Here is a 288,358-nt window from a genome sequence, read left to right on the forward strand (position 1 = left end):
CTCTTTCCTCTGTGCATTCAGAAGACACATCCACCGCCCTTCACTTTGGCAAAACACATGGTCTTATCTGCAGGCCCATCTCAGAACTGTCTGAGCACCCAGCTGGCCTGGGCCCCTCAGGACGTGGTCTCTGGGACGGAAGGGGATGAGTGGGTGGCTAAGCCAGTGCCTTTCGGAGGCTGGGAGCCCCTTTCTCAGGCCTTAAGACCCTGGAATCTGGAAGTCCCAAATGCTGCCTCCCCTCGGGTGCCCCATGGGGAGGCTGCACACCTTCCAGCTCTTAGGTGGGCCGGCCCCACAGGAGCTGCTTTACAGCCAAGCTTCCCTCCTCCTGTGTCCATCATCGCCTAGGCTGTGGGGCCAGACTGCCCTGCTCTATCACATCTGGCCGTTTGGAGTTGGTGGTTTAACCTCTCTGGATTTCACTTACCTTATCTGGAAAATGGATTCATTCAGTGGTGTGGCACATAGTAAGTGCTCAGTAAGAGTTACTGTTTTTATTGTAGACCATGTGGTTCTGATGCTGTGATTTCGCTCCTCTCCAGTTCTCTGGGGTGTTCTTTCCTCACTACCCCGGGAAAAGAGCATGCAGGATGGAAACAAAGATGTCTTTCTGCATCCTGACATCTGTCCCCGGGGAAAGGGGAGGCTTCTAACAAAAACAGTTTTAGGGGAAATCTATGGGTGGGGGTGCTTCCCAGGTGGCTCAGGGGGTAAAGAATCAGCCTGGAATGCAGAAGATGCAAGAGACATGGGTTCGATCCCTGGGTTGGGGAGAGCCCCTGGAGGAGGAAATGGCAACCCAGAGCTGTGTTCTTGCCTGGAGAATCCCATGGACAGAGGATCCTGGCAGGTACAGTCCGTGGGGTTACAGAGAGTCTGACACGACTGAGTACTGAGTGCACACACATGTGTAGGGGAAGCTGGAGCTTAGAGAAAAGGTTTCCTGAGTGGGGAGAGCGGGGCTTAGGGAACTGGGAGGTAGTAGAGATTGCGGAGAGGGCCCCAGGAAAGGAGACCTGGGGTAAAGCGTGGAGGAAGCGCCAGGCCTGTTGGGGAGCTGAGCCCAGCCCTCCTCTGGCAGGGCTCGGGCACAAGAGAAGAAGGGTTCCTGGGGTCAACAGCGGGCCTAGGATAGCCCCACACAGGTCCCTGAGGCCCTGGGGTGAGGGGCCACTGAAGAGGTCCCCACCGTCCAAGAAGGCAGGGAGCTGTGGGTGAGCAAGCGCCTGAGGTCTCGGGGCACCGAGGGCAGATGGGGCAGAGTGGATGCCAGGACGGACTCGGCCTTGCCGCCCGAAAGCTGTGTGGGCCGAGGGAGCAGATGTGAGGTGGTCACGTGGTCAGAGGGCGGGCTAACATGGGAAGAAAGGATGAGAAGAGGCTGTGAGCAGCGCAGGAGGTGGTCAGCGGCCAGGCGCACGGCGCGGGGCTGGGCTGGGATCCGGGGCGGGGGCCCTGGGGGGACACACCATCTCCCAGCCTTGACAACACAGCCGATCCCTCTTAGAGTCCGTCCCCAGCACTGGGCTGCCTCGGGCTCCCCTGCGCACACGCACTGTCTAGTTTCTGCCCTCCCAGCTCTGGCCTCCCTGGTGGCTCAGCTGCCCCCTCCTTGAGCCTGTGAGCCATCTGAGGGCAGGAACAGGGCCGTTGCTGTTGGCCTGATGGATAGCACAAAGGAAGTGCTCTGAACCTTTGCAGTCTGGACCTACTTCTTAGGTTTCTTCTCTCTCCAGCTTTCACCTACATGTGGAATGAATAACTCATATGAGCAGTTCAGCCATGGTCAGGCCCCAGGTCCACACCCCCTCGGGAGGGGAAAGTAAGGGCTTTCTAGTTTCTAGCGAGTCTGGGGGATCCCCTTCCCATTGCCCCTGCCCCTCGGCTTCTCCAGCACTCAGCCTCCCTCTCTTCCCCTCCCCAGGTTTGGGGGATGCTGTTGGACACATCCTACTAGTGTAAGCCTGCCTGTGGCTCGCCCCATTCCTCCCACTGCTGGGTGGGCCCTGCTTGGCCCGGGAAGCGCCCTCTGCCCTCCTCGGAGCACGTGGCCTCGCGATTTTCCTTGAACACAGCACTTTGTGACTTTGACGTAAACTTCAAACACGGCCCCATTTCCTATTTGCGCATCAAGGAAATAGGCCGAGTTTCACAGAAAGGGGCTTCCAAGAGCACACCAGGCCTTCCGGGCCCATCCCTGCCCCGCTTGGGTGTGCTGATCTTCTGGGGCATCTAGGTGAGTGGCCGTCCTCTGGCCTTCTGCGTCCAGCACGGCCTCTGACTGCAGGGCCTCCCGGGGCAGCTGGGAGAGGGGGACTCAGGTTCCACACCCCCTGACCTGAGTGAGAAACCCTAGTGGGGTATGACCTCTTTACACCTGGCCGGGGTGTATGAGGGGGTGGTTAGCTGGTGGGGGCCCAGGCTGGGGGCTCAGGCTGCAGAGAAGCCCAAAGCGGTTTCTCGGATCCCAGTTCTTCATCTAGAACCAGTCGTCTGGTGCCTTTGGGACCTGACACCTTGTAGGTGGCCCGGGCCTTGGCGTCCATCAGCACATCCCCAGGTAAGTCATTCTGGATGAAGCAGCAGCTAGCCGCCATCTCTAGGGGTGGCCTGGGTCTGGTGGAGGAAGGAGGAGAGAGTCAGGAGGAACTGGAGTACCAGAAGGGCTGTGGGGCTCTCGTGGGTGGTGTCCCATGGGAGAAGGAAGCAGACGTGGCCTGTGACCATCCTGAGGGAAAGAGGTCTCTCTCCAGAGTGCCAGCTGAGTGGCCGTGGACGTGTGTATCCAGGGGCCCCACAGATGCCGGCTCAGTCCCTAGCCTCCTGCAGGGCCCCATCAGTGAGACAACCTTAGTTCCAGGAAGCAGAGAAATGCCCAGAGAAAGCAAACATGTGCTCTGTCCCCCAGGCTCAGGAATATGAGGGTGCATCAACGGGGCTGTAAACTGAAACATCCAAATGCCGGATGGTTTCTGTGAGGGGGCCCAGGGCAGCCTCCAACCACTGGTAGGCAGCTCAGGTTAAAGGGGAGGCAGAGGTGAAGGAATAAACAGCTTGAATCCTGCTCAACTGATGTGTGTCCTTGGCAAATTGCTTGGCCTCTCTGAACCTCAGTTTGCCAATCTTTTAAATGCAGAAGCAAATTTTGGCGCCTAGTATGTGCTTGGCTTTTTGGCTCCTGACTGTTGGGTGAGAGGTTGGGAAAGCTGTCCCAGGCAGGGAAGGGTCTTGGCAGGAAGGAACAGGGGTTCGTGTGGTGAACAGCACAAGATGAGCTTTGTTACTTTCTTTTCTTTAATATTTGTTTATTTACTTGGCTGCCTCCGGTGTTAGTTGCAGCAGGCGCTCGAGATTGCGTTGCTTCAGGTGGGATCGCTCATTGCGGAGCACAGACTAGTTGTGGCTCTCGGGCTCTACAGCAAGTGGGCTCAGCAGTGGCAGCGTGGGGGCTTATATGGGAGTCTTAGTTCCCAGACCAGGGATTGAACCTGTGTCTGCTGCATTGCAAGGCGAATTCCTAACCACTGGACCACCAGGAAAGTCCCCGAACTTTGTTACTGTTGTCTCAGCCGGGGCAGCCAGGACACCGTAGGTGCTTAATAAAGCTTTGCTGAGAGACTAGGGCCTGCGTCCTCTGACAGCAAGTCCTTGGGTGTCACCCTTGGGGGCTCTTCTCCTGCCAGTTCTTTTTCCTGCTGCCGCCTGGCCTCCAGCCTTGTCAGAGACGGGCAGGCATGCTGGGCAGGCAGGTGGCCCAGACGGAGGGCGTTTTGTGTGCACTCTGGAGCCAGGAAGCTGATTCAGGGCCCGACTCTGCCACCCGTACTGTGTGTGCACCGGGCGGCCTTCGGCTAATTCCTTCTTCTCTGTCCCTCCTCCACGTCCCAAACCCACGAATTCTCCACACGCAGTGTTCCCGTCAGGATCAGGCGACTGAATTGCTCTCGAGTGCCTGCCGTGCTGGCGGTGCTGTGTACGCAGAATGTTACGGTCTTTATTCTTATCACTAGCTCAGGGTGGTCTCGTGGCTCCTGGAGGGTCTCCTAAGCGGCTGCAGCAACGAGCCTTTTCCATGCTGGCTGCTCCCCACCCCTCCCAGAGCATAGGGTCAAGGAAGTGCTTCTTTTTTTTAAACACTATTTAAAAAAAAATTATTCATTTCTCTGTTTGGCTGCACTAGATCTTCACTGCTGTTCTCAGGCTTTCTCTAGTTGTGCCAGTTGGGGGCCACACTCTAGCTGTGGTGTGGGGCTTATGGGGGTTTCTTGCCGTGGCGGCATCTCCTGTCGTGGAGCATGGCTCCAGGGCACGGGGACTCAGTAGACGCAGCCCACGGGCTTAGTAGTTGCGGCCCATGGGCTTCGTTGCCTCAGGGCATGTGGGATCTTCCTGGACCAGGGATTGAACATGTGTCTCCTGAACTGGCGGGTAGATTCTTAACCCCTGGACCACCAGGGAAGTCCCAAGGAAGTGCTTCTTAATTGGAGCCAATTTTGCCTCCCCCATCTACACTGGGAACATTCAATACCATCTGGAGACATTTTTGGTCCCGACTCGGTCGGTGTTACTGGCATCTAGTAAGACAGAGGCCAGGGATGCTGCTAAACACGCTGTGGTGCACGGATAGCAGGGGATCTCGCAGCCAGGCTCTGTCGTCCCGACTCCTCCCACCTTTTCCATCCCCTAAGCTTTTTCCCGTCTCCCTTTTACAGTCACAGAGCCTGACACCCAGAGAGGGCTAGCTCCTTGCTCTGGTCACAACAGCCCTGAGAACCCTGGCGGCAGAGGTTGGAGCTGGTGGGAAGTGGTGGTGGTGGTGGGGAGCTGGTCTTGGGGCATTATTGGTCAGTCAACAGACAGAGTCTGTTTGAGGTCTGAGGACCTGCGTCCGACCCTGTGGCAGCCCAGCACTCTGCACCCTGACGGTCATAGGCAGCTCAGAGTGCAGCAACACCTGGGCCAGGCACGCGTGGGAGCCCTGGAGACCCAGCTCAGAGCGGCGGATGCCGCTTTCCTTATGGCCATGCACTGGAGTGGCTAGTGCTGGCTGCTGGGTCAGAGTGACCTGGGTTCAAATCCTGACTGCCTCTCTTAGGCCACATGACTCTGAACATGACATTACCCTCCCCAAGCCTCAGTTTTTTTAGCTGAGGAATGGGGATAAGTGAGGGCTAGATTAAACAGATCATGCTTAGAAGAGGTGTCATAAAGTCTTCAGCACACAGGCTACTGTTATTGTTGCTGATTTGACAATATTCGCTGGGAGGCAGTGGGAGCTACAGTGAAAACCGGACGGGTGTAGGCTCTGCCTTGGGGAGCTCGGGCTGGTCAGAGATTGCAGGGCAAACGGAGACACTGATCATACATGGCCATCAGGGCTATGATGCGGGAGGATGGGGCCCTGGGAGGACAGAGTAGGTGACTCAGCGGGGGAAGGAGGGGGGGATCATGGAACATCTCTGCATGGAAGGGACAGCTGAGGGGACCTGAGGCCCGTGGCTAGGAGAAACATGTGGGTGGCTTCCCAGGTGATTCAGTGGTAAAGAATTCACTTGCCAGTGCAGGAGACCCAAGAGACGTGGCTTTGATCCCTGGGTTGGGAAGATCCCCTGAGGGAGGAAATGGCAGCCCACTCTAGTGCTCTTGCCTGGAGAATCCCATGGACAGAGGAGCCTGGCGGGCTACAGTGCATGCAGTCACAAAGACTCAGACACGACTTAGTGGCTGAGCGTGCAAGCTGCTCCAGGCAGAGGGAACAGCCTGTGCAAAGTCTCCTCCAATGGGTCCCCTCCTCTTCCACCCTCTGTTAGTGAAGGAAGCCTCTAGGTCCGCCGTTCCCTCTTCTCTCCTAGGGAAGCCCCCATCGCCTCTCCTCCCTCATCAGACTGCCGAGTTGCAAGAACCTGCAGAGGTGTCCCCGCCCACCTCGGCAGGCCACATACCCTCTCAGGTACCTGGTGTCAGAGGGTAGCCTCTGCCCACCACCAAAGTTTATTGGGCACCTACTCTGTGCCTGGTTGGCATGGGCAGGAGAACAAGACAGTTTCCACTTTCCTCAGGCTTGCATGCTGGCAGGGGACACAGGCCTTGTGTCAACAAGCTGATAGAACATCCCAATTCCAGTGGCAAAGAGCAGTGACACTGGGTCAGTGACAGAGAAGGGGAGGTGGTTTTAGAGAGAGGTCAGGGAGGGCCTCTTGGAGGCTGAGGCCCGAATGACGTGACAGAGGCTGAGGGAATGGTGTTCAGGCAGAGGGAACAGCTGGTGCTAAGGCTCTGAGGTTGGGCCAGGCCCAGTTTCTCCAGTTTTCTCAACAAGTAACATAAGGAAGCTGGTGTGGCTGGTGGGGAGTGAGTGAGGACAGGGAGCTGGCGGGGCAGATTGTGCCCGGCCTCTGAGGCTGCTGTAAGGACCTGGGCTTTCAGCCTGAGTGAGGCGGGAGTCCTGGAGGGCTGCAAGCAGAAAAGGAGGCTATAGGACGAGTGGGCTGGGCCTGTGCTCAGCGCTGGGCAAGCCTTGCCTCATGGGGTCCTCACAGCCGCCCAGCACTGGGCACCGTCGCTGGCCCTGTCTTCCAGGTGGGTCTCGGCGAGTGTACCTCCCCACTCAGATCCACACTGCTGCTACCCAGAGACCTGTGATCCCATGATCAGATCGCATGCCATGGTGTCAGAAAAAGAGAAGGAGCCTGTCGCCATCCCCGGCACGGTGCTCACCACTGTCCTGGGGACGCGGGATGCGACAAAGTTGGCGTTTCGCTAGTTGACAGATGTCTGTGCTGCCTCTGTTGTTGGCCTGTGGACTGGGAGGCAGGGAACGTGGCTTCGGGGGGACGTGGCGTCTCGGGCAGAGGACTGGGGTCCGTGAGAGGAGGCTTGGGCGGCTGGGGCTATGCCTCCATTCCAGCAGCGCCGTGGGTGGGAACGCTGTTGATGCCGGGCTGTGGGTGGCACTCAGGGCCTCCTGACCTGACTGCTGCCACTGCCCCCTGCCTCCCTGCCAAGTCCAGTTGGATCATCTCATTCTTTCGGCAGCCTGATGCCCTCAGTCTCCCCCCTCGTGTCTCAAGGTAGACATTTAACTGGGGCTTTGGACGCTCAGAGCGACAGTAGTGCTTCCAGGCTCTGCTACTTGGGTGTGGGGATTGTTGTCCTTGGTCAGTCTCTAAGTCATGTCTCACTCTTTGCAGCCCCATGGACTACAACACACCAGGCTTCCCTGTCCTCTACTGTCTCCTGGAGTTTGCTCAGATTCATGTCCCTTGAGTCATTGATGCTGTGCAACCATCTCGTCCTCTGCCGCCCTCTTCTCCTTTTGCTTTCAATATTTCCTTCCTAGCATCACGGTCTTTTCCAATGAGTGGGCTTTTCTCATCAGGTGTGGGGATTAAACAAAGCTAAAAAGGGTCCTTCCTGGCAGGTCTTCTCAGGGCCTTTAGTATGCAAATATGCTCCCCACAACTTTTCAAAATGCAGTTGGTCCCTTGACCTTTTTCCCTTTGAAATATATTTGGGAATCCTGTGCCTGGAACAGATAGAGTTTAACCCTACCTTTCCCCAGAAAGGAGGCTTGAAGGGTGGAATTTCAGACAGAGCTGTTTAGCCAAGGATCACGGTTTCCTCCCTTCCCCGCAGTGCCTGGGCTGTGAGGATGAGCCTAGTGGTCTCCTGATGGAGCTGCAAACTCTGGGAAGGCCAGACAAGCATTTTTGAGCTCATGAGGAGCTCGAAAGCTCAAGGGGAGGCTGGAGGGAGTTAGCCTGGGCAGGAGCGTAGTGGGAGAGTATGGTGGGCGCGTCTCCTGGGAGAGTGATGCAGTCTGTGGGGACTTGGCTCAGGAGAGAAACATCTGGTCCTCCAGGAGGCTGCAGACCAGCCATGCCCTTCTGGAAGCTGCTGCGGTTACTGCTGTCTCTGTTACTGACAAAGAGACAGGGAAGTGGGGATAAAATTGAGGATGCATGGGAAGGCTACGGCCTCTGGGACAAGGTGGGCCATCACAACTTCTGGCCCTAGACGGGGTCCCCAGGGCCGGCCTCTCCCCACTCCCGCCTCTGCACCAACCTGCCTCTGGCTACCCAGGCTGCACCTGCGGCCACCGCGGGGCGGAGCTTCTCAAACCGTGTTGTCGACAGTTTCCTGCCGCAGCTTCCGGCCCCAGAGGCCAGCTTCACTACCCCCACCCCTTCCCGCTGTCCCTGGAGAAACCTCCACTTTGCTGCCTTGACTCAGGTTCTGATCCCCTTGAGGAGCAGGGCTGTGAGTCTGCCCGGCTGGGCTGGCTGGACTGGGGGAGCAGAGAGGAGTGGGGAGGAGGTACCCAGTGGAGGGCAGTGCATGGATTCAAGCACGGAAGTGAATTTGAAGAAAGACTGATAGCACAGCCTGGCTGGAGCAAAGGAAGGGCCGAGGAATTCAGTTATTAATAGATTCAATGATGTAGGCAGGAGGGAGCCACAGTAGGTCCTTTTTATTTTTTTAAAGATTTTTTTTTTTTTGATGTGGGTTGTTTTTAAAGTCTTTATTGAATTTGTTACAACACTGCTTCCGTTTCATGTTTTGGGTTTTTGGTCCCCGAGGGATGTGGGATCTTAACTCCCCCTACTAGGGACTGAACCCACACCCCCTGCATCAGAAGGTGAAGTCTTAACCACTGGGCCACCAGGGAAGTCCCGCACAGTAGCTTCTTGAGCCAGGGAGGCCCCAGGGGAGAACTACCTAAAAGCAACTTGCAGACCCCAGAGCTTCAGCTCGTGTGGGAAACAGACTGTGGGGTTCAGCCAACCACAGGCACTATGTGAGTTAGATCTGGATCTCAGGTTTTATTAATAGAAAACAGCTGGTGGAGATCAAAGGCGGTGATAGCAGCAGAAAGAGACCACAGGGGAGGAGGTCTGGACTAGACAGGTGGGAGCAGCTGCGTGGGTAGGCAGAGACAGAATGGCCTGAGTTGGGAACAGAGGATGGGGAAGGAGAGAGAACAGGAACCATCAGAGAGGAAGGGGGCAAGCTGGGGGGTCGGTGAAGGACTCAAGAGAGCCGCGATGCTCAAGCAGGAGGGGGGGAGCGGTCACAGTGTCCATCACTCAGGGGACCCAGCCTTGAAGAGGGTGCCTGGTGCCCATCAGGTGGTGATATCTTGGCAGCTGGAGGGCAGCCAGGTGGAGGTAGGGGGAGCAGATAATGACAGGAGTGTAGACAGCCTGCTCTTTTCCCTTTTTAATTAATATTTTTAGCGCCTGGTATGTCTATATGTGGGCTTTCCAGGTGGCACAGTGGTAAGGAATCCGCCTGCCAATGCAGGAGACGTGTAGATGCAGGTTCAATGCCTGGGTCTGGAGGATCTCCTGGAGGAGGAAAGGGCAACCCACTCCAGTATTCTTGCCTGGAGAACCCCATGGACAGAGGAGCCTGGTGGGCTACCGTCCATTGGGTCGCAGAGTCGGACGCAACTGAGCACACGCGCAATCGTGTCTATAGTTTCCTGCGGCCTGTCCTCTCTTTACATAAATAATCATTTACATACAGCAAAGTTTATCCCTTTTAGTGAAAAGCTCTCTAAGATTTGACAAAGGCATACAGCTGAGAAACTCTTAAGATACAGGCTATTCTTCTGAATTCCCTCTTACCCCTCTGTAATCAGTCCTTATCCCGACACCCCCACTTCCCAGCAGGTCTGCAGCCTCGGCAGCCTGCACCTGCTCTGCAGTTCTGAATGGAACCAGATGGTCTGTGGCCTTTTGAGCCTGGCCCTTTGCCCTCAGCATGATGCCTTTCAGGTTCGTTCATGTGTGTGCATCACCACGTCCTTCCATTTCATAATAGAGTAGGATCTCACGTGGGATGTACCCCCACTTTCTTCAGCTGCTGGAAAACGTTGATCTTCCCAACCCAGGGATCGAACCTGGGTCTCCCTTACTGCAGGCAGAATCTTTACCATCTGAGCCACCAGGGAAGCCTTTGAGTTCTTTCTACGTGTTGGCAATCGTGAACAGAGCTGCTGTAAACACTGCTGTGCAGGTCTTTGTGTGAGCCTATTCCATTTTTCCAGGATGAATACCCAGAAGCCCTCCTGACTCTGTTTGTTTTTTTCAAATGTTAAACTTTTTATTCTGTATTGTGGTGTAGCTGATTAACAATGTTGTGGTAGTTTCAGGTGAACAGTGAAGGGACTTAGCCGCACATATACATGTATCCAGTCTCCCCCAAACGCCCCTCCCATCCAGGCTGCCACATGATACTGGGTAGAGTTCCCTGTGCCGTAAAGTTCCATGTCCTTGTTGGTTATTCATTTTGAACCGACGCTTTTTAATTTTATTTTAAATTTTTTATTATTTATTTATTTGGCTGTGCTGGGTCTTAGTTGCCGCAGGATCTTTAGTTGAGGCATGTGGGATATAATACCTCGACCAGGGATGGATCTCGCTTCCCTCTCCCCCCAGCCTTGCTTTGGGAGCTCAGAATCTTAGCCACTGGACCACTGGTGAAGAAGTCCTCCGATTCTTTAAACACTCTTAAGGGATGATGGGGGCTTTCCTGGTGGCTCAATGGTAAAGAATCTTCCTGCCATTGCAGGAGACACAGGTTTGATCCCTGGGTAGGGAAGATCCCCTGGAGAAGGAAATTGTTATCCACTCCAGTATTCTTGCCTGGAGAATTCCATGGACAGAGGAGCCTGGCAGGCTACAGGCCATGGGGTCAAAAAGAATCGGACACGACTTAGCAACTCAACAAAAACAATTAATGGGATGGTGACTGTATCTCCTGGTCCCCAGTTAATCACCTGCCTATAACTATTGGGACATCCAGGGCTTGGACCCCCAACTCTGGCCCTCACAACCCCAGGGTGAGAAGGCTTCTGGTTAGAAAGCTGGTTCTGGCCCCTCCTCCAGCTGCCCTGATTCAGGCCTCGAATGATTCTCACTCAGTCCCAGTGCCTGTCTTTGCATGTTCCTGAACACCAGGGAGAGGCAGCCTTTCTCAATCCACAAAAGCTTTCTTTCCACCCCCTGCTTATAATTGCTGAACTAAGAAAGGTGTCCAAGGACCCTTCCTTGAATGCAAAACTATGCCTGGGTGGCCTTAACTGGACCCATCTTAGTAGAGAAAACCAGAAACTGTTACGGGCATAATTTTTTCAACATTATATAAAAACTTAAAAACATACAGAAAATGAGAACAATTCGTTGTACAAAAATTATCTACCTCTTAGATTCTACAGTGGGATTTTGCTATATTTGCTTCATCGCATACACTTGATCCTCATTATTATTGCATTCTGTATCTGCCAACTCGCCTGCTTGCTAAAATTTATTTGTAACCTCTAAGCTCATGCTTGCTGCACTTTCACGGTTGTTGGAGGGCATGTGCAGAGCGGTGTGAAATTTGCGTCAACCCACATGCTGGTTCCTGCCGAGGCTGAGCAAGGCAGTGCTTTGCCTTCTCGTTTCAGCTCATGTTGTAAACAAGCCTCTTTCTCACAGTCTGTTTGGTACCACATTTTTGTGCTGTTTGTCCATAATTTCACTGTGTCAGTGGTCCCCCAGGGCAGCACTGAGGCGCTGTTTAGTGTTCTGAAGTGCAGGAAGGCTGAGCTATGCCTCCCAGAAAAAGTACGTGTTGAATAAGCTTACAGTTATAGGGCTGTTGGCCAAGAGTTCAGTGCTAATGAGTCAATATAATTATGTAAGGTGTCTTTAAACAGAAGTAAATAAAAGAAGGTTATATACTGATCTGTTGATGAAAATTTTGTGACCAGAGACTTAAAGGAACTTAACCCTGAATTTCTTCTAGAAGCAACGGCTTAGTACTTCCTCATTTGATACCTTATAGAAATATTGCAGACGGCAAGACTCAACTATATCAATGTATTTATCCATACATCAACTTTTGTTTTTGGATGCCTTCCTTTCAAAATAAATTACAGTCATCACTACACTACCCATCACACCTAAATATTTCTGCACACAGGTCATTGACTGGGGTTCAATATTTTATGGTGCCTTTAAAAATATATATTTTAAAATTTATTTTAAATTTGGCTGCAGCGGCCCTAGTTGTGACAGGCACCCAGCATCTCCGTCGTGTAATGAGGGCTCTTTCACTGCGGTGCATACTCTCCAGTTGTGGCCCTTGGGTTCCAGAGTGTGTGGGCCCAGTAGCTGTGGCCCAGGGGCTAGGCTGCTCCACGGCGTGTGAAACTTTAGTTACCCAACCAGGGATTGAACCTATGTCATCTGCACTGCAAGGCAGATTCTTAACGGCTCATCCACCAGGGATGTCCCTTATGGCGCTTTGTAAAATTGAGAGGCCCAAATACAATGAAATGAACAAGTTGATACATTGTCTGAATTTTGAGTGACTCAGACACCTGTGTAACCCAGTGCTTCTCAAGATATCAGACATCACCATCACTGTGGAAAGTTGAAGGTGGGCAATTTTAGGTTATCTGCCTCTCCAGATATCTATTTATTTAAATGTCCTTAATTCCTCCTCACCACAAAAGGTCATACTTTCAGTCACACACTTTATTTTGTTTAATGGCCATATCAAAGTTCACATTAGTATTAAATCCTAATATATTTTTATTTGAACTAGTTTATGTGTTGTTCAATGGCTCAGTTCGACTCTTTGCCACCCCATGGACTGCGGCACACCAGGCTTCCCTGTCCTTCACTATCTCCTGGAGTTTGCTCAAACTCATGTCCATTGAGTCAGTGATGCCATCCAACCATCTCACCCTCTGTTGCCAGCTTCTCCTCCTGCCCTCAATCTTTCCCAGTATCAGAATCTTTTCCAGTGAGTTGGCTCTTTGCATCAGGTGAACAAAGTACCGCAGCTTCAGCTTCAGCATCAGTCCTTCCAGTGAATCTCCAGGGTTGATTTCCTTTAGCATTGACTGGTTTGATTTCCTTGCAGTCCAAGGGGCTCTCAAGAATCTTCTCCAACACCACAGTTCAAAAGCATCAATTCTTTGGCTCTCAGCCTTCTTTATAGTACACCTCTCACATCCGTACATGACTACTGGAAAAGCCATAGCTTCAAACTAGTTTCTGCTTTCTACAAACTCAGTTCATGAAGGCAGAGGGGGCAGGGCAAAGGGACATTTCTCAGGTTGTGGAAGGCTAATGGAGTCAAGCTCCTTTGGTGAGCAAAGGGTGTTCCAGCTGCAGGGCCTTTGTACTTGCTGTTCCCTCTGCCTGATGCTTTTTGAGAAGCGGGATCCTCTTTATCCTTTAGATCTCAGCTCACATGCTACCTCCTCAGAGATTGTGACCATCCCAGCTACAGCAGCTTCTTTCTTGGTCTCACTGTATTTTCTTTAAAACACTGACCTCAATCTGTAATTATTATTTTTGTCTCTTTGTTTATTGCATCCTCCCTCCCTCAGACTGTCATCTCCAGGAGGGCAGAGACCATGTCTGTCTTATTCACCCATATCTCCAGCCTGAAACACAGTTTGGGAGATAGATGTGCCCGGTGCGTGCGTGTGCAGGCCAGTGAGGGGTGCCTGGGTGCTCCGCACTAGGTCTGAAAAGTCAAAGGCTGGTTTGGGACTCCCCAGTCTGAGTCCAGCAGGGTAAGGCTCCTTTCCAATTTGACTCCGGCACACATGAGGCTCTGCACAACTGGCACACACAGCTGTGCTGCACAGCTTACGGATGCCCTTTAATAAGGGGTCTCTGCCTGGAGAATCCCAGGGACGGAGGAGCCTGGTGGGCTGCGGTCTATGGGGTCACACAGAGTCGGACACGACTGACGTGACTTAGCAGCAGCAGCAGCCTCCTATCTCTGGGTCCAATGGATGGGTTCAGGAAGGGAAACCAAGGCCCTGACGTGCCCTCAATCCCGTTTTGAACCCACAGGGTCTGGAGAGGCGCAAGGCCACGCACCCTGCACAGGGCGGCGGCGGCGATGCCGGACCCCGCGGCGCACCTGCCCTTCTTCTACGGCAGCATCTCGCGCGCCGAGGCCGAGGAGCACCTGAAGCTGGCGGGCATGGCCGACGGGCTCTTCCTGCTGCGGCAGTGCCTGCGCTCGCTGGGCGGCTATGTGCTGTCGCTCGTGCACGAAGTGAGCTTCCACCACTTCCCCATCGAGCGCCAGCTCAACGGCACCTACGCCATCGCGGGCGGAAAGGCGCACTGCGGCCCGGCTGAGCTCTGCGAGTTCTACTCACGCGACCCCGACGGGCTGCCCTGCAACTTGCGCAAGCCGTGCAACCGGCCGTCGGGGCTCGAGCCGCAGCCCGGGGTCTTCGACAACCTTCGTGATGCCATGGTGCGCGACTACGTGCGCCAGACTTGGAAGCTGGAGGTGAGAGCGCGGGGTGCGAGAGGCGGGCCCTGGGCGAGCGTGGCCCGAGAGCAGCTGCTTCAGGAGGGGGCGGGTCTCTGGTGGGCGGGGAGGGGAGGGGCTTGAGGCGGAGCCGGGGGCGGGCCTTGAGAGGGTGGGGCCGAGGAGGCCGGGCCCTGGGGCCGCGGGAGCCATGGGACTTGGTGAGAGCGGCAGTCTTCGCCAGCCTGGGCTTTGCTGGGCTTCGCTGCGCCCGTTTTAGATGCTAGAGGGGTGGGGAGGAGACCTCGGAGGCAGGGGCCTGAGCGACGCTATGGTGCTTATCCGAGGCAAAGCGTAAGTCGGGGAAAGTTGAGGTCGCTCTGAGTCCGGAACGGACGAGGTTGGGAGCGGGACCTAAGGAGCGGGGGCCTGGGCTGGGAGCGGGGTCCAAGAAAGGATGGTGGGAGCAGTGCCCTGGGGTGAGCTGGCAGGGGCAGTGGCTTGTGGTCTTCGACAGCCTGCACTGCCCGATTACCAGCGTCAGGCCTTCAAGTGGGAGATGACAGTGGGGCCTACTAGAAGGCGGGGCCTGGGCCGTGGCCTGTGCGCGGGGCCTGGATGGATGGGAGCGGGACCGTGGAGATGAGAGGAGGGGTGGCTGTCCTCAGCCTAAAAGACTTAGGTCCGAGGCGTGCCTGAGTTGGGAGTCTCCAGGAGATGGAAGAGGGGTCCTGTGGCGCGCACTTAACGACACTTACACGTCTTCTTCACCCTCCCTTCCCCAGGGCGAGGCCTTGGAGCAAGCCATCATCAGCCAGGCACCCCAGGTGGAGAAGCTCATTGCCACGACAGCTCACGAACGGATGCCCTGGTACCACAGCAGCCTGACGCGCGAGGAGGCCGAGCGCAAACTCTACTCGGGCTCCCAGACCGACGGCAAGTTCCTGTATGTGGGGCTTGGGGCTGGGGTTTTTGGGGGTGAGGCTGGGGTGGATCTCAGTGTGCAGGTGGGTAATGAGGGGTTGTGCCTGTGGTCACAAGTGTGAGTGACTCCAGAGTTGGGCGGCCTGGGTTGAAAGCCAGCATCTGCTACTTAGCAGCTGGGCTCGCTGGGCAAGTATCAGAACTGCTTGCTTGCATTATCTCTTTTGCATTCATCAAATATTTACTGAACGCCTACTATGTGCCAGGCACTGTTCCAGGCATTGAGGGCATGGCAGCACACAGTTCAGTTCAGTTGCTCAGTCGTGGCCGACTCTTTGCAGCTCCATGAACCACAACACGCCAGGCCTCCCTGTCCATCACCAACTCCCGGAGTTCACTCAAACTCACATCCATTGAGTCGGTGATGCCATCCAGCCATCTCATCCTCTGTTGATCCCTTCTCCTCCTGCCCCCAATCCCTCCCAGCATCAGAGTCTTTTCCAATGAGTCAACTCTTCGCATGAGGTGGCCAAAGTACTGGAGTTTCAGCTTTAGCATCATTCCTTCCAAAGAATACCCAGGACTGATCTCCTTCAGAATGGACTGGTTGGATCTTCTTGCAGCCCAAGGGACTCTCAAGAGTCTTCTCCAACACCACAGTTCAAAAGCATCAATTCTTTGGCGTTCAGCTTTCTTCACAGTCCAACTCTCACATCCGTACATGACCACTGGAAAAACCATAGCCTTGGCTAGACGGACCTTTGTTGGCAAAGTAATGTCTCTGCTTTTGAATATGCTATCTAGGTTGCTCATAACTCTCCTTCCAAGGAGTAAGCGTCTTTTAATTTCATGGCTGCAATCACCACAAGACAGACACAAATCCAATGTCCTTATGGAGCAGGCAGACAAAAAACGAGGAATCACTAAAACATACAGTATGTCAGATGGTGGCAAGTGCCGTGTGTGGAGCTGGGCAGGGGGTTGCAAGCTGAGCTTAGGTGGCCAGGGAAGGTGACTTTTGCGTAAAGAACCAAAGGAGGTGATAAGTGGGCTGTCTGCTCTCTGGGAGGTGTTTCTGGCAAGTACTCAGACCAGGAGGAGGTTCTTGGCATGTTCCAGAAGCAGTGAGGCCAGTGTGCTTGGAGCTGAGCAAGTGACACCTGGAGTGGGAGGGCTTCCCCGGTGGGACTAGTGGTGAAGAGTCTGCCTGCCAGTGCAGGGGATATAAGACACGTGGGTTCGATCCCTCGGTTGGGAAGGTCCCCTGGAGAAGGAAACGGCAATCCACTCCAGTACTCTTGCCTGGAGAATCCCATGGACAGAGGAGCCTGGAGGGCTACAGTCCATGGGGTCACACAGAGCTGGACACAGCTGAAGCGACTTAGCACCCATGCACGCATGGAGTGGGAGAGGGTGAGGCCAGGGAGGTGACTTTGGCTTTGACCCTGAGTGAGGTCGGAGCCCTGAGGGAGCATTGGAACTGCTCTGTGGATGACGATAGTACTAACCCAAGGATCTGTTAGGGGAGTACACCAATTAATATGTGTTAAACAGTCTTAAACAGAAGATGGCGACAGAAGACGAGATGGCAGGATGGCATAACTGATGCAATGGACATGAACTTGGGCAAACTCTGGGAGATGGTGAAACAGGGAAGCCTGGCGTGCTGTAGTCCTTGGGGCTGTGAAGAGTCGGACGTAACTTGGTGACTGAACAACAACAAGCAAAAGTCAAGTATCTGGCATATACTAAAAGCGCTGGATGTTAGTATATGTGGATAAATGCAGTATCTCTGCCTGAGCCTGAGCCATGGCTGAACCATGTGGCTGTCTGTGAGTTAGCTGTTATGAAAGGGTCGGTCCAAAGCTGCTTACAGCCCTGTGCTGGGGCTGCTGCTTTCCGGTCAGGACCTGGGCTCCTCTCTCAAGCAGGAGTTATCCAGATGTCAGCTGAGGTCACTCTGGTCCCGAGACATAGAGAAAGTTGGTGCCTGTCTCTTTCCTGTGGCCTCAGGAAGTGCAGCATCCTCCCCTAAGATGTGAATTCTTGAGGGCCTGCCTTCTCATGGTCCCTTCTTGGCCTGAGATCCTGCCTGGCTGAATCCTTGCTCTCACCCACCTCCCCCAGGGCTGTTCCTCTCCCAGGGCCACCCCACTTGGAGGAACTGACCTTTTCCCCTTGATTTCCCTTCCCCTGTGAGGCCTGAGCATGTGCACCAGATTATCTGCAGGGATCCCTCTACAAGATTCTTGTAATAATAATAAAAAAATATAATCGTCAAATAATACAATATTTTTTTTTCACCCTGCATAACAGCGCTAGGCTGTAAATTGAAGTGGAGTTTGCAAAACTTCTGAGGGAATTCTTGAATGCATGTTATAGATAACACTCAGCTGCAAGATGGCTTCTGAACAGCTTAAGGCTATTTTCTAAGAGTGAGGCTGAGGGAGCTAGGATCTGGATACAGCATAGACTGAGGCTGATGCTGGGGTTCAGAAACAGCTGGGGCAGTTGACATTATGAGGGACATGACCCAGGGAGGGCAATGTTGAGACAAAGAGCCGCTACAGTGAGCCAGACTCCTGGACAGTTAGGCAAGGCATGCTCTGGGCAGAAGCTGTCGTAGGCTCTTCTTGCGGTTCCTGTCATCAGTAACTGCTTTCTCAATATGTGGATAGTTAGGGACTGACGGTCAAAGCTGTAGGCACAAAATCTCATGAAGGAACACCCCGGTTCATCATGATGCCGGGGATAAGCCCAGGACTGGTCTGGTTCTGCAAGAGGGTGCAGGTGTGATGGAAAGTCACAGGCCCCTGTGGCCAGGAATCAAGACCAGGGCCATACTTATCACTGACCAATGTTCAGAGCTGCTGGCAAATGGATGGAATTATACCGAATGCTCTTTGCTGCCAAAGCTCACTGCAGCATTTGTGGTCCTGATTGATTCAACTGAAAAAGACACCTGAACCCTGGAAAGGGCCTTGAAGACTATATCATTAAGTGTTTCTTAATAGACCACAGGCCCCTTTGGGAATTGTACTGAAGCTGAACGCTACTCATAATCCCCAACACATGTTTACCCCCAGAGATTTTTGCAGACAGTTACATGAGATCATGGGCTTCCCTGGTGGCTCAAACCGTGAAGAATCTGCCTGCAGTGAGGAGATGCAGGTTCGATCCCTGGGTTGGGAAGAATCCCTAGCGAAGGGCATGGCAACTCACTCCAGTATTCTTGCCTGAAGAATCCTGTGGACAGAGGAGCCTGGCGGGCTACAGTCCATGGGGTCACAAAGAGTCAGACACAACTGAGTGGTTCACACTTATATGAGATCATGGTTAATCCTGAACCTCATTTTTGGAGCCCTTTTCAGGATAAGAACATCTGAGTCAGCTCTGTTCTTTCATTTTACATGTGAGGAAACTGAGGTACACAGAGGAGAAGCAACTTGCTGGAGGTGCACAGAGAATCTGTTACAAGGCGAGGGTGTCAGTCCCATGCAGCAATCAATTGTAGGGTCAGAAATGGGTTTACATCCTGGCTCCATCCCAAACCAACTGTGGAGTTGAGGCAAGAGCTGTAATCTCCTTGAACCTCAGCTTCCTCATGTGCAAAATGGGGGTAATTATAGCACAAGGTGGGTATCTTGTGGAGAACGTGGTGAGATGAAAGGACAAATACTGAAGAGCTGAGCAAGTATACTCATAAATGGCAGCTTATTTCTATCACCGTTATCAGGCTCCATGTATTATTTGGTAAATATTTGTCTGTTTTTGGCCGTGCTGGGTCCTCGTGGCTGCACGGGCTTTTCTCTAGCTGCAAAGAGCGGGGCTGCTCTCCGCTGTGGCGCGTGGCCTTCTCCTGGCGGTGGCTCCTCTTGTTGCAGAGTGCAGGCCCTAGGGAGCCTGGGCTTCAGCAGCTGGGGCATGTGGGCTCGGCAGTTGCAGCTCCCAGGCTCCAGAGCACAGGCTCAATCGTTGTGGCGCACTGGCTTATTGCTCCGTGCCGTGTGGGGTCTTCCTAACTCAGGGAGCAAACCTGAGTCTCCTGTATTGGCAGGCGGATTCTTTACCACTGTGTCACCAGGGCAGCCCTCTATATTTCATTTTAAAGGTGGAGCTAGAAGTTGATGTGTTAGCCTGTACCTCTAGTTTTTAAGTTCAGGTTTGAACTTCAAGGACAGAGAACTGCCGTCAACTGGTGGATTTTTGGTAAACAAAGTAGAATTTGTGGTATTGAAATGTATTTGGTGAACACCCCAGTGTCTTTGCCTATATGGGACTGGCGGCTGCTCTTTTGTGAACGCTCATGTCTCGTCCCAAAGACAGTGTATCAGTCAGCCTTTGCTGTGTAACAAACAAACCTAAAGTGCTGTAGCTTAAAACACCAGTTGTTGATTCATCCTTGATTCAGTGGGTTGGCTCTTTGGGCTTAGTCCGGCTGGGTGGTTCTTTAGCTGGTTTCTTTTGCACTTGTTTGTGTGGTCACAACTGGAGGGTTGCTGGCGCTGGAAGGTGTGGGACGGACTCACTCACAAGTCTGGCAGTTGGCAGGCTGGGGTGCCTTGGTTCTTCTTTGTGTGGCTCCTCCAACAGGCTAGCAAGGACTCATTCCTGTGGTGGTTGCAGGGTTAACAGGAAAAGCAAGAAAGGGCAGGCAAGCCCCAGTGCTCAACCACTTTTCAAGCCTCTTCCTGTGTCCTGTTTACTAATATTTTATTGGCCACAGCAGGTCATGTGGTCAAGCCCTGATTTGAAACATACAGAACTAGAGTCCATCTGTTGATGGGAAGAAATGCCCAATATTGTGGCTGTATTTTTTTTCCCCAATATTCCACACATGTTTGCAGGTCAGTGGCTGGGCACTGAGTTTGTTGTCAGTTCAAAAATCTTAAGAGTTTGGACTTATGACGTATTTTCACTTCTCAAACGGAGAGCACTAGAAATTAGAGGCCATTACCTCCAGGCCAGCCTGCCAGTCTAGTTATGGAAGCTCCTTTCTTTCTGTGGGACACTTGCATTTTTCAGTTTGTTGTAGGGTTCTCTTCCTTGACTTTGGTCCCCCTTGCTGCCCCCCAACATACCTGTTTCCTGTCTCTCCAGGTGTCCCCGAATGTTGTGAGCTGGCCTGGGAACCATGTCAGCCTTCATTGAATTGTTCTTTTGGGAACTTACTATCTGGGAATGGATGGGATATTCACAGTCACCCCTCCATTCTTCCCTCAGGTTTTGCCATGGGGATTTAAGGGATATTTCTCTGTCCCTTTGGCCTAAGAAAGGGTTGCAAGGTGAACTCGCATCTGTCTTGTTCACCACTGGACTCCTGCCCTTAGAACGGTGTCTGGCATGTGCTCAACACTTAGTAAATATTTGTCCCCTGAATGGCTGTCCACGGGCAGGACCCAAGCCCTGGGAGTGTGCAGTCTGAGGGTACCCACATGGGTTATCCCGTGACTGTTTCCTGTTGCGTGCTGCTGGCCGACTCTTGTGTAACTCAGCTCAATCCTCTAGATTATTCGTCAGTTGTCCACAACTTCCACAGTGCCAGAGACCCCAGGAACGGCTGCCCTCCCTCCTCTGCTGGAAACCTACACTTAACCTTGTGCCAGGATGCTGACTAGTTTTACCACGGGATGGGAGGGTGCAGAGCACCCTAAACTGGCCTGTGCGTCTGTGTGCATCCATGCACATCCATGTGTGTGGTCGGACAGGTTCTTACTGCATGAAGACCCCATCTTTGACGGGCTCCATTCCCATTCATAGACATGGAAGATTTTAACATTTATTTTGGCAAACTTCCAGAAGAGTACAATCAAGGGTCTCCTTCTGTTAAAGGCCATCTGTTATAATTGATGAGTCTATTGTGATGATGAGGTGACTTGTTCTGATTTGTATGAAGGTGCCCTGTGATCTGGAGAAGGCAATGGCAACCCCACTCTAGTACTCTTGCCTGGAAAATCCCATGGACTGAGGAGCCTGGTAGGCTGCAGTCCATGGGGTCACTAAGAGTCAGGCATGACTGAACGACTTCACTTTCACTTTTCACTTTCATGCATTGGAGAAGGCAATCAACCCACTCCAGTGTTCTTGCCTGGAGAATCCCAGGGACATGGGGTTCCGTCTATGGGGTCGCACAGAATCGGACACGACTGAAGCAACTTAGCAACAGCAGCAGCAGCAGCCCTATGACCTAGCCATGGACCTGTGCTTACCTTTATCGCTCAATGTATAGAAATAGCTTTGCCTCCCCAGGAGAATGGTCTTAAGGCTGTGTGTCCCCCATGAGTGACTCTGTGTCCGCTACAGATGGAAAAATATCCCACCATGAGTGGCCAGCTGTCTTCCCCCACCCTCTTGTGGCCATGGGTGGCGAGATGTTGGGCCACTGAGAACCAGGCGTCCCTAGTGTATAGCCAAGTGTTGCCCCCTGAATGGCCAAGTATCCAGCTGGGGTGGCTGGGTATTAGGCTATATAGGGCTGAAAATCCACCACGGGTGGTCCAATGTTCCCCTGCGGATGGCCCCCTGCCTGTGCTTGGATGACTATGAACATGGTTCTCCTCTTCTCTGGTGCCCCGGTGCCCCTCCCCCAGCCCCACCCAGAGTCTCTTACCAGTAGCTCTGGAGGTCGAGTGGGGCCTGACCTTGGTTCCCACAACCCCTGCCACTTCTCCATGAGGCTCTGGGGTGCAGAGCCTGTACGGTGTATGTGTGGGAACTGAGTTCCATTAGGAGGGAACCACCAGGGGCCTGGCTGGTTGTTGGGGTGACACCCCCTCCTCCTCCTGCCAGGCTGAGACCCCGGAAAGAGCCGGGCACGTACGCGCTGTCTCTGATCTATGGGAAAACTGTGTACCACTACCTCATCAGCCAGGACAAGGCGGGCAAATACTGCATTCCCGAGGGGACCAAATTTGACACACTGTGGCAGGTAAGCCACTCACCCGCCCTGTTGTAGGGGAGAGGCTGTTTGGGGGTGCTCAGGCTCCTGGGGAAGAGGGGAGTCCCAGCCCTGACCCCACCCTCCATAGCTGGTGGAGTACCTGAAGCTGAAGGCTGATGGACTCATCTACTGCCTGAAGGAGGCCTGTCCCAACAGCAGTGCCAGCTCAGGTGAGTGGGGCGGCAGTGGCGGGGGGCAGGGGCTGGGAGACCACAGTCCACCTCCTCACTGTCCCTTCGGCTCCCCCAGGGGCCGCTGCTCCTACACTCCCCGCCCACCCGTCCACATTCACCCAGGTGAGTCAGGGGCCTCCCAGGGTTGGGGCCTTGGGGATGGAGCACAGTGGGCGATGGGTCCTGTTCCCAGGGTGGGGTGTGGCAGGGAAGAGTGGGGCTGCCATGGAACAGAAGAGGGCCCCCCAGCACTGTCCCTGGGAGTCCTCAGAGGATGTGGGCCCATGAGAGGGGCTGGGTGCTCTCAGCTCAGGCCCTGCTGACCCCATGGCCTTTAGCCTCAGAGACGGATTGACACTCTCAACTCAGATGGATACACCCCTGAACCAGGTGAGCCGGCAGAGGTGAGGGTGTGTGGGGGTTCGTGTCAGGCTGAGATCGGGATCCTGGCTAGGCCCTGGGGTGTGTCGGGGAGGGGCCTAGGCCAGGCCTGACCTCGGGCAGTGGGCTGGGTTGCCCTGGGTACAGAGCGTGCCTGCAGGTGTCCACGTGGGCATACGCATCACGCCCACCTGCGTGCATGTGCCCGGGGGCATGCTGACACACAGAGGGGTACACCTGGCCGTGCCCAGGCAGCCTCGGGTATAGAAACACATCCATTCAGCACCTACTCTGTGCCATCCATGCTCTAGCACACTGAGTGCATGAGCTTTGCAGAATCCTCTAACAAACCACGAGAGACGGTCATAGTCATTATTCTCATTTTACAGAAGAGAGAGGAGGGCAGGGACTGTCAGGTCCCACAGCGGGCCAGGGTGGAGCTGGGCTTTGAACCGAGGAAGACAGACGCCACAGCCCACATACCTAACATGCCTGCCACAGACGCTCGTGTGTTTCACGTATGAATGCAAGCCTGTGCACACAGAGATTCACCTGGAGTCCTTGTCTGCATGGCTGTGTGGTTCATACGTAGACAAGGATGGGCACGACACATGTGCACACATGTCAGTGCACACACACGTCAGTGCACACACACAGATGTGCACACTGCAGCTGGCACACTAATGGTCCCTTGTGTACACACACTTTAGGACCCCTATCACACACCGAGGCATGGGTGAGAGAGTTTGTGGGTGCACATGTGTGAACACACAGGGCCACGTATCTGTGCACACACTAGCCAGTACACACATTACATGTGCACATTAGATGTGGCTTCACAGTTGGTGCGACCAGGAGCACACACAAGTGCACGTGTGCACACACACACACGCCCTGCACGGTGCGACGTGTGCCTGGGGGCCGCCAAGGCTGCCCTGTCCTCCTCCCACCCCGTCCCTTCCCCTGCTCCTGACTTGGGAGTGCACACCTGTGTGTGTGCCCAGCGCGGTTAGTGTCCTCAGAGAAGCCGCAAACGATGCCCATGGACACCAGTGTCTATGAGAGCCCCTACAGTGACCCCGAGGAGCTCAAAAACAAGAAGCTCTTCCTGAAGCGTGAGAACCTCCTCATGGCTGACATCGAACTTGGCTGTGGCAACTTTGGTTCAGTTCGCCAGGGCGTCTACCGTATGCGCAAGTAAGCTCCCACCTTGGCTGGGGAACCACTGTGGGTGGGGCAGAGGGGCTTGGCCTCTCCAGGCCTTGTGGGGTGGAGCCAGGATGAGGCTTCAGATTGACTGTGAGGGGGCCTTACCTGGGAGAGTTCAGGACAGTCCCGGGAGGGAGTGAGAGGAGCTGGCTAGGGGCAGAGAGAGTTTGAGCTAGCTGCAGTTGCGATGGAGTCCTTGGCTGATCGCAGGGGAGCTGCAGAGGGGCCAACCCTCGCGTCCTCCATTGATTAGCCATTGGATACATGCAGGTCATTGGATATAGGCTGCCCCTTGGGAGGGTGAAACTGAACCGGTTCTTTTTGGTGAGGGGCTAGGCTGTGAGCTCTGAGTGACGGGGAGGTCTAGGCAGCAGAGCACAGTAGCCACTACGTGAGTCTGGGGAGAAGAGAGGCAGGTCCGGTGGGGATGAGGGAGTGAGTGGTCCAGGCCCGTGCGGGCTCAGGCGGTGCCCCTCCCTGTGCCGCGGCAGGAAGCAGATCGACGTGGCCATCAAAGTGCTGAAACAGAGCACGGAGAAGGGGGACAAGGACGAGATGATGCGGGAGGCGCAGATCATGCACCAGCTGGACAACCCCTACATCGTGCGGCTCATCGGGGTCTGCCAGGCCGAGGCCCTCATGCTGGTCATGGAGATGGCCGGCGGCGGGCCCCTGCACAAATTCCTGGTCGGGAAGAAGTGAGCCCCTGGGCTGGCGGGCGTCTGGGACTGGGGGCTGAGCCTGTCCACCCAGAGGTGTGCTCCACACTCATTTCCTCACGTTCGTAGACACGTTTGCGCCTGCTGCCCACACTTACGCCCCTGACAGGTCTTGGGTTTGAGTCTCAGCGCGCCACTCACTCTTGTGACTCCAGGCAGGCCTCTGAATTCTTCTGTCTCTCAGTTTCTTCGTTTGAAAACCTGCGATGCCCCCTCCAGGGGCCCTTGTAATCAGATGAGTTGATATTTATAAAGTGCTCAGAACAGGGCCTAGCACTCCTTGTAGGAGCTTTGTAAGTATTAGCTCTGTTGCTTCAGCCACCCCAGCTCTCTCTGCCAATTCAAGATCCACTGTGATGGCTGATTGTCTTTGACCGAAAAGCAGGGTCAGAAAACTGCAGCCAGGTTTGTTTTGTATAGCCTGGTTTTGCATTTTCAAAGGTCTCCAGAAAAAAAAAAAAAGGACTATGTGACAGAGACTGTATGTGTCCTGCAAAGGCTGAAATACTTGCTCTCCGGTCTTTTAGAGAAAAAAATTTGGCCTACCTCTAATACAAAGGAATTGCAGTTTCATTTGGTTTCCTTATGCCTCAAACTCTTACCCTTATGACAGAATCTTTTACATTCATGGAGGCATGTGACCTTTAAACCGCACTCTCGCTGGAGCACATGCCTTCATGGGTCCCAGCTCAGGTACTCAGTTATTCCACAGGTGTTTCTGGGCAATTTCTCTGTGTCAGGGACTATTACCAACACTTGGGATTATCACTGAAGAGAGAGACAAAGTTCTTTGCCCTTATTCTGGTTGAGGAAGAGAGGCTTTAATAATAATTATAATAAAGTATATAGTGTCAGGCTGGGAGGTGAGAAGTGAGAATGTGAGGTTTCTGCAAACTGAGGGAGGCAGCCGAGTGCAGCTGTAGGGCAAGAGTGGGCGGTTGGTGCAAAGGCCCTGAGGCGCCTGGGGTGGCGGAGGAACCATGGGTTTGGGCCCTGAGGGTGAAGCAGAGGAGTGCAGGAGAGCGGGGAGGTGATATGGGCGGGGGTGTGACAAGGTGGATGGTGCATGACCTTGTTGGCTATGGGGAGGACTCGGACATTTACCCTGAGTGAGGTGGGAGCTGTGGGGGCTGTGAGCAGAGGAGGAGAGGCAGGGCCTGAGTCCAGTGTGTGAGGGACAGGCCGTGGTGGGTGAGGACAGAGGGGGCTGTTCAGGTCTAGGCTGGTGATGATGGGGGCTGGTCCAGGTGGCAGAAGCAGACGTGGAGAGAAGTTGGGGAGTACTGGAGGAATTCTGAAGGCAGAGCAGCCAGGGTTTGCTCATAGATTGACTATTGTGTGTGAAGAAGAGGCGCTGAGGGCAAGGCTTGAGTACATGAAAAGATGAAAGGGGTGTGTGTGTGTGTGTGTGTCTGTGTGTGTGTACCTGTGAACAATCAGGAGCTTGACTTTATTATTTTAGAGATGCCCAGGAGACTCCCTGAGGGCACACAGGGTATGCAGGCAAATGTATTAAGTTTGGGGATCATGGTGGGTAGAATTTAAAGCCTGAATGAGGGCAAAAGTTTGTGCCTGTTTTGTTCACACACTGGGTGTGTCCCCGCCCCATGTTTAGCACAAAGTGGGTGCACAAGAAGCTCCTGTTGAACAGAGGCTCAGCTGGATCAGACTTGGGCTTTGCCCCCTTGGGGACTTGGCGTCCTCTCCCAGCTGCTCCCTTCTTCCCCTCATTAGGGAGGAGATCCCCGTCAGCAATGTGGCAGAGCTGCTGCACCAGGTGTCTATGGGGATGAAGTACCTGGAAGAGAAAAACTTTGTGCATCGTGACCTGGCGGCCCGCAATGTCCTGCTGGTCAACCGGCACTACGCCAAGATCAGCGACTTCGGGCTCTCCAAGGCCCTGGGTGCCGACGACAGCTACTACACCGTGAGCCCCCGGCCCTGGGATGCCCAGGTGGAGGGGGCTTGGGGGTGGAGGGCCCCCGAGCCCTCGCTCAGCATTATCTCCTGGCTCCCAGGCCCGCTCAGCCGGGAAGTGGCCGCTCAAGTGGTATGCGCCCGAGTGCATCAACTTCCGCAAGTTCTCCAGCCGCAGCGACGTCTGGAGCTATGGGGTCACCATGTGGGAGGCCTTCTCCTACGGGCAGAAGCCCTACAAGGCAGGCATGGGCAGAGGCGGGTGGTTGGCTGGGTGGGAAGGGGGCCTGGGGGAGGGAGCCCTGATTACTCACGCGTGCCCTTGACTTTGGCTTGAGCAGAAGATGAAGGGCCCGGAGGTCATGGCCTTCATCGAGCAGGGCAAGCGGATGGAGTGCCCACCAGAGTGTCCCCCGGAGATGTACAAGCTCATGAGCGATTGCTGGACCTACAAGTGAGTGCCAGCGGGTGGGAAGGTACCTGGCTGAATCGACACCTGGGCCTGGGGCAGGAGGTTGTGGTGTCCAACAGTCAAGCATCACTCTTCCCAGCCAAAGACCCACACAGTTCTTGGCCTTTCCAACCCACAGCACCTTTACTCCCCTGCGTTTGTGTTCAGCTCTTCAACACGTAGACCCTACAATGCTCTAGCACCCCAACACCCTACCTGTGGACACCCAGGGCTCCAGCATCTAAAACCTCAGTCCCCCTCAGCCAGCACTCAAGCAAGCCTGCAAGATTCAAACAAGTCAGTACTATTACCCAAAATATGACACCAATACTGAGGGCATGGGGTAATGTTCCATTGTATAATATAATTCCTCTTCCCCATCAGCCAACACATAGTTGCCCATTCAGGTCAACACTGAAGCCCCCAAATATTCAATATCCCCCACCTCCATCTGGTTGAAGTCTAGTGCTTGAACACCCTAACCCCTAACATCATCAGTATCTCCACTTCCAGGCACAAGTAACATGCACCCAAACAAGCTGTCACCCTTCACTAATCATGCAGTGCTTAGGCATTCCAGTATTTGATCCCTTTACTGTCCCAGCGTCAGTTATTCCACAGGACAACACCTGTCACACTGACACCCAGACATCCAAGCAATCCAATAAATCAGTTCAGTCGCTCAGTCGTGTCCGACTCTTTGTGACCCCATGAATCGCAGCACGCCAGGCCTCCCATGTCCAACACCAACTCCTGGAGCCTACCCAAACTCATGTCCACTGAGTCAGTGATGCCATCCAGCCATCTCATCCTCTGTCGTCCCCTTCTCCTCCTGCCCCCAATCCCTTGCAGCATCAGGGTCTTTTCACATGAAGTTGCCAAAGGATTGGAGTTTCATCTTCCACATCAGTCCTTCCAATGAAATGAACATCCAGGACTGATTTTGTTTAGGATGGACTGGTTGGATCTCCTTGCAGTCCAAGGGACTCTCAAGAGTCTTCTCCAACACCACAGTTCTTCTGCACTGAGCTTTCTTCACAGTCCGACTCTTACATCCATACATGACCACAGGAAAAACCATAGCCTTGACTAGATGGACCTTAGTCAGCAAAGTAATGTCTCTGCTTTTGAATATGCTATCTAGGTTGGTCATAACTTTCTTTCCAAGGAGTAAGCGTCTTTTAATTTTCTGGCTGCAATCACCATCTTCAGTGATTTTGGAGCCCCCCAAAGTAAAGTCTGACACTGTTTCCACTGTCTCCCCATCTATTTCCCATGAAGTGATGGGACCAGATGCCATGATCTTCGTTTTCTGAATGTTGAGGTTTAAGCCAACTTTTTCACTCTCCTCTTTCATGTTCATCAAGAGGCTTTTTAGTTCCTCTTCACTTTCTGCCATAAGGGTGGTGTCATCTGCATATCTGAGGTTATTGATATTTCTCTTAGCAATCTTGATTCCAGCTTGTGCTTCCTCCAGACCAGTATTTCTCATGATGTACTCTGCATATAAGTTAAATAAGCAGGGTGACAATATAGAGCCTTGACGTACTCCTTTTCCTATTTGGAACCAGTCTGTTGTTCCATGTCTAGTTCTAACTGTTGCTTCCTGACCTGCATACAGGTTTCTCAAGAGGCAGGTCAGGTGGTCTGGTATTCCCATCTCTTTCAGAATTTTCCACAGTTTATAGTGATCCACACAGTCAAAGGCTTTGGCATAGTCCATAAAATAGATGTATTTCTGGAACTCTCTTGCTTTTTCCATGATCCAGCGGATGTTGGCAATTTGATCTCTGGTTCCTCTGCCTTTTCTAAAACCAGCTTGATCATCTAGAAGTTCATGGTTCACGTATTGCTGAAGCCTGGCTTGGATAATTTTGAGCATTACTTTACTAGTGTGTGAGATGAGTGCAATTGTGCAGTAGTTTGAGCATTCTTTGGCATTGCCTTTCTTTGGGATTGGAATGAAAACTGACCTTTTCCAGTCCTGTGGCCACTGCTGAGGTTTCCAAATTTACTGGCATATTGAGTGCAGCACTTTCACAGCATCGTCTTTCAGGATTTGAAATAGCTCAACTGGAATTCCATCCCCTCCACTAGCTTTGTTGATAGTGATGCTTTCCAAGGCCCACTTGACTTCACATTCCAGGATGTCTGGCTCTAGGTGAGTGATCATACCATCGTGATTATCTGGGTCATGAAGATCTTTTTTGTACGGTTCTTCTGTGTATTCTTGCCACCTCTTCTTAATATCTTCTGCTTCTGTTAGGTCCATACCATTTCTGTCCTTTATCGACCCCATCTTTGCATGAAATGTTCCCTTGGTGTCTCTAATTTTCTTGAAGAGATCTCTAGTCTTTCCCATTCTGTTGTTTTCTTCTATTTCTTTACTCTATCAGATCTAGTCCCTTAAATCTATTTCTCACTTCCACTGTATAATCATAAGGGACTTGATTTAGGTCATACCTGAATGGTCTAGCAGTTTTCCCTACTTTCTTCAATCAAGTCTGCATTTGGCAATAAGGAGTTCATGATCTGAGCCACAGTCAGCTCCCAGTCTTGTTTTTGCTGACTGTATAGAGCTTCTCCATCTTTGGCTGCAAAGAATATAATCAGTCTGATCAGTGTTGACCATCTGGTGATGCCCATGTGTAGAGTCTTCTCTTGTGTTGTTGGAAGAGGGTGTTTGCTATGACCAGTGCGTTCTCTTGGCAAAACTCTTAGCCTTTGCCCAGCTTCATTCTTTACTTCAAGGCCAAATTTGCCTGTTACTTCAGGTGTTTCCTGACTTCCTACTTTTGCATTCCAGTCCCCTATAATGAAAAGAACATCTTTTTTGGCTGTTAGTTCTAAAAGGTCTTGTAGGTCTTCCTAGAACCGTTCAGCTTCAGCTTCTTCAGCGTTACTGGTTGGGGCATAGGCTTGATTACTGTGATATTGAATGGTTTGCCTTGGAAACGAACAGAGATTATTCTGTCATTTTTTAGATTGTATCCAAGCACTAGATTTTGAATGCTTTTGTTGACCATGATGGCTACTTCATTTCTTCTAAGGGATTCCTGCCCACAGTAGTAGATATAATGGTCATCTGAGTTAAATTCACCCATTCCAGTCCATCTTAGTTCTCTGATTCCTAGAATGTTGACGTTTACTCTTGCCATCTCCTGTTTGACCACTTCCAATTTGCCTTGATTCATGGACCTAACATTCCAGGTTCCTATGCAATATTGCTCTTTACAGCTTCGGACCTTGCTTCTATCACCAGTCACATCCACAACTGGGTACTGTTTTTGCTTTGGCTCCATCCCTTCATTCTTTCTGGAGTTATTTCTCCACTGATCTCCAGTAGCATATTGGGTACCTACTGACCTGGGGAGTTCCTCTTTTGGTATCCTATCATTTTGCTTTTTCATACTGTTCATGGGGTTCTCTGGAGAAGGCGATGGCACCCCACTCCAGTATTCTTGCCTGGAAAACCCCATGGACGGAGGAGGCTGGTAGGCTGCAGTCCATGGGGTCGTGAAGAATCGGACACAACTGAGTGACTTCACTTTCACTTTCATGCATTGGAGAAGGAAATGGCAACCCACTCCAGTGTTCTTGCCTGGAGAATCCCAGGGACGGGGGAGCCTGTTGGGCTGCTGTCTATGGGGTCGCACAGAGTTGGACACGACTGAAGTGACTTAGCAGCAGCAGCAGCAGCAGCAGCATGGGGTTCTCAAGGCAAGAACACTGAAGTGGTTTGCCATTCCCTTCTCCAGTGGACCACATTCTGTCAGACCTCTCTACCATGACCCATCCGTCTTGGGTGGCCCCACACAGCATGGCTTAGTTCCATTGAGTTAGACAAGGCTGTGGTCCGTGTGATCAGATTGGCTAGTTTTCTGTGATTATGGTTTCAGTGTGTCTGCCCTCTGATGCCCTCTCCTAACACCTACCGTCTTACTTGGGTTTCTCTTACCTTGGACGTGGGGTATCTCTTCATGGCTGCTCCAGCAAAGCGCAGCTGCTGCTCCTTACCTTGGACGAGGGGTATCTCCTCATGGCCGCCCCTCCTGACCTTAAACATGGAATAGCTCCTCTCAGCCCTCCTGCGCCCGCGCAGCCGCCACTCCTTCAACATGGGGTAGCTCCTCTCGGCCAATCCAATAAGTAGATCCCTATTTATGTTGGATGATGGTAAAGGACAGGGAAACCTGGCGTGCTGCTGTCCATGGGGTTGCAAAGAGTCGGGCAGGACTGTGCGACTGAAAAACAAATTGATGATAAATTAATAAGAAATGATTAGACCATTCCTACTCCAATATATATTAAGCCAGCCTCTATCAGGAAACGCTCAATACACCAACACCTCAATATCCAAAGAGACTAGTGTCTAACACTCCAACACAATTCATGGATATTTCACACATTAATACCTGGAATCTCCACTAGATGAACCAACCCCCCTCCACACTCCAATATTCCTTTCCATCCCGGGCAGCATACTTGCATCCATGTGAGCCCACACCTAGCACCCAAGTACCCTGCCCCAATACACATGCACTCAGTGTCCCAGCTTCCTGGAGTCAAGTTGTCACCCCAACACTCGGTGAGCTCTCATTTCTAAGTCTTCAGCAGTGAGGACGCTTCCTGTCCATCCTGTATGTCAGATGTCAGTCCTCTTATGCCAGAGGGCAACCCCTGAATCGCCTTCACGCAGATTTCCCCCCGCCCCCCATCACCCAATTACCCCTGCCCCAGTGCTTTCTGAGCCTCGTGCATGCCCACCCACAAGCTGAAGTTGGGGTCTGGGGGTGTGGTCAGCCGCCTGGATCTCCGCTACCCCTCACAGGTGGGAGGACCGCCCGGACTTCGCCACCGTTGAACAGCGCATGCGCAACTACTACTACAGCTTGGCGAGCAAGGCAGAGGAGCCCGCCGCTTGTGGAAATGGGGTTCAGGCTGCGTGTCCCTGAGCGCCACCCCGCCCAGGGCCTGAGGCCCCCACGCCCCCAGCTTTTTCTCTTGTGCCCTCAGCTCTCTCCCAGGACCTCCAGGCTGGGCCCGGCTCAGCTTCTCTCTGGCCCACGCTGGTCTAGTATTCCCAGCCCGGTCACCTGGCCCCTCTGGCTGGGGGAGGAAGCAAGACCTGGGGAAGATGGTCCTGGACTGGAATCTACGGGGGATCCCTGAGCTGAGGGGTTGTTGCTTACAGCCGGGACCCTCCTTCCTCTGGGTCCAGAAAGGCAGACTCTGGGAGTCCTCAGGCTGTAAGACCTGGAATCATTGGAATAAACTCCAGCTTCTCCCTTGTTTGGGATCCCTCCTCTTTCTGGGGTGGGGCTGGGAGGACCAGGAAAGGGTCAATGCAAGGGGTCCTTGAGAATTGCCTGAAGCAGCTGTTTTTGTGTGGGTCTGGGGGGCTGGTTTTCCCACCCCTCTGCCCTGGGAACATATTCCTGTGAGTCGGGGGTCTGTGGGAGGTGAGCCTAGGGGCTGAGGGGCCAGGGGCACTGCTGACCTTCGTGGACGGCGTGAAATAGGCGCTGCCCGTGTTCACTGCATGTGAGCCGTCGCCTGCAGAAACTTAAACACCCTGCTGGCACCTCCCCCAGCCACGCTCCAACCCACGCTTTTAAAGTCTCTTCAGATGATTCCTGGAGAAGGAAATGGCAACCCACTCCAGTATTCTTGCCCAGAGAATCCCATGGACGGAGGAGCCTGGTGGGCTACAGTCCACGGGGTCGCAAAGAGTCGGACACAACTGAGTGACTTCACTTCAGGTGATTCCAGCATTCTGTCCCGCCTACTCAGCTGCCTCCCCTCTTCCCTCGGCCCAGGCAGTCGCAGCTGGGAATCTTTATCAACCTGATGCCCCATTTGTGGACTCAGTCCCAGCTCAATCCTGCTCCAGAGAAGACCCGTCTCCAGGCCCTCGCTGCCTCAGCTTCCCCACGCAGAAATTTGGGGTGCTGGAGCTCAGAATCCACCCGGTGGGTGAAACCGAGCCAGGTCCCTGCCTGTCTTTTCTGGACTCACTCCCCCTCATCCTCAGCTGCAGTTGGCCCCAGGCTCAGTTCCCTGGCCTCAAAGAGCCGAGGGCTCCAGGGCGGCCATGAATCCCCCTCAATACCAGGGAGAGGCCAGGAGATTTTCTGCGGCTTCGGGGAAGATAGATTTTCTTTCTTTTTGTTTGTGGAGCTCTAGAAAGTCAGAGGATTTTTTTGTAGAACTATAGGGTGCGGGTGGGGGGACTGGGGCTTCGGGATTGTGTGGAGGCTGAGCCCGAGACCTGGGTGGGCGGGGGCGGGCAGGGGGCACCCAGGAGGCGGCCCCGAAACCTTGGTGATGTGGGTGCATTGTCGAAACCAGGAAATTGAGGTTGGGATTATTAACTTAGGTATAGACCTCACTCTGATTTTTACCGCTTATGGAGTTGTAATGATTACGTGTAAGCTTCATGTTAGCATATTCTTTCATGAACTTTGCATTTTATCTGCAAGGTAGTTGAGAGAACTCCCAGTTTTACAGTCAACCCCAGACACACAAACTCTCAGCTCTGTGTTTGTTTGGAGAGTAAATCTGTCATCGTTTGGAATTGTTTGAGGGTTTCCAAGCCCTGCCAGACTGTATCTTCCTGCAAAGATTGACAACAGTCAAGGAGAGCACAGCAATTGTAAAGATAAAGACACAAACTTGAATTACCTCCGTTTTGTCATTTTGTGCACCCACTTGGAGATTTTTGTTTTTAAAATTTAAAGCCGTGAAGGCTTGCAAACCATGCGATATATTCTTTTATTTGGTAAATGTATATATTAGTTCATAAACTGTATTACTGACTTTAACACCATTAAAATGCAAAAATTGTTTTTTAACTTTTCAAATGAATGAACAAATCAAGAAAAGTTCCATCAATAGTACTATTTTGTGGCTTCCCAAGTTATACTGTTTGCAGGTATTTTAGTTTCATTATTTGTTTACTTGTTATTCCTGGATAATTATTTACATTGTTACATAAAGTATTATATCACAAGGGAAAACATTTTCGCTGTCTGCATTTCTTTTATGGTCATTATTATTGTTTCATGTTGTAATTATTGCTGAAAATACTTTGTGGGGAGAAACAAGTGATCACCCTGGGTGTCAAATACACTGGAGAATGCTGTTGTTCAGTTGCTGAGTCGTGTCTGACTCTTTGTGACCGCATGGACTGCAGCAGGCCAGGCTCCCCTGTCCTTCACTATTTTTCAGAGATTGCTCAAACTCATGTGCACTGAGTGGGTTAGGCTGGAGAACGCTGTTGTGCTCGCAATAAATGACGGTTGGAGCCAGTGACAGAAGGTGTAGTTTCACAAAGATACCACGAGATGGCGGTGTTCCCCAAGCCACGGTGGCTCAGCTTCTGAAACCTGGCTCTCACCTGCTGCCCTATTTGAGTTATCTTTTGCCTGGAGCAGAACTCACAACTCCCCGCCTGGTCTCACAGCCCCCTAGTCCTGTGCCGTGCAATCCATTCCCTCCACAACCACTTGAAGAGTCTTTCCTGTGAGCAGCTCTGACCTCTTCCAGGGTTCCCCAAACATTGATGTCAATGCTTGCCTCTGGGCCTTTGTAATTCCTGTTCCTTCTGCCTGAATGGTTTTCAGTATTTTACTAATGTCCACAAAACTCTTACTGTATTTAAAATATGAGTAAGTTACTAGGGGAGGTTACTTAATCTCTCTGGTTTGCCCAGAAAGGGAAGGTAAATCCAGGTTGAAGAATTAGAAACCCTGAAAGGCAGTGGGGAGACAAGGAGGGTGCTTGAGCAGGGGAGAGTCCTGGGAAATAAAAAAGAGAGAAAGGCCTCCCCTTCCTCCAGCCCTTCAGATGTAGGGGGCTCTGGCCAACCCAGGCCTCTTCTGTGGGTCCACCCAAGTGTCTGGCCCAGAGGACCTTCCTCGCTCTTTGCCTTCCCCCGTGGGGCTGTTTGCCCTCTGGTGACCTCCTCTGGGCCTGAGCCGGCCTCTGGTCCCTGGGAAGACACCAGGTGTGTATGTGGGGTCGGTCCCGCTGGGGAAGCTGCCAGATGCAGGTGGGACCTGGGTGTCACCTTTCTGGAAGTATTGGTGACGCCCTCCAATACAGAGGCGCTCGGAGGCCACAAAAGGCTCGCAGGATTCAGTGGGACACAGCCGGGAGCGAAATCCCGCATGTAGGCACGGGCCTGGCTGAGCCCACCGGCATTCTGGGGGCTTCAGGATGCTCTCGGGGTGGCATCCGGCACCGTCTGCCTATGTCAGTCTCTTTGTCCTCCTCACACCGTCCCCTCGGCTCCGTCTCAGCTTCTGTCTTAAGTCCCTTACAGCCGTCCCCCTTCTCTTTCTGCCCCATCTCTCTGTCCACTGTGGTCTCTGTTGATTCCCATCTTTGGGCTTCTCAACCCTGAAGGTCCCCCCCTCTCCTCTTGGGTTCTCCTTCCTCTGACCTCAGTGCCCTGGGAGGAGAGGGAAGGGGCTGCCCAGGGAAGGGGCAGGGGGCGAGCACAGCTGCTGTGTAGAGTCTGAGCTCCTCTTTGGAAGGGCCTCAGCTGTGACCCCCTGATCAGCGAGGGCCACCTCTTCCCTCTTCTCGCCCTTTCTCATCACCAGGCTCTGACCTCTTTCTGTCCTCTTTCTTTGCTCCTTCTGTGGGTGTCACCCCCACCCCCCTGACCCCCACCCACGGCTCAGCTGTCTGCGTGCCGCAGCCTCTGGGCTTTCCTGTCATTCAGGACCGTGGCCCTGACACTGACCAAAGGCCAGTCCTAGGCTACGAGCAGCTCTGCTAACGCTCTGTTATCTTGGGTCCTTACACGACCACTGGCTGGGGGCGGGCTGTGCTCGAGGACTCAGAAGAGAGCGCGTTGGAGGCCAGGGAGGGTCTGGCTGTTGAATGGCTCTGGGGTAGTTGTTCCTGGGCTTGGCTGTAAAGGATGTGGGGCTTCTTAATGGGGAGCCTGGCATTGCTGTGGAGGGCTGACTGTCCCGGGGAAGCAGTTGTACAGATCCAGGGTAACTGTGCTGGTACAAAGCTCTGGTTGCTGTGTGGGGTGGTTCCCTGGCTGTTGAGTCAGTGTTGTCATCAGCTTTGGTAGGTCAGGGTCGTCATCAGTTTGGGGAGGTCAGCGTTTTTTCTTGGCTCTGGGAGGTCAGTGGCTGTCCTTGGTTTGGGGAGGTCAGCGTTTGCTCTTGGCTCTGGGAGGTCAGTGGCTGTCCTTGGTTTGGGGAGGTCAGCATTTGCTCTTGGCTCTGGGAGGTCAGTGGCTGTCCTTGGTTTGGGGAGGTCAGCGTTTGCTCTTGGCTCTGGGAGGTCAGTGGCTGTCCTTGGTTTGGGGAGGTCAGCATTTGCTCTTGGCTCTGGGAGGTCAGTGGCTGTCCTTGGTTTGGGGAGGTCAGCGTTTGCTCTGCTCTGGGAGGTCAGTGGCTGTCCTTGGCTTTGGGAGGTCAGCGTTTGTTCTTGGCTTTGGGAGGTCAGTGGCTGTCCTTGGCTTTGGGAGGTCAGTGGCTGTCCTTGGCTTTGGGAGGTCAGCGTTTGCTCTTGGCTCTGGGACGTCAGTGGCTGTCCTTGGTTTGGGGAGGTCAGCATTTACTCTGCTTTGGGAGGTCAGAAGCTGTCCTTGGCTTTGGGAGGTCAGTTGTCCTTGGCTTTTTGAGGTCAGTGGCTGTCTCCAGCTTTGGGAGGTCAGTGTTTGTCCTTGGCCGCTGGGTGTTCATTCCTTGTCTTTGGTGTGGGGAGCCTGGCTGCTGTTGGGCCTTTTCCCCCCATGGCTGGTGGTGGGTCTAGCGGGGTCCTGGGGAGTTCCAGCTGCTGAGTGAGCGGCTGAGTGTGTGTTGTGGGCAGTCACCCTTACAGGCCTCTGGCTGTTATCTGCTGCAGTCTGGGTGTTGTGTGTGTTGTCTTGGGGGTGTAGTTAGTGGAGATCAGCTCCCCCTGTCTTTCCTTCTCTCTGTTTTTCTCTCTCTGTTCTGCCCACATTTCTGTTTCCATCTCCCCACCTGCACTTCTTTCCACTCACACGTGCTGAGCGCTTACTGTATACATGGATCAGCTGTAGCTGGACCCTGCTCACAGGGGAAGAGGTGGGACCCCTGCCAGGAAGCCTGGTCCTTGGACTGAAGTCATAGGTTCATATGGAGTGAAAGAGCTGGATGCTGTGTGCCAGAGAACCCTTGATCAAGCTCCTTCCTTTGAACCTTAAGGCTGAGTCCAGGGGGTGCTTGGACTGGCCTTGGGTGTATGGGGTCAGGGGTCTCAGCCACAGACTTTGGGCAGGTGCAGGGACTCTCCCCTGGGGACCGAGAGGACTGTGAGCATCAGGGGAGAACCTAGCCACGCTGATATCTGGGCGGGTAGGGTGGGAGAAGAGTGTTCCGGAGGAGGGAAGAGCTCGTGCAAAGGCCCTGGGGCACAAGGAGGCCAGTGCAGCTAAGCAGAGTGGGTCAGGTGGAAGGTGGGGGCAGAGTGTGCGGAATTTTGCCTTCACTCCAAGTGAGGCGGGAAGCTCTGGGGTTGGGCACACACAAGGCTCTGAGCATGGACTAGCTCAGTCTGCAAACGTGGCTCCCATGTAACGCCCGCTCTCGTGGTGGATATGAGCTTGGCTGGGCCCAGGTGGGACTCATTCTAAGGCTTTCATGCATGGGAACCTTCTCATCATGAGTCAGGGCTCTCGAGGCCTTTTGAGGAATGGCTGGGCTGCCCAAAGCTGTGGGAACAGCCCCTGTGACCCCTTGTGGCCTTCTTCACAAGAGGAGGGGGTCCAAGGCCCACGGAGCAGCTGGGAGCAGAGGGTGCTGGACAGAGACTGGAGGGGGCTGGCCTTTGGCTGAGGCTCCCTGGGGGTGAAGGAGAGGGGCTGTGGGAGGCAGTGTCTGACACCTCCTTGTGTAACTTCCTGTGATGAGCAGCTCATTACCTACCCAGGCGGCCAGGCTGGCCTGTGAGCTAGAATGTCCTTTCAAATGCTGACCCCAACCTGGACCTCCACCCCTCTCCCCGCAGTCCCCTGACCACACCAAGCTCACCTCTTTCTCCAGATATTTCACTCCTCTAGTATTTATCCCATGCCTGCTGTGGCGATGTGTGTCCCTGGTACACAGACTCAGAGTCAGCTGCAGTGATGATGGAAAGCCATGTGACCCCGGGAGTCCAGAAGTGGCTCCTGACCTAGTTGAGAGGAGGTCAGCCTGGTGGACTCCATGTAGGAAGTAACGTCTAACCTGAGTCCCCTGTAGGATGAATGAAATTTGGCCATGGAAGAGGTGAGGAAAGAGTGTTCCAGGCACAAGGAACAGCATGTGGAAGGAAGAGAACATCCTTTTGGGAACCAAAAGAGGTTTAGAATGGCTGGAACATTGTGTTTGAGGAGGGATGCCGAGGCCAGCCAAGGGATCATGCTGGAACTGTGACCCCTTGGGAGACAAGTGACCTTTTCTTTTGTATTTCCTAGTTTCTCTGCCAGAAAGCAACTTATTCTCCGTCTTCCCCCACCCTCCCATGGTGCATGAATTATATAATTTTTCTTCTTTTTTGAAATTGAAGTATAGTCAATGTGTAATAATATATGTTGCAGTTGTACGATAGTGATTCACAATTTTTCAAGGTTACCCTCCGTTTTTGAAGTGTTGGCTATATTCCCTGTATTGTACAGTGTGGCCTTTTAGCTCATTTTGTGCTTGAGAGCCTCTTTCCCCCTCCCCTGTCTCGCCGCTCCCTGCTTCGCTCTCCCCACTGGTCACTGCTGGTTTGCTCTCTACGTCCTCGAGGCTGCTGCTTTTTGTTACGTTCACCAGTTTGTTGTAGGTTTTAGATCTCACGTGTGTTATATTGCACAGTATCTGTCTTTCTCTGCGTTAATTGTTTCACTGATAATGCCCACCAAGTCCATCCATGATGTTGGAAATGGCAAGGTTCCTCTTTTTCCCCGTGGCTTAGTGCTCTTCCACTGTGTGTGTGTATGTGTGTGTGCGCGTGCTAGGTGTGTCCAGCTGTTTGTGACCCCATGGACTTGTCGGCTAAAAAAACACAACTTGAGAGTTTTATGTGGGGCAAAACGAACTGCAGCCCGGGATAGAGCACCTCAACAGCTCGGAGAGACTGCTCCCTAGAGGCGGTGGGGGAAGGTCAGGGTATAAGGCTTTGGTGGAGGGGAGCTCAGCGCAATCAAGCGCTTACTTTATAACAGGTTTTCTGCTAGTCACGAGGAGCTGATGTTGCCATGAAGGAAGGGACGCAGTGCTTTTCTAGATGTGAAGCGGTGCAAGGACTGGGGTCATGAGATCAGTTCCTGGAAATATCTAACTATCTGAAGACCTGTCCCACCAGATTTCCTGGAGCCCAGAGCGCCTCACTCTCCACCCTGAGCCCCCTCAGGAATGCTGAAGGTCAGTAGCTGCCACAGCACAGAGTTCGGTCTCCGCAGAGGCAGCTGGCGAATGCCCTTGGCAAGCGCCAGTTTGTAGTTGACAGACTGTTGGCTGCCAGGCTCCTCTGTCCATGGAATTTTCCAGGCAAGAGTACTGCAGTGGGTTGCCGTTTCTTCCTCCAGAAGATCTTCCTGACCCAGGGATTGAACCCATGTCTCCTGCATTGCAGGCGGATTCTTTACCACAGCCACCTGGGAAGCCCATTGTGGCTAAAGCCCGTCTTCTTTATCCATTCATCCGTTGATGGATACTTAGGTTGCTTCTGGTGAATGCTCAGGTGGCAGTTATAAATAATGATAGATACTTAGGTGGCAATTGTAAACAGTGTTGCTGTGAACACTGGGATGCATGCATCTTTTTAAATCTGGTTTTCAGTTCCACCTAGGAGTGGAAAGGCTGGGTCATATGGTGGTTCACCAACACTTGTGATTTGTGTTCTTTTTGTTGATAGCCATTCTGACAGGTGTGAGGTGATATCTCATTGTGGTTTTAACTTGCATTTCCCTGATTAGTGATGTTGAGCACCTTTTCACTGTTGGCCATCTGCCTTTCCTCTTTAGAAAATTATCTATTCAGTTCTTCTGCCCATTTTAAAATCAGGTTGTTTGTTTTTTTGATGGTGAGTTGTACGAGCTGTTTATATATGTTGAATATCAATCCCTTACTGGTCATACAATTTGCAAATATTTTCTTCCATTCCTTGGAGCAGGTGCCCTCACGGGACACAAGGGACTTTCGTATTTTCTAGTTGCTGTGCCGGAGGCTCCTCACTCCACCCTCCCCCAACCCCTCCTACCCGATTCTCGGCTCCTTTGCCATTTCCATGTGACTGTGTCCTTCCTAGCATGGGTTTTATAATTTTAGAAATCTTCTCGAACATCAGATGGGAAAGATTATGTTGTATTGTGTAAACGAAGACAAATCAACATTTCTTGTGTCTGTGGCATGGTCAGACAATGATTTCAGAGATGCCAGTATTATGAGGCCTCAAACCGAGCAGAAAATGTGCGTCATCTCAGGAGCAAAAGCAAAGCTCTGTGCTCTGGCCCCATGGGTGGGGAAGTGGTGTGGCAGTCTCCCTGCCCTCTTTTGATTCTTATTTTTTCTTCTCCTAATATGTCCCTTTGCAGTTTTAAATACTTCTCTTCTATGTTGGAGGCTGGGGTCTCTCGGTGCCTGTAGCTTTGTTCTTAGGGTCTGGGGGTGGGTCTTTGAGCTCAAAGGACAGAGCTGTGAAGCCCCAGGAGATGTTCTGTGTGAGAAAGCTTGATGTGGGGAATGTCTGATACATCCCCATTTAATTTTCATGATAGTGGTGACCCTCATAACCATTTTACGATGAGGACACCGAGGCTCGGGGAGGTGAAGATACAAACTCAGCATCCAATGGTCAATACAGAAGAGACATTTTTTTTTTTAATTTTTTTTGATTTATGATGTGTTAATTTCTGCTGTATAGCGAAGTGACTCAGTTTTATATTTATATACATTCTTTTTAAATATTTTCCATTATGGTTTATCCCAGGACATTGAAATAGTTCCCTGCACTGTACAGTAGGACCCTGTCCTTTCATCCTACGCGCGTCGTTTGCATCTGCAGGTCCCAGTCCGCCCCTCCTCCGCCCATTGGCAACCACGAGTCTGCTTTCTACGTCTGTGAGCCTGTTTCTGCTTCATAGCTGGGTTCCTTTGTGCTGTATTTCAGATTTCACATGTAAGTGATACTGTACTGTATTTGTCTTTCAAAGAGGCAATTCTGTTGGTGGCTTTTCTAGGCTTTTAACCAACTTCTCTTCAGAAATTAAGAGTTCTGTTTGATTTAACTCAAGTTCCAGGGGAGGGGGCTGCTAACTCTCCACCCCGAAGAGAAACCTATTGTCTCCCCGGCCCAGTCTGGGAACAGAAGCCCTGTCTCTCAACTAGAAAGGGGCTATGGAGTTAAGCCCTTACACCAGCCTTACAATTCAAGGGGAGAAAAGAGAAATGAGAAAGAAGAGAGAGGAAGACAGCACCCGCCCTCCTCAGAGACCCCCACTCCCAGAATCCAGTCTTGGCTCTAGTTCCGTATCTGCCGCCGAACCCTGATGAGACCTGGCTGAGCTCCTCCGCAGCTCCGCGTCCATTCCCCGTCTACTGAGTGTCTAGTCCATCAATTATACTTTTTGTGTCTAACTCTGGGTCTTCTGTATCTGCCTGTTTCTATTTCATGGTCTCCTATTCTCTCATGACACTTACTCCATCCTTTATCTCTTTGAGTGATTTAAATATATTTGATGTTAAGCCCTTTTCAGTTATTGAATTTATTGGAGTATGGTTGCTTTAAAGGGGTTCCCAGGTGACTCAGTGGTAAAGAATCTGTCTGCCACCGCAGGAACCACAGGAGACACAGGAGCCCGGGGTTGGATCCCTGGGTCAGGAAGACCCCCTGGAGGAGGGCATGGCAGCCCGCTCCAGTCTTCTTGCCTGGAGAATCCCATGGACAGAGCAGCCTGGTGGGCAATAGTGCATGGGGCCACAAAGAGTCAGACACAACTGAGTGACTAACACTTTCTCTGTCTACTCTATGTGAGTACCAAATGTGTACACGTGTCAATCCCAACCTCCCAATTTCACCCCACCATCCATCCCCTCCTTGGGGTCCGTACGTCTGTTCTCTACGTCTGTGTCTTTATTTCTGCAAATAAGGTCATCTCTACCATTTTTCTAGATCCCACACGTATGTGTTAATATGTGATATTTGCGTTTCTCTTTCTGACTTACTTCACTGTGTGGCAGTCTCTGGGTCCATCCGTGTCTCTACAAATGGCCCCGTTTTGTCCCTTTTCTGGCTGAGTGCTATTCCACTGTATGCATGCGGACATCTTTTGCCCGTTCTTCCATAGACGGGCATCTGGGCTGCTCCCTTGTCCTGGATATTGCCAGCGGTGCTGCAGTGAGCGTTGGGGCGCACGTGTCTTTGGGGCTGTGGTTCTCTGATGTGTGCCCAGCAGTGTTGAGCCCCTTGTGGACTGTTCTTTTTCTCTGCTTCCTCAGATGTCAAATTCTTCCAGCTGAGGAGTTGGGGAAACTCCATGAGCTGGCTGTGAATGCATCGCTTCTGGGCAGCCTCTCATGTGCACCGGGCATGGTGGTTTGGGAGCATGTGTCCTTGGCCCCATGTATGAGGCGCTCCTGCACTGGTCCCAGCCTCCCACGGGTGGGTGGGGGCCTCAGCCCTTGCCATTGGGCACCCCTGCTATGGTCTTTGTTCATCTCAGTGTTTCCTGTCATTCCTGAGTGTTCGGAGTGGAACAGGTAGTCTTCAGTGTGTACTTGGTTGGCTACTTTGAATGAAAGTTCAATTGCATCATCTGTAGACGATTCACAGGTGAGGAAATGGAAGCCCAGGGAGCTAGCGTGACCTGCTCAAGCACACAGGGCTGGAAAGGAGGATTATAGTCATGTTTAATCCTCTCCACTCCTCTGCATCCGGTGGCCTCAGTGCTCACCTCAGCTCTGATTCATTGCTGGCAGTGTGTTCTATAGATACCTTTTTGTTTTTTGCTCTGTGAGCTGGAGACTGACCTCTTGCCTTCAGCATGCAGAACAAACTCAAAACTGTGTCCTTGGCAGAAGTGAAATGAAAACTGACAAGGTTTAACCTGGTACATCGGAAAAGGTGTGAAGTCTGGAGTCTGACCTCAAGTAGGTCACTTAACTTCTTGGAGCCTCAGTTTTCTCATCTGTAACATGGGGATAATAATCACACATCTCTCTGGGTGGTGATGAGTGTGAAGTGGTGAAAATGCATGAGTTTGGAACACAGTAGCTGCCTAATAAATACGTCTTCCTCCCATGGAGGAAAGCTCTGGACTGGGGCAGCTGATCTATTAAATCCCTCAGGGTTTTGAGAGTACAAGGGAGGAGAGGTTCTCCAAAGACAGAATAGAGACGATCAGTGGAGGGTCCAGGGAAGCCAGACTTCAGCTCCATTTTGGGAAAATGATGAGAGTTTACCTGATCTGAAAGGAGTTGATTTTAGAGGAAATGAGCTCTCCATCACTCAAAGAGAGTTCAGAAATAAGCCCATTCATCTATGGCCAATTGATTTTTTTTAATGTGAAATGTGGTTGATTCATAATATTGTGTTAGTTTCAGACATATGGCAAAGCGATTCAGTTATAGGGGTGTGTGTGTGTGTGTGTGTGTGTGTGTGTGTGCATTTGTTGTTGTTCAATCATGTCCATCTCTTTGCGACCCCATGGACTGCAGCCTGCCAGGCTTCCTGTCCTTCACTATCTCCCAGAGTTTGCTCATACTCATGTCCCAACCCATATGGTTGATGCTATCCAACCATATCGTTCTCCGTCATCACCTTCTCCTCCTTCCTGCCTTCAGTCTTTCCCAGGAGGGTATTTTGCAGTGAGTCAGCTCTTCACATCAGGGGGCCAAAGTATTGGAGCTTCAGCATCAGTCTTTCCGGTGAATATTCAGGGTTGATTTCCTTTAGGATTGTCTGGTTTTGTCTTCTGGCTGTCTAAGGGACTCTCAAGAGTTCTCCAACACCACAATTTGAAAGCATCAGTTCTTCAGCACTCAGCCTTCTTTATGGTCTACCTCTCATGTCCGTATATGACTGCTGGAAAAACTGTAGCTTTGACTGTACAGACATTTGTTGGCAAAGTGACGTTTTTGCTGTCTAGGTTTGTTATAGCTTGCTTTCCAGGATCTTTTAATTTCATGGGTGCAGTCACCATCCATAGTGGTTTTGGAACACAAGAAAATAAAGTCTGTCATGGTTTCCATTGTTTCCCCATCTATTTGCCGTGCAGTTATGGAACCAGGTGCCCTCATCGTAGTTTTTTGAATGTTGAGTTTGAAGCCAACTTTTCCACTCTCCTTTTCCACTTTCATCAAGAGGCTCTTCAGTTCCTCTTTGCTTTCTGCCATAAGGTTGGTGTCATCTGCATATCTGAGGTTATTGATATTTCTCCCAGCAATCTTGATTCCAGCTTGTGCTTCATCCAGATCAGCATTTCGCATGGTATACTCTGCATATAAGTTAAATAAGCAGGGTGACAATATGCAGCTTTGACGTACTCCTTTCCCAATTTGGAACCAGTCTATTGTTCCCTGTCCAGTTCTAACTGCTGCTTCTTGACTTGTGCACAGATTTCTCAGGAGGCAGGTAAGGTGGTACATTATTCCCATCTTTTTAAGAATTTTTCACAATTTGTTGTGATCCACACAGTCAAAGGCTTTCGCGAAGTCAATGAAGCAGATGTTTTTCTGGAATTCCGTTGCTTTTTCTATGATCCAATGGATGTTGGTGATTTGATCTCTGGTTCCTCTGCCTTTTCTAAATCCAGCTTGGACAACTGGAAGTTTTCGGTTCATATATCACTGAAGCCTAGCTTGAAGGATTTTGAGCATTACTTTGCTAGCATATGAGATGAGTGCAGTTGTGCAGCGGTTTGAATGTTCTTTGGGATTGTGCTTCTCTGGGATTGGAATGAAAACTGACCTTTTCCAATCCTGTGACCAGTGCTGAGTTTTCCAGATTTGGTGGCATATTAAGTGCAGCAATTTAACAGCATCGTCTTTTAGGATTTGAAATAGCTCAGCTGGAGTTCTGTCACCTCTGCTAGCTTTGTTCATAGTGATGCTTCCTAAGGCCCTCTTGACTGCACAGTCCAGGATGTCTGGTCTAAGTTTGCAACCGCACCTTCATTATTATTTGGGTCATTAAGACCTTTTTTGTACAGTTCTTCTGTGTATTCTCGCCACCTCTTCTTAATCTTTTCTGTTTCTGTTAGTCCTTACTGTTTCTGCCATTTATTATGCCTACCTTTGCATGAAATGTTCCCTTGGTGTGTGTATAGTCTCTTTTTATTTTATTTATTTTTTAATATAAATTTATTTATTTTAATCGGAGGCTAATTACTTTACAATATTGTATTGGTTTTGCCATACATCAACATGAATCCACCACGGGTGTACACGTGTTCCTCATCCTGAACCCTGTTCCCACCTCCCTCCCCGTACCATCTCTCTGGGTCATCCCAGTGCACCAGCCCCGAGCATCCTGTGTCCTGCATCGAACCTGGACTGGCGATTCATTTCACATATGATATTATACATGTTTCAATGCCGTTCTCCCAAATCATCCCACCCTCGCTCTCTCCCACAGAGTCCAAAAGTCTGTTCTATACATCTATGTCTCTTTTGCTGTCTCGCATACAGGGTTATCCTTACCATCTTTCTAAATTCCATATATATGTGTGAGTATACTGTATTGGTGTTTTTCTTTCTGGCTTACTTCACTCTGGATAATGGGCTCCAGTTTTATCCACCTCATTAGAACTGATTCAAATGTATTCTTTTTAATGGCTGAGTAATACTCCATTATGTATATGTACCACAGCTTTCTTATCCATTCATCTGCTGATGAACATCTAGGTTGCTTCCATGTCCTGGCTATTATAAACAGTGCTGCGATGAACATTGGGTTACACGTGTCTCTTTCAATTCTGGTCTCCTCGGTGTGTATGCCCAGCAGTGGGATTGCTGGGTCATATGGCAGTTCTATTTTCCAGTTTTTTAAGGAATCTCCACACTGTTCTCCATAGTGGCTGTACTAGTTTGCATCCGCACCAGCAGTGTAAGAAAGTTCCCTTTTCTCCACACCCTCTCCAGCATTTATTGCTTGTGAACTTTTGGATAGCAGTCATTCTGACTGGTGTGAAATGGTACCTCATTGTGGATTTGATTTGTATTTCTCTGATAGTGATGTTGAGCATCTTTTCATGTGTTTGTTAGCCATCTGTATGTCTTCTTTGGAGAAATGTCTGTTTAGTTTTTTGGCCCATTTTTTGATTGGGTTGTTTATTTTTCTACCAAGTGGGCTTTATCCCAGGGATGCAAGGATTCTTCAATATCCACAAATCAATCAATGTAATACACCACATTAACAAATTGAAGAATAAAAGCCATATGATTATCTCAATAGATGCAGAGTAAGCCTTTAACAAAACTCAACATCCATTTATGATAAAAACTTTCCAGAAAGCAGGAATAGAAGGAACATACCTCAACATAATAAAAGCTGTATATGACAAACCCACAGCAAACATTATCCTCAACTGTGAAAAATTGAAAGCATTTCCCCTAAAGTCAGGAACAAGACAAGGGTGCCCACTTTCACCACTACTATTCAACATAGTTCTGGAAGTTTTGGCCACAGCAATCAGAGCAGAAAAAGAAATAAAAGGAATCCAAATTGGAAAAGAAGAAGTAAAACTCTCACTGTTTGCAGATGACATGATCCTCTACATGGAAAACCCTAAAGACTCCACCATAAAATTACTAGAGCTAATCAATGAATATAGTAAAGTGGCAGGATATAAAATCAACACACAGAAATCCCTTGCATTCCTATACACTAATAATGAGAAAACAGAGAAATTAAGGAAAGAATTCCATTCACCATTGCAACAAAAATAATAAAATACTTATTTTATCTACCTAAAGAAACAAAAGACCTATATACAGAAAACTATAAAACACTGGTGAAAGAAATCAAAGATGACACTAATAGATGGAGAAATATACCATGTTCATGGATTGGAAGAATCAATATAGTGAAAATGAGTATACTACCCAAAGCAACCTATAGATTCAATGCAATCCCTATCAAGCTACCAACAGTATTTTTCACAGAGCTAGAACAAATAATTTCACAATTTGTATGGAAATACAAAAAACCTTGAATAGCCAAAGCAATCTTGAGAAAGAAGGATGGAACTGGAGGTATCAACCTGCCTGGCTTCAGGCTCTATTACAAAGCCATAGTTATCAAGACAGTATGGTACTGGCACAAAGACAGAAATATAGATCAATAGAACAAAATAGAAAGCCTAGAGATAAATCCATGTACCTATGGACACCTTATCTTTGTCAAAGGAGGCAAGAATATACAATGGAGAAAAGACAATCTCTTTAACAAGTGGTGCTGGGAAAACTGGTCAACCACTTGTAAAAGAATGAAACTAGAACACTTTCTAACACCATACACACAAAAAAACTCAAAATGGATTAAAGATCTAAACGTAAGCCCAGAAACTATAAAACTCCTAGAGGAGAACATAGGCAAAACACTCTCCAACATACATCACAGTAGGATCCTCTATGACCCACCTCCCAGAATATTGGAAATAAAAGCAAAAATAAACAAATGGGACCTAATTAAAATTAAAAGCGTCTGCACAACAAAGGAAACTATAAGCAAGGTGAAAAGACAGCCTTCATAATGGGAGAAAATAATAGCAAATGAAGCAACTGACAGAATTAATCTCAAAAATGTACAAGCAATTCGTGCAGCTCAATTCCAGAAAAATATAGTCTCTTTTTAAAAACTGTTTTCCACTATAGGTTATTATAAGATATTGGTTTTGTTCCCTGTGCTATATAGTAAATCCTTGTTGCTTGTCTATTTTATATATGATAGTGTATTCCATGCCCTGGCTATTGTAAATGGTGCTGCAGTGAACACTGGGGTGCATATATATTTTATAATTCAAGTTTTTGTCTTTTCTGGATATATGCACAATAATGGGATGGCTAGATCGAACAGTAGCTCTGCTTTTAGTTTTTAGGGAACTTTTGCACCGTTCCCCACAGTGGCCGTATCGATCTACACTCCCACCAACAGCGGACTGCGTGTCTTCTTTTTTAACACCCTCTCCAGCATTTGTTATTTGTGGACTGTCTTCTCTATTGTATATTCTTGCCGCCTTTGTCAAATATTAATTGACTAAAAATGAAAAGAAAAACTAGAGAAAAAGAGTAATTGACTGTGGGTGTGTGGGTTTGTTCCTTGGCACACTATTCTGCCTGTTGATCTGTAGGACTGTGTTTGTGTGCAGTACCACACTGCTTTGTTATTGTAGCACTGTGGTGTTGTCTGGGTAGACAATTTTTTTCCCTTTGAAATTATGAAAATATGTTAATACATTTATAGGAGACTTGGAAAATACAGAACAAAGTTCCACTATGTATTACAATTATTTTTAGGAAGACAAATTGATTTTTAGTTGGCTGTCAAACTCTCAAAAATTAATAGAATAAATATACAGGGAAGTAGAAGGATATAGGGCACAATGAACGATGGATTTCCTGGAATCTAGAGCCAGGTGTAGGAATGTCCTTGGCCTAGTCTCTCTTGATAGTTTATTTTGCAGGAGGAGAAGGGGACGACTGCCGGGGTCCAGCCCCGGTGGATCCAGGGAATTCGAAGGGTGGACGGCGTTGGCGTGGAAAGACTTGTTTATTTATTAATATAAGATTAGATTAAGAAACTGTAGCGTAGTAGGAAGATTAAGTGGAGGAAGAGGGCTGAATAGCTTGGTTTACGCGGAAGGCCAATAAAATTCCAGACAAGGAATTTGCACCATCTACGTTGGGCCACCGGCGCCCGCTTGAATATCTAAGGGTGCCTCGCCTTAAGCTCCCTTTCGTGCGGGTCTTAACAGCCGGGGCAAGTAAGTAGACCTGGAGAGCCTCCGCGCCCCAGGTGGAGATTCAGCCTGAAGTTGAAGTAAAGAGCAGAGAGAGGGAAGGGAGAGAAGAGAGAGAGAAAGACACGGAGGGAGCCAGAGTCCCAAGAAACCAGGCCGAGAGACTAGTTCGAGAAACTGGTCCGAGAAGCTGGCCCGAGAAGCTGGTCCCCATCCTTTATTGTTCAGAAGGCCTTTTATACTTTTGATAAAACATGGAGATCAATGGATAACACAAAATTATGTAGCGTTCGCAACCCAGATTCTTTCCGTATATCATTTTGTATACAAAAGGTCTCAGGTGATTTACATTATCTTCTGGCCAAGAGGCTTGTTAACACTTTTTGGCTCTCTTCCTTAATGAATGTTAATTTTGTTTCCCCTGAAGTGTTTTTCTTTAATCTGCATCTCCTTAAAGCATTAAAGTTACATCTCTATAGAACAAAGGTGCAGTGGCATATAACAAAGAAGGTACTTAACTCAAAGATCTAATGTTGCTAATACCAGGTCTACTACTTGTTTTTCTATATACCAACTATATCTAAAAATAAAGGATATGAAAATTTGGCAGCAAGCATTGACCCAAAAAATGAAACTTTTAATCAGTCCTATTCTAAAGATTTTGACTCCTCGGAAGCCCCTACATTCCTAGGATGTTTTAAGCTTCCTGTGCCTCCTGCGGTCAGGAGGCCTCAAACAATCACATGCGCAGCTGTACGAGTCCTGCAGGCAGGCTAGAAAGCCATCAGAGGGGTTTTTGGATTGAAACACTCTTTCAAATGCAGAAGACTAAAGCCCTGAATTGACTTTTTCCAGAAAATGTCAGAAGAGCGGAAAAGCAGAGCACAAAAGCCGGCAGATTTTTGTTGGGGTACATGCTTAGGAATTTCCACAGGGGTCCCTGAAGTCTGAGCACGCCTTGCGTATGTCAGCTTCCTTCCTCATGACCTTGTCACGGGCGGGATTCCTCACACTGGCTCCCGGCAGACGACCGAGGATGAGATGGCTGGATGGCATCACAGACTCAATGGAGGTGAGTCTGAGTGAACTCCAGGAGATGGTGATGGACAGGGAGGCCTGGCGTGCTGCGATTCATGGAGTCGCAAAGAGTCGGACACGGCTGAGCGACTGAACTGATCCTTAATATTGAGCGGCAAGGGTGTCTATTACCTCCAACAGTGTAGTGCAGTTACTGTCTGTATTCCCGTGAGGATGACAGCTCGACTAATGGGATTTGTTTCTCGTTGTCCTTCTGATGGACATGCCTGCATTCATCAGGAGTGAGGAGCATCTTGGTTTGTAGTTGAGGGTTAGATTTAGTTTAGTTTTTTTTTTTTTTTTTTTTCTTCAAAGGTAAGAGGATAATTTACCATGGCACTTGGCTTCCTGAAATTCCATTCTGGTTAAAATTTATTCCTGCAATAATCACCCCAGCACATAGCCTAAGCACAGCTGTTATCATTGACAGCCCCCTATGCCTTGTGTTGGAGAAGGCAATGGCACTCCACTCCAGTACCCTTGCCTGGAAAGTTCCATGGACGGAGGAGCCTGGTGGGCTGCAGTCTATGGGGTCGCGAAGAGTGGTAGATGACTGAGCAACCTCACTTTCATGTTTGACTTTCATGCATTGGAGAAGGAAATGGCAACCCACTCCAGTGTTCTTGCCTGAAGAATCCCATGGGTGGCGGAGCCTGGTGGGCTGCCGGTCTATGGGGTCGCACAGAGTCAGACATGACTGAGGCGTCTTAGCAATGCCTTGTGTACTCCAGGGGGCCATAAGCCCTGGTGATCCAGTCCTAGTTACAGGATATGTCCTGAAGGCGGCAGCACTTTCCCATACCCTCCTTTGGTTTCTCCTGCAACCAGAGCCTTAGGGAATGTCAAGTTCCTCGGTTGTGCACTGGAGTGGAATGTGTGTGAGCAAACACCAAAGGTCTTGTGTCCCACTATTTACTCCCCCTAAAGTTTTACATCCCCGAATTTTAATAAATCCCAACAGGGCCAAGCACCCAGCTCTAGATGCTAAGGTGCCTAGGAGGCTGTACTCTCAGGAAGGAGGCTTGTGCTGAGAACCTCAGCGCCAGGAGAGGCAGAGATTACTTGACTGTTGCCTCCAAGACCCTCCAGGCCTGATCCCACTCCCGGCTCTGGTCCCAGCCAGAGCCAAGCAGACACTAGAGGTTTCAAAAGTGTCTCAGTGAAGGGCAACCTGCCAGGCTGTCTCAACCGTACTCCATCCAAAGGTAGGAACAAGCCTGTGCAGATTCCAGGCATAGCGTGAATGCTAAATAAGGCAGGTTCAAGGGAATAAAATAGGCATTGCTCTTCTTTCTTTTCCTTTAACATCAGGCTCTTGTTATGTTGCAGGAGAGTCAATCAGCCATTCTGTGCTTCTTGTCAGTGTACAGATGTCTGATTCAGGTATGACGTAACCATGCGGTATATCTATATTTCTGTTTTTTTTTTTTTTTCTGTCATAGGGCTTATTGCAGAGGGTCGGGCAACCTGCTGAGCACAAGGTCCTTGGTGATTATCTATCTCAGACCCAGTTTTCAGTGTATATGAGCAAGGAAAGAGAATCTCTGTGGATTATCTTTCGAGATCAACATTTCCGTGGATGGGTCAGAGACAGAGGTTTCTGTGTGTACATAGAAAAGCAAATGAGAGAAAAAAACAAGAAAGCTGATCATCCTGGTGGGTCATCTATGCCAGACACAGATTTCTCTAGCCTCGACCCCCTAATTCTTACCCATCCTTTCACTTGTGTTATTTTTTTTTCTGAACCCTTGGTATGAGTTAGAGTTCTCAGGGTCTCTCTTTGAGTGTAAATTCGATCCTGTGTGTTTGGTGTTTCTCTTGCCCAGAAGGGACCTTGAGTGGTCCTGTGGTCTCTGCTGCGTGGCTGAGTCCCTTTGGTATAGGATCCTTCTGTTTCCATCCCTGTGGCCACCAGGGGCATAATATCCATCTTTCAGGGGCGGTTTTCTGCGGCTGAGTAATGGTCCCTCCTGCGTATGTAGCACGTCTTGTTGAAGCTTTAATGTGTGGGTGAGGGTTGTGCTGTTCTGTGTCCTGGCTCCTGTCAATATTACTGGAGTGCATGCCTCTTTTTGAGTGATGGATTTCTGGGGATGTAGGCCCAGGTGTGGGAATGTCAGGTCCTAGCAGCTTAGCCTTTCTTGATAGCTTTTTTGCAGGCATTTGGAGACTGTCCATTTAATAACTGGGAGTTGCCAGTGTACATTCACAGCTATACTGTAGGGGGTTCCCTTTTATCCCAGTCCTTCTCCGGCATTTATTGCTTGTAGCCTCATGAGGATGGCTAACCTGACTGGTGGGATTTGATTTCTCTGTGTCCATTTGATTGGCATTCCTTCAGTCATTAGGGAGACTAAACATTTTGTCCCGAGCTTCCTATTATGTGTTTTTTCTGTTTTCCCTTAAAATTTGTCTTGGAAAATTCACCTGTCCAGTTGGTCACCTGAAAGTCCATTGTGCTCAGAATTGATCTTTGCAATACCCACCGCAGGGCGGGTCCTGAGGACAGCTGTTATCATTTATAGCCCCCTATGCCTTGTGAATTAGAGCTGCCCGTATACAAGTACCCTGGTGGTTGAGATGGTAAAGAATCCACATGCAATGCGGGAGACCTAGGTTCGATCCCGGGATTGGGAAGATCCCCTGGAGGAAAGCATGGCAACCCACTCCAGTATTCTTGTCTGGTGGGCTATATAGTCCATGGTGCCACAAAGAGTTGGAAGGACTGAACGACTAAGCGTGCGCATGCACGCACGCACGCACGCGCGCACACACACACACACACACACACATACACACACGTGGTGTCATTTAGTTACAGGCAGTGTCCACAAGGTGGCAGCACTATTCCTGTCCACCTCTGGTCCCTGAGTCAAACAGTTGCTTACAAATTCAGCTTCCTGTGTTGTGAATTTGAGTGGAGTATGCCTGAGTAAAACATTTACAGGCGTATGTCTCAGTATTAATCCCCCAATGCTTCATATGCTGGACTGCAGGAGCAAGCTCAGCCCCGCCGCAGCACCCAGAGAGGGTATACTTTGCCCAGGAGGGTACACTGTCAGGAGGGAGGCTTGCTCTGGGGACTCCAGCACCAGCACACTTGCAGACTCGCTGACTGTTGCCGCCAAGATCCTAAGGCCTCTGTCCCTCTAGGGAGTCTTGTCCAGGCCACAGGCAAGAAGGCAGCATAGATTTTAAGATGGGATTAATGGGCTGTCTCCACCCCACCCAAGTCCAGCCCTGGAACCCAAGCCTGCTCAGGTTCCTGGCATGTGGTTGCCATCAATCCAGGGACATCCAAGGAAATACACAAGGCATTGCTTTCCTTTCCTTTTCTTTAAGAAGGAGCTGAAGCTATGTTAGAGTCCGTGAACCACGCTGTGCTTGTTGGCCATGTACAGACCCCTGATTCGGGACTGACCTAACCGTGGAGTATATCTCCTCTCTTCTGGATTCTTATGCCAGAGAATTTATGGCAGAAGGTGAAAAACAATGTGCTGAGCATCACATCCTTGTGAATTTTTTATCTCACATGCGATTTTTGGTGTATATGTGAAAGAACGAAAGAGATAATCCTGTGCATGATCCCTTAGACATCCACATTTCTGTGTATAGGTGAAGGCAGAAAGCTCTGTGGGTATAGAAGGAAGGTGGGAGGAAGGAAGGAAGCTGATAATGTTTGAGGTTTATGTGTTACAAACACATAGGGTTAGGGTTAGGGGTTAGGGGCTAGGGTTGGGATCAGGGTCAGTCCCGACCTTGTAATTAATCTTTGGTCCTTCCTTAACTGTTTTCTTTCTGGGAGCCCCTAACTTTCAGTTTGAATTCTTAGGGTCTCTCTTTGGGCTGTGAATCTGTTCCTTCATTCCTCTGTATTTCTTTTGTCTAGAAAGGACATCATATGCTCTAGTCTTCCTGTGTCTGGCTGAGTTCCTTTAGCGTATGATCCTTCTCGGTCCATCCCTGCGGCAGCAGTGGCATCATTTCCTAATTTCAGTGCCGGTTTCTTACGACTGCATAGCAACCCATCGTATAGGTGCACCACATCCAGCTTAAGCTTTCATCTGTTGTCGAGGATTCCGCTTTATCCCTGCCTTGCCTTTCATAATTAGAGCTGCAGTGCCTGTTGGGATGTTGGTGTTTTTTTGATTGATGGATTTCTCGGAATCTAGAACCAGGTGTAGGATTGTCAGACCCTCGGCACAGCCTCTATTGATGGTTTTTTTGGCAGGTGTTCAGAGGCTGTCCTCATAGTGTCGACAGTGTATATTCCCACGGACAGTGTAGGGGATTTCCTTTCCTCCAGGCTCTCTCTCACAGTTATTGTTTGCAGTCCTGTGAGGATGCCCACTGGACTATGGGATCTGATTTCCCGTTGTACTTCTGATGGACAGGCCTGCAGTCATTAGGAATGCAGATCATCTTGGTTTGTTGTTGAAGTTTAGGTTTTGTTTTCCTTTTTTCTTAAGTGGTGTGAGCATAATTTCTGTGGCACTTGGCTTCCTGAAATTACATTTTGGTCAACGTGTATTTCTGCAATAGCCGCTCCCAGGGTGTATCCTAGGGGCAGTCGTTATCATAAACAGCCCCCCAGGCCTTACGTGCGCCCGGTGCCCATAAGCACGGGTGGTCCAGGTGTAGTTACAGGACATGTCCACAAGGCGGCAGCACTTTCCCATAGCCACTTACGTTTCCTTCTGCAGCCAGAGCCTTAGGGATTCACAGGCTCCTGGGCTGCGCGTTCGAGTGAAAGCTTTGCAGCCCTGAATTTTAACTAATTCCAGTGGGGCCAGTGCACCCAGCTCTAGATACTAAGGTGATTAGCAGGCTGCACGCTGGGAAGGAGGCTGGGAAACTTGGCACCAGGAGAGGTGGAGGTTGGTTGCGTATTGCCTCCAAGATCCCTCAGGCCTTGATCCCACTCCAGATTCTGGTCCCAGCCGGAGCCAGACAGACACAAGAGGTTTAGAAAGGGTCTCAGTGAAGGGCACCCTGCCAGGGTGTCTCGACTCCACCCTGTCCAGACGTAGGACACAAGCCAGTCCACACTCCTGTTGTGGGATAAATGCCCAATAAGATGGGTTCCAGGGAATAAAATAGGCGTTGCTTTCCCTTCTTTTCCTTTCACGTCATGCCCCTGCTGTGTTGCAGTATACTCGAGTGGTCATTCTGTGCTTGTCAGTGTACAGACGCCCGACTCAGGTATGAGGTAACCATAGGGTGCATCTAATATTTTTTATTTGTATATTTATGTGTTAGAGCTTATTTCAGAAGGTTGAGCAACCTGCTGAGCTCAAGGTCCTTGGGGATTACCTATCTCAGACCCAGTTTTCAGTGTCTATGAGGAAGGAAAGAGATTATCTCTGTGGATTATCTTTAGAGATTGACATTTCTGTGGATGAGTCAGAGACAGAGGTCTCTGTGTGTGTGCTGAAAAATGAGTGAAAGATTAAAGTAAGAAAGCTGATAGTCCTGGTGGATTATCTGTGACAGATACAGAGTTCTCAGTTTATGCCAGCCTCAACCCCTTAATATGTCCCCATCCCTTCACTTTCGTTTTTTCTGGAACCCTCGTATGAGTTAGAATTCTCAGGGTCTCTCTTTGGGTGTAAATTCGATCCTATGTTTCTGGTTTTTCCTCTGCCCAGAAGGGACGTCGTGTGGTCCTGTGGTCTCCGCTGTCTGGCCGAGTCCCTTTAGGGCACGACCCTTCCATTCCACCCCTGTGGCCACCAGGGGGCGTCGTATCTTTCAGGAGCGGTTTTCTGTGGCTGAGTAACGGTCCATCCTGTATGTGTAGCACGTCTTGTTGAACTTTAATGTGTCGGTGAGGGTTGTGCTGTTTCTCTCTCTCGGCTCCTGTGAATGCTGCTGCGGTGCGTGTTGACGTGTTTACATGATGGCTTTCTGGGGATCCCAGGGGTGGGAATGCTAGGTCCTAGGCTTTGCCCCTCGTGATAGCTTTTTTGCAGGCATTTGGAGACTGTCCATTTTACTGGGAGTTGCCAGGGTACGGTCACACTGACAGTGTAGGAGGTTCCCTTTTTTCCAGCCTCTCCCCTGCATTTATTGCTTGTAGCCTCATGCGGACGCCTAATCTGACTGGGAGGATTTGATGTCTCATTGCCCATGTGACTGGCATTCCTTCTGTCATTAGGGATACTGAGCATTTTGTCCTGAGTGTGGTATTGTGCTTGTTGTCATTCCTTAAAGTTTGTGTGGGTGTACCTGTGCCACTAGCCACCTGAATGTCCATTGTGTTTGGAATTTATCTTTGCAATATACGCTGCAGAACAGGTCCTGAGGGCAGCTGTTGTCATTCACAGCCCGCTCGGCCTTGTGAATTAGAGGCGCGTGTAAGCTCCTGGAGTGGGGTGCCATTGCCTTCTCCGGTAGCAGTAGCAGCAGTAAGCTAGTGTGGTGCCGGTGTAGTTACAGGCAGTGTCCACAAGGTGGGAGCACTAGTCCCACCCACCTCTGGTTCCTGGGTCAAACGGAGCCTTAGGCAAAGCCAGCTTCCTGGGTTTTGAATTCGAGTGAAATATGCCTGAGCAAACATTTATGGACTTGTGTCTCACCATTCCTTCCATTAATGCTTCACATCCCGAACCGTTAGACTAATGTAAGTGCCGGCCACAGCTCGCAGGTGAGGGTGCTCTGGTGCCTAGGGGGTTAGACTGTCAAGAGGAGGCTTGCGTTGGGAACTCCAGCACCAGCACCCTTGCAGGCTAGCTGACTGTTGCCTCCAAGGTCCCCAGGGCCTCTGTCCCTCTTGGGAGTCTGGTCCCAGCCAGAGACAAGCAAATCGTATAGATTTGAAAGGGGCTTAATTGAGGGCACGCTGCCAGGCTGTCTCTAGCCCTCCCCAGTCCAGCCTTTGAACCCAACCCTGCTCAGGTTCCTGGCATGTTATTGAAATCAATTCAGGGACATCCGAGGGATACACAAAGCACCACTCTCCTTTCCTTTTCTGTAACAATACGCTGATAGCATGTTGGAGTATCGTCCGTGGGCCATGCTGCGCTTCTTGTCCATGCACAGCCCCTGATTCAGCAGTGAAGCAACCAAGGAGTGTATCTGCTCTTTCCTGGATTCTCTGGCGGGAGAGTTTATTGTACAAGGTCAAACATGGTGCTGAATATAAGGCCTTGCGAATTTTCTGTCTCACAGGCAGTTTTCGGTGTATATGCGGAAGGACAGAACAGATATCCTCGTGCGTGATCCCTTGGAGACCCACATTTCTGTATACGGGCGAAGGACAGGAGGAAGGATGCTGGTAATTTACGAGCATCATCTAGTGCAGATCAGACCTCTGCGTCCGTGGTAGTCCCCACTTGTAACTGATCCCTGGCCCTGTTTTCTTTTGGGGGACCCTTGTTTGAGCTGAGTTTGAATTCTCAGGTTTTCTCTGGGCTGTAAATCTGTTCCTTTGTTTCTCTGTCTCTCTTTTGCCCAGAAAGGACGTCATATGCTGTTATCTTCCTGTGTCTGGCAGAGCTCCCTTAGTGCTGACCCTTCAAGGTCCATCCCTGTGGCACCAGCGGCATCATTTCCTAACCTCGGTGCTGGTCTCTAATGACTGGGTAACAATCCGCCATATAGATGTAGGGCATCTTGTTTAAGCTTTGATCTGCTTGTGAAGATTTGCTGTTTCTGTCTTGACTTTTGTAATAAGAGCTGCAGAGCGTATTGTGGCCCGACTCTTGGCAACCCCAAAGACTAGCACGCCAGGCCTCCCTGTCTTTCACTGTATCCTGGAGTTTGCTCAGACTCATGTCCACTGCGTCAGTGATGCCATCCAACCATCTCTTCCTCTGTCGTCTCCTTTTCCTCCTGTCCTCAGTCTTGCAGCATGCAGGATCTTAGTTCCCGACCAGAGATTGAACCCGTGGCCCTGCAATGGAAGCATGGAGTCTTAACTATTGGGCTGCCAGTGAAGTCCCTGAGGTGGCATGTTATTAATTCATAGGGAGCTAGCTTGGGCCCTGGAGGTGATCAATTTTATAAACTATGTTACTGGTGATCTTTAAACTTTTTTCTTAATTAAAAAAATGATTTTATTTGTTTTTGGCTGCGCTGGGTCCTTGTTGCTTTCTGTGGGCTTTCTCTAGTTGTGGAGAGCGGGGGCTACTCTTTCTTCGCCGTGCTGGGGCTTCTCACTGTGGTGCCTTCTCTTGTTGCGGAGCACAGGCTTAGCTGCTCTGTGGCATGCGGGATCTTCCCGGACCAGGGATCGAACCTGTGTCCTGTGCATCGGCGGGCAGATTCTTATCCCCTGCATCACCAGCAAAGTCTTAGTGTGATCTTTTTACATTAAAATGTTGTTAAGGTTTCTGAGCAGCTTGGTATTTATTAGTTTAAAATATCATTAGTTCTGTTTGTTAGAGGACTGTCGACGTGAAGAGAGTGAAGTTTCTGGATTAAAGGCAAAACAGTGTTTCTAGTAACAGTACTAGAAAAAAGATACTCTGTTATCAGAGAGGTAACCAGGAATTTTCCAGGCTGGGAAACAATTAAGCACTGTCTCGGGTTTCTTTGGCCTTAGTTAGGTCTATGGTGCCCTCACAAGGAAAATTTCAATCTACAGTTGAAAATAAACACCAGTCAGAATGCATTTGTAGTCGCTGGCAGGAGGCACGTGTTTGACATCCCCTTGGAGGTGTGTAAAGTACCTTCAAGCTTCTGGTTTTGCCCCTGGTTTCCTTTACATTTTGTCAGGATTGTTTGTTTTGGGGGAGGATATAGTTTGGAGACATCCTTGGTAATACCTCTAACATTATCCTGTGAGTGATGGATGAATATTGTTAATCTATCTCTGCTCTTATGGATTATATCATGAAAAATTTTATTCAACTCCATTGTAAATATTTTGGGTGCGTAAGTCAGCTCTCCTAAGATATAATGTGCATCGTGACTTCTCCCATCTTTTTTTCTAATCTCTTCTGCTCTGACAGTTAGCACACAGCATCTCTGAATTTCTCCAGCTTTCCTCGCCAGCGAGATGACTGGCGTGTTTCCCTTTAGCGTGGTGGCCAGCCCAAGCCTTATCAGCTCTTTGTGACTTTCACTGTTGTTTGTCACAGTCGTGTCTGACTCTCGGGGCCCCGTGGACTAGCCCACCGGCTTCCTCTGTCCGTGGGATTCCCCAGGCAAGAGCACTGGAGTGGGTTGCCGTTTCCTCCTCCAGGGGATCTTCCCGGGCCAGGGATGGAACCTGCGTCTCCGCACTGCAGGTGGGTTCTTTATACCACTGGGCCACCTAGAAAGCCCTCTTTCACTGTCGCTATAGGCATTTTCTTAAAAGGCAGAAAAGCCTCTAAAATGTTTTTGTCATTCAACTCTTGACTTAAAAGAAAATGCACGATGTGAGAGTTGTGAGCTCAGTTTCATCTGGGGCAAAATGAGGACTTTAGCCTAGGAGACAGCATCTGAGACGGCTCTGAGACACTGCTCCAAAGCGGCAGGGGCGGCAGGTCAGTATTTATGTGAGTCTGGTGAAGGGGGAGGACATGTAGTCAAGCACATACTTTGCTAAAGTTTCTACGGGTCTCGTGAGGCTTTGCTGGTCACGAGGAGTAATTGTCACCATGAGGGACTTTAGTGCTTTTCTATATATGGGGAGATACAAGAATTGGGCTCATAAAATCAGCTCCTGAAAAAATCTATCTGAAGACCTATCCTGCCAGTTTTTCCCCTTAGCACGGAGGCCTCATTTCTGCTCTGCACCCTGAATTCCTGCAGGGGATGTTGAAGGTCAGCAGCAGCTGCAGCATATCATTTAATCTTTGTAGAGGCAGACAGGCAGATGGCAAGCACCCAGGCAAGCACCAATTTGTAGCTGACACAAGTTTAATAGGCTTCGCCAAACTTAGAAGCTTCTCTGTGGGTTACCTGATGCAGCAGTGGTCGGGACTAAGCGCTTGCAGGGGTCCTGGTTTGGTTCCTTGTTCAGGGAACTAAGATCCTGCAAGCCATGTGGTACAGGCAAAAAGAAAAACAGCCTCCTTGTTTCTAAACCATTCAAATTTGGTGGATTGACACCCTCTCATCCTCACCTCCGTTTATTTAAACGACTCGTATAAATATTTGCTTTTAGGTTTTTTTTTGCCAACTTATCCAAGTACAGGCAAATATTTCAGTCATTAGAGTATGATTTAATTTCTTGGATAGGTCTATATTTTAAGAGTGAATTTAAGTCTGTGATAGCCTTTTCTTTTAGGAACAAATAAAATTAAGTCAGGGCTGTTCAAAGGACTCTAACAAAATTATATATTGTTTGGTTGCCAAGACGTGGCCAACTCTCTTGAGACCTCATGGACAGTAGCTTGCCAGTTTCCTCTGTCCGTGAGGTTCTCCCGGCAAGAATACTGGAGTGGGTTGCCATTTCCTCCAGGAGATTTTCCCAACCCAGGGATTGAACCTGCATCTCCTGCACTGGTAGGTGGAGTCTTTACCACTGAGCCACCTGGGAAGCCCAACAAAATTATTAAGTGTATGCAAAGAAAGTACTCAGAGTTAACAATTTTGCCTCTTCATTTGGTATGCTTACCCACTCATCTCACATTAAAGAAAAACCCAAATGCTAATTTACTCCTTTGGTACATTATTTACATAAAACAAATGTGAAGAGGATTAATATGCACTTATTTGTATGCATTTCAGTGTATATAGATATATAAATACTATTGGTAAGGAATGTGCCTGCCTGAGGGTGGGATGATTTGAGAAAATAGTATTGAAACAGATACCTTCCCGCTTCCCTGGTAGCTCAGCTGGTAAAGAATCCGCCTGCAATGCAGGAGTCCTGGGTCTGATTCTTGGGTCGGGAAGATCCCCTGAAGGAGAGAACAGCTACCCACTCCAGTATTCTGGCCTGGACAATTCCACGGACAGAGAAGCCTGGCGGGCTACAGTCCACACGGTCGAAGAGAGTGGGACGTGACTGAGTGACTCTCCCTTTCATATACACGACCATTTGTCAGGTAGATGACCAGCGTGCGTTCGATGCATGGAGCAGGGTGCCCAAAGCCAGTGCTCTGGGACAACTTGGGATGGGGAGGGACGCGGAAGGGAGGTTCAGGAAGTGGGGAACACGTTTGCATAGGACGGATTCCTGTTAGTGCATGGCAGGGGCCATCACAATGTTGTGAAGTAATTATCCTCCAAATAAACAATCAAGAAAAAACACAGACTGCCTGCTAGTGCAGGAGCTGTGAGGGACTCGGGTTCAGTTCCTGGGTGGGGCATATCCCCTGGAGAGGAAACGGCAACCCACGCCTGTATGCTTGCCTGGGAAAGCCCACAGACAGAGGAGCCTGGCGGGCTACACTCCACAGGGTCACAAAGAGTCGGACACGACTGGGCATCTGAGCACAAACAGCATAAAGGAGATGATTTAGAGCTTTTCTGTAGCTTTAAAATATTAACCTTTCAGTATTAGCACTGTCTCACATTGAATTATTAAGATGAATTTTAACTTTAAAAAAATCAAGACAATCACATCTATTACCCTGTGCATATAACGTGAAGTTTCTGCATTACTGCGCCTAGTATCACTATCTACATTAATTATGACTCATAATAGTAATCAACCTGTACTTTTTCCTTCAGACATATGACTTCCTTCTAGACAGAAGTCTAAAAACTGGAAGTTAATATTTTATGAGTACTTATTTCAGTTACTCTCAAATTTTGAGATGGCAAAACATACTGTCGTCTAAAACTATCTGCATATTTAGTTCCCCACTGACATAAAATAAGGGCAAATTAAAACTCTGTATCAGTTTTTCAGAAACTAGCAACATTTAAAGATTAATTTCAGTCTGTTTTTAAGGTTAATCTGGATATTCTGTTAACATATTGTTTTCAGGAATTGCAGTAATATATAAAAATTTATAACCGATACGTTATTTATTGTTACATTTGAAGTGAAAGTGTTACTCAGTCGTGTCCAACTTTTTGTGACCGCATGGACTGTAGCCTGCCAGGCTCCTCTGTCCATGGAATTCTTCAGGCAAGAGTACTGGGGTGGGCTGACACTTCCTCCTCTGGGGGGCAATCTTCCCAACCCAGGGATTGAACTCACATCTCCTGCATGTACAGGTGGACTCTACCATCCGAGCCATCACGGAAACCCACATTACAAACTTTTAAGCTCAGCCTTGGCCTGGCACAAAGCAAGCTACTATGCTGCCCAGTTTTGCGGCTAAATGTTAGGCTGCATCTGGTCAAAAGCTTTGGTTTGGTTGATGAGTAGGTTGCCTCTCAAATACCTGCCTCTCTGAAAAACCCAGGTAACAGCGAACTCATGTGCTTTTCCCCTTTCCACGTGTTTCTCAAGCCTGAGGATGAGGATGCTGCGGGGTCAAAGAAGGCATTTGGGAGTTTCAGGTGATTCTTCCAAAGATGCAAGTTTAGGATTCCTGAGATTTTGCACTTGCACACAGAAGTGCCTGCTAGGCAGACGCAGGTCCAAGGCCCAGGTCTCCCGTGAGCCTGGCACGCCTGAGCTCTGAATGGACAGGAAGCTGGTGTCCAGAGTCTCAGGCAGAGCACAGACAAGGCCAGGCTCAGAATCTCTCCAGACGGCGTCTCAGCTCACCACACTGCCCTCTAGGGGAAGGCTGGATTTCTCTGTGGCGTGACTGACCCCACACAGAACGTTCACGTCTAGCATCTCCGGCCACCCCAGCAGAGGCTAGCGTCACAGGCCAGGAAAAGGACGACAGGAGAAGCCTGCTGAAGCAGGCAGCACTTTCTGAGAGATTAAACCAAACTCATGTGTTACGGCCTGTGGAACTTGCCCGGTAACTGTGTGGCCTTTACAGGCACCACCTGGAGGAGCTGTGGGAATATGAAAACTGGAAAAGGGTCGAACACTTCTTTTTAGATGTGTGAGCTTTTTTCCTCTCAAGGGCCTTGAGGGAGTACTATGGAAATACTCAGAATTTAATTAGGCCACAGAGCTTCCAGCCACAGTAAGTCCAACTCCACGGAATGAGGCGCTGATAGCATGACTGACCTTAGGGTGAGACAGCTCCAACATATGCATATTCTGTGTTTAAAAAAAAAAGACACACAACAAATTCAAGGCTTTTGAAAAAAGCATCATTTATTTCAAAGTACAACATAAAGTTGTATTTTTAAGAAATACACCTTCAATCTTGTATCTCAAGACTTGGCGATGTGCACTTCTGTTCATCTTGAAAATAAATTCAGGTATACAAAGGTTACATACCTCAAGTACAAACAGCACAGAAAATGCAGATGGTCTCAGCCGAATGTTTTAACATTCATTCACTGTTCTTAAAGTTGACTTAACATTTCTGTAATCTGCTTTTAAACCGAGACAGCCTTATTTTAAAAAAATACTCTGTATTTTTCAGCACAAAGTCCTCATACATTTTTAAAATTAGATCTTGGCATATAATATTGTGAAATTATTAAAAAACCAACCTTGGTAATTTAATAAAATTGTCACATGCCAGGACTTCTGAAATCAACTTGAGTTGTCCCCTTAGCTGTAATATCAAATTGGTGTTCACACAGAGAGATAAGGTGGGAGGAAGACAGGTGGTGGACAGCTGATAACAGGTAAGGTTTTCAGATGTACAGGTCTTACTGGAGTTTGTGGCTGAGTCCAGGCTTTTCTCTAAAAGCACAACAGCAAATCTCGTATTATCATAATTGCAAGAAAGATCTGAAAGAAGCGAGTGGTATAAGCCTGCCCTGCAGAGATGAGGAGGGTGGGGAGTGGGCAGCAACAGCGGGGAGAGCCTTCGAGATGTCTTGGAAATGGGCACATCGTGGTCTAGACCGGGGCCACCACTGTTTTTTCTTTTTTTGCCTAATTTCAATTCTCGTGAGGGAAGTGCGAATTCGACCAGGGGTCTGAGCTCCTCCGTCCAATGGTGGGGCTCCATATCCGCCAGGGGTTGTAGGTCTGGCCCAGGTCGTCGGTGGGGCTGGCGGCAGAGGATGTGTGAGCTGCCGGGGTGCTCTCGGGGCCCATGAGGCTGATGCCCGGCAACGCGCTGGTGGGGCTGGTGAAGGGCAGGGTGCTGTGCAGGCTGCTGGACCAGATGGAGCTGCTGAACGGAGTGGACGACCACAGGCTGCTGGTGCTGCCAAGGATGGGCTGACGAGACAAAACAGATGACGCTGAGCATCAGACGTGAAGGGGGCAGATGGCAAAGCGGTGAAGGTAACGCTAAAGACGGGCTAGAACACAGGCCCCCCTCACTGCTCACTCTAAATGAATGCTCTATGCACACAGCCACCTCAGCGTCCGAGCGGATGGTTCTGAAATTCTAAAGGGGCGCCCACCACAGCCGGTGGGCTGAGTGCAGCCTGCCCGTTTCGGAAGGTGAAGTTTACGGGGCTGTGAGCCGCCCCGCCACCTTTGTACCACATGGAGGAGCTGGACAGGCTGCACCAGCAATGAAAAGAAAGCGACAGTGTTAGCTGCTTAGACTCTTTCATGATCCCATGGACTGGAGCTGGCCAGGCTCCTCTGCCCGTGGGATTCTCCAGGCAAGAATACTGAAGGGGGTTGCCATTTCTTCCTCCAGGGGATCTTCCCGACCCAGGGACAGAACCCAAGTCTCCTGCACTGCAGGTGGATTCTTTTGCCCTCTGAACCACCAGTGAAGACCCATCAATAATGGCCTGCAAGGTCTCAAAGGGTTCTACCCATTTTGAAAGAACGGTTAAGATGCTTGTAAAACTGAAGCCAGAATGATTACGAGTGAAGACAAACTTTGGAACTGGGGAGTTAAGATACCTACTGGTTAAAACGTGTACATCTAATTGAGTTTTCCTGAGGATGAAGTAATCACAATGGGATCCTATTTTTCTGTCATGATTTTGTCAAAGCTGAAACCAGGAATCATTTAGTTTTTGTGGCGCATGACCTTTGCAGAACCATTTAGCTGAGAAATAAACAGACGCACCTAGAAATAGCTCGAGCCATGGGCCTCTCAGGACCCAGTACGTGCCATGCTCAGGCACCGTCTTGACCTGGAGGTGGCGGGGCCCGAGATGGGCCCCCAGTCACCCTGCAGTCTAACTTACAGGTTGGGAGAGGCTGAAATGAGAGAATTCAGAGATCAAGCCTCAGCGTCTCAGCCTTCCTCCTGTAACTTCTGGACCATCTCGGCTCTGAAGAGAACTGACGGTCACTTTGGCAGAAATGAAGACGCAGCAGTGGACAGGGGGAACGTGCCCGCGCCTTCAAGCTGCTGTTACCGTTTATCTGTCAGCATCACCCCAGGGACAGCGGCAGCTGTGATGCTGCCTGAGCAGGCAGGCCGAGCAAGCCCAGGACTCACTGTGGCCGTGTGGGTCGGGGAGCCGGAACTGGCTGGCCAGGAAGGGCTGGGCTCTGTGGCTGGCGAGTCCCAGAGGTAGGAGGGGCCGCTGCTCAGCTCATTCCAGCTCCTCTGCGAGGCCTGATTGCACGATCGCGATAACCCGAGCTTGCTGAACACTTCTGGAAGTGAGGAAGCAAAGGCAAGTGTGCGCTGGGTCCGGCCATGCTCCCAGGGCAGGTCGGGTGTCCTCTCAGGGGTCTACATCGCACCCACTCCAGCGGCCCCCACCACTCACGGTGGGGTGGGGGGGGTGCCCCAGACCCCTGCCCATGACCTCAGAACCTCACCCACGTCTTTCACTGGACCATCACGTGCAAACACCATCACAGCTAATGGGAAACCCATCACTGCCTCTAATTCTCAACAGCAAGAAAAATAAGGAGCTCCAGCGTAGCCAGGAGCCACCTCTCAGACACAGAACTTTCTTGCAGCTCTTAAGTCAGTTCTGCAGAACATAAGCCAGTGGGGACCTCCTCTGCGTGGAACAGACCCACTGCACCTTCAGGCTGGGGTGTGGGGAGGGGCCCGCCCAGGACACGGCAGCAGAGACACACCCACCTCCCGGAGTCAGCCCCACGGCTGCCCGACAGCGCGCGAGAGAAACGCATCTTTCCAACACGTCCACCAGACGGCCACCACAGTCTCCTCCCTCCATCTGTCCACGGCTCATTAGTCATGGTCCAGGGTTTAAACACTCACCACCAGTTAGGTTAAAAGAATTCCCAAAGGCTGAGAACGAGTTGAGGGGTGTGAAGTCAGGGCTGCTGGGGTTGCTCACGGGGCTCCACAGACCTGAGCTGAGTGTTGGGAGAGAAGAAGACAACACACAAGAATGCGATGGTCCATGGAGACAGATCCATCGCTCGCAGCTGCGCACGGCAGGCCCTGCTTCAGCGCGCGCGCGCGGTACAGACAACAGGGCAACTGCAGGCCGCTCCATGCCACGGAGGGCCCAGAGCTCAGGCCACTCTGTCACCGGCTGGGAGCCTGGCTCAGAGCAAGTATTCTGTGGAGAAAAGAGGTGTTTCTTCCTTGTTTACCTTTTAGCGATGGAAGATTTAGTAAACTGTTTCAAATCTAGGATTCGTTTCCTTGTTAGTATCAAGCAGGTAGAACTGGGCGTCTACTTGAAGGTTTTATTATTTCACTGCGGGAGTTCTACCCAGGAAAGTGAACCGGGGCGGCGCCCGCATGCCACCAGGCCCCCGCGGCTGCTCTGCTCCAAGAGCAGCAGTGTGCAATGACTGCCGGGGGTCTGCTCCCGTGCCCGCCCTCTCACAGACAGTCTGGTTCCTGTTTCTCATGGTGAGGTCACAGCCTTTCCACAATGACTGTGATAACGGAGAGGGATGAGAAGAGACTCAGAAGGCGGGCACACACCTGCCCCCCTCCGCGGGGGTGGGCTGTGTTGCGGGTGCCTCCTCCCGTCAGGGGGCCCAGGAGGGAGCAGAGACGCCCACCAAACATCTGCTTGTCATCTAGGGGCCTCAGGGCACACGCACCTGGCCTGAGAAGCCCGCCTGCCTCCACCCCGACTGCGACGGGCCGCCATACCTGTCTGAGCCATCGCTGTCAACAGGAGTGTGTGAAATGCCAAGGCTGCTAGAGAAATCTGTTTTGCTTGAAGAGACTTTGGCAAAGCCGTTCCCACCTGTAATAACGGGCTCCGAGTCAGCGGGAGGCAGCCGGGCCACAGATATGTGCCCAGGCCCAAGGCCCAGTGGTGCCTGGTCTCTGGTGCCAAGCCACTCACCTGGGCTCTTGTCATACCCAGCCGTGACCGCGGCGAAAGTGGGGTTGCCATTCTTGCCCGGGAGAGAAGCGGCTTTTGTCAGTTTGTGTTTGCTCCCGCTTGGCTGCTTTGCTTTAGAGTCGCTGGAGGGAAGAAGCAAGGCGAGAGCCCCTCAGTCCTGCTGGCACTACCCCCTTGGCCCCGGAGACTCGTGGCCCAGGGGCTGGGGCTCCAGCAGGGCTGGGGGTGCCCAGGCCCGAGACTCTGCAGTCAGGTGGAAAGTCAGGGCTGTGGGGAGAAGGGAAGGAAAAGAGGCGGGGCAGCCCCTTCTGGGGGGAACAAGGAGCGGGCCGCCAGGCAGGAGGGGCCGACCACCGCTGCCGCGTCCCTGTGCCGGGCGCGGGTGAGGAGCCCGGCCGGGAGGACGCAGGGCGGGGAGCAGCGCAGGCCCTCAGTCTGTGAGCCGCGCCCCCGTCCAGGTCACGGCCTCACTAACAGTCGGGCTGTGCCTCCCGTGTGCTCGGCTCTTACAGGCCCTGCCCTGTCACTGCGATCTTCACCCGCCACAGGTTCAGAGCAAACGGCCCATAAACCTGCTTCCTCAACTCTCAGCACAGCTCGTGGGACTTCATTCAGGAAGGATGCGCTTTCTGGCTCCTGCACCAGACCGTGACTCTACGGGGCCACCCTGAGGTGAGGGCTGGGGAGCGGGGCTGAGCCCGCACAGGGCAGGATGGCCGTGTGCAGCCTCTGAGGGTCCCCCCGACCAGCCCCAGCTCGGCGCGGGCGGGGCCGCGAGCCCACCTGCCCGGGCTGCCATGGACGATGCTGCTGTAGCTGCCCCGGGACGTGAACGGGCAGGGTGCGGCGGGCGGCGAGGGGGAGGCGGGCGGCGGCGAGGTCTGGCGTTGTTTCAGGAAGATGTCTGCGTTGAGGGTTTGCAGAGAGAGTTTATAAAGACTATCTGTAGCTGCAAATTAAAATTAAAAAGTCTCAATTGTGACATTTGGATTTTTAGTCTTAAAAAATAGTTGCTTTTGATATTCTAACATTAAAGACAGTAACGGAAGTGCTTCTCCCAAGATAAAACCTACAGCCTTCACATGTGTTGTTTCTCTGCCTTTTGCGGAATCCCCAACGTGACCCAGCTCTGCAGGCCCTTCCTGGGGGGTGAGGTCCCCTCCCTCCTCAGACTGGCAGGAAGCTTCCCCCTGTCCTCAGGGACGGGCAGGTGGAGTCTCTGCCTGGACCTGAAGACCCTGGACTACCACACAGGTCCCAACCTCACAGGTGTGGGGCCGGGAGCACCCCAGCTCCCCCAGGGGGACCCTTGCGCTCTGTGGGCCTGCCTGGTCCCTGTTTTACAAGGATACTCTATTCCTGCTGCCCTTTAAAGCACAGCTGTTTCAAAAATTTAAAACAGAAAATAAGATAGATTCTGCACTCACTCAATGGAAACACATAACTTATCAGGAACAAGTGCCACCCTGCACATCCGTCATGTGTGCCCTGGTGCTGCGGCACGAGGTGCAAGGAGAGGGCTTGGCCTCCACAGGCTCTGTCTCTGGGGGACCCTACTCACCCAGCTGCCCTGGCATGACCTCTGGCCTAGCATGCCACTAGTCTCCTCCCCCAGCCCGGGAGGCTTTGCCCAGCTCAGTGCGTTGCTCCTCCGGTCCCTCTGGCCGGCCTTTCGAGCCTGCAGAGCAAGGATGGGCTGCTCTGCTCTCTGCCCACCCGGTAGGGCCTATACCCCTTACTTTCAGAATCAAGCTGGCTCTGTGGGTGGTTCCCCTTCCCTCCAGCATTGCGTGCCTCTCCCAACAGGCAAGGGGCTGGGGCCCAGGTGAGCTCACGTGATCCTGGCTGTGTCCAGGCCCCCCCTCTTCAAAGCCCGAGTTAGTTTTCCCATCTTCAGCTGTGCACCTGCCCCAAAAGCTCTCCCCATGCTTCCGCCATGGGGCCGGCCCCATTCACCCACCGTTTTCACCTGTCCCCTCACCCTCACTCGCTGGAAGAATCTCCGCTCCTCGTCTGCCTGAACGTCTGCTGACTTGACACGCACATCGCCTCCCTGCAGAACACCCCCAGGTTTCGCTGGGCTTCACACTGCCCAGTGAAACGGCACCCTGGGAACACGGAGTTTACTCCCTACACCGAAACCCAACTTCCTCTGTGGGGAAACAGCCCCATCACAGGGTACAATCCGAGCACCAGTGTCCTGTTGAAACCTCGGAGAGGATCTAAGGGCCTGAAAACAGCAGCCTGGACCCTGGGATGATCCCAGAGACTTGTTCAACTCATTTCTTGAATGACCAGGGATTTCGGACTCTCTCCCTCATCTCAGGCAAGAAGAAGAAAGTACTAAAAAGGCTCCAGAAAGTTTCATAGCAAATATGGGGCTGCAGGTTTTAACCCAGGGAGTGTCTCTCTCCAGGGCGTATTTACACAGGCTTGTGCTCAACGCCTACCTCACCCAAGTTCTTTGCCCTCATTCAACTCACTGGCCTCCAATCACCCCTCTTCTCTAAACCCCTGTGACCTCAAACCTGGTACTCACCCCTGATTTTCCCTTTGCACAAATGGGCCCAATGGAGGCACTCTGATACGGTGGCTGAGTGCAGACAGATCAGCTTTACAGGACTGACCACCAGTGCCCTGCCCCCAGGCCCTGGCTGTGCTGGTCTCTCCCCTTCCAGGTCCTATATATCTAGAGCCTGAGGGCTTCCACCCTATTCTAGGAGACAGTGCTCCTGCCACGATCTCCTGCAGTCAGACCCGGGGAACAAGGTCAGGAAGCTGGTGAGAAAACTAACGCCTTCACACAGGCTGTCTTCGGAGAAGATGTGGTGAACCGGGAACAAACCGAATTCTTACACAAGGGGTTACGCTGTAAACATACGAGAAAGTAACCAGGTGCCAGGATGCCCAGCCCTTCTCGGGATGGTTCACTGCTCTACTGGAACTTTCCGTGTCGTGCAGAGGGAAGCACGGGGGTGGTGAAGCAGCTCCCTGAACTGCCTGACTGCTCTGCTATGAACACGTACTCTACAGCCGATCACACTTAACTACTCGCAGGCCCTTTAGCAATGTGTCTGCTGGCTGCTACGAACCGGCTCCAGCACACAGACCCTGGGTCTCCTTCGTTGGTCTCCCTGCAGTGTTCCCGCCCAGACCCGGACGCGCTGTGGGTGTGGGGAGCACTGTACTTACAGCTGCCGGGCTTGTGAACAGGCACGGAATCCCACTCTGGCGGTGGAGAGTCTTTTTCACCTTCTGAGCTGCTGGTGTTGCCTAGTTCTTGACTGTTTGGGAGAAACTTTGCGAGGGCAGGTGGCCTGCTCTCCACTAACTTACTTGTACCTGTCCAGAATTCAGAAAAGAAAGCCATGACGGAGGACCATCCCTTTCTTTCGGGCCAATTTCAAAAAATGTTCTGATGAGAACAAGAATCCATCTATGCCTGACGACTTCTGAATACTGTGAACTCACAACCAAATACTACTAATACAATGAATTGTTAGACCACCTGTACGATGAGAAAGGAAAATACCTTTTGTTTTCTGGGAGTTTCGTGGTTTGGATCCACTGGTCAATGTAGTTGGAAGAGGAATCTTGGTTGGGAGATTTCGGCGCTGTTTACTTTCCAAGGGGGCAGTATACGGTAGCTCTAAAGAACTGAAAGACAACCACGGATGGGACATTCAAACACAACGCTTTGTTTCAGAGCTGAGAGGAGAAGTCACTGATCCGGCTACAATTTCAACAGCTTCTTTGACTCATTTGGCCTCCTGATGCATTATCCACCCACTGTCCTGAGGGCTGGCCGCCTTCCAAGCACTTCTAATACAGCTCAGAAGACATGAACAGATTTATCCTCTGCTATTCTGACAACAGACAGGGAACTGAGGTCCATTATTTAATAATATGTAACGGGTTGGAGCACCTACCTCAGATAAGGTGTAGGAAGCTGTTTGTACAAACTAGCCTTGTAGGAGCTGCTAACTGCAGTCATTCTGCTCGTGAGCGAGTCTCACCCCCTCGAAGCCTCCTCACCCAGTGTGTGGACTGCCTGCAGCACTCTTGAATATGGAGACTCTGAAAGGTCTCAGACTTAGAGCTGTCAAAGGCTCCGTGACTTCAAACTCTGAACCCACTTTCCGATGGACCCCATGCAGTGAGCCAGGGCTAAGTTCACCAGGCCTAGTTCCTGGGTGACCTACAAATTCCCCAAAGCCCACGGCAGGGTGGCAGGACTCTCTTATTTGCCTAAGGTCTAGGCCGAGTGGGTAGGATAAATATTCTCTATTCTTGAACTCAGGGTTCATCTTAGGCCAAAACTTAAATATTATTTTCACTGATCCATTTAGAGTATATTACTTCTAAAATATTAAGAGGTAAGCTTAACATAATAAACATGTATAAATAGGACAATTAATTGGCTCTGAACTTCCTGTCAGCAAGGTAAAACGGGAGACAACTTTAAGTTTTAAGGGCTATTTTTAAGTTTCCACAGCCTGATGAAGAAAACACTGAAGTCTGCTGAGAGAGAAGTGATCTTTAGGAGAAATGACCTGGGGAGACGGCCCACATAAGGCAGTATGGTGAACAATGGAAACCATGAGCCATAAAACCCTTCTCCACAAAGTTGCCTCCGTGCTGCCCACCAAGATCACGGAGGCCTCTCTGTTGACAGGAGCTAGACTGATGTGGCCCAACAGAAGGGCGCCTTTCGGCTGAGGGAACCCAGTGGCCCCTTACAAGAATTGCTCTAAAAATCATCAGTGGGCTCTGGTGACGGCCACAAAGCTGTCGGTTCAAGGCTGAGCTGACAGCTGGCTTTCCACTAAAAAACTTCACAGAGTTCACGGATCAATGCAAAGGTTCTTAAAGTGGGCCGTGTCTGGCATTTCCCACCTAGTGCACTTGCTGCCCTAGCCTCCAGGGGTGTCACTCCGACCCAGCACTCTGCCCCCGACTCCCTCACAGTCCCGCCCTTCAGGTTCTTAAAGCGCCACATCCTCCTTCCACTACCCCTCCGAGTTCACCCTCCTAGCGGGGAGCAGATCTCTGCTGGGCTCTGGGCGCGGCACTGTCCACCAAGCTAGTTCACACCAGACTGCAAACGTGAGGACAGCTCAGACTTTCCAATGGCACCCCAGCGTCCATCACTAGCACGCGCCCCCCTCCTTTCAAAAAGGTAAGCAGATGACAGAAGAGTGGTATATAAAGCATGATTTCATAAACAAATTTTAACAGAGATGTTTTATAAACATTATATAAGGTAGTTGGTCACAATCATTTTCTTTTTATTCTTTCTTTATATTTCACAAATTTTCTATCATAAATTGTTGTTACATTTGGAATTAGAATAAAGGCAAAAATCCAAAGGGCTCGGTCCACCCAAATGAGTAGAATTTTAGGTGCGCTAACGAACTGACATGAAAAAATGCACTGTTTATGGGTGAGACTATTAAGGCTACTGTTTTATAAATCTGGCTTTCTACTTATGATTGACAAAGAGAATTTAAAAAGACCCTTTAGAGCCTACTGGTTAAACTGTCTTCTGGTAATGATCTCTGTTAACTACATACATCAAGAGGACATGAGTTGAGATTCCCCTGGTGATCCAGTGGCTAAGACCCTGTGCTCCAATGCAGGGGGCCCGGGTTTGATCCCTGGTCAGGGAACCAGATCCCACATGCTGCAACTAAGACCTAGTGCCGCCAAATAAATAAATGAAATCTTTAAAAAAATGTGAGTTTTCACTCTGCCTCCTGACTGGGGGCTGGGGAGTGGGCAGCTCTGGGTCTGGGAATACCAGCAAACTCCCTCAATACCCCCTGCAGAGTTATGGTATCAAGCGGAGTCTCACAAATCCTCAAAGTCAAATCTGCTAACAGTCAGCTGACTTCCTAAGAAGATCAGATACAACAGAAGTCACTGGAAGAAGGATGAGAGGATTCCTGCATTTGTACAATCTGTTTTAAATGTACTGAGCTCGCGCGTCAAGGAGAATGAGTGGTGTCCCTATGGGGACAGTCACCTGTGGACTGGTTTCACTAAGATAATCCTCAGAAGCTGGGCTTTCAAACTTATGGTCCTAACAATGACAGCACAACATTCCATTCTCACAAGATCTCAGGATATGTAGAAACCAGGGTGTTTCATAATTTGCATTTTTCTACTTTCAGCACGCAGTGAGGACAGGGAAGCCTGGCGTGTTGCAGCTCATGGGGTCGCAGAGCCGGACATGATTCAGCAACTGAGCAACAACGCTCTGAAACATATCATCAGTCAGTTAAGCCTGAAAAAGGCCCAGAAGAATAATCTCTAGCCACTTGGCTAGGGCTGTTATTCCCGCCTTGGGGCGCCAGAGTATTAGCATCAAAGTGTCTCAGGCTGATTTCCCCTCAGGGCAGAGTCAAGTGCATGAGCCATTATTCCACTTGACACTGCTTCTAACCAGGTCAGATTGTTCTCAACGAACTGTGTAGCTAGGCCACTTCAACTAACATTTTGCACAAAAGGGTAACTTTAAGTATAAATACTCCATTACTAATATTGCCATGTACTGTGTTGCTTCTTAAATTCAGGGACAAGGTTAAATTTCTATGCAGTAATCACTAATTTCTGATTAGCTTCTGGTTCTACAGGACAAGCTGGCCCTGTCGAGTTAAGCTGTATCCTCTAGGGACAGAGTCCAGTTTACTGATGTTTTTGCAGAGTTCAAGCTTTATTCCTAGAATCCGAGTAAGAACAGACTTTCTGCAAAGCTACGGTCAGTTCTGATGACAACAAACCATGTCTTCCTTTATTAATTTATACATAATTCCCTCCCACTTCCTGGGTTGATGTCCACTTATCAGAGAAGGTCAATACTGGCTTCCCTGCAGATGGCCATCTTTGTTAACAGCTCTAAAACCAGGATTAGTTTATTAGACCCAAAGTTTAATGAAAGTATGAAGTAACCTTAGGAAATAATAACCCAACAGTTCAAATCATTCATTTCCTCAGGGACACATTTTGTGGGCGCCCTCCCTGTGGGGCCCAAGGACCCTGGCCCAGGGGACTGGACGGGAGCTACTTCATGGCAACTGTCTGGTGGTAATATCTGCCCTGAGCACTGTTTTTTTTAAAGGTAAGGATGTACGTGCCATGTGTTAAGCTGCTTCAGTTGCGTCTGGCTCTTTGCGACCCTTTAGATTGTCCGTGGAGTTCTTCCGGCAAGAATACTGGAGTGGGTTGCCATGCCCTTCTCCAGGGGATCTTCCTGATGTCTCTTGCGTTTCCTGCATTGGCAGGCAGGTTCTTTACCACTAGTGCCACCTGGGAATCACAGGTTAAGAATAAATTTTTCCAAGTTTTACAGCCCTGGAGCCCAGATCCCCATGACAGCCCTGGGTGAGTGAGCAGACCCAGAGTGCCGATGAGAGTTATGCTCATACCTGCGGCTGGAACATCAAGTCCATTTCTGGGCAGAAGTGAAATGGCTCTCTGCCTGGGAGCAAATCACCAACTGTATTTTTCTCCTCCATTCCTCCCCACCCCGCCCCTATTTTGGCTGAGCCACGTGGCATGTGAGATCTTAAGTTCCCTGACCAGGGGTTGAACCCATGCCCCTCACAGTAGAAGCGTATGTTTTAACCACTGGTCCTCCTCTTTTTTTTTTTTACAAGTTTTAACTCTGGCTTTTGTACGTCTGACCTCAGAAGCATGTGCCTGTCCCTGCCCAGTGACAGTGAACTCTGGGCAGCAGAAAAACCCCAGAGGAACACAGCTTTTGTTGCAAAAAACCCCAGAAAAGCCAATCAAGCAGACAAAACCGGTACCGAGTTCCCCCCAGTAGCTTCTCTTACTTATACCTCACTTCTCTGGAATCATACACTTTTCTCACCTGGGTTTCACATCTGCTGGGATTTCTTTCTTAACATTTAAGAGTTTTTTGCTCTTCTGTTTCACTTGAGACATTTCGTTTTCCTGTTTTTCAGGCATGGCTTGTTTTCCCTTTTGCTTTTCTGTGTCCTGTAAAAAAAAAAGGATACTTAATTGCTGAGTAAGATTAAGAATGCCTGATATAGTCCTATTTGAAGGCACAGACACAACACCAAAGATGGAGACGATACATATATCACAAGTATACAAAGGATAAGCTGCTTTCTTCAAATCGCTCTCAATTGTGGTTCTGTCAATTTTCCAGCCTTTGATTTAGAATAATTATGTTTTACTGGGTCTGAATTATAAGGCATGTCCCTTAGAATTATACTCACATCCTGACTAGAGTAGGAGGTGGCAGTGGTAGCAGCAGATCGACAGCCTGTTTTTAAGCACTGGGGAGCAAAACCTTACCCTTTTCACAGGAAAGTTAAGGCAGGACTGCAGGAGAAGGGACATGCTCCTGCTGATGCTCCACATCCTGTGCAGGAGAAAGCCCCGGGGGGGCAGACAGCACAGGCGCCAGCGTGCCCAGGTGTTCACGGTAACACACGGCTGTCAACAGCGCCAACAGTAGCTGGGATGCCAACAGAGGCTCACCATCCAGGGGCCCAGCTATTCACTCACTTGTTCAACCATCCTTCCCTGGTCACCCCGCTGGTGTCAGGCAACAGGGTTACCAGGAGGGCCCAGTTCCTTCCCTCAAGGATGGTGAAGTCTAACAGGAGGGAGACACCGGACACAGATCAACTTGCATCTTCATGCAGAAATGTTCACTGGCTGGGACTGGAGCCTAGAGGAGCTGTCCTGTTGGCTGAGAAGGCCACAGCCCAGGTGCTGCTCAGCGCTGCGCTGCTCGACGAGCCCGGCAACGCTGCCCCTGGGTCCTAGTTCAGGCACGCAGGGGAACTGCACCTGGCGCTCCCGACTAAGGGGAAGCTGCCGCTACGCCCACACATGAGCCCGGGGGCTTGTCTCTGAGCAGGGCAGGCACCATTCAGGCACTGGTGACCCCGCCTGGAGCCCCTGGAAAGCGGGCGTGCACTGCTCACGTGCAGAGACCACACACAGCACGGGCAGGAAGTGAAAAAAAACAGAAACCTGGTGCTGTGTCAGGGCGCACAGGGCCAATTGCGGGGAGACACCCTTGGCTGAAGGGCAGAGCTGCTGGGAGCGGTGGAGAGCTCCCACCAAAGGGCAGATGAGTGTCCACGCGACAGGGTCAGGCTGCAATTCAGGCAGCCTGGATTTTCACAGGTCACACAGACCCATCCACCTAATGGCAGAGAGGGGTACAAAGCCCTCCTGCCCCAGCACCTTCTGAGACTGTGCTGAGTCATGCAGGAAGTGTTCCCGGACCACTCGACTCATCGGGAACTTTGCAGACCGTGAGCCCCCTGAGGACAGGAACCTGGCCTTTTTGCCCGCGGTTGTTTCTTCTTATTTTCATGGCTGTTTCTTAAGTTCCCACTATGTAGGTTCCCAACACGTGTTTGCTGAGTGCATGGGGAGAAGAGGGCTGGAAAAGACACATGTGCAAGAGCAAATGACCTGCCAGGTTTGTAATCTAATTGGGAAGAAAGCACACACAACAGGCGAATGCATCAGTCGCAAAGAAACGAGAGCGCAGGAACTGGAGGCCAGAGTGCTGAAGGGGCACGTTCCCAGTAGTCTAGCGGTTAAGACTGAGCTTCCACTGCAGGGGGCACCGGTTCAATCCCTGGACGGGGAAGTAAATCCTGCATGTGACTGAAAGCAACAGCAGCAGCAGCCAGCGCTGAGGGGGAGGAATAAAAACTGCTCAGCAGGGAGAATGGCAACAGGCATGGAGGTGGCCGGTCCTGAGCAGCGTCTATGAGAAAGCGCGTGACGGGGCAAGAGAGACCAGGAGAGATGAGCTCAGAGAAGGGAGAGTGTTGGCGGGGGTGGGGGCAGAGTGCTGGAGAGGCGCTCTGGAGGAGTGCTCTGGCAGGTGCTGGAGAGGCAGAGAGAAGGGGCAGCAAAGCTGGGGAGCAAGTCTGTGCTGAGAACGCTGTCCGGATGCTTAGAGTGCCTCTGCTCTTCCTTCTTTGTTATTGATGCATTCGCCTGTTTTGTGTGTGAAACACACACTCTAGTTTCTTCCCAACTAGATTACGAACCTGGCAGGTCATTTGCTCGCGTGTCTTTTCCAGCCCTCTTCTCCCCATGCACTCAGCAAACACGTGTTGAGAATCTGCGTGCTGGATGCTTGAGAAACCGCCGAGGACAGAAAGGCCAGGTTCCTGTCTCAAGGGGCTGAGACGGCTGAGCCCCACTTGAGGACCACGAGCTGGCCGTCTGCTCCTCTGCAGCAGCTGGCACAGAGTGCCAGCTCCAGCCGTGGACAGCGCTGAGCGGGCCCAGAGCAGTTGCCAGGCCTCAGGGTTGCACAGGTGAGGGCAGCGAAAGGAAGTGTTACGTGCAGACTCGACTTTAAAAGTTAACAGGTGAGGATGACACTGCTGGATGTCTGTAAGAAATGATTCCTTAAGCCACCAGATTAAGACTGAAACAGAAACGCAGCCCCACAATATTAAAGGCTCTATTTGGCTCATTCTAAATTTGAAATATGGTTGTTTAGAAATAAAAAGGCCCAAAGGGAATTACACCCTCACTTTTCCTCATACCTTATAACACGTGCTCTCCGACACAGTCACAGCAGTAACATTACCCTCCATCTACCGCACGGCCACGGTGTCCAGGCATTTGGCAGTATGACCCCTGATGCCCACAAGGCCCTTGGAGCTGAGCGTGGGGAGTGAGGACGCTGTCCTGGTGTGCTGGGAGAGTGCTCGGAGCGTGGGGACCCCTGGGGCCTGGGTCACAGCCACCGCTCTACCTGCTCCCAGGGCTTACTTAGTAGCAGTGGTGGTACAACAGGACCCAGCCAATATAATCAAAGCAAAGCAGTGTGATTCCTTCCCATCCTTTTTTGATGCTTAACATCTGGGACAGTTTTCATGAGCCAGAGTGGTCACTAGTCCAGACAGGCCCTAACTTTCCGATTTCTAACTCTTCGACCTTATCAGCAGGCTTCCTGACTCGTCCCCGGGGGAAAGGAACACATTCTCGCCGGCCACTCTGCGCCCAGCCCACCCCACGAGGCTGGCCTACCTCCTTGAGGAGAGGCTCTGTGTCTGGGTTGGAGGTCTCTGTGGTGGTGGAGGAGCTGTCATCGTCGGCCAAGGAGTCCTTCAGCTCGTCCTCCAGGGCCCTCCCCTTTCCCTTCTTCTCCTTCTCCTCCTGCTTCTTGGGGGGCTTCACCTTGCGCTGAGGAGGCTTTCCTTTCCCTGGGGGAGAGAGTCAAAGTAAAAGAACCCTTGATATTTCAACAGCCTGGAAAACACAGCTGTTCAAACGGTTTTTTTGAAGCAGCTGAACTCTGATTAGTAACGGTTTCTCTGTTTCTCTTCTAAAGCTTCTCAAATTAACATTTGACTTTCTGATTACAATATTTTACAAGATCAACAATTTTTGAGGCATAAGTGATATACAGTAAGATACGCCCATTTTAAGTGCACAGTTCAATGAGTTTTGGCAACTCACTAGTTTTCACCAATCTGTGTGTCTCTAGAAGACAGCTGACCTGTGAACAACAGGAGGTTAATCCACACGCAGGTTACAGCCGGCCCTCGACATCGGTGGCTCCTCTGCAACCAGACTCACCCAACCGGGGACCCTGTGGTACTGTAGTTTCTATTGCTGGAAAAAATCCACATAAAAGTGGACCTATGCAGTTCAAGCCCTTGCTGCTCAAGGGTCACCTGTACTCTTACATCCCAGAGATAATACGGTTTTGAGAAGTCAGGGAAGTGGAAACCAGAAATCCCGTCAAGTCTCTCTGGAGACGGGAGCTTGGTGCTGACACGGGACGAGCTGCCACGTGTGTCACTTGGGGGGTGCCGAGAACCCTGGCGGCCGAGTACAAATTCCGGCCCTCCCATTGGTAGCTCCTTGACCTTGCCCTCTCATCTGCAGACTTGGGGAGAGGACCTCACAGTGCTGTGAGGAGGAATTACAGGAAGCCACTGGACAGTGTCCAGCCACTGCTATGTATGGGCAGAGGGTAAAACAGAGGGGCAAAAGGCCTATTATTTTAACTAATATGGACACTCCTAAGACAGACAAGAAAACAGCTGACAACATCTGAGTGCCCGCTGCACTACAGCGCTGTGTGTCCTGGGAATGCGGCAGTGAAAACCAGCAGCATAATCCCTGCCCTCAAGGAGCTTCCACCCTAACCGGAACAGAGCAGCAGAGAAATCCATGGGAGGATGCCAACCCCTTGGACTACGCCCATGAAGCCACCTGGGCAGGCAGGCTGGGCACAGCTGCAGAAGCCACATCTGCCACTGTTGAACCCATTCTATGTCATTTAAAAATACATCTCCTTAATATACGTTATTTAAAACCCTGATGCCTTACGGTGACTGCTGATGGATGCCAGAGACTCAAACTTTTGAATTAATTTTCTCCAAATCACAGAGTTAGTAAGTGGTAGAGCCTGGCCTCGCCACCCCATGGCACTTGGCGCCCCCCACCTGAGATAAAGCCGCCCCTCAGACTGCCAATGGCAGACAGACACCAGGGTCGCGACAGATCCCGCGGTTTCTGCAGTGAGTGCAGACACTGCAAGCGGTCGCACCTGGCTCAGTGCATTCTCGGGTTTTAACCCTCATTCCAGCAATGCACCCAGCCAGTCCCCAGGGCTCACATGTTACGGGAGGAAAAACCAGAGAAATACAGAATCTAGGCTGTCCGGCTGCAGAGGCCCTGCTCAGGCCAGCCATGAAAGGAGGGTATTTCTGGGGGCCCTCTTCCATGAGGGGCAGTGACTGCAGAGGTGATAGAGAAGAGATGGGGTGTCTCATTCATAACTCGTAACTTGGATGTCTAACTCCAAGCTGTCTAACCCAGAGAAGGCGAGGGCTGGGGAGACCCTGCTCCTATGACAAGGGGTCATTCTCAACAGTCTACAAAAGCCAGACTTCCCTGAAGCTCGTTACAAGAAGATTTCTTTGAGATTTTGGGGAGGGTGGGGGAGAGAACAGGGCACTTCTGGAAAGAGAAGTGCCAAAGAATGGAAAGAAACATTACATATTTAATGTAAACACACAGGCTATATGGCAGGGGTGTTGGGGTAAGCTTTAGAGAGATGATAAAGATTCCACCAGCTGATGGTTTTATGACATATTAATACCACTGTTCCGCAAGAGCATCCAGGTGGCACTACTGGTAAAGAACCCGCCTGCCAACGTAGGAGACGCACGAGATGCAGGTTCAGTCCCCGGGTCGGGAAGGTCCCCTGCAGGAGGAAACGACAACCCACTCCAGTGTTCCTGCCTGGAGAACCCCATGGACAGAGGCGCCTGGCGGGCTACAGCCCATGGGGTTGCAAAGAGTTGGACACGACTGAGCAAATGAGCACTATGGCACTATTCTGCAACCCCAAGATCAATGCCCGTCTTTTAAAGTTCATTTAAAAGACTGATTTTCTACATGTGTGTTGCGCTTCAATAAAAACACTTATTGAAGAAAAAAACAACACGAAGACCTGGCTCATTCCTTCTTTCCCAACAGCAGTGCTGGGAAGGATATCAAAAGGGGTGGCTGCTCAAGTGAAGCCAGCAGTCACTGTCTCTTTGTGGCCTCAAGAATCACCTCCATCATTAAATAGCTTTGAGTAGGTCGACTCTAGGACCACTGTGGAAAGTAAAGAACATTTTTTTAATTTTAAAGTTTATGTTCTAGATGAAAAAATAAAATAAAATAAAGTTTATGTTCTAGATGAATGACCCTGAAAAGAAAAGACAGGCCCATTGTATTGGTGTCAGAGGGCTGTCTTAGACCAAGGAACAAGGGGTTCACTTTGCCAGAGCCTCTCTTCGTGCTAAGAAAAGATAATATATATTTATTTTACTTATGCTCCAGATAAGGGAAAAACACATTATGTAACCAGATCTAATTTTCAAAAGAGGAACCTTAAGCATCCATTTAATACTACTGTAAAAATTACCCTAAAATATGTAAGCTCTATTTACTCATTATCGACCAGGGAATTTTTGCAGAAATGAATGCCAGTGGCTGGCAATTTCTTATGTAAGTGAATACGGAAACATCTCTGGTCAATAATGTGTTAGGAAAATGAGACAACAACAAAGATTTCTGTGGAAGAAGTTAAATATTATTCAAGACTTTTGACTATTTTATAAACCCAAATGCAAGTAATTCTATGAAGACTGTACAGAACTGGAATTAAGAGATTTTCTAAAACTCCTGGACTCTGTAGGGTCAGGTTTCTTTTGGCTTCTCAGGGCTGCCAAGTACCCCGTTCAAACCAGTTCTTGGTACATCAGTGAGGGGTACTGAAATAGGCTCAGAACAACATCAGCATGGCTGCCACAGGAGAGGGCAAACCACAAAGAAGTTCAGGCTGTAAAGGGAAGACACTGAGATACAGCCAGAGGCCGTTTACCGTTTTCACATATGGACTCCGGAAGTTACAAAGAAGCCCGCCTGTGCGTGTGCGGTGTGTAGGCTTCTATGAAGGCAGCCCAACGCCACGCTCGCGTGGAACTCTCTCAGCGTGGCTGAGCTCACTCCTCATGAGAATGCCGCAGAAGTGATGGGAGGTCACTTCCAAGAGTAGGTCACAGAAGATGGAGACGCCTGTCTGCCAGCCTGTTCTCTCTCTCGAATGTTTGCCTGCTTGCTCTGGTAAAGCCACCTGCACTGAGCTGCCCTACAGAGAGGACCCAACAGGCTGCTGGCCGCAGTCAGCAAAGAACTGAGATCAGCAGTCCAACAGGCCATGAGGAACTGAATCCTGCCCTCAGCCGCCCAAGGCAGGTCCACCAGCAGCTGAACCCTCCGAAGACCTTAGCCCCAGGCGACACCGTGACTGGTGAGAACCTGGCGAAGCTGTGCCCAGAGGCCTGACCCCCAGAAACTGTGTTAGTAAACGATGGGGGTTAAGCCACTGGGTTTTGGGGCAATCTGTTGCTTAGAGACAGATGATTAATACAGCACGCACGTATGCGTGCTCAGTCATGTGCGGCGCTCTGTGACCCATGGACTGTAGCTCGCCAGGCTCCTCTGTCCGTGGGATTCTCCAGGAAAGAATACTGGAGTGGGCTGCCATTTCCTCCCCCAAGGGATCTTCCCGACCCAAGGATGGCACTCACGTCTCCGGCACTGGCAGGCGGGTTCTTTGCCACTGAATCGCCTGGGGTGAAAACAGCACGGGGAGCTCTACAGCAGGAGCGAGCACGCTCTTTCTGGGAAGAGCCGGACGGTAAGCACTTTCGGGTTTCCGCCCTTACAGCCTCTGCTGCTGTGGCACGAAAGCAGCAGAGACAATGTGTGAAGAACAGGCACACCGATCCCGAGGACAGGTGATGACTCTGTCCACGGGCTGCGGTTTGCCAATCCCTGCTCTAAAGCGCAGGTTGTACAGAAATCCTATTTTTGGGTCAAAAGGTAGATGACCGCCATTTTACCACTGTGTTAAAAACTATTTTAATGATGGGAAAAAAAAAAACCTCAACCAACCACTGTAACATAGTCGTCACAGGCAGTGAAAATGAAAACAGTAGATGTCCAACAAATTCCTGAATTTGCTAAGTGTTTGGTACTTTGGTAAAAGAGAGATGGGTGTCTTTTATGACACTTGGATACTTCTATTTGCATCTTGATGCGAAAGAGCTGAAGTCCAAGGGCAGAGATGAATGTGAGCCAGAAGAACACCTGCTAAATCAGCTGCTCACCACAATTATGACTGAGATAGCCCCCTACACACGCAGCGGCTGTCCCCTTGAGTGTCACACTGTCCCGGAAGTGAGGAGGTATGGTTACCTTTGCTTTTCGACAAGGGTGAAGGCGGCTGCTCTGTAAACACGTCTAGGGGCGGGGCGTCGTGGTGCTCGAAGTCTTTGTCCATGGCTTCGATGAGACTGGTGATGTCCGAGTCCTCGGAGCTGTGCCGGGTGCTGCCGGGGAGCTCTGGGCGGGGCGGGGGCGCGAGGGGCGCAGGGGACAGCCTCTCGGGCTGCGGCTCCTGCTGCTGAGGCACTGGCGGCGGCGGCGGGGGCGCGTGCTGCTCCAGGGGGCTGTGGCCATGGTGCTGGCTGCTGTGCTGGCCCTGTCGGGCCCCCTTGGACTTCCGGCCTGCGGTGTGACCCTGGGCCACGCCGTGGGACTCCAAGACCAGCGGGCTGGCTTTGCTCGCCGCCTGGGCATTAGTCCTGCCGGAGGCACTCGCACTGTTTTTGGCTCTGACGTTTTCCACGTCAGCCGAGTTTCTATTGCTGTGACTGCTGTGCGGGTGGACCGACGGGCTACACTGCTTATGACTCCCTGCGCCGGGCCGGGAGGCCGAGCCACCTGCTCCACAGAAGCCCCGACTGTGACCGGAGTCACAGCTGAGTGTGTTCAAGCTGAAAAAAAGCATCAGGAAGAGCAACCTATGAGATCTAAGATCAAAAGACAATTATAGGACGTTCATGGTGGTCGAGTGGCTAAGTCTCCACGCTCCCAACGCACAGAAGGGGCCCAGGTTTGTTCCCTGGTCGGGGAACTAGATCCTACATGCTACAGCTCAGAGTTTGCATGCCACAACCACAGATGCTGCATGCCTTCAGGGACGAATGAAGCTTCCATGTGCCACAACTAAGACCCGGTATATCGAAGTACAGAAGTAAATTAAAAAAAAAAATCACACGTACTTCACCAGCAGAGCCACTGCATATACGAATGACCCTTGGGCAGCTCTACTCATGATAGGAAACAGGATACTTTTCACAACTCTACTGGGTCTGCTCTATCTGAAAACTCGGGCAGCAAGTCACTGACCTCAGGTAGAATATTTTAACCCTCATCAATATAATAAAAACATGGTATCTTCTAAGAGTTCTTAGTAACTGAGAGTGACACACAGGGTATTACAATTTTTTCCCCCTGAGCAAAGACGAAAAGAAGAAACTTTTTTTTTTCCTTTTAATTACATCAGCCAAATCTATGCATATTAGAGAATTTATCCCCAGCAGGTACACATACTTTCCTTCAGATGAAATACCAACGATTCTCCTGAGATCAAATGGTCTCCCCACATCAAAGGGCGGGTTCGAGGCCTCAAAGGACAGCCGCCTTCGGAAGGGCTCCCAAATTCCTTGAGCTTCCAAATAGGCTGTTCCAATCACCAGAAGAAACAGCGCGCTGCAGGGGGAGAAGAAGGGGAGAATCCGGGTTCCTGTGTTAGCTCAAGAGCAACAGGACTTGATACTAAGTACAAAGGACTTGATACTTGGTAAAGTACAAAACAATATAAAAAACACAAAATGCCTATGACAAGACAAAGGCATTTGGGATGAAAGTCTGCCCACGGACTTCTCTAGTGTGCCAATGTGCAAGGAGGCGTGTGTGGAGGAAGTAACCACTTGAATCAGAATGGACACTGGAGGGCACCTTTCCTTCTGCCAAGAAGCAGCTCTTTAGTTCTAACTCTCTAGGCCAACTCTCTTCCCTTGAAGGATGTGTTGGGTAAACATGTAAGTTAATTGAGAGGCGAGTATATCTCATTCTTAAAAAATAAAGACAGACTGGAAAAAAGATGAGGATGCTGAGGGTTTAAAAAATATTTCTCATCAGGTTTACACTGTTTAGGTATGACATGACTCAGTTAGAATAAACTATTATGTTTGAGTACATTGTATATGCCCAAATCAAGTAATTTCCTCGTAAATTATGAGGCTTTTTTTTTTCCTTTAAGAAATTAAGCTGTACTGTATGTGTGTAACAAACTTTATAGGTAGAAAAGGCTCTGGTTTATTGTATATGTCACCCAAGAAGGGTTTATTTGGGTCTGACTGCTCCCACTGGTGTCTGTAAGCCTGACTCGAGGGCTGCCTCTTTTGTCCATTGGGTGGATCCCTGGCAATCAGAGCAGTGCCTGGCACACAGGCTGAGCCATGATGAACAGCGTCAGGTGATACATACACACCAACCTCGAAAGAAGACACGAGTACCTCATTATTCCTGAGATGATGATGTACAGAGCCAGCTCCCAGTTGGGCCTGGGCAGGGCCTCTGCACAGGTTGCTAACATATGGTAAGGAAGGGATGCATTCAATACAAACACGAACTCAGAGCCACTGGCTGTTATAAACTTCAGTTCACGGATGACTCTAGAAGCTGTGAAATCAGGAGTAAACCTGAAACACAAAGGTGACAGTGAGGCTAGGTTCTTAAAAATATGCTGCAACCAGCTTAAATATAATACCTTTGAAACAGCACTGAATTTTAGAGACTAGCACTTTTATTCAACTTTCTCATTTTTCAGATGGACAAAGTATTGTCCTATGAGGTTAAATAACCAAAACAACTTTATTTTGTGGATAATTAGAGACACTATATAGAAAGAGAACAATGGTTGACTTTCTATAATTATTAATTCAGAGAGAAGTCTCTGAGCTTCTTTCCTTTCCTTTCTTTTTTCTGTATTTAATTCACTCTCCTCTCCCATGATACACTCGCAATAATGCCTTTTTTCCCCCCAAGAAACCCATCCTAGCCCTACTGATGTTCATCTCCTCAAGCACTGCTTTCTGTCCTAATGATTTTCTTTTTGTGCTAACTGTATGCTCTCCAACCACATGATCTGCACCTTGAGGAAAGGTGTCTTACTCCCCACTGTTCCTTCAGGTGCAAAGTGTTATGCCTTACATGGAGTGATAGAGGCGCCAACAAAGTAAAGGTCCACTGAAGACCATGAAATTATCAGTCAACTAAGGGACAGTGGTTACATTTCACTTTGTAAAACTTTATAACAGGTTATCAACTGTTAAAACATGCTGCAACTATTACGCATGTAGGCATTAACACTGTTTTCTGACCAAACTATCACACACGTGGAAAAACTGCACGTGTGTGACACAGGTGTCTGCTCTACACTGAGAATGATCTTACAGTTGGTTCTCTACAAAACCTTGAACATTTTTAAAAATTGAGTATTTTTTAAATTATGAAAGCATGATAACACATTTACAGGAGACTTCAAATAAAGTTACATACAGTTCCACTACATATATATATATATATACACACACACACGTATATACTTTTAGTTCCACTATATAATTATTTAAGTAGATAAGATTTTTAGTTGGAGTTTCAATATCAAGTGCTCAAAAATTAATAGAAAGAACAGGCAAAAAAGCAGAAGAATATAGTAGACCTGAAAAGCACTATGAACTAATTAAACATATTTAAAATTTATACAATTTTTACACACCAGCAGGATACAAATTCTATTCAATTTTCCATAGACAATGAACCAGGAGACACTGGAACATATCCAGGGACATAAAACAAGGTGCAAAAATCGAAAATAATTTTGGAACTGGTTTCTAAGATTATCTGATTTACTTTGGGAGTTTCCACAATTTTGAAAACAAAGAAATGAAGAAATAACCAAAGACTAAGTGGGGAAAAAAAAGAAGATTTAGTGATTCATCATCTTATGAGAAAATACTTACAGAATGACTATGTCTTTAGAGGCATTGGCGCTTAGTGCAAACTCTTGACAATTGACGACTTTAAAGCCATATCCCTCACAGGAGTACCCACTGACTTCAATGGTTTCTATGTGAATTGGAAGTTGTCCTGTGTTCTCTACTTTAAATGTTCTTTTCAATGTGAAATTGGGTTCCCTTAGTCTCATACCTAAGGGAAAAAAATGAGGGGTATAAACCTTGCTGTCCTGTGCACCAGGTCCAAGTGACGATAACACATCCTTCCCGAATGTATCCCAGAGATTATGACGGAGCTCCTCAGGCCAAAGGGATGAGCCACTACCCAGGTTCCATCAGGAAGCTCTCTTCTTTGTTAAGTCATTTTAGACGGTGGAAGTTTAATTAGGCTTTATATTTCACATTCAGAGTAAATCAGCTAAGGTATGCAATGAAGACTGATACTTCAAAGCTTGTAAGATCCAAATGCAACAACTCTGAAAGCGAGTCCGGGTGCTCTCCCTTGAAGTCTCAAGTACTCATCAGTCATATGTGCACATGCCCATGTAGAAACAGTGTTCCTGTTTCTGGAGTTACTTACTGTTGAAAAGGAACGCTGGAATCTGTGCATGTACCTACGACAAGAACACTCACCCTCCGTACAGTCTTTCAACAGTGCTTCTGTGATTTTGAAGCGTAAGGAGCTCCCTGGGCCCGGAAGCTTGCCTGCCACCCTCAAGTTCTCGGTCGTCCCCTGTCCTTGGACCATCACAGCATCCATCACAGTCAGGTTATTTCTACATGAGAAGAAGCAGCCCAGATTGTCCTCCCCTTAAATTTGCACAATCTCTTGATCTTGAATTTCACTGCTACTTTATCAACAATGTGAAGATTAACACATTAAATTTAACGGGCAAACACTGGCACTTTAAAAATTTAAAAATGTTTACATGACGAAGAGCTAGAGTTTTACATTTTCAAGAGTCACACATGGTACAGTAAGATACTATTCATGTCCTTTAGCTAAAAATACAATCACGATGTTATGTTTCATGAGGCGTGGCGTGCGTGTGTGTGCATATTTTTGACAGAATGAATACCCTGTTTCATAAATAAATTAAAGCAAATATTAATACCGAAACAAATCAAGAAAGGACTCTTATGTAAGTGCTAGAAGTCAACCCACACTTAAATCACAGAACATACCTGATTATGATTAGGGAGGAAACAGTTCTATTGTGAACTGGAGTAAACTTTACTTTGACAGATTTCTTTTCTCCAGGTTTTAAAATTAAGTTTAAAACTAAATGTCGGGAGAGGCCCTCTGTGAATCCTGTTGAACTCTGCAGTGGGTGAGCCTTGAATCATTGGGCAAACAAACAAGAGTCATTAGCATATTTTCTGGAAAATATTTTTTCCCTTTACCCCATCCACAGCCGAGTATTAGTTTCTCAAAATGACTAACTATAAAAACAAATTTATCCCTTCTGATTTAGATCCTGGGTAGCTGGCAAGCAGGGCAACTGATGACGACAACTTCATATTCTGCATTAAGTCCCAAAGGGGTTTTATTCCCCAGGTCACCAGAGTCTTCATGTTTGTACTAATCATTTGTTTTTGTGTACAGATCTTTTAACTTCAAAGGTTCTGAAACATGACAAAAAAACAGAAAAGGACACACACCTGAGAGATGAGCAGCTCAACGCTTTAACACAAAGCGAGCAGCTGTGTGGCCAGCGCCCCCTGAAGGCCTGCTGGTGCTGCCCCTCACCCGTCAGCCGTGGTTTTCCTGCCTCTCCCCTCAGAAGGGTACTGGCTGCACAGTCTTAAGGCCGCACCATTTTATCTTCGATGGTATTTCCAATTCATATCAATCTCTCTTTCAATTTTATTTTGAAAGCTAAGCCCCTTATTATTGTTTCATAAACACTTGATCATTTTAAGTTCACATAATAAGTTCAGTTTAATAATCAAAAATATGACTTCTTGACAGTTACAGATAAGATTAAAAAGATTTGCTTTTTATTAAAAAAAATCATAGTTAACACTGCTCTGATTTCAAGTAACATTAAACTTAAACTTTTTTGGGGGTGGAAGGGCTGGTAGTACTTGGGTATAAATGTCCATGGCACTCTATCTACCTGCTAACCTGTGGGAAGAGAGTGAATTTTCTATGATGTTCTATTATACACAGATCTATTTCCACAGCATGATTCTATGGACATAATTTCATAGCTAATAAACTCTGTGAAGCACACTACTTTTCAACTCTCTCTTCTGAGGTGGCTATTTTTTTCCTGCATCGAAAATTCTTCTCTGTCAATGTCTCCTAGGACAACAATGTTCTGACTGCTCCCAAATGGTTGGTGAATAGGTTCCCTTTAAATAAACTGTTCTGAGTAACTGACAAACACATTATACACTATACCTATATTCCCAACAAACAAATTCTGATGACATGGAAAATACTTTAGGATTTTGTGATACCTCTGGGCTAACACTCAGTAATTTTCATAGCGGTGGGTCGTGAAGAGGGATGCGCAGACCCTTGGGGATCTGAGAGGTCTTTTTAGGCGTGTCAAAACTACTTTCACAACACAGACCAAACTTCTTTCCCTTTTTCACTGTGTTAATATTGGCACTGATGGCCAGCAAACGCAAAAGCAATGGTGGGTAAGTAAAATTGCTGACCCTTTAGCGAGAAGCAAGGTAGCCTTATCAAACCTCCCGGGTAGCCACGGTTTCACTGCCAGGCACTTACGCCTAACAAAAACAAAAGCCAAAACCTGTGACTGATTCGTAATAAATATTAATCTTAAATCTCACCCCTTGAGCATGAGGCTTTTTAACACTGTGTGATAGAACAAAGTATGCCTGCAGCGCCCCCTGCAGCATGCTGAACCATGCTGTCTGGAAGAGCTATTGTTTGAGATGCCAAGAGAGCTAGCTCCTTCCTCAAGGGGCTCCATTTCTACTTGAAAAATGACTGAGAGTCAATATATGACTATTCAGACTGGAGGAATTAGTAGACATTTCATAAAAATGAAGTCCATCTGTTCCTTTAAGGAAAGCAACTGAAGCATTTGTCGCCAATGGTAAAATTCGACTGTGAGGGTAATTTAGAATTTTGGCCTTGTGAACTCGAGAGCTTCCCAATAGTTAAAGAATTCTCTGATGAGATTCATGGTTACAGGGATGAACATGATTTTTTGCATACTTCAGAGTGAATTGTATCAACATTTGGAAGCTCTGCATATGTTAGTGAACCAATATTTCCCAAATGATTGGTGTATACAGTGTTATGATAGCTAAAAAGGCAATTAAGACATCCTTTCTGCAACTACATGAATGTGTCAGGTCAGGTCAGGTCAGATCTTTATCATATACTTCAACCAAAACAACATATCATAAGAGGCTGAATGCAGAAGCAGACATGAGAATCTATCTGTATATTAAGTCTGAGAGCCACTGGAGAGCTCTGTAAAAATGTAAAACAATCTGTTCTTATTGCAAAACCGTTTTTCGTTTTTATATTATCTATCAAACAGAATGGGCTTGTCATTATTTTAAATGAATTAAATCACTATTTAAGGATCTCAGTTTTCATTTCTAATACGGTCAATACTGACGGATATAACCCGCACCAACAAAAAACCTCTCTGGAGTCCTTAATAATTTTTAAAAACTGAGATAAAGCAGAAATCCTAAATTATTTCTCAGACTGTAAAGGAATCTTGAGATCAAATAATTTTAGATCCACAGTTTTACAGCACCGTAGAGAACTGTGAGAGAATTTATTTGAAGCTGACCCAAAGACCTCCTCCAGAATTTCTTACTTAGAATAAATTTCTGGGATTTAGGGCATTCTTATTCCGACCTCTTATAGTACCTACATCTTGGTAAGATTTGGTAAGATAAGAAAGGCAAATTCTAGGTCATTTACTTCTTATGTGTATTTTCTCTCCTTATAAAAGCAGAGTGAACGGAATTTGTGGTTACTGAACTTTCCAGATATTATCATTTAGATATCTGGATAATATCTAGATATTTGGATAACCCTGAACTTATTATTTTTATGGCATTATTTTATGATATCTTTATGGATGGAAACAAAGAAAATAAAAATGATTCTAAGAGAATGGCATGGATTAGGATATGAAACTCTCTAAATTTCAGTCTAGTGTTCTACCTATTACTCAGCAGAAAAAAAAACATTGAAAATTACTTAGAAAAATAACTTTCCTATATAAGACTGACTTAAAAATAGATCTATAAAAAGTATTCGATAAAGGTCTGGCTAATATATGTTTTATAGATTAAAACATAAAATTATGGGAAAGAACACAAATACTTCAAAAACCATAGAACACGTGGCTGGAGAGCAGTCAGTGATCCCTAACCAGCAATGCCCATGTGCCACATAGCCTGGGCAAGGGCTCCCTGACTCTGGGGGCGCTACATGTGAACCTGGCCCTGCCAGCCGTCGCAGGTATGAACTCAGCCAAGTCACTTCCTCTCCCTGAGCTCCGTTCCTCCGCCACCAGCAGACCATGTGAAGTACTGATCTCTTAGGGTGGTTAGTGATAGCTCAGCCAGTCTGCTGTAACGGTTATGTGAAATTACAAGCGTGAATGCGCCCCACATGATGCTGACACACACTAGGTACTCAGGAAATGCTGAAAACCTTCCATTCTCGCCTGTGAGCCCCAGGCTGACTCATGCAGTCCACATTCCCTGAGGGCTTCCTATTCGCCAAGCGACTCATCTATGATTGGTTTGCTGGTTTGTTTCATCTGTTAAAAACCCCTGTAACATCCAGATTATTAAGTTCACATTGCAACAGAGGCTCAAGTTTGGAAAGGTTGACACACTTGGTCGAGGTGACCAAGCTAGTAGGTACACAGGCATGATGGCCCCAGAGGCCGACCTCCCTTGCTCCAAATGGGAAGCAGCCAAGTCACAGCTCCTTGACAGACTGGGACCTGTGCACGGCAAGGGCCCACAGCGAGGAGAGAAGGGAGAGGCAGACGACTGTTTCCATCAAAGTCACTCAGATGATGGAAGATTAACTAGACTCTCACTCTTATTCATTCAACACCTTTCGTTTTATAAATGTGAGAAAAACTAAGATAAGTAGAAGACAAGTCCTCCAGGAGCCTATACCCGGATTTGGGAAACAAGGCACCACACATGGAAAACAAAACAGAAACCCAAGTTAACATGGGTGTAAATGAGGAGTCAGGGAAATCAGGGGGCTGGACCGGGGAGGAGCTCACAGCCAGCGGGGCTGCGTGCACGGCTGTCCAGGCTGGACGAGACGAGCTGGGCAGGAGGAAGGGTGCGCAGGCCAAGGGACTTGGGCCGATTCGCAGGCGGCGTTAGTTCCGAGTGCCGATTCCTGACTGACACGAGGAAGTTCTAAGTTCCTACATAATCATGGGTGGGTTAGTGGCTGCTCAGCCTGGCCTGCGTGACAGAGACTACCTGGTCCTAGAACAAACCAGCCTGTGTATGCACTCAGCAGTTCAAAAGCATCTGTTGAGGGAAAACTGTAAGTGCTACTGTGCTAAGCATGAATACAGCCAGCCATGGGTCTGGCCTTCATGGAGTTTACAATTTTATTACAAAGTTTCCAAAATAAAAATTTAAATGACCAAGCTCAATATTTTGAGGCTTAATAAGAAGAAATCAGGTATTAGTCTGTACACCTCATTGGCATCCTCTCAGAGGTTCTGGCAGCCATTATTACGGGCTTAATGTTTAATGCCCACAAAGAGGACCTTCTACACGGCATGCCTCCTGGTGATCTAAATCCCACCCACTCCTCCTGGACTTTATGCCTCTAAAAGAATTACTGGACTCTTCAGAACTTCTTTAGTAACCTGCCTTTCAGGAAGTTTAAGGATGGTCAATGTTTTTCTTCCACATCGCATTGGTCATATCATAAAATTACTTCTTTGCAATCGTATGAAGTTTGAATACTTACACTGTTTCTGAAGACTTGGAATTCTTGTGTTCTTAAATCGATCTTTGCCACCTTACTTAAGTTAAACCTGAAATTAAAAAACACACATAATTCTTTGTGAATAGCATCATAGTTAAAGTGGCTGCAGAATAATTACCAAGATTGTGTTTACCTTTCAGCAGATTTTGAGATCAATATTATCAGATTAATAGCCTTCAAAAAGCAGCTACAACTTACAGTTGATTCTTCACTTTTAAAACTAAAATATTTGAAAGGCTCCACCTGCTTCCTCTTTATATTGTTTTAGGAAGGAGTTCTACATGATTCCTTCTTGTCTTAAACTGGAAGCTTTTCTAGATGTTTAATGTAATATCTCGTTCTCTCCCTAGAATGTTCTCTCAACTTCAATTATAGATGCAAGATTTCTCTAAGCAAATCTACTGTTTATGAGCTGCAATAAAGCTCCAATACTTTGGCCACCCAATGCAAAGAGCCAACTCAGTAGAAAAGACCCTGATGTCTGGAAAGATTGAGGGCAGGAGAAGCGGGAGACAGAGGATGAGATGGCTGGATGGCATCACCAACTCAATGGACGTGAGTTTGAGCAAACTCTAGTAATAGTGAAGGACAGGGAAGCCTGGTGTGCTGCTGTTCATGGGGCTGCAAAGAGTCAGACACGAGTTAGTGACTGAACAACACTGACAACTTTCTATCAGACAAAAGATTTGGAGGTAAATGCTCGTGAGACCCCAGAACACCTTCTGTGGGATACAGACAATCCAGAGTGCTGTGGCCACAAAGGAGTCCGTCCTGTGTAATCATTAATTTAAGAACATCCTGACGTTTCTACTTTATAGACAATAATATACCTGTAGTCCATGCGGTCACAAAGAGTCAGAAAGACTTAGCAACTGAACAACAACCAAGTTTTAAATGTGTAAATGATCATTCACTGTTCACATGGAAACATTTTGATGATCTGAAGCAATGCTTACCTTGATATTAACTTATCTATAAAGATGGAAGGGCTGGAATATAAAGCCAGGGGGATAAACTGAATATAGACGGGAACATCTGCAGGGTTTTCTAACATAATCTCTTCTTCCTTAAACAAAATAAAGAGGTGGTAAGTGAAAGATCTGCCCCATTAGAAAGAAGAGCAGATACTTCATCACACTGTGACACATTTCCAAAGGCCCATGGCACTCTGGTACTTACTGAAGAGCAGTTTGTATTAGTGAGGGGAAACCTCACGAGCCGGGGGGAGCTGAGGAGGGATGGCCAGGAGAGCTCGGCGGAAACTTTTGACAGGATGTTTTTCTGAAGGTCTGTATTTACTTCAAACATAGCGCTCAATCTAGAAGACACAATTTGTAAGTCACTGTATCGAATGGAAATGCTTGAGTTTTCCCAATACAGGAGATTCTATTAGGCTTGTGTACTTGAGAAATTTTATTCTGGCCTTGAATAAACACAGGTTTACCTGCTCCTAACATTCTACTCTGTTTTCACAGACACATATGAAGAGGTCTCTATTTCGGCACGGAGAGCAAACTATCTACCACCGATCACCTGCCCTGTTTCCATACTGAATGTGTAAGTGACCAGCCAGGCATATCCAGATGACAGGATGTAACGGGGATCCTAAAGATCCTGCATGTTTAGTGGAAAGATCTAGATACCAACAGCAGCTAAATATTTCAGTTGAACTAATGAGAAGGCAGCACACTGCTTGGCATATGGCTCCTTTCCCACTTGAGAAAAAAAGCCACAAAATCTTACTCTGCAATGAAGATGTCAGTTGAAACGGTAATATATATGAGGGTTTTGTGTAGACATATATATGAAGCAATATTCAGGACCTCATCTGACTATTTCTCTACTTAGAAGTGTTTATAAACCAGCTGTTTAGAACTCAGAACACATTCCCTATGGAAACAGTACTACAGATGGGGCTAAACACTGTAACCTCTTTTATACTGTAAGAGCACTGAATTATGGAACCATAATGTTGGTAAGAGTAGCAGTTTTATAAGAATACTGGTACTGAATTTTCTGTGATATGCCTGTTGCCAAGGTAACACAGAGGCAGGAGTGGGGAGAATGCCACGTTCACTATGCAGCTGTGACCTGGTAGCTCAGGGCAGGCCGGGAGCCTGGGTCTTCAGTGGGGAACATTAGGCTCACAGAGAGAAAGGCAGGGGTTTCGGTGGGTGGGAGGTGAAGAGGTTCCTTGGCAGGTGAGCCAAGGGCAGCACTACCAGTCATTTATTCATAATTGGGTGTTAAAATACAGAGGCGACCTGTACATTACAGTGTCTATCATGGAAACTGGAGAACCAAGGAGTGTCTGAATTAATGTTCTCTTAATGGAGAAGGCAATGGTGCCCCACTCCAGTACTCTTGCCTGGAAAATCCCATGGACGGAGGAGCCTGGTGGGCTGCAGTCCATGGGGTCGCTAGGAGTCGGACAGGACTGCGCGACTTCACTTTCACGTTTCACTTTCATGCATTGGAGAAGGAAATGGCAACCCACTCCAGTGTTCTTGCCTGGAGAATCCCAGGGACGGGGGGAGCCTGGTGGGCTGCCTTCTATGGGGTCGCACAGAGTCGGACACGACTGAAGCGACTTAGCAGCAGCAGCAGCAGTGAGTTCATTAGAAGAAGTCTCTTTGTACTAATTTTAACCATTTTAAAGGTAAAATTTACCTCTCTTTTTGCCTTAAGAAAACCTTTCACAGCAGGTAGTTCAGATACACAGAAACCTGCAGATCTGACTGTTCATGGCTTGAAAATACTATGTTAGAATAAACTGGAAGATTTTGATGATGCTGACAAATATATTTCAAATTAGTCAATGGAGAAGAACAGTGTTTATCAGTTTTCAAGTCAAACTGTCTTTGGAAGTACACAGAAAGGTCAAATTTCTAAACTGCCACGTATAAATGTGTCTTTGCTTCTGAATCCAGGTACGGTGCTGATCTGTCAATGTGAGCACTTTCCACCTGAGCCCTGTGCAGCCCCAGCAGGTTCAGCACTGGAAAGGGAGGAGGCAGTTCTTTGCACAAGGAGCAGAGACACTCCTCCTATGGTGAGGTTCAACTTCTAAAGTGTTTCCTTGCCTTGAACAGAGGTCAGAGGCAGGCAGACTCTTTCTCATGCAAATGGCTGTCTGATGTGGAAGCTGGGCTCCCCTGGTGGCTCAGATGCTAAAGAATCCACCTGCATGAGGAGACCCAGGGTCAGTCCCTGGGTAGGGAAGGTCCCCTGGAGAAGGGAATCGCTACCTACTCCAGTATTCTTGTTTAGAGAATCCCATGAACAGAAGAGCCTGGCAGGCTACAGTCCATGGGGTTGCAGAGTTGAACATGACTGATCCACTAAGCACAACACAGAACTCATCCTACACAAGGACAACTTCGTCGAGTTTCTGTGACTTTCCATCTAGAGCACTGGAAATAAAGACAAAAATGGTAGCGTGTGTCCTTCTGAGAAATACACAATCACAATGGCCATTCAAGATGCTTCATTATGGTTTTCTGAAGATTAGGCACATTTTTGGCACTACAGAGAAATAAAATAACCAAATACAGGAATAACTTTAGATAATCATGTTTCAAACTGGTAAAGGTAGCTCAAATGCTTACATACAGCAAAACCACTTACCTGTGACCTGAGTTTTCCTTTATTCCCATCCATCCCTTGAACAGGCTTTGATGCAAATCCCAGTCAGTGTCCCAGGCATCTTCCTGCATGGCTATGCCAGGCTGGACTTTGGGTTCAGCTAAAACACAGGGACAAATGGTATGACATACTCTGCCCCTCAAATGATTCCCACAGCATCGAGATGTAGGGGTGGGCTTTAGAAGCAGCAGCCTATCATTAACGGGAGTACCTTGGGGAGGGAGTGAAGGCGTGAGAGAACAGTCAGATGACTTACATTTGGACAGAAAAGGCAGGCCGACATAGCAATGATCCCCGCACTGCAATCCAGGATCAAAGTAAATGTTTGCAATCTATAAAGGGGCACAGGAGAACCATGAATCCCCAATCCATGGAAGGTCACAATAACAAAGGACAAAAAGATGGGAATCTGCAAATACAACGTGTTCAAACCTTTGATTTTTTCCCTGGCTCCAAGTCTTCCTTATTACCCCGCAATCGTTTGTAGTAAAAACGCACATCTTCTGACAAAGATCGTATCTGTTGGATCTTTACCTTCTGTGAGAAGGAATTCATAATATTTAAACTCTGATGAACTATCTTCCCCTGAAGGAAGAAAACAAACAAATTCATTTGTAAATGGCTGGATTTTCTTCAGAACACACACTTTACAACGGACAGACATATTTACAGAAGACCAAAGCTCAAAGGACCCTTAGAACATTCAAAAGTTGATAAGCTTTAAATCTGTAATCAGAGCCCCTCCTCTGAATATATGTATTTCATTGTTGTTTTTAAGGCCTGTTACAGAGAAATTGGCAGGTCAAATCTCTGCAATCAGGTAAAAATGAATTAAAGTAAAAGTGCTCACATAACAAAGGTGAGCTAGTCACAGAACTAGCTTTGAATGAAGGAAACAGTCACTTTACACCAAGGCCAGGCTACCTTAAAAGTTACCAAATTCAGGATGAAATAATTATAAAATCACTGAATTCTAAAAATCCAAAGCTAAACGAGAAACAAAAAAAAAATCAGATTTTTCTCAGAAAAAGTATTTTCTTTATATAAAAAAATACTATCTGTGCCAAAGAGAAATTAGACATCTTTTAAAAACATAGGTTAGCTGGCATTGTATTAAAATGAAGCATACAGATTAAATCATTACATTACCAATGACCGTGCTTATCAGCTGTCTCTTCCTGTGATAGGGTATCAATTTTATTTTTTTTTAATAAAGAGATTTATTTATTTTTTTTGTCATGGAGCACACCATGTTCCCTGACCAGGGATCAAACGCATGCCCCTGCATTGGGAGTGTTGAGTCTTAACCACTGGACTGTCAGGGAAGTCCCAGGGTGCCAGATTAAAAAATATATATGTGATTGAAATAATCATCAATAAGAATCATATTATAACCTTTTCCTTTTTTTTGTTGAATACAGAACCAGAATCTTATAGCCTGATTCCTAGACTTTTAGAGAAGTCTGAAATGATCAGGGCTTCCCAGGTGGCACCAGTGGTAACTAATCTGCTTGCCAAAACCGGAGATGCAACAGACTGGCCCCTGGGGGGGGAAGATTCACTGGAGGAGGAAATGGCAACCCACTCCAGTATTCTTGCCTGGAGAATCCCTTGGACAGAGGAGCCTGAGCGCCTAAAATGATCAGACCCACTGGTCTAAAATTTGGTATTAAAAGACAAAGAAATTAAGAGAATGCATAGTAAAAAGAGTTCAATGATGGTGAAAAGTGAAAGTGAAAGTCGCTGGGCCGTATCTGACTCTTTGTGACCCCATGGACTATATAGCCGATGGAATTCTCCAGGTCAGAATACTGGAGTGGGTAGCCTTTCCCTTCTCCAGGGGATCTTCCCAATCCAGGGATTGAACCCAGGTCTCCCGCACTGCAGGTGGATTCTTTACCAGCAGAGCCACAAGGGAAGCCCAAGAATACTGGAATGCATAGCCTGTTTCTTCTCCAGTGACTCTTCCTGACTGAGGATCGAACCGGGGTCTCCTGCATTTGCAGGCGGATTCTTTACCAACTGAGCTATCAGGGAATGTGGTGAGATTAAGTCTAACTCTTATTATATACAGTCTAACCAGAGTAAAACACAGTAGAAAGAAAGATAATTAACAACAAGTCTACAAATTAACTGTCTTACTGGAAAGGAAGGTGGAAGAACCATGTGCTTTGGGAAGCAAGTCAGAGAACCCACTGCGATCACAGCCTTCACAGGAATTGTTAGGATCTGTGGAGGGAAGAAACAAACCACAGAGAAATAAGTGTGTAAGTCCTAGACTGACCTGGCAGTTGCTGCACTATTTTAGGAGATTTAAAACAACCAATCTTGGGACTTACATGAGCAATAACCAACTGGTAAGCAAAATTAAAATCACCCATGGGCACTGTCCAATCTACGCGGGCACTGCGCAAGATGCACTGAAGCGCCGTCCCACGTGCTTCTCAGCGGCTCACCGAGGACACGGGGGGCAAGGCCAAACAACGCGGAAGGGATGGAGATCAGATTCTCCACAGTATAGGCGATTTTGCAGGTTATTGATTTAAAAAGGAAAGTCCGACTATACTCTTAAAACAATGCATGAAAAATCCAGCATTTTTAAAAGCTACATAGCTCTCTACTTTTTCGTACGTAGCAATAAATTAATGTCAACCTGATTTTCTTAAAAAACGAGCTGAATATTCCAGGTTTTAAATCTCAACTCACACCCTATTTGGAACTCACAAGGATACTTTGCCAAGGAAATGTACTTATTTCTATCAAAAGTGATAAATGTGGATTCCTCACTTTCAGAGATAATTAATTTTACATACTCCCAACATATCTTTTATTACTAAAAGACCAATTCTCTTTATTCTGAATGAGTCTGCTTTCATGGGGGGCAGGGGTTGTATGTGCTGAAAACAGCAGGAGAACAAAGGTAGCTTGCTGACTTCAGCAGTGTTCAACTTCCCAAGAGCTTTAAAAGAACACATAAAAATATTTAGACTTGGCAGAAACACATCCCTTCAAAAATCTCATTGAATGCAACATGTCAATCCCACAAAAAGTCTTTAAAAAAGTTCACTGATTTTCATTTGGTTCCTGACTTAGAATGACTCATGTAAACATAATTGTGAGAACTCAAATTAAGATGTGATTTCCTGATTGTATCTTCCTTTTTGGCAATGTTACACAGCAGGAATTTATGACCGCAGAAAGAGAGAGAGCTAACCTCAAGAATTTCAGCCAGGGTCCATGTAATGCTACAGCCACTTGTAAGCCACTCTAACAGCAAATCTAAAAGTGCCAAATGCATTTTTCTGAAGTTGCTTTTAGTCAAGAGATTCAGGTTTTATCAGAGAACTACGAGCTAGTGAAAACCATTATTTTGTAAACTATTCCCAGAAGCTTAAGTTTTTAAAAGTATCAAAGTGGTAAACTGTAACTTTTTGAATAAACTTGGTTCTGTTTCTATAAAAACAAAAAAAGGACTGACTTTTTCAGAAAGACCCCACTGACCTGAATCCCTGCAAATACAGTCCTTACCTCATAGTCTGTCGTGATCTGTATAGCCCCATCATGAATTCCTTCCAGTTTTTTTGCAGTAAGTTTGACTCTGAACACTGCAAAGTATCCTGAAGCTAGTATCACCTGTATGGAGTAGAAAGTACATCCTTCATTAGCCTTGCTAATTGAAGTTTTCTATTAAAATGGAAAAGAAAGCTACAAAAACCCTTGTTTTAAATCAGTGTTAACTCATATAGGTTAGGAATTCAAAATCCTAACAAGCTAACACAGAATTAACACACCATCATGTACAAATATCTCAAAATAAAAAACGCCCATCTCTGGATGTTCATCTATTATACTTACTCCATGGGCTACTGAGAAAGCTGGTTCCCGGAGGAGCAGCTGAATTCTCAGCTGCTAAGCTGCGGGGGTGGGGTGTATGGGCCTCACCCCCAGTCATGTACCTGCATGGTCAAAGCGGGCGCAGGCTACAGCAGCAGGATGCAGCCTCCCCCCCTTTCAGAAGCCACACCAGGGCACAAGTACATGCAAAGCTGGTTCTGCTCCCAGTTCTGAATTCAGTTTTGGCGTGTTAATACCCATGTCTTCAGATCAACTGAGACTGGGTCACACGAAAACATCAAAAGATCAAGGAAAGAAGGAAAAGTTAAGCAACACGATTTTGAAAGAAAGCAGAATGTAGAACGTGGATCTCACTTCTTTTCTCAAAGCTATCTGCTGATATTTCCGGTGCTTAATCTTTTCAATCGAGAAACCTCCGAAAAACCGTGAAATTCATTTTGTGAAGTTGTACTTTAGTCAGTAGTAGTTATGCTTTACCTGGAAATTACATTTACCACCAAATAACAAATGCGGGTGCACCAAAAGCACCCACTTTCCCCCTTTGGAAGCATTTCTAGGTTGGTTTTATGCAATTCTAATGTTTTCATCATGACTCTGACCACCCCAATCAGAGCATGTGTCTGAAGAGCATGGAGAGTTGTTGACAGTGTGTGTTTCATAAGGAACAGGACGCTAATTTATTTCATATGTTTGGCTTTTTGGAAAATAGCTGGACAACAGCTGAAAGTTTACAACTTAAACTTTACAAATTACAAACTTAAAAAAAATCTACATTTTGCGGAGTTGTTATTTTGAAGCTGGCAACTCACTACAACTTCCTATTTTAAGTAAGGAAGGGTTCATAAAAATGATCTCATCTTTCTATCCCTTGGTTCTTATATTTATGTAGTTTCTTTTTAAGTTTTTATCTTGTACTGGGGTACAGCCCATTAACAACGCTGAGAGAGTTTCAGGTGCACAGAGAAGGGACTCAGCTGTGCACATACATGTATGTATTCTCATCAAACTCCCCTCCCAGCCAGGCTGCTACAAAACAGTGAGCAGAGTTCCCTTGCTCTACAGCAGGCCCTTGGTGGTTATCCACTTTAAATATAGCAGTGTGTACATGCCCATCTCTTATATTTACATAGTTTTATATAAAAGTGAATTCTAAAACCCCAAAGTTGCCAGCAGGTTTCATGTTACTGAGTGGACCCCTCAAATTTAAATAAGTGTTAACATGTGCTATTGTAGGAGGAAATGATCCGGAGTCCTGAGAGTATTAATTTATCCTGTATTATGAAAAACAGTATAATTCAGCCATCTTGGATTAGATCTACATACATTAGATCTACTTTAACCTCACTGTTGAGATGAACACATTAATAGCTGGTCTCATTATTATCCTTTTTCAGCATTCTATTTGTATTAAAAATAAAACCTCAGCTGGAGTGACAAATATTACTTGTCATGGGCATATTCTTTTTTGTTTTAAAAGGAGACTTTATTTATGAGTCAAACTTAAAACATTATAAATTATTAAAATGCAAATACCCAACACCCATGTATCCATCACAATATTTGATTATGGAGCTTGAATGCCACACAGCTGTGATTAGAATAGACCTTATCCAGCATACACATTATCCAGTACTGTTTCCCACTTTTTCATAAATCCTTTTTCAAATTTTTTACATACAATCCTACTTACAGCTTATCTGTTTTAATATGCAATCATAAAATCACGACTTTATACATTTGGTTGTTTCTGGTTATCTGGAATTATTAATACTGCTATCACAAACATCTGCATTCTCACCGCTTCTGGCTCTTTAAATGACTTCCACAGGAAGAAGTCCCAGGAGTGGTATACATTGCCAAATTATTCTCTAAAAAACCTGTTTTGGGGAATCTTTCTCATACAAAATGTTTATATCCATTTTTATGGCCTATGGCATTGCATGGAAAGGTCTTTGTCAACAATCCCTGTGCATAAGGACATCTGCTTTTCCTTCTGTAAAACTGCCATGAGAAGTTCTACCCTAACCTTCAGAGGAGGTTATATTCTGCTCCTTCCAAGTCGCACAGGTGATTCTACTAACTCTGCTCTGAGTAAGTTTAAACTCTGAGATTCCTTTTCAGCAGTGGTGAGGGCCTAGACTGATACATTCACTTGCTCTTGTCTCGCGTACTTTTATGACCAACCATATGTAACAGAGTAAAAGTGTACGAGGAGAGCCACACAGAGATCAAACAAATGATGTTTGTCTCACTGATACTCTCTTCCAGTCAATACAGAGAACTGAATAGAGATATCACTGCAGAACTGAAAACAACTTCTACTCATATGCAGGGGTCTTTCTTTTGCCTAGAGAATTGAATGAACAGAGTTCGTTGAGCACCCATGGAAATTTCTCCTGTAATGGTAACTGTGCTGTTTCTTAACTCCTTCGAGTCTCAAGTGCTATTATGAAAGGAGTGAGTTTGAGCAGATTACCTATGGGGTCCTCTCCACATCAAATAGCCAATGCTGTTATAACCTCATAATATTCTGAGGAGGGACCTCCCTGGTCATCCAGTGGCTAAGACTGTGCTCCCAATGCAGGGGGCCTGGGTTTGATCCCTGGTCAGGGAACTAGATCCCACTTGCCACAGCTAAGAGTTCACATGCCGCCACTAAGACCCAGCACAGTCAAATATATAAATTAATATTAAAAATAATACCATGAGGGATAGTCTTCTGCTTGAGATTTAGACACACATCTAAGTTTAAGGAAACAATAGAAAAGCTTACTTACTGATGACTGGTCTGATAGAGAGGATTTTTCAAACTCTGGAAGGCTTGAGATGATTGTAGTCCTATTGCCTCTTTCAGTGGCTACGAGTTCTATTGATAAACCATCTCCTATAATATGCCAGCTCTTTATAGCCAACTTAAAAGAGAAAGATATGGAAGCAATTATTGCAGCACTAGCATAAAATCTCCAAACGTGATTTAGAGTAACAACAGATTTTTCTTACCTCAATTGGGTTGCTGTTTATAATGGCAAATAAAATATTACTTGCTTCTGTCGCACTCAGTATACCAAAATCTATGAAACGTTCTTCTATTTTGGGGGGTAATACAAAGTACTGGAAAAACAGAAAAGAACTAGATTAGATGTAAAGTTACACTTACGTAACAGTAACACTTCAAGAAAAAGTAACTGTATTAAGGTACACTACGGTTCCTACATTTTATGTAAATATACACGTACATAATACATAATTAAGAACTTTGTATAATGGAAGTATTTTGAGTACTAGGTAAGATTAAGTGGAGCCCAGGAGATTTAGGCAAAAAGTCCCCAGTCTCAGCAAACTTCACACGTTCATGAAAGCAGCTACAAGCCAGTAATCATTTAAGCAGAAGAAATATAGACGGAGTGTCGGTGGTATGATACTGAAGGTCCCTTTGGTTCTAAAGTTCTTACTGATGCTAGGTTTTTGGAGGACCACACTTCTATCTTTTTGCTTTCTTTTCATCTTTTACATCTTTCTATCAGTTTTCTTTCTTTCCCAAACTTCTTTCATGGATTACCCTAAGGACAGCTTTGATTGGATTTTTCCCCCCGCTTGGCTTATTTTCTATATTAGAAAGACTTCTGTTTCCTTTCCTGCCGTTACTTAGATGACTATTCCATCTGCGTCTTTCTACCAGATTCCCTCTTTCTTATCTGATTCTTCTCTTCAGGCTTGTGTTTTCAGTTTTGGTCACCTCTTCCCTACATAATTCCCTTTCACTTGCCCTGCAGTATTTTTAAATGTTTTTTGCTTATTATGTTCCTTCTGCTTAGTTTGTTTTTAGCTTGCCCATGACTGTAACAATTTAAAAGCAAAATCAAGAGGAGTGGACCTGATCTAAACAGAGGTGTAGCTAGGGAAGTCAACTGTGTCATGAGGAGACATGGCTGCTGGGAGGGTGAACATCTTGGAAGCACAGACTAGGGAGGAATTAGAACAACTTGTTAAGTACAAAAAACAGCAAAATTTAAGTGTCTGCAATAAAACTACTTAATAGTAGCTGAAAAAAACAAAGATGTGGAGGGAGTTTAAATTTTAAAAGGTAGATAACATACTTACATCTAAAAAACCTGTATATACCCGCACAGGTAAGTGAAACTTAGAGGCATTGGTAATGAGTAAAATGTTGTTATCTATGTGCATGGATGATGTGGATGGCATAAAAAATAGAGTAAAAACGTAGCCTGATCCGCTTGGAAGAATTAAGACTGGTTTGCTGAAGTTGTGAACCTAGGGGATGATGGGAGAGAAAAGAAGCATGTCAGTACCATTTGCTTGGCAGACTGGTAAAATCAAAAGTATGAGGGGTCAGACACATACTTTAAACATTGTTTTGGCTTCTTCTGGTAGCAACACATCATGAATGAGGATCGCAAAGCTGAAAGTGTTAGTAAGGTAAATTGGCCTTTCCACAGGATCAGCAGGACTGTCTCGAATGTGAAATAATGTTGCAGCGTGATCAAATCCCAAATAACTATTTGAAAAAACAAAAACAAATCATTTTTATTTTCACCTGTTAATTTATAATGCAAGTTCTTCAGTGGTGAGTAATAGTTTACATTTAGCAGTAAGGACTGTTGTTAGAGAATTAAGGCTATAAATATTTTAGTGACTGACCATATGATTTAAAAGAAAATTTACTATAGTGTAATAAAAAGAACTATTTGCTACTCTATGTAACCAAACAATGAACATCAAGAATGTACTAACAAAAAAAAGTTTTAAGCTATTTAAAAGAAAAACCATGTTTATCATTCAGTTGCAACCAGCTTTGTTAAAACAAGTCCCTACTAAGCTGGACATGAAAGTATTACTGGTTAAAGTAGAAAATGAACTACATATATTATTACCTGTTTGTAAAAAGCTATAATTTTAGAACAGTGTTTAATAGGTTTATAAAGGAATAAAAATGATTTTGTTTCAAGTGACAATATACTTTAATAAACAAGCTATAGTCATTTGCATGTTACGAAAATAATTACAGAAATAAAATGCTTCAAGTGATTTAAAAATCACAGATTCACTTTTCTATTGTATTATGGAATCATTAGGATTTCATTTAAGCCCAAATCATATCATCCCATTTACTTCTTTCTTCTAAAAGTAAAAAAATAAAATAAAAAATGAACAAAATACAGAAGATTTTTCTCCTTTATGGCTGAAGTTTTTAAAATACTAATTCCATGGAGTTTATGTGAATTTGCCTACTGCTTCTGCTAAAGTCAGAGAGCAGGAAAACAGAATTTACTGATTAGTAAAAAAAGTTACAAAGTTTATTTAAAACAGAAACTCACCCATCTAAAACCTCTGCTTGATAAGGTATTTCAAGTTTAGAATAACTCTTTTCCTTTGCTTTCACAGTTATTTTCCCAGAAAACTGAGATGGTTTTTTTGCCTTTGATGCTGAAAGGAAGCACAGAAGATAATCTGCCACCTTCCGCTACCAACGCGTTTACACAGAGGAGGAGGAGGGTGACTCTGCGTGGACGGATCAAAATCTTAAAAAGACGGTGAGCTTTCAAACTGGCACACAGAATACACTGACAACATTTTAAGTCAAATATCACATTTTCCATTCAAAAATGGAAAGATATTTCAATTTTCCTGTAATGGGATAAATAGGTAAGGAACTAGCAAGTGAACACCATTCAGGAGGGAAAACGCTATAATCTGAGCTATTTCTCTAACACCGTAAGTTTTGGCTTTACACACAACAGGGCTCCTCAGCCTTGGTGCTGTGAACATGTCTCTGCTGGCGGGGTGGGGGGTGCGGTGGTGGTGGGGTGGCTGTCCTGTGTACTGCGGGATGTTGGGCAGTGTCGTCAAGACAGCCTCTATCTGCGAGACATCAGCTGCATTACCCAAAAGTGTCTGCAGATGTTGCCAAATGTCCCCAAATTGAGAACTGCTGGTTCACAGCCGATTAAGAAATAACATTTCTTGTGTGGTCAGAATCTTGCTATAAATACCGATAAAGTAGCCTGGTGCAAGAAATGCCAAGAGTTATGAGATATATACTCTCCCTGCCATCATACTGTTCTCACAGATGAAGTTAAAACCTTTAAATTTTGGATCACTTCTGATTTTCCTTCTGGAATTACAGAAATAGTCAGTTGGATCCAATCTGGGTACCCAATAGATGTTCCTTTCAAAGCAAATAAAGAAGCTGTTTATGTTTATCTCCTTTAAAGTACTTCAGGAACACTTCCACTTATGAGAAGAATTTTATATGTAGGTTCTGCAAATGTGTGTTATCCAACTTTAGCATAAAAAAGGAACAAAATAATGATATGACATCTAGTATGTGGCTATGTACAGACAGAGAATTCAGATTTTTAAACCTCCCATTAAGCCCCATTTCTTTCTCTTACTGTACAGCCATTTCTGGATGCTTATTATTTCTTTTTTTTGCTCTTTATTTTGACATAAGGCTGATAACAAGGGTCATAATTTAGGCATTTCATAGTACCTTATTAAGTTATATTTTAGCAAATGAAGTGGTCAAAGTGTCAAGAAGATTCAGTTAAAAATCATAAGGAATCATGACTTTATGAGTCAAATGATTACATGGTAAGTCAACACTGCAGAGTGAATATTCATGGCACGTTCTGAAATGTTTATGTTTTTTATTTTTATAATTAGTTAATTAATTTGGCTGTGCTGTGGGGCTTGTGGAATCTCAGCTTCCCAACCAGGACTGAACCAGGGCTATGGCAGTGAAAGTGCTGAATCCTAACCACTGGACCGCCAGGGAATTCCCCCTGAACATTTTCAAAGTTAAGTAAAAAGTGCATTTCTTGATGGATGATGTTCACAGGAATCTCAGTGGTAAAACCATTTGTATTGTAATCTAGGGGTGGTGGTGGGGGAGGAGGGAGCAAGTGGGAAGTGGAGGGATTTCTCCATGATAATGAAAACAACTTTCAAAGATGAGGGGGAGGAGAAGCGGAGGAAACCTCTCCTCTCCCACCTTCACCTTGAGCTTTTTGAAAATGGGCCCTTGCAGAATAAATCTGCCAGTTTTTATAATAAATAAAAAGCACTTTTAAGAAATGTAGCACTTACTTTAAAAGATGCCTTCTTTTGTCTTTGTGCTAAATTTTACATAGTTTCTTTAAGAAACACTTGTTTTAGACTCTGTGATCTCAGAAGCAGCGCCACTCCTGACATTCATTTATCTGTGGGAGCAGCCACCAGCTGTCAGCACAGGAGCACAGCTGCACTGCCCTAGCGTGCGCCCTGCCTTCTTGGACTTACCAGATCTGTCTGTTCTGAGGGCCAGAAACTCTTTCTCAGTAAGGGAAGACAATGTACCTGCTGATACTGACACTGGTAACTGGCGGTCATGGCTGGTGTCTTAGCAACACAGAAGACCACTCATCACACATGTGGAAATATCTGTGCCATCAAGCCTTCTGCAATACTGATTATTTTTTGACAGCTGGTTTTTGAAAGTGCGCCATGTGTATAATCTCAATTTCTTCAGGCGTTTTCTCTGAGCTCGTAGGATGAATGCTGTGTTGGCAGCCAAGTGTGCAGCTGCTCCAGGCCTTCCATGTGAGAGGAGTGAGCGCAGACGCCTCACAGACACTGGGCCCCACTCGGGGGGTCCGCAGTGGCCAAACATTCTCTCCTGATGAGAAGCTTAGCTATAAAATGTGGATTATGAGCAAAGATGGCTTTATCATGAGGCCAAAGCTCAAGCTTCAGGGCTCCTCACTTGGCTAGGCCATTATGAGAAAAGCCCCATTTGGAGTTTCAGCTTTTATTAAATTCAATCACACATTTAGACAGCCATTAAGTTACTACTCAAAACATTTTATAATAGTAAATGCAGTACATCTCCTAATTAAGTAGGCAAAACTGAATAAAAACATGCTATTAAAACAAGCTAAAGTCTGAGTTAACATTTCAGAAGTCAAAATACACAACATACATGCTTGAAATAACTGTTATCTAACTTGACAATTCTATGATAAAGGTTGTCATTTTAATTTAGATGGGACTGCCTGCCTTGTTTATAAAAGCCAAAATATGGAAATGTTATAGAAAATACTTCACTTCTGCTCTAAAATTCAAATGTGCTTCTGAAATTCAAATATGTATCACTCAATTACAAAAATTAATGACTTCATAATTAAGACAAAGCTTAATAGATACATATATGAAAGAGCCTAGATTAACAAAAATTTAATTGCAATCCTAATGTATTTGCTAATACTAATTCAGGTTTATGAAATAATAATATTTACTTTCAAGAAACAATCAAATAAGAGTTCATGATTACAAGAAAAACCAATCTGACTAGTATTATAAAATCTAACTGTAAAATGGCCTGGGTTTTTATATTAAGACGTCAACACAGATGTCGTCTAAGTTATCAAAATAAGACCACTCTATTAGAAAAAGTTAAATACTTACCATCAAAACTAATACTTGCTACCTTGGTATATTTACTTTCTGAAGCTTTTAATGTAATTGGTTTAAAGTGTACAGTGATAGCATCATTTTGTGGTGTAGGTCGAACACTCTGCAAAGAGAAAAATTTACACTGCATTATTTTAGTTTAGTGGTCCAGTTTATACTGAAAAGTATACTGGAAAAGTGAAGCAGAATCAAAATCTGAAGTTTAAGTGGTCGCTTTAAATGGAGTAGGCTAAATGATACAATCTCAATTTCACTGGACAGTCTTTATGAAATAAAATGATGACCAGAAGGAAAAATGTGTGATAGATAAGTGAGTATAAAAAATCTAAAATCAAACTAGGGCAATGAGTATAAATACATAATAAAGAAAAAAGGTATTTCTTTTCTAAATGAATGTCTAATTCACATCTAAGAAGAGAGGACCTTCAGGGTTTACAAGGGCTGAGGGGCTGAATGGTGAAGTGGATGGCAGGAATGCGCAACCTAAAACAGGTCAGAATGCTTTCAACTTACAAGAGGTGAATTTAAGAGAGTTTGAATTTTCCATTACAAAAGCTAGGCTTCCCAGGTGGCTCAGTGGTAAAGAATCGGCTTGCCAGTGCACAAGATTCAAGAAACACAGGTTCAATCCCTGCGTCAGAAAGATTCCCTGTGGTCTGCAGAAGAGTTGGAGATGACTTAGTGACGAAACAACAAATGTGCCTAAAGAGAAAGGACAGTCCTTCGAAGGCACAAGAAGCATCTTAGGAGAGTGAGAGGAAACGCTCTCTTGCACCATGTTTCAATCACAGGAAACAAAGTTGGTTACCTACAGAGAGACGGCATTGCTGGTTAGTGACTCAGCTGTCAGGGTGTCTTTACTGGGCCTCGGATGATGGTCCTCAGGAGGACCCTGTGGTTTTCTGTGCTGGAAATCTTAATTGCCTTAGCTCTTGGCTGCAGGCTCTCCCAGCATTTCTTCTATCTTTTTTCTTCTTTGAGAACTCTTACTTTGCTTCTGAATCTCTAATGGGGGGGGCGCTGATGGGTTCATATCAATATATTTGCTATCAATAATCCTGTTGTTATTAGCAGTCATTTAAAGTATGAATCTTTTCCTTCCTTGAAGGGTATGCATGTGTATATGTATTGATATGTATTTTTAACAGTTAAACAAAGCAGCCTGACTATAAGGTAACTGGAGAAAGTTCATTTGGTTTCATCATACTATGCTACTGTATTTTTTCTGAAGGAAAGGAAAGCAGTACAGAAACCCAGAGTGATGAGTTTACAACAAAAGGATTTTAAGTATTTAACCTGCAGTGTAAATTTCCGTAAGCTGCAATTTACTCTGGGCCGTGTTTCTTCCACCTGTAAAATCGTAGGGGACTGGATTAGGTATTTTCTAAGCTTCCATCAGGGGCTTCCCTGGTGGTTCAGTGGTAAAGAATCCACTTGCCAATGCAGCTGTAGGTTCAATTCCTGGATCAGGAATACACCCTGGAGAAGAAAATGACAACCCACTCCAGCATTCTGGCCTGAGAAATCCACGCAGGGCTAGAGTCCACGGGGCAGGAAAAGAGTTGGACAAGACTTAGCACCTAAACAACAGCAAGGTTTCCATCTGTCTAGAAAACGTGATTCTGCTAATTTTGCTGTTTTCTTCAAATTAGTCATATTTATCCCAAGGTCAGGATTTATTTTGAGAGATGATCACGTAAAGCTTTGCAGTTTACAGAGGACACATTCGGTCCCTAATTCTTTCACTTGCTCTGTTGACTGTGATACAGCAGCAATGGAACCTTGACCATTTTCAAACACGCTTAAAGACTGTAAGCTGCGGTTCATCAGTAATAAGCACGAGCCCATGCCAGAAACAGCTAAGCAATGGTATTTCTTACCATATAGTCACTGTTAAGTAGTAAGAACTTAGCTGATGATAAAAAATGTTTTTCTTATATGAAACACACTTTCAGACTTTCCTTACCAGAGGACAAGTTTATGTCCATATTATTAATATTACCTCAACAGTAGTATTACTAATAGTAATATTATTTACACTAATAGTAAAATAATATTCAATTGACTCATGTTTTATACAAATGGTCTGAAGTGTTCACTTACTACCATTAAAAGAAAAAAATACCCCAATCAGTTAAAACCCGAAACAAAAACAAAGCAAAATAAATGAAAGACTTAAAACAGTTGGCTCATTCTGGTGGCTTTAAATGAAAAGTAATAAATAATCAGAAACTTGTAATAAGCATATTTCTACTAACAATATATTTCAGCATCAGTCACTAACTGTTGTTTACTTAAAGATTATTGAGAAGTGGAAAAAATGTGGCAAGATTCCCAGGAAAGGCAGCCTGCACAGGCTCTAAATATAGTTCCAGTCTTTCTCACGACATTCATACCCAACTATGCTCAGTAACTCTCAAGTGAGACACCAGGCCCAGGACATTCTGAAACGACTCAACTGCTTTAAGCAAGCAAAAAAAAAAAAAAAAACAAAGCAAAACCTTCTGGTGTACAGTGATTGTATTTTCAACAGTAGGTGCACAGATTTTCTAAGACTTACATCAAGCTGACAGAGGTAAATTTAAGGGCACCTGTGATTTCTTATTAATTGGCAAGGAAATGTCATACAAAGGTGTTTTAAGACACCTCAAGCAAACCTGCTCCATTATTTATATAACATTAATGTTTTATAAATGTTGAGGAAACCTTTATTTTCAAAGTTGCACCACAGACAAGCTGTGTCAGGAAGGCTTGAGCCTGGGTATCTTGCTTACTGACGGTGAGGAGCTTGTATTAGGAACTGCTTACTGTAGTGTGTGTGTGTGGTCAGTCATGTCAGACTCTCTGTGACCCCGCGGACTGTAGCCCATCAGAATCCGCTGTCCATGGGATTCTCCAGGCAAGAGTACTGCAGTGGGCTGCCATTCCCTTCTCCAGGGGGTCTTCCCCACCCACATGTCCTGCACTGGCAGGCGGAATCTTTACCACTGCGCCACCTGGGAAGCAGTCTTATATCTTGAAAAATGAAGAGACACTGAATGCCCTGAAGGGAGGGAGGCAGGGACCCTTCTAATATGCTCCAGTCTGTAGGTCTGGCATGCTACAGAAAAACCTTGGGAAGCTCTCTTAATACTCAGTTTCCATGGCAGACGGGTTCATCCCCTGGCTGATTTGGCAAGAAGTCCAAGCTATCATCATCTCTCAAGTGGACCACTGCAATAGAATTTTAACCTTCTTCAGTTCATTCTCTAAAAAGCAGCTACAGTGACTTTAATAACACATAGATCAAATGATATCACACCCTTGCTTAAAATTCCGTAATTTTCCATTGCCCTTATAGTAAAACCAAAACCCCTCCCAAGAGTCCGGGAAACCCTGCTCGACCCTCCAGCCCATCTTTTGTATCTGAGCCCAGTGAGTTTCAACATTTGCAGCGGCCCCTCAGGTCTTTGCACTTGCTCATCCCTGTGATGGAACGCTTGTACCCCAGCTCTGCTTTCCTTACAGGTGCCTGCTTTCTCACTCTTCAGTTATTGCCTCAAATGTCAGCTCCTCAGAGACAGCGCTACCTAAACCAACTCCTTCCTTAACTTACACGCCATTCAGTTTATTTCTCAGTTTACAATAATGTTGCATACCTGTCTGTCTGTCTCCCAACTAAAAAAAAAAAGAGCTCAGTAAGGGCAAGACCTTGGTTCTCTGAGTCCCTGCTGTATCCTCAGCACAGAAGCTGGCATACAGCTGATACTTACTGAATATTTACTGAATGAGTGGATGAGGAAACTAATCTACCAAAACACAAGCAAGAGTGTAGGCTTCAGGTGTTGGAAAAAAACATATACAGGCAGGCACAGATGTAGATCTAGGACAGGTACACAAACCAATAGGGTTTTAACAGGAACACTGAATACAGAATTAAAATGACACAGTCATAAAAACTCGATTGATGAGCATGCCTAGTATGCTTGCATGTAACCGCTGCACTCAGTGTGCCAGCACATTTGGGAAACTCAGCAGCGGCCACAGGCCTGGAAAAGTCAGTTTCCATTCCAATCCCAAAGAAAGGCAGTGCCAAAGAATGCTCAAACCACCACACAATTGCACTCATCTCACATGCTGGCAAAGTAACCCTCAAAATTCTCCAAGCCAGGCCTCAACAGTATATGAACTGTGAACTTCCAATGTTCAACCTGGTTTTAGAAAAGGCAGATGACTGCCAACATCTGTTGGATCACCAAAAAGAGAGTTCCAAAAACACACATCTGCTTTATTGACTACACCAAAGCCTTTGTGTGGATCACAACAAACTCTGGAAAATTCTGAAAGAGACGGGAATACCAGACCACCTGACCTGCTTCCTGAGAAATCTGAATGCAGGTCAAGAAGCAACAGGTAGAACTGGACATGGAACAACAGACTGGTTCCAAATAGGGAAAGGAGTACATCAAGGCTATCTATTGTCACCCTGCTTATTTAACTTCTATGCAGAATACATCATGAGAAATGCTGGACTGGAAGAAGCACAAGCTGGAATCAAGATTGCTGGGAGAAATATCAATAACCTCAGATACGCAGATGATACCACCCTTATGGCAGAAAGCAAAGAAGAACTAAACAGCCTCTTGATCAAAGTGAAAGAGAGGAGTTAAAAAGTAGGCTTAAAACTCAACATTCAGAAAACTGAGATTATGGTATCTAGTCTCATCACTTTATGGCAAATAGATGGGAAAACAATGGAAATAGTGACAGACTTTATTTTTTAGATCACTGCAGATGGTGACTGCGGCCAAGACATTAAAAGACGCTTGCTCCTTGGAAGAAAAGTTATGACCAACCTAGACAGCATAATAAAAAGCAGAGACATTACTTTGCCAACAAAGGTCCATCTAGTCAAAGCTATGGTTTCTCCAGTGGTCATGGACGGATGTGAGAGTTGGACTATAAAGAAAGCTGAAAGCCAAAGAATTGATGCTTTTGAACTGTGTTGTTGGAGAAGACTCTTGAGAGTCCCTTGGACTGTAAGGAGATCCAACTAGTCAATCAGTCAACCAGTCAATGTTTAAAGGAAATCAGTCCTGAATATTCACTGGAAGGACTGATGCTGAAGCTAAAACTCCCAATACTTTGCCCACCTGATGCAAAAATTGATTCACTGGAAAAGACCCAGATGCTAGGAAAGATTGAAGGCATGAGGAGAAGGGGACGACAGGGAATGAGATGGTTGGATGGCATCACTGATTCAAAGGACATGAGTTTGAGCAAGCTTCGGGAGTTTGTGATGGACAGGGAAGCCTGGCGTGCTGCAGTCCACGGGGTCGCAAAGAGTTGGACACGACTGAATGAACTGAACTTTTGCATTTTATATAGCTGAATTCAGTGACTTTAAAAGGTCTGACTCATTTTCCCTATTTGGAAAAGAAGGACCTCCTATCTTACAAGAGAGTTGCATCAACTAAGATAATCCATGTAAAGAACTCAGCACAAAGCCTAACTCATGGTGAGAGAAAAAATGTTCACTTACAATGTATTCTAAAACTCCTTAATAAAAGAGAAAAGTAGGAACATGGGCCTATTTATACTTATATTTAATTACTATAAATGAATTAAATAGTAAGTTTTTTCATTCACATTCTTAGAATTGCTGATTTCATTTTTCTAGAAAATGTTTATTTTTATTTCAAGACATTTGGGTCCATTCATTGTATGTACAAAGTTAGACCAGAATGTGTAGCCTAAGAAAAGGCACTTTCCCAATAAACGTCTGAAGTGAAATGAAATTCACTGAGTTGTGTCCCACTCTTTGCGACCCCATGGACTGTACCCAGCCAGGCTCCTCTGTCCATGGAATTCTCCAGGCAAGAATACTGACTCTGGATCTCCTGCATTGCAGGCAGATTCTTTTACCATTTGAGCCACCAGGGAAGCTTCCAAGCTTGTACATATGGAGACAGGACTTCAGGCCTGAAATCTGCCCAACAGGCATGAGAGCTCCTGCTCTGTGTGAGACAATCCACAGGATCAAAGAAACCAGTAAGAGACAGACAGCAGGCAGAACACACACAAAATAATAATCATCTGATGTCTCAAACTGAGGCAACAGCAGGCCATCCACCCACAGCTGAGAGTCTGACCTATACGCATGTGCACAACTGACTTTAAAGGGGACTCCTAGCATGAAGCCAGATGGTGAGTTTCAGGAGGTTCTGCAGAGGCCAGGCCTCTAGCATGTGGGCAGGAAAGGGAGGTGTGTGCACAGCATCACCATGTGGTAACTGCGGTCCTTGCTGCCAGTAGGGCTCCAGAAGAAATTCTGGACCCAGAAGTTCGAGAACAAAAGCAGGTTGTAGCCAAAGCAACCTGGATAGACTGAGCGGAAAGAGTCACACCCCATGACGGAGGAAACTCTGATACACTAAACTGGAAAAGTCTGAACAAAAAGAATCACAACTCCGAGTATAAAGTGAGATTCTGAAATGTTATAACAGAGTAGTGATTCTTAGGCCTTTTCATTTCACTGGTAAAACCCAAAACGTGTGACTGTGTGTGTAAGGAAGTCTAACTTTTTATTTTTGCAAATGTGAGGATATTGGGGATGAGGGGAAAAAGGAGAAATTCCTACTCTCTTCTACCTTTATTCATAAAACAAAGGGTAGTTTAATGTTCAACCAAAAAATAATAGAGGAATTTAACAAAACCAAAGGTTGGTCCTCTGAAAGGGTCAACAAAACTGACAAACCTTTAGCGAAGACTGACTGAAAATTTTTTTTAAATAGAGGGGAGACTACAATTGCTAAAATCAAGAATGGAAGATGGACCATTACTATCTACCTCACAGAAAATAAAAGTATTGCAAGTAAACACTGAACAATGGTATGCCAACAAATTAGGTAACTTAGATGAAATGAAGAAATTCCTAGAAAGACAGAAGCTACAGACACTGGCTCCAGAAGGAACAGAAAATCCGAACAGGCCTATAGCAAGTAAAGAGACTGAATTAGTAATTTTAGAACATCCCATGAACAAAAGTTTAGGTCCAGACGACTTCACTGGTGAATTCTACCAAATATTTAAAGAAGAATTAGCACCAATCCTTCGCAAACTCTCCCCAAAAACAGAAGAGGAAAGAATACTTTCCCACTCATTCTATTAAAAAAACAAAATCCAAACAATTCTCTCCAACTATGTATTACCTTTATTTATAAAACAACAAATATTTTAATGTCAAAGAAGTAAGAATATTATCTTAGAATGGTCCTTATCCAGAAAGGGTGTTCATAACTTCATGTTAATTATGTTAACATATACACACACTCATATTTTTATAAACATTCACATTGCTCATTTTTCCATAGACTCGTGAAAACTTCAAGACAGATTAAAGAGCCAAAACTAATCCCTAACCTCTCAATATAGCAACAATAGTCAGCACTGTTTGTTTTTTAAAGAAAAATAGATTATCAGGGTGGCAGGGTCAAAGGAGCTGTTCCTTGTCATCTATGGAAGACCTCCCTGAGGAGCAGGGGCATGACCCCAGTATACGTAGCAGGCCTAACACTGGAGTGGCAGGAGCCTCAGGCTGGGGCAGTTTCAGCTCCACTGTATCCTAGGGGAAGCTCCTTACAGACTCCATTCCCCTAACTCACTCCCAGGTCTCCTACCAAGCAAGAAATACTAGGTCATATGTCTGACAAAACTCTCCCAGTAAGCAAGGTCACTGTGCATTAAAATGTGGCTGCCTGGGGTGACCACCTCTCCCATTACTTGGGGATTGTATACCCTCTTCTCCTTGGTCTCTACTCCACCAGTTGGTGGAAAATTCTGGGTTTGGGTGGAAATGGACAACGGTCTCTAAGTCTCAAAGCCCATCTGATCTATCTCACTTTTATCAGAATTCTCTGAATATAGGTTTTCTGACACCAGCACAGGTTATAATAAAAAGATGCTTTCCTCTTCCATTATTCTTTGTGTAACTGGGGGACCTCAGCTCAGGTGAGGTCATGGGCTAAAGCAAAATCTGGATACTCTAGCTCCCTCAAACCACTGCATGGCACGCCAATTCTACTACAAGGCATCAAAGTCATTTGTTCCATGCGTATGCGTGAGACAGTGAGAGGACCCTGGTTCCAGGGTGCTACTGAGGATAACTGTGGCAGATGCTGGTCAGAAAGGGCCCCTGTGTCACGGGGTTAACAGCACTCGACCACTGCCTATCACATTTCTCTGCTTCCTGATTTCTCCTTCCAACTCATCTGAATCATATATCTCTTTTTTACTTAACCATACCTTAAGTCTAACAACCTAATTTTCTTTATACACAGCACACAGATCCTAGGATTCATCAGAATCCACAGGCCTAAATAGGAACCTCATGAACTCTAGTTCAGAGTCCTTGGAGAAGACTGTTCACATGCCCTTCTCATCCTTCAAATCTGATCAGACAGGCAGAACAGGTTTCCTATACTCTGTTTTGAACCAAAGTGCCACCAGGTCACCACAAACCAGATACCCTTTACAGCAGGAGTTTATTCTATAACTTTATAAGTTTAGAAACAAAGAATACACAAATTAGGGAAAAATATAAGCAAAAACTTACTGTTATTGGTACATCTTTTGTTCCTGAATTTAATAAATGAAGATTTAAAACTTTTGGTAGATCTGTTAAAATTGAGGAAAAGAAACATTCTTAAAGTGCTATGTTTTCTATAACAAGTTAGAAACTTACTCTTATATCAGTTTAAATATATTTTAGAATGCAAAGTAGAATGACAATCACATTCCTAGACAGGAACTGCCTTACTTTTAAGGACAGTAGGTACTATAAGAAGTAAACAATCAGATCAAAAAAACAAATTGACATCATCATCAATCTTTTAGTTTTCCAGCAAAGTACAATGAAGCAATTCAATAAAGTACAATATGAAATTATTATATTAAAACCAAATCTAACCTTCAAGAATGGGTCTTCAATCGTAAACAACCAAATTTCAATTACATATGGCCCCACAGGAGGAAGCCTGTAATTACATGCCTTCTTTTTTTAATAAATCCTTTTTGGTCATTTTCAATTTTAGAATTTGAATTCGTTCTCTGACCTCAGGGATGGATTTCTAACATTACATTGTAATAATGCAATTGAATTAATCCATATCTAAACAAAAATTCAGAAGTAAATCTTTTTATTTCCTTTATTTTACAATTAAAAGATTTAGCATAACTACATAAGTGAGAAACTGGATTAAGAAACTACTTTCTGCCTCAATCTTCCGGTTAGAAGACTTGACTTAAGTTATCCATGACACTGTTTTCCCATCTGGTAAGCAATGGCATCCCTCAGAAAAATGGGGTGTAAACCCCTAAGGGCTCTGACTTCCCAGAAGAAGACTTCTACAAGACCATGTAATACACTGAGAAATAACTTTCAAAGCTGAACTAATTACAGAGGAGTTAAAGGAGAGCCATTTAGCGATGAATACAGGGATTTTTTAAAAAGACTTATAATGACACTATTTCTTTTTTTTACCTTGTGTTCGCAGTGTGCCAAAATCTAACATTTCAGTTGAGGAATAAATTCCAGGAGCTTGGAAAAAAGAAGAGTAAACAATTATATTTCATTTTGCCAGAGTAAGATGTGCTGAAGACAAACTATGCTCCTTTAGTCATCCACTCACCTGTTGTAACTTCCACTTCAACCGGAAGGATGATAAACTCTGTGCTGTCGGAAGCATTTGTCTTTATTCTTATGAACGCTGTGTGATTATCTGCTTCTCTAGATGAAAAACTGGCTCTCATCACTCCCTTGGTTTCATAAGGAGGAATTTCCTGACAAGTTAACAGACCAGAATGTAGCAAAACCACTACAGTTATTGAAAAAGATGACATCACCCAGAAGATGCATTATTATTTTATATAGAAAAAAATACTGCCAATTAAACAAACACATTCATTTCACTGGTTATACTGCACAGTCCAATTTTGGAGGATGTTAAATGATAAAAACGTGTATCATAAAATTGATGAAGTTTGGTATATAAAATTGAGCAAAACAAAAAAGATATAAAATTATATGAAAACAAACTGTCAGCTACAAAGTCATTGTTAAACGGTAGAGTCCAACTTTTTTGCAGTATTGGTGTGCTTGTTTAGAGGATTTCAGTCCAAATCCTCTAAACAATAAACACATCACCATCAAAGAGAAACCGCTTTTCTAGAAGTTCACAGGATTCTCTTTATATGATAACTAAGGGAACACAGATTTGGCTCTCCTTTAGTTTAAAACATAACAGAACAAGCTTCCCAAGCAAATCCACAGTTCAACAAATGTGTTCAGTAACGCTCTTAGCACGTAAGTAGCATAACTTTTTCAGTTCAGTCGCTCAGTCGTGTCCGACTCTTTGTGACCCCATGAATCGCAGCACACCAGGTCTCCCTGTCCATCACCATCTCCTGGAGTTCACACAGACTCACGTCCATCGAGTCCGTCATGCCATCCAGCCATCTCATCCTCTGTCATCCCCTTCTCCTCCTGCCCGCAATCCCTCCCAGCATCACAGTCTTTTCCAATGAGTCAACTCTTCACATGAGGTGGCCAAAGTACTGGAGTTTCAGCTTTAGCATCATTCCTTCCAAAGAAATCCCAGGGTTGATCTCCTTCAGAATGGACTGGTTGGATCTCCTTGCAGTCCATGGGACTCTCTAGACTCTTCTCCAACACCACAGTTCAAAAGCATCAATTCTTCGGCGCTCATCCTTCTTCACAGTCCAACTCTCACATCCATACACGACCACAGGAAAAACCATAGCCTTGACTAGACGGACCTTAGTCGGCAAAGTAATGTCTCTGCTTTTGAATAGACTATCTAGGTTGGTCATAACTTTCCTTCCAAGGAGTAAGTGTCTTTTAATTTCATGGCTGCAATCACCATCTGCAGTGATTTTGGAGCCCCAAAAAATAAAGTCTGACACTGTTTCCACTGGTTCCCCATCTATTTGCCATGAAGTGATGGGACTGGATGCCATGATCTTCGTTTTCTGAATGTTGAGCTTTAAGCCAACTTTTTCACTCTCCTCTTTCACTTTCATCAAGAGGCTTTTTAGCTCCTCTTCACTATCTGCCATAAGGGTGGGGTCATCTGCATATCTGAGGTTATTGATATTTCTCCCGGCAATCTTGATTCCAGCTTGTGCTTCTTCCAGTCCAGCGTTTCTCATGATGTACTCTGCAGAGAAGTTAAATAAGCAGGGTGACAATATATAGCCTTGACGTACTCCTTTTCATATTTGGAACCAGTCTTGTTGTTCCATGTCCAGTTCTAACTGTTGCTTCCTAACCTGCATACAGATTACTCAAGAGGCAGGTCAGGTGGTCTGGTATTCCCATCTCTTTCAGAATTTTCCACAGTTTATTGTGATCCACATAGTCAAAGGCTTTGGCATAGTCAATAAAGCAGAAATCAATGTTTTCCTGGAACTCTCTTGCTTTTTCCATAATCCAGTGGATGTTGGCAATTTGATCTCTGGTTCCTCTGCCTTTTCTAAAACCAGCTTGAATATCAGGGAGTTCACGGTTCATGTATTGCTGAAGCCTGGCTTGGAGAATTTTGAGCATTACTTTACTAGCATGTGAGATGAGTGCAATTGTGCGGTAGTTTGAGCATTCTTTGGCATTGCCTTTCTTTGGAACTGGAATGAAAACTGACCTTTTCCAGTCCTGTGGCCACTGCTGAGTTTTCCAAATGTGCTGGCATATTGAGTGCAGCACTTTCACAGCATCATCTTTCAGGATTTGAAACAGCTCAACTGGAACTCCATCACCTCCACTAGCTTTGTTCATAGTGTTGCTTTCTAAGGCCCACTTGACTTCACATTCCAGGATGTCTGGCTCTAGATTTGTGTCACATCATCATGATTATCTGGGTCGTGAAGATCTTTTTTGTACAGTTCTTCTGTGTATGCTTAACACCTGTTCTTAATATCTTCTGCTTCTGTTAGGTCTATACCATTTCTGTCCTTTATCGAGACCATCGTTGCATGAAATGTTCTCTTGGTATCTCTAATTTTCTTGAAGAGATCTCTAGTCTTTCCCATTCTGTTCCTTTCCTCTATTTCTTTGCACTGATCCCTGAAGAAGGCCTTCTTATCTCTTCTTGCTATTCTTTGGAACTCTACATTGAGATGCTTATATCTTTCCTTTTCTCCTTTGCTTTTCACCTCTCTTCTTTTCACAGCTATTTGTAAGGCCTCCTCAGCCAGCCATTTTGCTTTTTTGCATTTCTTTTCCATGGGGATGGTCTTGATCCCTGTCTCCTGTACAATGTCACGAACCTCATTCCATAGTTCATCAGGCACTCTATCTATCAGATCTAGGCCCTTAAATCTATCTCTCACTTCCACTGTATAATCATAAGGGATTTGATTTAGGTCATACCTGAATGGTCTAGCGGTTTTCCCTACTTTCTTCAATTTAAGTCTGAATTTGGTAATAAGGAGTTCATGATCTGAGCCACAGTCAGCTCCTGGTCTTGTTTTTGTTGACTGGATAGAGCTTCTCCATCTTTGGCTGCAAAGAATATAATCAATCTGATTTTGGTGTTGACCATCTGGTGATGTCCATGTGTAGAGTCTTCTCTTGTGTTGCTGGAAGAGGGTGTTTGCTATGACCAGTGCATTTTCTTGGCAAAATTCGATTAGTCTTTGCCCTGCTTCATTCTGCATTCCAAGGCCAAATCTGCCTCTTACTCCAGGTGTTTCTTGACTTCCTACTTTTGCATTCCAGTCCCCTATAATGAAAAGGACATCTTTTTTGGGTGTTAGTTCTAAAATGTCTTGTAGGTCTTCATAAAACCGTTTAGCTTCAGCTTCTTCAGCGTTACTGGTTGGGGCATAGACTTGGATAACTGTGATACTGAATGGTTTGCCTTTGAGACGAACTGAGATCATTCTGTCATTTTTGAGACTGCATCCAAGTACTGCATTTCGGACTCTCTTGTTGACCATGATGGCTACTCCATTTCTTCTGAGGGATTCCTGCCCGCAGTAGTAGGTTTGTAAAAACATACATGTATACTAGAAGGAAGAGAACGCAGCATATACACTAGAAGGAAGAATCACTGGAAAAAAATTTTTTTGAGGTACAAATCTTTTCCTGGTTTTGTAATAAACTGGCTTCACTGGGCAGAGTTCTAGAGTTTCTCTGCACACACCTTTTGGCATATCATAGGAAATCCCTGTGGTTCAGAATGTACTGGTCTTCATTTGCCCCCATTCTCTTAACTTTCTAGACTCAAAGTAGAAAAGAGGTGACTGGAACCCTCTCGGGGCCACGAGAAACGGATCACCCACACCCTCATCTCCAGGAGCTGACTGGTCTCTGGGCTTTGCTCACTGAAACAGGCTGGGAGTGAGGTCAAGGCCAGCTGCCTTCTCTAGGCCAATCTTACTCCAGATTTGTAGGAATAAGAATCACTATTTTTTCTTGTAGCTGCTAAGAATATTAAAATAATTTTCCATGTCTGCTACATTACAGTTCTTAACTAGAAATCTGAATTCTCTAATGTTTATTGGAATCCACTTCAGCATGTGTGCCAAGTTGCTTCAGTCGTGTCCAACTCTTTGTGACTCTATGAACCGTATCTGCCAGGGTCCTCTGTCCATGGGATTCTCCAGGCAAAAATACTGGAGTGAGTTGCCATGTCCTCCTCCAGGGGATTTTCCCAACCCAGGGACTGAACCTGCGTTTCTTATGTCCCCTGCATTAGCAGGTGGGTTCTTTACCACTAGCGCCACCTGGGAAGCTCATCACAGTAAATTCTTAGTTCTTCTATTTAGAATTATAACACGAATTTAATACCTTATAATTAATTATATAAAGCATTGCTTTATACACAATTTCTCCCAAAGTCTTTTCAAACAAAATCATAATTTCAAGGCAAAACACTTTTGTGAAAAGATATCAAAAGGCTGTCCATTACATACCTTTCTATCAGCTAGAGTGTTTCTATGTCTTAGGAGTTAACTTAGTCACTGACAATTTGGTTTCTAAATGTGCAAGTTAACATCCTAAAAAATGTCCCCTGCACATCCCTTCCTTCCCTGGTTGAGACTGGTCAGATGACAGAAACAAGAGGCGGTGTGTTTTCAAATTAACAGAGCAATTAACAAAGAAACTTTGATCTTCAGAACTTATTCATGTGGTCAAGTCTACGCGTCTTCAATTATGGATAAGCAGTGATTTTAGCGACAAGCACTGCTTATTCTATGCCTTTCCCTTCTCTGATTAAAGCTGAGTAGACAACATTAACGGAGAAGGCAATGGCACTCCACTCCAGTAATCTTGCCTAGAGAATCCTGTGGCCAGAGGAGCCTGGTGGGCTGCTGTCCGTAAGGTCACACAGAGTTGGACACGACTGAAGCGACTTAGCAGCAGCAGCAGCAGCAGACAACATTAAAGAATAAAAATAATCCTCCTATGGCAGCAACCTTTGCAAATGAGGCAATCGCTACATATTCATTAATCTGGTTAATATTTGCTAATATTCTCCAAGAGAAAGTGGTTCTCTCACCACTTACACAAACTACTGATACATCTTCAACAGCATTAAATGTCGATGTATTGAGAGATCACCTAAGAATTTAGTTTCTAAGTCATCACAAGGGCCTATGTTCCCTCTGCAAACGCCATCTCCACCATCAACAATAAGTTTGAATGTTCAATTATGTACCTTCAAAAATACCATGAATCCCTTCCACAGTTTTTGTGGGTTTTTTTTTTCAGTTTTAGTGTAAAGCATATTATAAACGATTAGATTCAGAGACAGCTTTACCAATATTATTCTGCAGAAGAATAGTTAAAATCTCTTCCTTTCCACACAGGGGGTTAAAGGTTCCACCAATTTTGTTTACTGCTCTTTCCAAAAATGACTAATACCACTCTACTCTCTCAGTCTCTCCAGTTTTCAAATACATTTGATACACATTTAATGCTAAGACAGTAACTATGGAAACATCACCCATATTTCTTTGGGTGAGGATCAGTTACGTGTTTTCCGGTGCATGTAAGGAAATAACTGGTTTCAAGCGATCTCGCGCGAGAACATGTCTGCACTCACCCACAGTTTCCTGGTGCCTCCCTGCTGCCCTGTGGGAAGTTCAAGGTGAAGGTCTCCTCCACTAGAGTACATTTCTACAACCTGAGACAGAAGAGTACACGATGGTTAAGTTAAAATCATATTCTTGATGCAAGTGATTTGCTGTTATGCAGAAATGTTTGATGGCTTAATTGCGTCTATCAGAAAAAATTTAAAAGATGCTTATAGATACAAAGGGTAAGTATTGGTAGGGTAAGTATGGTGTCACAGCATCAGAGGTAGTGCCCATATGTATAAGCAATGGTGCAATATTTAATTAAAACAGGTAGCTTTGAAATATCAAACTCAGAAATGGTGTAGCTGTTTCAGAGAGCGGATTTTAGAAAATCCATCTGGAGGACATATATTTTTGTATTTTCCCAAGGAAACGTTTCTAGAAAGGATCAAATTTTAGAAACACACATTCTGTATTTCTTATAGTAATGCAAGTTCTTCTTTATTCGCACATCTACAACCAGACCCAGTAGCAGATCTAATAACTGCTGCAACTGCGACACGCGCTCAGTCGCTCAGTCGCGTCTGACTCTTTGTGACCACATGGACTGCAGCCTACCTGCCAGGCTCCTCTGTCCATGGGATTTTCCAGGCAAGAATACTGGAGTGGGTTGTCATTTCCTACTCCAGGGTGTACTCCCGACCCAGGGATTGAACCTGTGTCTCCTGCATGGGCAGGCAGATTGTCTACCACCGAGCCACCTGGGAAATCCTAATTGTGACACAGTGAGGAGCGTATCGTATCGACAGGCAACAGCATCAATGCAGGATGAAACTATCTGATGCCTTCTGGGAGCAAAATCACAGGGACTATTAATCTCTGTAGAGATGCTAATACGTGTAGGCTTGTACCTACACCCATGTTTCTTTTTTAGCTAATTAATTTCTTAAAATTTTTTTTCTTTTTACAGTATTGCATTGGTTTCTGCCATACAACAATGCAAATCAGCCATAACAATACATATTTTTGAAAAAGAGCTGTACTGAGGTATGATTCATGTACAATAAAACTCTACATTTTGAAAGTGTACAACGAGATAGATTCTGACATGTACATGAAGATGGAATGAAGCTACCATCATAATTATGATATTAAATAAACCCTTTACCTCCCAAAGTTTCCTCACACCCTCTGCAATTCACCTGCCACTCTCGGCCCTTTCCCATCCCCAGGCACCGCTGAGCTGCTCCTGGCCACTCAAAATTAGTCTGTTTCCTAGCATTTTATATAAATGGGAGCACACAGTGTATACTCTTATGTCTGGTTGCTTTTACTCAGTGTAATTATCTTGAGATCTATTACATTGTTTTGTTACTAACAGTTCATTTCTTTTTTTATTTTATGGATATGCCACAATTTTAGATCCTTTCACTTGCTGGTGAACATCTGGGTTGTTTCCAGTTTTTGGTCGTTACAGATAAAGCTGTTATGAACACCACGTTTTTGTGTGGACATCTGTTTTTCTTTCTCTTGGGTAAACAGCAAGGAACAGAAGGGTCATATGCCTCTTTGCTTGTATAAAAAAAAGGAGCCTTTTGTTTAAAGGAAGGTTATCCTGCCTCTTAAAAATAAAGAATATATTTAATTAAATGCAAATCTCGGATGAAGAATGAGAATGGGTGGAAAACCTTTACTTGTCTTTATCACAAACCAGGAGTACATAAAAAAGGACAAAGCAGGACAGACAGCAATACTTTAGTATATGCTGAAAGGCTTTTGTTTTTGGTGTGTGTTGTTGTTACAGTCATGATTTACTCAAGACTAAGGAGCTAGGATCTTGTCTGCGTATTATTACTTGCCTTCCAATGTATTACTGGTCCCCTTCAGTACTGACTGTGCTGACAGGAACAGCACCTTAACTGATGGGGTGACTTATAGGACTTTTTCTGTAAAACCAGGAAACACCACGTGTTATTTCATTTAGAAATCTTCCAAGGTATTCAGGAAACAAGCCTAACAATGTTTGAAACAAGATTAAAAGGTTGAGTCCTGACAAGAGGGAAGGGAATGTGGAAACAGGGACAGATAAAGGCTAAATTACAAAATCAAAGGGAAGATAACCTTAAAACTAGAACAACAGACTCCTAACTTTCAGTCCACTGCTAGCTATTTCTAATAAAGTTTAGGGGAAAAAGGACGCCAATGATATATACAAATGATAATTTATGTAAAAAAAAAAAACCTCACGAGGAACATTAAGTTCAGTGTGCCCCTGTATCTGTACACAAGCACACAGAGAAAGGCCTGAGGAGACACACCGAGGTTACACGAAGCTTTTCAGGGCAGGAGCTGTGATAACAACAGTTATTAGTTACATGTGGTTCAGTTCAGTCGCTCAGTCGTGTCTGACTCTTTGCGACCCCATGAATCACAGCACGCCAGGCCTCCCTGTCCATCACCAAATCCTGGAGTTCACTCAGACTCACGTCCATCGAGTCCGTGATGCCATCCTGCCATCTCATCCTCTGTCGTCCGCTTCTCCTCCTGCCCGCAATACCTCCCAGCATCAGAGCCTTTTCTAATGAGTCAACTCTTCACACGAGGTGGCCAAAGTACTGGAGTTTCAGCTTTAGCATCATTCCTTCCAAAGAAATCCCAGGGTTGATCTCCTTCAGAATGGACTGGTTGGATCTCCTTGCAGTCCAAGGGACTCTCAAGAGTCTTCTCCAACATCACAGTTCAAAAGCATCAATTCTTCAGCGCTCAGCCTTCTTCACAGTTCAACTCCCACATCCATATATGACCACAGGAAAAACCATAGCCTTGACTAGACGGACCTTAGTCGGCAAAGTAATGTCTCTGCTTTTGAATGTACTATCTAGGTTGGTCATAACTTTCCTTCCAAGGAGTAAGCGTCTTTTAATTTCAAGGCTGCAATCATCATCTGCAGTGATTTTGGAGCCCAAAAAAATAAAGTCTGGCACTGTTTCCACTGGTTCCCCATCTATTTCCCATGAAGTGATGGGATCAGATGCCACGATCTTCGTTTTCTGAATGTTGAGCTTTAGGCCAACTTTTTCACTCTCCACTTTCACTTTCATCAAAAGGCTTTTCAGTTCCTCTTCACTTTCTGCCATAAGGGTGGTGTCATCTGCATATCTGAGGTTATTGATATTTCTTCCGGCAATCTTGATTCCAGCTTGTGTTTCTTTCAGTCCAGCGTTTCTCATGATGTACTCTGCATAGAAGTTAAATAAGCTGGGTGACAATATACAGCCTTGACGTACTCCTTTTCCTATTTGGAACCAGTCTGTTGTTCCATGTCCAGTTCTAACTGTTGCTTCCTAACCTGCATACAGATTTCTCAAGAGGCAGGTTAGGTGGTCTGATATTCCCATCTCTTTCAGAATTTTCCACAGTTTCTTGTGATCCACACAGTCAAAGGCTTTGGCATAGTCAATAAAGCAGAAATTGATGTTTTTCTGGAACTCTCTTGCTTTTTCCATGATCCAGCAGATGTTGGCAATTTGATCTCTGGTTCCTCTGCCTTTTCTAAAACCAGCTTGAACATCAGGGAGTTCACGGTTCACGTATTGCTGAAGCCTGGCTTGGAGAATTTTGAGCATTACTTTACTAGCATGTGAGATGAGTGCCATTGTGCGGTAGTTTGAGCATTCTTTGGCATTGCCTTTCTTTGGAACTGGAATGAAAACTGACCTTTTCCAGTCCTGTGGCCACTGCTGAGTTTTCCAAATGTGCTGGCATATTGAATGCAGCACTTTCACAGCATCATCTTTCAGGATTTGAAAGAGCTCAACTGGAACTCCATCACCTCCACTAGCTTTGTTCATAGTGATGCTTTCCAAGGCTCACTTGACTTCACATTCCAGGATGTCGGGCTCTAGGTGATTGATCACACTATCGTGATTATCTGGGTCATGAAGATCTTTTTTGCACAGTTCTTCTGTGTATTCTTGCCACCTCTTCTTAATATCTTCTGCTTCTGTTAGGTCTATACCATTTCTGTCCTTTATTGAGCTCATCTTTGTATGAAGTGTTCCCTTGGTATCTCTAATTTTCTTGAAGAGATCTCTAGTCTTTCCCATTCTGTTCTTTTCCTCTATTTCTTTGCATTGATCCCTGAAGAAGGCCTTCTTATCTCTTCTTGCTATTCTTTGGAACTCTGCATTCAGATGCTTGTATCTTTCCTTTTCTCCTTTGCTTTTCGCCTCTCTTCTTTTCACAGCTATTTGTAAGGCCTCCCCAGACAGCCATTCTGCATTTTTGCATTTCTTTCTCTTGGGGATGGTCTTGATCCCTGTCTCCTGTACAATGTCACGAACCTCATTCCATAGTTCATCAGGCACTCTATCAGATCTAGGCCCTTAAATCTATCTCTCACTTCCACTGTATAATCATAAGGGATTTGATTTAGGTCATACCTGAATGGTCTAGCGGTTTTCCCTACTTTCTTCAATTTAAGTCTAAATTTGGTAATAAGGAGTTCATGATCTGAGCCACAGTCAGCTCCTGATCTTGTTTTTGTTGACTGGATAGAGCTTCTCCATCTTTGGCTGCAAAGAATATAATCAATCTGATTTTGGTGTTGACCATCTGGTGATGTCCATGTGTAGAGTCTTCTCTTGTGTTGTTGGAAGAGGGTGTTTGCTATGACCAGTGCATTTTCTTGGCAAAACTCGATCAGTCTTTGCCCTGCTTCATTCTGCATTCCAAGGCCAAATTTGCCTGTTACTCCAGGTGTTTCTTGACTTCCTATTTTTGCATTCCAGTCCCCTATAATGATAAGGACATCTTTTTTGGGTGTTAGTTCTAAAATGTCTTGTAGGTCTTCATAAAACCGTTTAGCTTCAGCTTCTTCAGCGTTACTGGTTGGGGCATAGACTTGGATAACTGTGATCTTGAATGGTTTGCCTTGGAGATGAACAGAGATCATTCTGTCGTTTTTGAGATTGCATCCAAGTACTGCATTTCGGACTCTTCTGTTGACTATGATGGCTACTCCATTTCTTCTGAGGGATTCCTGCCCGCAGTAGTAGATATAATGGTCATCTGAGTTCAATTCACCCATTCCAGTCCATTTTAGTTCGCTGATTCCTGGAACGTCGACGTTCACTCTTGCCATCTCTTGTTTAACCACTTCCAATTTGCCTTGATTCATGGACCTGACATTCCAGGTTCCTCTGCAATACTGCTCTTTACAGCATCAGATCTTGCTTCTGTCACCAGTCACATCCACAGCTGGGTATTGTTTTTGCTTTGGCTCCATCCCTTCATTCTTTCTGGAGTTATTTCTCTACTGATCTCCAGTAGCATACTGGGGACCTTCTGACCTGGGGAGTTCCTCTTTCAGTATCCTATCATTTTGCCTTTTCATTCTGTTCATGGGGTTTTCAAGGCAAGAATATTGAAGTGGTTTGCCATTCCCTTCTCCAGTGGACCACATTCTGTCAGACCTGTCCACCATGACCCGCCTGTCTTTGGTTGCCCCACGGGCATGGCTTGGTTTCATTGAGTTAGACAGGCTGTGGTCTTAGTTATTTAGATTTAAATCACTGGATATAAAACTGAAGGTTCAGGCCCTCAGCCACCCTAGCCACAAGTTCACGTGCTCAGCAGGCCCAGTGGCTGGTGGTTCCAGTACTGGACAGAGCAGATACAGAACACTCCCACTACACCAGAAAGTTCTGCTGGACGGTACTGGAGTGGAAGGCAGCAAGTTCAAGGGGACTTCTGCCTCACACATGGGAACTGTTAATAGTTTTCAGTGAGAACATACTTGTGTGCTAGTGTTGTATAAAGAACAAATGAGGTGTAATTTCTTGCTTTGCAATACTTTCTTAAATTTGAGGACATGTTCACGACACACAGGACTATCGGGTTAAGAGTGTCTTCCACACAACCTTCCAGTTTTAAAAGCAATTAAGTCAGCGGAATGTGACAGGACAGTGACTATAGTTAATAATAACACTGTAACTGTACATTTGAAAGTTACTAAAAGAACAGATCTTAAAATTTCTCATCCTAAGAAAAAAATTTTTTGTAATCACGTGTGGTGATGTTGCTAACGAGACTTACTGTGGTGATCATTCTGTGACAGATACAGATCCTGAGTCACTATGCTGTTCACCTGAAATTAACACAGTGTTATATGGCAATTACACCTCAAGTAAACAGTGTCCATCAGGAAGGGACTTGGAGTTTTTCTCTCAAAAACAAAAATAAAACTGCTTTCCAGAGACAATCTATTGGTGGTTCTTCTTTTTTTTTTTTTTTTTTGACAGGACCCTGTGGCATGTGGGATCTTAGTTCCCAGACCAGGGATTGAACCAGTCTCAACCACTGAACTGCCAGGAGATCCCAATCTGCTGGTTCTGAGAGAGCAACCCTGGCTTTCCATTTGCTCTCCTGTGTGCTGATGAGAAGTGCACTGAGATAGACACTCAACTGAAATGCTACATGACTGGAAAAGGACTAGACAAGCCAAGGGAAAAAATTCCGTACTGAACTCAGAGAGAGTTTTCTCGAAGGTAGTATGATGCCTCAAAAGGCTGAGGAGCAAAGACACAGACTGTAAGGCTACTTAAGTATGATAACTAGGGTGACCTCCATCTTTCCCAGCAGAAAGCAAGACCCTCAGCCCACGGTGGGGCAGCCACAGCGGCGGTATACCCCTGGGGCTCTGTAACACTGGTGCTGCAGCTGTGCGTGTCAGCTCACACAGCAGGGCCTGAGAGAACCAGAGGACAATCCTTATTTCTTGGACTAAAAAACAGTCAAGAAAAGAGAGCAGCACGAATTTACGAGGTTTCTGTATAGTTTTGTGATAAAAGTTAGCTGAAACAGGGAAAGAACACCATTCCCCAAAGCAGCAAAAGGATATAAACGAAGACCGATGATGGAGAGGAACTCTTTCTCACTTGTAAAAGCAGGAGACAAGGCACTTTCCTCTTTCGCGATGAAGATACTCAGCACATATAACCAGAATGTGGGGGGAGTGTTTTCATCAATGGCTATCCTCACCCAATGGCAGCTGAGTTTGCAGGGAACCCTTTGTTGCTACTTCAGCATACAATTTCCAGACATTTCACAAACCCAGATCTGAATATCTCATTGTATTCTTCCTTGTTTTCCTCTTCACCATTTATGAGCCTTTCTACCAGGAAGTGCCAGAATGACAAAACCCACTTTCGTCGTCAAATCAAAGCTCAGCGGCTCACACAACACACGGTGCTTATTCTCCACCTGCTATTTTCAAGCTATATGCTCAGTTCTTCAGTGTTTGTCCGAAGAACCCCATGGGCCCTGGGAGTAGACATTATTCTGCAAATTATCCACATATCCTTCCACACAGACAGCACAGCTAGAAGCTACAATGGCAACAAACGTCCATGGCTAGAAGTCACTGGGGAGCTGGGGCGGGGGACCTGAGGAAATACCTGAAGGAGCAACACCAGGCACTGCCACCGTGTCAGAGACAAGGCTGAGTGAGGAGGGGTTTCAAAGGTGGAAATAGGATTACTGAAAGACTGGGCAAGAAAAGGAGTTGGATTTTTCAAAGTAAAAAAATAAGTTGGCTTTTAATCAATGGTTCTACATTATCCTTTCCTTGGATTTTAATTTCCAGGCTGCCATCACCCAAAATTTAGTATTACTAGAAATAAATACAAATAGTGGATTTAAAAGTTTAAACTGGGCCAGAAGGAGCTCAAGCAAGAAAAGTAGGGGCCTCAATATAGACGAAAACTCTCCTTAAATTAAATGTAGAGCCACTTAAAACTAACACCAGAGAAACCATTTAAAAAATGGTTCCAAAAATTCAATAACCAGACTGATATAATCTCAGATTACAAGCAGCATTAAAAGAATATCTTGTTTCATTACTACATACTGGCATACATTTTAAAAACCTGTTTTAGGTAATCTAAAAACTGTAAAAGACTGAGATTTCACACTAAGCATTAATTTCCACTGAAGTGAAACATGTTAAAAAGTCACTGTCATAAACTCACCTGTAAAGGCTCGCTGTGAGGATTGTGTATGTTTATTATAGGTGAGAAACTGCTATTCACAGGGACTCTGGCCCCAAGGAACGGCCTCAATCGGTATGGATTTGGAACTCCAACACCAAATACCTGTTTCCAAGTGGGGAAAAAAAAAAGCAATCTGAGTAGCTTTTATAGTTTTAGATTACATTTTTAGAGTTACAACTGATTGATTTAGGGAAAACTGGTGAATTTACTTATGGCAAAATCTTAATTCTTTTAAAAAGGACATGTAGTTTCTATACTTGACTTATCAGCTGATATGAGATATACATATATATCAAGAATATATATATTCATATTTATATACATATCTCTAACATATATATACATTTGGAATGATTTCTATAATATATTAGAAATTAAACTGCTAGCAGTCCTTCATGAAGTGATGGAGAGACAAAGGAAGAAAAACAGAGAATCCTAAGATTTCCCTGTTTCAATCACCTGAAGATGGCTCTAGGGCCCAGACACTCTCTCAAGGACCAAGCCCAGTCCCAGGTCATCCTACATAGGAATGTGGGCTGACCAACAGGGTGAGCCAGTCACTCAAACGACAAACACTTATTAAGTGCCTATGATGTGCTGGGCACAAGCATGTACAGTTGTGAATAATTCAACAGTGAACAAGATGCATAATGTGCCTGTCCTTACGGAACTTAAATTCTAGTATGAAGGGCAGATAACAATAAAAAGGTTTTTAAAAAAGGATAGTGTGATACAGAGCAGCTAGTTGGAGTGAGGATAGGAAAATTCTTTCAGAGAGGGTGGCCGGGGAGGTGACGTGAGCTGATGTCAGCTGAAAGATGAAAAGAAGCAACAGTGAACCTTCAGCAAGGGGAAGTATATAGGCAAAGGGCTGGAGGCAGGAAAAGGCCTGGCTTGTTGGGAGACAAAGAAAAAGATGAGAACCATGGTCAAATGGGATGAGATGGGAGAGCTAATATGGGAGTCAGACCCTTAGAGCCTTGCTGGCTTTGCTCAGAAGCGTGCCTTTTGCTCTAAGAGCAGTGTCAAAGCATGAAGATTTACGTGAGGGGCTGACTGGATGTGGTTTATGTTCAGAGAAGACCATCAATGGCTACAGCATGAACAATGGACTGTGGCAGGGGCTGTGGAGGAGAGGAAAGACAGTCAGGAGGCTCTGTGTCACCCAGGGAAAGGGAGGGCCGGCCGGCCTGGGAGACAGCAGCGGCGCTGGAGAGGAGAGAGACATTTAAGAGCAAGACGTGGCGAAAGACTCAGTGTGGGGAGGTGAAGATGTGCGCAGTGAGGCGCACCCTGAGAACCACCCGACCACGACCTCAGGTCGCCCAAGGTCAGCTGCGGGTGCCTCTGGAGGGCACAGGTCTCTCCAGTCTCATGGAGCTCTTTCCATTTATTCAGCAAGTATATGCCAAGTGCTCTGTAGAGCACGTCGAAGTCACTCATCCATACAGGCTTCCAAAGTTTACCGAATGCCTACCAAATGACTATTAAAGACTTACTCACCATAAATAAGCATAAGACATGATGTCTGACTAATATGAATGTTTACTCTGACAGTGATTTCCAAAATACACAAATAATTTACAAAATACATGAAGCATTCTGGGTAGCTAAGAAATGTTCAAAAACAAGCATAAAAACTGCAAGGTAAGATATTAGCTAAGGAAGGATTTGAGTTCCATGGGCAGTACAGCTCAGTGGTTAATAGGATAGTCTTTGTAGCTATAAAGACATGGATTTGAATCCCTGCTCAACAACTTACCGGTAGCATAAGCGCAACTGCTTACCCTTTCTAAATTTCACCTTCCTCATCTAAAAAAATGAGGAGGACAGTATCTGTAATGCAGACAGAAGTGCACGTAAAGTGTGTAGAACAGTGCCAAATAAATTATTTCTTTGTAATCTTGCTATATAAAAAAACTGATTGAAAAAACACTAACTTTCTTTAATAATCCAAACAATGATTATACACATACAGGGTTAGTTGCTCAGTCGTCTCCGACTCTTTGAGCCTCCATGGACTGTAGCCCGACAGGCTCCTCTGCCCATGGGATTTCCTAGGCAAGAATACTAGAGTGGGTTACCCCTCCTTTCTCCAGGGGATCTTCCTGACCCAGGGATTGAACCTGGGTCTCCTGCATTGCAGGCAGTTTCTTTACCAATTGAGCCACGAGGGAAGATGAAAAATTTAAACAATTACCAAAGAAAAACAGGGACACATCTTTTAATCCTGAAACTGTTATCACTTCATAAGTGTGCAAAAAGTAAAAATTTTAAAAAAATCTAGAGGCACTGTGAAAATATTTTTACCTGTTCTTCTGCCAACCAATCTTATATGAACACTTTAGCTGTAGCTTTTAAAGATCATTTGTTCAGTCTGGTTTGAATAGGGATATTCACAAATGCAGTTGTAAAGTATAAAAATGCTCTAACTCTAAACTCTTACATTTTCCCTGATCATGAGTTTTTGAAAAGAGTTCCTAAGATGTCGTATAATAGGATGAAGATGAAAACTGTATTTTATAAATGATAAAGATTTCATTCTGATTCTTACCTGGTAAGTGAATACCCCATGATTAGATGTATTAATAAATAAAGTATTTTCTACATTTCCCACTACTCTTGCAAGAAAAACTACATCAAATGATGTATTTCCTCCTGGAAGAATTTTCTGAAAAAGAAAAGCAGTAAGTTAAATTAGTATTAAAAAAAAAAAAAGTATCAGATCATAGTGTCTACATGTAGACAGCTAAAGTTCTCTAAAACATCTTAGAATCATTTCCATAAACTAGCTTTTTCCTCCCCAAAATTTACGTTTCAAATTAGCCAAACTATTTTGCAATGGAAAAAAAGATGTCTTCATATCGGCTTTCACATATCTTTGTCAATCACAATTCTAAAACCCTGTACAACAGATGGTTCCTTTGGGTTCTGCTCATTCAGTAATCATCAGGCTGGAATGAAGTGCCTAATTACAGGCTCTTTCAACATCAGACGATCAGGAGGAGATGAGCTGAGGCCGAGCTTTTTATATAGATGTTCTACTCCACTACTAGGCAGCCACTTGTACTATTCTAACGAGCAAACAAGCCCAGCCTCAACCCTTTGACCTCCGTCACCCATTCACACAAGGCACAAAAAGTGCCAGCAATGCACATTATAAAAGAGAGGAGAGGAGAGGAGACCCCTCCTCTGACCTTCAGCAAACTGAGAATGTCACTGGGGTTTGCAAATACAGCAAAAGAGACACAGATGTATAGAACAGACTTTTGGACTCTGTGGGAGAGGGAGAGGGTGGGATGATTTGGGAGAATGGCATTGAAACACGTATAACATCATATAAGAAATGAATCGCCAGTCTAGGTTCGATACAGGATGCAGGATGCTTGGGGCTGGTGCACTGGGATGACCCAGAGGGATGATATGGGGAAAGAGGTGGGAGGGGGGTTCAGGATTGGGAACTCATGTACACCCGTGGCGGATTCATGTCAATGTATGGCAAAACCAATACAGTATTGTAAAGTAAAAAAAAAAAAAAAAAAATTACAGCAGACAATAGGGCTGCTTCACAGTCTCCAAGACTGTGAATGCAGTTCTGCCTGCAATGAAGCCTGCATTTTAATATGCAGAGTCCTTAACTTCTCACATTCTGCCTCTGTGGCCAGAACTCTAAATGCTCCTAAATTATAGCTTAAAATCTATGCACTGAGACTTCTGTCTTCTGTTTTGGATGTAGAAAGCTGGGAAGAGCATGTTTCCTGTATTATAAAATCAAAAATCATCTGAAAAATGGTAACCTTTCTTGTGTATCAACCAACCCCCAATTTAAGGAAAGACAAACACCTTCAAGAAGAGATGGGAACACAGTAAGGCAGATAATGGGAAGAAGATGAGGTTAGCATTCAAGACAGTAAAATGAATTCAGCTAAAATTTTTATGCATTGCTAAACATTGAGTGTGGGCTACACAACACGGTACATAGAAGCTTTGGAGTTTGTAGATGCAGATGGAGGCCACACTTGCCGAAAATCAGTAACAGGAAGATATATGGCAAACCCCTAAGCAGTTCGAAATGAAACAATACACTTCTAAATAACCCACTGGTTAAAGTAGTAGTCACAAAGGAAATTTTAAAACATTCAAAGTCAACTGGAAATGAGAACACAGCATATCAAAATTTGTGAGCTGAGCTAAAGGAAATACTCGGGAGGAAAATTATAGCATTACTCGCTTATCTTGAAAAGAAATGTCTCAAATCAATAGTCTATGTTTCCACCCTGAAATACCAGAAAAAGAATAAATTCAACCCAAAATAAGCAAAAGAAGACTAAAACAGACAAGAGCTGAAAATAATGGAATAGAAAATGGAAAAATCAGGAAAACTGAAAGCTGATGCTTCAAAAAGGTCTGCAAAACTGATAAAACCCCAGATAGAATGACCAAGAGTAAAAAGGAAGATGAAGCTTTTACTTCACAATGTCATTTATATCCTAGGGGGAAAAGAAGCCTGGATACAAGAGTACAGGTTCTCTGACAGTTCCCAATATCCAATCAACTCTTTATTACTTAAAGACTTGAAAACTGGACACAACAGAGGAAGGAGAGGGGGGATGAACTGAGACATATACACTACCGTATGTGAAACAGCCAGCCAGTGGGGATCTCTTGTATGACGCAGGGCGCTCCCACCTGCTGCTCTGAGACAACCCAGAGGGGTGGGATGGGGTGGAAGATGGAGGGAGGCTCGAGAGAGAGGACACGTGCATATCTACGGCTGATTTGGATGATATATGGCAGAAACCAACACAATATTGTAAACCAATTATCCTTCAACTAAAGAAAAAAAAAGAAGCCTCAAGAAACACACAGAGCAATTATTTCCTTTTTTCTTTTTCATTTTCTAAATAACAGGGAAAATCTACTTCCAAAAGACACTTAAGGATGTAACAGAACGGTGATGAAACAGAATAAACTCAGGCTCAGGAATGTAATCTTCCTGTAGAAATTCATCAGATTTGCTGCAATTTATCTTTTTGTTCCCTTTGCTGCAAACTTTAAAATACATTCAGTATGACTAAAGAAAAAAGAAAACAGTAGGAAAAGATAACAAAGGCAGCACAACGTGTGCTAACTTCGGTTTTAAATTATTTGCAGTGAAGTTTTCCATCTTTGTACCACATCAGTCCCTGACCACCTGCTCCCTTGGTGATCTCACCTAGGTCCGGGCTTCCCATCTTTACCGGTGACTCCTACTTTTTTCTTCAGATTTCTTATTTTATTTTAATTGGAAAAACTCAAACCAGAATGTGAAAACAAACCAACAAATAAAAGTCTCTGAATAGTCCTCCCTCCAGTGAATGCTTCTTCTTTTCCTTTGAGAGTGGTGGCTGCGGCGGGGAGAGGGGGTCACTGTTAAGCTACTTTTTTTTAAAATTAATTTTTAAATTGAAATATAGTTGATTTACAAAGTTGCCTACACTTCTGTTTTAAGCCTAGTCCTTTCCCTCACACACAAAACTTAAATACCAGTTGCTTACTTGGCACCTCCACCTGGACATCTAGGAGACACGCCAAATCTAATCCGTCCAAAACTGAACTACTGGCTACACTCTGGAAACCTGCCCTACTCTCAGCCTTTCCCATCTCAGTTGATGGCAACTCCGTCCTTCCAGCCGCTCAAGACAAAATCTCTGGAGTCACTCTTGACGCTTCTCTTCCTCTCAATTCCACCTCAGAAAATTCTGCTGCTGTCTTCAAAATACATCCCAAATCGCACAGCTTTCTTCATTTCTTCTCTCTGCTTAGAGCAATCTTGATATTAGTTTATAATAATAATAATCTAAAACTAATAATAACCCTGATATTCTGCAACAGCCAAGATAACTAGTGTCCTTTATTCTCCCCTTGCCCTTCTTGAGTCTATTTCTGATAAACAGTGATCCTTTATAAAACATAAAGCTATCGTTCATTCCTCTGCTCAAAACCTGCGATAGCTTCCTATGTCATTCAGGATCAGAGCCCAAATCCTTATTACACCTTGTAAGGCCCTTCACAGTCTGCTCCCTACCACAACCCCTTTACTTCTCCTCTCACCCTTGCTCACTCTGGTCTAGCCACACTGTCCTCTTTGCACACTAGTCATGCTTTCGTATCAGAGACTTCACTGACTGAGCCCTGTGTATGAAATGTCTTCCATATATTCCACCTCCCTGTATACATCTCATTCAGTCTTCAACTGTCACCTTCTGAACGAAGCCTTCCCTGACTCTCCTATTTAAATCTGGCGGTGTAAGACATTCCTCCCTTTTGTTCCCTTTAAAATAACATATTAGATATCCATCCACAGCAGAAGTGCCTCTGTGGGACTTGTGGGATCTGGTGCCATACACCTGAAGACCTGGGAGCCATCCTGCCCATCTGTGTATCTGGACACAAACAGACTTCTGCACAGGCTGCAGAACCAATGAGCCCACCGCATCCTGTCTAGTTGCAGCTGGGAAAGAACCTGACCTGGGAAGGTAACACTGGACAAGAGATGGCTTGCAGAGTCTACCTTTCCCAAGGACGTATTCCAGCATGCCACTGGAAGCAAAAAAAAAAAAAAAAGAAAGAAAGAAAAAGAATCTGGTTGCAGTGGAGACAGTAAGAGGAATTTTCCCAGGGTCAACTCCCCAACCCAAGCTAAGGCAATACCTCATGAGACAGTGACCTTTCCTGGGTTCGGGGGTAAGAGAGGAGAGCAGCCTGGTGGATTAATTCCTAGAAACATACAACCTATCAAGACTGAATCAGGAAGAAACAGAAAATCTCAATAGAACAATAATAAGTAAGGAAATCAAATAAGTAATCAAAAACCTCCCCAAACAGAAAACTCCAGGACCAGATGGCTTCTCTGATGAATTCTATCAAATACTTAAAGAAGAATTGATGCCAATCTTTCTCAAACTCTTCAAAAATTAAGAGAAGGGAACATTTCCAAACTCATTTTATGAGGCCAGCATTACCTTGATACCAAAGCCAGACAAAGACACTATAAGAAAACTATAAACAATATCCCTGATGAATACATATGTAGAAATTCTCAAAAATTATTAGCCAAGTAAATCCAGCCACACAACAAAAAAGCACTTGACAAAAATATATCTCTTCATGATAAAAACCTTCAACTGAGTATAGAAGAAGCATACTCTGATATAATAAAGACCATATACAAACACCCAAAGCTAACATCACACTCAGTGATGAAAATTTGAGTTTTTCTTTAAGATCAGAAACAAGACAAGGGTGCCCACTCTTAGTCTTATTCAACACAGTACTGGAAGGCCTAAGTTAAAGCAATTAAGGCAGGACAACAAAAGGCATCAGAAGTGGAAAATAAGAGAAAAAGTTGTTATTTGCAGATGATACAATATTATATAGAGAACACCCTGAAGACTCAACAAAACTAACTAAAACTAACTAGACTCAACTACTAAAACTAACCAACAAATTCTGTAAAGATGCAGGGCATAAGATCAATACAGAGAAGCCACTGTACCGGTATACTGGTGTACAGGCTACACACCAATAATGAAACATCTGACGAAGAAAGAAACCTTTCTATTCACAGCAGTATCAAAGATAATACTTAGCAATAAATTTATCCAAGGAGGCGAAAGATCTGTATGATGAAAACTGTTTAAGACCTTGATAAAAGAAACTGTAAGAGACAAACCAATGGGAAGATAATCTTTGTGGCTCAGAAAAGTTAATATTTTACAACTTTCCATACTAAGCAAACCCATCTACAGAGTCAATGAAATCTTTATCAAAACCAATGACGGTTTAAACATAAATAGATAAACAATCCTAAAATTTGCACAGAAATAGAAAACAATAGTACGAATATCAAAGTTGAAGGCATCATACTTCCTGCTTTCAAAGCAAACCTTAAAGCTAAAGAAATTAAAACAGTATGCTTCCAAAATAAAGGTAGACATGTAGACCAATGGAACAAATAGAGAGTCCAGAAATAAGCCCTTGCATATACTGTTTATCTAATATTTGACATGGGAGCCAAGAATACTAGATAGGGAAACATTGTATCTTCAATAAATGATGTTAGGAAAACTGGATAACCATACATAGAAAAATGAAATTGGACCCCTATTTTACAGCACTCTCCAAAATAACTCAAAATGGATTAAAGATTTAAAATATATAACCTCATACCACTAAACTCCTAGAAGAAAACATAGGGATAAAACTCCTAGAAGAATATAGGGAAAAAACTCCTTAAGATTACAATATGATATCAAAAGCAGAGGAACAAAAGCAAAAAATCAGTAAGAGAATGCATTAAAAAGCTTCTACATAGCAAAAGAAATCATTAATGAAATGAAAAGGCAACCTATGGAATGGGAAAAAATATTTGTAAACTGGACTTCCCTAATGGTCCGGTGGTTAAGAATCCACTTGCCAATGCAGGGGACACAGGTTCAATCCCTGGTCCAGAAAGATTCCACATGCCGTGGGGCAAATTAACCCTTGTATCACAACTACTGAGCCCATGCTCTAGTCGCAACTACTGAGTCCATGCACCAAAATTACCAAAACCTGAACACTCTAGCTTTATTGACTATGTCAAAGCCTTTGACTGTGTGAATCACAATGAACTGTGGAAAATTCTGAAAGAGGTGGGAATACCAGACCACCTGACCTGCCTCTTGAGAAACCTATATGCAGGTCAGGAAGCAACAGTCAGAACTGGACATGGAACAACAGACTGGTTCCAAATAGGAAAGGAGTACAACAAGGCTGTATATTGTCACCCTGCTTATTTAACTTATATGCAGAGGACATCATGAGAAATGCTGGGCTGGAAGAAGCACAAGCTGGAATCAAGATTGCCAGGAGAAATATCAATAATCTCAGATATGCAGATGATACCACCCTTATGGCAGAAAGTGAAGAAGAGCCTCTTGATGAAAGTGAAAGAGGAGAGTGAAAAAGTTGGCTTAAAGCTCAACATTCAGAAAATTAAGATCATGGCATCCAGTCCCGTCACTTTATAATAGATGTGAGACAGTGGAAACAGTGGCTGGTTTTATTTTTTTGGGCTCCAAAATCACTGCAGATGCTGACTGCAGCCAAGAAATTAAAAGACGCTTACTCCTTGGAAGGAAAGTTATGACCAACCTAGACAGCATATTCAAAAGCAGAGACATTACTTTGCCAACAAAGGTCCGTCTAGTCAAGGCTATGGTTTTTCCAGTGGTCATGTATGGATGTGAGAGTTGGACTGTAAAGAAAGCTGAGCGCTGTAGAATTGATGCTTTTGAACTGTGGTGTTGGAGAAGACTGTTGAGAGTCCCTTGGACTGCAAGGAGATCCAACCAGCCCATCCTAAAGGAGATCAGTCCTGGGTGTTCATTGGAAGGACTGATGTGGAAACTGAAACTCCAATACTTTGGCCACAGAAGCAAAGAACTGACTCATCTGAAAAGACCCTGATGCTGGGAAAGATTGAAGGCAGGAGGAGAAGGGGATGACAGAGGATGAGATGGTTGGATGGCATCACCGACTCAATGGACATGAGTTTGGGTAAACTCCGGGAGTGGGTGATGGACAGGGAGGCCTGGCGTGCTGCAGTCCATGGGGTCGCCAAGAGTCAGACATGACTGAGCGACTGAACTGAACACTCAAGAGCCTGTGTTCTGCAACAAGAGAAGCCGTCTCAGTGAGAGGCCTGCACACCACAACTAGAGAGTAGCCCCTACTTGCTGCAACTAGAGAGTAGCCCCTACTTGCTGCAACTAGAGAAAGCCCATGTGCAGGAACAACGACCCAGCACAGCCGAAAATAAATAAACAAAAATATGTGCAAACCATATAATGGATAAGAGGTTAATACCCACAATATATAAAGAAATTACACAACTCAATAACAAAAACCAATATGATTTTAAAATGCACAGAGGAACTAAACTGCCATTTTTCCAAAGAAGACATCTAAATGGCCAACAGATACATGTAATGATGTTCAATATCACCGACTACCAGGGAAATGCAAATCAAAACCACAATGAGATATCAGCTCACAACTGTCATTAACAGAAAAGTCACGTGAGGATGTGGATATAAGGCAGTCCTTTCACACTGCTGGTAAGACTGTAATTGTTGTTTCAGCCACCATGGAAAACAGTATAGAGATCCTCAAAAAATGAAAACTGGAATCACTATATAATCTAATAATCCCAGTTGCATATAAAGGCAAAGGAAATGAAAATAGGATACTGAAGAGATACATGCACTTTCATGTTTCCTGCAGCGTTATTCACCATAGTTAAGATATGGGAACAACTTAAGTGTCTGGCAACACACGAATGGATAAAGAAGTTGTGCCGTGTATGCATATCCAATGGAATATTATTTGGCCTTAACAAAATATCCTGCCATTTGTGATACGGAGGGCTGTGAGGACATTATGCTAAGTGAGATAGTGAAAAACAATCACTTCCATGTGGAATCTAAAAACACAGAACTTATGAAAGCAGAGAGCAGAATGGTGGTTACCAGACTCTGGGTGGTGGGGAAATTGGAGAGATGTTGTTTAAGGGGATGAATGCTGTTTGAGGGAAGATTTGGTACATTTTATAAAAAATGGAATCATATTCTGTTCTACAATGTGCTTTTTTTACATATTAACATATTATTCCCTATAAACAGATACAAATCTGATTCTTTTTATTATCTGTATAATAATATTTGCATATTACTGGTTCTACCACGTTTTGTTCAATTTCCAATAACATGCATGGATATCAGAATTTAACCTGAAATAGAATTAAAAATATCCAGGTCTTTATATATAACTAAAAATTATCATTAATAGCCAGTAATGACCTTCAACCCATGAGAAGAGATTATTACGCATACTAAAATAAACGAGTAAAAACTTCATTTTAGCCATGGGTCGAAGCAAAGTTATCCTAGTTAATCTTCAATTAACTCAAAAAGGTAATCAAACAAAAGGTTCTATACGACCAAGGAAAAATACTTTTTCTTTGCTTACTAATAAGGGACCCAAATCTCATCTTAATCAAAATTCGACTATTACAGAGTATTAAAAGTCTCTGTATTCTTTATAACAAGCCATTACATTATGTACTTTATGGCCAATATGCAGTCTAGCCATGGAGATGAATAGGTCTAAACTGCAGTTTTAATATTATGTAATTTTAATTGTAGACAATTATAGTTAACCAACATAATTATAACCACAAATAATTATTAGGAGTTATATATAGAAAAATAAATTGTCATGCAACCACATTCCTTTCATTACCCTTGTTCTTGACTTCCAGGTAATACGTATTATTTCTAATGTGGTTTAAAAAAATGGTTATGTAACACTTGGCCTTTTAAATAATGACTACTCTTTTTTGTGCTTCCTACTGGTTAGTTAATGCATGTATGATACTGGTAAATAATCAAAAACCTAAGTGACTTACAAAAATGTTTTATTCTCAAAGAAATATGATCTGACTAGGAATTCTAAGATGACAAGACAACTAGACTGAGGATAAATGTATAGAAAGGGCCTGCTCTCTTGGACACGAGAAACTCCTATTTTTCCCCAAAGGCTCCGATGACAGGCATAAAATTAAGTGGAAGAGAAATAAGGTTCCCTCTTCTCAAGAGTTAATTCCACCTCTCCACTTCTTGAGCTTCTGAAGTCAGTATCTTACTGTAGGGAATAAAGATGAAAATCAAGGAGAATAAGCAAATAACAACTTAAGACAGCACAGATTTTGGCTATCTCCTTCAAGCTAAATCTAGAGCACCTCCACGTAAATTCTGATAGGTGTGAATTATTTCATTGTTTAATCCCACCTCCTGACAGTGGAACACACAGACTGGCTTTTACCTTGTTCTCTGACTGCGTACACAGTGGGTTTATCTTTTAAAGAACCTTCAGGGAGACTATTCCGTTTGCGTAAGATTCATGTGTTGAAGTAAGCCCCTAAGAGAGCCAGTCCAGAAATGTCAAACTGGCGACCTTTACTTGCTTTCTTTGGTCTACACTGTCTTTCAAAATTGACTCCATTCATCATCCGTAAACATCGGGAGATTATCATATGCAAGTCCCTGTTTCTGACTCCTTGGAAAACCATGACTGCGTGAGCTGACATCCCCACGTGGCCGCCACCGGCTAGAGGGGAACAGGGGCTGGTCCTCTGGGCGGGCTGTGTGCGCCGCAGGCCTCCTCGCAGTCCGCTCAGTCCGCGCTGCCTACACGGCCCCTGTAAGAAGCTATCTGTAACTCTGCTCTCTATCTGGTCTGCTGTGTATTGTGACAGGGACATTAAAAATGTAAAAACCCTGGCCTTTAACAAGGATGAAGCTTGATGCTTAGAAACAACAAAACATTGCTTGAATTAGCAAATTAACAAGATAAAAATAAAATCTGTCATGTAGTTGTAAACTACTGTTAAACTGTTTTCATGTCACTTTACTGTTCTGCCTTTTAACCCAACATGTCTCTCCACTCTGGCAATGCCTGAAAGCTGGATGATTCCATTTTTCCTAAGTCTCCATACACAGACTAACGTACATGAGCCACTGACGCCATAGCTTCATGTGACACAAAGCCCTGGGGACGCCAGCAGCATGCCTAGACCTTCACCTTGGTTCCTGTCACTAACTGCACGACGACAGGCAAGGCCATCAGGGTTCAGCTCTTCATCGGTAGAACAAGGGCACCAGGCTAGGTGAATATACACACACGTCTCTCCTAGCACTGGGATCCAACTGCTGAGACCATCAGTACATTTACAAAAATAAACAAAGAACAACTCAGTACAATAAGCAAGTTATAACTTTATCATCAAAATATGCTGACTTATCCATTCCTTGCTTACAAGATAGTTTTCAATTTTAAAAAATGTCAAGATTATATGCCTTGTTTTTACACTAGAAGGTGCTACTTAACAATACGTGATGAAAACAGGATTTTAGAAAGAAGAAATGCAAAAATTGAAATAACTGATGAAAATTTATACACTAAAAATTAATTATTTAGTTATATCTCTTCAAAGGCATCAGGGAAAATCCTGGGAAGATGAAATTAGACTGTGTTAATTTACTTTCCTCTGATATTTGTTATTTAGGTAATTATTTTGGAAGTCTACATATTAAAGCTTAATGCAGTCTCTCAAATTCAAAATTTATTCAGATCGATTTTTTGTCAAAGTTTTTTTTATAGAAACAAGTTTGCACAGTATCTATAAAAATGATTATAAGTAAAATTTTAGAGGATACATGTGTAGATAGAATCCTAAACAGGCCCCCAAATTTCCTGCCCTCACTTTGTGACTGTGAATATGAGGAGATATCACACCTGTGGTTTGCGTTATTTGATAAAAAGGATTCTGCAGATAAAAGGAGATTATTAGTCAGCTCACTCTAAGTTAATAAAGTAAGGAGACTGCCAGGTGATCCTGACCCAATGACACGGTGAAAGCAGAGCTTTCTCCACTGGTGGTGGAAGAGGAAGCCAGAGACTTCCGAAGCATGAGCGAGACGTGACGCACAAGTGCTGGTCTGAAGCCGGAGATGAGGAGAGTGCATGCCTCAGGGAGCCGGGAGAGGCCTCTGGTCAGCAGCCAGCAACGAGACCTCAGTCCTACAAGCACAAGGAGCCGGTTTCTGCCGACAATGTGAACGAATCTGGAAGTGGATTTCCCCTGAGTCTCAAGTCAAGGACTCAGGCCAGCTGACATCTTAATGAAAACCTTACGAAACCTGGAGCAAAGAACCAACTGAAAGGTGACTTACAGAACCACAAGCTAATGAGTGGGTGTTTCTGATGCTTTATCACTCAGAAAAAGAGACCCAATAAGTGCTGAGGATTTACCTATTATTAGGAAGGAAACGGAGAAGGCGATGGCACCCCACTCCAGTACTCTTGCCTGGAAAACCCCAGGGACGGAGGAGCCTGGTGGGCTGCAGTCCATGGGGTCGCCAAGAGTCGGACACGACTGAGCGACTTCACTTTCACTTTTCACTTTCATGCCTTGGAGAAGGAAATGGCAACCCACTCCAGTACTCTTGCCTGTAGAATCCCAGGGACAGAAGAGCCTGGTGGGCTGCCGTCTATGGGGTCGCACAGAGTCGGACACGACTGAAGCGACTTAGCAGCAGCAGTAAGGGAAAGAAAACCAGCTGAAGACGTGAACGCTACATTTTCCAGCGTGCTTACGTTTCAAAGCTGATTTGTCAGGCTGTTTCATGTTAAGAAAACAATGTGGGCTGAAGAGCAGAAGTGGTAATTTTCAGGAAATGGGACAAACTGAAGTCCAGAATAAATATGAAACATTCAAATCAGATTTTAGTTACAACAAGATAAAATTATATAAAAAAGATTTAGACATTTCACTTTCAAACTCAAGAAACATCAAATGTAGTGGAGAAACTTACCCTATTTTGAAAAAATGATGCATGAAAATGTGATGTTGTAGCAGATATTGATACTAAAGTAATAGTTTCTTCAGAACTAGGATTATGTAAGTAAACTTTTTCCATTTTTGGCATTCCAACTGGTCTGTAAAAACAAAAAGAAAATGGTTACAAATATTCAAAGACAAGCTACAGTGCTAGAGTTAATTTCTGATTGTTAAAAAATTAATCATCAAAATTATTTAGACAAATACATACCCAAAAATGCAGACTTACTTATTACACTGATTTATATCTACAGTTACACAGAGAATGCATTCATTAGCTATTCAGCAAATAAAATTTCTGAGTGCCAAGTGTATGTCCCACACTGAGCCAGGTACTGGGAGGTAAGGGGGCAAGTCTGCACTCGGATAAAGCTTACAGTCGAGGGGGAAGCAGGCAAGGAACCAAATGGTCAGATCTCTTTCTTCCTGCAACACTACCTGCCTCTCTAATTCTGAATCTTCTCTTTCTCTCCCCAGATTCCACTGATAAATGCTCTTCAATTTAGAAGGCAAACTTTAGTGGCAAAGGCATGTGAGTAGACCTGCCTCATGAGTTAGGAGCTATTATCTTCATTTTACAGGCGAGGACACCAAGGCACAGAAAGCACAATAACATGCCTAAAGCCACACTTGGAACCTCATTTGAATCCAAGTCATTTGGCTCTGGTCCCTGCTCTAACAATAAAAAGCACGCACTCAAGATCTGATATCCATAGATTTCTGCAATGTTCTCCTTAGGATCCAAGGTATAGTTTGTCTTAAAAGTGAAACCTCCTCGGTATGTAGTCCTTTAGCTACTTCCATTGCTAATCATGTTTGTACAGGCTGTCTCACTCGACAGCTTAAGAGAATTCTAATGTAATATAAATTACATTTTTTTTCAGAGTGCTCCCTACCTGACACCTGTCTTATTTCCTCAACAAGATTATCAGTACTCTAACAACAAAGGTTATGTTATACACACACTGTGTATCCTCATATAGCCTAGCACAGAACCAGGCACGTGGTGAAAGTGTGTGTGGGAGAGCCTGCCCACTCTGCCCCAATCTTGACCTCAGGATTATAAAGGTCCCTGTCACCTGGCGTCAGCCTAAACAATGGCTCCCCACATCTCCGCCGCTTGGGCCAGGCTGGCTCCGTGTTCGACCCCCACACCTTTACCAACGTCTCTGCTCTGCTTTCCTGCCTATCCTCTGTGCGAAACAAAACCCTCATGTTCTAATTCAATTACATTTTTACAAGATCCTCTTATACAACTGTTTTGGCCTATGTTTTCTGAAATTTTATTTTATCTGTATAAATCTCAAATTTTAAGTAGGTGGCAGAGCTAGAATTGCTTTATATGTGGAACAGTGCATTCCTCAAGCTGGAAAAGTTAAACCAAGAATTAAAAATAAGCATAATGGAGTATACGTAGAGAGATATGGCAAGATACTAGCAAAATGAGATAATCATATAGAAAACGAGAAAATATTAGCAATAAACATAGGTAACAGATTGGCTAGGGAGACAAAAATCTCTTCATGACTGAGAAGATGAGATTGACAATTTAGCTCAGAATTCAGCAAGAAAGAATACATATTTAGAACATTTTAAAAGACAGAGCTATAAAAATCAAAAGAAAAACAGATATGTAGGGCGTAACTAGAAGTGGCAATATTTGGAAAATAGTGTAGGAATATCTGAAGAATATGGACAAAAAATGGGCAAAACCCAAATTTTAAAAAAAGAACTAATTCTTGATAATGAAATGTCAACAAGGAGAGATAAGGAAACCCTGCACTTATGCACACAATAAAACTTAAGAAGTTGTAAGAATTCTTCATATATGATGGATGTAAGTTTCTTAGGAGAGATTTGCAAATATTTTCTTCCATTCTGTGGGCTATCTTTTCATTTTCTTGATGGTATCATCTGCAGCACGAAAGTTTTTTTTATGTAATCCAATCTGTGTATTTTATTTTTTTGTCACTTTTACTTCTGGAGCCGTACCTAAGAAACCCCTGCACAACAGAGACATGTTCCAGTGCTTCCCTCTAAGGCTTCATAGTTCAGCTCTGTCCCATCTACATTCAGCTCTAGGACACACTCTGTATCAATTTTTGTGTAGGGTATGAGGTGGAGATCCAACTCATTTCTTCTGCATGTGGATATCTAGCTGTCTTAGCATCACCATCTGTTGCAAAGATTATTCTTTCTTCATTTAACAGTCTTGGCACCCTTGTCAAAACCAATTTACAATACATGTAAAGCTCTATTTCTGGAGTTACAGGGTCTTGATTACTAAAGCTTTGTAGAAAGTTTCTGATATTAGGAACTGTCAGTCTTCCAATGCTGGTCTCCTCTTAAAACACTGAGACTGTTTGGTTATTTTGGATCCTTTTTATTTCCATGTGAATTTTAAGACCAGCTTGCTAATTTCTGCAAAAAAGTAGACTGTGATTTTGATGGAGACCGTGTTGAATCCACAAATCAGTTCAGGGAGTACCGCCGCCATTCTCATCTGTGTTTTCTGATGTATGAGTATGGGGCAGATCACACACACTTAGTCCTTTAACTTCTTTTGATAATGATCTGTCATTTTTAGTTTACAGTATTACTTTTGTTAAGTTTATATGTAAGTATTAAATAGTTTATTATTTTTGATGCTATTATAAATGAAATTGCCTTAATTTTAAGACTGTTCATTGTTAGTACATAGAAATAAAATATTTTTGTATCTGATGTTTAGTTACTAAGTTGTGTCTGACTCTTGAGACCCCATGGACTGTAGCTTGCCAGGCTCCTCTGTCCATAGGACTTCACAGAAAAGAACACTGGATTTCCAGGGGATCTTCCTAACCCAGAGAGTAAACCCACGTCTCCTGCATTGGCAAGAGGATTCTTTACCACTGAGCCACAATGTTCAAACTATCATACAATTGCACTCATTGCACATGCTAGCAAGGGTATGCTCAAAATCCTTTAAGCTAGGCTTCAACAGTATGTGAATTGAGAACTTTCAGATGTTTCAGCTTTCAGATGTTTCAGCTGGCTTTTGAAGAGGCAGAGAAACCTGAGATTAAATTGCCAATATTCACTGAATCATGGAGAGAGCAAGGGCATTCCAGAAAAAAAACATATAATTCTGCTTCACTGATTACACTAAAGCCTTTGACTGTGTGGGTCACAACAAACTGCGGAAAATTCTTAGAGATGGGAGTACTGAAACACCTTACCTGTCTCCTGATGAAACCTGTATGCAGTTCAAGAAGCAATAGTTAGAACCAGACACGGAACAATGGTCTCGTTCATAGTCTGGTTCAAAACTGGTAAAGGAGTACGACCAGGCTGTACGCTGTCACCCTGCTTATTTAACTTCTGTGCAGAGTACATCATACGAAATGCTGGGCTGGATGAATCAGAAGCTGGAATCAGGATTTCTGGGAGAAATATCAACAACCTCAGACATGTAGATGATACCACTCTAATGGCAGAAAGTGAAGAGGAACTAAAGAGCTTCTTGATGAATGTGGAAGGGGAGAGTGGAAAAGCTGGTGTGAAACTTAACACTGAAAAAAAACGAAGATCATGGTATCCAGTCTTATCACGGGAAGGGGGGAAAATGCAAGCAGTAACAGATTCTCTTTGCTTGAGCTCCAGAATCCCTGCAGACGGTGACTGCAGCCATGAAATTAAAGGATGCCTGCTCCTTGGAAGGAACACTGTGACAAATCTAGACCATGTGTTAAAAGGCAGAGACATCACTTTGCCAGCAAACGTTTGTATAGTCAAAGCTATGGTTGTTCCAGTAGTCATGTAGGCATGTGAGAGCTGGACCATAAAGAAGGCAGAGAGTCAAAACATGGATACTTTAGAACTGTGGTGCTGGAGAAGACTCCTGAGAGTCCCTTGGACTGCAAGGAAATCAAACTAGTCAATTCTAAAGGAAATCAACACTGAATATTCACTTGGAAGGACTGTTGCTGAAGCTCCAACACTTTGGCCACCTAATGTGAAGAGCTGACTAACTAGAGAAGACTCTGATGCTGGGAAAGATGGAAGGCAAAAGGAGAAGGCAGTGGCAGAGAATGAGATGGTTTAGTAGCATCACTGATTCAAAGGACATGAATTTGAGCAATCTCTGAGAGATAGTTGAGGACAGAGGAGCCTGGCATTCTACAGTCCATGGGGTTGCAAAGAGTCAGACATGACTTAGCAACAGAACAATAACAACATTTTGATCTGATATCCTACAACCTCCCTGAATTCATTTATTCCATATTTTTAAAAAGAGGACTGCTTAGGATTCTGTATATATAAGGAGATAATATCTAAAAATATAGTTTACTTCTTTCCAAATGCCATTATCAAAAGTGGGGTATCTAAGTCCCCAACTATTACTACTGAATTGTCTGTTTTCCCCTTTAGTTCTGTCAATTTTGTTTCCTGTATTTTGGATTTCTGTTGTATGTTTAGTTTTGTCTTGCTTTTTTAATCTGACAATCTTGGTCTTTTAACTGGTGTGTTTTGACTATTTATATTAAATGCAATTTTTTATGATTAAAGTCTATCACCTTGCTAGTTATTTTCTATTTGTCGTGTCTCTTCTTTGTTCATAATTTTATTATAAAATATTGAGTATATTTTCTGTGATGTACATTACATACAATAAAGCCTGTGACTTTTTTAGTTTATAAATGTTAGTTTGTACCTTTTAATCCCATTCACATATTTTTCCCTTACTCATATCCCTTCCCCTCTGGCAACTGTTAATTTGTTCTTTGTGTCCTTGAGTCTGTTTCTGTTTTGTTATATTTCTTTGTTTTACTTTTATTTTATTTTTTTTAAAAATACTTTTTATGCATCCCTGGCTGTGCTGGGTCTTCACGCGGTGCAGGCTTCTCACTGCGACGGGTCTGTTGCAGAGCATGGGCTCTAGGGCACGTGGGCTCACTAGCTGCGGCCCTCTGGCTCTAGAGCACAGGGTCAATAGTTGCTCTGTAGCATTGTGGGATCTTCCCAGACCAGGCGTCAAACCCAAGTTTCCTGCATTGGCAGGCAAATTCTTTTTACCACTGAGCCAAGGAAGCCCCCATAATTCTTTACATGCAGAATTTTCTAGTCCTGGCCCAATTAAACTAGAAATCAGATAAACAGATTCTCTACAAATAAAGAGAGCAACATGTGTAAGCAACGCATGCATCAAAGATGAAGTCGGAATAAAAATTAAAAACCACTTGCAAATGAATCGAAATGAAGACATTAACTATTAAAATTTTGTGGTATACAGTTCAAGTTGTGCTTAAAGGAAAATTCACATGTGTAAATATACATATTTAAAAAGAAGAAAGCCTAAAAATTAAGCATCCATGTCATTAGAAAAAGAATAGCAGAGAGATGTTGTGGGGAGGGAGGTGGGAGGGGGGTTCATGTTTGGGAATGCATGTAAGAATTAAAGATTTTAAAATTTAAAAAAAAATAAAAAAATAAATAAATATAAGAAAATAAAAAATAAAAAAAAAAGAAAAAGAATAGCAAATTAAACAATAGAAAGTTGAAGAAAAGAAATAACAGAAATAAGAGTGGAAATCAATGAAGTAAAACACATAAAACAGAGATGATATATGAAGTCAAAAATTACCATTTTGGGGGCAGACTAATAAATTATTAGCTACCTGGCAAAACTAAGGAAGAAAAAAGAGAAGGCATAATATCAATATCAGCAGTGATCACTACATCTAAAGTTGCACGCTAAGTCACATTTCAGCTATTCTCATATTCTGTATCACTTAAACTGACATCGAATGTGACATACCACCACTTTACTCATCTCTTCTGCAGCTTCACCTACAGCTGACTCAGGCTGCTCTACACAGTGCGCCTTTCCCAGGGCGGGAGAACACCACCTTCTTTCCATATCAGGGCTTTGCTGGTGGCTCAATGGCAAAGAGTCTTCCCATGCCGCCCTAAAAAGTCAGGTTCATATGCGTACGGTCCACATATTATATAAATAAGAACTCTTCACTGTCTTTTGTCAACATTTAGCACGGTTTCTAAGGGTCTGATGATGGTCTGTGCTGCTTTTCATTTTACACACCACTGAGAGTTTCTTTATAATGCTGACATGAGGTTTTGTTGCTGTTGATGTTAAATGCCTTCTGGTGTCTCTGAAGCTTAAACCTAGATAGACTCCCCACTCTCAGCACTCAGCATTGCAGATGCTGCCAGCTCTTGCCCAAAGTGAGAAGGCTGTGGAGAAGATGCACTCCATTAGCGGTCCCCAGGAGGCTGTGCCACAGATGGCCCTTGAGAGGTGGGTTCCCACAGAAGAGTTTCCTGCTTTGCAGGGAAGCAGAAACCTGGTCCAGAACTGCTCCATGGCTTACAGCCCAGCCCTCATGAGGCCCTGAATCTCTCTGTAGGTTAAACCTCAGCCACGAGGGAAAGATCCGAAGATGAACCAAGGTTTGTTCCTGAGGCAGGGATAGAGGGCACCCAGAGGAGGGTCTGGAACGATGCATTATGGTGAGGAAGCAGGAGGCCGAGTGTCCTGAGGATCCCCAGTTCATGGGCCTCCTCCTGCCTCAGGAACCAGACCTCTTAACCAACAGGCTCACTGATCTCGGACAGGGGTCACAGAACCACAAAATAAAAGCAGGTACAGATCCAGTTGGGGCTTCAAACTTTGGCCTTGTTGCGACAAGGAGAAGCTTTACAAAGACAACATGGAAGGGAAAACTCTCCTTCCTTAAGCCTTATGCACACATGTAAGTGAAATGAAAATACAGAGAAATAAACATGTCTTCCTTACACCCTGTGAGTTCACCAATTATGCTTTTTTCAGCAAATGTGTTTGTGTGTGTGTTAGTCGCTCAATCATGTCCAACTCTGTGATTCCATGGACTGCAGCCTTCCAGGCTCCTCTATTCATGGGATTGTCCAGGCAAGAATATTGGAGTGAGCAGCCATTCCCTTTTCCAGGGGACCTTTCCAAACCAGGGACTGAACCTGGGTCTCCTGCATTGAAGGCAGATTCTTTACTGTCGGAGCCATCAAGGAAGCCCTTTCAACAGATGTGCTCTTAAAAGTCAAGTGTTTTGTACACTACCTGGTAACCAGTGTTTCTCCTATGAATTTGTTCTTAATGTTTTTCCTCCTGTGATGCCAGTGCAATCAATCTCAGTTTAGATGAGATAGACATGGTGTAAGACAGACAGGTAACGTGGAGGATCCTTGAAGAAGACTGGACTGAAGATGGCTAGCTACAGGAGAGGACGTGGGTAAGGAAACAAGGCTAGAGGTGCCAGGCGCCTGGAAGTGGGGGTGGGTCAGAAAGCATGCTTTGCAGTGCTGCTGAAGTTGGCCATGCTCTTTTTCTAGCGATCAAAGAGGGGAGGCCCTGGACCACACCCTCCAGAAATGAACCCTTGCTCAGGGGAGAAGAGTCATCTCCTTATGCTGCTCAGAGACATCCGGAGTAGTCAGCAGGCTATTCCAGTCACACATCGCATGGGAGCAGGATTTCTGCAGCTATAGGTCCACATCATGGAAGCAGAGGCTGTACTCCTTGGATGGACCTGCCTACAGAGCTCATGCAAACAGCTCTCCCTGCCTCTCCATCGCCTCAGGTTCCTCGATAAAGTACGAGACTAAGGAGAGAGGCCACACTAAAACCATGGAAAACTACTGTCAAGTGCTAATACAAATTTACTTGTAAATAGATAGGCAGTGCATCAGTTTTTTATGTTGCCTAACGAAGTACCACAAACTGAGAGGGTGAAAGTGACACCCACCTATCATCTGACAACTCTGTCAGGCACAGGTCGAGGCAGAGCATGACAGGTGGATCTACTTGGGGTCTCGGGCATCAGAGCTCAAAGCTCATGCAGGCTGCTGGCAGAGTCTGGGCTGCTCTCAGTATCTGGCCATATGGCCACTTCATTTTCAAAACCAACAGAAGGAAACTCCCTTGCATCAAATACCTCTGACATTTCTGTCTCTGATTGCTACAGCCAGATTTAGAGGGCTCGTGTGATGAGGTCAAGTACCCAGATTACCTCCCCAATCTTAAAGGTCAACTGATTTGGGACTTCAATTACACTTTCAAAATTCTTTACAGCAACGTCTAGGTTAGTGTTTGCTTGAATATGATTGGGAGGAGGTGTATGTGCTCCTTAGGAACCAGGAACCTGGAGGCCACCTTAAGACTCCTCCTGTCACAGACATCCCGTGCTACTGCTTGGCGAGACAGGTAAGACGTGAAAACAAGACGAAGATTCTCAAAGCTTTGCTGGTGCTGGTCCTGCTTGTTTCCATTATCAGGTGCTTCAAAGTAGGGCCAAGAGGGTTACTGTGAATTATTGAGAGATAAATCAAGCAGATTTTACAGCTGTTCTCTGGGCTGACAGGGCAGAGCTTCTGACTAGCTGCCCGTATTTTACAAGAGTCTGAGACCCGAAAGAACTAGGAAGAGGCATTCATGAATTAGAGGCAAGCTTGGAAGTAAGCTGCAATTTTGTGGTCAATGGCAATTTTTCTAGCCACAGAAAGATGACAATGCAATGCCACAGAATAGCTGAAGAGATGGCTGAGCAGCTGCCCTCAGACACACTTTATGAGTGGCAGTGGCAGAGAGGTCCATCAGCAGCACTTCTGGCAGGAAGCTGCGCTGAATCAGCATGCAGTGCTCTGCACCACTCAGCTACCGCAGAAACTGACCAGCGCCTCAAGCGTATCTGGGAAAGAGCCTGCCGGGCAGGGGAGACACAGGAGATGCAGATTTGATCCCTGGGTCAGGAAGATCCCCTGGAGGAGTAAATGGCAATCCACTCCAGTGTTCTTGCTGAGAGAATCCCAGGGACAGAGGAGCCCGGTGGGCTACAGTCTATGAGATCACAAAGACCTGGACACGACTGAGCGTCTGAGCATAGCACCCTCAGGCTGAACTGGGGTGTTGGTAGAACAGTGGGAAATAGGAAAGCTAAAAAAGCACCAAACAGCCCTTTGGAAGAGACGGCCTATTTGATTTTCTCGGAATACCAGAAAGTGATTAGGCAGAAATGGCTCTCATAAACTGACTTTAACTTGACAGTAAAGACCTCCATTTATAGCAAGTTTATTCAATTTACACGTTTTTAGAAAGCCATTAAGTCTCTACTTTAAACTTTAGACTTGAAACCAAGATTTTCTGCACTTAATTACATAAACCAAAGAACTCAATGAAACAAGTCCTCACCCAAAGAATCTTTTAAAACTACAGTCAATGTTTGAAAAAAGGAGTTGTTATGGAAACAGAAAAATATCTAACAGCACTGGCATATGTAACTGGCGGGGTGAGTAAAGGGGAGGGTGGTCATGCCCAAGATTTCTCCAGGCTAACTGTTACAGACAGAGAAGAAAAAGGGGAAAGAAAAGAAGGGGAGAGAAAGGTAAGGGAAAGGGGGAAAAGGCAGAATTAAAGAATACATTTAAACAAAATGGATGAAAACAAAGAGAGCCTATTTTTGAAGAACGTTAATTTGATCAAGCATCAAAGACCTAGAGGACAGCAGGGATGGGCAGGGTAATGAGAGGACTCAGGCCCTGGAGGGCTAGTCAGCGGCCACAGAACTAGAGTTGTGTCTTTGCTGAAGGACAGGAAACCATCTTGGAGACCCTGGTTGACAACCTGGAGTGGTAAATTTCATCCAATTCACAAGTTCTTCCAGATACCATAAAGGGTGTTTTAAATGAAGAGTGACTCCTGGTTTAGCAAAAATGACCACAAGCAGTAGAAACAGTTCACAGAAAACATAAGGCAAAAACTTTAGTGCATAAGTAAAAGTACAGTATAGTGAGCAATGATTTCTGATTACTTAACAATTTCTGGGAAAACAAAAAATGTTCGGTTAAGGGTACTTCTCAAGTCTTAAAGTTACTCAGACATATGAAGCTAACGAAACATTTACAGCACGGGCATTAATTAAATCTGCACATAGTTGGATCAAGAAGAAAAAGTATAGCAAATGTTTACTGAAGTCCAGCAAAAGCACTTAAAAACAAAACAAATTTAACTGTAGCAGAAGAAATCAGCAGACAATCTTGTTGGACTTGAAGATAATGTATGGCATGTATTAAGTATGAAATATAGGCTAAATAAATAAAGATAAATAGTGTGTATCACGAATTTGAGCAAACTCTGGGAGACAGTGGAGGACAGAGAAGCCTGGCAGGTTATAGTCCCATAGGGTCACGAAGAGTCAGATACAACTTAGCAACTGACCAACAACAAATTCATCTTGATAGTCTGGTCTAGGAGGAGAACAGACATCAAAAGAAACAATTAGAACAATAACCAATGCTTTGACAGAAGTTAGGAGAGGATGTCAAGTATAATGAAGAATTCCACTCTAGTTTTGATGCCTGACTACAAATAGCTTTCAAGCCCCACAATGTCCCTTCACCTTATGCCCCACATCTGGGTAAGCCTAGAGGAAAGCCTGTATAGTTTCTCTCTCGGATCTACTGAGAAATTCAGACCATGTAAATCTACCCAGCCTCACCCCCTAACCACAGGATTCAAGCCAGTCTCCTTTCTCAGCCATTTTTCAGACCTTGGGCGCCTACCTTGCTCTCCCCAGAAAGTTTTACTGCGTGTCAGTTGCTAAGTTGTATCCAACTCTTCACAACCCCTAGGATGGTAGTCTGTGAGGCTCCTCTGTCTATGGAATTCCCTAGGCAGGATTACTAGAGTGGGTTGCCACTTCCTCTTCCAGGGGATCTTTCCAAACCAGGGATGGAACCCATGTCTTTTGCATTGGCAGGCGGATTCTTTACCACTGAGCCACCTGGTGAATTAGCCTGGACACTAAACCAGCTTTGGGGTGGGGATCCAGCCCAGCTCAGTGGAGTGAACACAACAGCGCAGAAGCAGTGAGGGGGGCAGTGCCTGCCTCTGCTAGGCAGGCTGGGGAAGGCATGCTTTAGAGAGGATGCCTTCAGGAGGTCATCAGCGGCTCGCCAGGCCAGGGAAGTTGTGATGGACTTCAGCTGGAGCTGCTGCCCACAGTGGACTACTCTTTCTCTGAGTGAAACCCTGATAATTACAGAGACACCCCCGGGAAGATACATCCACTACCAAACACTGTCCTTGTCTGAGAGGTAGGGTGGGTGGCTACTTCACCTGTGCCAGGGTGGTGACTGTTCTACTCTGAGATTTTTCAAACTAAAGTAAAAGCAGCTTTATTATTCCCTGATGGAGGGAGGCTACAAGAAGAGCAGTCAGTCGATTTGTTCCCGTCACTGTAGGAAAAGGATACGGGCGGTGAGACAGAAGTAGCCGACAGCAAGCGAGGGGAGGTGAGAGACAGGGAGAAGGGGCTGGGTACTGGGCACCGTGCATCCTGTTGTTCCCAGATGCCACTGCGACTCTGAACTTTCAACAAATAAGTTGCAGTCCTTGGAATTCCTTCTAGTATATCCTCATCTTTGCCTCAACTCGTTGCAGTTAAACTTCTACCACTTCAAACCAAACAACTACAGCATCGTAGCTGACCAAAACAGAGGAATTACGGCACTCGGTAATTATTGTTCATTTTCTTAGAATACCGATGATGAGCTTTCCTGGTGGCTCAGGTGGTAAAGAATATGCCTGCAGTGTGGAAGACCTGGGTTGGGAAGATCCCCTGGAGTAGGGCATGGCAACCCACTCCAGTGTCTTGCCTGGAGAACCCTCATGGACAGAGGAGCCTGGCAAACTTGTTGCTATGGTTATGAAGAATGCCCTTATATGTGGAGATGTTTGCCAAAACCTACAGGAATGAAATATTATGTCTGCTACAAGTGATTTTTAAAAATCAATAAAAATATGAACATAGGAAAGGTGTTAGTTACAGAATCTAGTTTAAGAATATATTAGCTATCTGTCCTACTTTTCTGTATGGTTGCATGAAACCATCCGTGAAAAATTCCTTTCCGAGAAAGGAGCCTCTTAAAGTATGCATAATACACCTGGAGCTTTCAAGAGTTTGGCCCTTGCGTTCGCTAAGAGACTCCCAACAACAGCTGGATCTGTGACTGCCCTGCTTCCTTGGAATCCAGTCCAAGGCAACTGTCTCCTCCTGGGTACCTGCCCTTGAACACTGTGGGCCTGCTTAACCAGCTCCCGCAATTATATTAACATAAGTCAATTCCTCAAAAACTCAGCATACATAAACACATACAGTCATATACTCTCTCTCTCACACACACACACACACACACACACACACACACACATAAAAATCTCTGACTGGATCTACTCCTCTGACTGAATCCTAATACACCTGTTCACATTTGCTCCTAACTCCTACTTCTACTGATTCACTTCTGTGAGATCCACTTTACAAGATAAAACAAACTCTGCTCAGGGCTCTCAGGTTGGACACAGAAAAGTCTAAATTAAGGAGGGAATTTGTTTTTCATTTTGACTTCTGGCAGCAGCATATAAAGGTGCCGCTTTGCGAAGCAGCCCAGTGTGGCTGTGCTGTCCCTAAGAGCGCACGTGCGGCTTCTCGCACTCTTCCTCACTGTATGACCCGACGCTTGTCTGTCCTGGGGTTCATCTGTCTGTCCGCACATGCTCACCAGAGCATCAACAGCTGCTCTCAGCTCAGGACGTTTCCAGTTCTCTGGGGTCAGCACCAGTCTCTTAAAGAAATCTCATTTATTTCCTCTCTGGTTGTATATCAATTCACTGATTTCTATCAGTTCTCTTTGTGCATGACACTCAATTATTCTCTAGACTAAATCTTAACTAAAAAGGTTTCACATTTTGCATATCTTTTCATCTCATAATTTTGGACTCTCTTCTGAAAGTCATGGCTGTGTTTAAAGCATTAGTTTCAGTACTGATTACAAAACAAAAATTTAAAACAATAAACGAATTTTTTAAATGCATACATAAAATTTGCTGTTTATGCAATTTTTAAAATGCATACATACTATAAAATAAAATTTGATGGAATCAAAAAAGGCATGGTATATTATGTTTAGAAAGCAGCTTATAAAATAGTTTATGTTCAGAAAATATCATATTTCTGTAACTCAGTAAATAAATACAGATACACAGAAATAGGACTTAAAGGATAAAAGTTCAGTGTTAATGTTTCTGAGTGGCTGGATTACTGGTAATTTTTTTCTTCCTTCTCTTAATAAGTATTTTCCAAGTTTACAACAGTGAACATGTATGGCTAGCGCATCAGGCAAAACCCCAACAAATTCTGTAGTAGTGATTTAATACTCTGTGGTCTAGAACAGGAATTCACTGGCTCTTAAGGATCCAGATATGGACTTCGAGAGGGATGGCTATAAAACCCTTGAACGTGTGTGTAAAATATTACTTTGTGTGTATGTAAGCATTGGGGAAAGGAAGGAAGAGGTTGCCACAGCTTTCATCCGTTCTTGGGAAAAAAAAAAAAAAACAACAAAAACACCACCATGATCCAAAAAGGGTTAAAACTAGTCTAGAATTTTGCTTGACTTTATCTCAATTTCTTCTATTTGGAGGATGGTGCATTTTTTAAAGTGTTGAGTGACAGATAATTTGAAACAGGCACTACCAATTCCGATTCAGATATTTAGTATACCTGAACACTTCTTTATCTTAAAGGATTCGTGAAATTTTTAAAACTCCCTTTTAAAAAACGAAGTGAAAAACACCGGGTCTAACTTCTGAAACAATCTTTCTAGAATGGTTATTGCTAAGCTTTTCAAAGTAAGAAAACTCACTGCATTAGATTTTAAGTTTTGCTACTGTCCATGATCTCCTCTGACCCCAGGCTCATGCTATCATCATAAACACCAGCCCCTCTTCTGATTCACTCAGGATGACAGCAAACTTAGAGACAGTTTTACTCATCATTGTTTTTAAAATAATGAACTTTCTTGCTGAAGATCAGGGTGCATGGCATGTTTCATTAAATATCTTGCATTTGACAGAAGGAGACTGGATCACATTAGGAACCCTATGTTTTCTTGCCTCAACATTGTACCTCAACCTTTTTACAGGACAAGAACAAGAGTGATGTATTTCCTATCTGAACATTATGGTCTTTAAATCCAATACACACAAGTCAGTTTTACTCTTCATATAACAACTATTTGCAAACACTGATTCCATCTAACAGTACAGAAGGAAGCATACAAACTTCTCTTTATCCCCTCCTAAACCCATGATCTTTGTAAGAATGTAAACATCTGAGAAGACAGAGTTGCTAGCAGACAGCTCTCCTGCCAACTGCTCTACCATGGTTCTATACAAGTATGACCGATATATTCAAGTATTCTAGGTTTGAGATTGCTAAGAAATTATTTAAATTTAATGTCTTTACTAGTAGAAAATGGTTAACAACAACTCTGACAACATTAAAAAGAAATGACAGTTTTCATTTATTGACTCAATAGTTCTGCGTACAATTCCTCATAAATGCTGGAGAGAGTATAGAGGAAAGGGAGGCCACTTACACTGCTGGTGGAAATGTAAATTAGTATAGCTACTAGTAGGCTCCTTAAAAAACTAAAAATAGATCTACCATATGATCCAGCAAGTCCATTCCTGGGCATATATCCAGAGAAAACGATAATTCATAAAGATATTTGCACCCCAATGTTCACTGAAGCACTGTTTACAACATCCAAGACGTGGAAGCAACCTAAACGTCCATCAGCAGAGGAGTGGATAGAGAACATGTGGAACATATATACATGGCATATCACTTGGTCATAAAACAGCGAAACAATGCCATTCGCAGCAACATGGATGGACCTAGACATTATTACGGATTGCCACACTGAGTGAAGTCTGAGAAAGACAGATTATCATATGGTATCCCTCATATGTGGAATCTGAAAAAAATGGTACAAATGAACTTATTCACAAAACAGAAACAGAGCAACAGATGTAGAAGAAAAATTTACAATCACCAGGGGGAAAAGAGGGGTTAGGATAAATTGGGAGATTGGGACTGAGGTATACACACTACTATATATAAAACATGGTAAGGAATTGATAAGGACCTACTTTTTCACTCTCCTTTCACTCTTTTTCACTCAATATCAATAACCTCAGATATACAGATGACACCACCCTTATGGCAGAAAGTGAAGAGGAGCTAAAAAGTCTCTCGATAAAAGTGAAAGATGATGCTGTGAAAGTGCTGCACTCAATATGCCAGCTAACTTGGAAAACTCAGCAGTGGCCACAGGCCTGGAAAAGGTCAGTTTTCATTCCAATCCCAAAGAAAGGCAATGTCAAAGAATGCTCAAACTATCACACAATTGCATTCATCTCACATGCTAGTAAAGTAATGCTCAAAATTCTCCAAGCCAGGCTTCAACAGTACACGAATCACGAACTTCCATGTGTTCAAGGTGGTTTTAGAAAACGTAGAGGAACCAGAGATCAAATTGCCAACATATGTTGGATCATGGAAAAAGCAAGAGAGTTCCAGAAAAACATCGATTTCTGCTTTATTGACTATGCCAAAGCCTTTGACTGTGTGGATCACAAGAAACTGTGGAAAATTCTGAAAGAGATGGGAATACCAGACCACCTGACCTACCTCCTGAGAAATCTGTATGCAGGTCAGGAAGCAACAGTTAGAACTGGACATGGAACAACAGACTGGTTCCAAATAGGAAAAGGAGTATGTCAAGGCTGTATACTGTCACCCAGCTTATTTAACTTCTATGCAGAGTACATCATGAGAAACGCTGGACTGGAAGAAACACAAGCTGGAATCAATTTTGCTGGGAGAAATATCAATAACCTCAGATATGCAGATGACACCACCCTTATGGCAGAAAGTGAAGAGGAACTCAAAAGCCTCTTGATGAAAGTGAAAGAGGAGAGTGAAAAAGTTGGCTTAAAGCTCAACATTCAGAAAACGAAGATCATGGCATCCAGTCCCATCACTTCATGGCAAATAGATGTGGAAACAGTGAAAACAGTGTCAGACTTTATTTTTCGGGGCTCCAAAATGGCTGCAGATGGTGATTGCAGCCATGAAATTAAAAGATGCTTACTCCTTGGAAGGAAAGTTATGACCAACCTAGATAGCATATTCAAAAGCAGAGACATTCCTTTGCCAACTAAGGTCCATGTCTAGTCAAGGCTATGGTTTTTCCTGTGGTCATGTATGGATTTGAGAGTTGGCCTATAAAGAAAGCTGAGCACCGAAGAATTGATGCTTTTGAACTGTGGTGTTGGAGAAGAGTCTTGAGAGTCCCTTGGACTGCAAGGAGATCCAACCAGTCCATCCTAAAGGAGACCAGTCCAGGGTGTTCATTGGAAGGGCTGATGTGGAAGCTGAAGCTCCAGTACTTTGGCCATCTGATGCGAAGAGCTGACTCACTTGAAAAGACTCTGATGCTGGGAGGGATTGGGGGCAGGAGGAGAAGGGGACGACAGAGGATGAGATGGCTGGATGGCATCACCGACTCGATGGACATGGGTTTGGGTGGACTCCGGGAGTTGGTGATGGACAGGAGGCCTGGCGTGCTGCGGTTCACGGGGTCGCACAGAGTCGGCCACGACTGAGCGGCTGAGCTGCGGAGCACAGGGAACTCTACTCGACACTCTGTAATGGCCTGAAGGAGCAAAGAGTCTAAAAAGGAAAGGGTGCATGTGCACGTGTAGCTGATTCACGTGGCTGTGCACTTGAAACTAACACAACACTGTAAATCAATCTTACTCTAATAGAAATTATAAAAAAAAGAAAGGCAGACAAAAAAATTTAAGTTAAAAATCATCACCTTCTTCTTTTACTTATCAGAGTAGCATTACTCTAGTAGTTATATCATTTAAGATGTTCTCTTTTCCTAACTGCTAAACTGAGTTGGAACCAAATATGGGTTGAAGACCTGTCTTCCCCTCAGGGTACCTGAGATGTGCAAAACCTGAGGCCCAGAGGTAGAAGGTAAGCAGAACCGTGTTTTGAACAGCTTTGGTTGAACCACAGCTTCCTTTAGGACCTGCTTTTGCTTGGCTTCCTGGGTTGGTGATAGTATTGTTTATTTGAAGACGTATAAAATTTTGTACCTCAAAAGTATATGTATCAAACAAATTAATATATTCTTCTATATCCACAAGGAAAAAATGTTAAATAATAAAGATGGAAATTAAGTGCTAATCAGAAAGGTAACCCTAAGTTTAATGTTGCTTCTAAAGATAGGATCCTCTGAACCAGAGACTCTGAAGTGTAAATTTTTTTGAACTTTAAAAGTGAAGAGTATATGCTAGACTCATAATAGATCCTTCCCATGTTTAAACTGTATTCAAGGTTATTTACTTTCCTGATGACTCGAACATGTAACTTTATCATTCAAGATATCACAGGCAAAAGGCAAGACACATGCATGCATAAAATACATATAATGGTTTAATGGAAAACTGTGGTTAAAAAAAAAACATTGAACTTACTGTTCATGGAAATCCAGCATTGGCGGCTCAAATCGTATAGGTCTGCAGTTACCCCGGTACAGAGATATACTGTAAGTAAAAAGAAAACAGCGTTAAGAAGCAATTTTGCAAACTATGTATTTCCCCAAACCAAAGTCAGACACTTGAGTTTTCATGACAGAATATCTAGAAAAATGGAGTCTAATGTATTAGAAATATGCGCTTTTTATATTAGAATAAATAAATAAATGCATTTTTTGAAGTATCTTTCCTATTCAAAGGTATATGGAAACAGAAAATACTCCAGTACACTGCTAAAATTTATTTGGCTGATGTGACTGATAACTATATACCTTATATGTTCATTTGGATTTTGTGACAGAGGTACAATGAACAATAGTTAACACAACTAACTGTACCTGGAGGCAATATATATAGAAAAAACCCTGCGATCCCATTTTAACTAAAGTAGCAAAGAACTAAACAAAAATCAATTTGGGGAAAGAAGTTTCTAGGAACTGAAATAAATCTTTAATCTGAGAGTTCAGGACATACTGATCTATGACATCTTGGCCTAAATATTTGAGTATCATTTCTAACTATTCCACTTGATATTAGAAATTCTCACTAAAACAGATCCCTGACTAGCAAACCTATTAGACATTACCACAGCCAAATATTGATGCAAGTATAAATGACTTTGGTGGGGGTGATCCAGGTACCTAAAGTTATCTGTTTACAAACTAAGAAAGTGAGAAAGTTGGCCACTAAAGTTTCTAAATAGTAGATTATCTTTCTGTTGCATTTTAAGAAATGATGGAAGGGCAAAACTTATTTTTGTGAGACTACTTTATTTCATTACCTCCATAATTCAGAAGAGCACAAGCTTCAAATGATAGAGCAATTTCATTTGGAAATACATTAGAAATTAACAAGGACATACAGAAAATGTAGAAAATCTAGCTTTAATTCAATTCAATAATGATTAAATATTCTAACTGGTGGAATAACTGAGCTTAAAGAAATAAGGTTAAAGATGTTTTCGGTCTCACCAAAAAAGACCATTACTCTGTGCTGCTTGATAATCTTCTACATGTGTTGAGCATTAATGATGACAAACACAAGAAGGAAAAGATCAAATGTAAGATTATACTTTACTAGAGCACAAAAGCAAAGGAGAAAAGGAAAGATATAAGCATCTGAATGCCGAGTTCCAAAGACTAGCAAGAAGAGATAAGAAAGCCTTCTTCAGCGATCAATGTAAAGAAATAGAGGAAAACAACAGAATGGGAAAGACTAGAGATCTCTTCAAGAAAATTAGAGATACCAAGGGAACATTTCATGCAAAGATGGGCTCGATAAGGGACAGAAATGGTCTGGACCTAAGAGAAGCAGAAGATATTAAGAAGAGGTGGCAAGAATACACGGAAGAACTGTACAAAAAAGATCTTCACGACCCAGATAATCATGATGATGTGATCACTAATCTAGAGCCAGACATCTTGGAATGTGAAGTCAAGTGGGCCTTAGAAAGCATCACAACAAACAAAGCTAGTGGAGGTGATGGAATTCCAGTTGAGCTGTTTCAAATCCTGAAAGATGATGCTGTGAAAGTGCTGCACTCAATTTGCCAGCACATTTGGAAAACTCAGCAGTGGCCACAGGACTGGAAAAGGTCAGTTTTCATTCCAATTCCAAAGGAAGGCAATGCCAAAGAATGCTCAAACTACTGCACAATTGCACTCATCTCACATGCTAGTAAAGTAATGCTCAAAATTCTCCAAGCCAGACTTAAGCAATACGTGAACCGTGAACTCCCTGATGTTCAAGCTGGTTTTAGAAAAGGCAGAGGACCCAGAGATCAAATTGCCAACATCCGCTGGATTATGGAAAAAGCAAGAGAGTTTCAGAAAAACATCGATTTCTGCTTTATTGACTATGCCAAAGCCTCTGACTGTGGATCACAATAAACTGTGGAAAATTCTGAAAGAGATGGGAATACCAGACCACCTGACCTGCCTCTTGAGAAATCTGTACACAGGTCAGGAAGCAGCAGTTAGAACTAGACATGGAACAACAGACTGGTTCCAAATAGGAAAAGGAGTACATCAAGGCTGTATATTGTCACCCTGCTTATTTAACTTATATCCAGAGTACATCATGAGAAATGCTGGACTGGAAGAAGCACAATCTGGAATCAAGATTGCCGGGAGAAATATCAATAACCTCAGATATGCAGATGACACCACACCCTTATGGCAGAAAGTGAAGAGGAGCTAAAAAGCCTCTTGATGAAAGTGAAAGAGAGTGAAAAAGTTGGCTTAAAGCTCAACATTCAGAAAATGAAGATCACAGCATCCAGTCCCATCACTTCATGGGAAATAGATGGGGAACCAGTGGAAACAGTGTCAGACTTTATTTTGGGGGGCTCCAAAATCACTGCAGATGGTGATTGCAGCCATGAAATTAAAAGACACTTACTCCTTGGAAGAAAAGTTATGACCAACCTAGATAGCATATTCAAAAGCAGAGACACTACTTTGCCGACTAAGGTCCGTCTAGTCAAGGCTATGGTTTTCCTGCGGTCGTGTATGGATGTGAGAGTTGGACTGTGAAGAAGGATGAGCACCGAAGAATTGATGCGTTTGAACTGCGGTGTTGGAGAAGACTCTTGAGAGTCCCTTGGACTGCAAGGAGATCCAACCAGTCCATTCTGAAGGAGATCAGCCCTGGGATTTCTTTGGAAGGAATGATGCTAAAGCTGAAGCTCCAGGACTTTGGCCACCTCATGCGAAGAGTTGACTCATTGGTAAGACTCTGATGCTGGGAGGGATTGGGGGCAGGAGGAGAAGGGGACAACAGAGGATGAGATGGCTGGATGGCATCACTGACTCGATGGACGTGAGTCTGAGTGAACTCTGGGAGATGGTGATGGACAGGGAGGCCTGGTGTGCTGTGATTCATGGGGTTGCAAAGAGTCGGACACGACTGAGCAACTGAACTGAACTGAACTGAACTGAGAGCACAAAACTAAAGACACTGGGACAATGAGAGCACAATTCCTCACAAGACAGTTGTCACCTTATAGCCAGAGGTACAAAATCTATTCCCTGTTGATTTCTGCCCTTCTTAGAAAACATACTGTAACAAGAATACTCTTCTGCTCCCTTAAAATAATGATACTGATCAGTTCACCAGTTTTAACAGTATGAACCTCAAACTTACGTAAATCTCCATCCAATCAAGAAAAAATTGCAATATAAAAAGTAACTGTGTAAGTCATTAATTCATATATATTTACACTGTTAGAAGCTAGAGATACAAAGGAGATTAAGACATTTTTTTTTCCTCTCACAGAACCGAAAACTGCAAGTGGAAATGTCTAAAGTGGTCAGGGAAGGGGGGCAGAAAAGTGCACAACCCATTCACTTGACACAAATAGCCTGAATGTCAGGGGCCGTCTAGTGGCTGGGACTATGGGAACACGGCACAGAGCCTGTTCTCATGGCACTAACATCCCAGTAGGAAAAACAAAAGTGGAACCCATCACGTGATGATGCCCAACATATAAAGACAAATCGAACGCAGGAGGAAACAGAGACGGTCTCTCTGACGAGGGACATGCGTTGAGACCGGAGAGGTGAAGACCGGAGGAAGAAAGCAGGGGTGTCCTTGGAGTACTGAGGAACAGGGAGGCTGACGCGGCTGCAGTGCTGGAAGCAGGCGGAAGAGACCAGAACTGAGATCGGAGAGCTACAGAGGCCAGGCCTCATTGTAGGAATTTGGATTCTATTCTCAGTTTAACAATAAGCCTCTACATGTTTGAAGCAAGGAAGTAACATGACCTTTAAACTAACACATTTAAAAGGTTAATTCCAGCTGCTGTGTGAAGAAGACTGCAGGAGCCCAAGAGGGAAGCCCTGCAGTTGTTCAGAGAAGGAGGGGACGGTCACTGTGGCCGAGGGTGACGGCAAGAGGTGGTGGTGGAAGCTGCAGATGTCATGCTGAGGGACTGACTGTGGAGAGTAAGGGAAAGGAGACAGGCATCAGGATGACTAAGATTCTGGCTGGAGACACTGGATCCTCAGCCATGACACGAGAGAGTGGGCTGGAGGCTGGGAAGGGCAGTGGGTAGGCATTCAGGAGTACTGTTTCAGACATTTACACTTATCTAGATGGATATGTCAAGTACACAGATATTAATAGATACACATGGTTACTGCTTCATACTAAAAAGTTACTGACTGAGGGAACTGATCTTAAATCTAGTCATTCTGGTGAGTCAATTCTAACAATCCACAGATTCGCTTAGACCTTCCCCTGCCATTGTATGTGGTGTTGCTAAAATGACCACTATCTTGGATTATCTCTATATACAAATCACCTGAAGTAACAACAATTCTATTTCTCCCTTTTAAATCCTCAGACCTTGTTTTCCTTTGTTACGCCTCACGTGGACTAAGACCTACCATAAAATGTTCCAAAGAGGTGGTGTCCAGCAACTGTTACTGTGACATTTATAGGGTGCTCCCGGAATATGAGGTAGAGGGAACAATATATAAAAGACGATTACCTCATAAATAAATGTGTATTTTCAAGACTACAGCAGATCTCTATCTAAGGAACAATTTAACAGTTGAGTCGGTACAACACGAATTGTCACAGGCATATAAACTTATTTTAACAAAACCAAAAATCCAACAACATAGCTGTTGTGTACCCACAGCTGACTGAAATGGTTGCTACTGTTTATTGAGAATGGCCATGACACTGTTGAGTGCTTTAAAAAGCAAGTGTCTACGAATCTATAAGGTTGAAAAATAAACTGGAGAAGCAGTATGAAAAATGGTGCCCTTTGTCACTTCCAAAGAAACAGAATCTGAGACATTAAAAAAGTGAAACATGATCTTATGCTTTCTGCAGTGATTGCACTTGTTTTGGAAGCCTCAATAAAATTTTTTATTTTCATGAAACTATTAACTGCTTATTTCACGATAAGGAGATGAATACGGGCTATTTTCTGACTTCAAGTGAGAGAACAACTGGAGAGATACAAGAAATCTATGTTTCTTGGTGAATTGTCAAGGTCAAAGTTAAGCATACAGTTCAGTTCAGTCGCTCAGTCGTGTCCGACTTTTTGCGACCTCATGGGCAGCAGCACGCCAGGCCTTCCTGTCCGTCACCAACTCTCAGAGTTTACCCAAACTCGTGTCCATTGAGTCGGTGATGCCATCCAAACATCTCATGCTCTGTCGTCCACTTATGCTCCTGCCTTCAATCCTTCCCAGCATCAGGGTCTTTTCAAGTGAGTCAGCTCTTTGCATCAGGTGGTCAAAGTATTGGAGTTTCAGCTTCCACATCAGTCCTTCCAATGAACATCTAGGACTGATCTCCTTTAGGATGGACTGGTTGGATCTCCTTGCAGTCCAAGGGACTCTCAAAACTCTTCTCCAACACCACAGTTCAAAAGCATCAATTCTTCAGTGCTCAGCTTTCTTCACAGTCCAACTCTCACATCCATACATGACCACTGGAAAAACCATAGCCTTGACTAGACGGACCTTTGTTGGCAAAGTAATGTCTCTGCTTTTGAATATGCTATCTAGGCTGGTCATAACTTTTCTTCCAAGGAGTAAATGTCTTTTAATTTTATGGCTACAATCACCATCTGCAGGGATTCTGGAGCCCCCAAAAATAAAGTCAGCTACTGTTTTCACTGTTTCCCCATCTATTTGCCATGAAGTGATGGGACCAGATGTCATAATCATAGTTTTCTGAATATTGAGCTTTAAGCCAACTTTTTCACTCTCCTCTCTCACTTTCATCAAGAGGCTCTTTAGTTCTTCACTTTTTGACATAAGGGTGGTGTCATTTGCATATCTGAGGTGATTGATATTTCTCCCAGCAATCTTGATTCCAGCTTGTGCTTCCTCCAGCCCAGCGTTTCTTATGATGTACTCTGCATATAAGTTAAATAAGCAGGATGACAATATACAGCCTTGACGTACTCCTTTTCCTATTTGGAACCAGTCTGTTGTTCCATGTCCGGTTCTAACTGTTGCTTCCTGACCTGCAAACAGGTTTCTCAAGAGGCAGGTCAGGTGGTCTCTGGTATTCCCATCTCTTTCAGAATTTTCCACAGTTTCTTGTGATCCACATAGTCAAAGGCTTTGGCATAATCAATAAAGCAGAAATAGATGTTTCTCTGGAACTCTCTTGCTTTTTCAATGATCCAACATATGTTGACAATTTGATCTCTGGTTCCTCTGCCTTTTCTAAAACCAGCTTGAACATCTGGAAGTTCATGGTTTGTGCATTGTTGAAGCCTGGCTTGGAGAACTTTGAGCATTACTTTACTAGCGTGTGAGACGAGTGTAATTGTGTGGTAGTTTGAGCATTCTTTGGCATTGCCTTTCTTTGGGATTGGAATGAAAACTGACCTTTTCCAGTCCTGCGGCCACTGCTGAGTTTTCCAAGTTAGCTGGCATATTGAGTGCAGCACTTTCACAGTATCATCTTTAGGATCTGAAATAGCTGAAATGGAATTCCATCACCTCCACTAGCTTTGTTCGTAGTGATGCTTTCTAAGGCCCATTTGACTTCAAATTCCAGGATGTCTGGCTCTAGGTGAGTGATTACACCATTGTGATTATTTGCATACAAGACCTTCCTAAATAAAGCACACAGTACCTCTGAGAGCTTTGGAAATGTGCGTGAACTATGAAATTTAAAATGTTTTCCTAGGGGTAATTACTCCCTGAACCAAAGATACTCTTTGGCCCAGTATTTCTTAACGAATGATTTGTGGTCTACCTAAATCTTAATCATCTAGGATGCTTGTAGGAATGCAGATTCCAGGGCTCTGCACCTCTGGAATATGATTGGTTACTTCTAGTATGGAGCCCAGAGAACATCTCTGGACCACAGAGGAAAAAAGAAAGAAAAACTCAAAAGCAAACAAAACCCACAGTGTATTAGAACGGTAAGAGAAAAGGCTGCAATCTGCTCATATTGCCTCCTTATTGCCGGGCTGCGGCAGCGCTTCACTGAGAGGGCCCCTGTACCGCAGTTTCTCTAGGGCAGGGGAGAGCCCAAGGGAGACACTGACCTCCCCTAGTGCTGTGGGGAGATGAAAGGACATCCAGGGTTCTGAGGCCCAAAGAACCCCACATAGGTTGAACTTGAAAAGGCACATTATGGTTAACTTGTCAAAAGTCAAAGAGAGAATCTTGAAAGCAGCAAAAGCAACACATCACATACAAGGAGCACACCCCACCACATACGGCTCCAGTAGCCCCTCAGCTGCGGCTTCATTTTCTGCAGTTTCAGTTACGTGCATCCAACTGCGGTCTGAAAATACTAAATGAAAAATTCTAGAAATAAAGAATGCTTAAGTTATAAACTGCACACCTCTCTGAGGAACATGATGCAGCTTCGTGCTGCCTGGCTCTGCCCTGAGACATGACTCCCCTTTGTCCCTTGTACCCTTTTGTACATGTGACCCAGTGTCACTATAGGAAAAAATGGAGTATATTCAGTGTTCGGTACCACCTGCAGGAACAGAGCAGTGTTTGAAATATATGTTCCACATATAAGGAGGAGCTACCGTACAAGTGGATTTTCCAATAGAAATTTTGTAAGCAGAGAGACAGTGGAATGACATATTCAAAATATTGAAAGAAAATAACTATCAAACAACAATACAATACCCAGCAAAGCCATCATTCAGAAATGAAGGATAGACTTCACTGAACAAACAAAATTTGGGGGGCGGGGAGTAGTTCACTCTAGCCTCTTCTAATAAATATTTCTTTACTTTTTAAAATAAAAGTCATAAACAGACCAATCGAAAAAATTGAAATAAGGTCTGTAGATTAAATACTAGTATATTTAAATGCTAATTTCCTGATTTTACTGTTATTTACAAAATAATGCACATATTTATAAGAAATATATACTGAAGTTTTTAGGGGTAAAAGAGCATCATGTCTACAACTGAGTCTGAAAAGATTCAGAAAAATAATTACACATATACATATACAGAGAGAGAGACGGGGAAAGAGATGAGGAAAGACGTGGGGGAGAGGGAGACGACGAATGGTCAAGCGAATGTGGTAAAACGTTACTAGGGGAATCAATCTAGGTCAGCAGCACAACTCTTTGTACTATTTTTGCATCTACTTTCTAAAGTTATTTCAAAACAAATTGTTAAAAAATTAAACTGAAAACTACACTACATTTCTTGAAGACAATATATGCTTAGATCTTTCCTTAATATAGTCTGACAATTAGTGTTGAAACCACTCAGAGTTATTGTAATATTTGATATGGTTGGGATTAAGTCTACCATCAAATTACTACAGTCTTTAAGATGTATGCAAAGTGGTACTATTTTTTGCATATATGTCATTTCATGTACAGCTAAAAGCTCCAGAGCTATAAAATAAACGTCAAGTACACACCCAAATGAAATCTTGAGAAACAATTTAAGAACATTAACTTTTTCACAGAATTTAAAACAGATATTAGCAAGTTCTGGATGTGACTACAATCTTCTAGATGCTGATGGTTAACCGCAGGCAACCAAAATGGCTGTAGCTAGTATTAGTGAAAAGCAAACTGTACAATTAAAGAGCCTCAACCACCCTATGGAAGGAATGATGCTAAAGCTGAAACTCCAGTACTCTGGCCACCTCATGAGAAGAGCTGACTCATTGGAAAAGACTCTGATGCTGGGAGGGATTGGGGGCAGGAGGAGAAGGGGACGACAGAGGATGAGATGGCTGGATGGCATCACGGACTCGATGGACGTGAATCTGAGTGAACTCCGGGAGTTGGTGATGGACCAGGAGGCCTGGCGTGCTGCAGTTCACAGGGTCGCAAAGAGTCGGACACAACTGAGCATCTGAACTGAACTTAACCGTCCTAAATTTGAAAAGTACTCCCTAGTCCAGTGTCTTTGGCTTTTATCCTAGAGACACCAGGAAACTTAAAGATCAGAAGACTCTGGTTCTTCTTGTGGACACTGCATATATACATACACACACAGATACACACATGTATTTCTTCCTACCTAACTGCACACAGTAACAATTCCAGCTGTTATAACACCACAATATAATAACATCAACACTGTGCCCAACACCAGACACCTGCACTAGCTCTTCATCTGTTGAAACACTCTGCCCTAAGACTTCACCAGGTAAGCTGAAACATCACTTCAGAGAGACCCTCCTCATGGTCAAATCTGAAGAAGTAACAGAGTCTTGTCTGTCCCAGACTTTTCTTGAGCTGACATTTTGTTCATTTACTTGGTGGCTTACAGTTTTCCCCATTAGCACACAGGTTGTATCAGGGCAGGTGTCTTGACTATCTGGTCTATTCAGCTCTGTGGTAGTTTTAAAATATGATCACAGATTCTCTAATAGGCCTCTCTTCAAGTAGTGGGGGCTTAGTTCTGCTTTCCCTGGGGGTAACTTCCCATGAATGAAACATGGTGGAGGTGACTGTGTGTGATTTCCAGGACTCAGTTAGAAAAGACACCATGGCTTTCTCCTTGTGTTCTCTCTTTGATCTGCTCTAGCATCATCAGCTGCTGTGACACATGGCACAGAGGTCCCCGTAGTAAAGAATGAAGGTCTCTTGCCAACAGCCAGCAAGGAACTGGGGCCTTTTGCTCATGTTTCGTGAGTGAGCCATCTTGGAGAGGACCCACTGGGCCTACATCTTCATATGCCTGCAACTCCAAATGATGTCTCGGCTGAAATCACAGGAGAGACCCCCGTGAAGATCCCCAACTACTCAGCCAGAATTGTTCTCAAGTTACTTATTCACAGAAATAGACAGGTAATAAATGTCTGCCGCTTTAAGCTTCTAGGTTTGGAGGTAATTTATTACAAAGCAACAGACAACACACACAATGACTGAATCATCAATTCTTACTATAATGCCTGGTGTATGTAAAGATCCCAGTAAATGTTTGCTGAATGACTGAACAAATTTGCTGAATGACCAACAAAACTGTGGGTGTTAACAAACACACACAGTTCAGTTCAGTCGCTCAGTCATGTCCGACTCTTTGCGACCCCATGGAATGCAGCACACCAGGTCTCTCCGTCCATCACCAACTCCTGGAGTTTACCAAACTCATGTCCATTGAGTTGGTGATGCCATCCAACCATCTCATCCTTTGTTGTCCCCTTCTGCTCCTGCCTTCAATCTTTTCCAGCATCAGGGTCTTTTCAAATGAGTCAGTTCTTCACATCAGGTGGCCAAAGTGTTGGAATTTTAGCTTCCACATCAGTCCTTCCAATGAATATTCAGGACTGATTTCCTTTATGATGGACTGGTTGGATCTCCTTGCAGTCCAAGGCACTTTCAAGAGTCTTCTCCAACACCACAGTTAAAACCATCAATTCTTCGGTGCTCAGCTTTCTTTATGGTCCAACTCTCACATCCATACATGACTAAAAATCCATACTGAAAAAAATCATAGCTTTGACTAGATGGACCTTTGATGGCAAAGTAATGTCTCTGCTTTTGAATATGCTAATTTGGTCATAACTTTTCTTCCAAGGAGCAAGCGTCTTTTAATTTCATGGCAGCAATCACCATCTGCAGTGATTCTGGAGACCAAAAACAAAGTCTGTCACTGTTTCCATTGTTTCACCATCTGTTTGCCATGAAGTGATGGGACCGGATGCCATGATCTTCGTTTTCTGAATGTTGAGCTTTAAGCCAACTTTTTCACTCTCCTCTTTCCCTTTCATCAACAGGCTCTTTAGTTCTTTGCTTTCTGCCGTAAGTGTGGTGTCATCTGCATAGCTGAGGTTACTGATATTCTCCTGGCAATCTTGATTCCAGCGTGTGCTTCCTCCAGTCCAGCATTTCTCATGATGTACTGTGCATAGAAGTTAAATAAGCAGGGTGACAATATATAGCCTTGACGTACTCCTTTCTTGATTTGGAACCATTCTGTTGTTCCATGTCCAGTTCTAACTGTTGCTTCCTGACCTGCATACAGATTTCTAAGGAGGCAGATCAGGTGGTTTGGTTTTCTCACCTCTTTAAGAATTTTCCACAGTTTGTTGTGATAAACACAGTCAAAGGCTTTGGCACAGTCAATGAAGCAGAAAGAGATGTTTTTCTGGAACTCTCTTGCTTTTTGGATGATCCAGCGGATGTTGGCAATATGATCTCTGGTTCCTCTGCCTTTTCTAAATCCAACTTGAACATCTTTAAGGTCACGGTTCACGTATTATTGAAGCCGGGCTTGGAGAGTTTTGAGCATTACTTTACTAATGTATGGGATGAGTACAATTGTGCGGTAGTTTGAGCATTTTTTGGCATTGCTTTTCTTTTGGATTGGAATGAAAACTGAACTTTTCCAGTCCTGTGGCCACTGCTGGGTTTTCCAAATTTGCTGGCATATTGAGTGCAGCACTTTCATAGCATCATCTTTCAGGATTTGAAACAGCTCAACTGGAATTCCATCACCTCCACTAGCTTTGTTTGCAGTGATGCTTCCTAAGGCCCACTTGACTTTGCATTCCAGGATGTCTGGCTTTAGGTGAGTGATCACACCATCGTGATTATCTGGGTAGTGAAGATCTTTTTTGTATAGTTCTGTGTATTCTTGCCACCTCTTCTTAATATCTTCTGCTTCTGTTAGGCCCAGACCATTTCTGTCCTTTATTGAGTCCATCTTTGCATGAAATGTTCCCTTGGTATCTCTAATTTTCTTGAAGAGACCTCTAGTCTTTCCCATTCTGTTGTTTTCCTCTATCTCTCTGCATTGATCACTGAGGAAGGCTTTCTTATCTCTCCTTACTATTCTTTGGAACTCTGCATTCAAATGGGTATATCTTTCCTTTTCTCCTTTGCCTTTTGCTTCTCTTTTCTCAGCTATTTGTAAGGCCTCCTCAGACAACCAATTTGATTTTTTGCATTTCTCTTTCCTGGGGATGGTCCTGATCTCTATCTCCTGTACAATGTCACAAACCTCATTCCATAGTTCATCAGGCACTCTTATGTCTATCAGATCTAATCCCCTGAATCTATTTCTCACTTTCACTGTATAATCATAAGGGATTTGATGTAAGTCATACCTGAACGGTCTAGTGGTTTTTCCCACTTTCTTCAATTTAAGTCTGAATTTGGCAATAAGGAGTTCATGATCTGAGCCACAGTCAGCTCCCGGTCTTGTTTTTGCTGACTGTATAGAGCGTCTCTATCTTTGGCGGCAAAGGATACAATCAACCTGATTTTGGTGTTGACCATCTGGTGATGTCCATGTGTAGAGTCTTCTCTTGTGTTGTTGGAAGAGGGTGTTTGCTATGACCAGTGCGTTCTCTCAGCCAAACTCTATTAGCCTTTGCCCCGCCTCATTCTGTACTCCAAGGCCAAACTTGCCTGTTACCCCAGGTATTTCTTGACTTCCTACTTTTGCATTCCAGTCCCCTCTAATGAAAAGGACATCTTTTTTGGGTGTTAGTTCTATGAGGTCTTGTAGGTCTACATAGAACTGTTCAGCTTCTTCAGCATTACTGGTCGGGCATAGAGTTGGATTACTGTGATATTAAACGGTTTGCCTTGGAAACAAACGGAGATCATTTTGTCATTTTTGAGACTGCATTCAAGTACTGCATTTGAGACTCTTTTGTTGACTATTTGTTGACTACTCCGTTTCTTCTAAGGGCTTCTTGCCCACAGTAGTATTATACAATGGTCATCTGAGTTAAATTCACCCATATTAATTCTCACTATAATGCCTGGTGTATGTAAAGATCCCAGTAAATATTTGCTGAATGACTGAACAAATACGTTAGCAAACACCCACAACCTACATTCATATAACGTTTTCATGTTTGCAACTGCTGATGCCGAGTAAGTCTTCTCATTTGATCCTTACAGCAACCTTACATAAAGCATAACCTTACATCACATATAAGGTATCAGGCCAAGAAATGATCTTCCCTAGTTTGCAAATGAAAGTTGTGCTCAGAACTTGAGTAGTTTCTCTCAAGGCTACACAGCTGGTGAATACAGAACTCAAGGCTCTTGATGTCTAATCTCCCAACACATGGCTCCACAATCCTAGGAGAAGGAATTATAAAAGGCGGCCTCATGTTAACGATATTAAACTATTACTGATACTCATCACAACGTTCTGGTGTTCAGCAGAAACAAACACTGACGGAACACTATAGGCACATTACCCACCATTCTATTATGCAGTCAGCACAGTTTTAAACAAAACGTTATCAAGTAACTGATAACTGTATTAAAACAAAAGGGTGAGTCCGGAAGGAGAAAAACATAAATAAAAGTATGTTGGAAACTTCTGTCTTTAATAATTCTACTTCCCATGATGCTGAGATCAAGTAAGCAGAGCTCATGTCTTTGCATAAGATCCTGCAAGTCCTTGGGGCTGAAGCAGATGAAAGCGGGAAGGGGGACTAAGCTTTTCATGGGATAAACTTCCCTGGAGCAGGGGTTCCGTTTCACCTGCAGACTGAGGGTTTTCGCTCAGGACATCACGCACAGGCGACACAAGGAAGGATGGGGCCGAGGCTCTCGGCTCACTAGAGAAGTCACCGAGCAGCACATGGGCCAACGGCTGGGCACAAAAAGAGAGAGACCAGCGCAGAGATGGCTGCTGCTGTTCAATCGCTGAATCGCGTCCGACTCTTTGCGGCCCCAGGCTCCTCTGTCCATGGGACTTTCCAGACAAGAATAATGGGGTGGGATCCTCCTCCAGGGGATCTCACTGCTCAGGGATCTTACCGCCCAGGGATCAAACCCACGTCTCTTGCATTGGCAGGTGGATTCTTTACTACTGAACCATCAGGAAAGCCACAGAAATGACTACAGGAGGTCAAAAGACACAGTGTTCATCTCAGCAATCTCTCTGCCAAGTGGAAACTGGTGGGTTCCCCCAAGGAGAACCTGGGGGAAGCAGCACCCCAGGCTGGAGACCAGAAGCCGCAGTCAGAAGCTAACTTCACCTCAGCTGTGACCTGGGCCTTGTGGACTGATTTGATGATGAGAGTAAGATGCCACGTGAGGCACACAAATGTGTCTTAGGCCCCCCGATTCCCTATAACTAAGCCCTGAGGCTTCTATCATCTGATTATAATATACTCTTCAAGTAAGCTGCCTTCTTTCACAAAGAGGATGCATTTTGTCACTTCATCCATACCTGTGCTTTATAAACTCATCAGAAACGGTGTCTCCACTGTCCTTCAAGACGTCTCGAGGAAGGGAGTGTATCCTCAGCCCCAGCACAGGACAGACTAACAGCCGGCCATGTAGATGCTCCCCCCGCCTCCCTACGGTATAAGCTCCCTTGTGACAACTTGCCTTCCCTGGCTCCTCTGCTCCTCTTTCAAAGAACTTCCCCCTCTAATTCTGAACTAACACTCTATATTTCTCTTCCCGCTAAAAGAGAAAACAGTGAATGCTGAAGGATTCCGTTATAAGAATATCAAAGAGAATGCAATACAGGGCTAGTAATCAGAAGATAAGGAATTCTGTCTGAAACTCTGCCAGTCTAACCTTGGTTAGCACATCTCTTGGTTCTAAGACTTAGAGTCCTCATGTATCAAACAAGGGGGCTCAACGAGACAACCAGTTAAGGTCTCCTGAGATGAGAACCCTCTCTCACTACAGGACAACCTCCTCCTCTAGGGGCCTGCAGGCAGACCCTTGATGATAACTGAAGACAGAAGCGCAGTCCATAAAAAGTGGCTGGACCACAGGAGACGTCATTAGAGAGCTGTAAAGCCGAGCCTCTTCCAAAGCAAGGGGTGTTTCAGTTACAAGTAAACCACTCTGTATGTGATGACATGCAAGCTCAGATTTAAACCTGGTTTTCCATATGCAATACTTGAAATACATGATATGATGTGATTTATAATCTGCTTTTCCTTCTTCACCAAGCAAGTATGAGAGAAAAGGACAGCAGGAATCCCCCCAGAAAGAACTAAAAGTATGTCGGTATCTTAGTGAATATATGAAACTTTATGTATTTAAAAAGCAGTTATCATCCAATTAAAAATAAATCTTATAAAAGAGGAAAAAGAAATACATGTATATTATTTCCTTACCTTTTCTGTTGGTATGAACTGAGTCCAAGTGTTGTCTCAGTCTGTGAAGGAAGAAAATGATGGTGAAAACACAGAAACCAAATGTTTATACTACAGACATACAGAATATCCACATATTTTATTACAGCTTCAACTTTGATTTTATACTCACTTTCAGGTTACATCTGATCCCTAAATCATGTGAAATGAACTGTCACACCATTATTATTCAAATGAGAGAACAATTTGGATTAAATTTTAAACAGACATGGAAATAATACAAAGTACCGATATTTGATTTTTAGAAGTTTGCCAAACCAGTACATTCTATGAGAAGAGACCCCTGTGAGGCTGCATGCGACTCTCACTGTTCACTGCTTCCCAGCTGTACTCAGGGACTGGTGTACTACGGTTCCTGCCACCATGGAGCACGAGGTAGCGGGGGAGTCAGTCATTTTAAAACTAAACAAATACATATTTGTACACTGAATCAAGGACTTCAGAAAGTTGCTGTGCAACTGCAAAGACACTATGAAAGAAAATAAATAGGTAACATGCTTAAATATGTCACAAGGGAAGGCCTGTCTCCAAGAGATAACATTTATACTGAAGAGCGGGATGGTGTGGCAGTGGAGAAAACCGCACCTGCAAGGGCCCTGGTGCAGGAAGAGCATGGGTGCTCACGACAGATGGCAGAGTCATCTGGCTGGAGCTCAGAGAGAAGACGGAGAGAAGCAGCAGCGAGGCTGCAGGCGAGGCGGCACCTGGTTATGTTGTGCCCTGGTAAGCAGTCTGGGTCGTGTTGTCCTCTAAATGCAGTGCAAGGGGTCTGAAGTTGTAGGAGACAGAGACAGACATGGTCCAGACAACCTGAGTGCTAAAGACATTACTCTGGCTGTAGTGTAGGAAATGGATTAGAAGAGCCAGCAATCACAATTCTAGGTGCATACCCCAAAGAACTGAACACCAGAGAGCAGGGACTGAGCAGGCATTTAGACACCCATGGTCAGCAGCATTATTCACAACTACAGCACATGGAAGCAGCCCATGTGTCTATTGACGGATGCGTGAAAAAAAAAAAAAAAAACCACAATGTGGCTTACACATACAGAACAATACCGTTCAGCCTTGGAAAGGAAGGCAACTCTGATACACACTACTACCTGGAGGAACCCTGAATACTAAGTTGACACTTACGCTACATGAAATAAGCCAGGACAAAAACGACATGATTCCACTTCCACGAGATCCTCAGAGCAATCAAAGTCAGAGACAGTGGAATGCTGGCTGCCAGGGGCTGCAGTAAAGGGAACGGGGAATCATTTAATGGGCACAGCTTCAGTGCAGAATGAATAAGAAAGTTCTGGAGCTAGACGGTGCTGATGCAGAAACAAACACGTACATACTTAACAACGCTGACACATACACCCAAACATGGTTAACACTGTAATTTTATGTTACGTATATTTTACTGCCAAAATAAAAAAAAGCTACAGTAATCAAACCAGTGTGGCACCGGCAGAAAGACAAACAGTTCAATGGAACTGGAGACGGGTCAGAAGTGAGCTCACACATTTATGGTCAACTTGGTTTTCAACAAAGGAATCAATGTAATTCAACAGAGAAACATATATCTTTGCAACAAATGGTGCTGGAACAGATGGACAAAGCTGTGTGGAAGAAAATGAGCTTTATAGCCTTGTATTGGGCTTCCCTGTGGCTCAGATGGTAAAGAATTTTCCTGCAATGAAGGAGACCTGGGTTTGATCCCTGGGTTGGGAAGATCCCCTAGAGAAGGAAATGGCAACCCAATCCAGTCGTCTTGCTGAGAGAATTCCCTGGACAGAGGAGCCTGCCAGATTACAATCCATGGGGTCACAAAGAGTAGGACATGACTGTCACTTTTCACTATCCTTGTATCAGACCATGCATTCAGATTAATTTTAGATAAATCACAGTTCTAAGCATAAAATTATAAAGCTTTAACAGAAAAACAGGAGATTATCTTTGCAACATTCTAATAGACAAAGATTTTCTGAACAGTATAAAAAAACAACACTAGTCATCAAAGAAAAAAAAAATTACACCTTGGACTTCAGTGAAAATATGCTCACCAAGAGACAATGTTACAAAAATGAAAAAGCAATTCACATACTGAAGAGAAAATATTTGCAAACCACCTATTTGATGAAGGACTTGTATCCTGAACATATGGCGAACTTATGAAGCTGAATAATAAGAAAACTACTCAATATTTTTATTTTATTTTTCATTTTAAAAAAAATTTTATTTATTTTCCTTTACAATACTGGATTGGTTTTGCCATACATCAGCATGAATCCGCCACGGGTGTACATGAGTTCCCAATCCTGAACCCCGCTCCCACCTCCCTCCCTATACCATCTCTCTGGGTCATCCCAGTTCACCAGCCCCAAGCATCCTGTATCCTGCATCAAACCCAGACTAGTGATTTGTTTCTTACGTGATAGTATACATGTTTCAATGCCATTCTCCCAAATCATCCCACCCTCGCCCACTCCCACAGAGTCCAAAAATCTGTTCTATACATCTGTGTCTCTTTTGCTGTCTCGCATACAGGGTTATCATTACCGTCTTTCTAAATTCCATACATATGTGTGAGTATACTGTATTGGTATTTTTCTTTCTGGCTTACTTCACTCTGGATAATAGGCTCCAGTTTCATCCACCTCATTAGAACTGATTTAAATGTATTCTTTTTAATGGCTGAGTAATACTCCACTGTGTATATGTACCACAGCTTTCTTATCCATTCGTCTGCTGATGGATATCTAGGTTGCTTCCATGTCCTGGCTATTATAAACAATGCTGCGATGAACATTGGGGTACATGTGTCTCTTTCAATTCTGGTTTCCTCAGTGTGTATGCCCAGCAGTGGGATTGCTGGGTCATATGGCAGTTCTATTTCCAGTTTTTTAAGGAGTCTCCACACTGTTCTCCATAGTGGCTGTACTAGTTTGCATTCCCACCAACAGCGTAAGAGGGTTCCCTTTTCTCCACACTCTCTCCAGCATTTATTGCTTGCAGACTTTTGGATCGCAGCCATTCTGACTGGTGTGAAATGGTACCTCATTGTGGTTTTGATTTGCATTTCTCTGATAATGAGTGATGTTGAGCATCTTTTCATGTGTTTGTTAGCCATCCATATGTCTTCTTTGGAGAAATGTCTGCTTAGTTCTTTGGCCCACTTTTTGACTGGGTCGTTTATTTTTCTGGAATTGAGCTGCCGGAGGTGCTTCTATATTTTTGAGATTAGTTGTCTGTCAGTTGCTTCATTTGCTATTATTTTCTCCCATTCCGAAGGCTGTCTTTTCACCTTGCTTATAGTTTCCTCTGTTGTGCAGAAGCTTTTAATTTTAATTAGATCCCATTTGTTTATTTTTGCTTTTATTTGCAGTATTCCAGGAGGTGGCTCATAGAGGACCCTGCTGTGATTTATGTCGGAGAGTGTTTTGCCTATGTTCTCCTCTAGGAGTTTTATAGTTTCTGGTCTTACGTTTAGATCTTTAATCCATTTTGAGTTTATTTTTGTGTATGGTGTTAGACAGTGTTCTAGTTTCATTCTTTTATAAGTGGTTGACCAGTTTTTCCAGCACCACTCGTTAAAGAGAATGTCTTTAATCCATTGTATATTCTTGCCTCCTTTGTCGAATATAAGGTGTCCATAGGTGTGTGGATTTATCTCTGGGCTTTCTATTTTGTTCCACTGATCTATGTTTCTGTCTTTGTGCCAGTACCGTACTGTCTTGATGACTGTGTCAGTTCATCTGCTGAAGGAAATCTGGATTGTTCCAGTATTGGACCTACTCTGAATAAAGATGCTACAAACATTCTTGTATTTGGACATATGCTTTTGTTTCCCTTGGGCAGTTATCTAGGAGTGGAGTGGGTTGGTCACATTTGTAGGTGTTTTAAGTTTAACTTTAGAAATTGCCAAGCCTCTTCTATAACGATGATTCTGTTTTACATTCCCACCAGCAATGTATGAAAGTCTATTATTGCACGTTCTTGCCAACCCTTAGTATGGACAGTCTTTCCCATGTTGAACATTATTGTAGGTCACCATGCCTTGATGACTGATGCTGAGTGAAGGTGAAGTGATTACCAAGGGTCGCAAGTAAACTTTGGGGGCCATCGATACATATATTTATTATTGTGATTGTAGTAATGCTTTCACAGGGGTATGGTCAAACTTTCCAAACTGTACACTTTAAACAGTTTTCTGTATGTCACTTTACTTGAATAAAAAAGTACTATCTAAGAATTCCAGGTCTGTGGCCCCCATCTGGAGTTGACAGAAAGGAGACTTAAGAAGTGTATCATCCATGTATACTTTCTGAAGGGGAAAAAAATATCTTCATGAAGAAAATCTGGCCAAGAAGATTACTCATGAAGAATTGCAAATAAGGAAGCTGTCTTGTGAAAGATACAGTAAAGGAACTGTGGAAATATGGTTTGCAAAGCTGAAAGTAAATATTGTTTTTGAGGCATAAGCCACAAAATAGTAAAGTCGTTTAACTATAACAAACAAGAATAAAGATCTCAGCACGTGCCAATAATAAAACTCTAAATATTGAGAGAAAAGGGAAAATCATAATAGACACTACTGTGTGTATGAAGTAACTTAAGAAATAAAGGCTTAAAAATATCTTAAATACATATCAAAATTAAGCCTCTAAATCAAGAGATAAAAAAGGCAAGTATAAAAATTAGATGGACTACAGTAAACACATATACAGTATGATTAAATGAGATAAACTTCTCTATTTAGAAAAACAAAAGGATCGTGTCAAAAAAGCAAAGTCTCAACTATGAACTGTAAATATAATACAAAATGATGCAGAAAACCTTGAAAGCTGAAGAATGAGCAAAAATAAACAGGGTAAATACATCCACCCTCTCTCCCCAAAAAAGAAAAATCAAGCAAACAAGCGTTATATTAGCAACAATGAAAAGATCTTGCAAGTATTTTTATAACAGTAAAAAGAAAGAAAAATAAAGAAACTGGGGGAAAGAATATTGTAACTGAAACAAGAGCAAGAGGCAATTCACTTAAAGAAAAACAAATGGCCAGTAATCATATGAAAAAGATGGCTAGCTCTCTAAACTGTGAAGCAATCCCTACAAGAAACTCAGATTTCCTATTTCCCCATGTGACTAGCAGAAACCTCTGAGCTTCATGCTCAGAGATAAGGGTCTGTCAGGAGTACTCAGGGCCCAAGAAAACGCCTGCGCCGTGTCTTTCTGTATCTTCTATCAAACAGAAGACATACTTAGAATACTGCAAAGAAAACTTCACTGAATCACAATACATGAAGCTGCTGACGCCTGACATACTGCTGATGATCTTTTCACTGTGTCTATCCACAAAGGTAAGCACGGACTCCTTCCTGCCCACCATTCAGACTCCACCCTTCCACAGCATTTAAGGGCTCCGACCTCAGCCTACCTCACTGTTAGGCCCCAATTCCAGAGGAGTCTGAGCCCTGTTTCTCTCTCAGAGAGCATCCCACAGGGATATAGAGAGGAAACTCTTCCAAACAAATGGAAAAGACTCTGCAAACATATATGTGTGTTGGGTTAGTCACTCAGTCGTGCCTGACTCTTTGTGACCCCATGGACTGCAATCCACCAGGTTCCTCTGTCCATGAGATTTTCCAGGCAAGGATACTGGAGTGGGTTGCCATTTCCTTCTCCAGGGGATCTTCCCAACCCAGGGATCGAACCCGGGTCTCCTGCACTGCAGGCAGATTCTTTACCGACTGAGCTACAAGGGAAGCCTTGTATATGTGCTTATCTTGCATATGTGTATATAGCAAACATATATACGTGCAATGTTTTCAAATATTACTAAATTTGCTTATCACAAGAATAATATATGTTTATCCCTGTAACCTAGTGGTTCTCAACTGGGGACAATTTTTTTCTTCCAGGGGCATTTGGCAACATTCAGAGACTTCATTTTTCTGGCTGTGCCAGGTGGCATGCAGGGTCTTGGTTGCTTGACCAGGCATCCTTACAGTGGAAGTGCAGAGTCTTAACCACCGGACTGCCAGGGAATTTCCTAAAACTGACTTCTTTTAGCTTAATTGTTCAGCTTGTGCTGAAGCCGGCCACTCATCTCCTCTTACACATATTTTACGTTATTTTCTTAGCATTACCCTAAGTGGAGACTGTAAGTTGTACGTTAAATTTACAACAGACTTGTTTGAACTAATACCAGCTTAGCCTCAATGGTCGCTTCAAGTCTGTCATTCTGCTGTTTGTTTTCTTCACGCCCTATACTGTTTTCATCCCTCATTTCCTTCAATCCTGTCATCGTTTGTCTCAGGTGACTTTTTTGAAGTGAAATGTTTAAATTTTTTTGTGTGTATTTCCTATATTATTTTCTTTGTGGTTACCATGTGGATTAATCAAATATCCTAAAGTTGTAACACTTTAATTTGAATTTTTATCAGCTTTAACTCAATCACACTCAATCTGTCCTTCTTTTCAGCTCCATCCCTACTTCTTTCAGTTGATGTCACAGAATTTATTCTTTATATACTTTGTATCCAAAACCAAATAGTTATTTTAAGTATATATTCTTTATGTAGAAACCAAAATGTGAAGTTACAAACCAAAGTGGCACTAATCATTGCTTTTAGACTATTAGGTTTTCTTTTCTTAAATAATGTAGAAAACCAGATGTGGAGTTTGAAACTACTGTTTCAATAATACCAGCTTGTAAGCTGCCCATGTTTTTACTTCTACTGTGATCTTTATTTCTTCACGTGGCTTTACGTCGTTTAGTGTTCTTTCATTTTTACCTGCAGGACTCTCTTCAGCATTTCTGGCAAGGGTTAGGTCTAATGGTAATGAGCTTCCTCAGCTTTCATTTATCTGGAAATGTCTTAATTTCTCCCTCACTTCTGAAGAGCGGGTTTGCCAGAAATAGGATTCTTGGTTGATAGTCTTTTCCTTATAGCACTTTGAATATGGGGCCCACTGCCTTCGGGTCTCCAAAGTTTGTGATAAGAAATCTCTTGATAACTTATTGAGGATCTTTTTCACGTGATGAGTCCCTTTTCTCTTGTTGCTTTCAAGATTTTGTCTTTTAAAGGTCTGATTTAACATGTCCCAGTGTTCACCTCTGAGTTCATCTTACTTGGAGTTCACTGAGCTTCTTGGATGCTTACATTCACATCAATCTGTGGCATTTTCAGCCATTATTTCTTCAAGTGTTCTCTCTGTCTTTTTATTTTTTAGGACACTGCATATGTTGGTCCACTTGATGGTCATAGGATCCAGTGACTTTTCTTTAATTCTTCATCTTTCTGTTCCTCAGAATCAAGAGTTCTTCATTTCAGTTACTGTACTTGAGGTATAATTAGAAAACAAAAATTATTTACATTTAAGGCATACAATGTGATGTTTTAATATATATATATATTGTGAAATGATCACTTTATAAAATTTTCTTTTGTGAGAACGATTAAGAACTACTAGCCGAGCAAATTTCAAGCATATAACACAGTATTATTAATTACAGCCATATTGTACACTAAATCTCCTGAACTTACTCATCTCGCAAAACTTAAATATTGTACAGTAACTGAAACGAAAACTTCATTAGAGAGATTCAAAGGCAGATTTGAGCAAGCAGAAGAAAGAACCATCAAACTGGAAGATAAGACTATGGAAATTCTTGATTCTGAGGAACAAAAAGATGAATGATTAAAGGAAAGTCAGTATTACTCTTACCAGAAAAATCCGACTGCTCTTGGCTTGTGCCCTTCTAGGGGTACTTGTGCTTCTTATGTGGATTCTAATTTCTCTTCAAGGGTTTTGGTATCAATAGTTACTGTCATGTCAGTGTTTCTGAACAAGAATGAGAGCTAGGGCTGCCAATGCTGCCATCGTGATAGCGTCACCCTCTTTTACTTTTCAGGCTTTCTATATTTCTATTGATATTTTCATTTTGTTCATATGTTGTTTTCTTGATTTTCTCCACATCTTCCTTTAGCTCTTTGAGCATCCTTAAAATGACTGTTTTTAAAGTATATCTAGCTTAAATATGTAAGTAGACCTGCTATCAGGTCTTTTTCAGAGATGGTTTCTGTTGATTAATTTTTTGTTTGAATGAGTCATTTTTCATGTTTTTTTTTTTTTAAACACACTGTGATTTTTGTTTAAACCTGGATATCTGAATCCAATAATGTAATGACTCTGGATGTCAGATTCTCCTCCTTTTCCAGAGTTTGCCACCTGCTTGTTTCTGTTTATTGTTTTTGGTTTTATAATTTTTGCAGGCTGTATCTATGCAAAGATAAGCCTGAGGCCTAATCTTAAGGTCTTCTCGGGTCTTTTATGAACCCAGGCCCTTCCCTGAACATTCAAAATGATTTTTCTCATTTCTGTCAATTATGCAATAGCTTTTGAAGGTCACTTAAGGATGATGAACTTTTTAACAGTGGAGGAATTGCAACAACAATGGCCACCTGCCTCTTTGTCTAACCTCTGAGATCAAAAGCAGCAGTCAGGACAGGGATCCCCAATACCTAGAGGACAGAGTCCTTTTTTGGCCACCCAGGATCCTGCAAGGTGTGGGCAAGCTGTTTGACAAACGCTGCACAGCTGCCTGCCATGGGGCCAGCGGGTGAGGGTGGATAACTGCTTTTATGCTAAGAGCTGAAACGGACTATATTCTACTTTAATTTACTTCAAGCCTTCCCCCTGAAGTTATAAGCCTTCAAAAGACTCCAGAGCTCCAAAACAGTTACAGTATTTTTGTTATCAGTGGGAGGTCATAGATGTTCACTTGTTCCAGCACCCTTTACTGAGTGTTCCCCAACATTCTTCAGTGATTCATAACTCAAGTATCCATATATGTATGAGTTGGGCTGGACTCTGTTGCCTTTTCTGATCTATAAAAGGGGTTTAATTCATATGGTTCAACATAAAATGTAGAGATGCACTTGTGTTTTACATATCAACTGTTAACCAGAAAACTTGCTAAAGTGCTTACTGAATCTAGTAACTTATCTCCAGACTTTGGATTATCTCCATAAACATCATAATCTGAGGTGAATAACATTTTATTTCCTCCTTTCTAATCCTTTTAAGTTTTTGATTATTTTTCTTGCCTTACTGGCTACAACTAGGATGATGTTGAGTATCAGTGGTGTTTAGTGGGCATCTCTAACCCAGTCTTCATCTCAGAGATAAAACTTGTAGCATTTCACTGTCAAGTATGCTCTCTACTATAATTTTCTCCACACTGCTCCTCAACAGATTTTTTCTATGATTATGTGTCAGCTGGGGTTCTCAGCAAGATCCTGAGGAAGAATCCTCAAGTGTTTGTGCTCATCTTGTTCTCATCTAAGAAATGAATTCAGCTTCCTTGTTCTATGTACCAAAGCTTAGCAGCCCTGTCAACCGGGAATGACAACAGCCAAAGCACCACCTACAGAACACACGGGCTAAGAGCACTGCCACGATGTCTCATCATACCCTGGCATCACCAAGGGATGCACTGGAAAGAACTGCCCACGTGTCCTACTGTGGAAAGAGCTCTGATACCAGGAAGCTGCGTAATTACTAGATGCCAGGTTCTTGCTCTAACAACTGAACACTGAGCAAATTATTTAACTTTTATGAGTCTCGTCTTCCTTATCTTTGGAAAACAAGAAAATCAAGTCCAATTTTTCTAGCAAATTTTTTATGAGCTGGAACAATTTTTATTGACTTACCATCAATTAATTTTTAGGACTTAAAAAATCACTATGAGCCAAAACACAAAAATATAACATAAATTCCACAATCTGGGAGGGAACACTCTCAGGCAAAATTCTAATTATAAATCATGTCAAACAAAGCTGCTGCTTTGACTCTCTCCTTGCTTTAGCTGTAATTTAATTTGGAGAAACCTGATATGTATCCTGCCACAGAAATACTACGTGTACATACTGTTGTTCTAATCACAAGAAACCAGGAGCTGTTTAAGAAACAGCTGAACTTAATGGCAAGTTATTGCCAGAAAGAATGACATTATGTCAAAATCAAAACTGCTGTTCCTAGGAAACATCCTTCAACATTAAAATGAATGATTCTTACACATTTCTATTCAAAGGGTCTAATATTCTGTTAGTTGAAGATATATGATCCATTACGTATAGCACCCCAACATCAGGCACTCTGCTGGAGTCTCAATGCGGTTTCACTGTGGCTGAGTTTAGCACTTTAGTACTACCTGCCCTTAACAGTGCAGTCTAAAATTATCTTATCTTTGGTATAGAACTCTGAGGTCACCCCCAAGCTCTGGTCCAAGCATAGCAGCAGATCCAAAAGGTATGAGCAAATGACATCCCAGGTGACAAGCTCTTCCATACCCAAGTCCTTTGAGATATGGATTGACGGCCCCCGACTCCCACCACCAGCAAAACACGTCAAGCTTTCAGAATTTTCCACTTGCAACCCATATGTCTAGTTCCTAAAAGACATAAATCCACCTTTAATCAGTAATAAATAACTATATTTGGAAAATTGTTTTCAGAAATTCAGTACTGAGTCGCCTGCTCTCTAGATCCTACAAATCACCAGAAAGGAGATATTTCAAATGGTCACTCCTACAGGCTCTCCAAGTTCTTACCCTGCAAGAGATTAAAGAATTAAAAAAAAGAGACTAAGACCACTTTCTCACGAGGTGGCTTTACAAACCCAGAGATCATTATATATCTTGTTTTATTCACTTTTAAAATATAAAAAGCCACACAAAGACATTCTGTAGGCACAGTGCAGCCAGTGCCTGATGTACGTGTCTCTTAACGTCTCTTAGGTAAAAGCAGAGTAAGTTTATCTAGAAGTTTAGAAGCAGGGAAACAGTTGTTGTCCAAAGCATCTATTTGCTTCACTGTCAGAGAAAAAGAACTTTACAACCCATCACCTTTTTTCTTGCTTCTTTGTCTGGCTTGGTGCCTAAAACCTAAATTTACACCACAACACAAATAGAAATCTTACTCCAGGCCCCTAGCAGAATTATTTGTTGCCTTGATCAAACTTAATTTTTACTTTCCTGCCCTCATTATGAGCTTCAGGAAATGTTTTTTTCAGAACCATATTTAAGTCATGTATTTAGTTTATAATTAAGTAAACAAATACATGATTGGCACTATCATGTAATAGAGGTATGAACAATCACAAATGTATTTCTACCACACCCGAAGTGAGAAGAACAGAATTCCAATACCAGTCCCATTACTGCAAAGTCATGACATTTTGAGCAATCTTCTAAATCTTTTAAACCTTGGTTTCCCTTGAATATAAAAAGTAACAAATTATCAGTCATGTTACCAAATAACATGACACTTGAAAACACATGTTATTATTATGAAGGTGGTGATACTATAGGATAAGCACAGAATACGGCAAAAGTTTTGAAGAAAGGGGAAAAGCAGCCATGAAAATCAGGAGTGGTTAAAATGTCATTTATTGTTTCATTCAGCTCTGAAATCCTAGAACTGATTTTTGAGCTGGGAAGACTAAAATAGGCTTCATGGTGATATGTGAGCTAGATCTGAAAGGAAGGATAGGATTTTTATCAGATTACACCTTCTAATTTTATGCACAATGTATTTAAAGACATGGCTTAGGACGGCTAGGGGAAGGATGACATAAATGTAAATCCACAGTACATATATCCTCTGGAGTTCTCCTCCAGATAAGCATCTAAGGTCCAACATCCGAATTCATGTGTTTTCCTCAGTGGCTCCATACTCTATAGAGTTTACCAGCAATTCCACTGCTCTTGATCTGACACTCGCCACCTATCCTCCCAACATCCCCTACAAATATTTAATTTAAAGATAATTCACACAGCTAAGAAGGTTTGTATTATTACCCATGACTCTACTGACCTGTCTGCATATAAAGCTCATACAATATATTGCATTTGAACCAGTTACATTTTAAAAGAAAAACAATAATCAGATTTTATTCAAGGCTTGACAACGAGCCTTGAATAATTCTTCAAACTTAAAATAAAATTACCTGTAGAAGCCCTCCATCATCAAAACGCAGCACTTCTATTATGCTCTCCGACTGAATAAATGCTGTGATGGAAACAAAACAGATTGTCACTTAACAGGAAAAGAAATTTCATGTAAGTAAAATCTTTTAATTAAAAATTAATTGCTATAAGTTAACGCTTTTAAAACATACTACTGCTTGATGGTAATGGTTAAAGAGGAAAATATAACTAACACTTCAGGATTTTAGTAACTATGAAATGCTTGAACTGAAACAATCCAGTTAGAAAGTAGTTTTAACAACGTACAAACTATGTAAGCCACTCACAAAATATTTATTCCTGCTATACTGCCAGAAAGCATGAAATAAAGTTCAACTAGCTGCAGTAACTGTGCTCCAAGTATTTACCTAATGATTTGAAAACTTATGTCCACACAAAAATCTGCAAGCAACTCCTTATAAGCAGGTTTGTTCATAACCTTCGAAAACTGGACACAATCAAGATGTCCTTTGATAGGTGAGTAAAGAAAAAGCTGACTTGAAATTTAACATTAAAAGAACTAAGATCATGGCATCTGGTCCCATCACTTAAGGGCAAATAGAAGGGGAAAAAGCGGAAGCAATGACAGATTTTGTTTTTAGGGGCTCCAAAAATCACTGCAGATGGTTAACTGCAGTGATGAAATTAAAAGACGTTTTGCTCCTTGGAAGGAAAGCTATGACAAATCTAGACAGCATATTAAAAAGCAGAGACATCACTTTGCCGACAAAGATCCATATAATCAAAGCTATGGTTTTCCAGTAGTCATGTATGGATGTGAGAGCTGGACGACCTAAGAAGGCTAGGTGCTGAAGAACTGATGCTTTCTAACTGAGGTGCCGAGAAGTCTATATAGTCAAAGCTATGGCTTTCCAGTAGTCATTTACAGATGTGAGAGCTGGATGACCTAAGGCGGCTAGGTGCTGAAGAATTTATGCTTTCTAATTGTGGTGCTGAGAAGATTCCTGAGAGTTCCTTGCACTGCAAGGCTATCAAACCAGTCAATTGTAAAGGAAATTAGTCCTGAATATTCGTTGGAAGGACTGATACTGAAGCTGAAGCTCCAATACTTTGGTAACCTGACGCAAAGTGCTAACTCACTGGAAAAGATCCTGATGCTGGGAAAGACTGAAGGCAAAAGGAGAAGGGGCTAGCAGAGGATGAGCTAGCATAGGTTAGATAGCATCACCTACTCAATGGACGTGAATATACGCAAATTCTGGGAGACGGTGGAGGATAGAAGAGCTTGGCATGCTGCAGTCCTTGGGGTCACAAACAGTCAGACACAATTTAGCAACTAAATAACAACAACAACAGAGACAAATGTAGATTATCCATACAATGGAGTATTCAGTTCAGCTCAGTCGCTCACTCGTATCCAACTCTTTGTGACCCCATGAATCGCAGCACGCCAGGCCTCCCTGTCCATCACCAACTCCTGGAGTTCACTCAGACTCATGTGCATTGAGTCAGTGATGCCATCCAGCCATCTCATCCTCTGTCCTCCCCTTCTCCTCCTGCCCACAATCCCTCCCAGCATCAAGGTCTTTTCCAATGAGTCAACTCTTCACATGAGACGGCCAAAGTACTGGAGTTTCAGCCTTAGCATCAGTCCTTCCAATGAACACCCAGGACTGGTCTCCTTTAGGATGGACTGGTTGGATCCCCTTGCAGTCCAAAGGACTCTCAAGAGTCTTCTCCAACACCACAGTTCAAAAGCATCAATTCTTCTGCACTCGGCTTTCTTCATAGTCCAACTCTCACATCCATACATGACCACTGGAAAAACCACAGCCTTGACTAGACGGACCCTTGTTGGCAAAGTAATATCTCTGCTTTTCAATATGCTATCTAGGTTGGTCATAACTTTCCTTCCAAGGAGTAAGCGTCTTTTAATTTCATGGCTGCAATCACCATCTGCAGTGATTCTGGAGCCCCCAAAAATAAAGTCTGACACTGTTTCCCCATCTATTTGCCATGAAGTGATGGGACCAGATGCCATGATCTTCGTTTTCTGAATGTTGAGCTTTAAGCCAACTTTTTCACTCTCCTCTTTCACTTTCATCAAGAGGCTTTTGAGTTCCTCTTCACTTTCTGCCATAAGGGTGGTGTCATCTGCATATCTGGGGTTATTGATATTTCTCCCGGCAATCTTGATTCCAGCTTGTGCTTCTTCCAGCCCAGCGTTTCTCATGATGCACTCTTCATGTAAGTTAAATAAGCAGGGTGACAATATACAGCCTTGCCGTACTCCTTTTCCTATTTGGAACCAGTTTGTTGTTAGAGTATTTACTCAGTGATAAAAAGTAAAAGAAAGGGCTGAATGCTCTATGATTTTAAGTATATGACATTCTGGAAGATGGTAATAAGATCAGTGGTTATGAGGGGTTTGGAGAGAAAGGAAGAGTGAAATAAGGAAACTATATGGAATTTTTCAAAGCAGCCTTCTATATGACACTGTAAAGTGAGATGCATATGACCCTATGCATTTATTAAAAACAGAACTTTACAACATAGTAAACCTAGTGTAAGCAATAAAAAAAAAATCATTTTAGGAGATCCGGGATCCCAGGGCAGACTGCAGAATATGCCAAAACCACTTATTTCTATTCTAAAAGTAGGAAACCATCTCGCGGAAATGGGTGAGGTGAAAGGTGCTGACCTAAGTAATTTGAAAATGAGTAGAATCAGTAAGACGGTCATGTACGGATGTGAGAGTTGGACTGTGAAGAAAGCTGAGCGCCGAAGAACTGATGCTTTTGAACTGTGTTGCTGGAGAAGACTCTTGAGTGTCCCTTGGACTGCAAGGAGATCCAACCAGTCCATTCTGAAGGAGATCAGCCCTGGGATTTCCCCTATGGTTTGGGTTAACCATCCTGACGCTGCTCTACATGTATTCTTGAATTCAACCATTAAATATATGAATGGTGGATGGTGATTGTCAAGAATTCTCACTGCTTGAATAAGAGTTCACAAAAAAGCAAGGGAAGGAGGCTAGAGTGATCCACCTGGTAACGGATTAGAGTTAACAACATCGCACAAACTGATGTTGAACATAACAAAGATACAGATGGTTACCTATAGAAACATTTACTGATGTGCCTATACACTGATAGGTATACATACATATATTACAACCTAACAGCAAAAAGCATATATATAGCACACAGATCTTGGGTCCTAATACCATTCTCCAATAAAAGGAATGGGGGCTTCTTACAGAAATGGCTGAATCTAGGACTGGGGTTGGGGGGGGAGAAACAAAAGGTGAAACTTGTGCCAGAAAGAAAGTACTTAAAAAAAAAAAAGACAAAACAAAAAACCCTCCACTGATGCTGCTATGTCAGAGAGATGTAGAGTAAACAGGAAGAGTACCCAAATGGCCAAAGCTGCAACAACTTGAGCAATGAAGTCAAGTAGTACTGGATTAAAACCCAGAGTATGTAATAAGTATTTATGAGTCTATACTGGTACAAATAAATGAATGAATGAATAAGTGAATAATAGGGGAGAAGAATTCTAAATAATTTATGTAGAAGCTCTTTTACTTAGAAGGTGGAACATAACTGCCCATTCCTTAAGCATGAACGCCCATGGTGACCCCTTCCAAAGAAAACAGTATGGAAAAGAGGAAAGAAAGAGTAAGTTTACAATGGAGAAAGCTGACAAATGCTACCTCAGTCAGATGATCGAGATCAACATCCAGAGTAAAAGCTACGGGGACAGCACCCTTGATATGCTGAAACGAAAATGGCACTCTGTCTCTAAGGTCTTCCTCCCAAATCACGTAACTCCAGACTCATCGTGAGAAAAACATCAGGCAAATCTCAGCTGAGGGACATTCTAGAAAAACACCCGATCAGTACACTCCTGAAAACTGCTGAGGTCATCAAATACAAGAAACGTCTGAGAAACTGTCATAGATCAAAGGAGCCTAAGGAGACACGATTACTAGATGTAATGCTGTATTTTGGATGGCATTCTTAAAAAGAAAAGGGAAAACCTTTTCATTTAGGTAAGATCTGAGGAAACGAATAAAATATGAATTTAATAATAATGTACTAAAACTGGTTCAATTGCAAAAAAAAAAAAAAAAAAAAAGGACCATATAAGTATGAGATGTTAATAATAGGCCAAACTGGGCAAGGGCAACTCTGTACTATATTTGGAATTTTTACGTAAATCTAAAACTGTTCTAAAATGAAAGCCTATTTTTTTTAACCCACAAAACAGTGGTGTTTTACTTATTTTAATATGACCCTCCCTGACTCCTCTTTGTTGGTCTTTGTGTATTCAGGAAGAAGCCTACTGTCTAACCCATGTACCTGGCTTTTCCAGTGTGACCAAAGCTGAAAGTCATGGGGCAGCCAAGATGCCAGTGAAATAATTACATCACTTTACCTACTTGGATGATGTCTTTGCTGCCTGCTGAGCATCCATTTCTTCCTACTCTAATAATAGCACCCTGATTTTATTTTGTGGAAAGCCCTGTCCCTCCATTTCTCGTGTTTCTCTTCAACCTCAGTGCCAACTTGCTCTACCCTGAGGAGCAAGGGTTCCTCACCAGTTCTTCATATACAGAGAACATTCAACAATTCTGTGTGTGAATGAAATTTCATCTTTCTGCTCAGGCACAAGTACTGATTATTTGCATCCACTGATACAAATGAATTACTTCTGATTCTCTCTAGTCCTAGCTTGAGGTTGAATTTCCAAACTAAGATCAGAGCTAATGGCTACAAGGGAATTACTGACATAGAGCACATCTGGAGTACACAAAAATATATCCAAATAAAGCAACAGACTATTAAGAAAAAAAGGACTGTGAAATAAAAGGCTATGCCCAGCATACCCATCCATTTCTCATCACTTCCCCCTCCTTTTAACATAAAGTGACATTTTAGATGATCCAGAAAAGCTTTTTGTTATGCTCTTGTTGAAAACAGGTATACTGATGCAAGGACACAATGACCTAACAAGAATTAACTGAAACAGCCAGACACCCACAATGTGGCAGACAAAAAGTTACTGCTAGTTCTGAGATGTCTGTGTGAGTACACTGACTAACTCCCAGTCAGAAGCTTTCCATTAGCTAGCAGAGAAAACAAACAAACAAACAAAGTGACAGCAACGCGCTGCATCTGGTGGCTGCTATCAGAGCCATGGTTTTCCAGTAGTCATGTACAGATGTGAGAGTTGGACCATAAAGAATGCTGAGAGCCGAAGAACTGATGCCTTTGAACTGTGGTGCTGGAGAAAACTCTTGAGAGTCCCATGCGCAGCAAGAGATCAAACCAGTCAATCCTAAAGAAAATCAACCCTGAATATTCATTGGAAGGACTGATGCTGAAGCTCCAATACTCTGGCCACCTGCTGCCAAAAGCCAACTCACTGGAAAAGACTCTGATGCTGGGAAAGATTGAGGGCAGGAGAAGAAGGGGGCGACAGAGTATCGGATGGTTGGACGGCATCACTGACTCAATGGACATGAGTTTGTGCAAACTCCAGGAGATAGTGAAGGACTGGGAAGCCTGGCGTGTTGTAGCCCACAGGGTCACAAACAGTCAGACACAACTTAGTGACCAAACAACATGAATTATGATACAACAACCATCATGTAAGAGTCCATCAACAACCAAGGTCAGACCTTTATCTAACTGATGAGAGCTTTCCTAAATATAGAAAAGTAGTAATATAACTTGGGTATATAATACCTAATTTAATAATATAATTTAGGAGCTTTAAGAAAAAATACATGAGATACCTTAGGTGGAAAAAAAAAAAAAAAAGACCAGCAGCTATTATAAAGTCTTGAAAGGAGAATATTGTGTTATTCATCAACAGCTTTCCTTGAAGCATGTAGAAATGAACAGGATTCAACTCTGGCATAAAATAAATTAGAGTATTTTACTCTAAGTGATCGATCTTAATAACTTTATACGTCTAGAAAAGCAGAAGTGACACTAGATACGTACTTAGTCATTTAATGTGTTAACAGTTATTAAGGTATAGATTACAAAAAGGAACCCAAGCAAGTCAAATCCCCATACTGCCACATCTCTAGATTGGAAACCACAAAGGACAGTTACTTCCTCTCCTGAGAATTTCTGTCCCTTATTTTATACACTAATGGAATTCTAAGCTGTCCCAGTGTTTTCCAGTTAGAGCAGCAACCAGATGTAGAAGAAAGAATGATGTCTAGGGGACTTTCCTGGCGGTTCAGTGGTTAAGAATCTGCCTTCCAAAGCAGGGATGTGGGTTTGCTCCCTGGCTGGGGAACTAAGACCCCACATGGCGCATGGCAACTAAGTCACACTGCAGCTAGAACGACCGTGTGCGCTGCAACTAGAGAAAGCCCGAGTGCCACAGCGAAGACCTCGTGCAGAAGGAAAATAGCTGATGATTATCGATCACTGTGTCACTAAACGCCAAACCAGTTTCATGATACAGATATTTATGGACTCCATTTGAAGATAAAGGCTCAGTGAGGTTAGGCTCAGGGTCACTCAGCAAGAAAGTGGCTTGAGAGGGGCCATAAATTTCAACCATGGGACCTCAGAACCTAAGCTTCTACACCAAGAACTGTTTACTTTCAACATAAAGTGATGCTAATGCTCGCACCAGAAGTACCTTCAAGCAACCTCAGTTTTAAAATCAGGCATATATTCCTATACAAAGGGAGGAAAGCCGGATGCATAAACACAGGGGGCTGAACTTCTGGCTTTTAGGATTCTACTAGCATTTACTCTATGAAACTGAGCTCAGTAGGATGTACTTTAAGCTTCTCATATTCACTTACATCACTATGATGTCTGAGAGTAACAAAGACATTTATTTTCTGTGGAAAAAAATCTCAGTGCGTCAGTTATTTAATCATTACACTCAAAACAAGATCAGAAACTGAGTTTACTTCCCCACTGCACTTTAGTAAAGAGTAAGACAAAAATATCTTCACTTTAAAGGTAATCTTTCTCCACTATAATTAAGGATAATTTATAATATAATTTTTTTCCTTTTAGGTAGAGATTCTTTTTTCTGAATATGGCAAATGATGACTAGATACAGAGCTTGTTTCCAGACATCTTCTTTAAGTCATGAAAACAATGAATGTTGTAAATAACTGGTAGAAATATGTCATGAGACGGCTGGATGGCATAAGCAACTCAATGCATACAAGTTTGAGCAAACTCTGAAAGACAGTGAAGGACAGCGAAGCCTGGCATGCTGCAGTCCATGGGGTTGCAAAGGGTCTGACACAATTGAGCGACTGAACAGCTATCGACTTTACAGAAATAAAAGGCACCTACCAATCTTATAGAAACAGATTATAAATAAGAGAATAACTAGGAACAATTGTACACCAATGAATTAGATGCGTGGACAAACACCTGGAAAAACACAAACTACTGAAATTAAGTCAAGAATAAACCTGAATGGACCTGTAACAAGAGACTGAATTTCTAATTAAAAGTCTTCCTACAAAGTAAAGCCTAGGGACAAATGGTTTCATTTCACCAAATGTTTAAAGAAGAAGTTATACCAAGGATTCACAAACTTCCAAAATAAAGCAGATGGGGAAAACACTTCCCAACATATTCTGAGGCCTTAATACTGATACCAGAATCAGATAAAGTTATCACAAAAAAAGGAAAACTATAGCTCAATATCCCTTATACATATGGATATCAAGTCCTCAAGAAAATACACAATATGCTTCTAACAACATATACAGAGGCTTATGCATCATGATGAAGTGTAAGACTAATATACTTTACACTGCAAAGCTTCAATGAAAGAAATTAAAAACCTAAATAAATAGAAAAGACATAGGTTGGAATATTTAAAAATGTAAAGACTGTAATACTCCCTATCTTAGATTCAATGCAATCATCAAAATCCCACTTTTCCCCCAAATTGATCCTAAAGCTCTTAAGAAACTGAGAGAAATCCTTAATAGCCAAAACAACCTTGACAAAGAAGAACACAGTGGAGAACTCTTACTTCATGATTTCAAAAGTTACTACAAAGCTACAGTAATCAAGACAGTGTGCTACTAGGAATAAAGATAAACAAGGATATCAACAGAAGTGAGAATCCAGAAAGAAACCCTCATGTTTACGATCAATTCATTTATGGCACCAAGAAGAATGGACAGTTAAGTAGTGTTAGAGCAACCGGGATCTACAGGTGAAAGGAGGAAGCTGGACCCTACCCCATACTGTATGTAAAAATTAACTCGAAAGGAGCAAAGACCTTGGTGTATGAGCTAAAGTTCTAAAACTCTTAGAAGATAATATGGGTAAATCTTCATAACCTTGAATTAGGCAATGTTTCTGAAGCTAGGATAGCTAAGCGAAGAAAAACACATAACTTGGACCTCATCAAAATTAAAATTCTTGTGCTTCAAAGGGCACTATCAAGAAAGTGTAAAGACAACCCAGAGGACAGAGGATTTTTGCCAATTATTTACCCATTAAGGGTTATGTACACAGAATATATGGAACTCAACCCCTCCTCACAAAGACAAATATTTCAACTTTAAAAATAAAAAAGAAAAGACAAGAGATCTGAATAAACATTTCTCTAAAAGAAGACAAATTGCCAATAAGCACATAAAATGTTCAAAATCAGTCCTCAGGGAAATACAAATCAAAACCAAAACAAGGTACCACTTCACACACACTAGGACAGCAATAATTAAAGACAGACAATAATAAGTATTGGTGAGGGTGTGGATAAATTGCAAAGCTCTAAGTTGCTGGTTGGAGTAAAAAGTGGAATAGCCACTTTGGAGAACAGTTTGGCAGTTATTCAAAAAGGTAAATACAGCGTTACCATAGACAAAGCCATTCTACTCATACATAAACTAGAGAACTAGAAACATATGTACAAAAACTCACCCACCAGTGTCCCACCAGTACTCTTCATGATAGCCAGAGAGGAGAAGCACCCCAAGTGTCCACTGCCAGAGGAACGGCAGACAAAACGTGGTGAGTCCATGTAACAGAGTATTTCTCAGCCACACAGCCGCACACACACAATGAGCTACCGGCACACGCCACAACATGGGTGACCCCTGAAAACGTAATGCTAAATGAGCGAAGCCACATACAAAAGACCACATGTATTACAGGAAATGTCCAGAATAGGAAAATCCATAGAAATAAAGGTAGATTTAACAGTTGCTAGGGGCCAGGAGGAAATGGGGTGTGAATCTAATGTGTACGAGGTTTCTCTTTGGGGGTGTTGAAAATATTCTGAACTAGATCGTGGGGATGGTTGTACAAAATGTGACTATACTAAAATGCTCAATGGTATACTCTAAAAGCATGAATTTATGATATGGGATTCTGTCTCAAAGAACTATATCTCAGTATTTTAAAACTCAACACAGCGAAAGGGCAGTGCATGGCTCTGGTGCTATTCCCTAATGTCCTGCTTAACAGATTGCCTGAATGGCATTTCAAATATTGTGGAGCCACGGGACACAACACTACTCCAGGAGAGCCTGAAGCTCTGTAGTCCTTTCACGTACAGAAACCCACTTCTCGATGCACACGTGTGTGTGTGGGAGGGGGGTACACAGCGAACGGTAAAGCAAATGGGCAAACTGCCAGCAACAGGTGACGCGCCATAAAGGTATACGTGCTTTTAGCTCTATTTTGATCCTTAGGAATTTCCTGAACGTTTGAAAATATTCCAAATAAAAAGTCTACAAAAAAGGAAGTAATTTACACAACACTTATAAAAATGTGAATGTTTAAACATATTCACTTTTGAATAAAACCACAATAAAATAAAAGTAAGTAAATCTCGTTACTTATACCCATTGGAAATATTGGTTGTCGAGGCGTTTGGTGTACCAACTGCTGCCACAGACTGGGACAAAAATAATAAACTGCTTAAGTGTCTGTGACTAAAGTGATATTGCAGCCATCTTAAAACTGTCAATCAACATGCAAACCCAACTATTGTGCAGGATTTTTACCTTGTGAGAATGTCCAACATGCAATCACATACTATGACATTTATGGCGTATACATGTGATACCTGCACTGCAGATATGTATACAGTACACATTACATTCTAAGTATTAGGTAAGAATCATCCATGCCTTATCAATATAATTCTTATTCCACATGCCCAAAGAAGTGGCCAATGTAAGAAATTAGAAAATGAAGAGCAAATTAAACCTAAAATAAATGTAAATCAACAAAATAGCAGAAAATAAAGAAAAACCAAAGAAATCAAAGTTTTCTTTGAGAAGATGAATTAAATTGATATACCTCTAGTCAGACTTGACAGTAAAGAGGAATCACATATTAGAAATGCAAGAAATGAAAGACTAGACTCAACCACATTTCCTCTAAAGCCAGTAGGGAACATCATTAAAAATTCTGTCAATACAGTCAACAATTCAGATTGTAATATGGATAATTTCTTTAAAGACTCAAAATGCCAAAGATCAGTTTTTAAAAAAATTAACAGTTAACGTGAATAGTCCTATAAATAGTAAAGAAGTTCAGTGCAGTTCAGTCGCTCAGTCGTGTCCGACTCTTTGCGACCCCATGAATCGCAGCACGCCAGGCCTCCCTGTCCATCACCAACTCCTGGAGTTGACTCAGACTCACGTCCATCGAGTCCGTCATGCCATCCAGCCATCTCATCCTCGGTTGTCCCCTTCTCCTCCTGCCCCCAATCCCTCCCAGCATCAGAGTCTTTTCCAATGAGTCAACTCTTCGCATGAGGTGGCCAAAGTACTGGAGCTTCAGCTTTAGCATCATTCCTTCCAAAGTAATCCCAGGGCTGATCTCCTTCAGAATGGACTGGTTGGATCTTCTTGCAGTCCAAGGGACTCTCTAGACTCTTCTCCAACACCACAGTTCAAAAGCATCAATTCTTGCACGCTCAGCTTTCTTCACAGTCCAACTCTCACATCCATACACGACCACAGGAAAAACCATAGCCTTGACTAGACATGGAACTTAGTCGGCAAAGTACCGTCTCTGCTTTTGAAAACGCTATCTAGGTTGGTCATAACTTTTCTTCCAAGGAGTAAACGTCTTTTAATTTATGGCTGCAGTCACCATCTGCAGTGATTCTGGAGCCCAAAAAAATAAAGTCTGACACTGTTTCCACTGTTTCCCCATCTATTTCCCATGAAGTGATGGGACCAGATGTCATGATCTTAGTTTTCTGAATGTTGAGCTTTAAGCCAACTTTTTCGCTCTCCTCTTTCACTTTCACCAAGAGGCTTTTGAGTTCCTCTTCACTTTCTGCCATAAGGGTGGTGTCATCTGCATATCTCAGGTTATTGATATTTCTCCCGGCAATCTTGATTCCAGCTTGTGTTTCTTCCAGTCCAGCATTTCTCATGATGTACTCTGCATAGAAGTTAAATAAGCAGGGTGACAATATACAGCCTTGACGTCCTCCTTTTCCTATTTGGAACCAGTCTGTTGTTCCATATCCAGTTCTAACTGTTGCTTCTTAACCTGCATACAGATTTCTCAGGAGGCAGGTCAGGTGGTCTGGTATTCCCATCTCTTTCAGAATTTTCCACAGTTTATTGTGATCCAAAGACTTTGGCATAGTCATAAAGGAGAAATCGATGTTTTTCTGAATTCTCTTGCCTTTTCCATGATCCAGCGGATGTTGGCAATTTGATCTCTGGTTCCTTTGCCTTTTCTAAAACCAGCTTGAATATCAGGGAATTCACAGTTCACATATTGCTGAAGCTTGGCTTAGAGAATTTTGAGCATGACTTTACTAGCACGTGAGATGCATGCAACTGTGCGGTAGTTTGAGCATTGTTTGGCATTGCCTTTCTTTGGGATTGGAATGAAAACTGACCTTTTCCAGTCCTGTGGCCACTGCTGAGTTTTCCAAATTTCTTGGCATATTGAATGCAGCACTTTCACAGCATCATCTTTCAGGATTTGAAACAGCTCAACTGGAATTCCATCACCTCCACTAGCTTTGTTCATAGTGATGCTTTCTAAGGCCCACTTGACTTCACATTCCAGGATGTCTAGCTCCAGGTGAGTGATCACACCATCATCATTATCTGGGTCTTGAAGATCTTTTTTGTACAGTTCTTCCGTGTATTCTTGCCACCTCTTCTTAATATCTTCTGCTTCTGTTAGGTCCATACCATTTCTGTCCTTTATTGAGCCCATCTTTGCATGAAATGTTCTCTTGGTATCTCTAATTTTCTTGAAGAGATCTCTAGTCTTTCCCATTCTGTTCTTTTCCTCCATTTCTTTGCATTGATCACTGAAGAAGGCCTTCTTATCTCTTCTTGCTATTCTTTGGAACTCTGCATTCAGATACTTATATCTTTCCTTTCCTCCTTTGCTTTTCGCCTCTCTTCTTTTCACAGCTATTTGTAAGGCCTCCCCAGACAGCCATTTTGCTTTTTTGCATTTCTTTTCCATGGGGATGGTCTTGATCCCTGTCTCCTGTACAATGTCACGAACCTCATTCCATAGTTCATCAGGCACTCTATCAGATCTAGGCCCTTAAATCTATCTCTCACTTCCACTGTATAATCATAAGGGATTTGATTTAGGTCATACCTGAATGGTCTAGCGGTTTTCCCTACTTTCTTCAATTTGAGTCTGAATTTGGTAATAAGGAGTTCATGATCTGAGCCACAGTCAGCTCCTGGTCTTGATTTTGTTTACTGTATAGAGCTTCTCCATCTTTGGCTGCAAAGAATATAATCAATCTGATTTCGGTGTTGACCATCTGGTCATGTCCATGTGTAGAGTCTTCTCTTGTGTTGTTGGAAGAGGGTGTTTGCTATGACCAGTGCGTTCTCTTGGCAAAACTCTATTGGCCTTTGCCCTGCTTCATTCCATATTCCAAGGCCAAATTTGCCTGTTACTCCAGGTATTTCTTGACTTCCTACTTTTGCATTCCAGTCCCCTATAATGAAAAGGACATCTTTTTTGGGTGTTAGTTCTAAAAAGTCTTGTAGGTCATCATAGAACCGTTTATTCTGTAGTTACAAATCTCACAAAGAGAACTCTAGGCCCATTCACAGAAATTGATGAATTCTCCCAAATACTTAAGGAAGAAAAAAGTACCAATTCAACACAAACTCTCTCCAAACACACAAGAGGAAAAACTTCCACACTCATTTTAGGAATTCAGCATTACTCTGATACCAAAAACAGAGACATTAAAAGAAGGGAAAAACTACAGATCAACATTCTTCAGTAGTACAGATGCAAGAATTCTCATTAACAGTTCAGCAAACTTAACCCATTAATGTATGCTGCTGCTGCTGCTGCTAAGCCGCTTCAGTCGTGTCCGACTCTGTGCGACCCCATATGTATAAAAAGGATAAATACACCATTACCATATAGGGTTTATCCAAGGAATGCAATAGTTCTTTAACATTCAAAAAGGGGAGGTGGAAATCCAACCTATAAAACTAAAAAAACAAAGACAAACAAAAAAACCCACCAAACATTAAAATAATAATCTCTTAAATCATACTTGATGGTTGAGATAAAATTATAACGACATCAGTTGAGCAGAATGTATAGAGAAGAAATACTTTAGGAAATTATATTTTTTAAAGTGGTAAAGGTGTTATTTAAGGGGAAAAAAAGCGCTAAGGGCCATGGAATCTCAAAGAAATCAAGGTTTTAATACTGCAGTCAAAGCTGTAAAACATTGATATCAGGGGGCCGTGTTAAGTTAAAATACACAATTTAATGTTAGCAACCACTTAAAAGTACACAAAGTGACATATTAAATATAGATAACAAGATGGATTCTAAAAAATGTTGAAGTAACTCAGAGAAAGACAAAAAGAAATAGAAAAATAAGAAACAGAAGAATTAAGCACTGACATCAAAAATCACTTTAAAGTGAACGGTTTAAATGCATCAATTAAAAGGCAGGAAGTGACAGAATGATTAAAATGATTATCCAACCATATACTTCAACACAACAGAAACAGATTTTGTATTATGTAAAGGTGAAAAACAGATTTATCATGCTAACTTTTTTTTAAAGGTATTGCTATGTAAATATCAGATATAGCAGACTTCAGAGCAGGGACAAAGAGTAACATTAAATAAAGGAATCAATTCACCATGAATAAATACTGTGCCCAAATGTGTATGCACCGAAGAACAGAGTTGCAAAATGAAACAAATATTGGAAAAGCCAAAAGGAAAAATAGACAAATTCAGTTATATTCAAGGACTTCAACATCTCACTGCCATCAAACATCTCACTGGTAAAACTAAGAGATACATAAGATATAAAAGAATATACATACATATAAGTAAAGATACTAAAAAACCCGAACATCATCAACCAACAGGATCTGACATTCATAGGCCACCTAGCCTTTGTCAACACAATACACATTCCTTTTAAGATACCTTGGAGAAGTCCTCAAGACAGGACAATTCCTTAGACAACTCCTGGGTCAGAAAACAAACATCAACAACTTTAAAAGCACTGAAATCAGATTATGTTCTCCAATCACAATGGAATCAGACAACAAATCAATAACAAAAGTGCCACATAAAAACACCCTAACACGTCTACATTCAACAATATACTTTTAAATAAATCATGGGCCAAAAAGGAACAGAACTTTAAAAACACAGAGAAATGAATAAAAACAAAAACATAATACATCATAAACAGGAGAAAAAAAAAAAAGAGAACATGTTTATGGCATTAAAATGCTCACATTAGAAAAGAGAACAAGGTCTCAAATTAATAATCTGTATTCCCACCTCAAGAAACCAGAAAAAGCAGAACAAATAAGCGTAAAGGAAATAAAAGGAAGGAAATAATAAAAATAAGAGCAGAAATCAATGAAATTGAAAATAGGAAAATAACACAAACTGAATGAAACAAAAATCAACAAAACTGACAAGCCTGTAGCAAGACTGAAACAAAGAGAAAACACAAGTCATCCACAACCGGAACAGAGCAGGGCATGGCACTGTAACTGCTGCAGCCACTAAAAGATTAATAAGAGAATGCTATGAACTCTGTGCTTATAAAATCAACAGCAGCAAAAATGGACCAATTTCTCAAAACCCACAAGCTACCCAAACTCAGCTAAGATGAAATAGAAGGCCCACATACGCTTGTAGCCACTAAACACACTGAATTCGGCAATAGAAAGATTCCCTCAGAAAAGAAATTCTCAAGCACAGATGGCTTTACTGGATAATTTTATCAAACATTTAAAGAAGCGTTAGCATCAGTTTTACATAATCTATTCAAAAAAAAAAAATAGAAGTCGGAATACTTCCCAATTCATGCTATAAAGGCTAATATTACCCTGATACCAAAGCCATACAAATATACAGATTAAAAAATTTTAAATCACAGCCCAATATCCCTAATTAACTTAGAACAACTCTCAACAAATACTAGCAATCTGAGTCTAGCAATATGTAAAAATACCTATATACCATGAACAAATGAGATTTCACATATGCGAAACATTTGAAAATCAGTCAAGAAAATTCACCATACCAAAAGTTGAATAAGAAAATCACCCGTGGCAGATTCATGTTGATGTATGGCAAAACCAATGCAATATTGTAAAGTAAAAAACAATACTAAAAAAATTAAAAAGAAAAGAAAATCATATGATCAAAATAACTGATGCAGGAAAAGCATGTGACAAAATCCAACACCTAGTCATGATACAAATTCTCAGTAAACTAGCAACAGAGTGGAACTTTCTCCACTTGATAAAGAGCATCTGCAAGAATCTATGGCTAACATCAATACTTAATGGTGAAAGAATCAATGGTTTCCCTTGAAGAATGGGAAAAAAGTGAGGATATTGCTTTCACAAATCTTATTAGAGCACAGTACTAGAAATTACAGCCACTGCAATAAAAAAAAAATCAGTAAAATGCATACAGATCAGGAAGGAAGAATAAAATGGTTCCTATTGCAGATGACATGATAGTTTATGTACAAAACCCAAAGGGATCTACAGAGGAAAAAAAAAGGAAAAAGAAAAATCATCAAACTCCTAGAATAAGTGAGTTCACCATGGTAGCAGGATATAAGATGAACACACAAAAAATGAGTAACATTTGAAGCAGCTTTTCCCTTCTCTAGGGCAATTTAGAGCCTGGCAATACCTAGAGATACCAAACTGGGAAAGCTACCACAAGCCAGGTCAGGGCAGGAGCAGAACCTGGCTCCATAGGTGAAAGGCTTTTGAAATACAAAGAGGCACTTCCCTTTCTCACTCACTGACCTTGTTTAGTGCATTCTGACATTAAAAATCCTAGCAGTCTGTGTAAACTTCATCAATATCTACAAATGAGAACGCCCCTAACTGGGCTCTTTATTTTACTAAGATGATTATCCTGGCATCTTAGGTAAGAAAATAGATATCTCAATTCCCCAAACCCATTCACTGTATCTAAAGTTTCATTAATACTAGTCTGCAAAGGTAACTATAGCAAGAATTCCATTAACAGTAACACATTTATTTCTTCAAGTTTTATTTTAATTAATTTTTATAATGTTTAAGATTGATCCTTACTCTGAATATAGAGGAAAAGACGATAATCTTAATACATTTAAACTAGCACTTTTAATGACAAACATTTGTGCGTTCTCCAAAATTGTAACTTTATGTAAGTATACACCTTCCATTTTCTAAAATACTTCTCAAATCTTATTTTAGAGTAGTGTCATAGTTGGAGAAAGGAGATAGTAGACATTAATTTATAATCAATTTTAATAAAAACTTAAAAAATAAAATCAATTTTAAGTGTCAAATGGAGAAGAAAAAAAGGAAGGAGGGGAAGAGGAGAAAAAGAAGAATCAGATATCTCTGGATGAGAGGACTATTTTAACATACACATAATAGAGATCTTTATTCCAAAAATACTCTTAGCACACTCTTGAGACTGCAGTGATTTAAAACTGCATGTTTTTAATAGTTGTATCCAATAACTGCATGTAGAAACAAGTAAACTCGTTTTAGAAGCAATTAGTAAGCAGAAGGGGAATACAGATTCGCTATCTCTGTTGCAGACTCTGATCCTATAAATATTTTAGCCAATTTCGCTTCCTGTCTATCTGACAACCCATCCAATAATCACTGTTTCCCAATGGTCAGAATCCTTGACAATGTGGTGTTAGATGTCTGTATCCCAAAGCTCCCTGAGAGAAACAGCTGGCTAACAGAAGAACAGGGTTTCTTACCTGTATGTTGTGATTAACTTTATAGTTAACAGCTTTTCTGTTTGTAAACATCAAGATGACTCCACACTTTGGGCAGGTACACTCTAGTTTTTGCAGGACTCAGATCTTTATTCTCTCTCCTATCCTTATGTTCTCTCCAGACTCTGGGAGTGCGGATGAAAACCCTGGTCCTCCTGGGCTGACATGTATCACACCCTTCTGCTGCAGACAGTGGGTGTCATCTATTGCCCTTTTCAGCAGACTCATCTCCATTAAGAGTGATCAGGGGGCTTCCCTGGTGGTTCAGTGGTAAGGAATCCTCCTGCCGATGCAGGAGATTCGGGTTCAATCTGTGGCCCGGGAAGATACCATATGCTCCAGAACAACTAAGCCCGTGAACCGCAACTATTAAGTCTGCGCTCCACAGCAAGAGAAGCCACTGCAATGACGAGCCTGCACACCACAATGAAGAGTTCCACTCTTGCTGGAACTAGAAAAAATTCGCAGCAACGAAGACCCAGCACAGTCAAAAATAAATAAATAAAACGTATTTATTTAAAAAACTGCTCAAGTCAATTGTTCTTTTCCTCTACCTCGTTTCTCAGGTATATTTTAATCTAGAATCTTTGTCTTATGCTACTGAGATTTAACTCATCCTCTGGTTGTACGGTACTTCTTAAGAAATATCTGCTATATTCAAAAAAAAAAAAAAAAAAAGAAATATCTGCTATATTCAGAACTGCTTTCTTCTATTTTGCTTCATGGTTTGCTTCCTCATTCTTTACAAAGAAGCCCCAAGTCAGTTAAATTTTTCTTCACATTTTTGCTCTGAGATCTCATTGTCATCATTTTCTCACTTTGTTTCTATGGATTCGTCTATTTACTACTTGAATGTTCTGCCTTCTATTTTAGGCTCCAGGATCAGAGCTGCTGCTGCTGCTGCTGCTAAGTCGCTCAGTCGTGTCCGACTCTGTGCGACCCCATAGTCGGCAGCCCACCAGGCTCCCCCATCCCTGGGATTCTCCAGGCAAAAACACTGGAGTGGCTCAGGATCAGAGCACCAACTAAATTAGACTGGGGCACTGAGGAGAAGAGTGTATCTTCTGGCAAGAGTGGGAATTAAGAGACTTAAGAAACTAGAAATCTGTTAGGTTTAAACTCAGCTAAGGTTTTCTGTAGACTACAGAAACAATTCATGAAAGAGACAGGACGAAAATTCTCCATGCCAGTGGAAAGCTGATCCTAGTTGATCAACGGAACTGATGAGTTTCATTTACTCAAGACTCTCATACAGCATTAAATTTTTCATCTTCAATAAGCATACTAGACTAGTAAAAATCTATTCTTAAGTATCATTATCCAGAGTTGTGAACAAAAGTGAAAAATTACCCACTTTTCTATTTTTTAAGATTTTTGGGTGTGGACCCTTTTTAAAGTCTTTATTGGATTTGTTATAATATTGCTTCTGTTATGTTTTGGGTTTTTTGGCCCCAGGGCATGTGGGATCTTGGTTCCCCGACCAGGGATGGAACCTGCATCCCCTGCACGGGAAGGCGAAGTCTGAACTGCTGGACAGCCGGGGACGTCCCAATCCACTTTCCTAAATGCTGTCTATTGTCTGTATAGATTCACATATTATTTTTTCTTTATATCCAAACATCTTCTGTCACCTTTCAAGATACAGCCTTTTGTTTCTTTTTTTACAAGACAGAGAACTGATTAAATGTCTGTTTTCCGGGACAATAATTTGCACAAAATTCCAGTTTCCCCACTGTGTATGTGATCTTAAAAATGTACAAAACCCCCTGCAAACCTCGGTTTCCTCCTCTATAATATGCACACAAGGACACAGTGTATATCCTTAGGTTTTTGTAAGTATTAAGTACAGCAGTGCACACAAAATGCTAAGTTTCAAGCACAGAGTAAGGATTTATGATATTAACCTTACAACTATTTTATCATTATCATTGCTGCTGATTGCTATTTTTCTTTCAGATTTCTAGAAGACTGGATTTCCTCCCATCTTCCAGGTCATTTAAGCCAAGAAGGGGGTGTACATTTCACCGATGAGCACTGGAGTTAGAAGAGTTAATCCACATAAAAGAACTTGTTTATATATAAAATGTCAATAGTTATCTATCTTGCATGTTGGTCTTCAGAGTGTAATCTTCTAGGAGACGAATAATTTCGTTTTTGGAGAAGGTATATCTAAGTAATGTTTTTTCATTAAAATTTAATTTATACTACTCTTTAAAATTAAGAAAAATCCAATTTCAGTGATGAAAAACTCATGAACACTGATATTTTTGTTATCCAGCAAACAACCAGAGCCATCTTCTTGTTTTAAAGACACTTTTTTCTAGGTTTCCCCCCCACTCCTCTCTCTCAAGATCATCTGGCCTGCAGTCCTGCTCATGCTTCCATTAGCTCAGCTGCTAAGGGGGAACATCGAGGCTTTCTCTGTCAGAACCAGATAAGGAAAAATTAACCAAATAGGTTTTTAAACTGGACACCCACAGTTTTAAAAAGAATCTACTAGAGTTGAGAGGAGGAAAAAAGGAAATGAATACGGATGGAATCAAGTCTCTGGGGCAAGAATAAGAGCCCCATAATTTAACTACAATACTTACAATTTCCAAAGAAAAGAAAATAAAGAGCTAGTGGTGTTCCAAGTGGATTTACACAAAAGGCTTTTCTTAAATGTATAGCTAAGAAAATACTGGAAATGAAAAGGAGGACTGAGACTCAAAAAGCAACACTATGTCAGGCTGTTGAGGTTAGCAAGGAAAATATTATTTAAGTGAACTTATTTCAAGGGCAAAGTAAAAAGTAGTTTGAGCTAATGTCAGCCAAAGGCCTTAGAAAACAGATGATATATTTTCCTGAAATAGTCTATCATACAAACGAACATACCATGGTAAAGTAAGTTTGCTAATAAAGCAAGAGAAACATTAAATTTTATATTAATTCCGTTTACGATCAGAGGGAGTGTTTCTATTTACCTGAATGTGTAGAGAATTATAATGCAACTGCTTCAATTTATGTGAAAAAAAGTATGCCCAAAGAGACCAATTCACTCACCAAAAGCCACAGAAATAGTTAAGGTGGGAGAGGGGAAATAATCTGTTTTCAACAAGCTAAAAAGTTTTAATAACATTTCATGGGAGAGAAGTATGGCAGACATTTAAGAGCTCTACTTCAAAATCTGATTCTGGGATGTTCCTTAATGTCCTGATAGAGGGCAGGAAAGTCACAGATAGGTCTGATTCATTCTATGGCATTCCTGGCAAGTTTCTGCAGAATGGATTATACGGATTTGCTTAAAAATATGTATGTATCCTAGTCCACTTGTTATTAAGTTAAGCATCCTGGGGCTTCCGTGGTGGCTCAGTAGTAAAGAACCTGCCTGCCAATGCAGGATACATGGGTTCGATTCTGGAAGATCCCACATGCCGGGGAGTAACTAAGCCTGTGTGCCACAATCACTGAGCCCAGGAGCCGCAACTACTGAGGCCCGCACGCCCTGGAGCCTGGGCTCCACAACAAGAGAGGCCACCACAATTGAGAAGACTGCTCACCGAAACTCGGGAAAGGCCGGTGCAGCAACAAAGACCGAGAGCAACCAAATCTAAGTAACTGAAATTATTTAAAATTTTTTTTAACAAATTCAGCATTAGAAACTGGTAGGTTCTTGAAGGCAAGAAGTTCACTGATCAGATGCTGAGCCAAAACGAAAGCTAAGGAGGACATGAGGTCCTCTATCTCTAGCCCCAGCATGAACGGCGTCAGGGATCCAGGTATGCTTAGGGACCCAGGCATGCTTAAGACTTTCACCAGAGATGACAGCGGCCTGAGTGACTCTCTCTGAGAGCCCGCTTCTACTCCAGGTAGTTGCAGCCTATTGTGGATGCAACAATGATGACCTCTCTTGGACCACAGTTATCCTTTCTGTGCACCCGCCGTGTGTTCTATCCTAAGCAAGGAAAGAGGAACAGATTTGGACATCAGGAAGTCAAGGGACATACACAGTAAACATTTTTGAGAAAACTGGGACACAGACATGTTAAGTAACTTCTCTGAAACAGCTTCCTTTTCATACCTCAGGCCCTTAAGACCTGACAATCTTAACAGAAATTTAAGATATATTCAAAATAACTGTGACTATTTCAAGGGCTGCAACCCACTCCTACTCTATTAGGCTCCAGAAATTAACTTGATTTAAGTCAGAATAGTTTAAATAACATTCATTAATGTGATTGTCTCACCATCAGCAAGGGGAATGCATGATATGAGAACAGGGCTATTTCGCCAGTCACTACCCTTAATGAGGTTACTGAGTTTTAGCTGTAGGTTTTTACAACTCTTAGAAATTTTCATTACGAAACAACATGAATGGTTTAAAGATTATTAACAAAGCCATCAGTATACCCACCATCCAGCTTCAGAAATGAAGTATTAAAAACGACTTTGCCATCACCCAGGTCGTCTCTCCCACTGACACTCCTTCCTACCTGCACCACCAAGGTAATAGCTATCCTGCATTTTATGTTTCCCATTATCCTGCTAATCTTTATAGTTTTAACATATATATATATATATAGCTCTAAAAATACATCATTTTTAGTTTTTCCCATTTCTATATAGTTTTCATAAATAGTATCTGGCAGCAATATTTATTTTTCCAACTCACTCTCTTAACAGCATGTTTTGAAATTTATCCATGCAGCTGAAGCTTACGCATTATAACATATATTGTACTCAAATATATGAGCGTGTCACTGTTTTTACCTACACTTCTGCCCACAGACACACAGCCTTTGACTGCGTGTGCTGTTACATACAGTACTGCCAGGATCATTCTCAGGCGTGCCTTCTGTTCTGCATGTGCACGAGTTTCTCTTGCAGTACATACCAAAAGGAAGAAATGGATCCAGGTTTTGCAGATCAGAAGGTTTCACAACTTAGGATCTTTTGTAAATGTAAGGTTCAATAATTTTATTAGTCTTTGATAGGGCTTCCCAGGCAGTACAGTGGTAAAAAATCTCCTGCAGGAGATTCAAGAGACTTGGGTTCGATCCCTGGGTCGAGAATATCCTCTGGAACAGGAACTGCCAACCCACTCTAGTATTCCTGCCTGAGAAATCCCATGGAAAGAGGAACCTGGCTAGAGTCACAAAGAGATACAACTGAGCACGCACGTACACAGTCTTTAATAGCTTACTGCCTACCTCCAATTTAAATTCTAAGTTTAAAAAATTGACCAACAAAAAAAAAAATTAACTTTAAAATAAAATTGGATGTTTGAATAAATGTGAAGCTTTTTACAAGAGTAAAAATTAAGACACCAATTTGGCAGGTTCCAAATTTTTAAAAAAAAATCTTATTGTACCCAAGTATTCTATATATTACTTAAATATAAACTTTAATATTATGATGAATTTTTATATATTTTTATATTTATTCATGTATGTTTTACTTTTGATTACATGAATATAGATATGTCATTATGCCTACGTTCTCCTCTCAAGTCACCAAGCACAAATCTTAATTTGCCTCTACTCTGCCCAGCTTGCTTCTAAGCTAGGGATACCATTTTTGGCATTTTAACTACTGACCATAAACAGAAAATACCAACTAACTCCTAGGATGGGGAGGGGCAAGGTTAATTTATGATCTCGTTGTGGGGTGAGTCAATTACAGACTCAAACAAGAAACAAGTTAACTCTTCAAAACTAGGGGGGAAATGTGCTGAAGTTGCTAAAACTTGTATTCCAAAAGGACATACATTTTCTGTTTCGAAAATGTACTGGAAAGTTTTCTGCCTGTTCACAAGGCTGCCAAGTATGTTGACAATCAAATGAGGAAGAAAATTTCAGAACAGGGCCTCCAAAATACAATTAGTTAATGTGACACTATGACAATTTATTTTTTTTTAAAAATGAAACAAGAAAGCTGTTAACAGGAAACTACTACACTCAGGCACTGTGCAAGGGGCAGGGCCACACACTGCATGTGTTCAAGGAGCTTTAGACTCAGGGGAACACAAGCAAGCCAAGAACCAGGGGCACCAGATTCGGCCACAAGGCTTTGCAAGTGTCTCCAAGTAGCAGTTTCGTGTGAAGAGCCAGTGAGAGAGAAGGTTAAGGCAGGGCCCCTACCAGAGAGCACCACAGAGCACAGGCATCAGACGCGTTAAGAAATTATGGTACTCTCAGAAAACGTCGTCTTCATAGGTCTGGATTTAGGCAGCACTGGAAGGAATCAGAGAAGAGGCTGGACAGGGAAGCGAGGCTGAGCCACACCCTCATGCTGAGCCCTGAAAGTTACGTGCTATTTTTCCATTTGTCTAGTAATCGCTAAGGTCACACAGCAGGTAAACGACAAGGTCAAGCTGAGAGCTCAGGTCTTCCTGTCTGCAAAGTTTAAGTTCAGGCTGCTTCTCAACAATCATCCACACTTCCAGGGTATCCCTCAGTAAGACTGGCTTCTTGAAGAAAACTTACTGTATAGCACAGGGAACTCCGCTCAATGTTACGTGGCAGCCTGGACGGGAGGTGAGTCGAAACTATCACAACATTGTTTGTTTATCGGCTAAGTTGTGTGCGACTCTCTCAGACCCCGTGGCCTGTAGCCCACCAGGATCCTCTGCCCATGGGATTCTCCCGGCAAGAATACTGGAGTGGGCTGCCATTTCCTTCTCCACGGGATCTTCCCGGTCCAGGCATTGAAACCACACCTCTCATGTCTCCAGCACTGGCAGGCGGGTTCTTTACCTCTAGCACCACCTGGGAAACCTTTAACCCTAGCAGCACCTGGGCTTGTGCTGTGCTTAGTCACTCAGTTGTGTCTGACTCTCGGGATCCCATGGACTGTAGCCCGCCAGGCTCCTCTGTCCATGGGATTTCCCAGGCAAGAGTACTGGAGTGGATTGCCGTTTCCTTCTCCAGGGGATCTTCCCAACCCAGGGACTGAACCTAGGTCTCCCACATTGCAGGTGGATTCTATGCCATCTGAGCCACCAGGGAAGCCCTATACCCCAATGCAAAATAAAAAGTTTAAAAAAAAAAAAAACCAAGGTAGAGGAATCCCATGGTGAACTAGTACAAGAATTAACCTTTAAATTAATCGCTGAAACAGCAGTTCTCAAAGTGGCATCGTTGAATCCCTGTATCAAAATGGCTCAATATTCAATAAGATGGAGATCCTGGGCCTACTTCTGAAGAATCACATTCCTGGGGTTTTGCATTTTATAGTACTACACAGAAGCTTTGCAGGATGGTAACTGAAATGTCTGTTCAACTGAAGCCAAGTGATGACGAGCTCTGAGGGGAGTATGATGAAAGGAAAAGGCTTAATCCAACTTTGGACATAACAGGACTTGAGATAACGATGGAACATACATGTGAAAATGCAGTCCGAAAAAAGTGTTATGACTGTGTATGTTTGTGAAACTAATCACTTAAAACTGGTGTCTTTTATTATATGCAAATTATACTTCAATATAGCTGCTTAAACATAAAGAAAGGAAAGCTGGCACAAGTTCAATAAAGTTTACAGGGCTGTTTTAGGTCCCTGTCACTACAGCCACAATGCTCTAGATCAATACCCCTAGGGCACACAGCTTCACCCAGTCTGTCTTAATCTCTTCTGTGTTAAGTGGAGAGAAAAGGAGTCGTGCTGCTTCTCAATGGCTTTTTTTTTTTTTAAGGTCCCAGTAAACAGTCTGCTCTAAAAAGTTTTAAGATTGCTAGAACAATACGATTTTCACTAAAAACTAAATGCTTGTACTACACCAAGTATAACAAGATGTTCATTTTATGCAAGTGCACCGTGGTAAATTTCTATTAAGAGTACAAGCTGTTAAGGTACGGAATTAATGTTTGACAGAATAAGTTGTCCTTTCCAAATAAACATTTTCCTCAATTCAGTTTTCTGACCCACAGGCTTACACAAAAGTGACACAGGCGTAATAATGCTCTGCAATACTTCAACTACTTCCAAGAACACCAGTAAACGAAGTGCTCACACTCCTGACGGGTCTGCCAATGGGACGGCAGCAATCCTTACGCACCCTCACCACATACAGCTGCGTCAAAGGTTTCCTTTTCTTTCTCAATCAGGACTCCTAGGTCCCCAGAAAAAAGCGAAAATAAAGGAGACCACTGCTGACAAGTTCAAAAACACTACTGTTAAATTTAGGAAATTGGGAGAATTTTTATGACACTATTTTTACACTGAGTCTTTTCACAACTGATCTCTGACCTCAATTTCCTCGCAACTTTGCTCCTGCCACTTCCTATTGCTGACATTGGTATGCAAGTCACACACTTCCCCTTTAGAGTAAATTTAGTCCCACACAGGGGACTACAGTTAGGAAGAAGTCAATATTTTCCATAATTTCCTTAAAATAGTCACATACATGTTGCCGAGGAAAGCAAAGATCACAGGCAACTCAGAATGGAGCTTGTTAAATACATGCTTAGGAAATAATGCCCCTGACTAAAGCAATCCTTCTGCAATCAGATTGTGCTGCCTTACACACCTTCACTCCCAGACAGAAAACCACTGGAAGATAAAAATAACCAGAGTCAAACATCTAACATCTTCTACTGAATGTCTTGTACATACTGAGAACCGAGCTAGACAAATCTGCATGCTCTATCCTTATTTAATCCCAACAAATCCTGGGAAGGAAGATATTAGTCTCTAAAATAGGAAGGCATGATTAACTACTATCAGGAAAGTTTGGGAAAACACTGACTCATGGTCTTTAAAACCCAGTTTCCTCATCTATAAAATATGCATTTATATTTTTTGTTTAAACAGGCACTGCTGTGTACAGTGTCCAGCACATAATAGCCTCCACTTACTAAGCACCAACTATCAGGGCCATTTATGGGGCCATTCAGCTAAGCACACAGTGGAAACCAGGAAGAATGAACCTGGAGGGTGTGACGAGCCCTGTGACTGGGTAACAACTCATCTGATCCCACAAATAGCACAGGTTGCTTAAATATGCCCTAGTGTAATGAAAATCACTGCTTCTGGAAATCTGAAGAAACTCTCCAATGAATTTAGACTGTAACCTAGTTAGCTCTGAAAGCTAGTTTCTACCTTTCTTGAGTCTGCCCACGGAGAAATGTTTTAACTGAAAAGATAAGATATAGACGGCATTAACTAAGTTTTCTGGTGTGGCTTTTTCAACTGGATCTAAAAATCTAAACGGGCAGAGAAAGAAGAGTAATGTAAGGAAAATTCTGTAAAGCATGAGAGAGAATCTAAAAAAAAGAAAAGTGAACTTAGAAACTAAAGAGAAGCTTTAAGCAAGACTATTAGATTTGATTTTTAATTGGACCTGTCATCATTAAGTTGACAGGGGTGTATTTTTCTTCCCTTGTCACAAAAGAAAATTCTGCCACGGGTATCTAGTAGGACACACCACCTGATTACCCGAGCTGACAGAATGCACACACTGAACACAGAAACCTCAGAGGAAGTTGGCTGATTTTCTGCCCAATGCAACATTCATTCGGCAGATCTTCAGCCTGCATAGTGTCTGGCATCCACCTCAGATGAAGTCCTTCTGGGGTGGAATAAGGTCTGGAAGGAACAATTTTACTGACATTACTTGGAATTGTCCTTTGAAAGAGAGAATACTTTTCTTATTTCTTCTACTTTTCGAATCTAATTCTTTGAGTGTCCTGATCTCAAAACTACTCTGGCAGAGTCCACCACTAATGAAAAGTGTAAAGAACCTGAGGCTAGAAATCACCTCTTATTCATCTCCACAGCCTCAATGACCAAGCCAGTGTCTGACACACTCCTTGGCTCTCAATACATGTTTGCTGCGCTGAATACATGGAATACCTTCAGACCAAGGAGTCAGTCTGGCTCTCTAGGGATTACACAGTTGTCCAGGCTGGTGCGTAGTAACAATGTGTGACGCCAACAAGGGCCAGCAGTCACCCAGCACTTACTCCATGCCAAGATGACCCAATGCAGTCCTCGCACCAAACCTAGAAGGGAGGTGCACCAACCCTCCTCATTAAAGCAGAACAGGAAGTTGAGGCACGAGGGCTAGAAAATCCTCTCAAGGTCACGGTCAAGGCGGTATTTCCAAGTCTAGTCTCTACACAGGCGCCAGGCTCCTCAGGCAAGATGACAAGACTGATCACTTACCAGAAAGATGAGCCTGCTGTGACGGACTTTTCCAGGAGTGTTTACAGGTCTGAATTCAGCCACACCGGCCCATGGCGTGAAACAACAAAGGTGACAGGGTGGGCTGAACGGAACTACAGAGCCGTGTTCTGAGTCACTGTAAGCCTGGGTCCTCCAGACCAGACAGCCTCTCTGGAACTGTCTTCTCCGCTACCCAGGGTGAACAGCACAGGCTTATATACACGGTTCACCCAAGTCCCTCCTGTCAAACACACCATCCTGATACGCAGCTTTAACCTTATACTGTACTTATTTCTTTATGCCAGTCTCTCTAACAAGAAATTCTCGGAAGCCAATGACTATGTCTTACTCCCAAACACACTCCCAGAGCCCAGCTGCAGGCTCACTGAACGCTGGCTGCATGATGGATGTATACTGATGGAAAAGGAAGCGCTGCTGAAAACTGGACGGTGCGGGGATGCTCACATGTGTGATGACACGATGGGAGGCTCCAGAGGGCTCCACTTACTTACATTTTTGGGTACAGGCCAACTGGCAGAAAGGGAAAGGGAATAAAAAAAAGTATTAAAGACCACATGGAAGTAAGGAATTTTAATAGGTAATTAACAAATTACCTATAATTAAAGACTGTACACTCGCTAATCCAAAGCTTGCAATGGGGATTGCTCAGGACGGTTGACACTAGAGGAGGAAAGGTGACGGTAGACAGATCTATTAAGCAACCTCACCCCTGAAGTTTAATCTCTTCAACCTCTCCAATGAGGAAACAGGGTTAGAAATCTGACCGAAGTCACAGGAAGAGTAAGAACTAGAGCCGTACTGCTTTTCATCAAATCGTGCTGTGTTCCCACATGAAACATCCCGTTGGGATGTCTTACATCATTTTTCAGGGTTGTTGTTTTTTTTAAGTTGGAAGGAAGGGAGGAGGAAAGAGCAATCTAAAACTTCCTTTGGGAGACACACTATAACAAAGCTACAGTGTCAAGCCGAAGACCCCGAAATAAATTACTTATTCTAAGCAAGGTCAGTTCAAAATGTGTTGATTTAGAGACCCCCAAAGCTCTACTCAAAACCCAACACTTTGCTTATGAGGAGGTCCTGGTGAGAGCCACGTAGACTGGGCCACATGAGCATCTTTTCTCACGGTTCCCAGCTGAGGCTCTCTGTCACGTACACTCGGACAGACCTACCCAAATCAACTGGCCTGGCCCGAGCACCTGTGACCTGGAATGTGTGTGTCTGTCTGCAGGCCTGCTCACTCCTGACATGGAGGCTCCTGCTGGGCCAGAACTGTGTCTTTATCTTTCTAGACACCGAGCACATGGTGCCCACTGCATAAAAATTAATAAAAGAATGTGCCAGTGTTCAGCCTAATCTGGTGATCAAAAAAGAACTGAGATGTGACTACCAGGTAAAAGCGGTGTTTAAAAACAAGCAAACAAACCAATGTGGTGTTTTAATATTTTAAGTATGAAACTTTTAACAGATTCCTAAAGGAAATCAACCCTACATATTCATTGGCGGGACTGATGCTGAAGCTGAAGCTCCAATACTTGGGCCACCTCATGCGAAGAGGTGACTCATTGGAAAACACCCTGATGCTGGGAAAGACTGAAGGAAAAAGGAGAAGGGGATAACAGAGGATCAGATGGTTGGATGGCTTCACTGATTCAACGGACATGAGTTTGAGCAAGCTCCGGGAGACGGTGAATGACAGGGGAGCCTAGTGTGCTGCAGTCCATGGGATCGCACCAAGTTGGACATGACTTAGCGACTGAACAACAACCACAACTTTAAAGAGATCAACATGAAGTTCTGAGATGAACAGAGAGGGTTGTGAACTGGCCTGTCAGCTTGTGATTCAATTTCCCACTGAGTCACATGTACTAAGCACATGCTACGTTCATGCACAAGGCAGATAACAGTGGGCACTCCTATCTCCCTGCAACCAGACCTTGGAGAATGAGTTCCAGCCCAGAAGGGAGATGTTCAGACCAAAACATAAATCAGAAAGTCTGCCATGCAGTGCTGGCACGTGCCTGTGAGAAAGCATGCATAAAGCAAGTGTGACTCCCAACAGCTTCCACTGGCCTGTGAGCGGTGAAGACAGACAGCAGCCACAGAGGGGGATGGGACCCCTCCCCCAACTCACCACCAGGCCAGTTTCCAACGTGTAGCCTTCCCATGAGAACAAACAGGAAATGACAACACTTACGCTGCTGAATTAGAGGACTTAATTTGATAAAGTGTACTTTGTTGATGTTATGACCAGAGAGTACGCATAAATTAAGACTTTTATTTTCAATCGTTCAAAAGCTATGAAGAGAAATTACCTCGAACACCTTAAGATCAGCACCCGCCTGTGGCGGGGGGAGAGAGGTTAGACAGACAGTTGCTGCTCTGTGATCAGTTTCTTCCGGGCCCCAGGCCAAGCTCACTTTGTTGCGGTCTTTCTGCTACCCACCCAACTCCTTCCACAGACCTCCCTCTGCTAGCCTGTTATTTCTTTCTTCCCCTCTGTCTGTAGACACCCAAATGCCTATTTTATGTTTCTGAAAACATTTCCTTTTCAGAATCTGATGAAAGATGCTTTCAGGCCTTCTCTGATACTTCTGGATGTATCTTTCTGCATAGATATTGAAAGGGCTTGGAGCACTCATGCGATGATTCAGAAATCTATCAACATACTCATGTGGTGAATATCACCCATATATCACTATATACAACCTGCTCAAATTTTAAAAAAAGAAAAACAGCAACTGATGTAGGAAGAATCTATAAGAAAAGAACCACGAAACTGAAAGTCAAACTCCTTTTCCCACAAGTAGCTGGTGGCCACCACATGCCTTCACTTCCAGAACAGTCTGTCGCACAACACTGGACTGCCTGATGTGACCGTAAGGGACGCAGAATCGCCCACTTCTCTAAACTTTACTCAGAGTCCCTCACAACTTGCCCAGTGGTGAGTTGTGCAGGAAGCAGAAGGGTCCAAATGAGACTCCACTGCAAACCCAGGTCCTGGCAACGTTCCATTCCTTTCTCTGTGTTGACTGAGAATTGCTTTATAATAGCACTGCTGTGGCCCGTAAAGAAGTGCTCCCAGGAATGTACGTACAGCGGTGAACCAGAAGTAGGAAGCAAGAAACATCTTCCAGGAACATTCACTTAGGAAAAGGTGTTTTCAGCATAAAATGGAATGCAAAATTTGCATACATCATTAAAATATAACTCAGCACCTTAAAGAAATCGCCACCTCTGCAGGGTGTATCCTGGGGCTTCCCTTGTCACCAAGGAACTGCTCAATAAGCAGTAAGACGGAATTAAGATCTGTCCCAAGAGACAAAAGCTCTAGGCACAATTTCTTTTTTCGTACACGGGGGAAAGGGGTGGGAAGAGAAAACAGAGAAAAGGCCAAAGGAAACAGCATAGGAAAAGAAGGAAAAAATGTACGGAAGTAGGAAAGAAATCGAAAACTAACATTTGAGTTCCTCCGTAAAGTGCCTCAGCAACTCTATTAAGCATGTGTGTGCCAATTTTATAGCTGAGAAAAGTCCACAATTAAATAATTTGTCCCCAGGACACAAACAGCTAGTAAATGATAAACTAATATGTGAAGAAAAGTCATCCGTCTGCAAAGCCTTCATCCTGTCTATTTACCAGGCACCAGACCCCAGGAAGAACCCAGCCAGGTGGAAGAACAGATTGCTCAGCCAATTGAGACTGCTCTGCGTGATAAAAAGCAACATCATGAGAAGTTAACTGTTAAGTGTGTATTGGGCAGGGGGGGTTGGACAGATATATTATTATATGATTTTAAGAGAAAAAACATTGCTGTATAAGGTATGTTGACACCTGCCTAAAATTACATTTGTGGCAAGAAATTAACTTCACAAACTTGAGAAGCTTCTATAGATTGCCACATACAATGAGCTGAAAAGTTCTCAATTCACAACTTGAGCAAGGGATCCATACAAATTAATATATGAATTGTACCTGAAATTAAATTAAATTACCTTTAAATATTATGTACCTTAGACAAGCTATATCCAACACAATTTTAAAAGTGTAGGTTTATGGAGTTCCACTGTTTCTTCCCAGGTGGACCAAGAGGTAAAGAATCCACCTGCCAATGCAGGAGACGCAGGTTTGATTTCTGGTCAGGAAGATTCCCTAGAAGAGGAAGTGACAACCCACTTAAGTATTCTTGCCTGGGACATCCCATGGACTGAGGAGCCTGGCAGGCAGCAGTCTGTGGGGTTGCAAAGAGTTGGACATGACTGGGCACTATTTCTAATCATTTTTTTTTTAATGTATGTAGGTTAAGAAGAAAATCCCTAGTAGATTTTTCTTCACCATAAAAAGAAAGAAAAATGTGTGAGGCAGAGAAGGATCTGTGGGAGGGAGAATAACGCACTCCCTGCCCGGTCCCAGACGCGCATGCCCTTACTCAGGAAACTGTGAATATGTTAGATCACAAAGCAACAGGGAATAGGGTTGCAGACAGAACTAAGATGAAGTCAGCTGATTTCAAGATAATAAGGTTATTCTGGATTATCTGGGTGGGCCCAGCATCCTTAAAATTATAAGAGGGAAGCAGAAAAGGGAGGAACAGAGAGACGGCAGCCTAAGAAGGACCTGGCTGAAGACAAGGGCTGTGGTGGCTTCAAGAAGCTTGAAAAGCCAAGCAAACAGTTTCTCCCCTTGAAGCTCTGGAAGAGACACAGACCTGCCGACACCCTGATTTTCACCTGTGGTGTCCATTTTAGACTTCTGATCTCCAGAACGGCAGGGTAATTAGTGTTCTTTTAAGACACGAAGCGTGTGGTTATTTGTTACGGCAGCAAGAGGAAACTAATACACCATTGTTGTTCAGTTGTGTCCAACTCTTTGCGACCCCATGGACTGCAGCACGCCAGACTTCCCTGTCCATCAACAACTGCTGGAGTCTGTTCAAACTCAATGTCCATTGAGTCGGTGATGCCATCCAACCATCTCATCCTTTGCCATCCCTTTCTCTTCCTGCCTTCAATCCATCCCAGCCTCAGGGTCTTTTCCAATGATTCCAGCTCTTCGCATGAGCTGGCCAACGTACTGGAGCTTCAGCTTCAGCGTCACCCTTCCAACAAATATTCAGAGTTGATTTCCCTTAGGATTGACTGGTTTGATCTCCTTGCTGCCCAAGGGACTCTCTAGAGTCTTTTCCAGCACCACAGTTCAAAAGCATCAATTCTTTGGCACTCAGCCTTCTTTATGGTCCAACTCTCACATCTGTACATGACAACTGGAAAAACCACAGCTTTGACTTTACAATCTGATCTGATATTAATTGTTGTTGTTCAGTTGATAGGTTGTGTATTACTCCTTGTGATCCCAATGGACTATGCCCACCAGACTCCTCTGTCCATGAGGAGAAGACAAGAATACTGGAGTAGGTTGCCATTCCCTTCTCCAGGAGACCTTCCCGACCCAGGGATCAAACCTGCATCTCCTGCACTGCAGGCATGCTTGTCACCACCGAGCGACCTGACATTAATTATCAAAATTTCTTCTGCAGTAACAGGCTTGGGAATAACACCTGAAAGTAATAACACTGGCTACACTGGAGAATAACTAGCGCAGGTGTCTAGACTTCTATCTCTGGGCATGAAGGAGTCACAGGAAACATACCCTCTCACCGGAAACAACCAAACACTCAGATAAAACACAGGAAAAGACCCTAAATATCAGTCAATAGAGACGACGACCTCTAAGAGATGGGAAACAAACAAGGTGAGCCCTACGACGGGCCCAGCTCACTGCCTTGAGTTACTAGGCCACAGCAAGAGGAATCTGTGAGAGCCTGGTGGACTCTGAGTTGATAAGACAGAGATGAAAGTCCAAGGAAACCAAGGCAGTGAGAGTTCATAGGGCTCTATGAGTTCATACCAGGAAGGAGAGAGCCTCGTAAAGAACTACAGAGGGCCACCCTCCATACTAAGTAAAGTATGGATCAACATCTAAGGTGGGAAAGAGCCACCCAAAAGTATTTGAAACAGTGCTGGGCAACTCACAGAGCCACTTACAGTGCCTGCTCCCACCAGTCAAACTGGAAAACCATACATCATGGGGTTCTGCATTGAGGACGCAGGAAGGTCTTGCCTCAGCTGTGGAAGATGACCAGTTGGAGCCTGAACACTGCTCGTGACCCACCTAGCAAATCTTAAAAGCAAGATCACAGAAAGATCACAAACTGTTCTCAAATAAGTTAACTGCATCAGAAAACAAAGCTCTTTCAAGAATACTCCTCGGAATCCAAAACACCACACCCAACAAAGTAAAATCTGAACTGTCTGGCACCCAGTTAAAGATTATCAAGCACACAAAAAGCGAAGAAAACAAGAACTACCGGGATAGCGACCAGCTGAAACCAGCCTAGAACTGGCACAGGTGTTAGAGTCAGCTGACAAGAACACTGAAAAGTATTATAAATGTGTTCCATATGTTCAGAAAGTTGACAAGCAGAGAAGTAAAAGATATAAAAAAGACAAACACTTTTAGAGATGAAAACTACGATGTATGAGGTGAAAAATACACTGGATGGAATAAAAGGCAGAAAAGACAAGACTGATGAACTTGAAGGCATACCAATAGTACCTATCCAAAATGAAACACAATGAAAAACAGAAAAACTGTAGTACAGTGAGCTGTGGGAACAACTTCAAGCTGCCTAATGCGTGAATACCTGGAGTCCTCAAAAAGCATAAGAAAAATGTTCAAAGAAATAATACCTGAAATTTCCCCAAAACTTTATGAAAAATAAATCCAGAGATCAACAAATTCAACAAACATGGAAAAAAACAAAACAAAACTATACCAAGGGACATCAAGTCAAACTGCTTAAAACAAGTTGCAAAAAGGAAATCTTAAATTCGTCAAAAGAAAAGAAATATTACATACATAGGAACAAAGATAAAGAGGAACATCAATAGGCACAAAGTATTAAAATTATTTTGCAGGAAAAAAAAAGACGAACATCAAGGTTCTCATGGGAAACAACGAGGGAGAAGAAAGTGAACGTCACTCTACAGAACTAAAAGGAAGAAACATTTCAACCTATAATTTTATACACAGCAAAAAAAAAAAAGCAAAGTAAGGACATTTGCAGACATACTAAGATCAAAGAAATCATTATTAGCAGATACACTTCAAGAACTGTTACAGGAAATCTTTCAAGCAGAAGAAAATGATACCTGGTGAAAATATACAAAAGAATGAAAATCACTAGAAAAGGTAACTATAGGCTAACTATAGAAATTAAATTATATAAACTAAATGTAAATGAACACATACAAATAAATGTGTGTATGTATATGCATGCACATACATATGCAAATCTTTTTAAAAAATCATCGACAGTTTGAATGAAAATCGAAAACAGTAACAATGCATTGCTATGACAAAAAGATCCCTGGTAAATCCCCAAAGGTATCAAAAAAAGATCTCAGTTTCCACCTTAAAACACCAGAAGTAATGAAGCTGAAAAAAGGAAACAATAAAATCTTAGCAGAAATAGACTATGAAAGAATAAGGGAGAGAGAAAAAAGGTGAAATCTATTTTTAACAAGAATACTGAAATTGATCAACTTTAGCCAGACAGATCAAGAAAAATTTGAAAAGACACAAGTTAAAAATATCAAGAACGACAGAAGTGTCACAAGCACAGACTCTACAAATATTCAAAAGATAACAGGAGAACACGACATACAACTTTTTCAATAAATCTAATGACTTAAATGAAGTGGACAAAATCTCTAAAAGATTTTAGTTACCAAAGCTCACTAGAAAAAGACAGATAACCTAAACATCCCTATGTCTTAAAAGTTGAGATAATGGTTTACAAAAAAAAAAAAAAAAAACCTGAAAAGAAATTCCAGGCCCTAACAATTTCAATGGTATTATTTGATTGGTAACCACATACTATGAGGAAAATATCACCAATCCTATGCTGACTCTTTTAAAAAATTAAAAAGGAAAAGACACCTCTCAACTATTTGTATGAGGCCAGTATTACTCTGATACCAAAAGCAAAGATATTACAAAAAAAAAAAAAAACAACCAGAATACTATTCCTCATGACTACAGACATAAAAAATGCTAAACAAAATTTTAGCCAAAAAAACCAATAATATATTATAAAGATAATACATCATGGTCTAGGTTGAGAAACTCAAGGTTAGTGATTCACTGTGTTATTAAAAACAAAACAAAATCCAAACAGCTACATAAAAAGCTGATAAATGCAACATACATTCCTGATAAAACCCTCATCTAACCAGACATCAGGGATTTCCACTCCTTCTATTAAACACTGCAGAGGAGGCTACAGCCAGTACAATCAGGCAAGAAAGATAAAAAGTACACAGACTGGGAAAGAGGAACTGCCTTTATTTTCAGACATGATCATCTAGGTAGAGTTACAATGAAATCTACAGAAGACCTATTGAAATTAGTAAGTCTTTTACAAGGATTAGAGAATAAAGAAAACGTATATATTATATTAATATATGAGGAAACCAGAATTGAAAGAGACACGTGTACCCCGATGTTCATCACAGCACTGTTTGTAATAGCCAGGATATGGAAGCAACCTAGATGTCCATCAGCAGATGAATGGATAAGAAAGCTGTGGTACATATACACAATGGAGCATTACTCAGCCATTAAAAAGAATACATTTGAATCAGTTCTAATGAGGTGGATGAAACTGGAGCCGATTATACAGAGTGAAGTAAGCCAGAAAGAAAAACACGAATACAGTATACTAATGCATATATATAGAATTTAGAAAGATAGTAAGGATAACCCTGTATGGGAGACAGCAAAAGAGACACAGAGGTGTAGAACGGACTTTTGGACTCTGTGGGAGAGGGAGAGGGTGGGATGATTTGGGAGAATGGCATTGAAACAGGTATACTATCATGTAAGAAACAAATCGCCAGTCTATGTTCTATACAGGATACAGGATGCTTGGGGCTGGTGCCCCGGGGATGATCCAGAGAGATGATATGGGGTGGGAGGTGGGAAGGGGGTTCAGGATTGGAACTCATGTACACCCGTGGCTGATTCATGTCAATGTATGGCAAAATCAATCCAGTATTGTAAAGCAAAATAAAGTAAAAGTAAAAATTTTTTTTTAAAAAGTGCAAAAAAAATTAATATATGAAAATCAGTTTGTGTCTATATTCTAACAATAAACAATCAGAAACAGAATTTAAAATACCACTTAGAATGGCATAAAAAATACAAAATGCTTGGAGACACATCTGACCAAAGAAAGGTAGTTAAGACCTTTACACTGAAAACTGCAAAATACTGCTGACATATTCACTCATATATACGCGCACACACACACACCCATTCTTTATTCATTCATCTGACGATGGGCATTAGGTGGTTTCCATATCTTGGCCATTGTAAATAGTGAAGCTATGAATACTGGGGTACTTGTATCTTTTCCATTTAGTGTTTTCTGCAGATACATGGTCAAGAGTGCAACTGCTGGATAATATGGCAGGTCTATTTTTAGGTTTTTGGGGAACTTCTGTACGGTTTCTCATAGTGGCTGTACCAATTTAATTCAGTTCAGTCAGTCAGTCTTCTCTGACTCTTTGCAACCCCATGGAATGCAGCACGCATTCCCTGTCCATCAACAACTCCCGGGGCCTACTCAAACTCATGTCCATTCAGTTGGTGATGCCATCCAACCATCTTATCCTGTTGTCCCCTTCTCCTGCCTTCAATCTTTCTGAGCATCAGAGTCTTTTTCCAATGAGTCAGCTCTTTGCATGAGGTGGCCAAAGTACTGGCGCTTCAGCTTCAGCATCAGTCCTTCCAACAAATATTCAGGGCTAATTTCCTTTAGGACTGACTGGTTTGATCTCCTTGCCGTCCAAGGGACTCTCAAGAGTCTTCTCCAACAACACAGTTCAAAAGCATCAATTCTTCGGTGCTCAGTTTTCTTTATGGCCCAACTCTCACATCCACACGACTACTGGAAAAACCATAGCTTTGACTAGACGGACCTTTGTCGATAAAGTAATGTCTCTGCTTTTAAATATGTTGTCTAGGTTGGCCATAGCTTTTCTTCCAAGGAGCAAGCGTCTTTTAATTTCATGGCTGCAGTCAGCATCTGCAGTGACTCTGGAGCCCAAGAAAATAAAGTCTCTCACTGTTTCCGTTGTTTCACCATCTATTTGCCATTAAGTGATGGGACCGGATGCCATGATCTTAGTCTTCTCAATGTTGAGCTTTAAGCCAGCTTTTTCACTCTCCTCTTTCACTTTCATCAAGAGGCTCTTCAGTTCTTCTTCACTTTCTGCCACAAGGCTGGGGTCATCTGCATATCTGTGGTTATTGATATTTCTCCTGGCAATCTTGATTCCAGCTTGTGCTTCATCCAGCCAACATTTCCCATGATGTACACTGCATATAAGTTAAATAAGCAGGGTGACAATATACAGCCTTGACATACTCCTTTCCCAATTTGGAACCAGTCTGTTGTTCCATGTCCAGTTCTTATTGTTGTTTCTTGACATGCAATACAGATTTCTCAGGAGGCAGCTAAGGTGGTCTGATATTTCCATCTCTTTAAGAATTTTCCAGTTTGTTGTGATCTACACACACACTTTGGTATAATCAATGAAACAGAAGTAGATGTTTTTCTGGAATTCTCTTGCTTTTTCGATGATCCAATGGATGTTGGAAATTTGATTTCTGGTTCCTCTGTCTTTTCTAAATCCAGCTTGAACATCTGGAAGTTCTTGGCTCACATACTGTTGAACCCTGACTTGGAAAAGTTTGAACATTCCTTTGCTAGCGTGTGAGATGAGTGCAATTGTGCGGTAGTTTGAGCATTCTTTGGCATTGCTCTTCTCTGGGATTGGAATGAAAACTGACCTTTTCCAGTCCTGTGGCCACTGTTTTCCAAATCTGCTGGCATATTGAGTGCAGCACTTTCACAGCATCATCTTTTAGGATTTGAAATAGCTCAACTGGAATTCCATCACCTCCACTAGCTTTGTTCATAGTGATGCTTCCTAAGGCCCACCTGACTTCACATTAAAGGATGTCTGGCTCTGGGTGAGTGATCACATCATCATGGTTTTCTAGGTGATGAAGATCTTTTTTGTATAGTTCTTCTGTGTATTCTTGCCACCTCTTCTTGATATCTTCTGCTTCTGTTAGGTCTAGACCATTTCTGTCCTTTATCGAGCCCATCTTTGCATGAAATGTTCCCTTGGTATCTCTAATTTTCTTGAAGAGATCTCTAGTCTTTCCCATTCTACTGTTTTCCTCTATCTCTTTGCATTGATCACTGAGGAAGGTTTTCTTATCTCTCCTTGCTATTCTTTGGAACTCTGCATTCAAATGGGTATATCCTTCCTTTTCTCCTTTGCCTTCTGCTTCTCTTCTTTTCTCAGCTATTTGTAAGGGCTCCTCAGACAGCCAATTTGACTTTTTGCATTTTTTTTCCATGGGGACGGTCTTGATCACTGCCTCCTGTACAGTGTCACAAACCTCCATCCATAGTTCTTCAGGCACTGTGTCTATCAGAGCTAATCCCTTGAATCACTACTACTGCATAATTGTAAGGAATCTGATGCAAGTCATACTTGAATGGTCTAGTGGTTTTCCCTACTTTCTTCAATTTAAGTCTGAATTTGGCAATAAGGAATTCATGATCTGAGCCACAGTCAGCTCCCAGTCTTGTTTTTGCTGACTGTATAGAGCTTCTCCATCTCAGGCTGCAAAGAATATAATCAATCTCATTTTGATATTGACCATCCGGTGATGTTCATGTGTAGAGTCTTCTCTTGTGTTGCTGGAAGAGGGTGTTTGCTATGACCAGTGAGCTCTCTTGACAAAACTCTGTTAGCCTTTACCCTGTTTCATTTTGTACTCCAAGGCCAAATTTGCCTGTTACTCCAAGTATCTCTAGACTTCCTACTTTTGTATTCCAGTCCCCTATGATGAAAAGGACATATTTTGGGATGTTACTTCTAGAAGGTCTTGTACATCTTCACAGAACCATTCAACTTCAGCTGCTTCAGCATTACTGGTTGGAGAACAGACTTGAATTACTGTGATACTGAATGATTTGCCTTGGAAACGAACAGAGATCATTCTGTCATTTTTAAGATTGCATCCAAGTACTGCCTTTCAGACTCTTGTTGACTGTGATGGCTACTCCATTTCTCCTAAGGGATTCTTGCCCACAGTTGTAGATATAATGGTCACCTCAATTAAATTCGCCCATTCCGGTCCATTTTATTTAGTTCACCAATTTCTAAAATGTCGATGTTCACTCTTGCCATCTCCTGTTTGACCACTTCCAACTTACCTTGATTCATGGACCTAACATTCTAGGTTCCTATGCAATATTGCTCTTTACAGCATCAGACCCTGCATCACCAGCCACGCCCACAACTGGGCATTGTTTTCACTTCCGCTGTCCTTTCATTCTTTCTGCAGTTAGTTCCCCACTGAGCTCCAGTAGCATACTGGGCAGCTACTGACCTGGGGAGTTATTCAGTGTCCTATCTTTTTGCCTTTTCATACTGTTCATGGGGTTCTCCAGGCAAGAATACTGGAGTGGTTTGCCCCTGCCTTCTCTAGTGGACCACGTTTTGTCAGAACCCTCCACCATGACCCATCCATCCTGGGTGGCCCCACCCAGCAGGGTTCTTAGGTTCACTGAGTGAGACAAGGCTGTGGTCCATGTGATCAACTTGATTAGTTTTCTGTGATTATCCCATCAGGGTCAGGATACAGCTCTTTATTTAAACTAGCCAGTGTGGAGGTGCATCGCAGAAAGATGTAGTACTTAAATTTAAAACAGAAATATACAAATGTATCTGTGAAGGAAAAAAAAAAAAACAGAAAATGAAGAAACAGATCCATGAATGCAATACAATTTACATGAAAAGGAAATACTGTGTATAATTCCATGAGTGGTGTTAAGACAACTAAGTATTTGAGAAAAACAGATCCCCTAATAGCAACAACCTGTGAAGAAACAGAGATCTGCATTTAAAAGTAGAAGCATGAAGATACAATGCTGGTGAATCTATCACCTTATACACAGAACTTTTTAGACATAACAACGAAAGCAGAAACCAAGAAGGAAAAGTGACATATTTGGCCAATAAACTTTTAAGTAATAACGATAGACAGAAAATCAAAACAAATAATCCAAATGTTTATGGAACTGGAAAAAATATAAACTCCTTAAATGTTCATTTCAGTCAAAAAGCAAAATTCAAACACCAATGGAAAGATTGACAAAGATGTGATCAAACAACAGAAAAGAAATACAAATGGCCAGCAAATGTGTAAAAGTGTTCAGTCTTACCAATTTTTTTTTTTCCTCATGTGCTGGGCACTGTGCTAAGGGCTTGACACCCAGTACTGTGGTAAATCTCTGCATGAGCCTTTGCAAGCCCATGGACTATAGCCTGCCAGGCTCTTGTCCATTGGATTCTCCAGGCGAGAATACTAGAGTGGGTTGCTGTGCCCTCCTCCAGAGGGTCTTCCCGACCCAGGGATGGAACTCGCGTCTCTTAGACTCTAACATTGGCAGGCGGATTCTTTACCACTAGCGACACCTGGGAAGTCCAACTCCACGTACTATTATCTCTTACTACCCCAATCCTAAAGACAGTGAACCTGAGACAGGTAGAGGTTAACTCTACTTACCTGCCCTCACACAGCCAGAGAGCAGGAGATGACCAGAGCCACAATCTGAATCACTGTTTCTACCTCTTCTGGACTTCCTCATTAATGTAGGTAACTCACAGAGTGAATCTGGTATATTCTTCCTACCCCATCTCCCTGCCATGCACAGTGGAATGGTGATTCCCAGAATTCCTTTCTCGTGATACACTTCAACTTGGGTTCATAAGCAGAATCCTGCCATGGGTCACCCAGAATTTCAAGCCTATGTGATCTTAGTATCTCACCTGGAGCTCTATCCATCCTCTCTCTGAACCTGAGATACATCTTTTACCTACTCCATCATTCAGGGAAGAAGCACAAGCTGGAATCAAGATTGCCAGGAGAAATATCAATAACCTCAGATATGCAGATGACACCACTCTTACGGCAGAAAGTGAAGAGGAACTCAAACGCCTCTTGATGAAAGTAAAAGAGGAGAGTGAAAAACTTGGCTTAAAGCTCAACATTCAGAAAACGAAGATCATGGCATCCGGTCCCATCACTTCATGGCAAACAGATGGGGAAACAGTGGAAACAGTGTCAGACTTTATTTTTTGGGGCTCCAAAATCACTGCAGATGATGATTGCAGCCATGAAATTAAAAGACGCTTACTCCTTGGAAGAAAAGTTATGACCAACCTAGATAGCATATTCAAAAACAGAGACATTACTTTGCCAACAAAGGTCCATCTAGTCAAGGCTATGGTTTTTCCAGTGGTCATGTATGGATGTGAGAGTTGGACTGTGAAGAAAGCTGAGCGCCAAAGAATTGATGCTGTTGAACTGTGGTGTTGAAGACGACTCTTGAGAGTCCCTTGGACTGCAAGGAGATCCAACCAGTCCATTCTGAAGGAGCTCAGTCCTGGGTGTTCATTGGAAGGACTGATGCTAAAGCTGAAACTCCAGTACTTTGGCCATCTCATGCGAAGAGTTGACGCACTGGAAAAAACCCTGATGCCGGGAGGGATTGGGGGCAGGAGAAGAAGGGGACGACAGAGGATGAGATGGCTGGATGGCATCACCAACTCGATGGACGTGAGTCTGAGTGAACTTCAGGAGTTGGTGATGGACAAGGAGGCCTGGCGTGCTGCGATTCATGGGGTCGTAAAGAGTCGGACACGACTGAGCGACTGAACTGAACTGAGTGATATTTGAAAATCAACTAAACAAAGGGGCATCTTTTACTGCCAAGTGAGCAAGGACTTTAAAGAAGGGCTTCCCCAGTGGCTCAGTGGTAAAGAATCCGCCTGCCAATGCAGGAGACACAGGTTCAATCCCTGGGTCAGGAAGTTTCCTTGGAGAAGAAAACTAACCCACTGCAGGATTCTCGCCTAGAAAATTCCATGGACAGAGGAGCCCAGGGCTGCAAAAAGTCAGACATGACTGAACACACACACAGGAGCTAATGGGGAGAGCTGGCACCCCTCCCACGGTGTTGCTGAGATGCATCAAGTGATACTTCCAAGACAACATGGCAGTATCTGTTGTTTAACTGAGGAGCAGGGAGGTGGGGGGAGAAGGAAGAGAGATCGTGACTGATACTAGTTCTTTCTACTTGACAGATGACAGAAATTTTCTCAACTTGGTGGTGGTGGTGTAGTCACTAAATTGTGTCCAACTCTCTGTGATGCCATGGACTGCAGCCCACCAGACTCCTTTCTCCACAGGATTTCCCAGGCAAGAATACTGGAGTGGGTAGCCATTTCCTTCTCCAGGGTATCTTCCCGACCCAGGGATCGAACCCAGGTCTCCTGCATTGCAGGCAGATTCTTTACCAATTGAGCTATGAGGGAAGCCCTTTCTCAATTTGCTCATCCATATTTTACAATGTTTCATTTTTACAACCAACATGAAATTTTTTGTGAAATTAAAAAATTTTCCAAACTGACTTCTAAGTTGCATGCACAAGAAGAACCATTACATATTATATTGTCTCATTTTACTGGAGATTAAAATTCTGTTTTATACTATCACAAACAAGCACACACACCACCACCACCCCTTCCCTACTCCAAGCAGTAATGACAGCAACAGAGGAATTGTCGTCAAGAACAAACAGATTCACGGAAAGTAGGAAGAGCAACTGTGGTGGTCCCCACGTGGCATAAATGTGAGGATTAAGAGAGATAAGGCTTGTAAAGCAATCAGCACAGTGCTTGGCACAAAGATGTTCAACATTAATGTTGACAGAAAGTGTTACAAATGTTTACAGTTTTTTGTTTTTGTTTTTGTTTTTAAGCTGCATCTCACTTGAATACTTAACATGCTGGTTTTGCACAAACTGGCAGGACAGTTCTTTTTTTTTTTTAATAATTTTTATTTATTTTTTTGGCTGCTCTGGGTCTTTGTTGCTGTGTGAGGACTTCAGATGAAGTGAGCCGGGGCTACTCTTCATTGCAGAGCACTCACTTCTCATTGCAGGGGCTTCTCTTGTTGCGGAGCACAAGCTCTTGGGTACACAGGCTTCAGGTAGGTGCCGCTCCCAGCCTCTAGAGCACAGGCTCAGTAGTTGTCACACACGGGCTTAGCTGTTCCTCAGCATGTGGGATCTTCCTGGACCAGGAATTGAACCCCGTCCCCTGCAATGGCAGGTGGATGCTTACCCACTAGACCACTGGGAAGTCCAGGACTGTTCACTAACCAGTTGGTATACAACAAAACCTACTACCTTATATACCCACTTAGGATTGAATAGCTTGGCTCAAGGCAGAGATGGCCTACAAAGGAACCCGAGCTTAAATGCCTACCGGCTCTGTTACCTTGATTCCTTAATTTCTCTGTGCCTGTTTCATGATCTGTAAATTGGGGTTTTATGAGGATCTAAAATCTTAAAATCCAGAAGTAACAAAAGTGATGGTTTAGATAAGTGTATGTCATTTTAGTTACAAGGGAAAGCAACATGAAGGGAGGAAAAATGTGGCGTCGCTCTATGTCTTACCAGGGCAGAACTGCTAATGGTGCTTGAACCCAAGTTCAAGTATAGGTTTCCTGTACTCTGGACTCTCAATCCAGAACTCAGATATGAGAACAGGAGGATGAGGTTATTTGAGGCAAACTTCCGTTTAAAACTAAACGCCTGCCCTGTCCACACTGCAGATGTTGACAGAGGTTCTGCCCCACAGAAATTCTGGTCTGGGTGAAGAAGGACCCACATAAAGGAATTTAGGTAGCTCAATGAGGCAGTACCTGATTAAGCACCAAAATAAATGATAGCTGAGTAACAAAGACAACACAAATTTGGAGAAGGGATGGCGGAATGAAGGGAAGTGGAGACAGCTGGGAGGCGAGGATCCCCAGCAGTGCCCCAGCCTGGAGGCTGTGGGTAGCTGCCCAAGGAAGTTAACACTCCAACATGCCACTTGAGACCAACGTGGCAGACAGAATAATCATGGCATTAATAGACAATTCTGCTCTGGACACAAGCAGTGTGTGTTGGTCGCCAGACATGCAAGAGAGGGAAGATAGCCAACGGGCATCCAGAGAGCAGCGACTGACAGCAGGGCAGGATGATGACCAAAAAGTACAAAGTCAAAGAAATGAAGGGAGAAAAGTTCCAAGAAGAAGCTATCGACAGTGCCCAATACTGCTTACCACAGATAAGGAAAAACTCAGCCAGAGAAAAAAGGCATCTCCCACTGACGGGGCCAATCAGAGAGCTCAAGCCACAGGCAGAGGAAGGAGAACTTAAAAAATATCAAGCACCTGGCAATGATTTCATTTTTCTCCAAGAGTAGCTTAGCTTATGACTCTACTCTGGATGATAACAAATTAATGATTTTATACCTACTCCCCAAAAGTTGATTTTGGGGGGGCATGGATCTCTGAGGATGGTGGCAAGGATTACAAAGAGGAGGAAAACAGTCCTTAGCAAGAGAAAGAGGGAGCACACTGTTTTCAATGACAGTATTTCATTGCTGCCCGGCACAGATCTCAGCAGTAATGAAGAGCTTTTAGTAAAAAGCAAGTGACTGAAGTTCCTTAATGGAGCACTATGAATGAACACGGGCTTCCCAGGTGGCCCAGTCGTAAAGAATCCTCCAGACAATGTAGGAGACCTGGGTTTGACCCCTGGGTGGGGAAGATCCCTTGGTGAAGGAAATGGGAACCCATTCCACTATTCTTGCCTGGGAAATCCCATGGACAGGGGAACCTGGTGGGCTACAGTCCACAGGGTCGCAAAAGAGTCAGACAAGACTCAGCGACTAAACAACATGAATGAATATTCTACTTACTAGGCTCTAAATTAAAAAGTAATCACTCTACCCTCATGCAAAGGATGGAAACATCTCACTTTTTCTCATCTTTAGAAAATCACTCTTAAAAAACATGTTTATATTATAAAGTAAAAATTCAATAAAAAGAAAGTAAATACCACTCCTGATCAATCTACCATCTAAGACAAAAAAAAAACCTGACCAAATTAGGTTTTTTATCTCTTTTCTTCCTGCTTTTATTCCTAAGCACTTTCTGTTCATATGCTTTGGAGACAGAACACTTCTGTACCCTTCTTCCGCACTTCTGTCACAAACACAGCTTAAAACAAAAATTTGTGCATGAAACAAAAGTATCTGGTAGACAAACTTAAAAGTGCTAAGAAAAACTATCCCAACTCCACCCTGCCATAAATCGCCGGTTAGTGATAATAACATGTGAAATTGTACCAGACTAAAACAATCACATACTTCACATTTACTAGATACATACAATGTAGCTCGACATTTATAAAAAGTTAAAAGACAACCATGCCCCCAAACACATTTCACAATGAAACTATATCACAGATGATATATGATGCTTTTTTTTGAGGAAGGCATGGCAACCCACTCCAGTATTCTTGCCTGGGAAATCCCAAGGACACAGGAGCCTGGAGGGCTATAGTCCATAGCGCCACAAAGAGTCATACACAACTGAGGTGACTTCGCATGCATGATGCTTTTTTAAAAAGCTTTTATTTGTTGGTAATAATGAATGGGCAGACTTACAAATGAAACTACTACTAAATGTTAGACGTTTAACATATACACACATATTTTCACTATATTTTTAATATATTTTCACTACACCATCCCCCTATTTGCACTCTTCTGAGTATCTAGATCTTAGATTCAGGGAAAACTGCCAGCAATCCAGAACAAGCAATTAAGTTGTAATAATTACAGTAACTTCTACCTTGGACAACTCTTTCAAAGTCCTTACATACAGAGCACAGTCAAAACATCCTCAAAGGTCCCCTTTTCTCTAGACTTGTGAAACACACCCTCATAGATCAGTGAAGACAGATGTTAAGATATAGGAGTGTTAAGACATATAGGAAAGCTGAGAGCCGAAGAATTGATGCTTTTGAACAGAGGTGTTGGAGAAGACTCTTGAGTCTCTTGGACTGCAAAGAGATCCAACCAGTCAATCCTAAAGAAAATCAGTCCTAAATATTCATTAGAAGGACTGATGCTGAAGCTCCAATACTTTGGACACCTGATGCGAAGAACTGACTCTCTGGAATAGACCCTGATGCTGGGAAAGACTGAAAGCGGGAGAAGGGAACGACAGAGCATGAGATGGTTGGATGGCATCACCGACTCAAGGGACATGAGTTTGAGCAAGCTCCAGGAGTTGGTGATGGACAGGGAAGCCTGGCATGCTGCAGTCCATGGGGTCGCGAAGAGTCGGACACGACTGTGTGACTGAACTGAACTGAAGACATACAGGATGTTAAGACAAAGGTTGCCTCATGCGTCTGAATTAAAATTAACAACACCTGGTCCAAACATGAACTCTGCATTAGGTAATCTAGGAATTTCTGCTGCTTTTCTTTAGAAGATGAGTTTTACTTAGTTTTGAAGATTTTCCAGTGAAATTCGGCTGCAACAGAAATATACTAACATACAAGATACCCAGAGAACCATCATTAAAATTGCACGTAAGTCTTAGCTTCAAAAAGTTAAGGTAGTTTATACTACCAAAATAAAACCAAAATAAAACCACACCAAAAATCCTCAGGATGGAAACGGACAGAGTGAATTCAGCTGCCTTCAGAAATCTGCTCAGATTTGCTGAGAAAAAAACTCAAAACAGCACACTTTGGGGGGCAAACGGGGCCAAACTTGTGGTATCACATTCATGTAAGAAAACCAACCTCACTTCTCCTACTTACTCAAACAAAAACTATTAGAATTTGATCACCAAGGAGACTGAAAGCACTGGCCAATTTTGGAGCTTTCTTCCTGGAATATTTCATCAGAATCAGATCCACTGATGATGGGCAGAGTCCTATGTTCTAACTAAGTACTGTCAATATCTTCAACAGATAATTTCTCTGTTCAAATTGTTCATATAGACACAACACAGGCCACAAAAGGCGTCTGATTCTGCCAGGACCACTGGCTGATTCAACCCCATCTTTTCATTCTTGTATACCGGGGCCCAAATTCTCCTCCCCTGACCCTTACATTTATGGGTATTAGACAGATGTACTAAAACTTATAAACCATACAAAAGGGAAATTAGCAAATATGAATTAATCTGACATTTCTCAAACAAAGGATTTTTCTTAAGTATACAACAAGAATTAGCATAAAAAATGGCTGCTGGAAAAATAAGCAGAAGGACAATACAAACTAAATGTTTTACTGGACTCAATCATTTTAGTTCCCTGCGTTAACGACCCATGAATATAATTACTCCCTCAAACAAATGTTAAATGCCTATTGTGTGCCTGGCACTGTGCAAGGTAATCCAAGGAAGACAAAAACCAGGACACCTGCCAAGCACTACTTTACACTCAAGGAGACCTTAACTTATTGTACCATTTCAGATTTACTGGACACACCAACTACATGCCAGGCTGTGCTGGGTGCCACAGCCACACGAGAACCAATCAACTGCGGATATGTAACCAAAGATGAACTGTGACAACCCCAGGCCTACCTAGTCCTGAAGCAGCAATATTTCATTCAAGACATAATCTTGCCTCTGTAGATGAATCATTTCTACAGACAGCAATTCTTTGAATGACTTCCTCCTATGTTAACCCAAACTGCTTAAGAGTTAATTATACCGTTTTGAACAACAACAACAACAAAAACCCAGTAAACTGAAGCACCTGGCACTTTAACATGAATTTGCTTTGCTTTGCTGTTGCCTTCTATAACAATAAAAAGCGACTTTAGTTGTAAAGTAGAACGTCAACCCTCAACTCACTGTGGCAAGAAATTACTTCCCTTGCAGCGGCAGTTTAGTGTGAAATGGAAGCTAAACTAACAAATCTTGCTTAGCTTTTTAAAAACCATTCACTTTTAGTGATTTCTTCATGAAGGCTCTGTGGTCACTCATTTCCTCAGGTTCAAAAACTGGTAGTGCCAACAAAATTGCAGATCTGGGCTTCTAGGTTACAAAATCATTTTTAACCCCGGAAAAGCACCGGGTTTACAGTCATACAATACTAACCAGAGTTTTCTAAAATAAGACTTAGTTAGCCCTTAATTGTAAATTACAGGTAAAGGTTTGCAAGCTAGAAACTTGACATTGGTTTCTAAAGTTTTTCATATTAAAAACAATGACACCCAGTTACGTATGTTAAAAATATCAGAGAACAGTTAGCTAAACAATCATCAATACTGCAAACCGATACTTAAGAGGGAAGCTGAAGACAGAAGATTCCTCCTCCAAAAACGTTTAAACAAATCTAAAGTAAAATTTGGCAAGCTGTCCCCCAGTCTCGCTATTTTTACAATTTAAAGTGAGCTCTGTTCGCACGCCGTTATTAAAACCGCAACCAAAAAAAAGTGTCCTGAAATTTGCTTATTAACAACAATCAAGTCTAAAAATATGCCCCTCCTACCTAGTGGGCCAAGTGGCAAGAATATACGAGAACTCAGGAAGTTTTGAAATGGAAGTGACAGGAGACAAGGGGGAAGACGAGGGTGAGACGAGGGGAAAGAATCACGGAGAACAAGAGCAACTCCGTGCGGTCAAAGCCGCAAGTTGGCATCCGAATTGCGAGTTCCCAGCTCGGGACGAGTCGACCGAGCAACTTCGCGCCGGACCGAGCCCTGCGCCCGGCCGCCCTCCGAGCCGCGAGCCGCGGCCCTTCCTCCTCGGTCGCAGCCCGGCAGCGGCCTCCGCGAGGGCGCGGTGACAGCCGCGGGGCCGGGCCCGGGAGATGCCGGCCGGCTGACACCCACCTTCCTTCTCGGCCCGCGCCGCGGCCACGACGAGGGTCATCACCAGGTGCAGCGCTCCCAGGAGGCCGGCGGCTGCGCTCCGCGGGCCCCCGCCGCGGCCGGCCGCGGGCTCCAGACCGGCCACGGCGGACGTGGAGGCAGCGGAGGCGGATCCCGCTGCTCCTTCTCCGGCCCGCTTCCCCATCCCTGCCGGCCGGGGTCCGCCGCGCTCGAGGTCCGGCGCGGTCCTTCTCGGCTAGGCGGCGGCGGCGCGGGAGCCGTGGTCCGGGCTCTGGCCGCGGCGCCGGGGGGAGACAGCGGTTCCGGGCCCAGGGCTCGGGCTCCGGACGTGGGTCTGGGTCCGTGCGTGCGTGTGAGCGAGCGTGTCAGTCACGGCCTCCGCCTCAGCATCGCCCACGGGGAGTCGAAGCGGAGAGGCCGCGGGTCAAGCACGGCGGGCGGCCATACTGGAAACGGGCACGGGCCGCGGGCTCTGGGCGCTGGCCTGCGAGGGGCGGGGCGCGGCTCTGGGCACCGCCCCCGCCGTGCCGTCACCTGGGCAGCCCGCGGGTCCGTCCGTCCGCCCCGGAGTTGTTCGGTCCGAACTCCTCGTCCTGCTCTCAGAGGCCCACGGCTCCAAAGGCCAGACGGGAGGGGTCAACACAAACCCAACCTGTCACTGATGCCCCCACCGACAAGGGGGAGGAGGGAGGCCGGCCGTGGCCCAGCCGCCAGAACTTGTGATGGCGGCCCACGCTTCGCGGAGGCAGGGACGACGATCACGTGGGGACGGGGGGGTGGGGCCTGGCCGCGCAGCCGCCCTGGGGCGGGGGCGGGAGCGGGGCGGGGTTTCGGGGCGCTGGGGGAGGCAGGGCGGCAGCTGAGAAGCAGGGAGCAAACCCTTGCATCCCCTGTACTGCAATGCGAGAGCCTTCCACAGAACTGAGTGCATATCCAGACCTCGAAGTCCAACGCGGAAAATCCAGTGACTCCTCCAGGCCGCACCCCCGCTTCTCTGCCGCTTCGAGAATACGCGGGACCTGCTTCAGTTTCCCGGTGGCGCTGCCTTGGGGACGTGGACCTGCACTGTTCATCTTTGCACCCTTGAAGATACAGTACTCTGGAACGCTTCGTGGAATCCTCCTGCCCTTGGATTGTGCCGAGTTTGCTGTGGGAAAGCCCTTTGCTATGTGTGTGTGTAAAGTGGCAGTGGCTGACTTTCTCCAACTTGGAATAATTCTTAATATATTTTATTCACCTATTTCCTTCAAGGCCCAGCACAAATCAGGAAGCCACCTCATGCCTCTTAGGGGCCCTTTTCGTCTTAGGTCAAGGTTCTTCGTGGGCGTGGCTGTTCTCTACAAACTTTCTCTTTAATCAATTAGTAACTTCCCTTCACTCCTAATTTAGTAACTCTCTTAGTAACTTCCCCTAACTACAGAGCAGTTCACTTAACGCTGAGCTGGATTTGTCGAGTGAATGTTGTACTAAAGCCAAGTCCACCGCTAATACGTCCTGAAACAAACTACGTGGGAAAAATAAAATTTCAAGAAGCTATACAAAAGAAACTCAAAAGTACTACCCTCTGCAGTCGTCTTCTTTGTCAAGCAAGCACTTTATATTTTTTAAGAGCTTTTACCCTGATTTTGAAAAGCAATTTTACTTTTCTGATTTTTAGAGTAAGAATTTAATTGAATTTTGTTCTTGATGTAATTAAATAGGAATAATTAGTATCATCTCTAAGTGGGCGTTTCCATGTTTGTAGATCGAAGGCTTTCAACTCACTGAAGAAATCGAGTTCAAAGATAAGTATGTGAGTGCAGGGTCAAAACTTATCTTCAATGTGCAAGGAGCCTGTAGCTCCTCCCCCATTACCAGTTTCAAGGCAGGCGAGCCTCTTCAACCATTAAATGCTTAGGTTCTGTTACACAGGAATCAACCAAGTCCTCTGATTAGCCTGAGGCTCAGGAGCCCCATGGGAACTAAGCATATGTCTGTAATTGGAGCTTAGACATATACAGACCTGTTTGATCAGAGGCTGATTCCCATGAAACTAATGAAGCTTAAGCTTTGGGGCCTTTCTCTTGCGCAAGTTTCTTCCAAAGGTCTCTGCATCTAACTGTGTTTATAAGCTCGTCTTCTGGTTATTTAAGCCCCCAAACCCCGGGCCTACCATATCCGAACCTCCCTGTGCCTGATGGACTTTGGGAGCCAGAGCAGTAATGGTGGAAGTTTGTTCCCAGGGAAGGGCATTGAGACTGCTGGGAGAATAATAATAAACGAAGAACTGACCGTACAACTTGGTAAACTGTAATGGAGAGTACCCGGGGTTGTCATCACCTCATCTTTCTCTTTCCCCCCAGACCCATGTTCTTTGGGAAGGAGAGAATGAAGGAACTCGGAATTCCCTGGCAGTCCAGTGGGTAGGACTCTGAGTCTTCACCACCAGTGGGCCCCAGGTTCATCCCTGGTCAGCGAACTAAGATTCTGCAAGCTGTGCACACATAAACAGGAAAGAAAGAAAAGAAACTGAAGGAACTATCACCGAGGACCTTTCTGAAGTTCCAATTAGCAACAGATCTCCCTAATCCCCTTTGGGGAGTTAGAGAGACCTGGGCATTTGGCAAGTGGAGACAGGCTATTTAGCTGGCAGAATCAGGGAAAACCAGCTAAACCTGTGATTCTCCATGTATCATCCCCAGACCAGCATCACCTGGGAACTTGTTAGACATGTAGATTGCAGATCACATCCACGACATGTGGAATCAGCCCTATACTCAACCTCAGCTGGGTTGAGGTCCTGAAGTTTGTGTTTTTACAAGCCACCGGGTGACACACTCAAGTTTGAAGACTATGGCACCAAATTGATACATGCAAGGAACAACACACTGTTAGGACTTTTCACCTGCTCAGTTTGGTGTCTACCCTGAATAATAAACTACTATTAGAAGCAGAGTTGAAGGGGACTCAGGTGAATTTAAGGCTTAAATCCTAGCCCTGCTTTTATTAGTTTATATGAGGCTAGGGAAATTACTCAACTATTCTGGCCTCAAATTCCTTATTTGTAAAATGATATCTAATAAATCTGGAGAAATTAAAAAACCATATTAAGCTCAGTGAAAGTTCCAAGGATCATGGATTGGTTTATGGTGGCGGTGGTTTAGTCACTAAGCCGTGTCCGACCCTTTCGACTCCATGGACTTCAGCCTACCAGGCTCCTCTGTCCATGGGATTTTCCAGGCCAAGATTACTGGAGTGGGTTGCCATTACCTTCTGCAGGGAATATTCCCGACCCAGGGATTGAAACCAGGTGTCCTGTATTTCAGGCTGTCTCCTGCATTTCAGGTGGGTTCTTTACTGAACTGAACTACCAGGGAAGCCCTTTATTGGTTTATATTCCCACTTTGTTTATATTCCCACAAAATATCTGAGGAGGCTTACAAGAATACTTTCATTGTAATAAAAATAAGTATGAATTAAAATTTGGGACTTGGAGGGGGAAGTCCTGTCGGAATCCCCAGGGCTCCATCTCACTGGTCGCTGGTTGACTACACATGGGCCTCCTGACGTTCAACATCACCTATATACTCTTTTTCAAGTCTCAAGTCAGCCAGACCTCACTGTCTGTATTGCTGCAGCTAACGGACATCTTAAACTCACATGAACTCTTAATCTGCTCCCCAAACCTTCTCCGCCCATAGCTTTTCCTGTCTCTAGAGCCACTCTAAGCAACCAATGGCCGCTTCTCATCGCCTCCATAATACACTGTAGGATGAGCCCTATCTATTCTGCCTGGATTTCTGAAAGAACTTCCTAACAGCTTTCTCTGTTCCCAACTGTAAAAGGAAAATTTTTCCACTTACAGCCCTTGCCAAGGAAAATTGATGGTATACCTCACCTGGTTCAAACCAACTGAAGCTGATAAAGGACTGTGAACTCTGAATGACCCCTAGGCCAGACTCTTGTTAGGCCTAGCTGAAGGCATGTTCCTATCCAGTGAACAAAGGGCTCTGTTTGATCCTGCACTATTCATCCCTATCCAGCAAGCCGGGTTTCAGTCTTAGATTAGCTTCACCCCCATCAGCCCCCTTTCCTCTTTCTGGCACCTCGAAAAAGCCCTGACCTTTCTCAATTCATGAATTACTCAGTAAACTTTTTCACTGATATGTTTCTTTGCCTGATGAGTATATAAACTCAGGCTTGATTTTATTTTTTTTAAGTTCTGGTGGTCTTTGCTTTCTTTTTTTGACATAAACTTATAGTCCATTGTCAACACAGCAGCAGAATGACCATCTAAAACATGACATCTCTTGCGTCTCCTGCAATAGCTCCTAGCTCAGTGTAAAAACCAGAGCTCTTCTGCTGGGCCAGAAGGCTCTAACGCAATCTACCCCAGCCCCCATCTCACCTCCTATTATCGTTGACTTCAATTTCTACTGGACTCTTCTGGGCTCGGTTAATTTCAATGGATCATATGATAGCTCTATTTTTAGCTTTTTAAGGAACCTTCAATTCTCTTTTTTTAGAGTTTACACTTCTGGTAATTTTTACTAGTTACTGTTGGCTGTGCTGGGTCTTGTTGCTGCAAGTGTTTTCTCTAGTTCTGGGGAGCAGAGACTACTCTCTGGCTCAGTGCTCTGACTTCTCATTGTGGTGGCTTCTCTTGGGGCAGGGCACGGGCTTGTAGTTGAAGCACATGGGCTCATTAGTTGCAGCTCCTGGACTCTAGAGCAAGGGCTCAGTAGTTGTGGCACACGGGCTTAGTTGCCCCTGGGCATGTGAAATCTTCCCGGACCAAGAATCGAACTGGTGTCCCCTACCTTGCAAGCTAGACTCTTAACAACTGGACCACCAGGAAAGCCTCCTCTGCATTCTTAAAAAGAAAAAAAAAACATCAATTCATGAAGCCACAGGTTTAAATCTATTCAATTACCAGATAAATTGCTATAGCCTAGGGGAGGGCATGGAGAAGGCAATGGCACCCCACTCCAGTACTCTTGCCTGGAAAATCCCATGGGCAGAGGAGCCTGGTAGGCTGCAGTCCATGGGGTCGCTAAGGGTCAGACACGACTGAGCGACTTCCCTTTCACTTTTCACTTTCATGCATTGGAGAAGGAAATGGCAACCCACTCCAGTGTTCTTGCCTGGAGAATCCCAGGGACGGGGAGCCTGGTGGGCTGCAGTCCATGGGGTCACGAAGAGTTGGACACGGCTGAAGCGACTCAGCAGCAGCAGCAGCAGCAGCAACAGCAGCAAGGGAGGGCAAATAAACCTATATAGCATACAGAAGTATACTCAATATTTTGTAATAACCTATAAAGAATAAGAATCTGAAAAAAATATATATATATGTATAACTGAATCACCTTTCTGTACACCTGAAACTAACACAACGTTGTAAATCAACTATACTTCAAATAAAAAAAGAAAAGAATTTACAAAAAAAAAAAAGAGCCTGTGAACCTCTCAGGGGGAATATTTGTGTTTCAGAGTTAGTCTACGTTATGGTTAGCATCTGTATTCTGTCATAAAGGTTTGATTCTTTGAATCCCATTGATAGTATACAGGCCAGGGAATATTAATAGCAGACTCCTTGATCTTTATAAAATGTGTGTGTTGTCACACAATAGAAAATGGGATTATAAAGAAAAGAGCAATTCTTTTTGTTGGAGAAAATGTTTTCTTTTTGACAATGTGGTCTTACTCGTTATGAATAGCCAGCCTCATACCAAAAAACCCCACAGGGTTTAGAACAAGAGATGGACCTTCAATCTTTCACTGAGGATGGCTTTGAAACCGACTATGGCACGAGCCTGTGCCCACCTCCAGCTACTGTTGGGCAGTTATGCAACCTCCCTAAATATATTTCCAGTTTTGTGTTTTTAAAAACAGAACAAAAAATTAACTACTGATAGTTGTAAAGATTGAACAAACTAAGTTCCATGAAACTATTGGACATAGAAGATGTCCAATGGTGTCACTGTTTTAATCTTGATTATCATCACAGAACAGGAAACTGAGGCCCGGAAACGAAGGGAAGTGTCCAGCGTAATGGCAGGGCAGAGACATGATGCTCCAAGCTAGGGTTTTCATCTTCTGTTTCCTTTTCAGGTTCATTTAATATTTTACGCATCTTCAGTGCTTTATTTATCAGAGTACTCTTTTAATTATTATATTCATCTTATAATAATAGCAAAACCTGAAGACTTAAAATTCCACTGCTCTAACTAAACAATAGCACAGATCAATTCAGTAAAATCGTAAGAGGTGACTCCAATGATCCCTCAAGAGGGCTTTCGCTAAGTGGTTATTAGCCATAGCTTGACCTTCCCTGAAATTACGAGCTCAAGCCTAAGCACCTTTTTTTTGGCCATGCCATGTGGCATGCAGGATCTTAGCTCCTGGAACAGGGATTGAATCCATGTACTCTGCAATGAAAGCATGGAGGCTTAACCACTGGACCGCTACAGTGATCCCAGTCCTAAGTACTTTACCTGAGTCAAGGTTGGCCAGGTTATAACTCAGTAACATACAACCTCAAACTCTCAGTGAGTTCAAACAACACATTTGTTTTCCTAGTCTGCTACCTGCTCGTCCAGGATCCTGGCTGATGTAGTAACCTGAGTCACTCACTATAGCACAGCGAAAAGAGTGCTCCAGAGGGGCCCTTAGTGGAAATTAAATTATCTGATGAAAACTGACATTTCATTACCTCCACTCATGACTCTGGTAAGAACAGGTCATTTGGCCACAACTCACTTTGAGGAACTGAGAAGTATAATCTTTTCAGTGACTGGAAAGAGGTGGGGGGAGGACAATTTAATAGCCCTAGTGATGACTTCAGGCTTTAAGCTTTTTTCCTTTTCTTCTTGGAAAATAAGAAGCAGCAGCCTGAGAAAAGATGATGGAAACTGGTTTTAGTCTCATGAATTATCATGTTGTAAAGAACAATTTTTTTAAATCATGTATGCTTTTTTGGCTTGGTGGTTTAATATATTTGAATACTCATTGTGAATATTGTCACCAGTGAATGCTTTTAAAAGCAGTTGGGGGAATTCCAATTTTAATTTTTAGAGTTTGTGCTTTAAAAAGGCAAGAACAGGGACTATTGAGTACTGACAGGATTTTTGATGGAGAATTTGTAATTATCTTAGATGTGTTAATGATTACGGATTTTTTTAAAAAAGGCTTTATCTTTTAGATATGCATCCTGAAATACTTATGAATGAAATTATATGATGGAATTTGCTTCACAGTAATCTACAAGGTGGGCTTCCCCGGTGGCTCAGGGGTAAAGAGTCTGTCTGCAGTGAGGGAGACACAGGAGACACTGGTTCGATTCCTGGGTCGGGAAGATCCCCTGGAGGAGGAAATGGCAACCCACTCCAGTATTCTTGCCTGGAGAATCCCATGGACCGAGGAGCCTGGCGGGCTACAGCCCATGAGGCTGCAAAAGAGTCAGATGCGACTGAAGTGACTGAGCACGCAGGCACGCAATCCCCAGGGTAAGTGGAGGCAATGGGCAGGGTCACAGAGGGAAGACTAGTCACGACTTGATCAGTTGCCGTTGGGTGACTGGTGCAGGGGTTCATTATGCCAGTCTCTCTACTTTTAGGTATACTCGGAATTTTCTATTTGAAAAAAAAAAAATTTATAGGCTTTTAACTGCTTTAGCCCCAGATTTAGCTTCTCTAGACATGGCTAAGAGAGTGCTAGGCCATCTCTGGTGCCACTGGGGCTCATCATCAAGCCCCAGGTCTTATTTCATCCAAAGAATTTTCGCACTTGCCAAATATTTTAAGTAACCAAACTTAGGCCAGGGTGGTAGTGTCCATGCCTGGAAATATCTGGTAGGACCCCAGAAGCACCTCCTCTTGCCCCCTGAGGAGGCCAAGTGCTCAGAGCCTCCTGGGGCCACAGTTGCTGGCCCCGTCTGACACCTCAGACTTGAGTCCAGCTTGGAACTGAACTCCTCTTCTCAGGGTCCTCTGTGGCCCCGGCAGGACCCCAGAGTTCCTTTGGTCATTAACCGGGTGCATAGAGACCTTTGATTTCTGAGGAGTGCAGAAATGTTTAGAGCATGAACCTGAGCCAGACACAGACCTGCGGTCTGACACAGGGCTACTGTGAACGCTTCTCCCTGCCGCCTAAGGTCCCTGGTCTTCAGCTCAGACTTTCTCCCCTGAGCCAGTCCACTCTCAGCTTCAGCCACTGACAACCTGTTCTGATGGAAATGCTGTTGTGAGCAACACCAGGGTGACGCCTGACATACTATCCCACCCCATCTCAGCGAGTGCTGCTCCCCTGCCCACAGGGCAGACCTCCAGTCAGGCATTTTACCCCCCATCATTTGGCTTTCCGTGCCATAGTTGATTAGCTATAAACTCCAGGCTGGTCCAATCAGATTCTCTTGAAATATTTGATTAATATTTGATTAAGAAATATGAACATCGAGGATGAATTAGGAGATAAGTAAATGGCAGAGCTTACACAGGGCCATCTCCAACCCTCTGCTGCAGAGTCCCTGGAGCTGCCCTCAGGGCTGGTTGCCCGGCATTTCCAGGTGACATGAGACAAGCTAGCGTCACCAAATATGTATATATTTATATATATATTTATATATATATTTATATATAAATATATATATAAATAAGCCTGCATATGTATATACAGGCTTCCCAGGTGGCTCAGGGGTAAAGCATCTGCCTGCCAATGCAAGAGATGTGGGTTCATTCCCTGAGTGGGGAAGAACCCCTGGAGAAGGAAATGGCAACCCACTCCAGTGTTCTTGCCGAGAGAATTCCATGGACAGAGGACCTTGGTGAGCCACCGTCTACGGGGTCGCAAAGAGTCGGACACAACTGAAGAGCTGAGCACATGCACACATGTCCTTAGAAGAGCTGAGGAGACACACTGGGCTGACATTCTAGAGACATTGTCCGTAATCTGTTCACAGAACCAACCTGATCAGGAAGCTCCATCCCCAGAACCAGGCTGTCTCTGCCTCCGTCCAACAGAGAGCACGCGGGCGCCCTGTGTCCTGCCCCTTTCCTCTTGGAGTTGCCTTGCAAACAGTGGCTCACGCTGATTTCTTTTTTTTTTTTTATGCTGATTTCATCTGAGTGTGTGTGTGTGTGTGTGTATGTGTGTGTGTATGTGTTTCGTCGCTGAATCCAAATCAAATATATATATTCCAGTGGAAATAGAGGCTAAGAAAGTGAAGATCTGACTCCTACAGTTGAAGATAAGTTCACAATCTGAGATGTCATCAAAATATGGAGGGATGTTTATAGGATTTTGGTTAGGTTCCTGATTGCCAATACGTTGGGTTAGCCAAAAAGTTCATTCGGGTTTTTCTGTAAGATGGTATGGAAAAATCTGAACAAACGTTTTGGCCATCAAGTATTAGGCCTCTGACTGTGTTCTCTTGTATACTTCTCTCCACCGTTCTTCCACCATTCCCACTTAGCTGGGCAGTGCTACTTTCCTGCCCTTTCCTCCCACACAGGACATGCTTGCCCAGGGCATCCTTCATGCATTAATTCAATTTATGTTAATTGAGTCCCTACCACATGCCGGGACTGTGACAGTAAGTCAGCGTAGTCTGTGACCTTGCAGACCCTACCAGGGTTCCTGAGGACATTTCTGCTGAAGGTACAATAGACTGACTCAGGCCAGATTAGCCAAAAAGGCAGACATTATTATAAGAAGAAGGGAGTATCTCATAGACCCCCCAGGGATTTCAGTTATATACATATATCCACTCTTGTTTAGATTTTTTTCCCATAAAGATGATTACAGAGTGCTGAATAGAATCCCCCGTGCTCGACAGCAGGTTCTCATTGGTCATCTATTCTATATATATTTAGTGTGTATATGTCCATCCCAATCTCCCAATCTATACCCCTCCCACCCCTGGTAACCACAAGTTTGTTTTCTACATCTGTGACTCATCTTCTGCTTTGTAAGTAGGTCCATTTGTACCATTTCTTTCGATTTTCACATATAAGCAATATTATATGATATTTGTCTTTCTCAGTCTTAACTTTTTCAAATCAATACAGTGTAAGGGAAAACACTATTTGGAAATGCCAGGTGGCTAATTTTAGGTATTCACATTTTGTCAGAACCATTCTTTGGCTGAGTAATTTCATACGTGTTTTAGGGAACATTGGTTTGAATGGAAGTCCGTTTTGGCTGCTGTGGTTATTTGTGGTCAGCTTCTCTCTCATCAGTGAATCTGTGCATTCAGGGGGCATTTACCTGTCTCTTAGAGGTCAAGAAGTCATTTGGTTTAGCCTTCGATTGTGACAGGGCTCTGGGTATATTGCCAAGGGAACAGTCCCCCTACTGTGCCAGATGGCTGATTATCTGTGGTTATTATGTGTATAAAGCATTTTTATAAGTTCCCAGAACTCTCTGCTCAAATGTCAGCTTGACAGAGAGGCCTCCCTGACCACCTCTAAAATAGCATCTGTCTCCTGTCTCTCTTCATTCCTCTACCCTACTATATTTATCTTCAGAGCACTTGTCACCACCTGACACATTATATATTTATTTGTTTACTGTCTCTCACCTTCAGAATGCAATCTTCAGGCAAGAAGGAGCTTATCTGTGTGTGTGTGTGTGTGTGTGTGTGTGTGTGCGTGTTAGTCACTCAGTCGTGTCTGACTCTTTGTGACCCCATGGACTGTAGCCCGCCAGGCTCCTCTGTCCATGGAATTCTCCAGGCAAGAATAGTGGAGTGGGTAGCAAGTCCCTTCTCCAGGGGATCTTCCCAACCCAGGCATCGGATCGAACCCGGGTTTGCCACACTGTGGACAGATTCTTTATCGTCTAAGCCACTAGAAAAGCCCAGACGTTTGTCTATTCGCTGCTGCATTTCTATTACCTGGAGTAGTCTCTACCACATGGCAATATTAGGATGAATGCATGAAATGAAGGAGAGATGAATGAATTCTCCCGCTATTCATGAAGGGAGGAAGGCAGAGGGCAATTTAAACCTGGGGAAGTAGAAGGAGAGATGGGAACTTGAGCAGGAAGGACTCCAGGTATGTTTGTCATCTGCTCTCAAGCCACGGAGCAGAGGTGAAAAGGTTCCTGGCAGGAAGGTTGGGATAACTGTAACAAAGGTGATGACCGTAGCAACTCTGTGGCAGAGATGCCCACAGTCCACAAACTTGAGTGTGCAAGAGATATTGAGTTGGCCAACAACTTGTTCAGGTTCTTCCATGCTATATAATGGAAAACCCTATACCATTTTACTTTCTATTCCTCAGGCCAATTCCAATTTTGAGGTTTGGTTTTGGCCTGATGGAGGCACTCAGCCGCAGTAGAGTTCCTGTCCTGCCCCACCTTTGCCAGCAGTGGGAGAAGGGGGTTCTGTCACTCCGTGGTGGGGTGGAGGGTTGACTTCTCCACAGATGGCTGCTCCTGCCTGTCTGCGTGAATTGGAGAGACTTCAGCCATCAGTGTTCTGAGCCTGTCCCACCAGGATTTCTCATTCATCAGCTCTCTGATTCACCCTCTGGGTTCTATCAGAAGGAGGTGATTTCCCTACCACTCTGTTCTGCTTTTTAACCATGCCTGTAATTTCTGTTCTCAATTCCATAGTAAGTTTCAGTTCTTTATTCTCCTACCCCATAGAAGAACTTTCCTCTGATTCTCAGGCCTAAAGTTCTGCTACTGCTGCTAAGTCGCTCCAGTCGTGTCCGACTCTGTGTGACCCCATAGAGAGCAGCCCACCAGGCTCCCCTGTCCCTGGGATTCTCCAGGCAAGAACACTGGAGTGGGTTGCCATTTCCTTCTCCAATGCGTGAAAGTGAAAAGTGAAAGTGAAGTCGCTCAGTCATGTCCGACTCTTTGCGACCCCATGGACTGCAGCCCACCAGGCTCCTCCGTCCATGGGATTCTCCAGGCAAGAGTTCTGGAGTGGGGTGCCATTGCCTTCTCTGAAAGGTCTGGTAATAAAAGGAGGCAATTTAGCTTGGAAAATCTTACGCTGCCCTTGTTCCTCGTGAATGTTATAGAACATTTCCTAATTAAGATATCTCCTTTATTGCAGTAAAAGTCTTCCTAAATCAAGAATTTAGTTTCATTGAAATGATGGAAATGTATTAGAGTCATATAGATGAATAAGACATTAGTACTTGAGTTTCTTTCATTTATTTATTTTTTTATGAGTTCTTTTTTCCACGTTTTATTTATTTATTTATTTTTGGCTGTGCTGGATGTGGCCTGCAGGCTTTTCTCTAGTTGTGGTGAGTGGGGGCTGCTTTCTAGTTGAGGTGCGCGAGGTTCTTTTTTTGCAGAGCATGGGCTCTCGGGCATGAGCTCAAGCAGCCAGCGTGCAGGCTCTAGAAGACAGGCTCAGTAGTCGTGGCACATGGGCTTAGTTGCCCCATGGCAGGTGGAATCTTCTCGGAGCAGAGATCAAATCCGTGACCCTATGTTGGCAAGCAGATTCTTAACCAATTGACTACCAGGGAAGTCCCAGTTTCTTTGATTATAAATGAATTATTCATCTGAACAAAGTGTCTCTTGAGGAAAAAAAAAAGAATTTCAGTTTACATGCAACCATAGCCAAAATTTCATAAGGGAAATTTTAGCACTATTATTAGCCAGGTGTTCAGTTCAGTTCAGTTCAGTTCAGTCACTCAGTCGTGTCCGACTCTTTGTGACGCCTTGAATTGCAACACGCCAGGCCTCCCTGTACATCACCAACTCCCGGAGTTTAGTCAAACTCACGTCCATCGAGTTGCTGATGCCATCCAGCCATCTCATCCTCTGTCGTCCCCTTCTCCTCCTGTCCCCAGTCCTTCCCAGCATCAGGGTCTTTCCAATGAGTCAACTCTTCGCATGAGGTGGCCAAAGTCCTGGAGCTTCAGCTTTAGCATCATTCCCTCCAAAGAAATCCCAGGACTGATCTCCTTCAGAATGGATCTCCTTGCAGTCCAAGGGACTCTCAAGAGTCTTCTCCAATACCACAGTTCAAAAGCATCAATTCTTCAGTGTTCATCCTTCTTCACAGTCCAACTCTCACATCCATACATGACCACTGGAAAAACCACAGCCTTGACTAGATGGACCTTTGTTGGCAGAGTAATGTCTTTGCTTTTCAATATGCTATCTAGGTTGGTCATAACTTTCCTTCCAAAGAGTCTTTTAATTTCATGGCTGCAATCACCATCTGCAGTGATTTTGGAGCCCAGAAAAATAAAGTCTGACACTGTTTCCACTGTTTCCCCATCTATTTCCCATGAAGTGATGGGACCAGATGCCATGATCTTCGTTTTCTGAATGTTGAGCTTTAAGCCAACTTTTTCGCTCTCCTCTTTTACTTTCATCAAGAGGCTTTTTAGTTCCTCTTCACTTTCTGCCATAAGGGTGGTGTCATCTGCATATCTGAGGTGACTGATATTTCTCCTGGCAATCTTGATTCCAGCTTGTGCTTCTTCCAGCCCAGCTTTTCTCATGATGTACTCTGCAAGTAAGTTAAATAAGCAAGGTGACAATACACAGCCTTGACGTACTCCTTTTCCTATTTGGAACCAGTCTGTTGTTTCATGTCCAGTTCTAACTGTTGCTTCCTGACCTGTATATAGGTTTCTTGAGAGGCAGGTCAAGTGGTCTGGTATTCCCATCTCTTTCAGAATTTTCCACAGTTTCTTGTGATCCACATAGTCAAAGGCTTTGGCATAGTCAATAAAGCAGAAATAGACGTTTTTCTGGAACTCTCTTGCTTTTTTGATGATCCAGTGGATGTTGGCAATTTGATCTTTGGTTCCTCTGCCTTTTCTAAAACCAGCTTGAACATCTGGAAGTTCACGGTTCACATATTGCTGAAGCCTGGCTTGGAGAATTTTGAGCATTACTTTACTAGTGTGTGAGATGAGTGCAATTGTGCAGTAGTTTGAGCATTCTTTGGCATTGCCTTTCTTTGGGATTGGAATGAAAACTGACCATTTCCAGTCCTGTGGCCACTGCTGAGTTCTCCAAATTTGCTGGCATATTGAGTGCAGCACTTTCACAGTATCATCTTTTAGGATTTGAAATAGCTCAACTGGAATTCCATCACCTCCACTGGCTTTGTTCATAGTGATGCTTTCTAAGGCCTGCTCCACTTCACATTCCTGGATGTCTGGCTCTAGGTGAGTGATCACACCATCGTGATTATCTGTGTCATGAAGATCTGTTTTGTATAGTTCTTCTGTGTATTCTTGCCACCTCTTCTTAATATCTTCTGCTTCTGTTAGGTCCATACCATTTCTGTCCTTTATTGAGCCCATCTTTGCATGAAATGTTCCCTTGGTATCTCTAATTTTCTTGAAGAGATCTCTAGTCTTCCTCATTCTGTTCTTTTCCTCTATTTCTTTGCATTGATCACTGAGAAAGGCTTTCTTATCTCTCTTTGCTATTCTCTGGAACTCTGCATTGAGATGCTTATATCTTTCCTTTTCTCCTTTGCTTTTCATCTCTCTTCTTTTCACAGCTATTTGTAAGTCCTCCCCAGACAGCCATTTTGCTTTTTTGCATTTCTTTTCCATGCGGATGGTCTTGATCCGTGTCTCCTGTACAATGTCACAAACCTCATTCCATAGTTCATCAGGCACTCTATCTATCAGATCTAGGCCCTTAAATCTATTTCTCACTTCCACTGTATAATCATAAGGGATTTGATTTAGGTCATACTTGAATGGTCTAGTGGTTTTCCCTACTTTCTTCAATTTAAGTCTGAATTTGGCAATAAGGAGTTCATGATCTGAGCCACAGTCAGCTCCCGGTCTTGTTTTTGCTGACTGTATAGAGCATCTCCATCTTTGGCTGCAAAGAATATAATCAATCTGATTTCAATGTTGACCATCTGGTGATGTCCATGTGTAGAGTCTTCTCTTGTGTTGTTGGAAGAGGGTGTTTGCTATGACCAGTGCGTTCTCTTGGCAAAACTCTATTAGCCTTTGCCCTGCTTCATTCCATATTCCAAGGCCAAATTTGCCTGTTATTCCAGGTGTTTCTTGACATCTTACTTTTGCATTCCAGTCCCCTATAATGAAAAGGACATCTTTTTGGGGTGTTAGTTCTAAAAGATCTTGTACTTGAAGCAAATTGGGGGTATTAATATAAAATGATAGAAATTAAAAAAAATCTAAGCCAGTTAACAGCATTGTATGTCAGAAACATTCCTAACATATATTGGTCTGGTTCTACTCTCAAAAACCCTGAATGCGTGTGTGTTCTGGACTGCGAGCTGAGCGTCTAGTCCAGTTCCTCATTCATTTTACTGATGAGGAAACTGAAGCTCAGAAAATGAAATGGTCTGTGAAAGCAGCAGTTTCATCAAGTATATTCTAACAGGTTATGACTCTATGGCCAGAGGTAAAGCTATTCTGGGTGATAATATTTAAAACTCATTACAAAACTCAACGTTCATCATCACCTTGTAATCCTGTAAGTAATAATGAAGAAATTCTTAGTTCCTATTGGAACCAACCCTCTAAGATTCAGGTTGCTGCTACAGCTAAGTCGCTTCAGTCGTGTCTGACTCTGTGAGACCCCATAGACGGCAGCCCACCAGGTTCCCCCATCCCTGGGATTCTCCAGGCAAGAACACTGGAGTGGGTTGCCATTTCCTTCTCCAATGCATGAAAGTGAAAAGTGAAAGGGAAGTCGCTCAGTTGTGTCCAACTTTCAGCGACCCCATGGACTGCAGCCTACCAGGCTCCTCCGTCCATGGGATTTTCCAGGCAAGAGTGCTAGAGTGGGGTGCCATTGCCTTCTCCAAATATTCAGGTTAGCAGTTCTCAAAGATGGGCTTCCCTGATGGCTCAGCGGGAAAGAATCTTCTGCTAATTCAGAAGATGTGGGTTTGACGCCTAGGTCAGGAAATCCCCTGGAGAAGGAAATGGCTACCCACTCCAGTATTCTTGCCTGGGAAATCCTGTGGACCAAGGAGCCTGGTGGGCTACAATCCATGGAGTCACAAAAGAGTCGAATATGACTTAGCAACTAAAAAACAACAACAACAATTTGCCAGAGGAGGTTGTCCTCAAATGTCTTGCAGTCCCTCCAGAGATGGGGCTGAGGTGACAACAGGTGTGAGGGGTAAGCAGTAGACACAACCATGGTTAGAAGAGGGCTCAGAGTAGGGGGCCAGCAACTCTGTTGTAGATGGTTGAACCTAAAAGGACTTGGCTCAAGAGTGTCACAAGCTGACGGCACATAGGCTGGATTTCTTGAGGACATGGTTAGAGAAGGCGGCCTGCCAGCACCGGACTCCTCTACACCCTGATATCACTCTCTGGATGGTTTAGAATTAGAAACTTCCTCTGACCCTGCTGCCCCTTTCCAAGTAGTTACTTTCTCATATCCCCTTTACCGTCAGTTTTCTCAAAAGAATAGTGAAATTTGCCTCCTTAGCCTCCTCAACACATATTTTTCATCCTGTTGGGTCTCCTCCCACTTTATCTCTTTCTGCAAAATAACACTGTTCATTCATTCATCTGATTAATATTTATAGCATGCTGAATTCATGCCAGATGCTGACCTAGGCTCAAGGTGAGTATAGAAGACAGTCCTTAGCACAGGGAGCTCAACCCAGTGCTCTGTGACAACCTGGAGGGGTGGGCTGGGGTAGGAGATGGGAGGCAGCTTCAAGGGGGAGGGCACATATGTATACCTGTGGCTGATTCACGATGATGTATGGCAGAAGCCAGCACAATATTATAAAGCAATTATCCTCCCATAAAAATTAAAAAAAATTAAGCAAAAGACTTCTTAGGATGGATGAAGAAGATGTGCTACATACATACAGACCAGGGAATACTGCTCAGCCACGAAATGGGATGAAGTAATGCCATTTGCAGCAATATGGATGGGCCTAGAGGTTATCATACTAAGTGAAGAAAGTCAGAAAGAGAAGGACAAATACCATATAGTATTACTTACATGTGGAATCTAAAATATGACACAAATGAACTTACCAACCAAATAGAAACACTTGCAGACATAGAGAACAGACTTATCATTGCCAAGAGGATGGGGAGGGATGGAGTGAGAATCAGGGACTAGTTGATGCAAACCATTATATATAGAATGGATAAACAACAAGGTCCTACTGTATTGGGAACTATATGGAATATCCTGTGATAAATTATAGTGGGGAAGAATATGAAAAACAATATATATGTATAACTGAATCACTTTACTATGCAGTAGAAATTAATGTGACATTGTAATTTGACTATACTTCACTAAATAATAAATTAAAAATGAAAGTGCTTACCCCATAGAGCTTACTTTCTGGTGGGGAGCACAAATGATCACACAGCTACTTACTCTGATGGTGACATCAAGAAAAAGTGGAGCGCATCAGGAGAGAGTATAATAGGAACCTAATTTAGATTGGAATGGGAGGTGATGAGCAAGGAAGGACTCTTTAAGCAAGTGGAAGTTAATCTGATACCTCAAGGAGTAGCAGAAATTGGCTTTCAAAGAGTGAGGAAAGGGTGGAACAAGAGTCAAGGACCCAAGGCAGGAAAGAGTATGGGCAGTCAATTTATAGAACAAAAAGAAAGTGGGTCAGTATAGCTAGAGCCGATGAGCTAATAGGTAAGCAGTGCCAAGCGGGTCTAGGGAGACAGGCAGGGGTGCGGTCATGAAGGCCAGGCTGAGACCTTTGATCTTTTTAATTTAAATAGTTTTTTTTTTTTTTAAGTTGGCTGTGCTGAGTCTTCATTGATGCATGAGAGTTTTCTCTGGTTGCAGTGAACAGGGGCTACTCTTCATTGCGGTGCGTGGGTTTCTCATTGCAGTGGCTTCTCGTCACGGAGCACAGGATCCAGAGGGTGGAGGCTTCAGTAGTTGTGATGCACAGCCTCTCTTGCCCTATGCCATGTGGAATCTTCCCAGACTAGGGATCGAACCTGTGTCCCTTGCATTTGTGGGTGAACCTAACCACTAGACCACAAGGGAAGTCCTGAGACCTTTGATCTTGATTCCAAAATCAAAGGGAAGTCATTGAAGATGTTAAGCAGAGAAGATATATGATCAAATTTATATTTTAAGAGTATTGCTGTCTGTTGGCTGCAGATTAGATTAGGGTGAAACAGGAATGGCAGTGCTCTCAGTGAAAGATGATGGTGACTTGGAGTAAGATGGCAGCCTTGGGAATAGAGGGAAGTGGAAAGACTCATGATATATTTTGCAGGTTGACAGATCCTGATCCATTGGACGTCTAGGAAATGTCAAGTATGACCTCTAGGTTTCTGGCTTATGCAATTGCATGGACTGGTGATGACATTTACTGAGGTTTAAGATGCTGGAAAAGGTGCTTCCCTGGTGGTCCAGTGGTTAAGAATCTGTCTTGCAATGCAGGGGACACCAGTTTGATCCCTGGTCCAGGAAGATACCACATGCCACGGGACAACTAAGTTTACGGGCTGCAGCTACTGAAGCCTGTGCACCCTAGAGCCTGTGCTCCTCAAGAGAAGCCACCACAATGAGAAGCCCATGCGTTGCAATGAAGAGTAGCCCCTGCTCTCTGCAACTAGAGAAAGCCTGCACAGCAATGAAGACCCAGCACAACTGAAAATAGATAATTTTTTTTAAGTTGAAAGAGTAAAAGGTTTGGAAAAATAGGCAAGAGTTTCTTGTTTTAGATGTCTGAGAAACATCAAAGGGAAGATATTAGAAAGGCAGCTAGATCAAGAGAAAAAGTGACAAGACACGCCTCTAAGAAACTTCACAATATAGAGATCAGACAAAGAAGGAACAGTCAGAGTGAAGACATACAGACCGGAGGAGGTAGAGGAAAAGGAGGGGGTGTCCAGTCATCGTAGCTAAGGCAAGAGATGATTTCGGAAGGAGGGTGTGGTCCACTCTATGTAGTGCCGCTGAGGGCTCAGGTAAGCTGAGAATGGCCAAGGGTCCATTGGACCAGAGAGCCATCGGATCTCACCAAGAAAGGTTCTGATGAAGTTATGAGGCAGACGTCGACTAAAGTGACTAGTCGATCACAGTGAGCATTAAAGAAAGAGAGCAAATGGGAAAGGGTGGAAAAGACCAAAAAAATCAGAGCGTGTTGCTTCTACTAAGCATAAGAACTGTTTTCTGAAACTCGTTTCCAATGTGTGAGAATGTCCAGCTGTGGATCATTATCAAGGGAATCTGAGAAGCATGGTAGGTTGATTTGGAGACTGTTTTCCTTGTCACAGCTGTGGGTGGGCTTCCCACTGACATCTACTGGGTAGAGGCCATGGGTGCTGGTAAATATCCAACAACACAAAGGATGGCCCCCAGGATGAAGAATTGTCTAGCCCCAAATCTCAACAGTGCTGAAACTGAGAAACCCTCTTCTAAGCTCAGGTGTTTAATGTACAGTTGTACATGAGGTTTACCTGAGAAGCTTTTCAGGAATGCACATGTTGGACCCTCCTGGGGATTAGTGTATTAAATATTCTCTGCAGATGGTTATCTGGAGAAGGCAATGGCACACCACTCCAGTACTCTTGCCTGGAAAATCCCATGGGCGGAGGAGCCTGGTAGGCTGCAGTCCATGGGGTTGCAAAGAGTCGGACATGACTGAGCGACTTCACTTTCACTTTTCACTTTCATGCATTAGAGAAGGCAGTGGCAACCCACTCCAGTGTTCTTGCCTGGAGAATCCCAGGGACGAGGGAGCCTGGTAGGCTGCCGTCTATGGGGTCGCACAGAGTCGGACACGACTGAAGCGACTTAGCAGCAGCAGCAGCAGCAGCAGATGGTTATCATGTGCAGCCTGGGTTTCAAACTCCTGCTCCGGGGTTTGTGCACAAGGGCTAAAAAGGAAAAGATGGATTGAAGAGGCTCTTGGATTCCTGGCATCCTCCTGCTCACCCTGCCGTGAAAGCCCCAAACCCATATGATCACCAAATCTCAACCAAGAGGCCTTACAAAGTGGTTTTCATTAAACTAACACCTTCTTCTGGACCCAAGTGAAAGTGAAAGTTGCTCAGTTATGTCCAACTCTTTGTGACCCCATGGACTGTGGGCCACCAGTCTCCTCTGTCTGCAATCCTTCAGGCAAGAGTACTGGAGTAGGTAGCCATCCCCTTCTCCAGGGAATCTGCTGAACCCAGGGATCAAACCCAGGTCTCCTGCATTGCAGGTGGGTTCTTTACCATCTGAGCCACCAGGGAAGCCCTCTGGACCCAATGCCTCGCTCACATCTCCTACCCTTCACTAGGAGAATGACTGTTTCTCAGTTCTTGCTCCTTTTCTGGCTAGAAGCTGAAGAAGACCACCAGACAAGACAGGATGTGGCTCCTCAGTGACCTACTTTAGTTCCCTTTCTTAAGAAAATCTTCATGTTTCGTCTTTGTGTTTGATGCTCCCCAGTTTCACTATGGCGTGACTACAGGTAGATTCATTTTTTTGTATCCTGCTCGTAACCCAGTGTGCCTTTTCCATCTGAGTGTTCATCCTCCTCCAGTTCTGGTAGATTCTCTGCCATTATCTCTTCAATGTGTTGTCTCTCCTTCCTCTCTCTGTTCTCTCCTCTGGATCTGCTATTAGATTCATATTGGATTTTGGCATTCTGTTCTTCACATTGCATTGATTTCACTTCCACAATCTCTGTTCTTCTCTCTGTGCTTCAGAGAGATTTTCCCAGACTCGTCTTGCAAACCACTAGTTCTCTCACTAGTCATCCAGACTAGTTAATGTGTCTATTGAGTTTTTAATTTTCTTACTATGTATTTCACTTCCAAAATTTGTTTGTTCTTGTATTTTCTCTAATATTCTTTTTTTATTTTTTAATATTTATTTATTTTTTAAAATTGAAGGATAATTGCTTTACAGAATTGTCTTGGTTTCTGCCAAACATTAACATGAATCAACCATAGGTAGTCAATAAAAAATTATTTATGTATTTGCCTATGCTGGGTCTTAGTTGCAGCATATGGGATCTAGTTCCTTGACCAGGAATCAGACCTGGGCTGTCTGCATTGGGAGTGTACTGACTTAGCCACTGGGTTACCAGGGAAGTCCCATCTCCAAGGTATTCTTCCTGCCTCGTTCTATTCCTTCCTTTTGGACATTTAAAAGCTCTCAGATTGTTTTATTATTATTAGCCGTTGGAGTATTGGCTGAGTCTTATCTCATGCAGATGTGTGTAGTAACCTAACATGCCTGGGATAACATAACTCCTGTAGTGTAGGCTAATATTCACTGTCTTCGTACGTTTAACATTCACTACGCTTCCTAAACTCAGTTGAGAGTATTGTTCCCACTGATGTCTAGAGCTTCATTTTGTATAAAACAGTTCTTGTTGTTTTAAAGCTCTGATATGGGGAGAACTCCATGGGCTAATTTTTCTGTAATTAAGGTTGGAATGCGGGCTTTCCAGGTGGCGCTAGCAGTAAAGAACCTACCTGCCAACGCAGGAGATGTAAGAGACACAGGTTCAATCCCTGCATCAGGAAGATCCCCTGGAGAAGGGCATGGTAACTCACTCCAGTGTTCTTGCCTGGAGAATCCCATGGACAGAAGAGCCTGGCGGGCTGTAGCCCATAGGGTCTCACAGAGTCAGACACGACTGAAGCAATTTAGCACGCATGCATACATGCACACAGGGTTGGAATGGGGGAAAGGAGGCAAAAGAACTCTTCTAAATCACTGGGTCAACAGTGATTTGTTAAAGAGCCTCTTGCTAAATCGTTGTAACTATGTCACTATCAGGGCTCAGTTCAGTTCAGTTCAGCTCAGCTCAGTTATGTTAGACTCTTTGTGACCCCACGGACTGCAGCACGCCAGGCTTTCCTGTCCATCACTAAATCCCGGAGATTGCTCAGACTCATGTCCATCAAGTTGGTGATGCCATCCAACCATCTCATCCTCTGTCGTCCCCTTCTCCTCTTCCTTCATTCTTTCCCAGCATCAGGGTATTTCCCAGTGAGTCTGTTCAGATGGCCAAAGTATTGGAGCTTCAGCTTCAGCATCAGTCCTTCCAATGAATACTCAGGAATGATTTCCTTTAGGATTGATTGGTTTGATCTCCTTGCAGTCTAAGGGATTCTCAAGAGTCTTCTCCAGCACCACACTTCAAAAGCATCAATTCTTCGGCACTCAGCTTCCTTTATGGTCCAGCTCTCACTTCTGGTCATGACTCCTGGAAAAACCATAGCTTTGACTAGACAAACCTTTGTTGGCAAAGTAATGGCTCTGCTTTTTAATATGCTGTCTAGGTTGGTCATAGCTTTTCTTCCAAGGAGCAAGTGTCTTTTAATTTCATGGCTGCACTCACCATCGGCAGTGATTTTGGAGCCCAAGAAAATAAATTCTCTCACTGTTTCCATTGTTTCCCCATCTATTTGCCATGAAGTGATGGGACCAGATGCCATGATCTTAGTTTTCTGAATGTTGAGTTTTAAGCCAACTTTTTCACTCTCCTCTTTCACTTTCATCAAGAGGCTCTTTAGTTCTTCTTTGCTTTCCGCCATAAGGATGGTGTCATCTGCATATCCAAGGTTATTGATATTTCTCCCAGCAATCTTGTTTCCAGTTTGTGCTTCATCTAACTGGGCATTTTGCATGATGTACTCTGCATGTAAGTTAAATAAGCAGGGTGATGTACAGCCTTAACATACTCCTTTCCCAATTTGGAACCAGTCTGTTGTTCCATGTCCAGTTCTAACTGTTGCTTCCTGACCTGCATACAGGTTTCTCAAGAGGCAGGTCAGGTGGTCTGGCATTCCCATCTCTTGAAGAATTTTCCTCAGTTTGTTGTGATCCACACAGTCAAAGGCTTTGGCATAGTCAATAAAGCGGAAATAGATGTTTTTCTGGAACTCTCTTGTTTTTTCGATGATCCAATTAAGAGCTGGTAAATCTTTGTGGGCAGACTCAGATCCAATCTGGCCTTGAGGGTTCAGGGAGGGAGGTATGCATAAAGAATTCTAAGTGAATGTAGGGATACGTGCATGCTGGAACCTGCTGACAATTCACACTGCCCTTCTGGTATGAGTGGGAAGATAGGTTTCGGTAAGAGATGAAGTAACAGGCGGCAGGGCGGGGGGCCCGGGGTGGGTAAACAAGGTGGAGGGGAGGTAGTGGCAGGGAGGTGACAAGAAGGAAAAGTCAATAATGTAAATAGACACGGCCCACTGAGCCCTTTCTATGTGTAGGGCTTGTACTGTTTCGTTGCTCACTCACTAAGTTGTGTCCAACTCTTTGTGACCCCATGGACTGCAGCACACGCCAGGCTTCCCTGTCTTTCTCTGTCTCCCGGAGTTTGTTCATACTCGTGCCCATTGAGCTGGTGATGCCATCCAACCATCTCATCCTCTGCCGCTCCCTTCTCCTTTCGCCTTCAGTCTTTCCCAGCATCAGGGTCTTTTCCAACAAGTCTGTTCTTCACAATCAGGTGAGCAAAGTACTGGAGCGTCAGCTTCAATATCTGTTCTTCCAGTGAATATTCAGCCTTTTGGATTGACTAGTTTGATCTCCTTGCACTCTCAAGAGTCTTCTCCAGCACCATAATTTGTGCTATTGGGTTGGCAAAAAAAAGTTTGTTTGGGTTTTTCCATTAGATATTACAGAAAAACCCAAACAAAATTTTGGCCAATTCAGCAGCTGTGTTCCAGGAATCTCTCATTTAAGCCTCACACACCCCTCTCAGGAAGAGCGCACTAGTATCCCCACCTTCCAGATGAGGAATCTCAGGCTAAAGGAATGTAATTAAGTTGTCCTAGGTTACACAGGTAGCAAATGATCAAGTATAGATAAATGCTTATAGTCTGACCCCAGAGTTTGTGGTCCTAATCACCAGGAATATCATTCCTCAGAGGGTTATAGTGACTTGCTACACATTAGAGCATGTGTTATCTTGATCATTGCTCTCCACTGGTTGTCATCTTCTGAAGTAAGACATTGCTCATTCAACAACTACTTATGATGTTGCCAATCCCTAGCTTTATATCATAGGCTGAGGATGTCAAGATGAATCAGACTGATAGCTGACCTCAAGGAGATGATGGTTCCCATAAGCAGGTCGCAAGAAAAAGAGTCATGCAAACACACAATTATAATGCAATATGGCAAGGCAACTCATGATTCAGTGGATGTTTGTACAGAGTGCTAGGGAATCTCAGAAGATGGAGTGGCTAATTCTGTGAGAGGGAGCTTGGGAAGACTTCGGCAAGAAGGGGAGATTTAAAATAAGTTTTAGGGACTTCCCTGGTGGTCCAGTGACTAAGACTCATACTCTCAGTGCAGGGGGCCTGGGTTTGATTCCTGGTCGGGGAAATAGATCCCACATGCCACATTGAAGATCTAAGATCCTGGATGCCAAAAACTAAGACCTGGCACAGACAAATAAATAAATAACACTTTAAATAAAATAAAATTTAAAGGGAGAATAGTTAATTAGATGGATGCTAATAACCTCAGATGTGCAGATGACACCACCACCCTTATGGCAGAAAGAGAAGAGAAACTAAAAAGCCTCTTGATGAAAGTGAAAGAGGAGAGTAAAAAAGTTGGCTTAAAGCTCAACATTCAGGAAATGAAGATCATGGCATCTGGTCCCATCACTTTGTGGCAAATAGATGGGGAAACAGTGGAAACAGTGTCAGACTTTATTTTGGGGGGCTCCAAAATCACTCCAGATGGTGATTGCAGCCATGAAATTAAAAGATGCTTGCTCCTTGGAAGGAAAGTTATGAGCAACCTAGATAGCAGATTGAAAAGCAGAGACATTACTTTGCCAACAAAGGTCCGTCTAGTCAAGGCTATGGTTTTCCCAGTAGTCATGTATGGATGTGAGAGTTGGACTGTGAAGAAAGCTGAGCACGGAAGAATTGATGCTTTTAAACTGTGGTGTTGGAGAAGACTCTTGAGAGTCCCTTGGACTGCAAGGAGATCCAACCAGTCCATTCTGAAGGAGATCAGTCCTGGGTGTTCTTTGGAAGGACTGATGCTAAAGCTGAAGCTCCAGTACTTTGGCCACCTCATGTGAAGAGCTCACGCATTGGAAAAGACTCTGATGCTGGGAGGGATTGGGGGCAGGAGGAGAAGGGGAGGACAGAGGATGAGATGGCTGGATGGCATCACCAACTCGATGGACATGAGTCTGAGTGAACTCCAGGAGTTGGTGATGGACAGGGAGGCCTGGTGTGCTGCAGTTCATGGGGTCGTAAAGAGTCGGACACAACTGAGTGATTGAACTGACTGACTGACTGACTGATGTAGAAAAAGTCCCAAGGCAAAAGAAATAGTGTTCAAGGGCATGAAGGCCTGAGAGTTCATGACAGGTGAGGGAATGAACACAGGTGGAATAGATAGGAGTACAAAGTCCAAGGGTAACCTTCAAATATGTTCTTCAGACTACTGTTTCTGTGTGATGTGAGTTCTGAAATCAACTATGTATGGAAACCACTGTTTCTGAGAATCGTATTCACAATTCCCTTCCCTGGTGGCTCAGACTATAAAGAATCTGCCTGCAATGCAGGAAACCTGGGTTTGATTTCTGGATCAGGAAGATCCCTGGAGGAGGAAATCCACTCCAGTATTCTTGCCTAGAGAATTTTAAGGACAGAGGAGCCTGGCAGGCTACAGTCCATGGGGTCGCAAAGAGTCGGGCACTACTGGGTGACTAATACACACACACACACACACACACACACACACACACACACACAATGCATGTAAGGATATTAAAGACTTAAAGAAGTATTGCAGTAACCAACCTGTTAAATTCTTTTGAAACAAATTTCCCAAGTTAAGTGTTCACAGAATTGCTTTTTAAATATCCAAATAACACTTACCATCTCAAGAATTTCCATTTTGGGGGAATATTAGCCATAAAAAATGAAGTAATGCCATTAGCAGCAACATGGATGGGTCTAGAGATTATCGTACTAAGTGAAGTAAGTCAGAAAGAGAAAGACAAATATTGTGTGCTCTCGCTCCTATGTGGAATCTAAAATATGACACAAACGAACTCATCTACCGAACAGAAACAGACTCACAGACACAGAGACAGACCTGTGGTTGCCAAGGGGGCGAGGGTTGGAGGAGGGATGTGTTGGGAATTTGGGATTAGCAGATGCAAACTATTAAAGAGAGGATGGATAAACAACATATTCCTACTGAATAGCACAGGGAACTATATTCAGTACCCTGTGATAAACCATAATGGGAAAGAATATGAAAAAGAATGTATATGCATAACTGAATCACTTTCCTGTATAGCAGAAATGAACATAACCTTGTCAATAATCTATATGTTAATAAAATACATTTTTTTAAAAAGAGAGTTTCCATTTTTTATTGTTTTAATTTTTCTGTTGAGATTCCCTATGTGTTCACTCACCAGGATGATATTTTTCTCTAATTCTTTGATCAGAAGTTTAACAGCTATTTTAAAGTCTTTTTTTTGCTAACTCTAAAATCTTGGTCCCCCTTAGATTTTATTGAAATTAACTACCTTCTTTAAAAAGAAATTTGCTATGGATTATTATCCTGTTTGTTTGTACATCTACCAGCTTTTGATTCTCAGCCATTGTGATCATACATTTTAGAGACTCTAGTTTTTGTTTTCCTTCTCTGAAGGGTGTTGATTCTTATTTTAGCAGACTCATTAATTAATGAACAATCATGTTGAACTTATACAGTCTTATGTTTACATTTGGTTAGTGCTGACACGTGAAAAGTTTTAGCTGCTTCGCAAGCCATTCTAACTTGGCAGGAGTCAGCCTCCAAGCTCCCTTTATCCCTTGTGAACTTTGCTGGGACTTGGCTTTAGGCTCTGTTAGGGTGAATTTAGAGCAGACATTACTCTCAGGCTTGGTCCTCACTCCTAAGGTACAGGCTTTCCAGTGTCTCAGCTGGAGGCCAAGGATGCTAATGAGGTGTAAACAGGATCTCATCACTCCAGCAAGGCTCTTCTCCAGTGTCCTCAAGAACTGTTCCATCCCTACTTTATCCGTTCTCAAAATCATAACGGTTACTGTCTGTGAGTTTCAGGAAGTCTTTCCCTGCATATGGACAGTCCACCTTCATGAACGGATTCACAGGGGCTCTCCACATGTACCTCTTGGGCTTTCTCTTTCCTTAGGTCCCTCCTCTGCCATATCCCAGTCCAGATATCCGACTTGTTTCAGCTGCCCTCAGACCATTACTCCTACCTCCTCGACTCGGATCGATCACAGTGTTCTGCTTGGACTCCAGTTCTTTGCTAGCAGTTGGAAAACGTTCTCAAGGCAGAGAATGGGGTAATCAAGAGGCTCATTTTATAAATTTCCTTTTTCTAAGGGATCACAATCTTTAAAAAAATATTTTTATTTATTTATGTTTGGCTGTGCTGGGTCTTCATTGCTGTCGTGGGCTTCTCAATGTGGGGGCCTCTCTTGTTGCAGAGTACGGGCTCTTGGGCAGGACTCAGTGGTTGTGGCCCATGGGCTTACTTGCCCCTCAGCAGGTGGGATCTTCCCAGAACCAGGGATGGAAACCATGTCCCCTGCATTGGGAGGCAGGTTCTTAATTACTGGACGGAGGTCCCAGGATTAGAGTCCTGTGCTGCTGTGGTCCATCCCCTAAGAACAGTTGCCTATAAATTTTGTCCAGTTTTATAGTTGTTTATGGAAAGAGGGATTTCTGGTATAATTTATCCTATCATAGTCAGAAATGGAAGTCCAATATAATGTTATCAAACAGCACACGAAGCTAGCTGTGTAGCATATATTTTGAGAAATACTGAGATAAGTTTATATTTAATTTTATCCCCATTTAAAAAATGTATTTAGTTATTTGGTTTGGGGATCTTTAGTTGCAGCATGTGAGATCTAGTTCCCTGACCAAGGATCAAACCTAGGCCCCCTGTATTTGGAGCTCAGAGTCTTAGCCGCTGGACCACCAGGAAAGCCCCCTAGCCCCACTTTTAGTAATAAGGACTCGTATTTCAGCAGTTCACTTTACCACTCCATTTGGATCTTCAATTGGTCTCTGAAGCTCAATAGGTCTAAAACTAGTTTATTTTTTTCCTCCAGATTTGCTCTTTCCCTAGTATCCCCCCCATTTCAGCAAATGGCAACATCTCATTTCATTTCTCAGACCAAAACCCTTGGTGCTATTATAATATGTCACCCATGTCATACCCGTGCTCAAATCCCTCTACTGGTTTCTCATCATATTTAGCATAAAAGTCAAAGTCCTTCCCACAGCCTAAAAACCTTTAATTGTTTTGAGCCCTGAATATCTCTCCTTCTCCTCCTTCATCTCCTCCCTCTACTCTCATCCTCACGGTCCTTCAGCCATACTACCATCGTTTTTTGTTTTTGTTTTTTTAATATTTATGTTTTTTAATGAATTTATTTTGCTGTGCCAGGTCTTGGTGGTAGCACCCTGGGTCTTCAATCTTCCTTGTGGCACGTGGGATCTTTAGCTGTGGCATGTGGGATCTAGTTCCCTGACCAGGGATCAAGCCCCACCCCAACCCCCACCCTTTGGGAGCATAGCGTCTTACTTGGCCACTGGGCTGCCAGAAAATCCCTGTACTACCTTCTTGAGGATGTCTATTGAATATGCCAGGCCCTCCCTTATCAAAGGGCCGTTGTATGTGTTGGCTCCTCTTCCTGGGATACTCTTCTTTCTGACATCCACATGGCTCACTCTCTCACTCCTTATGTTACATCCTCAGAGAATTCTTCATTGACCACCCTTTCTAAGATCCTACCCTTTGTCACTCTCTATTGCCTCACACTGCTTCATTTCCTTCATAGCATTTTTCATTGCCTGACTTACATTATATCTCTTCATTTATTTATTTTTCCTATTGAAATTAAGCTCTGTGAGAAGAGGGACCTTGGTTTTCTTCACCACTGTACCCAAATCTCCTAGAACAGCGCCTGACACTTAGCAAGCTCTCAATAAGTGAAGTTAAATAAATAGTATAATAAATGTATTTAAATGGAATTTAAAAAATTTATTTGGCTGCCCCAGGTCTTATATGCAGCACAGCGGATCTTCACTGAAGCATGTGGGATCTAGTTTCCTGACTGTTGATCGAACCTGGGCCCTCTGCACTGGGAGCACAGGGTCTTAACATGGACCACCAGGGGAGCCCCTCAGCTCAGCTCAGTTCAGTTCAGTTCAGTTCAGCTCAGTTCAGTCCAGCTCAGCTCAGCCCAGTTCAGCTCAGTTCAGCTCAGTTCAGTCGCTCAGTCGTGTCCGACTCTTTGCGACCCCATGAATCGCAGCACGCCAGGCCTCCCTGTCCATCACCATCTCCCGGAGTTCACTCAGACTCACGTCCATCGAGCTGGTAATGCCATCCAGCCATCTCATCCTCTGTCGTCCCCTTCTCCTCCTGCCCCCAATCCCTCCCAGCATCAGAGTCTTTCCCAATGAGTCAACTCTTCGCATGAGGTGGCCAAAGTACTGGAGTTTCAGCTCCTTCCAAAGAACATCCAGGGCTGATCTCCTTCAGAATGGACTGGTTGGATCTCCTTGCAGTCCAAGGGACTCTCAAGAGTCTTCTCCAACACCACACTTCAAAAGCATCAATTCTTTGGCGCTCAGCCTTCTTCACACTCCAACTCTCACATCCATACATAACCACTGGAAAAACCATAGCCTTGACTAGATGGACCTTTGTTGGCAAAGTAATGTCTCTACTTTCGAATATACTATCTAGGTTGGTCATAACTTTCCTTCCAAGGAGTAAGCCTCTTTTAATTTCATGGCTGCACTCACCATCTGCAGTGATTTTGGAGCCCAGAAAAACAAAGTCTGACACTGTTTCCACTGTTTCCCCATCTATTTCCCATGAATTGATGGACCAGATGCCACGGTCTTTGTTTTCTGAATGTTGAGCTTTAAGCCAACTTTTTCACTCTCCTCTTTCACTTTCATCAAGAGGCTTTTTAGTTCCTCTTCACTTTCTGCCATAAGGGTGGTGTCACCTGCATATTTGAAGTTATCAATATTTCTCCTGGCAATCTTGATTCCAGCTTGTGCTTCTTCCAGCCCAGCATTTCCCATGATGTACTCTGCATATAAGTTAAATAAGTAGGGTGACAGTATACAGCCTTGACGTACTCCTTTTCCTATTTGGAACCCTAAATGGGACTTTTTCTGAGGCTGTTCAGAGTGATAGGAAAAGACTGAAAAAAGGTATCCCAAAGAGCAAATATGTTGGGAAAATCCACATATCTTGTTGATTCTTATGAACAAAGGCCATCGATGCAAAAGTACTGGTAGACTGTTGTACATCACAGTGAGGAAATTATCCTGTTTATTTAGGTGAACTTAACGGGGCTCAATCATCTTTTCCCAACAGGTCTATATCAATAAAAGTCCAAACAGAAGAACACATAAAAATAAGAAAAAAAAAGTGCACCCTGGGACAATGCTATTGCACCATCAGTGTCTTCCAGAAGAAACTATTTTCCGTCTTTCTTAGACGTAGTGGCATTCAGAGCCAAAAATAGCATCTGTTACACAGAAGATTTGTTATGCATAGGTTTTCTCTGGAGCAAATTTCTGGAGAGAAATGCCTCTTTTATTTGTGTTTATTTGTAGAATGAACGAATGATAAACTCTCATAGGAAGGGATTCTCTGATGCAACTCGGCCAAGTTATTTCAAATCCCCCTATGTACTGGAGCTCTTATAAACCCAAAAGACATTTCTCTATTTTTTTATAAATCCATTTTATTTATTTATTTATTTATTTGGGCCATGCCACATGCAGGATCTTAGATCCCCAACCAGGGATTGAACTGGCATCCCCTGCAGAGCCTTAACCACTGGACCACAGGAAAGTCTCCCAAAGGACATCTCTTGAAGCAGAGATAAGGCCAGAGAAGCAAACGCAATTTAGTTCTACCTCTTTGATATGAATTCTCACTCAGGACTTTTCTATTTGCTCACTATTCCAGGAGGATCTATGGTAAAAATGGTGGACATATCCCAAGTCATTGTGATCAGCAACTCCAGGAATATTGGTTCTAATTCCCACAACTTCTTAAAGATCAAGAAAAGTCTTCAGGTACTTCCATTTTTTTTGAGGTTCCTGATGTATTAAGAAAGGATAAAGCTCTAAATCAGAGTTACAAAAATTGTGATGTATTTTAAATGCTTCCGCTTGATGAATTAATATCTTTAAAACAAGAATATACAAAGTGGTTTATTATGCCATTTGAGGTTATCTCTGTGACTGTATTGAGGACCTTATTTGGAGGTAATATCAAAGGTCTAAGCTTTAGCTCTTTCAGAAATATAAGTCCATTCTAACTCTTCTGTGCTGGATCCTGACCACTCCCTGGATGTTGCTAAAGTCTTCCACTGGTCAGCCAGTGGTCCTGAACTTTAAAAATTATCTCTTCATAAAGATGGCCAAAAGGCACATGAAATGATGCTCAACATTGCTAAGTATTCAGTTCAGTTCAGTTCAGTTGCTCAGTTGTGTCCAGCTCTTTGCAACCCCATGAATTGCAGCACGCCAGGCCTCCCTGTCCATTACCAAATCCTGGAGTTCACCCAAACTCCTGTCCATCGAGTCGGTGATGCCATCCAGCCATCTCATCCTCTGTCGTCCCCTTCTCCTCCTGCCCTCAGTCCCTCCCAGCATCAGGGTCTTTCCCAGTGAGTCAACTCTTCGCATGAGGTGGCCAAAGTACTGGAGTTTCAGCTTCAGCATCAGTCCTTCCAATGAACACCCAGGACTGATCTCCTTTAGAGTGGACTGGTTGGATCTCCTTGCAGTCCAAGGGACTCTCAAGAGTCTTCTCCAACACCACAGTTCAAAAGCATCAATTCTTCGGCGCTCAGCTTTCTTTATAGGCCAACTCTCACATCCATGCATGACCATTGGAAAAACCATAGCCTTGACTAGACGGACCTTTGTTGGCAAAGTAATGTCTCTGCTTTTTAATATCTAGGTTAAGTCATAAATTTCTTTCCAAGGAGTAAGCCTCTTTTAATTTCATGGCTGCAATCACCATCTGCAGTGATTTTGGAGCCCTCCAAAATAAAGTCTGACACTGTTTCCACTGTTTCCCCATCTATTTCCCATGAAGTGATGGGACCAGATGCCATGATCTTCGTTTTCTGAACGTTAAGCCAACTTTTTCACTCTCCTCTTTTACTTTCATCAAGAGGCTCTTTAGTTCTCTTCACTTTCTGCTAAGTATTAGAAAAATGCAAATCAAAATTAAAATGAGGTATCACCTCACACCAAGTCAAAATGACTACCCTCAAAAAGTCTACAAACAATAAATGCCTGAGAGAGTGTGGAGGAAAGGGAACCCTCCTACAAACTGCTGCTGGTGGGAATATAAATTGGTCCAGTTGCTTTGGAGAACAGTATGTTGTTGTTGTTCAGTTTCTCGGTGGTGTCTGACTTTTTGTGACCCCATACCAGGTTCCTCTATCCCTTACTATCTCCCAGAGTTTGCTCAAATTCTTGTCTGTTAAATTGGTGATGCTATTTAACCATCTCATTCTCTGCTGCCCCCTTCTCCTTTTGCCTTCAATCTTTTCCAGCATCAGGATCTTTTCCAATGAGTTGGCTCTTTGCATCAAGTAGCCAAAGTATTGGAGCTTTAGCTTCATCAACAGTTCCTCCAGTGAATATTCAGGGTTGATTTCCTTTAGGATTGATTGGTTTGATCTCCTTGAAGTCCAAAGGACTTTCAAGAGTCTTCTCTAGCACCACAATTCAAAAGCATCAGTTCTTCAGTGCTCATCTCTCTTTATGGTTCAACTCTTACATCTGTACGTGACAACTGGAAAAAACAATAGCTTGGATTATACGGACCTTTGTCGGCAAAGTAATGTCTCTGCTTTTTAATATGGTGTCTAGATTTGTCATAGCTTTCCTTCCAAGGAACAAGTGTCTCTCAATTTCATGGATGCAATTTGAACCTGAGTCTCCAGCATCATAAGCTGATTATTTGCCACTGTACCACCTATTCTTTTATGGATAGCAGTACGAAGGTTTCTTTAAAAACTAAAAATATAGCTACCATCAGTTCAGTTCAGTCACTCAGTCATGTTCGACCCTTTGCAACCCCATAGACTATAGCATGCCAGGCTTTCCTGTCCATCACCAACTCCTGGAGCTTGCTCAAACTCATGCCCATCAAGTTGGTGATGCATCCAACCATCTTATCCTCTGTTGTCCCCTTCTCTTCCTTCATAGCTACTATGTGATCCAGCAATCCCACTCCTGAGCATTAATCTGGAGAAAAACATGATTTAAAAGAATACATGCGCCCCATTGCAAGTCTGTTTACAATCGCCAAGACATGGAAGCAACTTCAATGTCCATCAACAGAAGAAATGCGTAAAGAAGATGTGGTACCTCCATGCAGTGGACCATTATTCAGCCACGAAAAAGAACGAAGGAAGGCCGTTCGCGGCACTGTGGATAGATCTGGAGATTGTCCTACCAAGCGACGTCAGACAGAGGAAAACAAACGTCATATGATTTTGCTCATATGTGGAATCTTAAAAAACTATACACAACAAGCATAGAAAGACTGAAAGGCAAAAAGAAGGCAGTCTTCTTAAGGACAGCAGCACTTGAGGAACGATATGGCCATGGGTTCCCTGGTTTTCCTTTCTGCCTCCCATATATTCTGGATAGAGCACTGGGGAGACCTGCAAAATGGAACCGCCAAAAGGCACGGAGAAGAAAAGAAAAGGAAAAAAAAGGCTCCAAGAGAAGCCTATTACCCTGGAACAAAGGGTCAGGAAGAGATGCATAAGGGAACAGAAAACCATTATCTCCCCAACTCCTGCCAAACATTGATGGATCAATATCCGCACCTAAGGTTTCTTCCAGGCCCAATGAGGAGTTAACCTTCCATTTCCCTGACAGACTGAAGGAAAGAAGAGTGAAGTTCTGGCTTATCCATCTGGTGGTGTTAGCAGGGCCACACAGGGGGCTGATCTTTTGCATTCAGCAAAGCAGGCAACGCTCTGATTTTCCTGCTTTGGGACTGTCAGTGGGTTCCAGTGGGGAGCTGCACCTCTGCTTCCACCTGGCATCAGTGAAATGGAAGGAGGCAGTGTGTGGTGGGGCTAGCTGGCCCTTCACATCCGCTACCCCGGTGTCAGCTCAGCAAAGATGGGAGCTGAGCTTATACCTGACTGGGAGAAAATAAGGTAGCGTGAGTCAGTGCTAAGAGGGTTATAGAACTTCCAGCCCATTCCTCTGCCTTCACAGGCTGTATGAGTCACCGCTCCACCTTTGTCAGGACGCTGTCAACAGAGTTCAGCACGGAGCTGAAAACCCACCCACACCTTGACCTGTAGGCTACACCGAATGCTAAAATGGGTGATTGTCTGTCCAAAAAACTAAATAGGATTCAATGTCTCACAGTATAATAATCAAAATGTCCAGAACACAACGGAAAATTACTCATCATACTAACAACTGAGAAAAATGAACATTTCCGTGAGCGAGACAATCAACAGATGTCAACACTGAGATGACTCACATGTTAGAATTCTCTGACAAGGAGTCTAAAGCAGTCATCCTTTTAAAAATGCTTCAACAAGCAATTACATGCATGTTTGAAACATAAGAAGGAGAAAATCCCAGAAAAGAAGTGGAAGCTACTTTTAAATAGAACCAAAAGGAAACTAAATTATTGAATTAAAAATACGAGAACCCAGTGAAAAGAAAATGTCACTGAATGTATTGGGTGCCAGAAAAAAAACACGACACAGGAATGAATCAGTGAGATCGAGGACAGAACAACACAATTACTCAATCTGAACAGCACAGAGAAAATATACTGAAAAGGAAAAGAACAGAGTCTCAGGGAACTGTGGGACTATAGCGGAAAAATCTAATATTCATATCATTGGGGTCCTAGAAGGAGAAATGGAGAAGGAAATGGCAACCCACTCCAGTATTCTTGCCTGAAGAATCCCGTGGACAGAGGAGCCTGGTGGGCTGCCGTCTATGGAGTCGCACAGAGTCGGACACGACTGAAGTGACTTAGCAGCAGCAGCAGCAGCAGAAGGAGAAAAGAAAGAAAGGGGAGATGAAAAATATTTGAAGCAATACTGACTGAAAAATCCCCAATTTAGACAAAGAACATAAAATAACACATTCAAAAATCCAAGTGAACACCAAACAGGATAAACCCAAAGAAATTCACATCAGGACCCATCATAGTTAAATCTAGGGACAAATAAAAAATCTGAAACATCCAGAAAGAAACAACTTTATCTACACATGAAAACTAATTTGAATGATAGCGGATACCTCATGAGGAACCAAAGAGGCCAGAAGGAAGTGGCACAATATTTTTAAATGTTAAGATAAAGGACTGTGAATCATGAATATGTTTTAAAAAACAATTTTATTTAGTTATTTGGTTGCACTGGGTCTTCATGCAGAATTTTCACACAGGATCTTCGATCTTTATTGAGGCATGTAGGATCTTTAGTTGCAGCCTGAGAACTCTTTAGTTTTGCCATGTGGGGTCTAGTTCCCTGACCAGGGATTGAACCCAGGCCCCCTGCATTGGCAGCTCAGAGTCTTAGTCACTGGACCACTAGGGAAATCCTCAGCCATCTTAAAAAAAATTTTGTACAATTTTTAAAGGTTACTTTTCATGTACAGTTATTACAAAATATTGGCTATATCCCCATGTTTTACACTAACCCTTGAACCTATCTTATACTCAGTAGTTTGTTTCTCCCACTTCAGTTCAGTTCAGTTCTGTTCATTTCAGTCGCTCAGTCGTGTCTGACTCTTTGTGACCCCATGAGTTGCAGCACGCCTGGCCTCCCTGTCCATCACCAACTCCTGGAGTTCACCCAGACTCACGTCCATCGAGTCCGTGATGCCATCCAGCCATCTCATCCTCTGTCGTCCCCTTCTCCTCCTGCCCCCAATCCCTCCCAGCATCAGAGTCTTTTCCAATGAGTCAACTCTTCACATGAGGTGGCCAGAGTACTGGAGCTTCAGCTTTAGCATCATTCCTTCCCAAGAAATCCCAGGGCTGATCTCGTTTAGAATGGACTGGTTGGATCGCCTTGTGGTCCAAGGGACTCTCAAGAGGCTTCTCCAACACCACAGTTCAAAAGTATCAATTCTTCGGTGCTCAGATTTCTTCACAGTCCAACTCTCACATCCATACATGACCACTGGAAAAACCATAGCCTTGACTAGACGGACCTTTGTTGGCAATGTCTCTGCTTTTGAATAGACTATCTAGGTTGGTCATAACTTTCCTTCCAAGGGTGAAGCATCTTTTAATTTCATGGCTGCAATCACTATCTGCAGTGATTTTGGAGCCCCAAAAAATAAAGTCTGACACTGTTTCCACTGTTTCCACTGTTTCCCCATCTATTTCCCATGAAGTGATGGGACCGGATGCCATGATCTTAGTTTTCTGAATGTTGAGCTTTAAGCCAACTTTTTCACTCTCCTCTTTCACTTTCATCAAGAGGCTTTTGAGTTCCTCTTCACTTTCTGCCATAAGGGTGGTGTCATCTGCATATCTGAGGTTATTGATATTTCTCCTGGCAAACTTGATTCTAGCTTGCGCTTCTTCCAGCCCAGCGTTTCTCATGATGTACTCTGCATAGAAGTTAAATAAGCAGGGTGACAATATACAGCCTTGACATACTCCTTTTCCTATTTGGAACCAGTCTGTTGTTCCATGTCCAGTTCTAACTGTTGCTTCCTGACCTGCATATAGGTTTCTCAAGAGGCAGGTCCGGTGGTCTGGTATTCCCATCTCTTTCAAAATTTTCCAGTTTATTGTGATCCACACAGTCAAAGGCTTTGGCATAGTCAATAAAGCAGAAATAGATGTTTTTCTCGAACTCCCTTGCTTTTTCTATGATCAGCGGATGTTGGCACTTTGATCTCTGGTTCCTCTGCCTTTTCTAAAACCAGCTTGAGCATCTGGGAGTTCACGGTTCATGTATTGCTGAACCCTGACTTGGAGAATTTTGAGCATTACTTTACTAGCATGTAAGATGAGTGCAATTGTGCAATAGTTTGAGCATTGTTTGGCATTGCCGTTCTTTGGGATTGGAATGAAAACTGACCTTTTCCAGTCCTGTGGCCACTGCTGAGTTTTCCAAATTTGCTGGCATATTGAGTGCAGCACTTTCACAGCATCATCTTTCAGGATTTGAAAGAGCTCAACTGGAACTCCATCACCTCCACTGGCTTTGTTCATAGTGATGCTTTCTAAGGCCCACTTGACTTCACATTCCAGGAATGTCTGGCTCCAGGTGAGTGATCACACCATTGTGATTATCTTGGTCTTGAAGATTTTTTTTATACAGTTCTTCTGTGTATTCTTGCCACCTCTTCTTAATATCTTCTGGTTCTGTTAGGCCCAGACCATTTCTGTCCTTTATCGAGCACATCTTTGCATGAAATGTTCTCTTGGTATCTCTAATTTTCTTGAAGAGACCTCTAGTCTTTCCCATTCTGTTCTTTCCCTCTATTTCTTTGCATTGATCGCTGAAGAAGGCTTTCTTATCTCTTCTTGCTATTCTCTGGAACTCTGCATTCAGATGCTTATATCTTTCCTTTTCTCCTTTGCTTTTCGCTTCTCTTCTTTTCACAGCTATTTGTAAGGCCTCCCCAGACAGCTATTTTGCTTTTTTGCATTTCTTTTCCATGGGGATGGTCTTGATCCCTGTCTCCTGTACAATGTCACAAACCTCATTCCATAGTTCATCAGGCACTCTATCAGATCTAGGCCCTTAAATCTATTTCTCACTTCCACTGTATTTAGGTCATACCTGAATGGTCTAGTGGTTTTCCCTACTTTCTTCAATTTAAGTCTGAATTTGGTAATAAGGAGTTCATGATCTGAGCCACAGTCAGCTCCTGGTCTTGTTTTTGTTGACTCTATAGTACTTCTCCATCTTCGGCTGCAAAGAATATAATCAATCTGATTTTGGTGTTGACCATCTGGTGATGTCCATGTGTAGAGTCTTCTCTTGTGTTGTTGGAAGACGGTGTTTGCTATGACCAGTGCATTTTCTTGGCAAAACTCTATTAGCCTTTGCCCTGCTTCATTCCACATTCCAAGGCCAAATTTGCCTGTTACTCCAGGTGTTTCTTCACTTCCTACTCTTGTGTTCCAGTCCCCTATAATGAAAAGGACATCTTTTTTGGGTGTTAGTTCTAAAAGGTCTTGTAGGTCTTCACAGAACCATTCAACTTCAGCTTCTTCAGTGTTATTGGTTAGGGCATAGACTTGGATTACTGTGATATTGAATGGTTTGCCTTGGAAAGAAACAGAGATCATTCTGTCGTTTTTGAGATTGCATCCAAGTACTGCATTTCGGACTATTTTGTTGACCATGATGGCTACTCCATTTCTTCTGAGAGACTCCTGCCTGCGGTAGTAGATATAATGGTCATCTGAGTTAAATTCACCCATTCCAGTCCATTTTAGCTCACTGATTCCTAGAATGTCAACGTTCACTCTTGCCATCTTTTGTTTGACCACTTCAAATTTGCCTTGATTCATGGACCTGACATTCCACGTTCCTATGCAATATTGCTCTTTATAGCATCGGACCTTGCTTCTATCACCAGTCACATCCACAACTGGGTATTGTTTTTGCTTTGGCTCCATCCCTTCATTCTTTCTGGAGTTATTTCTCCACTGATCTCCAGTAGCATATAGGGCACCTACAGACCTGGGGAGTTCCTCTTTCAGTATCCTATCATTTTGCCTTTTCATACTGTTCATGGGGTTCTCAAGGCAAGAATACTGAAGTGGTTTGCCATTCCCTTCTCCAGTGGACCACATTCTGTCAGACCTCTCCACCATGACCGGCCTATCTTGGGTTGCCCCACGGGCATGGCTTAGTTTCATTGAGTTAGACAAGGCTGTGGTCCTAGTGTGATTAGATTGACTAGTTTTCTGTGAGTATGGTTTCAGTGTGTCTGCCCTCTGATGCCCTCTTGCAACACCTACCGTCTTACTAGGGTTTCTCTTACCTTGGACGTGGGTATCTCTTCACGGCTGCTCCAGCAAAGCACAGCCACTGCTTTTTACCTTGCACGAGGGTTATCTCCTCACAGCAGCCCCTTCTGACCTTGAACGTGGAATAGCTCCTCTAGGCCCTCCTGCACCAGTGCAGCCACCTATTGCAGAGGAAGAAGCACCAGGCAGCCTTAGACATTTCAGCAACACTGCCTTCAAAATGGTAATAAGCAGACCCCAGTTTTTTAGGACACAATCCAAGGGTGTGTGTCTGGAACTTTGAATAGCTCCCATCTTGTCCTGAAGATCCTGAACAAGCCCCTAAGATGATAGCTTACGGTTAACGGTGTCAGATTTGTGAACTGCAAAGTCAAAGATTTAGCTTCAGGATCAGGAACCAGGTTTCACTGCTCAGCGCTCTTGTGTGGTCGAAGTTTTATTACAGTGAAAAGGAACAGAGAGGGGATGGAGAGAGCCCCCTCACTAGTCTTAGCAAGGGAACTTCTCCCACTTACTTACCCCTATATTCCCTCCGCACCTTCTCCTACACACTGGGAACCACTACTTTGTTCTCTATATCTGAGTCTACTTCTTTTTTGTTACATTTAATACTTTATTGTACCTTTTAGGGTGCACATATAAGTGATATGATATAGTATTTATCTTTCTCTGTCTGACTTATTTCACTTCACATAATGCCCCCCACAAAAAGTGAAGAGGAACTAAAGAACTCTTGATGAATGTGAAAGAGAAGAGTGAAAAACCTGGCTTTAAACTCAACATTCAAAAAATGAAGATCGTGGCATCCAGTCCTATCACTTCATGGCAAATGGGGAAAATGTGGAAACAGCATCAGATTTCATTTTCTTGGGCTCCAGAATCAATGTGGACAGTGACTGCAGCCATGAAATTAAAAGACACTTGCTCCTTGGAAGAAAAGCTATGACAAACCTAGACAATGAATTAAAAAGCAGAGACATCACTTTGCTGACAAAGGACCATATAGTCAAACCCATCATCTTCCAGCAGTCATGTATGGATGTGAGAGCTGGACCATAAAGAAGGCTGAGCACCGAAGAATCGATGCTGATGTGGTGCTGAAGAAGACTCTTGAGAGTCCTTTGGATAGTGACGAAATCGAACCAGTCAATCCTAAAAGAAATCAACCCTTCCAAAGAATATTCTTTGGAAGAACTGATGGTGAAGCTGAAGCTCCAATACTTTGGCCACCTTATGTGAAGAGCCAACTCATTGGAAAAGACTCTGATGCTGGGAAAGATTGAAGGCTGGAGGAGAAGGGGACGACAGAGGATGAGATCATTGGATGGCATCACTGACTCAGTAGACATGAGTTTGAGCCAACTCCAGGAGATAATGAGGGACAGAGAAGCTTGATATGCTGCATTCCATGGCGTCTCAAAGAGCTAGACACGACTTCGAGACTGAACTACCACCACTATAACTAAAAAGTCAATCAATTAAAAATAAAACAACGCCATTTGCAGCAATATGTTGGATGAACTTGAGAGATTATCATTCCAAGTGAAGTAAGTCAGAAAGAGAAAGACAAATACCATATGATATCACTTACGTGTAGAATCTAAAATATGACACAAATGAATTCATTTATGAAACCAAAAAAGGCTCACAGACATAGATAACAGACTTGAGGGTGGCCGAGGGCAAGGGGGAGGGATGGATTGGGAGTATGGGGTCAGCAGATGCAAACTATTATATATAGAATGGATAACAAGGTCCTTCTGTATAGAACAGGGTGCTGTTTAATATCCTGTGATAACTCATAATAGAAAAGATTATAAAAAAGAATGTATGTATATGTGTGAGTCACTTTGCTGTACAGTAGAAATTAACACATTGTAAATCAGCCATACTTCAATAAAAAACTAAAATTAAATAAAACTAAAACAGCAATTAAGCATAATTAATGGTAGACTGTGATAAGTTATGTGTATATATACACATATAGATATCTATGGGCTTCCCTAGTGGCTCAGATGATAAAGAATCTGCCTGCAATGCAGGAGACCTGGGTTAGATCCATACATAGTAGGCAAATATTATAAACAAATTCATGAATATACTTGGAATATCAACACTCCACTCTCAGCAATTGATAGAGCTATTAGAAAATCCAGAAAGATACAGAAGATCTGCACACCACCACCCACCAACAAGATCTAATTAATGTTTTTGGAATACTCTACCCAAACAACAGCAAAATATACATTCTTTTTTTAAGTGCCCATGAAACATTCACAAAGAAAGACCATGCATATCCAGGGCCATAAAACAAGCCTCAACACATTTAAAAGATTTTAAATTATACAAAGTAAGTTCTCTGAAGATAATGGAATCAAGGTAGGAATCAATAATGAAAAATCAATAGAAAAATCTCTAAACACTTGGATACAAAACAGCAGAATTCTAAATTATCCATGGGTTAAAGAGGAAGTCTCAAAGGAAAAATGTCCATGTAACTGAATGAAAATAAAATACAACTTATCGATATTTGCAGGATGCTTCTAAAGCAGTGTTGAGGAAAAAAAAAAAAGACAAGAAATCAATGAAATTTAGTAATGTCAGCAAAAATTACTGTAGAGTAAGGGTGGGCAAAACTCCATAGAGCAGAAAGAAAGAAAAATGGCAAACTTTTCTAAATAACTCTTTTTCAGAATTCCAGAAACTAACCAGACTTTTAGCAATCCAGAAGTAGTGTTTATTTTTTTTAAAGGTTGAATTAGAGTAAGAACAATGGTTTTTCTGGTATTTTAACTTGTTTTGTTTCCATTTTCCCTCCTCCTGGCCCAGTTCTGTGGCAGCCTTGAAAACCAAGTGCCCAGAATCATAATTATAACAGTTTTATTTTAATTTTTTATTTATTCATCTATTTGGTTGTGCCAGGTCTTTTTTTGCAGCACACATGATTTTAATCTTCATTGCAGTGTGTGGGATCTAGTTCCCTGACCAGAAATTGAACCTGGGCCCCCGGCATTGGGAGCACGAAGCACTGACCACTGGACCACCAGGGAAGTCCTATAATAAAGATTTTAAATCAGTCATTTTCAATATGTTCAAAGAACTACAGGAAACCTGTTAAAGAACTAAAGGAAAATATGATGATGATGTCTCACCAAATACAGAATATTAATAAGATAATATAAATTATGATCACTTCATGGCAAATAGATGGGGAAACAATGGAAACAGTGACAGACTTTGTTTTCTTGGGATCCAAAATCACTGCAGATGGTGACTGCAGGCATGAAATTAAAAGACGTTTGCTCTTTGGTAGAAAAGCTATGACCAACCTAGACAGCATATTAAAAAGCAGAGACATTACTTTACTGACAAAGGTCCATCTAGTCAAAGCTATGGTTTTTCCAGTAGTCATGAATGGATATGAGAGTTGGAACATAAAGAAAGCTGAGCGCCAAAGCATTGATGCTTTTGAACTATGGTGTTGGAGAAGACTCTTGAGAGTTCCTTGACAGCAAGGAGATCAATCTAGTCAATCCTAATGGAAATCAGTCCTGAATATTCACTGGAAGGACTGATGCTGAAGCTGAAGCTCCAATCCTTTGACCACCTCATGCAAAGAACTGACTCATTGGAAAATACCCTGATGCTGGGAAAGATTTGGATGGCATCACTGACTCAATGGACATGAGTTTGGACAAGCCCGGGAGTTGGTGATGGACAGGGAATCCCCACGTGCTGCAGTCCATGGGGTCGCAAAGAGTCGGACATGACTGAGCGACTGACCTGAACTGAACCTGACAAATTATGAAAAATATAAAAATGTGCAATAATTGAAAGGCAAATTCATTAGAAGAGCTCAGCAGATTTGAACAGACAGAAGAAAGAATCAGTGAATTTGAAAATGCCAAATGAAATGGTCTATTCTGAAGAGTAGGAAGAGAAACGAAGGGAGAAAAATGAACAGAATCTTCTGAAGGCCCAGAAGAAGAGGAGGAAGTGAAAGGGGCAGAAATAATATATTAAGAAACCATGGATCGAAACTTCTCAAATTTGATGAAAAACATTAATGTACACATCCAAGAAACTCAATGTACCTCAAATAGGATAAACTTAAAATGATCCCTGGGACCTCCCTGGTAGTCCAGTGGCTAAGACTCTGTGTTCCCAATGCAAGGGATCTGGGTTGGATCCCTGATCAGGGAACTAGATCCCACATGCCACAGCTAAGAGTTTGCAAGCTATTAAAAATGAAATAGCAACTAAAAATTCCACATGTTACTAATACAACTAAGACCCAGCACAGCCAAGGACGTCTCTGTGTCACTTTCCTAAGGACTGCAATCACACTGGAATAGGACCCACCCTCATAATCTCATTTTAACTTGATTACATCTCCAAAGATCCTATTTTCCAATAAGGTCACATTCTTAGGTGCTGGGGGTTAGGACTTGAACTGTGTTCAAAGGGAACATAATTCAATCCATAAAAAGGTGTTAAGGCACAGATTTTTTTTTTTGTTTTGGATGTGCCCATTTTAAAAGTTTTAATTTAATCTGTTACAATATTGCTTCTGTTTTATATTTTGGTTTTTTGGCCTCCACACATGTGGGATCTTAGCTTCCTGAGCAAGGATCAAACTCCCAACCCCTGCATTGAAACCTGAAGTCTTAAAGTCTTAACCATTAGACCACCAGGGAAGTCCCTAGGTCATAGCTTTGAGTCTCATGTTCTTGCTTCCTGCACTTATGTAACTAGGAGGACTCCAGAGTGCCTCCATCTTTGGACAATCATTTGGTCAGGCATTCCCTGGGGAAGCTTGCCCACGACCCTACTACAGTGGTATCAAGTGCCTTGGATCCCAGATGTCAGCACGAGCAGGAACTCCTTCATGAGAGTTAAGCAATCGACAGCTCACCAAGGGTGGAGATAACCCAGAAGCCCTCTGGGTTCATCTTACTAGCTGTCCTTATTTTCCCTTCACAGGGCTTTCTATTTTTATCCTATTGTGTTCTACGTTTGTTCTTACAGTCCTCCTGAACTCTTTCTGGGGGTGAAATAAAGTATAAAAATAAATTAAAACAGTGATTCCCTGCCATGGTTGGGTGGCTTAATTAAATAGCAGCCCAAGGGCAGGCTGTGATTTCCAGGGCCCCATTGTCTCCATGACAACCAAAGGATGCCACATCCTCCACTTGGCTCTTCACCAGCCTCCCTTACTAACTCCAGCTCGCCCTCAGCCTGAGCCCAGCCTCCACCCTTCTGAGGTGCCATCTCTAAGCAAGAGAGAGGACTGCACGGTTCTCCGTGTGCTCTCTCAGAATCTTGGGCTCCACCTTTTGCTGCACTCACTTCCTGGCATTCTGGTTGCCTGTTGAGTTCTCTATCTCCTTCATCATGTATTCCCACCAGCATCTAATTAAGAACCCTGCCTTCAGGCAGGTGCGCTAGCAATAGCTGGAAGACCAGCAGTTATGACCCCTGATGGCCTGTCTCTGGAGCTCCGATCACACGTCCCCAGACGTATCCATTTCGATTTAAAATTAAAATTGAATTTAAATGAACTAAAATTAAAAATTCAGTTCCTCCATCCCATCAGCCACATTTCAAGCGTTTCATGAGTCACATATGTCTGACCTGGGACAGCACAGCTATAGAACATTTTCATTATCCTAGAAAATTCTACTGGACAATGCTGCTCTAAGAGGAGCATGTAAATAGTGCCAGGGATATTCTTGGTGTTTGTCCATTGCACTCCTAGCCCATCAGAGTTATGCCAAATCATTTTAGCCCTGGGAACAAAAAAGAAAATGTAAGCAGTGTGGCCCCTCTGTTAGTATCAGGAGCTAATTCCTCTGGATAGAGAGGAACACAGGTGGCATGACACGTCCCCTCATCAATCACTACTACTACTACTACTACTAAGTCACTTCAGTCGTGTCCAACTCTGTGTGACCCCATAGACGGCAGCCCACCAGGCTCCCCAGTCCCTGGGATTCTCCAGGCAAGAACACGAGTGGGTTGCCATTTCCTTCTCCAATACATGGAAGTGAAAATTGAAAGTGAAGTTGCTCAGTCATGTCCAATCCTCAGCGACCCCATGGACTGCAGCCTTCCAGGCTCCTCCATCCATGGGATTTTCCAGGCGAGAGTACTGGAGTGGGGTGCCATTGCCTTCTCCTCATCAATCCCTGCTGCTGCTGCTGCTGCTGCTGCGTCGCTTCAGTCGTGTCCAACTCTGTGTGACCCCAGAGACTGCAGCCCACCGGGCTCCCCCGTCCCTGGGATTCTCCAGGCAAGAACACTGGAGTGGGTTGCCACTGCCTTCTCCAATGCATGAAAGTGGAAAGTGAAAAGTGAAAGTGAAGCCACTCAGTCGTGTCCTAAACCTAGCGACCCCACGACTGTACCCATCAATCCCTAAACAAGCCTAAGTCTTTCTGCCTCTGTGCCTTTTTGTTTTTTAGATGTTTTTTCCTTTTGATGTGAACCATTTTGAAGTCTTTTTTGAATTTGCTGCAATATTGCTTTTGCTTTATGTTTCAGTTTTTTGGCCACAAGGCATGTGGGATCCTATCTCCCCGACCAGGAATGGAACCTGCACCCTTTGCATTGAAAGGCAAAGTCCCAACCACTGGACTACCAAGGAAGTTCCCAGTGACTGTGCTTTTTTGCGCTTGCTGTTTCTCTGCCTATAATGTCCACTCTAACAAGAACTCCTAAGGTCTTCAGGTGTAAGCACACGCTTTCACACCCACAAATCCTTCCTCTCCCACCTGTTGTGTGATCGGAGCTCCAGAGAGTCTGTAAAATATTTCTTCTCACGCTCTATCCCATGTATTAATGTGCAGTGGCATCAGAACCTATGAGCAGGCTATGATCTGTAATTAGTACAGAAGGCAAAATCAAGCGCAACCCAAACTGCCCTTGAAATGCTCTCAAATCTTCCATGAGCACCCATGCTTGGTTTCATGTATGTAACCCCATACAGAAATCTCAGGGACACTGAAGTGTAAGTTGTTGTTCAGTTGCTCAGTTGTGTCTGACTCTTTGTGATTCCATGGACTGCAGCACGCCGGGTGTTCCTGTCTTTCACCATCCCCCAGAGCTTGCTCAAACTCATGTCCATTGAATCGGTGATGCCATCCAACCATCTCATTCTCTGCCGCCCCATCAGTCCTTCCAATGAATATTCTGGACTGATGTCCTTTAGGATTGACTGGTTTGATCTCCTTGCAGTCCATGGGACTCTCAAGAGTCTTCTCCAGCACCACAGTTCAAAGTCATCAATACTTTGGGGCTCAGGTTTCTTTATGGTCCAACTCTCACATCCATATATGACTACTGGAAAAACCATAGCTTTGACTAGATGGACCTTCATTAGACCACTGAGTTAGACTAGGAAGGAAGAAGTATTAGAAGGAAGGCCCATAAGCAGATATGGAGGCATCTAAAGCATCTGCCCTTTGAAAACCCACAACATGCCTGGCAGGGAAGGGAAGTATTCGGGACCATCTCTGATGGTCAGCAGCATTTCCTCCATGGTTCTCAAAGTGTGCTCCCTGGGGCCAACAGTATCAGCATCAACCAGAAACTTGCTAGAAACGCAAATTCTCAGGCCCCTACCCGGGATCTAATTGATCAGAAACTCTGATGACGACAGTTGAGTTCTAACAAACTCTCCAGGTGATTCTGCTGTGTGTTCAATTTGAAAACCACTGGTTTACATCCTCTAGCTTTGACATTTAGCCTCTACAGCTTAGCATAGGTTTGTGGATTTGTTTGCAGTGAGATGATGATGCTACTGTGAGGATGAAACGAGATAGTAACTGCGAGGTATGGAGAACAGGGCCTTCCCTGGTGGCTCGGATGGTAAAGAGTCTGCTTGCAATGAGGGAGAGCCAAGGTCGACTCCAGGATTGAGACGATCCCTTGGAGTAGGAAATGGCGACCTACTCCAGTATTCTTGCCCTGAGAATTCCATGGGCAGGGAAGCCTGGTGGCTACAGCCCAAGGGGTCACAAAGAGTCAAGCAGGACTGAGAGACTACCGCTTTCACTTTTTCACATGGAGAACAGACTCATGGTTGCCAAGAGAGAGGACAGGTGAGGGCAGGGTGGACTGGGAGTTTGTGATTAGCAGATGCAAACTATTATACACAGAATGGATGAAGAGCAAGGACCTACTGTGTAGCACAGGGAATTATATTCAGTATCCTGTAATAAACCATGAAGGGAGAGAAGATATATGTGTGTGTGTGTGTATACCTGGATAACTGTGCTGTACGGCTGAAACCAACACAATATTGTAATTCAGTTGTGCTTCAATAAAATAAAAAAATTTTTAACTAGATAATAACTGTAAAAGCATCCAACTAGGGGCCTAGCATGTAGTGGGCCCTCAGGACATTTTTGCTGGATTGACTCATTGGAAAAGACCCTGATGCTGGGAAAGATTGAAGGCAAAAGAAGGGGGCAGCAGAGGATTAGATGGTTAGATAGCATCCCTGACTCAATGGACATGAATTTGAGCAGACTCTAGGAGACAGTGGAGGACAGAGCAGCCTGGCGTGCTGCAGTCCATGGGGTCACAAAGAGTCAGACATGACTTAGCAACTGAACAACAAAGCAAAATCTGTGCAGTGTGTTGCATTCTTTGAATGGAACCCTTCGAGGAGCTGGAGCAGAGTCTGGCCGCCTGCCTGTGATTTTCCCAGATCTTGTTTCCACTGAATGGTGTCATTCCTGCTCCTTTGGACTTTAGTCTTATCTCAGGGGAATTAAGGCAGAGAGTTAGGTTTGAAAGTCTTCTCATAACTTAAGGGCATTAAAGTTGTACCATACATTGTCCAGGACTTTCTCCACACCTCCTCACAATGGAAGGATCTGTATGGAGAAAGGAGAGGTCACTACTGCAGGGATGGGGGCGAGGGGAGAGGTGTGGAGAGAGGAGCAGGAATACTTTCAAGTTTCTTAGGCACTCGGTCCTGTCCAGCTCTTTGTGACCCCATGGACTGTAACCGCCAGGCTTCCCTGTCCATGGGATTCTCCAGGCAAGAATACTGGAGTGGGTTGCCATTTCCTACTCCAAGGGATCTTCTCAACCCAGGGGTCAAACTTGGTTCTCCTGCATTGCAGGCGGATCCTTTACCATCTGAGCCACCAGTAGGGTTAGGGTTACATGGAATTTCTGACGCGTTGTCAGCATCATTCATTCTAGGGGCTTTCCCTGAATCCGGCAGTCCTTACAACAGCCCCTGAGTGGGGCCCAGACATCCTCACACAGAAAGGAATGAGAGCACGGAGGGGTTCTATAACTCAGGCACAGCTAGCCAGCTGGGAGAGTCACGATTTGAAGCCAGCCTAGCTCCAGATTCTGAGCTCTAACCACCTCAACAA

General features: G+C 44.0%; 2 protein-coding genes across 4 annotated transcripts; one reads left to right on the top strand and one right to left on the bottom strand.

Moving 5' to 3' along the window:
• On the top strand, nt 2,118–34,145 carry LOC102176695 (tyrosine-protein kinase ZAP-70). 2 transcript variants are annotated; one of them, XM_018054882.1, is made up of 14 exons: nt 2,141–2,239; nt 2,475–2,563; nt 13,869–14,319; nt 15,066–15,226; nt 21,994–22,132; nt 22,233–22,314; nt 22,394–22,440; nt 22,656–22,707; nt 23,703–23,895; nt 24,399–24,605; nt 26,361–26,553; nt 26,645–26,785; nt 26,885–26,997; nt 31,826–34,145. In XM_018054882.1, the coding sequence occupies exons 3-14, from the start codon at nt 13,918–13,920 to the stop codon at nt 31,947–31,949; spliced, it is 1,854 nt and encodes a 617-aa protein (XP_017910371.1). In that variant the 5' UTR covers nt 2,141–2,239; nt 2,475–2,563; nt 13,869–13,917; the 3' UTR covers nt 31,950–34,145. The 2 variants fall into 2 exon arrangements, with proteins under 2 accessions (XP_017910370.1, XP_017910371.1); XM_018054881.1 differs by lacking the exon at nt 2,475–2,563 and having other exon boundaries at nt 2,118–2,239.
• Nucleotides 63,076–240,767, bottom strand: TMEM131 (transmembrane protein 131). 2 transcript variants are annotated; one of them, XM_018054885.1, is made up of 41 exons: nt 240,023–240,767; nt 190,691–190,752; nt 178,646–178,686; nt 163,560–163,628; nt 146,115–146,238; nt 134,210–134,326; nt 131,635–131,757; nt 123,631–123,711; nt 118,195–118,345; nt 118,047–118,103; nt 117,120–117,181; nt 108,521–108,629; nt 105,394–105,502; nt 104,420–104,573; nt 104,159–104,329; nt 103,058–103,168; nt 102,835–102,969; nt 99,731–99,835; nt 98,345–98,431; nt 96,635–96,787; nt 96,459–96,534; nt 96,185–96,302; nt 93,737–93,875; nt 93,514–93,623; nt 92,540–92,606; nt 87,760–87,911; nt 87,208–87,350; nt 86,581–86,767; nt 85,072–85,257; nt 84,104–84,262; nt 82,904–83,484; nt 78,164–78,339; nt 74,991–75,118; nt 70,647–70,771; nt 70,307–70,456; nt 67,898–68,018; nt 67,115–67,236; nt 66,916–67,012; nt 66,061–66,158; nt 65,320–65,480; nt 63,076–64,127 (listed from the first exon to the last, which is right to left on the bottom strand). In XM_018054885.1, exons 1-41 carry the CDS (start codon nt 240,204–240,206, stop codon nt 63,843–63,845), a joined length of 5,586 nt encoding a protein of 1,861 aa, XP_017910374.1. In that variant the 5' UTR covers nt 240,207–240,767; the 3' UTR covers nt 63,076–63,842. The 2 variants fall into 2 exon arrangements, with proteins under 2 accessions (XP_017910374.1, XP_017910372.1); XM_018054883.1 differs by having other exon boundaries at nt 67,898–68,063.

This window comes from Capra hircus, chromosome 11 (genome assembly GCF_001704415.2).
Source record: "Capra hircus breed San Clemente chromosome 11, ASM170441v1, whole genome shotgun sequence".
Classification (NCBI taxonomy): domain Eukaryota; kingdom Metazoa; phylum Chordata; class Mammalia; order Artiodactyla; family Bovidae; genus Capra; species Capra hircus.

Bases quoted from the DNA above. Each gene is read 5' to 3' on its own strand.
- LOC102176695 (XM_018054881.1), top strand. From the start codon at position 13,918: ATGCCGGACCCCGCGGCGCACCTGCCCTTCTTCTACGGCAGCATCTCG. The intron at 23,896-24,398 runs GTAAGCTCCCAC...GTGCCGCGGCAG, and splicing joins GGCGTCTACCGTATGCGCAA to GAAGCAGATCGACGTGGCCA. The intron at 24,606-26,360 runs GTGAGCCCCTGG...TCCCCTCATTAG, and splicing joins AAATTCCTGGTCGGGAAGAA to GGAGGAGATCCCCGTCAGCA.
- TMEM131 (XM_018054883.1), bottom strand. From the start codon at position 240,206: ATGGGGAAGCGGGCCGGAGAAGGAGCAGCGGGATCCGCCTCCGCTGCC. The intron at 118,104-118,194 runs GTGAGTGGATGA...CTTTTTTCCAAG, and splicing joins TGAAGTGGAAGTTACAACAG to CTCCTGGAATTTATTCCTCA. The intron at 70,772-74,990 runs GTGAGAAAAGTG...GTTGTCTTTCAG, and splicing joins CCAGCAGATGTGAAACCCAG to TTCTTTAGAGCTACCGTATA.